At 35.8% G+C, this 240,979-nt stretch overlaps 11 protein-coding genes and 1 long non-coding RNA gene across 31 annotated transcripts; 7 read left to right on the top strand and 5 right to left on the bottom strand.

The window, feature by feature from the left end:
- Positions 1 to 6,937: 6,937 nt before the first annotated feature.
- LOC106096363 (annexin B9) lies at positions 6,938 to 32,995 on the top strand. Of its 5 annotated transcripts, none has more exons than XM_013264069.2 (6): positions 6,938 to 7,046; positions 16,324 to 16,374; positions 18,946 to 19,428; positions 19,514 to 19,739; positions 19,811 to 19,992; positions 32,639 to 32,995. In XM_013264069.2, exons 2-6 carry the CDS (start codon positions 16,345 to 16,347, stop codon positions 32,690 to 32,692), a joined length of 975 nt encoding a protein of 324 aa, XP_013119523.1. In that variant the 5' UTR covers positions 6,938 to 7,046; positions 16,324 to 16,344; the 3' UTR covers positions 32,693 to 32,995. The 5 variants fall into 5 exon arrangements, with proteins under 5 accessions (XP_013119523.1, XP_059218586.1, XP_013119522.1 ...); XM_059362603.1 differs by lacking the exon at positions 32,639 to 32,995 and adding an exon at positions 30,026 to 30,169; XM_013264068.2 differs by lacking the exon at positions 32,639 to 32,995 and adding an exon at positions 29,426 to 29,789.
- Positions 32,996 to 36,996: 4,001 nt separating this feature from the next.
- On the bottom strand, positions 36,997 to 39,174 carry LOC106096345 (uridine 5'-monophosphate synthase). Its single transcript, XM_013264046.2, has 3 exons — positions 38,841 to 39,174; positions 38,201 to 38,708; positions 36,997 to 38,137 (listed from the first exon to the last, which is right to left on the bottom strand). Exons 1-3 carry the CDS (start codon positions 38,991 to 38,993, stop codon positions 37,326 to 37,328), a joined length of 1,473 nt encoding a protein of 490 aa, XP_013119500.1. The 5' UTR covers positions 38,994 to 39,174; the 3' UTR covers positions 36,997 to 37,325.
- An 837-nt stretch (positions 39,175 to 40,011) lies between these two features.
- LOC106096383 (zinc finger and SCAN domain-containing protein 22) lies at positions 40,012 to 109,268 on the top strand. Of its 5 annotated transcripts, none has more exons than XM_059362600.1 (8): positions 40,012 to 40,281; positions 48,735 to 49,106; positions 49,170 to 49,232; positions 87,864 to 88,013; positions 105,163 to 106,043; positions 106,110 to 106,206; positions 108,352 to 108,525; positions 109,049 to 109,268. In XM_059362600.1, exons 2-7 carry the CDS (start codon positions 48,905 to 48,907, stop codon positions 108,522 to 108,524), a joined length of 1,566 nt encoding a protein of 521 aa, XP_059218583.1. In that variant the 5' UTR covers positions 40,012 to 40,281; positions 48,735 to 48,904; the 3' UTR covers position 108,525; positions 109,049 to 109,268. The 5 variants fall into 5 exon arrangements, with proteins under 5 accessions (XP_059218583.1, XP_013119558.1, XP_013119559.1 ...); XM_013264104.2 differs by having other exon boundaries at positions 40,013 to 40,281; positions 108,352 to 108,456; XM_013264103.2 differs by lacking the exons at positions 40,012 to 40,281; positions 109,049 to 109,268 and adding an exon at positions 47,234 to 47,323 and having other exon boundaries at positions 108,352 to 108,903.
- A 22,340-nt stretch (positions 109,269 to 131,608) lies between these two features.
- LOC106096382 (serine-rich adhesin for platelets) lies at positions 131,609 to 147,786 on the bottom strand. Of its 3 annotated transcripts, none has more exons than XM_013264100.2 (9): positions 147,674 to 147,786; positions 144,617 to 145,771; positions 143,525 to 144,544; positions 139,685 to 140,841; positions 139,225 to 139,625; positions 138,932 to 139,148; positions 138,658 to 138,867; positions 138,070 to 138,594; positions 131,609 to 131,939 (listed from the first exon to the last, which is right to left on the bottom strand). In XM_013264100.2, the coding sequence occupies exons 1-9, from the start codon at positions 147,696 to 147,698 to the stop codon at positions 131,811 to 131,813; spliced, it is 4,839 nt and encodes a 1,612-aa protein (XP_013119554.2). In that variant the 5' UTR covers positions 147,699 to 147,786; the 3' UTR covers positions 131,609 to 131,810. The 3 variants fall into 3 exon arrangements, with proteins under 3 accessions (XP_013119554.2, XP_013119555.2, XP_013119556.2); XM_013264101.2 differs by having other exon boundaries at positions 138,667 to 138,867; XM_013264102.2 differs by having other exon boundaries at positions 144,617 to 145,986; positions 147,674 to 147,763.
- A 1,930-nt stretch (positions 147,787 to 149,716) lies between these two features.
- Positions 149,717 to 160,653, top strand: LOC106096368 (glycine receptor subunit alpha-2). Its single transcript, XM_013264075.2, has 7 exons — positions 149,717 to 150,152; positions 153,713 to 153,890; positions 153,954 to 154,180; positions 154,256 to 154,338; positions 155,685 to 155,819; positions 155,902 to 156,281; positions 160,300 to 160,653. Exons 1-7 carry the CDS (start codon positions 150,037 to 150,039, stop codon positions 160,447 to 160,449), a joined length of 1,269 nt encoding a protein of 422 aa, XP_013119529.1. The 5' UTR covers positions 149,717 to 150,036; the 3' UTR covers positions 160,450 to 160,653.
- LOC106096370 (uncharacterized) lies at positions 156,439 to 158,810 on the top strand. Its single transcript, XR_009396893.1, has 3 exons — positions 156,439 to 158,020; positions 158,094 to 158,269; positions 158,335 to 158,810. It is a non-coding gene; the product is annotated as an uncharacterized LOC106096370 (long non-coding RNA).
- An 868-nt stretch (positions 160,654 to 161,521) lies between the features above and the next one.
- On the bottom strand, positions 161,522 to 173,221 carry LOC106096367 (myotubularin-related protein 13). Its single transcript, XM_013264074.2, has 9 exons — positions 172,306 to 173,221; positions 172,113 to 172,213; positions 171,432 to 172,026; positions 169,606 to 171,355; positions 167,276 to 169,548; positions 166,310 to 167,207; positions 165,920 to 166,044; positions 165,774 to 165,856; positions 161,522 to 161,729 (listed from the first exon to the last, which is right to left on the bottom strand). The coding sequence occupies exons 1-9, from the start codon at positions 172,358 to 172,360 to the stop codon at positions 161,637 to 161,639; spliced, it is 5,973 nt and encodes a 1,990-aa protein (XP_013119528.1). The 5' UTR covers positions 172,361 to 173,221; the 3' UTR covers positions 161,522 to 161,636.
- A 947-nt stretch (positions 173,222 to 174,168) lies between these two features.
- LOC106096369 (uncharacterized) lies at positions 174,169 to 179,674 on the top strand. 6 transcript variants are annotated; one of them, XM_059361856.1, is made up of 2 exons: positions 174,169 to 174,404; positions 178,743 to 179,674. In XM_059361856.1, the coding sequence occupies exon 2, from the start codon at positions 178,796 to 178,798 to the stop codon at positions 179,174 to 179,176; it is 381 nt and encodes a 126-aa protein (XP_059217839.1). In that variant the 5' UTR covers positions 174,169 to 174,404; positions 178,743 to 178,795; the 3' UTR covers positions 179,177 to 179,674. The 6 variants fall into 6 exon arrangements, with proteins under 6 accessions (XP_059217839.1, XP_013119531.1, XP_013119535.1 ...); XM_013264077.2 differs by lacking the exon at positions 174,169 to 174,404 and adding an exon at positions 174,465 to 175,269; XM_013264081.2 differs by lacking the exon at positions 174,169 to 174,404 and adding an exon at positions 178,140 to 178,230.
- A 5,898-nt stretch (positions 179,675 to 185,572) lies between these two features.
- Positions 185,573 to 191,469, bottom strand: LOC106096392 (mitochondrial pyruvate carrier 2). Its single transcript, XM_013264123.2, has 4 exons — positions 190,891 to 191,469; positions 190,776 to 190,816; positions 185,910 to 186,188; positions 185,573 to 185,839 (listed from the first exon to the last, which is right to left on the bottom strand). Exons 1-3 carry the CDS (start codon positions 191,033 to 191,035, stop codon positions 185,925 to 185,927), a joined length of 450 nt encoding a protein of 149 aa, XP_013119577.1. The 5' UTR covers positions 191,036 to 191,469; the 3' UTR covers positions 185,573 to 185,839; positions 185,910 to 185,924.
- Positions 191,470 to 195,660: 4,191 nt separating this feature from the next.
- Positions 195,661 to 206,541, bottom strand: LOC106096388 (importin subunit alpha-4). The gene is made up of 4 exons (XM_013264118.2): positions 206,231 to 206,541; positions 201,671 to 202,882; positions 196,111 to 196,287; positions 195,661 to 196,040 (listed from the first exon to the last, which is right to left on the bottom strand). Exons 1-4 carry the CDS (start codon positions 206,294 to 206,296, stop codon positions 195,945 to 195,947), a joined length of 1,551 nt encoding a protein of 516 aa, XP_013119572.1. The 5' UTR covers positions 206,297 to 206,541; the 3' UTR covers positions 195,661 to 195,944.
- A 2,202-nt stretch (positions 206,542 to 208,743) lies between these two features.
- On the top strand, positions 208,744 to 231,003 carry LOC106096385 (regulator of gene activity). 5 transcript variants are annotated; one of them, XM_013264112.2, is made up of 9 exons: positions 208,744 to 209,600; positions 209,813 to 210,327; positions 221,738 to 221,873; positions 221,948 to 222,105; positions 225,718 to 225,973; positions 229,308 to 229,949; positions 230,079 to 230,283; positions 230,414 to 230,578; positions 230,653 to 231,003. In XM_013264112.2, exons 3-9 carry the CDS (start codon positions 221,741 to 221,743, stop codon positions 230,879 to 230,881), a joined length of 1,788 nt encoding a protein of 595 aa, XP_013119566.1. In that variant the 5' UTR covers positions 208,744 to 209,600; positions 209,813 to 210,327; positions 221,738 to 221,740; the 3' UTR covers positions 230,882 to 231,003. The 5 variants fall into 5 exon arrangements, with proteins under 5 accessions (XP_013119566.1, XP_013119565.1, XP_013119564.1 ...); XM_013264111.2 differs by having other exon boundaries at positions 209,692 to 210,327; XM_013264110.2 differs by having other exon boundaries at positions 208,744 to 210,327.
- Positions 231,004 to 235,362: 4,359 nt separating this feature from the next.
- On the top strand, positions 235,363 to 240,569 carry LOC106096389 (interaptin). The gene is made up of 5 exons (XM_013264120.2): positions 235,363 to 235,686; positions 235,741 to 237,693; positions 238,037 to 238,876; positions 240,128 to 240,253; positions 240,322 to 240,569. The coding sequence occupies exons 1-5, from the start codon at positions 235,570 to 235,572 to the stop codon at positions 240,391 to 240,393; spliced, it is 3,108 nt and encodes a 1,035-aa protein (XP_013119574.2). The 5' UTR covers positions 235,363 to 235,569; the 3' UTR covers positions 240,394 to 240,569.
- The last annotated feature ends 410 nt before the right edge of the window (positions 240,570 to 240,979 follow it).

Below are 240,979 nucleotides of genomic sequence, written 5' to 3'. Positions count from 1 at the left end.
TTCTATAGAAAATTTTCTGAAAATTTTTTATTTCTATAGAAAATTTTCTGAAAATTTTTTATTTCTATAGAAAATTTTCTGAAAATTTTTTATTTCTATAGAAAATTTTCTGAAAATTTTTTATTTCTATAGAAAATTTTTTATTTCTATAGAAAATTTTCTGAAAATTTTTTATTTCTATAGAAAATTTTCTGAAAATTTTTTATTTCTATAGAAAATTTTCTGAAAATTTTTTATTTCTATAGAAAATTTTCTGAAAATTTTGTATTTCTATAGAAAATTTTCTGAAAATTTTTTATTTCTATAGAAAATTTTCTGAAAATTTTTTATTTCTATAGAAAATTTTCTGAAAATTTTTTATTTCTATAGAAAATTTTCTGAAAATTTTTTATTTATATAGAAAATTTTCTGAAAATTTTTTATTTCTATAGAAAATTTTCTGAAAATTTTTTATTTCTATAGAAAATTTTCTGAAAATTTTTTATTTCTATAGAAAATTTTCTGAAAATTTTTTATTTCTATAGAAAATTTTCTGAAAATTTTTTATTTCTATAGAAAATTTTTTGAAAATTTTTTGTTTCTATAGAAAATTCTCTGAAAATTTTATTTTTGTAGAAAATTTTCTGAAAATTTTTTATTTCTATAGAAAATTTTCTGAAAATTTTTTTATTTCTATAGAAAATTTTCTGAAAATTTTATTTTTATCGAAAATTTTCCTAAAATTTTATGTTCGAAGAGCATCGAAGAGCAATTATTCAAGCTTATGTGACCGAATCTAAAGTGCTACCCTCTTTGGATAGAAAAAAGTCCTAATCCATTCCTTTGTCATGACAGGTCTGATTGGAGACAAGCAAGGACGGACTTAATTAGGGCATAGTCAACCTTATGATACCGTACATTAGAGGTGTGCACGTGAGTCGCGTCACGCGTGAGTCTCGTGATTCGTGAGTGAGATTCTAATCACGTGATAGTGTGTGAGCGTGATTAAAATTAAATTCCTCGTGCGTGAGCGTGGATCACGACTCACAACGCTAATCACAACTCACGAGAAAATCACGATCTACGAGATATCACGATCTACGACGAGATGGCTGAACAGCTCAATATTCACCTGTTCTCTAGGCCGGGCCACAAAGATATCACAGGGAATTGTATAGCGGATGAGCTTGCGAGACGAGGAACTAACTTACACATTCCAGGGAAACTAGAATCTGTGGGTACGCCTCTAACGACATGTAAGCTAAGTTTTCAGAACCAGAACCCGAAGGACAACGAATGATAGATGTTCACAAAGAGGGGGCTGTGAGCATTCCAAAATTATATGGCCTAATCTAAGCTTGAAGAGGTTAACCGTTTTGCTGTCACTGGCTAGAACAGACGCCTCAGTCATTGTGTCCGTCATGACAGTTCACTGTCTAATCGGAAAACATGCTGACAGACTGAAGGTTGCCAGCAACGACTTTTGCAGAAGCTGTGAGGACATCGAAGAAGAAGAGACTATAGAACACCTTCTTTGTGTGTGTATCCCACACTAGCAGTCTTGTTCTATAATTATGCTTAAAAATAAACATTGCATTAAGTACACAATCATTGGTTCTAAACAGCTGATTCATCTCAGCGTATACTCATGTACCGTGTTATTTATTTATGTATTAAGCATAAAATGATTGTTTCTCTCTATTCTCTATTCACTTTAAAATGTAAAGTTTTAGGTGCTTGTTGTCTCATTTTTGATGCTCAGTGTATTTATAACCAAAGGATAAAAGTCATACATACGTACATATATACGTATGTATGTTACTTATTTTAATACGTTTATTCAACTGAAAAAACAATGTCGCGGTGTTGTTTTAGAAAAAACAAAGTCACTGAGTGACAGCATTTATTATACATCGCTCTTAAAAATCTCAGTGTTTGCAAAGAGACTTGAAATGAATCAAGTGTTGTGATTCGTATAATTTGATACAACACCACACACACACATATACACAGATGTAATAGTAAAGCTTTGAACGTCATAAAGTCTTACGATAAAAAAATGAGTCATTTTGAGAATGAAAAAAAAACAGCGGGAACAACTTGTTCTCCTAAAACATCATGTTTGAAATACAATTTTCCATTATTACTACATGGTTAAAAGCAATCATAGTACACATAAAATAACAATTTTATTTAAAAAAAAACTTGTATATATAATACCATATATAAATTTATTAAAAATATGTAATGAAATGCAAGTAGTTGAGGATTAGGTTGAAAGGCACTCGTCTAGCGTAAAGCTGGCCAATTATCGATGACACTTTCGATTACCTATAAAAAGCTGAAGTTTGCCCATGGTCCTTAGTTGTTGTAGTAGCAGTGTGTGGTACACTGAGGCGGCAGCCCTTGCCGATGAAGGAATTCATCGGGTCAATCCGGTACATACAACCGGCTGCCATGGGATTGCCATTGGTCCTTAGTGTAATGTTCATGTGCAAAATTTGCAATTTTGCATATATGAAGCTGTTGCATATCGTTGAAAATGAAAATAAAAAATCAAGTTTTCTGCTAGAACTTGTTTCAGCCTTGTAACAGTTTTTAACACGTTAACATCGGTAAAAATTTTTGTGATTTTACCCTTATTTATTGTTACTGGTAAAAGTGTTTCAAAACTTTTATTAATTTACTTTATTTGTAGTAATTTATTCTTTCTTATAATTTCTTTTAACAAAAATTAAAATAATATTTAAATTAAAAGTATTTACAAAAATAAAATTAATATTTTAAACTGATTTTAAAATATACTATATGTACTACGTGACAATAACTAAAAGTTACCTGTAGCAATAAATTATCAATTGAGTTTCTTCTGTTAAATAGCGATTTTTTTTAATATGTGTGAAACTGATTAATTTTCAAAACAGTCGTAATCGAATATTTCATAAGTATACTAGCCGAACCGGGTCCGCTCCTCTACGCCATCTTTACTTCTGTAATATGTTTTTAGGGTGGGCACACAGGGCGAAGAATGTGGATATCGAATTCGTGCCACTGTATCTCTATGTCCGCCAATGGCGCAGAGAGCCTGCGTTCAAATCCTGGTGAGAATATCGGACAAAATTTAAACACTTGGCCCTTAAAGTTAATATAAGATTCGTGCTGTACTTTCAAATACATTTTATATGAGCCCCATAGTGACATGATGGGTTGATAAGTACTGTTGAGGGGTGGGTGGACACCAGGGTCTTTGACCCGAAATGAATATCAATTTCAAGAAAATTAATAAATTTCTACCCCAAATAGCTTTAATCTAATTGGGAGGTATTTTGGGATTGGACGGTGCTCCAAACACATAGCTCTTTAGTTGGTTTCGTTTGAGCTCTATAATCGCATTACCTATCTCCTTAATCTGATGTTATTGAAAATTTGGGTAATGAGAAGTGCTTTTTAGGAGAGGCATGGCACCTCTGACATTTCGACTCAGGTACGGATATCAAATTCGTGCTCTACTCCCAAATCCCTTTAATTTGAGTCCCATATTGCCATGGTCGGTAAATATGAACCGTTTGGAGGGCTGGGTTGACACCGGCACTTTGCCCTGAAAATAGATTTCAAATTCGTCCTTTACTCCCAAATACCGTTGATTTGTGCTCAATATTGCCATAGTCGGGGTGGGGCGAACTCCCATTACTTGGACCATATTTGTAACCTAGCGCCGAATACTTTTCATTTGAGTCCCATATTGACATGAACGTCGAATTTATCTGTTTAGAGAAGTTTTGGGGTTGGGGCGGGCCGCTGGATACTTAGAACCAAATTATAAAACGATATTAGTTTTCTAGTCTCCAATACCTTTCATTTGATACCCATATTATGTCACTTTTGGTTTTGGGTGGCGTTTTTGGGACAAGGGGGAGTATTCGCCTCCATACGATATCTTAAACTATATGTTTTCCTCCAGACAAACCTACAGAATCTGTGAAAATTTTAAGAAAATCGGTTCAGCCGTTTTTGATTCTACGGAACAAACAAACAAACCCATATAGTCATAATGGGTCATATGCCCATTTGGGGCGATATTAGGGGCTAAGGTGACCCCCTATACTTCGATCTAATTTTATTTGCCAGATTCGTAATCTACTCTTGAATACCTTTCATTTCAGCCCCATATTGACAGGAACGTAAAATGCCGATTTAGGGGAGTTTTGGGCTTGGGGCGCCACGGAGACTCAAATTTTAGTACTATATTCCCATTCTACTGTTCAATACCTTTCATTTGACACCCATATTGTAATTATCGGTCTACTTTTGATTTTGGGTGGTGTTTTTGGGGTAACGGGGGAGGGTCCGCCCCCTTCCGATATCAACAAATTATAAAGCCTGTTCCTCCCTTCTACCCATTTCTGCAATCTAATACCAAATACCCTTCATTTGAGTCCCATATTCATATGATCGTCCAATAAACCTATTTTAGGCGGTTTTGTGGTTGGGGCGGTCCCCAGCTACTTGGATCCAATTTTTAATATAAAATTCGTACTCTACTCCTGAATACCTTTCATTTGAGTACCATATTGTCCCGATCAGAATACTTTTATTTTTGGGTGGTACTTTTCGGTTAAGGGGGAGGGTCCGAGGGTTAAATACTAAAAAAGTAACCTCGTAAAAGAAAAGCTAAGTTAGGATTTCCGTGCTACTTACATAATCCTTAATTGTTTTCCATACCACGCCCCTAAGTTTATTCATGTCTGGTATTGTGTCCCCAACTAAGTTCCGGTATCTGTTAGACGCGAAAATCGGCCAATGACATTAGAAATGCTCCAACGTCTCATAATCTTCCCCGCATGACCTACACATGCTATCACCTTGCCGCACCGATTTTACTTAAGTGACTCGTAGTCCTATTTATCCAGTTATGATACCGAAAGCTATACTGACCTTAATTCCTTTCAGTAATAGCCTCGTCTTCTTACGATCTGGATCTCCCCATAGGATTTTCTCTATGTAGACCCCCAGGTCCACTCTGTCCTCTTGCTTTGACCCATCCGTGTAACATGATCTTCCAGATGGCAATTCTACGGTTCCGTCAATCCAAGACTGTGCCGCTGGCATCAGTGCCTCGCACTCGAACTCAAGTGTTATCTCAGATAACCGATCGTCGCCTCGATTATACCGCTATGGTATGACCTGCTCCTATCCTCAATCCATTCTCCCATCGCTTTAAGTTTCATAGGCGCAGTGGCTGCCTCGCACTTAATCTGTATATCTATATATCTAAAATATGCTCCAGTGCCCTGTTGGTTGTGGTCCTCATCGCTCCGCCTATGCCAAGACAACATGTTCTCTGAACCTGTTGTATTATCCTTAACCTTGTCAGATATAGAAATCGTTTTGTTGAGGAAACGTGGTACGTCAAATTGGTCCAACTTCGTTTTCCTCGTGAACAGGCATATTTCAGTCTTCTCTAGGTTAACATTGAGATCCCCGGGTCTAGCCCAGACATATGCCATATGCAAGACCCTAAGAAGTATTATAACATCGTCTGCATAGCAGACGGGTTCAAATCCCTCCTCAGTCAGCATACGTGATAGGTTATTTATGGTTGTTGTTGTAGCAGTTTGTTGTGTTCTATCTTTCGTCTGCTCGATTCTGTTGAGTGTCAAGAGTGTCAGGAACTCTAAGATGGGGTGCGTCCACAGGGATCTGGGTCTGAGGCAAGTGGGTCTGGCTGGGCAGTTAAACAGTTAACGTGTATCGTGCAGTCCCTGATTAAAATCGGGACATACATCTTGCACGTTGGCATCAATCCTTGCTCTGTATGAGTTGAGGCGGCTGTATCTGCCGGAACGTAATTGAGCCGGAACTACTCTGGTTTGCCGGAGGAAGTTAATTTCATCATTTCATGTGCAATGGGAAGCGGTCGTTCTCCAAGGACTACATTCACCCGATAGCCATTTAACGCATATGCTACCGTGTCTGCATGAATGTTGTCTAGACCTGCTTTCTTGCAGCGAAATATGGGACAAGTTCGTTGAGGTAGAGAGCCAACCTATCAATAGAGCTATCGGGTGCGTCCACCGGTTTACCGATAGTGGAATCCTTCGTATACGGAGTAGCTGCGACTCTCGATATGACCAGACTAGACCATTGGCGTCTGTAAATAACCAATGGCCATAATGTTCCCAAGGCGATTGGTCCAATGAATCGGAACAAGCTTGCCGTAGATCGCTACCTCCACATTTAGATATGCGGCTACAACAATAATAGGGATTTATGCTGTATAAATGCGAGCGACTTTCGGTAAAAATTCATCCATATTTTGTGTTACTCTTTTATCCTAGCCCCAATACAAATCCATTCCTTTTATTTAAGATCATTTTGTGATTCAAGCTCTTTTAAATAAAAACTTTTTTGATGTTAAAAATTTGTGTATCTATTTTTCTTCAGTGCATTCATACACTCTAGACTTGAGGGCAAAGGCTTTTTGACCGCTTTAGTTTACTATTAAATTCTCCCATGATTTTTCATTTGTTAACGTAGTTTTGCTGTAGCCCATTTGAGGGGAGAGGAGCTGATGAACGCCAATCCATCAGTTGCTTTGCCACGAATTAATGACGTATTTAACGTCTCATACAAACACAACTATTTCAGTTGTGGGATACCGGTTTAACAATCAGAGTTCTCTACTACAGTCTTATAATTCAAGAGAAAATAATAAGAAAACAAGCATCCATTCAAACAAATGAAATATTCAAATGAATAACCCAAGCCGGCATACGATTGGCGTGTGTGTGTGGGGACTACAAACACAACAACAACAATCGATTGTTTGTTGTGTACTCTCTCTCTTTTGCTCTTCTCTCATTTAGCTTTTGCTTGCATGACTTGTGTATGGTAAATATGACGATGATGTGCTTTTTTCCTATTGCCTATATGAAGCTGCTGCATATCGTTGAAAATGAAAATAAAAATTCGTTGTAGGAGAGAATTCGTTTCAGTCTTATAACAGTTTTCAACGCGTTAACATCGCTAAGAGTTTTTGTGATTATACCTTTTATTTATTGTTACTGGTAAATAGCTTTATATACTAGATATATGTGCATTTGAAAAAAAAGAAAATATCTTGTGTTTGTGTGTGATTATAAGAATTTAGTGAATTTAAATTTTTTTGTGTATGCTTAGAAATTTTATTGCACTGAGTAATTCGCTAAAAGAAAAACAAACACAGTTTTCCAAAGAAAAAAAGGAAATCCAGTGCATTAAAACTAAATTTATGAAGAGTTTGATTAATATACAAATGATCTTACAGTTAATAGATGCTGTTTAGAATCTTCTTTCTTATGGGTGCGGCATACGAGAGCATTTAAGAGAGAGAGAGAGGGATCAAAGCGATTTTTTTTTTCTTATAAAAAAAAACAAAAAAAAATACTTTAATTAAAATCTCACTACAACTGAAAATTCTTAGAATTTTTGTATGGTTGTGTTTTCTTGTTATTGCCAAGTTTTGTTTTTAAAGTGAAAATGCTAATAACATCCAAGTGTGACTCTGGAATTGCAATTATCTAAATGAAAATTAGATGACATCATCATCTCATAGACATTAACATTGTACAATGGCCATTTAACGACAGGCATCAGCATCAAGGCTGATTTGCTCTTAAAACCGCATTGTATCTATGCCATGTAGAAAATAATTCTATGAGTCAATATCAGTGGGACTTTTTTCGTTTAATTTTATCATAAGATAACATTTTGACCTTATTTCAAACAGGCAATTAGAAAAAATGGAAACTTCTCTTTTAGAGTCTGAGAATGGTGAAAGCTTTTTCAGATTTCAAACTTTCAAGCAACGAATTGCAGGTGGTTGGGAGATACTTATACTAGGCGGCTGCTGATATTGAGAGAGCACACCAATTCTTGCTTTTGCCAATTTTCTCATTTGTTTGTCAACTCCTTAAACTACTCGAAGCAAAAAATAAATCTCCAGATTCGTTTTTCAATAGAATTTTCCATTTATCATTTTGTTTCCTAAGTTTGATCTCTCCTCTATTAGGGCTTGGTAAATGTTAGATGTATACATACATACATACGAAATACTAGTACAAACAAAATAATTACCTTTACCAAACGTAATTGGGGCATTTTTTCTTAGTAATCGGTATTGTTGTAATAGGATATGAGTCATGTTTTCATAAATATCCACTAACTATACATGCATGCATATATTTCTGTGAAATTTGTTTCTTTATTTATGTCGTTATGTTTGTTTTCTCCTATGTAGAGGTGTGTTTAACTTTTGTTGACACGCGTTTAACTTGTCTCTAGATAATGTCAGTAGTTATTTTTTTCCAAATCACGAGGTACAATGAGGATGAAATTTTGGAATTAAGGACTGCGTCATATAATTTGTAGCAATACAAAATTACTCCTAATAAGGTCAACGGAAGGGCAAAGTAAATTTATTAGAAAGTATAAAGTTTTACAAAAAAAAAGCTTGGTTTATAATTCTTGATGTATACCCATTGATCCCAAAAATCCCGGTTCATATCGGGAGAAGACATAAAGCCTAGAAGAAAGAAGCCTTATTCATACCTCGATCATGGTAAATGTCTGTAGCATCGCAACACAGCAAACTAAGAGACGGTCGACATCAGTTTTTGTAAAAACTGCAAAAACGAGGTGTACCATTTAACGTTAGGCCAAAGATGCGAATTTTAACCTTCTCCATGTAACTATTTTTTAAGGATGGAAGAATGATTTACTCATGTGACGAGTACATATTATGCCGAATTTCATTATTGTAAACGCTACAGTTTTAAAAAAATTCCACCCTGTGTCACCCCGAAGGAGTTTTCACCTCGAAACACGTTCGCAATACTTCGAGGTGGACTTCATATCTGGTTATTATCCGAAACATATTCCTTATTTTTGCATAGGCATTCTGCGATTGCATAGATTTTTGCCTCCAGCGCCGTTTTATGGTTAGGCAGTCGGAAACAGACTTCGGTTTTTGGGTTTTAATGTAGACACACAGTCCTGTTTTCTCCCAAACTATCAATTTATTCTTGTAGCAAGTCCTACCAATTCACCTCGATAATTCCATATGAAGACACTACGTAGAAATCCGTAGAATGGCGAGCCCCTCATTTTCTGTGTTTCGTTAACTTTGAGAAGGCGTTCCATACAATTGAACTCGATACAATATACTACAAGAGTACAATAAAATGTGGTTCCAAATTCAGTTATCCGCCTACGGGGCCACATGCCGCATAAGATAAGGGCAACTCCGCAATGGCCCAATACACGTTAAAAATGCGCTCGTCAAGGCTGCGTATTATTCCCGCTGATTTCCAATATCGTCCTGGACAGATTGATGTCAAAAGTTTCCCAAAACACCAAAGGAATCATATGGATATTTACCGGCAATCTCTGTGACCTCGACTAGGCAGACGACATTTGTCTTCTAGTCCACTAACAATAGGCCTTAAATGAAATGTTATACGATGTGGTGAAATATGCCGCGCAAGTCGGACAGCAAATTGATATTCCAAAAACCAAAGTTATGCTCATTTATTCCAACTTCCATCAACAATTTGCAGCAACTGGGAGCCTTTTTAACGCAGTGGACTTCATTCTGTTGCTTCGGCAGCATCATCACTGTTACTGGTGGCTCGGCCGAAGACATACTCTCGCATAAACAAAGGGCGTACCGCCTTCAAGTCACTAGAGAAGGTATGGAGATCGGCAACAATTTCAAGAGACACAACAATAACTATCTTCCACTCGTCCATAAAGTTAGTGGCTCTTTATGGCTATGAGTGCACTAGGCCATTAAAGGGGGGAGTAACATACCAAGAACCTGTAAACCAGCAAATCGAACATAGTAAATGGAAATGGATTGGCCACAACTCAACTCATTTATGGTTTCATGACATCTTTAATACAGTTACTCAACTTTGGTTCTTTCCCGATAGAAAGAAACTGTATTTTGCACTGTTTAGATGAATTGAGGCAAAATGAAACATTCCTGAGCCTTTGTATCCAACATCTACCAGGGTGCACAGTTAGGTTAGGTAAGAGTGGCAGTCCTTTACAGACTCACTTAGACAATTTTAAGTCCATTGTGATACCACAGTAGCGACAGACCAAGGCTTCTGGCGGGAATCGAATACACGACCTCTACACTGGTAATCCAAGTTACCAGTGTAGAGGTCGTGTATTCCTCCAAAAAGTAATTGCGGATTTTTTAAAAGGAAGTAAATGCATTTTTAATAAAACTTAGAATGAACTTTAATCAAATACACTTTTTTTACACTTTTTTTCTAAAGCAAGCTAAAAGTAACAGCTGATAACTGACAGAAGAAAAAATGCAATTACAGAGTCACAAGCTGTGAAAAAACTTGTCAACGCCGACTATATGAAAAATCCGCAATTACTTTTTATGCAACCCAATAGATTTTGAAGTTTCTAGGTTAACTTTTATTGTTTGATTTTTTTTCTTATCTATGATATCTGATGACATTTTCTTTGGGGATATTTTTTATCTATAATGTTCATGGGGGGCCTTTACATTTTTTTATTTTTAGCTAGAGACGTTACTTTCTGTTGATCTATTTCATAATCTTCTACAGTTACCAAAAATATCGCACTTATACTCTCCCATCTCTGGCATTTGTTTTTGACCTATAAATAAATTTCAATTCAATTCTTAAAGTACAGTTTGGTTTTGAAACAGACTTAGTGGAGGTGACAAAATTAAGTCATTTCAAGCTATTATTTGTAGATTTAACACCTGCAGTGGGGGCGTCATATGACATGAACATAATGGGAACCAACTGAGACAAGACCCCAAAACTAACTATTCAAAACAATTCACACTAAAATTTTGTTGTAGGAGAGAGAGGGAGAGAGACAGAGAGGGACTATTCTTCACCGCCGAGAGTGGTCGTTTTCTTTTTCAGCTATTTTTGTTTACGTTTGGTTTAAACTGGTTTTAAGTTTTTTTTTTGTTGGTTTTATCACCACCCAATAACATTTATAGCGGTCATACGAAACAAATATAAGACACATAGCCACGTCATGTGTACTTGTGTACATACATGTATACACGTATACTTCTACACTCTTATGGATTTCTTAAGCTTTCTTTTATTCTGATTTGTGGTGGTAAAACTCTTTCTATTGAATTTAGGCTTGGTGCCAAAAATACACAAAAAAAGCAAAAGGTCTTATCCAACAGAATTTATGTGAGGTTTATACATAGAACAATATCATATGAGTACGTACAATTAAATTTTATAAAGCTATCATAAGTTTTTTTTAGATAACAAAAACGTAGGGTTGTATATATAGATGTGGTTGAATGATGTGTTTTATTTTTTTAGTCAACAAGAGAAATGGAATTTTTAACTGCTATTTATAAATTGTCGATAAGTTTATCTTGCGGAAAATGTGTTCTATGACGACTAGTTACAGTTTGAAAATCACTTTTTCAGTGTAAAATTTGCACTTATAATTATTGCAACACTTTGGTGTATTTCATTTGAAAAAACAAGAGACCCAAAAAGAGAGAGAGAGAGTGTATTTGATAATTGAAAGTTAGCTAATAGAGAAGCTTAAAATGTCCACTTTTTAGACTTCATGGAATATTTTTATGTAAAACAGTTGTTTAATTCAAGCTAATAAGGAAAGAGAGTAAGAGTTCTTATAACTCAAATTTATAAAGGAAAGGAAGGAAATATGCGAATAGAACTTAGTGTTATAATTTTGTATGTACATATGTACCTAGTATATCTCGAAGCATTTTGTTAGTATATTAAAACCAATTCTTAATTAAAAAGCTTACATCATAACTTCAACTACTCGTACCTTAATTTTAGTTTTACATTGCAAATCCCCTTATTGGCCATAATCAATCGCACGCATAGAAGCTTAAAGTGTTTTTGGTCGTCGACCAGCAAAAGCATAGTTAAGTCGCATTAATTCCCTTACAACCTTTCCGTATTGTTTATTTTCTTTCAACATGAATGCTATGCTTCTTCTTCTTCATGTTCATGTTCATGTTTTTTTGTTTACGTCTGGCCAAAATGCCTACTATACGGTCTCTGTATAGTTGGCCATGTTTTTCATCGTGGTGTGTGCTGTTTTAGCCTCATTGTATTTTATTTACTGCAGTGATGATGTCATATCGCCATACAACCATAATTGCCTTATGTACATAAAAATAAACTTTTTTCAAATAGAGGAGGCAATAACAAATCTCTGCCCTGGAATTTTGGTGTAGTTCCAAGCGGGGTGTGTAGATGTTTTCCTCTCCACAACATGATTTTGATTGTTATTAAATATTTGTCTAGAAATTGTGTATTTAACTTTTTGGAGGAATATTTTGCCATCAAAATAAGATAACTGAAATGAAAACTTAACAAAATTTTAGTCATATCAGCAAATTTACTCCAAAGGGAGCAAAAAACGCAATTTGTACAGCTTACACCAATGATTTTTTGTTAAGAAAAGAAAAGTAAAAGAAAAAAATCTTTAAAAGTTGGGCAAAATTCATTTAATTAACAAAAATATTTTTATCAAGATTTAGTAACTCTAAAATGTACAAGAAGGTTTACATGGTTATAATTGTACCCTACACAACTACTGTATTACATGTTATTAGAACTTTGTACCTACTTTGGTCTTGCAACGCTATGAAGAAGAGAGATGAAGACATGGTTAAGAACAACGGTCGATCGCATCTCTTAGTGCCACGACTAAACGACCAACGCTAAGATCGCATTTGTTGCACATGTCACTTTTTGGTCCAAGGACACTATAGGAAAATTTAGTCCTTTTTTTTCTTCCCTTATGTTTTATTTTATTTCATACGCTCATTTCAAATGCTAGTTTAATCAAAAACCTTTACGAACCATAATTTTTTAGCGATCAGCATGCTTGTATTAAGAGATTATTTTTAGGTTACACGATCAGCATGCTTGTTCTTGTTATTTTTAGGTTACACACTTTCACAGTTTTTCACGAAAACTTGACGAGTGGGAAACAGACAGGGATGGAAGTCTGTCACCGCCTCGAAAGAAAAATAAAAAAATAATTTCTTGCTGTCAATAGAACTTTTAGAGTTCTACCCTATTATGTACATACACAGTATATTCCAGCTGTGGAATTTTGTTATAATCAAATTCAATATACGTATGTAGTTCTCAGTATGTGTCTACATATACATAGTATATGCTCGTACACTTGAACCTCATTACAACAACATAGTAGTGCATAGCGTAACTTTCACTTTTCCCTTTTCCTGCACTACATATATTTCATTTGCCTTGATATCTTTAAACCACTTTTAACGATGCATACAATGTCGTTGGCTTTTCTCCTGTTGTTGTTTACGCTTTCGTCGTCTTTACTATCGCCCACTCAGTGACATTCGTCTATATGTTCGCTCTATGATGATACGCCTGATTCCGCCTGTTCGTCGTCCAAACACTACAAAAATGAGAGCATATAAATGAATGAATTCATATAAGAGTTGCTCTTATAACTAACTGTTGGTAACAGTTTGAAGAGTGAATGCTGCTGTTCGATTACCTTGAACTTGCACAGCCAATCCCCTAGGGATATATACATACAATCGTTTAATAAATGAAAGTGAAAACTATAAACAACTATAACATATTGCTTATGCTTGCATATCTTTGTTGTGTTGGTATTAATGCAATAACGAAAAATTGTAATACAAAACCGAAGGTAAAAAGGCTAACTTAAACCACTTTCTCAATTACGGGCGGCAGAGTTGCCAATGATATGGTGAAACTGAATTACTTAAAAAATGCTAAAGAAATATCTATATAGAACATGTGGGTTTAAACCTTAATTCAGTGTACAAACACTGCTACAACAACAACATAAATAAATAAAGAACTTGAACTTCGTACATAGACTGGTTAGATAGATAATCTTCAAACATGCCGCAAGCTTTCAATGGCATGCAGTTTGCGTCGTTTGCATTTTCTAAATATGCATTTCCCTTTCCGTAAAGGAAACTATGGAGTAATGCATGTATATAGAGTTTCGGCAGTCGTAGTTCCAATGTGTGTGTCTTTTTTTCTTTTCTTTTTGCTGTAAATTTGATTTTTTAATTTTTTTCGGCAAACTTCTTGCTTTGAAGAAAAATAAAATAATTAGCGACACCTATAAGCTTGGCATTGTTGTTAAATGCAAAGAGCACAAAATTTTCTATCCAACCTCACTTAACACGACACCATCTTATGCTCTGAGTGTATTTGTACAGTCATTTGGAAATCGTAGCCTTGACTGTCGCAGTTCAAGCTAAACAAAACAATCGTCTGCTTCACTTCAGAGTTACCCCTGCAAACACCTTACACATTTTTAGGGGAACTGGAATCTGTGGATACGTTTTTAGCGACATGCATGTGTATAAATAATTCCCGAAGATCACAAATTAAGGCGCTATTACACGGCATGTAGATGTCTTATGACACGTCACTTTTGTATTCACATGTAATTGAGAATGTCTGTGAAAATTTTCAACTCACACACGATTTATCATTTTTGCTATCACACCTGTATGTTATTTTCGTATGACAGTTGCATTAATTCGACTGACAACAAAAACAGTTTTTCTCAAAAGGAATAGAGTACTCTCTAATCGAAAAAAATTGCATTGGTATTTTGAAAAGTGATTTTCATATGTTAGTTTCGTTTGTATTACACGACATGTACAACTCGACATGCGCTAAATTTGACGTGTCATTAGACAACTACATGTCGTGTAATAGAGTCTTTGGGAGCTGTGTACGGTGTAAGTTAATGTGGTCATCATCCAACCTAAATCTAAAAAGGGCCATCGCTTTTTGTCGCTTTCTGGAATGACAGATTATTCAAAAATAATGCTGATAAACTAAAGTGTCGATTTCTGCCAGAGCTGTGACGATGTAAAAACAGATGAAAATACTAGAAATGTTAAAAAAAAGAATGCCAAAAAAATCTGCCACATTTTCTATAGAAAATTTTCTCAACATTTTTGGTTGCGATAAAAAAATATTGTCAACATTTTGGTTGCTTCAGAAAAATTGGTCAACATTTTTGGTTGCTTTAGAAAATTTTGTAGATATTTTTGTTGCTAAGAGCATTTTGCCGAACATGTTCTTAAAGAAATGTTTACAAAATGTTTGTTGTTTTAGAAAATGTTCTTGAAAATGTTTGTTATAAAACAGTGACATCATGTGTTGGGAATATGTTACGTTGGAGCATATCCTATGTCATTGCCCGGATTTCGCGGCTAACAGACACCGGTACTTCGGTGGTGACACCAACTTTTGCAAGTAGCACAGAATTCCTGAATTTTATTATTCAAGTTTACCTTTTATTATTTAGAAAGCACAACAATTCAATTACTGGCTTAAGGTGTATGTATAGTGGCAAGGGGCCGACTAATATACGCATCCTCTTTTCAACATAACCTAACCTGCCGAACATTTGTCAAAGAAGCCCCTTTACCTATTTCAAAATCCTCTCTACCGTTTTCAATGTAAAATTGTTCTTATATGATGACATACTCGTACATTGGTCCTTGTATTTTCTAGACAACACCTCAATTAAATAAATGCACCCTTAATTATATCCTGTCTTTACGATTGAACGCAAAGTCTTTGGCGCCGTAGTCTTTCATTTAATAAAAGAAAAAGGCTCTGTCGTCTGGTCTCTCCTATCATAAAAAATTATAACAGCGCTGGGCAAACACACACACATTATTGCACTTTATTGTATACCTACACCAGAAAAGGATCACGGACTTGAATATAATGTGCAGATGGGTGGGTGTGCCCATCACTGAACTATAAAGAAAAAGTCAATTTTTAATGGCCCGTCAACAACACTCGTAGTTATGGGTTAATATTAAGGTCTACTTTGAAGGTTTCTCGTTATTTGCTTCTCCACAAAATGTTTGTGGATGCTCTAAACGTGTGAAATGCTCAAAACGATGACGCAATTCTAGGTCTAGTATACACTTCACAAGAAAATCAGAGCGTAGTAAAATTGTAAGCAGCATGAGCAACAATACAACAATGTGGCTACAGCAACAACAACAATAGATAGAAAAATTGATGCTAGGCGGGTTTTGTTTTTTTTTACATTGATGTATTTAGGTTTCATTTCAATGGCAATTATCAAACACACACACACAGATAACTTACTTCGTATGTTTGTTCTTCTCTCGAGGGTTACAGCAATAACAATGATGCTATTGTTATATTATTGCACAACAAAACGATTTTGATTTTAAATATTTTTCTCGTTTTTTTTTTTCTCTACTTACAGTTACATCTCAAATAAAACAAAATGAGTTCTGCCGAATACTATCCATTCAAGGTAAGTTTTTTTAATTCAATAAAGACCATAACGGTAACTTTCTGTTATCGAAAATGAGCGTAAAATCGAATATCAAAAAATTTATAGGTGGTAGAAGTCCATGGGAACATTTTAAAACACTTCATTCATTCTATGTTCAATAATTTATGCGAATGGCCATAATTTCACTACGAAAAGATGTGCTTGGTGAGTTCTCCGAGGCAGTCGATAGAAAAACTACAAGAATGAAAAAAACAATCACATTAGGAAGGACAGGGAAAATCATCAAGCCGATATCAAGCAGCATACACATCCGCACATAAACTTCTATGCCCGTGGGAATAGGGAAAACGAATAGAAACACACAGGCAATGAAATAGCTTTGAAACAAACACAGTTTGGTCAACAGTGTTAGTTGGCCCATCACTGATTAAAATAAACATGCCAAAATTAAACAATTATTGATAACAAAATGTTATCGAAATAGCCTTGTGGCAGCTGGCTTTGTGGTCAGAATGTCAATAATACACTTTTAGTGCTTTCTCATTAATTTATTTAATACATTGTTTAACTGAAGAGTATTGTCCATAGTAAATTAACATTTATCTGCACTTGCCATCAATACCCTTATCGATAACTTTTTATAACAGTCATAACGTAAAAAAATTAATTCCATTCATTGTTTTAATGCTTTCCCACCGTATACAAATTTATTTATGATTCATATGAATTGAGTAACCCACCTTGGGAGTAGGTATTTGGTGAGGAATTTTTGTTTTACTGTTGAAATATTTGTCAAGAATATTAAATAATTTTTTTATTTATAATAATGTTGCGCATGGGCTTTTCAATATACATAGGTTGGGCAAATTATTCAAGTGCTTACTTAATGAATCATGCTTAAGTAATTTTTAGTTACCTATTTCCTTAAATAATGAATAATAAAAGTTAATCTTTAGAAAACAAGTCACAATAAACGAATTTAGAATTTCAATGGCAGTGTAAGTTATAAAATTTAAAGTGGGTGAAGCTAGAGATAAAATTTTATACAAACAAGACCCTAACCCAAAATGTCATCGGTTCTAGGAAAATACTTTGGACTTTTTCAAGAATCTAGGATAATGTGTGTAAAAATAGGGAACATTATTGACTTCTCCTCCTGAGTTTAGGCAGGCATCATATTGATTTTTTTATTCTTTTATATTTTTTAATTCTTTTTTATTTTTTAATTCTTTTATATTTTTTATTCTTTTATATTTTTTATTCTTTTATTTTTTTATTTAAATGTATTTTTTAATTTATATATATTTGTATATATAATTATATAATTTGTATATATTTTTTATTTGTGTATATATATTTTGTAATATATTTTTCTTTATTTTATTTTCTTAATTTATTTTTTCATTTTTTATATTTTTTCGTTATTTTATTTTTTATTAATTGTTTTAATTTTTATATTATTACTTTTTTATTTTCATGATTTTATATTCTTATATTATTTTTTATCTCCTGAATTTTATTTTTTATTTATTAAATCATACTTTTTTATTTTCTTTATTTTATTTCATATTCTTTATTTAATTTGTTTATTTTTTTATTTTCTTTCATATCCTTTTTTTATTTTCTTATTTTTATTTCTTATTTATTAGTTATGTATTTTTAATTTTTTTAATTTTTTTACTTTTGAAAGCTATAATAGTCTATAGCCGGACAATGTCCTGCAACGGAATCTCAATTTTATTTTATTTTGATTTTTTATCTTATTTTATAATTGTTTGTATTGTTTTATAATTTTTTGTATTATTTTATAATTTTTTGTATTATTTTATTGTTTTTTTTTTTTATTTTATTTATTTTTTTTTTATTTTATTTATTTTTTTTTATTTTATTTATTTTTTTTTATTTTATTTTATTATTTTTTGTTTTTATTTTTTTTGTAATTTATTTTATATTTTTTATATTTATTTTATTTTATTATATTTTATATTATATTTTATTTTATTAGTTTTTATTTTATTTTATTAATTTTTTATATTATTTTATTTTATTAATCTTCTATTTTATTTATTTTTTTTTTTAGTTTTTTATTTGATTTATCTATTTTTTTAATTTTCTTAAATAATTTTTTTACTAATTCTATTTCTATTATTTTTTTATTATTTATTTTTTTATTATTTATTTTTTTAAATTTTTTTATTATTTTTTTATTATATTTTTATTATTTTTTTATTTTATTTTTATTATTTTTTTTATTTTATTTTTTTAAATTTTTTTTTAAATATTTATTTATTTATTTATTTTATTGTTATTTTATTTTTTATTTTATTATTTATTTAATTTTTTTATTTTATATTCAATTTTTATATTTTTTCGAGTTTTTTTTTATCTATTTCTTAATTTTATCGTTTTTATATAATTTTATTATTTTTATTGTTTTATGTATTTTTATTTTTTGGTATCTTCTTATTTTTTTGTTCATTAGTTAAAATATTTTATAATTTTTTCCTTTGATATTTTTGGTATTATTTTCCCTTATATTTCACTAATTTTTCTGAGTTTTCTTCTTGTTTTTTGATTTTTTAATTGCAGTGCACACCCACTGTCTACCCTGCCGATCCCTTTGATCCTGTCGAAGATGCTGCCATTTTGCGCAAAGCCATGAAAGGCTTTGGCACCGATGAAAAGGCCATCATTGAAGTTTTGGCTCGTCGCGGCATTGTTCAACGTTTGGAGATAGCCGAAGCTTTCAAGACCTCCTATGGCAAAGATTTAATTTCCGATTTAAAATCAGAATTGGGTGGCAAATTTGAAGATGTTATTATTGCCCTAATGACACCCCTGCCACAATTCTATGCCAATGAATTGCATGATGCTGTTGCCGGTTTGGGCACAGATGAGGAGGCCATCATTGAAATTTTGTGCACCTTGTCAAATTATGGCATTAAAACCATTGCACAATTCTACGAACAGAGTTTCAACAAATCACTAGAATCAGACTTGAAGGGTGATACCTCGGGTCATTTCAAGCGTTTGTGTGTTTCCTTGGTGCAAGGCAATCGTGATGAGAATCAGGTTTGTTATAGAACATAGAAAATTATAAATCAAAAAAAAAAAAAAAAATAAAATAAAAATTATTATCATACTTAAATTTCGCTAGGGTGTCGATGAGGCTGCTGCCGTTGCTGATGCCAATGCTCTACTTGAAGCCGGTGAAGGCCAATGGGGCACTGATGAATCTGTATTCAATTCTATTTTAGTTACCCGCTCTTACCAACAATTACGCCAAATTTTCTTGGAATATGAGAATCTTGCTGGTCATGATATTGAAAAGGCCATTAAACGTGAATTCAGCGGTGCTGTTGAAAAAGGCTTTTTGGCCATTGGTAGGCATATTTACAACTAGTGGACAAGGCTTAAGTTGTTAATAACCTATCTTTTTTTTACTTCATTACAGTACGTTGTTGCAAATCCAAAGTCGATTACTTTGCCGAACGCCTATATGATTCCATGCATGGCTTGGGCACCAAAGACAAAACTTTGATCCGTATTATTGTCAGCCGCTCTGAAATTGATTTGGGCGATATCAAAGAAGCATTCCAAAATAAATATGGCAAGAGTTTGGAATCATGGATTAAGGTAAGTCATCATATTTTTCTGAATTATATTAAAAGAAAGCTTCAAAATCTGTACATCTTCCATTTATATATGTTGTATATGTGTATCTATCTGGTGTTTGGTTTTCTGTTGCAATTACTAATAACCGTATAAGGGAAAAAATGAACTACATATAACTTCCTTATTCTTTGAATTCATTTGTTTTGTTGTCTATGCATGCCTACATAGTACCTACATGTTTGCAGACATTTCTTGGCCCTTGATACTCTTCATTTTAGAAATTGTGAATATAAAGTTTTTTTTCTTGTTTAAAGATTTATATACCTATTGTAGAGATTTTTATAAACTTTTGTATTTGAAAGCTGGACTTTCTTCAACGTGCTTTAAACAATTTTTAAAAAAAAAAAATATTTTTTTTATACCAAGTATAACCATGTGATGATAACTTTTTGCGTTGAATGATAATATTTAAATGTAATCAAAATCAAATCCGACGTTGGCTGTTGTCTCGGTTGAAAATATTGAGCATATAAGGTTTTTTCCCGAATCATTTGACATTTAGAACAGAGGCTTGTTCGATACCTCAAAATACCCATACCAAATCTCGTTTTACTTGATAAAGTTGACATCTTTGTTTTAAAATATAAATAAAGAAATGTTTCTGTAACTAACGTACAATGTCCTTTTCCAAAATGAAATTTTCTTAGCAACATTTTATTTGTGATAAGTCGCATAGTTTGTCTGCAATAAGTCACAAAATTAAGGATCTAATATAGGGCTGGCAAAACATCGATGGCACTATCGATATAAATTTTTTTTTTGACTGAATATCGATTGATATTTTTCCGATGAATACAATCGAAAAAGTTAAATTTTTTGCAAATTTAAACAAAAATAAGCAATCCGACATTTAATGTATCCTTTAAGATATATTGGGCCTATAGAGGGCGCAATTTTCTTCCGATTAGGCTAACATTTTCTACAATGATTTCTCTCATGACTTCCAGCTGACTTTATTAATCTTGGTTTTATTTGGTCTGTGCATTGATATTGCTTCTTTATAAATCGATCTCCTAATTTTTACTTCTCATTTTCGTTTGAAATAAAGTTGATGGGACATTAACGATAGTATCGATATTTATTATTAAAACTATCGAAAATATCGAAAGTTTGCCAGCTCTAATCTAATGCCGTTCAAGTCAAAAAGTTCCTTAACATCAAACAAAAATCTTTCACCAAAGGCAAAGATTTCTTGAAAAATTGGAAAAATTGGGGATCATTTTAAACATTCATTTTAAACAAATCTCTAAAGTTGTGACAAACTTTTTCCAATGTATGTGCATGCAGTTGGTAGCTTATAGCATTAGAAATACAACCATTACAGTGGGTGTCCAAAGTTCGAACCGGCTGAATTTACTTGTTGTTATAGTGCAAGTTTTTTTTTTTTTTTTCCGCTCTATATTTAGCAAGTGAGATGTTTTTGATAGATTTCCAATGCAAAGTTTTACGGGATAGTTATCGATAATATATAATAACATCTGACTTGCAATGCAAATTAGCCCATGAACAACCCATTTATAAACTGGGGCAATCTTCTCATATGTCAATGAATGGTCTCCTATTCAAGTTTATGCTCAATGATCAGGAACCGAACAGCGACATGTGCGACTCCTCTTTGGGTATAAGTTGTTACATGGCATAGTACCTCACAAATGTTGCCAGCATAAGGAGAGGATAACCACCGCTAAACATTTTTTTCTGATTTTTTTCCCAGGATTCGAACCTAACGTTCGGCGTCTTCGTCAGACATGCTAGCATCTGCGTTTCGGTGTACTCCATAGTCGTTTTATAGTTGCTCTGTTATATTTCAGTACTATATAATAATAATCACAATTAATCGTTTATTACTATTTGTTATCGCTCAATATCGATAACTATCCAGTACAACTTTCCACTAAAATTCTATACAGAACATCTGACTTCCCTGGATAGGACTCAAATAAAACACAGCAAGTATTTAAATAAAATAGGACGATAGATTTTCAGAGAAAAGTTTCATTAGATAACTACCGATATCATGGGTTAAAACCAATACCACGTTCCTTGTCACTGTGTTGTGCTAACATAAAACATTTTGATAATTTACATCCCAATTATCAAACACTTCTTTGGGGAGACGTTTTACGTACCTCACAACTGTCGCCAGCACAAGGAACCGCCGCTGAACATTTTTTTTCTGATGTTCTTGCCAGAATTCGAACCTAGCGTTCAGCGTATTTGGCGGACATGTTAACCTCTACGTTACGGTGGTCTTCATAGTCGTTATATAGTTCATGTGTTCTATCTTAGTACTATATAATACAAATCACGCTTCATCGTTTATTACCATTTGTTATCGCTTAATATCGATAACTATCCAGTACAACTCTCCATTAAAATTCTATACAGAACATCTGGTTTGCTTGGATAGATAAAACTGGGCTATAGTTTTTCAGTGAAAAGTTTAGATAACTAGCGAGCGTAAAAACTCAAATACCACTTTCCTTGTCACTATGTTGTGCTAACATAAAACATTTCGATAATTTATATGCCACTTTTCGTAAAATAATAGTACTACATGTAGTTTATGACTAGAGTATCAAAAAAAGTCTTTGAAAATGAAATATTTTTATCGATATCGTGTGATTATTGCCGATAAGAAGTACTTTGGAGTGTAAATTGAAATCTAATAAAGTTTTTCAATTGTGTTGGAAAATTTAATTCATGTATTTCAATACTTCTGTAAACAGTGCGTGTTATCGGCAGTTGTCGCATGATATCGATAATCGATAACTATTTCTTAGACATGGCTTAAATAAAAATGCCTTAGATTACCAAAATAAAAATATTTTAAATTTTGTACAAAAATTTACTAACTTATTAAAATCAAAAAAAAAAAATTTAAACAGGTAGGAAATCGATTATATTAAGCAATATAAGAGTTATTAAGTCCTACCACAGCGGTATATTTCTTTGTTTTTTTGGTTAGTATAAGAAACTATTGGGTGTATTGGGGTTTCACTTTTCAATTTAAAGCAATTCGGTATTATCACGTTAACAAAAAGTCAACATTTATTTTATGTGGGTAAAACATTTTTGGTAAAAAAAAAACTTAATGTTTTACAAAAGTTTTAAATATAAGATCTATTAGTAGAAATCGCTTGTTATCGATTTATCGATAACTGGTTTTGACAAGTAAGTCCTGATGGTCGCAGTACATTTGGTATGCACTGGACAGATGGAAAATTAAGCAATGTTTTGAATAGCTGCACTAAGTAATCACTTAGCTAGACTCAAACATTGCTATCAAATATATTGATTTATCGATTACTCCCAATAACACAAGAAAACTGGGTATAAATTATATTTTTATACCCTTCGCCATAGGATAAGGGTACACTTACATTGTTTGTAACACATCGAAATATATGTCTTAGACTCCATAAAGTATATAAGGTCGGGTCGATTTTTTTTTTTCAAAAAATCATATAGCAAAAACATTAATTGCATACAATTCTAAGAAGTTTCTCCGAAGAAACCAAGTATCAAAAATAAAATACTAAGCCTCTCGACTTAAAAATGTATTTCCCGTTCTTTGGATATTCTTGTGATCAAGGTATGGGTCTCATTTGTTGTTCGATAATCGTAAGATTTGCACAGGTCACTTTGGTGCAAGGAGAAATGCTTTTGAATTTGGACAAAATCGGTTCAGATTGAGATATAGCTCTTATATATGTATTTCATCCGATACGATCTTTTTAGGCTCTAGAAACCATAAAATTTGGTCCGATTTTTATAAAATTTTGCACAAGATGTTCCAACATGTGTACATAATTTTATCAAAATAAGTTCAGTTTTAGATATAGCTGCAATATATATGGTTTATCCTATGTGGGGTTTTTATGCTCTAGAGCCTTAAAAGGCCATGTCGGATGAAATATATACATGGGAGCTATATCTAAATCTGAACCGATTTTGTTCAAAATCAATAACGTTTGTTCTTGGACCAAAAAAGTTACTTATGCAAAATTTTACAATAATCGGATAACAAAAGCGACCTCTACCTTGATTACAAAAATATCGAATATCAAATGAAGAGGGAAAAAATTTTGAAGTCGAGAGGTGCAGATTAGAATTTTATTTCAGATACATGGTTTCTTCGGAGAAACTTCTTAGAATTGTGTGTAGTTTACGTTTTTTGCTATTTTGCACTTTTTTCATCCATACAAATCAACCCGGCCTAATATATTCTTTATCGCCATGACATTTTTAGACGCTCTGTCTGAGGAGAGCATGCCAACTTTTGAAGGAGTTAAGCAAGGTTTCTTGAAATTCTGCACAAATGGTTCTTATTTATTTGCTTTTATGGTTGCATTCAAAAGACTTTGCCACATTTGACAGGAATGGGTAGGGGTCTACCAGAACACACTGTGACAAATTTCATTGAATTTGGATAAAAAATTGATCTTTTATGTCCTCAATACCATAAATCGAGAGATCGGGGGTCGGTCTAAGGGCAACCATATCCAAATATAGTTCGATCTAAACCAGACTTCACAGAAATTGGTAGCGGAAATCGGATGAAAAATTACCAATTTATTACCTCAAGACTTTAAGTCTGGAGATTGGTCTATATAGCGGCTATATATAACTAAAATCCGATTTTATGAGATCAGAAGATCAGGTTTATATACAAAGAGTACGAAATCATCAAAAATTGTTTGGAAAATATTTTTATACCCAAGATATCTGCAAAATTATAAATACCCAGCTATTGGGTATATATATTTACCCAATATGCCGGGTAAATACCTTTTGGGTATTTACCCATCGCCCATCTCTACAAATGTGTTTTAATGTTGTATTTTCGTCATTATAACTCTGTTTTGTTGCTCATGTGTGGAATATCGGATCAAATAAAACATCTTGTTAAGATCTTTAAAAACACACTTGTGTTAACAAGCATTTAAAATTTAGTTTTATTACAAAATCAAAACAAAACAAAAAATTACTCAGCTGTTCGCATGACCTTACCTTATAAGTGCGCCCTGATCAAAGTATTTGTAGGTATTGTCAGGGTTCACTTAAAAGGGTAAAGTCACTTGACCAAAAACAGAAAAAAGACAACGATATAACTTTGGGGGGGATGGTGGCGCAACTGTCAAATTAACATTCTAGTTTTTATGTGCATAATCATGTGCAACAGCCATAAAATTAAAAGATTTGTGATTATTTACATATAAATTAAAATAATGAACATGTGAAAAAAAAGAATAAAATGTGACAAACTTTAAAGTATTAAAAAAATTATTTGACGCTCTAGTGGAATTTGTTCACAATACTAAATTCGGAAAATTTCATCAGCTAAGCTAGTGACTTTACCTTCTTTAGTGAAACCTGGTATATGTGTTTTTAGTGACAGATTAAAGCCCTTGTCGGGAAGAAAACTTATGACTCCATGAATCCTTTTGAGTATGGCTGTTAGTTATCTTAAATGGTGGTTTTGATAGTATATAATTGCTTAAAGTTATTAATTTAAGACTTTTAAGGCTTCTTATAAACATTTAAAAATTTCTTGAAAACTCAACAAATTTTTGACCATACATATGATGAAGGCAGTTTTTCCTTTTTCTTTAATTTAGAAAGGCATATGGCAATTTTTATGTTCCCTTTTCATTTATTGGCTATATTGCCTTATATGTGTCTATATGTTCAATGTAATTGGCTTATTAGACGGTTAACTCAGAAAAGTTACACACTAATTAAATGTTCCTTTCTTTATTTTAACTTTTCAATTTTTAATATGTGTACAATTTCTTTTTTGCGCGGAAAAGTCTTTAAAAACGCTTGTATGTACATACTACCATTTCTGCAATTTCCTTGTAGTTCCTCTTCTAGTACATGGTACGGTTATAGTTCAAAATAAATTCCTAACAGAGGCTCTATGATGATAATGATTAAATTATTTCAAGAAACCATAACCCGTTGCAACATATTTCTCTAACTTTGTTTCAAAAATGCTTTTCTTTCTCTAATAACCCACCCAATTCGTTATTTACAGGGCGATACCTCTGGTGATTACAAGCGTGCCCTATTGGCGATTGTTGGATTCTAGAAAAGAAAAAACAAATCTCCTCCCATCCATCCCCTATAGATAGGAACCAAACACAAGCACCCATTTTTTTGAGTACTATAGAATATAAATAAATTTGTATTTAAGCCTGACAAAGTCTGCCTTCAAATGAAAATATTAACCCTAAAGAGAAGAAAAAACCAAATCGAATATTTTATCACCAAACAATATAAAAAATTTACAAAAATATTTTTTCTAAATTCACAATATTTTTTTTTTATAAAAAAAACTACAACAACAATAATTCTGTACAAAAATAAAGGCCCAATGACAAAATTTATAAATTTTAACAAATACATACATTTTTATAAGCGTATATAATAGATATAAACAACGTTAAACCTCCCCTCCTTTATATACAAATGTATTTCCTATTAATTTTAAACAAATGTCTTTTTTACTTACATTTTACAACTACAACACGCACACACACTACAAAGTTGCAAACATTTTTATACTTTTATTGTAATTGTATTTAAATATGACTTTATTCATTGTTATTCCTTTTACGTACTTTTTTATTGTATATTACTTTTTTTTTTTTAATTATCAACAGTTTGAAACTACAAATATGTGTAAAAAAATATATAAAAAAAAAAAACTACTTAAAAATTATATATTTCACTTTTTTTAATTTGATACCTTCTTAGTTTGTATATGGCGCTTTTTAATTTTGGTTTCATTTAGTGAAATTCATATGAAATGTTATCGATATCATGCCATAACTGCCGATAACATTTACTGCATAGTACTAAAGTTAACAAGCTCCTTGTTTTGTACTCTATTCACTGTGTTTATATTTAGAGTTCGATGTTGTGCGAAATATTAACCCCTGAAATGCTTAATTTCCGATGTACTGCCAAAGTTATACTGCATATTTATCGATATGCTGTGATAAAAACGGACAGGACATGACCTGCACTGAAATTGTTGAGTTTTATTTAATGCTGAGTTTACATGGCTCATCTGATGTATGTGTAATTGTAATAGAATTGGTGAAAACAAGGGTGTATTCGTCACATGTACTCATAACCATCAGTCATGGCTGAAAATTCAAAATCATTCGATGAATGACGTCTATCGATTACCGTTTACAAAGAAATGTGTAATCATTAATTATCAGATATGGAAAAACGTCTCTCAAAGGAGGTGTCGCACTGCGGCACGCCGTTCGGACTCGGCCCCTTATCATTGAGCTTTAACTTGATTCGGACTGTACCCATTGATAAGTGAGAATTTTGCCCCTGTTTCTTAGTGGAATGTTCATGGGCAAAATTTGCAATTTTTGTCGACTGATCGCTTGGCGCAACCTTATAAAGTTAATCCCAGGCTCAATAGAATGTTGCGCCCAGTGTTGCCGTTTTTGATAGGTTTTTATTCCCTTGGTAGGTTTTTCCAACATAAAAATTACTCAAAATTATTTTACTTCCCGTCGTTTCTGTGTATTCGTTGAAAGTACAGAATAAAACCACGTGTCCAAATACTGTTATAACGGGTGTTTACCTGAAATTTGAAGCAATGAAATTTCAGGAAAAAGGGCGTAATTTCTGATATTGACTGTGACTGGTACGAATGTAAAGAGATCTCTTCCATATTTCGTAAATTCTGAATAAGAAATGAGGCTTTTGTGCGTTCAATGCTTTCAGTCGGACAACTGGGCTATATGGCAACAACATACAGATCTGATCCATACTCAGATGTGGTGGGTCCATGCAACTCCCTGTAACGGCGAAAATCGGCAGTAAAAGTGTATTTCTGGGCTCAAACTATTAAATCGCGAGGTCGCTGCATTGGGCACGTTTGTGTTCATGGTAATCAAGGCAATAATACGACTTTATAAACTCAAGATATCTCATCGGGAGATCGGTATGAAGGATGCTATGTCAAGATATAGGCCATCTTTGAGCTTTAGGCTGCAGAGTGATTTCAACAAACAAACGGACGGACATGCATAGATCGTCTTTGAGTATAACGACGATCTAATTTGTGTTCTTTTTAGGGTTGAAAATGTATAATTTGATGTGTTGCAAATGGAATGGCGAAATGGCCAACTCTTCGGTGGTGGGTAAAAAACATATACCGCATTTTTAGCTTCTAGACCATTTGGTCAGGTTTGGTAGGATTTTTCTTCAATTTTGGTAGGAAATAATTTACTTGAGTGTCAACACTGGTTGCGTCACTTGCAGAAATGCAAAAGTGGAAAGGCCCCATTAATATTAAGAATATTAAAAAGTGCTGATTAGACTATGCCATAAATATAAGAAAACGTTAAACAAAAATTAATGTCAAAAAAGGAATATTGACATCCTCAATGACGAAAAATGTACAAAATTTAACAAATTTTGTGTCAGCTGGTTGCTTTCCGTAAAACTATTTTATGAATGCTGATTTTCATTTTTGTAGCAAGGCGAAACAATTAAACGTGGTCTCATTTGTACAACAACCACAAATCATATGGTACAATCTGCCATGTTGTTACCAAGCTGATCGTACTTTTGCTGCTCGCGTGAGACCACCTTTTTAAATCCGCCTTGGTTTTGTAGTATATTTGACTACCGTGACTATTTAAGATATCTAGCTTGAATATAATGCAACATTTGTTAAGGTGTTATGCCTTACAACCAAGATGTATTAATTTACAGATAGTGACAGTTGACCAACAACAAAATACTGAGTGCACTATCTGTCAAATCAGTGATTAGTGCAACTCTGATTTTGTGTATGTTACCAATTAGCGCCATATTTCGTTGTGTGTGGTTCTTAACTATAATACACACAACTTAAAATCGTTGACAGATAGTGCACTACGCGAGAAAAAATTGTTCTCAGCTGTTTGCGGTACACTACCTGGTAATTATGTCATGCATACAACCATTCCAAAGGGCAATATTTCTAAAACCCTTAGTTTCTTTTTGAATATTTTAAGATTTGTACATTTGGCTTTCAATTTGGCCTTAAAGATTATTGTAACAAAACTCTGAATTTTAATAATTTTTTCTCCAATTAACTTTTTAATTTCATATTGCACCTACATTTTCATAAAATTTCTTAATAATTCTACAGCTATAACACTATCTCACATTACTTTCTGTAAGGCAAAAATATATACATACATACATAAATTAACTTATATTTGGTTATACACACTATTAAAAAAATTTTTAAACAATTATGGGATTCTTTTGTTTGTTCATAAAGCAAAAAAAAATCAAAATAATACATGAAAAAGTTTCTTATGAAATCTACACCTTCTCTTTTTATTCCACCTATAACTTTTTCTAGGAGGATTTGGAAACTGACATCGGTTATATGTTAGAAACTATGGTGGCTTGGTAAAGAAAACATAAACAAATGAGAAAATACTCAGAAATATAGAACAAAATTTATTTGTACTTCATTTACAAAACTTATCTCTCCCACTACCCCTCTGACAAGCGGAAAAGCCAAATGTTCTAACTAAAAGAAATTCCAAAATGTATTGTATTAATGCAATAGTAGTATACCAAATTGAGATTTTAAACTTTTTAAAAACCAAATTATTTATTAGTGTATATATATATATTTTATTTATTTTCTTTTGCCCTTTTTGTCTGTATGTCATTATATAAACTTGCTTTGCTAAGAAAGTAATACAAGGTGCTGTATTTTATTTTCTTTTTGTATGTCATGTTAATTTTTTCGTCCATTTCTCAAAAAACTATGAGAGAAAAGGTGCCTTTTATCATAATGACCAAGAAGAATTATAGCTTTGTATTAACATTTATATGAATATATACGATATTAATCTCAATAAAACATTAACCATTCGTATTAAAAAAAAGAAGTGAGTTAAATGTTGTTTTATTAAAAAAACCCCTTCGTTTTGGATTTTTTTTTTTGCAGGAAGATGTGGGTGGGGATTCTGGCTATGCTTTGGCTACCATGGCTTCCTATTAATAAATTAATTGTATCAATTACTATTGTTATGTATGAGAGTTTAATGAAGTATTAAATAACAAATAAATATATTCCAAAGTAAAAAATTTATGTATATTTTAAGTAAAAATGTCCCATTTTTTAGTCTGGTCAAATAAACCGTTCTTTTTTTGCCATTAACTCATGTAGAATTGAGTGTGCCATCAGGTTTAATGTATTTCACATAAGCGCTGTCACTTTCTATTGTCAACTAAGCATAGAGTGCGTTCTAATTGACATGTATGTTACACAATATTTATATATTTTTTTTATTCAATGTTCCCACATGTATGTATATCTTATGGGTATATATTAGAACTCGCCATAAAAAAATTACACTTTCAATGTTTGTATGTATATCAGTCAGTATGTACATTTTTCAGAGATGCCAAATTCAACACGTTGTATGAAAATTACATATCGTCTAAAGGCACCTTAATCTGATGGCACGATTCGCAATGTTTGGTTGCCAAAGATTAATGGAGAATGAAAGAGCAGACGATTTGTTAGGCCAGAGAACTTCAGTCAATAAACTTTGTTAAGCCAAAGTCTTTCGGGCAACCCTGTCCAAGTTAATGGCGTGGGCGAAGTACGCGCATGTAGCACTGTGGATCAGTGAAACGGTTTTTGTTGTTGTAGCCACATTTTTATGTGGAGGTGGCGATCCTCGTCAAGCTTTTGTAGGTGAGCAAGCTCGTTCCGGTCCAAAGGACCGATCGCCGCGGGAACAATATGGCAATTGGTTATTTATTGGCGTTAATAACTCGCCTTGTCATATAGAGCATCATAGGCAATCAGTATTTGTGCAAGAGCCGGTGCCGCCCAGCCTTTCACTGAGACTCTCCGCTCGATAGCGTTGATTGTCTGCGACTGGCGTTGCAGCTACTTCGTATGAAGAATTCTTTTGAGGCGCCCGGTAGCTCGCAGCTAAGCTTCTCGTGACAGCAATGAACACTACACAGATAGAACCTCAATATTCCAGACAGAGTGGTGCTTACAGCTATCCCGTGCCGAGAAACTGTCCGTAGCAGGTACGTAGCCAGGGCATTGGCTATAGGCCCGAAACTTAAATTTTTCTCGAAGCAATTTTTCAGCATTTAGAGTGCAAAACAAGCTGATAACTGGCTTAAGGGTGGTACTATATTCGCTTTTCGCGATATTTTTCGCCGATTAACTTTTTTTAGATAAATATTGGGTTGCCCAAAAAGTAATTGCGGATTTTTCATATAGTCGGCGTTGACAAATTTTTTCACAGCTTGTGACTCTGTAATTGCATTCTTTCTTCTGTCAGTTATCAGCTGTTACTTTTAGCTTGGTTTAGAAAAAAAGTTAAAAAAAGTATATTTGATTAAAGTTCATTCTGTTTTATTAAAAATGCATTTACTTTCTTTTAAAAAATCAGCAATTACTTTTTGGGCAACCAAATAGTTTAAAGTAAAAAAACTTGTTGATTTCATTCTGTAGGGCATTCCCCCATTACTTCGGTAGTAATCTGTTAGCAGATTACTGTCATTATTTCTGAAGGGTGTTCCTGTACCAAAGCCATCAAGCCATTATTTGCATGTTTTTGTTTTGGTAGGATTTCGGACTTTTCTTTTTTAACCTCTTTCTACGTAGTATAAGTTTCTTCTCTCATACTTCCGCCCTCACTCCATTACATCAAAGAGGATTATAGGTGACGTTCGGTAGAAAATAAAAGAAAGAAAGATGGATATTGGAAGCTAAGACTGCCGAAAACCTATTTACGCAGGATTCACGAATAGAAGGTTAGGTGACATGCGAAAACATAAGGTGAGTAGGCCCCATGAACATCATTAAGGATGTCAAATCTGGCGATTGAAAACTTCATGATATAGAAGAAAACGTAAACAAAGAATGAATGTAAACAGAGAACAAGTTGACATCCTCAATGCCAAGTACTGCCAAAAATTAAATCGCTTGGCTTACCCTTATTTAGTGAATCCTTCCATATACGTGCATTACGTCATAGTTTCCTTCACGGGAAAGAAAATAATGCATATTTAGAAAATGCAAACGACGCAAACTTCATGCCATTGAGAGCATTATTCTGCTTGCGGCATGTTCTTAGGTAACTCACCAACAAGTCTATGTGCGAAGGTTAAATTCCTTATCTATATATAATTTATCTATGTGTATTCTTCGATGTGGAGGTTTCTGGCACCCAAGTATGGATTCTCCAGCACAGAGGGGAGTAATTTTTGTTTTGAAAAAAAAAAATTTAAATAAATTTTTTAATCATTAAAAAAAATTGTAAGGATGTTGCGTTGTTTAAATTATAATTAATACAATTAAGATTTATAGAGTAGTTCTTTTCTTTTGTTAAAATCGTAGTTCGTGTTTGTTTATTCTTTTTCGTGTAGCATATGCATTTTGAATCGGGTTTGCCATTATAGCAAATTAGAAATGTTTTTCTTTACTAACCAATATCATTACGATGAAAGTAATATATTTTTTAATTTTAATCAATTTAATACATTTTGCATTATTTGTTGTTTTCTTTCTATTCTTTTTTCATTGCAGGATGATTTATCCGGAGACTATAAACGTGTTTTGGTAACCCTATGCGAATACTAAAGCCATTTAAAATAGATAAATTTACAATAAGCCAATAATACCGTTAAATAAATAGATAAACAACAAGTATCTTTACTATATATATACACACACACACAGTATTATGCAGTTACGTTAATGTTTGTGTTTCTTCAACTATATTCAAACAAGAATTCTTAACCCATTCCATGTGTATGTGACCGTTACAGCATACATCGGACTTGGGTAAAACAGTGCATTCGTTTTGTTTGTGTGTATGCCAAATAATCTCAACAAATATTTTCTTCAATTTTAAATAAATCCTAATAATGTTATGAAAAATGAGTTTAAAGTTTTATTGAAAAGAAAACAGTGTTTAAAATAATGGTTAAAAGTTTGAATTTTACATGTTGAAAAGACTCGACATAAGCAGATCCGCACTTTTCATCTATTTGTCAGCTAAAAGGCAACTTTCGACAATCCCAATTTTGAGTTTGGTGTTCTGGAAAAACAAGTAAGATTGCGAATGGCCTTAAGCTCCGTTAACATTGCAAAATAAATAATCTCGATTTAACCAAATCCAAGAGCAATGTAAACGTACTTTGAAATATGTGAAAATATGCCGTTAATATCGACACATGGGTCTACAAAAACTAGCTCAGATTACAGTAGAATTCCATCCCCCTTCAGGCGGCATAGAGATCGTATCATATGCGGACGATTGTACGATCACGGCATCAGGCCCCCATCCATTGTTGACATCTGCGTAGGTTTAACGTCTATCTCAACGAACTTGCCTCATATTTCGCTGCGAAATATGATATGATATCTGCCACCAAATCTTCAGCCATTTTTTTCATTACAAATACGCGTGAGGTGAATACTGAGCTGACTGTGATGGTCGATGGAGAAATGATTCCGACCACCAAGTGTCCCAAAATACTTGGCGTCACATTTGACAGCTCTTACACATGCTCCCCACATGCCACAGCAATTTGCGATAAAGTCAAAAGTAGAAACAAAGTCCTCAAGGCACTTGCTGGCAGTACTTGGGGTGCAGGCAAAGAAGTACAAAGCAATTGGCCGGTCTGTGGTAAGTTATGCAGCGCCAGTGTGGTCTCGTCAGCTTTGTGACACACATTGGAATAATATTCAGATCTGTCAGAATGCTGCCCTCCGAACTGAGACGGGCTGTCTCCTCAGTTCTCATGTGGACCACCTCCATCAGGAGACAAAGATCCTACCAGTTCTAAGCAATACCTTTTGGGCTGTTATCGCAGAGACCATCCAAATCATCATTTTGTGGATAGATATCCACCGCCCAGAAGGCTTAAGGTAGATCTACATGACCTAAGGGTGAAATTCAGAGCTAAAAGAGAAAACGTCCAGATCAAGCGGCATATCAAGCATGTCTAGACAACATGGTAGCTAGATGCAGCCGCCTTAACTCCTACAGAGCAAGGATTGATGCCGACGTGCGATGTACGTCCCGATTGTAACCAGGGACCGCACGATAGACGTCACCTGTTTAACTACCCAGCCGGACCCACTCAACTCAGACTCATCGCTAACACGTTCTATGTTCTACTTCACTATCATTATGTTCTACCTCTTCACTATCATTATGTTCTACTTCACTATCATTATGTTCTACTTCTTCACTATCATTATGTTCTACTTCACTATCATTATGTTCCACTTCAATAAAAATTTAAATTTTCATGGAAAATTTAAATTCATACAATCGGACATTGTCCGGCTGCAGACCGAGGGATTCTCTGTTTCAATTATAAATAGAAAAACAAAAACCCTATAAAAATAAGCAGAGAAAATGTGTTTTCATTGTAATAGCTGATTTCCTGGATCGCGATTTCGTTTGGCTCCACCACTCGAAACTCATCGGTAGGATTTGTCAAAAAGGTATGTCTTCTAGGCTAAAACTATGCCCGTTTACACTGCTCTTTAAATCCGGATTTAAAGACTCGATCATCTGTTTTCCCTTTATAAAATCAGCCGAAGAAAGCCTTAAATTCAAATTTAATGAACAGCGTAAACGGGGTTTAAGAGTATTTTCCTTTTGTAGCGCAGCAAGAAAGAAAAAACTCTACTTCATATATTGTATTTCTCCAAAATGAAAACATCCAACTATTACAACAAAACACACTTGCCTAACTGTAACTCTAAACAATTGTCGATTTCCATAAGGTAAGTTTCCAATGTAGGAATATTGCATCGTACACTGTGTCTTCGCTTACTCAAAAACTTGTACAAATGTGCACAAATTGTTACTGGAAGTCGTTCCCGTACGTGATTTGCCAACAGAAGAGAGCGGGAGAATGCGTGAGAGAGAGAGCACAATTTTGAGTGTTTTGTAATTGAGAGCTTGCAAATTTCTACTGTAGGTTTTTTCCCAGCAGAAATTTGCAGCATCGAACAGCTGTTTTATGAAATTAAGCTGTTCAATTCAAATAGAAAGCAAAAGAGAGTAAAGGCTGTTCTTAAGGCCAAAACAGAATGAGCGCGTTGAGCTTTGGTTTTGTGTGTCGCGTTGCAAAAATGCAACTCTGCACATAAATTCCACAAAAGCATCGAGGAAAAGTTTACAATTTTTAACTTTGACGCTTGAAACCCAAGGTGGATTTAATAAGATGGTCTCATGCGAGCAACTGTTAAAAGCCGGCCAGGTTTGACAATATTAAGATGCCAGATTTTTGTTTGCATTCTCTTTGTTGTTATCTTCTGAAATTTTCATAGAAAATTGAAATTTTCATAGAAAATTGAAATTTTCATAGAAAATTGAAATTTTCATAGAAAATTGAAATTTTCATAGAAAATTGAAATTTTCATAGAAAATTGAAATTTTCATAGAAAATTGAAATTTTCATAGAAAAATGAAATTTTCATAGAAAATTGAAATTTTCATAGAAAAATGAAATTTTCATAGAAAATTGAAATTTTCATAGAAAATTGAAATTTTCATAGAAAATTGAAATTTTCATAGAAAATTGAAATTTTCATAGAAAATTGAAATTTTCATAGAAAATTGAAATTTTCATAGAAAATTGAAATTTTCATAGAAAATTGAAATTTTCATAGAAAATTGAAATTTTCATAGAAAATTGAAATTTTCATAGAAAATTGAAATTTTCATAGAAAATTGAAATTTTCATAGAAAATTGAAATTTTCATAGAAAATTGAAATTTTCATAGAAAAATGAAATTTTCATAGAAAATTGAAATTTTCATAGAAAAATGAAATTTTCATAGAAAATTGAAATTTTCATAGAAAATTGAAATTTTCATAGAAAATTGAAATTTTCATAGAAAATTAAAATTTTCATAGAAAATTGAAATTTTCATAGAAAATTGAAATTTTCATAGAAAATTGAAATTTTCATAGAAAATTGAAATTTTCATAGAAAATTGAAATTTTCATAGAAAATTGAAATTTTCATAGAAAATTGAAATTTTCATAGAAAATTGAAATTTTCATAGAAAATTGAAATTTTCATAGAAAATTGAAATTTTCATAGAAAATTGAAATTTTCATAGAAAATTGAAATTTTCATAGAAAATTGAAATTTTCATAAAAATTTAAATTTTCATAGAAAATTGAAATTTTGAAGTTGAAATTTTCATAGTAAATCCCATAGTGGTTGGTGTGTGTTGCTATCTTTGACTTTCCTTTTCCATTTGCATCTTCGATCACCCACCTCGTCTCGAAAGAGAAACAAACAAAAATTGTAAAATTGAAATTTTCATAGAAAAATAGAAACCCCATTTCCTGTCTAACTTTAAAGATAAAGATACAGAGAACCTTACCGTCTGCAGCCGGACAATTTTCAATTGGAAGAATTGAAATTATCATGGAAAATTAAAATTATTAAAATTTTTGATATTCCAGAACATTATGCTATAATCCGTTGTTGCAAGCTTAAAGAATTAAGTTTAATAATTGCTTTCAACATCCAAATGTGTATCTTCTGTGCATCAAGAAAAACTTTCTCATGTTTTTTTTATATAATTTCCATATATATGCATGTCAATATGTAGAAAGTCATATCCGCAGCATATAGATAAGATTGTGTAGCTGGGTGGAGGTATGTTGGCTGAATTTATTGCAGCTAATATTTTATTTCAATTAATTGATTTTATTGGTCTCGCTAGAGGAGCCGCCGGGAATGATTTTATTACAAATACAATTTGATAAATTAAGCTCAAATTGACTGCAATAAAGTGACAATAACAACAACAACACCTGCGTGTGTGTATCCCACGGTTTACAGAATTATTTATAAAATACCTGATTTCCACATACAGCTAAGAAAAACAGGTTCGCCGCCTCATGACTTTAATATGCGTTTCGAATGTTTTTTATTTTATTTTAGTAATTTCATTAAATGAATGTTTAAGGTATGCAGATAACACTTAATTTAAAAAATTTTTGTTATATAAATCCTAGCATGCACTAGATGCTTATCATATGTTTCTTTTGTTATGTGCGTCTTTTGTTTGATTATTACAGAAATTCGATAATATGGAAATATGTACATATGTATGTCAATACATACATACATACGAGCTTAAAGGTTACAGATTTTTGTTTGACTTGTAAATTCACAATAAATGCGGTTTTAAGGGAAATTTGGAAATGTTATTCTTTTGTGCTTTTGATTCATTTGGCTAAACGATCAGTATAGGCTGCCCATAGGCGATCACGATACAAGGCTGCAGCCTTATCCATACTCTTTGCCTGCATAATGCCACGACCGACCACAGCTATATCGGCAGCATTCTCTTTGACCACATATTCTGGAGTATTGTACTGTTGTCCCAAGGTATCCGTGGATTCGTCTATTTTAACACCTGGCGTTAGCTGTATTAGGCCGGGAAATGCAAAGCAATTTGAAGTTTGACAAACCATGCCGGCTACAAAATCCACATCAGCGCCTTCGGTGGCAATTTTAGCCGATGCCTCCTTATAGTTGTCATCTATCAAATTGCCAGTGGCTGACATTTCGCCCAACAAAAAGACCCCACGAGTTTTCGAAGCACCGCCATCACTCAGGCCGGCTTTTAAGCCCTGTATAATACTGCGGCCGGATAGAGTATGAGCTGTGACCAAATCAGCCCAGGTAGAGATTTTGTACAAACCCTTGGCATATTGCAGGGAAACAGTATTGCCTATGTCGGCAAATTTGCGGTCTTCCATTAAAAGGAAATTATGCCTCTTGGCCAAAGCCTGAAGATCTTGAATGAATTGTTCATTGAAATCTTCCAAGATATCAATATGGGTCTTCAGCAAGCATATGTAGGGCCCGCACTTATCTGCAGCCTCTAAGACCTCATGGCACTTGGTGGTATCGGCAGCCAAACAAAGATTAGTTTTCTTGGCAGCCATCAAATTGAAAAGGGTTTTTGACAAATCACATTTGGCCAAATTGGCACGATTCTCGTAAGACAATTTTGAACGTTTGAAATCATTTACTGAAAAAATAGAATCTTGTTAGAAATTGTTTTCCATTAACGATTATTTCTAGTAATGCTTACCAACTTCTTTCTTATTGCCCAAAAAATTACCATCGCTGTCTATCTGTACATCGGCTATGTACTTGGCCACTGATTCTACTGTTTCACGTTGAATTTTTCCCGCCTCCAACAGTGTATTCATCAAGAATGACAACGTGAATAATGAATGCATGCGTACCCCGTGCTTTAGTACATTTACGGCACCCCCTTGCTCACGATCCACTACTACAACAGCGTCGGTGATAACAATGCCTTCACGTTTTAGATCTTTAACTGTATCTAAAATACTTGAACCTGATGTTACAACATCTTCGATAATAAGACACGTGTCTCCTGCACTGTAAATGCCTTCGATCAATTTCTTGGTGCCATACGATTTGGCCTCTTTGCGTCTAACTAACATGGGAATGTTCTGTTGAACAGAAACTATGGTGGCCAATGGAAGGGCAGTATATGGCACTCCGCAAACATGCTTGGCTGACAAATTGTTCTCCTTAATGTAGTCTTGTATGAGATTGGAAACAGTTTGCTGAAACGTAAAATCAAAGCCATAAGAACAACACCAAAAACAACAATTGTTACATATTATGCACAAAAACATGTGGGTAGCTTGACGGTATATGCTGGCTGTAGGTAGGTTTAGTTTCTTCTTATAACTTACCATAACTTCCGGATAGCTGACAATAACACGGAGATCAAAATATACGGGAGAATTTATGCCGACTTTCATTTTAAAATCGCCAAATTTAAAGGCATTTATTTCAAATAATTTAAGCGCCAGCGCCTTCATAGTTTCAGTAGTTTTGGCCAACATTTCAGTTCGGAGTTTCAAAGAATTCTAATTACAGAATAATATATGTTATTGCGCGTCGCCTTATTATTCGTTAATTAATCGAATTGCCACCGTTTATCTTGTTAAAGTCAGTAAGTGAATGAAATAGCCCCACAAGCAGCGTATTTTGTTATTAAACTGTCGACTCAGCCGGGCAGAGTAGGGATCAAAAAGTAGACATTCGACTAATCGATTAATCGAATTTTTGAGTACAAAAGTCGAAGTCGACTTTTGCTTCTTAAAAAAGTCGAATAATCGACTTTGAAGTCAAAAAAGCCGAAAAAAGTCGAAATGGATTTAGTTTCAAGTTGATTTTTGCCGCCGACACTCAACTATCAACTCAATTCAGCCGGGCAGCAGGATGTACTTATAAGGTAAGGTCATGCGAACAGCTGAGTAAAAATGTTTTATTTTTGTTCTGATTTTGCAATAAATCTATATGTCAAAAGCTTGATAACACAGCTGTGAATTTTTCTATAATCTTAAAAAGATGTTCTCTTTGATCCGATATTCTACACATAAGCAACAGAACAGTGTTACAATGATGAAAATACATATATAGAATATATTTAAAGAAGATAAGATGTAAAACAAAGTTTATTTCCAATATTTAATTTATTTCATTGGGTCAAGAACTCAAATTAAAGAACTTAATTCTTTACACATAGGATTAGAACATATTGTCTGATAACACCTTTATAAGTGCATCCTGCATGTGTTACAAGGATGTTTGGCAAATGTTGATAAATTTATTTAGATGAAACATAAGAGTCCAATCTAACGATGACTAAACTAGATGGTGTACCATCCTTTTAAAATAATATATATTATTTTAATATAATATTAATTAAAAAACAATTTAACATTACGCCGAGGTTGGTCGTTCTCCTTTGTCGTTGTAAGTTCTCATTTAGTAATCCGCCTGATGCAACACTATGTTTGAATACGCTTTTTTCCAACCATTAGCTAATTAGTTTATTTCTCTCTCTTCTCTAGTCAAACATCAACAATCTCGCGTGCTGCACTTTAATTATTTTATAATTTTCTCACTAAAATCTTATGAAATGCTTCCAACAAATCTATTAAAGTTATTTCGCTATAAACGCGATTATTATATATAGTGAAAAATGTGTTTTATAAATGCGGAAATAAGACATTTTCGATAATAACAAGAGTACAAATAGCTGGTTGTAAATGCGATTGTATGCGTGCGTTGTGTGCCGAGAATTAAGAAACAGAGTTGGGAAGTATTATGGTGATAAGAGAGCAGGTAAAAAAAGAATCTGAATTTAACAATACAAGAAAATTATGGTAAATGTTATGCTGGAGATTTGTTGTTGTAGCAGTGTGTTGTACACTGAGTCAATTCGGTACGTACAACCAGCTGCCATGGGATTTATTCCGGAGCTTTGTATTTTATAATGGTTATAAATGTGTGAATCGGCGCGCTTTAAGAAGGCAGTTATAAAGCCTTTAACCGGGAGTGCCAGCAAAGGTTTCTGTCTAGTGGTATGCCAAACAAAAATTTGGATACGTATTTTCATTGAATTCAAATACGGCAACCAAATTTTAGCGATCCTCGTTGTAGTGAGGTTGAGTGACGACGATCTAGGTGTTAATATACATATCTAATACACCGGTATTCACAAAACTTAATGTAGATCTGAAATACGTTTATTTGACAGATATCCTTAATAGAACTATCAAATAAACCTACTATAAAACGGTTTTAAGTTTTGTGAATACCGGTGTTAGTCATAAGTCTGTAAGTCTATGGATGGATCCATAACCTATTTACCCATTTAGCTTCATAGCATCTTATATGCTGCATATTTTAACTGATTTCCTTGAAAAAGCCAAACCATTATTTCTTGAGACATTTTTTGTTACGCTTTGATTTAGATTTCCTGTTTTTGGGCTGAACTCCTGAATCGCCAACGTTTTTGGGCTGTGGATGTCTATCTGCAAGATGGCGATTTGGATGAATGCTGCGGCAACAGCTCAGAAAATTCTACTTTGCATGTAATTTTGTCTACGCACGGGTGGGATAAAGTCTCCTGATCGAGGTGTTTCACACGAGAACTTAAAATGCAGTCCTTCCCAGCTCATAGATCAGCATTCTGGCAGGTCGATTCAGACCACTGTGTTGCTCAGCGGGCAAGGCCCCAACGGCGCTGCATATTTAGTGGTCAACTGGTTCTTTGGCAACACCCGTGTGATGCCGGCACCCCAAGTGACTTGGGGATATCCTCTTGCGTCTGACGAATTGCACTAGCATTTGGGAGTAGACCGTAACATAAGACATCAATTAGATTGGGATAGTTAGTGGTCGGAATCCTGTCGGAATCACATTCAAATCCTTCTTCATCTACGCTGACGATGAATTAAATAGTATCCCTGAAGATTTGGTGACGGATATATACATATTTTGGGCAGCGAAGTAAACGGTCCTCAACAAGGAGGCCCGAAGCCATGATCGTGCAATCGTCCCCATATGATACACTTTCGATGTTGCCTGGAGGGTGAGGAAGAGAGGAAACGTCGATGCTTAACAGTGCCAGAGATATCACGCCACCTTGGGCAATTCATTTCGTATAATGTAACTCTACAGAGCTTAATGTTCAACTCTATAGAGCTTAGACTTCTTAGACGCGGGAACAAATTGGCGATTGGTTATTTAAAGGCGCCGTTAGCTCGCCTTGTCATCATAGGCACTCAGTATTTGTGCAAGAGCCGATGCCGCCCGGCCTCTCACTGAGACTCTCCGCTCGATACCACTGACTGTCCACGACAGCCGTTGCAGCTACCCCGTATGGAGCATTTCTCAATCCGCAACCTGTGGACGCGCCCTGTAGCTTGCTGCTAATCTTCTCGTGACAGCATTGAACATCACACATATCGCACCTCAATGTTCCAACCTTTGTGGTGCGCACAGCTATCCCGGGGTTAGCTGTGCGCCCGGTGTTAGCAATGTCCTCAAAAAGTGTGAAATAAGCGTATCGAAGCCCCAAGAAAGTCCTATCGCATGGCCTAGCCTGACATAGACCAGGGTGATGGCGTGCAAAGCATTCGTCGTGTTATACAAGTTCTTCATCACCAGTGTAGAGATTCCGTCTGGGCAGTTTGGACTACTACTGCAAGTGACATTTGTAACTTCGTCCACGGTGAATTGTGGTTATGGTTGTTCATCGAGGATTGGCTCTTCTCCTTGTCTTGTCACTCTTAGGATGCTCAATGAATTTACGGTTGAATAACTGGACGCAATTAACAGTTGATGTTGTTTTATTCCCATTTGCATGTGAAGGTAGCGATCCCCGTCAAGTTCCTATAGGTGAGCAAGCTCTTTCCAGTTCATTGGGACAATCGCGCGGGGACATGATGGTCGTTGGTTATTTAAAGGCGCCAATAATCCACCTTGTCGCATAGAGCTTCCTAGGCATAGAAGCTCGCAGAGAGCTTCTTAGTACTTAAGCAAGAATCGGAGCGGCCGGCCTTATTGCAGCATCTCCATAAGGAGCATTGCACTATCCGCAACCTGTGTACGCGCCCGGTAACTCCCAGCTAAGCTTCTTGTGGTAAGAATGAACACCACACAGATCGGAGCTCATAGTTATCCAATGCCGGGCAATTACCCGTAATTCTAGTGGGTCGTCCTTATTCACAGCGCAAAACGTGGAACTGTCAAGTCCTCTGCCAAAGGCATATGCCGCTGATTGCTACCTAGGGGAGAATGCTAAAAGCCATGGTGTACATTTTTATGCACACCAAGCGAATATGACTAGACTGCAGGATTCTGATGCTGGGCCAATAATCTTTGTGACAACTCCGGGGGTATATACTCATTGGTCCGTACTGCACACTTTTTGTGCCACATTGTAGACTTGACAACGATGCAAGCTGCAGATGTTGGCCATAATATTCTTCCGATTCATAGAGTCCACTATATAAGCATTCAAATTTCGAAAAGATTGCAAGAACTATAAATTCCCAATCCCTATCGCGGTAATATATGGGATGGGGTTCTGCTGCTGCTGCGTATATTGCCCCACTGGGGTATTCGAAGGATCAACAAAGTCCAACGACGAATAATCCGAAGGCGTATCGACGACGCTTGCGAAAAAAACGTTTATTGTTTGAAAGTATTTCGTTTTTGTTCTTGATACCCACCACCGAAGGTGGGTAGCGAAATATTCGTTTATGACACTATACGGTATATAAATTCTAGCTCGTCGTAAAAATCTAAGAACATCTAGACATGCCCGTCCGTCTATCTGTTGTAATTACGTTGCAGTCAGGAAAAATAAGGAAGCCACCGTAGCGCTGAGGTTAGCATGTCCGCCTATGACGCTGAACACATGGGTTTGAATCTTGACGAGACCGTCCGAAAAAAAATTTTCAGCGGTGGTTTTCCCCTCCTAATGCTGGCAACATTTGTGAGGTACTATGCCATGTAAAACTTCTCTTCAAAGAGGTGTCGCACGACGACACGCCACTCGGACTCGGCTATAAAAAAGAGGTCCCTTATTATTGAGCTTAAACTTGAATCGGACTGCACTCATTGATATGTGAGAAGTTTGCCCCTGTTCCTTAGTGGAATGTGCATGGGCAAAATTTGCATTTGTTTAAAAAATAAAGATCTTGAGCTAAAACTTTGGACAGATTCTTTGTTTTTTCCATTTTGGTTTGCATATTTTTTACTTTTTGAGACTGGAATGAGCTTGACGAGGATCGCCACCCCCACATGGAAATGCGGCTACGACAACATCAACAGTGATATTAGTTGAAAAACATGTTCAAACCCTTCAAAATAGGTAAACGGGAGGTACCGCTATATGAGGCTATGTTAATACATGGTCATATCTTTATCATTTTCAGTTTGATTATTGTTTACCGTCTGAAAAGTCAAAATAGATAATATCAGGCTGAGCCGCTATATGGGGCTATGTCAAAACATGAACCTATCTTAATAATTTTTGGTTTAGATATTTTTTGATCTCTAAAAAGCCAAAATGCCGAATTACAGCGACATTTCGAAATAGTTGAAAAAGCTGGTACCGCTATATGGTGGCTATACCTATGTTATAAATACCTAAATGGACCAATGTTACAATTTTTTGCGATAGTTTGTTGTATCCTATAGGAGCCTTTGATACAAATTTTAGATCGATAAGCGATTAGCTTTATCAGAAATATGTTTGTAGCAGCTTTCCATGCAAGCGAAACCACAGTGCACAGTGATAGGTGCTACGTACACTTTTTTAGCCGATATGGAAAATAATAATCTAGCCATCTAGTGTCTCAAAAATTCAAATCGGGAGAACGATTTCTATGAGAGCTATAGCAGGTGAGGTGTAACCTCCCATGGTGGGGGGCAAAAAAAAAATAATTTTGTCAACTTGTGTAGTGAGTCAGACATATAATTCGAAGATAAAAAACCCATTTGCTAAAAATATGTGACAAAACTCTCCTCCCCATATGGTTAACGGTTTTATAACGATCTTACTTCCACTTTAACAATTGTGCTTTGGCGCCATTATGCATTTCTAAGCCAAGACAAAATGGATCGACTCAAGTTTCCATTTTTAATGTAAAATATGTTTTAAGCCGCTAATTTTATTACAATCCTTTGCATATGATGATGGCAGGCTATAAAAGTGTCTCTGCGAAAATAGAACTACACACACACACACACACGCACTTGGTCACACACATATTCAATATTCAGATTTCATATTGCCACAGGGGGTGGTAATTCTATGACAGAGAGTACGCGTTGTTCTCACTCAATTTCAGTTTCAATCATACCCGCTTCTCAGACCAATTTAGGGGTCCTTCACACCTCCTCACAGCATATTTATGTGATTCCGCATACAAAGAACATCATAGCGAATATGCCAATGTTTTTATAGAAGAAGTAACAACAACAACAATTGTATATCTGGAAAAATAATAAAATCAACTCCTCTAAACACATACTAAAATGGGTACATGCTATTTATTATTATTGGAATGCTAGTAGTATTAGATATATACAAATGGTTTTATATAAAAACTAAATACCCTATGTAATTTAATATACATGTACTCTCTCCTCATATGTTGCCATATGGTGGGAGGTTGCTGAAACGGGGAGTTCGCTTATTTCTTCCCCCTACACACATGACTACTTACTAGTGTTACATTGCACCACTAGGATATGTGTGTGGAACACAGACCCCTCTTTGGTGTTTTGTGTGTGTGTGTGTGTGTGCAAGGGGGCAAAACAACAACAACACACACAATGCCACATAAAACGACAATAATTATAAATGGGGGATGTTAAAGAATAAATAAAAAACAAAAGGACAAAGTGAAAAAATGAAACATTTCCCGTTAGAGATTATAAAATACAACACATAGAGAAATCATCGTCATCATCATCGTTGCTGCCAACACCAACCATCCAACCTGCACACTACCATAGTCATTCACTCACTCTCCTATGCAGTTTGGCTCTGGTTTTAGTTGTTGTTGTTTTCATAGAAAAAATGTGCATAGCACTTCCATATGTGTGTGAGAGAATGTTTGCTTAATTGGTGGGGATTTTGCTCTCCCCAAAACACTAACTCATACTCTCAGCAGCCCTTTCTCTTACTTTGTCTCTTCAGTCAAACAGTGTTGTTAAATGAATTACGGGTTGTATTTTGAAGAATACTAATGAAATATGGTGTCTCTTATGGTGATTTCGATTGTGCAAAAAAATGTAGCATTTTCCGACATGTTGCACTGAAATCGAAATTTTGTGTTCGTTTGTCCAAAAAAATTTAACCCCAACACCAGGTGTAGTGCTTTGCCTACAGAGAGTGGAAATATGTTGCATTTCTTACACCGTGCCAGTCTACGGTGGAGAACGTCGCACAAAAAATCAGCGGCTATCATTCAATAAAGTTTTGTTTGAATATAAGAAGAAGACAAAATTTGTTGAATATTTGGAAACATGCGGCAAAATATAAAAATGGAAAAAGTGAACGCGTTTTATTAAGCTAAAGGCGCATTAGATGCATCCGAAGACGAGGATGCGATTTTTATTTGGTAATATTTATTTGGTCGAAATGACTATTTTTAGCGGGAAACCCTAACTCCAAATTTTGCAAAATTTTCAGGAAAAATAGTTTTAGCCATTTTAGAATCTAACAGAGCAAACCAACGAAGCGGAAAACATGTTTTAGATCTCTAAAATTTTTCATAAAATATCTATTTTTGAGAAATTTTCAAAATTTCTATGAATGTCATATTACGACCTGTTGTTACGATTTAATTTTTTTTATAGATGTAGCCTTCCGTTGTTTACGAAGATACAATTTTGAAAACTTTTTTCCTATACAATTTTTTGCAATTTACTACTAAAATGTAATTTTACTACAATTCACCTCTACCAGAAAATTTCGACGGCAGTTTCTAAGGAAGTTCTTATTTAAAGGCTGGTACTATATAAACCCACTTTTCTCGAAAAAATCAAAAATTTTTCACGATTACTGTTTTTTTTTAGATAATAGCTGATTTCATTCATTAAATAATTGTAGAAAAATTGAGTTTCCATTGTGAATCACGCATATAGTACCGAGCTTATGACGAAGGTTTCTGTGAATATTAAATGTAACTTAATTTTTCAATGAAAATTAAACTACAACGAGTTATTGTTAAAATTCTTTTTTATGTAAATCCAAAATCTCGAAAAAATTTAATTTTTCTAAAATAATTGTTTGATATTTTTTTATTAAAATTAAACATTTTAATACAAAAACCAACTGTAGAAAATTGCTTAATTGACAACACTGTAACTCACCCTTTCTAATACGCTCTCGTTCTCTCTTTCTCTCACCATGCACCAGACATTGGTGTGTTTTGTATTTGTGTGGGGCTTAAAGAGTGTGAGCACCAAGCGCCAGTGTGTGCGTATGTGAGAGGTGGTGAGCATGAAGTTTCCGGTTTTTATTTGAGGGTGGTGGGTGGTTTTTCGTCGCTAAATGAATGGCTTGATAATGGTGGCTAGTGTTAAGGGTGGTGGTGGTTGTTGTCGCCGCCGCCGTTGCCGCTGCTGCTTATTTTTCCACACTGGCGGCAACTGGCATCATCATTGTCGTCGGTCGTCCTCATCGCCATCGCGTTAAACGTGAAGCCAGGCAATAGCAAGTGCGCCACAAGAAAGTTATTAGTTTGGTGTCGGCGCTCGGCTTAGTTAGTCGCTATTTGCACGCTTTTCGGTTTGCGCGTTTATTGAGTATAGTAGTTGACTTTATTGTCCTTTTCTATGTGTATGTGTGAATGAACGGGTGTGTGTTTTTGTAGTATTTATGTGTCTACTCTGTCTACGCTAAACATTATGGCTTAATACTCTTATGGGTCTATTTGCCAAGAGATCTGTTCGTTGTACTACAACACAACAATAAGCTGATGAAATTGAAAGTTCAAAATACACCACCATACAGCCCCATCGGTGGACCCCATATAGGAGTTGGGTGTAGTGATAGCAATTAATGGCCAACGTACTTAGGTGGTACGTACGAACGTATGTGCACGTTACAATCAGTACGACGATGTATGGAGTAGTACAACTGCAATAGCAGCAGCAGCAAAAAAAACATTCACAGTCATCTAACAAAAACAACCCCCTTCTCTTTGTGTGTTGTTGTGGTAGCCGTCATCGTTATTGCCAAGAGCAAGAGCAGCAGCAACAACAAAAGCAAAATTTCTTCCTTATATACATACATGCATATTTCTGATTCTAGTGGATGAATGACTTGCTGACATCAAAATGCGCTACTCATACTTTACAACGTTTGTTTTCTAAGGATATTGGATTAATTGAGCAGTTTGCATGTGTTAGTGTTAGTGTAGAAAAAAGTGTGTGTTAAAAGTTGGTTATTGTTTCCTACTCAGCCACCACGTTTAATGACTGCTGCGGTCTAATCATAAAGAAAACACAAAAGTCAAAAAAAAAATTAACATAGCCTATGAGCAAAACGAAAATGTGATTAAATCACCGACCATAGCTTTCAATAGGAAAAAAGGAAAAACAAAAACTGATTGGATACACGCAGTGTATCGGTGTGCCAACTATAAAAATACTCACTAGCTCATTTCTATTGTAAAACCAGTCGGGTTGGTTTTCCTTCTGAAGTTTCGGAATAGCAGCTACTCTGTCATTATACACCATCACCAACCATCATTACCGATGCCGCCACCATACATAGAGCTATAATTGTCATCACAGTCAGCAATACCCAAAAGTTTTCATCGTTGTTGTTGTCGTTGTAGTCATCGTCATCACCATTGCCGACTTTGTGTCGTCGACATTGTTTATATTTTATTGGGGAAAAATACGATAGAACTACGATAAACCGAAAACGAAAGTTATTTTTGTCCTTTACACATACATGGGTACATATACGTATAGCCACCCCATGTTAAAGTGTATACACTCAGATACAAAGAAACAAAATAATTAGTAAAACAACAACAATAGCAATAAAACCAATTTAGTTGTCGTGTTTGTTCAGTGAATTTCTATTAAAAATAATGTTAACCATTGCAAAAGTGTCTGCAAAAATATAATAAATTTTGTTTAATTTTTCCTTTTTTCTCTCTCATTCTCCATTTCCCGCTCTCTCAAAATCATCACGTTCTCTCATCGCTGTTCTCAATTGTCTAACAACAATTAATTACAAACCAAAACAAAAACAGAAAGTATTTTTTGTACTTTCACCTTACTATTGGTAGAATAATAATAACATCAACAAAAGAAGAAGAATAAGAAGAACAAAGAATACGCGAGTGAGTGTGTGTGTGTTTGTGTGACTCGGTCGGTCGTTGTCGCTGTCGCTATCATCGTCATTCGTACGATTTAATTTGTTATGATGAACTTCTCCGCATTCGGTGGACCGTTTTCGGGCATTCATCAATTTGCCGCAAAATTTGGCCATGATACCCAAACACCGGGTGCTTTCACTACGCCCGGCATCAATGGCAACGCTGTAGCATCCTCTGCTGCCAACGACAATCACGTGCAGCGCTATCAGACAAATGGCAATCATTTTCAACAGAATATCCCCAATGGTAAGTGGCATTTTTCTTCATTATTTATTTACATTTCACACATTTCAAGTTCAATATTTTAAGATTATACTACCCCCACATCATTTTTGGACATATCGGAAAGGACTAGGACACTTATGAATGGATGTAGGTTCATAAAATAATACACATTAGCATGCAATACTACCTATCCATAGTATTAATATACCAATCAGAGTGAGTGGGGGTAGTTTTTGTAGAATTATTCTTGGAAGAAAATCTTATTGGAACATTTCCCAAATTGGAAATTATCCAATAAAAAAATTCTTAGTAAATTTTTATGTTTTTGTTTAATCACTATATTAAAAATATTATGAATACTGGAAAATAACAAAAATTTGAGTTAAACATAATATCGGCTGACTGACCATTACGGCAGTTACTTTAAGGTCACGCCACACTTAAAGATTGGTAGTACTACTTACTTGATCCAAAAGCAAATAATCTCCGATTTTATTTTTATGATATAGAAATAGGTTTTAAGCGGAAAAAGTAAGAAATATTGTAGAAATTATCTTATAATTATTTTATTTATATGGAATAATTCTCTCCGCTGTTGCTTAGTAGAATGTAAGTGGGAAAATTTGCATCTTGAAAAGAAAAAACGGCACGAAGCATAGAAACAAACTTGAATCCGGCAGAAAAATTTGATATTGAAAATTTTCTCGAAGTTTGTTTTAAATAGAATATTTTGTCAAAATTTGATATGCATTCATTAAAATTAGACTTTTATAGAAAATTCGTCGGTATTAGATTCTATAGGAAATAGAGATGTGCACTCGCCATCACGAGAAAAAAAATATTCACGCACGCTCACGCAAGAATTTTAAGTTGACTCACGTTCACGCACGCTCAAGCTCACGCTCACGCAAGCTCACGTTCACGCACGCTCACGATACAAAAATTTTTTTACTCCCGCACCCCCACGCACGACTCATTAAAAATCACGACACACGAAAAAATTGTGACTAACTAGAAAAATCACGACTCACGAAGAACTTGTGAATTGCGGTTGAAAAAAATATTTTTCCATGAAGCGAATAAATTTTTTTTTGCAAACGGAGGCGAAAAATAGGCGGAAAAGTAGTACTCCCTTGAAACCATTGCCGGCATAATTTTTTTGTTTTATTGGTTTAATTGCTAGTTTTTTTTATTTATTTCCAAAAAAATTTATTAAATTTAGAAAACAATAAGTGCAGATAAAAAAGCGGTTTTTTGGTATGGAAAGTAAACCATTTGATTGCTGTCAAATTTCGCTCGACTTTTTAGCGACTTTTCCGAAAACAGAATAGAATACCTACCCAAAATCTTGATTTTCTTATAAGTCGCGATTTTTCGTGGCTCGTGATTTTCTCGTGAGTAGTGAATAGCGTTGTGAGAAATTATTCATGCTCATGCATGAGGAATATTAATTGAATCACGCTCGTGCATGATCACGTGATTAGATTTGGATCTATCACATAATCACACATAAGTCACGTGATTCGTGAGTGAGAATTTCATCGAAATTAGTTTATAATATCATTAAAAATGTCGACTTAAACCCTTTAACTTTTTGTCACTTTATTCGTTCGCCAACTCATCGAAATCAGCTGATTATATAAAGGAAAAACATCTGAAATCGAAGGCCTGCTGAACGAATCAAGTGATAACAACTAAAAATAAGTTCTGATGGGCCGAATCTTTGGTACCCACCACCATGGATACCACTAAAACTGTACTCTTGTAAACTCAACAACCATATCGGGTATTGATTGAGGTTTCTATGGTCTCAATAAGCCATTTCGGGGTATTGGGGCTTTTGGGAATATGGTGTGAGTATTGGAGGGTATAAATGTAATTCACGTACTAAAAATTGAGGCCTTTAGGAGCTCAAGAAGTTAAAACCGGGGATCGGTTTATATGGGGGCCATATCCAAATCTGAACATATATGACCCATTTGCAACGAACTACATTAATAAAAAGTCTGTGTGCAAAATTTCAAGCGGGAACCTATTCGTTCGGCCGATATCGTGATTTCCACAGACGGAGAGACGGATATGGATAGATCGATTTTGATTGCACGAGAACTTTTCTTAAGGTCTCGAACTGATGGATCGTGTTCCGTACGTACGTGGTTCCAATCGGTCCAAAACCTAGTACAGTTCCCATATAAACCGATATCTCTTGTCCCCCTTTTTTTTGTTTCTGCTTACAAGGAAAAAGCGTCCAAAGAACTTGACAAATGCAATCGATGATGGTAGTATTAAAAATTAAAACAACTTTGTTTCAAAAAACAGCTAGTTTCAATTAAAAACCATTTTCCCAGCTGCTGGTATCCGACTAGGCTACTGCAAAAGCAATCTCTGATGATGGTATAGATTCTTTGCAGCCTAGTCTGAAAGTGGTCCAAGTAACAGTGACACGACTCAAAAACAACAAGACAGCAGGAGCCGATAGGTTGTCATCTGAACAATTTAAGACCAGAAACGACACCAAGGCCAAAATTTCAACAAATAAAAGTTAAAACTAGTATAGCCCTGAAACCAGTGTTTATCTCAAGCGGATTTGTGGGATTTCTGAGCACTATTCAGCAAAAAAAGAATTTTCAAATTCGGACCACAAATGAAAATTTGGCAATCCGAACAATTTTACGAAATCCCGACGTCACCAACTTAAGGGGCCTTCCAAGAAGCGCCCGTACCAACTAGGGTCTTGAAACTTTGCATACGATCTCGATAACACCTGACCAAAGTGTTATCTCTATCCGTTCCCAAATGGCATAATTTTGTTTACTAGTTTTTTTTTCGATTTCCTCCCACTGTGTGACGTTAGCATATAACTTATCAAAATACATTGATTGTGTTGGTAAGATCATTTAGCCAGAATGAATTGAAAAATAAATGGAAAGATCGAGTGGAGAACCACGTCTCGAAACTAGGTGTAAGAAATTGGAGAATCTGAGTTCGGCGTGTTCTGTCATAGACAATCAAAGTATTAATCTGTTCAAGGCTATATATTGCTACAGGAAAAAAAATTTCAATAGAAATTTTCAACTTTTCTTTAATAAAATTGAAAAATAATACTCTCGCCCGCTGAAAAATAAATCACAATAACACATTTTCGATTGGCATTTTTTGTTCACTATTGACGGGGAGTGTATCTACCTTCTTTTGATGTATCATGATGGCACCATTTTCTAGCAAAATTTTCTAAAACTTTGTTTAAATGAAGCTTTTGGTTTTCATAAGCAATTATTCTGCAAATTGCTACTGGAATGTTTGTAAACACACAAACACGCATAATATGTTTGAGAAATTAGATATTAGGTAAATCATTTTTAAGAAATGCAATTATATCAGAAGATTATTTTTTAATAAGAAATAGCGATTACCAGGATTCATTATTAAAAAAGTTAAGTCACTTGCAAAAACATAAGTGGGTAGCCCGCATGAACATCATTGAGATTGTCAAAATCTGCCTATTGTAAATATCTCAATATTTTTCTTTTTATTTCACATCTTTTTAAAATGCTGGCTGATCGCTTGGCGTATCATCTTTTGATGTATCATGATGGCAGCATTTTCTACCAAAATTTTTAATAAAACTGTTTGTTTTCATAAGCAATTATTCTGCGAATTACTGCTGGAATTTGTGCAAGCTCGCTCCTGCTGAATGTTTAAATAGAAATAGCAAACACCAGAATTCACTAATAAAAGGCTAAGTCAATTGCGAAAACATAAGTGGGTAGCCCCCATGAATATCATTGAGATTGTCAAAATCTGCCTATTGTGAATGTTAACAAATATTGCATTATTTTTCTTTTAACTTCACATCTTTTTAAAATACTGCTTGAAATAAATTGTATGTTGGCTGATCGCTTGGCGTAACCTTGTTAAGTGAATCCTGAGCAAGTACATTACATAGAAAAAAATTTTCTTAAGTCTGTTTAAGTTTTTTCGTAATTAGCTGTGCGTGTTCTATAGTATCACGTGACCATAAAGATTTTCTCCTACTATTGTTCTTCTTCTACTTTTACTATATTTCCTGTTTATTTTCATGGTACACGCCAAGGTAAGGCACATTTCTTTTGTTAGCTAATATATTTTCTTACAATTTAATTTTTTCGATTCATACATTTGATTCTTGTCCAAATTTTGTGTAATGTAATAATAACTGCACGCACAAATAGTGCTTGAATAAAGGGACAAATGTCAATTTTTCACGCTAGAAATTACTACACAATTTACCAGAGTAGGCAAAAGTTGTGATAAAAATGTACACACGACTATATTACTATATTTTTTATGCGCCATATACTATAGAGTCTATTGCCTTTAAGACCTGCATTTATATGTGAACCAACCTAACGTAAATAACGGCTTCTACAACTTTGACATCTGCTCTCGCTCTCTTTGTAAGAGAAGTAATTACCGACTCTATATATTGAGCTCAATGGGGTTGCTACAATTATCTAATATAAATGAAGTGAGAATTTAATTCATTATCTTGAAAAGAAAGTAAGAGTAAATTCATATTACTGAAATTTTTATAATTTTCAAAATTATTCGATATTGTAGGTTTGAAACTAAGTTTTCAATAGATGACTTATACAACTTTCTCCCAAAATGAAATTATATTGAACGAAGGCTAACAATTTTCAATTTGTCCTCCTTATCTAGCTAAGTGGTTAGGATCGTGGGGTCGGTTCCCACCAGATGCAGTAGACAAAAATAGTACATACTCATCTAATGATTAGGTCTTTCACTCATTCTCCCTTAATTATAAACCCAAGTTTCAGATATCTTTCTTCTTTCTTCTTCGAAGTATCAGTTTTCCCTGTTTTCGTAAACTATCCAAGAGGATCGTTTCAAATATTTTTCGTTTCCGTCATGTGAGTGAAGTTAAATTTCGAATTTAACTAGTGGAGACACAAACCATTAACTTTACAGCCCTCAGTTACTGGCAATAGCAAGACACTGTTAAAAATGTTTCCACATATTAAAAATTAAATTAAATCTAAAAAAAATCATTTATTCATACAAAATTTAATTTCAAGCGCAACAAAAAGCCTTAATACTATCTTGCAAATAAGAAGGTAAATGAATAATTAAATTTATTTCCCTCTATATCAATAATAGGCTCAAACCACTGGGCGAAAATGGAGCAAGTTGATACGTTGAAGCCGGCTTCAAACGACAGCTTATGAAGTCTTGTTTCTAATCCAAAAGGGTATATATTCCAAATAATCGTCTTACTATCGAAACTTGGGAAAAACTTGAAAAAATTGGCTACAATACTTGAAAAATCTATTTTGCGTGAACCACTGTGCAAAAATGGAAAAATTTTATACTTTCAAACCGGTGTCAAACGACAGCTTATGAAGTCTAGTTTTTAATCCAAAAGGGCATATATTCCAAAAAATCGTCTAACTATCGAATTTTTGGGAAAAACTTGAAAAAATTCGCTACAAGACTTGAAAAATCTAATTTGCGTGAACCACTGTGCAAAAATGGAAAAGTTGATACTTTGAAACCGGACTCAAAGGACAGCTTATGAAGTCTAGTTTCTAATCCAAAAGGGCCTATATTCCAAATAATAGTCTAGCTATCGAATTTTTGAGAAAAACTCTCTGTTAAAGCAGATATGACCATGGTATGCATAAATTTAACGGTAGACCTTCTGCTCTCGAAATCTTGTAAAGCTTGACATATGTTTGTCAAGATGTGGCGTAACCTGTTCTTACTTAGACCGAAGTATAATCTATTGGCCACTAATATGCTCTCTGTTTGATCACAAAACCGATGTCGTTTGTATTTTTTGTGGCGGTGCAGGGGTGATACAAATGCAAATTATTTGAAAGTTGTTGAATAAACTTGGAACTTATTTCTAGTGAATTGAATTTTTATTTCTAGCGTCCAGATTGTTAAATATTAATTCATCGCACGAAAAAAAACTATATTTTTTCAGTTTGTAACTTTACTGTCTGAAGATAAAAACATAGCAACAAGTAGTAATAATAGAATTATGTGATGACATATGCTATTTATGTCCTGCTGTTCATTCACAATAAGTCGTTTGAAACTAGTTTGATCTTTAACCATTGAAGTCGAGAAATATATGAAATATTTTGACCTGTTTCTCTTCGTTCTTTTTATGGTTCTGCGGATTTTAAGGCCTAAAATCGGCGGATTTAAAAGGCCTAAAATCTGACTGAAAGATAGCAATTATCTAATTGACATTAAATCTAAATAGAAAATGGACTTCTTCCTTAATATTTGGCAAATCCTGTTTTGTTTCCTTTCTTGTGTACAGACTATGGTAAGGTTCCAATCATCGGGTATGGGTTTTCAAACCAGACAATGGAGACGAGCTGATGCAAACGCCTCATCAGCGTGTCACCTCCGATCTTATATAGTTCAGCCGACAACCCAGTGTCTCCTGCTACCTTGTTATACCCACTACCGTAGAATGGACGGCATACTAATCTGGTTATTCCGTTTGTTACGCCTTGACCACTGGAAGCCGCAATTATTATACGGTACTATTATACGTTGTTACTACTTCCAACAACCCATATTTAACGATTTACCGACTAGTTCCAATATTCGGCCCGGCCGAACTCAACACGTTTTTACTTGTTCCATCTCATTTAGATGAAAAAGGGTGGACAACATTTCTATGACTTTTGAGACGGTTCCGACTAGTTCCAAGATTCGGTCCGGCCGAATTCAATACATTTTTACTTGTTCCATCTCATTAAGATGAAAAAGGGTGGCCAACATTTCTATGACTGTTGAGACGGTCGAAAACCACTTTTTGGAAATATCTCAATTTAAAAATTCCTTGGATCTACCGACTAGTTCCCAGATTTGTCCAGGCGAACTTAACTCATTTTTACTTGTTCCATTTCATTAAGATGAAAAGGGGTGGCCAAAATTTTTATGACTGTTGAACTGTCAAAAGCTACTTTTTGGAAATATCTCAATTTAAAAAATTGCTTGGAAAATTGGTTTAAGCCTACACAAAAGTGTATTTATCCTGGACAATATTTTGAAAAAAAAGTGAAATCATTCACAATGAGGTATTGTTTCTCGGCTTAAGATATATTTTGAAAAACAATAACATCATTCACAATGAGTTTTAATTGCTCGGCTCAACATTTAAACAGCAACTCTTGCAAACAACTCGTTGGGAAATTCATGCTCCTCTTCTATGCACATTGTTTTTGTTTTTTTTTTACATTGAAGAGCTGGCTCAATATAGGGAAAAGTTTTCAATTTTCTTTTAACGCTTTTATGTGTCACTTGATTTTTGTTTTCTATCCATTTGACTTTCTTTTGATTTTAGTAAGACATAACAAGGGACAACTCTATCCCCTTGCATTCACTAACATGTATTTAATTTTTGTGTGACATTGGCAATACGGTTTTGGTGCATTTTTCCAATTGGCGGTAATGTCATTTGACTAACAAGATGTCACTAAATACTTCTGCCATATGATCGTGAAGTCATTTTTATCTGTTACTATCTCTACATTGTCTCTTCTTAGGTTTTCGATAAGTGTACGAGTAGGTTGGCGATTAAGCAATGCTATTGATTTACAATTCCACTAAGGCATATGGATTGGAATTTTTTGATTATTGATTGCGTTGATAACAATTATAGAACTTGTTTTAGTATGTATATGTTTTTAATGAGTCTATACAAATATGTACGTATGTATGTATGTGAGTTCTTATATACTATATAAATACATATAGGTATAGGTATATATACATACATACAGTATGAGTTGTTTGACTCATTACCTTCACTACCACCATTATGTATATACTACGTATGTATGTATGTTGACATGCAACCATACATATTTCCACCATATACACTAAACAACAACAACAACAACAACAACAGGGACAAGGGGAACAAAAGCAAACTGGTGGTGGTGGTGGTGCTGCTGCTGTTGCTGTATTAAAAAGTACCCCCGTTAAAGTTTAGTTACCGCTATAACGAACCATCATCATACATGGAAGCGCTTAAATATATACACACATTCATCCATCCATTTGAGTATGGAACATGCACACATACTTATACTTGTGCCTTGTACAAGTTCTGCTATTTTGTATGAAAGCCTGCCTGCCTACTTGCCTGACTGCCTGCCTCATCACTGTCGCAGTTAACACAATGCGGCGCATCATAGCGCACAGCAAAGCATAGCACCACCCACCCTTGCTTTGAACCCCAAATGAAAAGGAAAAGCTGTTGTAGTTGTCGTTGTTGTTTTTTTGTTGTTGTTGCTGGCATCAAAATGCAATGAACTCTGGCTGTGTTGTGCTTTTTTTCGATTTCACTTTACTCCAAGAAGATATCACTGCGATATTTTTCTCGAGTTTATTTTTGTTGTGTTCTATTTTGAAGAAGTACAACAACCGGACAAAGTAGTAATCTTCCTCTTCGGGAGAGTACTGACTTCTAGCAAAATCATAACATGTATATATGTATGTGTGTATGTATGTGTTTGGCAAGTTTGAAAAGAGGGTGGGTAGTACAAAAAGTATTTTATTGTTTTCGACGGATGAAAAAGCTAAGGGACAGAGTAAGCAGCAGTTAAGTTGTTACTTTAACATTTTGTTACAAGTCAGTTGCATTAAATATTACCTTAAATATTTTCTCTTTAAAAGGAAATGATTAATAGGAACTTGCCTCAAGGCAAACATTTGCTTTTTTATGCACATAACTTTAGCAACATAAAGACAAAATTAAATAAATGGAGAACATATTTCGTTGACAAATTTAGTTTTAAGACACATTTACTTCCAGGAAAAACTAAAACTCTTGAAACATGACCATTTTCATGCATGACTTCCATTTTAAAATAGGATTTCGCTTAAGTACTTACCTTTAAAAGAAAAATGTTTTGAGTATGGAAGGTCTAGCGGTTAACATTTAAGGCTCTTGTTAGTCAAATAATAAGCTGATTGTAAAGAATTTGGATATCAGAACTAACTGGGAAAGATTACTTTGCATATTTTCTTAATGGAAAGTGGTGAAATTCCGCAAGAATTTTCTCCAAATCGATAGGTTTAAATAAAAATTACAAATGCTTGGGTTTTGTATTGTGATTTTGCATACCAAATTAAGAGATTTACTTTTATTACAAAAAATTTTTTATATAGCCAGGTTGCACTTCACAGGGTAATGTTTGCAGAACAGATGTTTGTGTATAGTATGGCAGTTTTTTATATAAAGATTAGCTCTGACTTCGACGTTAGTCCCAACAACTATTAAAACGCATTGAAAAAAAAACAAAGAAAAAAAATGCGGGCACATTCATTGAGTTCTATGAGCAAAATAGAAGCGACATGTCACTGCGTCAATATAAATTTCGCTCCAATTAATTGCAAATGTAGTTAATTGCTCACAAATAGGGTCATAAGCAGCTCTGTTTCAATGCGGCATATTTCCCAATCAATTTATTCACAATTTACGTGCGAATGATCTTAGTATTGGGCTTAACGCAGGAAAAGCAGAATTATTTAAGGGGTTGTCAAACTTATAGCATTTGTGTTTGCAGCGACGTCTAGCTGCAAGCGCAGCGGTTCTCGTTAAGTTCCAACAGGTGCGAACCTGTTGCAGCAAGATTATGATCTGAATCTGGCGCTGCTAACTGCCATGTTTTTGTTCGCGGCCAAGTATTTTCGCCTCTCATCTAAGCTCTATGACAAAAATAAGAATCTCACAGATAGGATCTTTAAATTCCACTACTCATATTACTCATATTCATATCGGACAGCTATACCAACTACTAAATACTAAATTGACCATAAACATTCCATTAAGAAACACGGGACACTTCTCTCATAACAAAATGCAGTCCGATTAAAGTTTATCATTTTATTTCATTTCATGCAATGCGAAACCATCAGGCCTTTAAACTATCACGCTATGCATAAGAAGTACCTCTCTAATATAAGTTAAAAAAAAACTACTCAATGATAGGGGGCCTCCTTTTTTATGCCGAGTCCGAACGGCTTGCTGCATAGCCACACCATTTGGTAGAGTGGATACCTCACAAATATAGCTAGCATTAGCTGAAAATTGTTTCTCAAGTTCACGCCGGGATTTGAATCCAGACGTTCTACAGTGGGAGAAAATGGAAAAAACTAGTAAAAACAAGTAAGGACGGGCTAAAGTCGGGCGAAGCCGACCTTTTGATAACCTACACCACATTGGATATGCAGGCTAAATCGTCGAATTTAAGATAAGAATTTTGATCGAGAATTTTGATATTGAAATTTGGAGCGCCTACAATATGTAGGGATATTGTAGGCGCCATAGAGTAATTCGTTGTGCAAATTTTTGAGAAGATCGGTTGATTATTTCGTTTGCAAAATCCTTAAATGTGAAAATCTTGAGATGCATATATATGGGAGTTATATCTAAAAGCGGACAAATTTCCATGAATTTCATCAGTCATCAGAAGAGTTATAAGAGAAAACTTTGAGTCAAATTTGTTGAAGATCGGTTAACAAATTACTAAATTATTGAGTATTATTCAAAATAGGATGAAAATGTGTGTGGGAGCTATATCTAAATCTGAACCGATTTCTATTCAATTTAATTTCAATACCGGGAGTCATAAGGGAATCCTTTGTGCCAATTTTCGTGTGAATCGGATAAAAAATTACCTAATTATTGCAATTCCAATCCAAATCGGACAAACATATAAATCTGAACCGATTTTTATGAAATTAACCAATAATGCAAACCAATGCATGCATGCATTAACCAATCGTGCAAAATTTCGCTAGAATCTGTTTACAAATGACGAAATAATTACAGTTTTAGTCCAAATCGGACGAACATATATATGGGAGCTACATCTAAATCTAAACCGATTGTTATGAAATTCACCAATAATGTCGGGACTTATAAGAGAACACATCGTGTAAAATTTCGCTAGAATCGGTTTACAAATGACGATATAATTGCAATTTTAGTACAAATCGGACGAACATATATATGGGAGCTTTATCCAAATCTCGAACCAAATTTCAATAGGCTTCGTCTCTAGGCCTAAAAAATGCTTGTGCCAAATTGGAAGACGTTCGGATGAAAATTGCGACCTGTACTTTGTACACAAATTAACAAGGACTGACGGACATAGCTAAATCGAACCAGGAAGTGATTCTGGGTCGATCGCTATTCTTATCAATGGGTCTATCTCTCTTCCTTTTGGACGCACAGTGGGCCAAATGGCAAAAAAATTGGAAATAAGTCTACAACTTTTTATCTGTTGATTTTAGCCATACAAAATGTTCTAGACATTTGTAGAGGAGGACATAGGCTTTCAGAAAAGTGCTGTTGTTGGTCCATATCTTTAATACAGGGTGAGCTACAGGGTGTCAAAGTTGACCACTTTTGACTTCTCCAAGCTTCTGGGGGCCATAACTTTTGATCTACTCAACCGATTTACATGATTTAGGACTCTAGAGAAAGAGCTTGACAAGATCTAAAAAACTTATGCATAAAGTACCATGCCATCGTGTACTGTTAAGGAGTTATGAATTGTTTAATTTTAAAATATGAAAATTTGGCCTTGGTTTTTTTCAGTGTTTTTTAAATAACTCCGTCAATTTTAAAGCTATAAACTTCATACTTCACACAAATTATGCCAGCATATGTGTGCATAAAATACAAAAGGAATCACGTGAATATCTTTGGCGGTTTAAAAATGGCATCGTTTTCAATATGAAAAATATTTTTTTTGTCAAAAAATTGCAAAATTTTTCAAAAAAGATACTCCCATTTCCTTTAAGTTTTCGCAAACTTTGGCCGTCAAAGCATTATCATTTCTTTCCATTTTCACAAAGTCGAGGTATTAAGAAAAGTTTTAAGTGCTAATTTGGCTAATTTCGATATCAAACAACACCGTTATCTTAAGACCAAAATGGCCAATTTTTTTACTAAACTTCAAAAGTTTCTCACTGGAAAAAAAGTTCCACGGGGATTTTTTCGCTTTTTTTGAACTTAAATGAAAGCTTAAAATGTTCCCAACATTTTAAGGTATGTCTCGCCATATCCTAGCCATAAATGAGATCGTAGCGATCAAAATACTGAAAAAAGTCAATTTTCAAGTAGTGCTATATTCATTGCTAAAAAACAAGTATTACGTCACATTTTATTGCAAAGATGTTAAATAAACTTTTATTTGGTAACACTTCTTCTACAAAACACAAAAAGAATCATGGAAATATCTCTATTCTATTCCATTTTATGGAACCGGCAATAAAAAAGTCAATTTTTCAAAAAAGTCGAATTTCCCAAATTTTGTTTTTGTTGTCCTAATTGCACATGACACACTATAGCCATATTTACGCAACATACCTTATCGTAAAGGAAATTTTCATACCTTTCCAACGATGTATAAAACATTTCTCAACTCGGATTCTATCTACTCTAAAATTCATTTACACTTCATTAAACTCTATATAAAAATGTCTATTTGTGAAATGGAACCTTATATGGGGCCTACACTAAAACATTGATAGATTTGCCCAGGGTTTACAATACAAATGTGTTAGAATAAAAAAAGGTCTCCTGCCAAAGTTTAAAAAAATTGGAATAAAAATATGTGTTTTAGAGCGAAAACACTTCGCATCGGCGTGCGTTTGTATAGTACCTACATCTATTTTTAATGTAAGCTGATGATTTTTGAATAAAAAGTAACCTAGAAATATACCTGCATATATATATATATTTGTGTTAAGATTTGATGCAGACAAATGTTACCTGTTTCGCTATGTCGAATTCCCAGGAAATCCACCGTATCAATGAATGTGAAAAAACCTACCCATAAAAAATTCATTGTCATTTTTTTTAACCAAATTCGAGTCCAGGTAAATAATTATAGAAGAGTAAGTAAAAAGAGGCACTTTGGACCCCTTTTTACGATTGCGTCTGATACCTGAAATGGGTCATTAATTGTGAATATATTGCATAAATATTTGAACAAAATCCAAATTTTCTTCATTATATTTTGTAGAGGCGTAAAGGACATTTATAAGTTATGGAAGTCATACTGAAGTATTCCACTCTTTCGAAAATTGTATGGGACATCAAAAATGATTCCAAATCATACACGGAGTCATTTAAGGAACTTGTTTACACTTTGGACCACATATATGGAATAAGGCTAAATAAAGACGCTTTAGACAAACTTGAAAAATTCTACAAATCATTTGAGAGAAGGTTGCCAGAATGTTCATTCGCAAAAATCAAGTTTTTCAAAATGTATGAGAAGTGGCTGAAATCGGATCTACTTATTGAAATTAAACCGCTGATTCCCGGCCGGCCTAGCAAAGCATACGACGAAGTTACGGAGAAAACCAAAAAGAAAAAACAAGAGGAACTATTGGCGGCACATCCGCCAAATTTAATAAAAGATACGTTCAAAACAGCATTGTTAAAAACACAACCAAAAAATGTTGGACGAATTGTCGATGTTTTACCATTAGCATCTCCGAAAAGGGTAAAGAGAATGGTAGAAAGTATTCCAACTCCAAAATCGACTACAGAATTCACGGAGGAAGATGCACTGGCCCTGATTTTGAACCTAGGCCTCTCAAGAAACAAATACTCAACAATGAGGAAGGCTCTTCGTGAAAAAGGATGGGGTTGTTTACCCTCAAAACATAAATTGTACAACACCAGGACGAAAATGGTGCCATCAAATATATACGTGGACGAATTAAAAGCAAGAGTGAAACTTGCTGATCTTGTTGAAAATACAGCTGTTAGAATTATTTCTAATTTTACTGAAGAACAGTTGAACACATGTAATAATTCCGAAGTGGTTTTGATCAGCAAATGGGGTTGTGATGGATCATCTGGATTTTCCGAATATAAGCAACAAACAGAAATAGATACCAACTTCGCATCAATTTTCATGGCATCATTAGTACCATTGAGAATGAGATTGTACAAGGACCAATCTTCATCATCGAAAGAAAATGCATTTCAAGATATATGGATAAATAGAACACCTGGGTCAAAATATTTATGTCGCCCAATTCGGTTTGAGTATACAAAGGAAGACCGGAACACAACACGATCTTTGGTGAACGAAATAAAGGAAGAAATTGCTGCATTACCCATGATTGTTATAAACCAATTGGGAAGAAATATAAAAGTTTCGTTTCAACTACAACTCACTATGATCGATGGAAAGGTGGCAAACGCATTAACTGGCGTTATGTCCAATTGGAGATGCAATATTTGTGGCAAGAAGAATGGGCAATTCGAGGACAAGTCTGATGAAAATGTAGTAAACGAAAATGCGCTCAATTTCGGTATTTCGCCCCTGCACTGTAGAATTCGATTCATGGAGTATTGTTTGCATTTATCGTATGACCTTAAATATCGGACTAGCCCTGGAAACCGCGATGTCTCTGCTAGAAACAACCAAGATCTTCACAAAATGAGGCAGGAAGAGAAGAATCGAATCCAGTTGGAGTTTAAACAAAAGGGACTTATAATAGATAAACCTCTTTACGGATACGGAAGCACAAATGATGGCAACTCGGCAAGGCGGTTTTTTGAGGACCCCGTATCGACATCTAAAATAACCGGTCTTGATGAACACTTGCTAAGACGATTCAAAGTGATTTTGGCTGTAATCAATAGCAAAAAGATGATAAATTCAACCAAATTTGAAGCTTATAGTAATGACACAAAAAACATTTTATCTGATTTATATTCGTGGAAAGCTTTAACACCGACAGTACATAAAGTCTTACATCATGGCAAGGAAATTGTGGAATACAACATACTTCCGTTAGGAGAACTTACAGAAGAAGCTCAGGAATCCCGTAATAGAGATGTTAAACAGTTCCGGCTTTTCAATACCCGAAAGAGCACCAAATTTAACCAAAATTATGATTTACTTCAATATTTATTGTTATCGTCTGATCCGGTACTATACAGCATCAGAACTAAATGGCTACCAAAAATATGTGACGATATAGATAAGGACGATCCCGATGCCATTCAAATTAAAGAGCTTTTAAATTTTGATACCTTAGATTATTTGGTAGAGAATAAAATCAAATAATACAAAACTAAAATGCTTTTTTATTTTGGGAGTAGCTAATATACATATAAACGCACGCCGATGCGAAGTGTTTTCGCTCTAAAACACATATTTTTATTCCAATTTTTTTAAACTTTGGCAGGAGACCTTTTTTTATTCTAACACATTTGTATTGTAAACCCTGGGCAAATCTATCAATGTTTTAGTGTAGGCCCCATATAAGGTTCCATTTCACAAATAGACATTTTTATATAGAGTTTAATGAAGTGTAAATGAATTTTAGAGTAGATAGAATCCGAGTTGAGAAATGTTTTATACATCGTTGGAAAGGTATGAAAATTTCCTTTACGATAAGGTATGTTGCGTAAATATGGCTATAGTGTGTCATGTGCAATTAGGACAACAAAAACAAAATTTGGGAAATTCGACTTTTTTGAAAAATTGACTTTTTTATTGCCGGTTCCATAAAATGGAATAGAATAGAGATATTTCCATGATTCTTTTTGTGTTTTGTAGAAGAAGTGTTACCAAATAAAAGTTTATTTAACATCTTTGCAATAAAATGTGACGTAATACTTGTTTTTTAGCAATGAATATAGCACTACTTGAAAATTGACTTTTTTCAGTATTTTGATCGCTACGATCTCATTTATGGCTAGGATATGGCGAGACATACCTTAAAATGTTGGGAACATTTTAAGCTTTCATTTAAGTTCAAAAAAAGCGAAAAAATCCCCGTGGAACTTTTTTTCCAGTGAGAAACTTTTGAAGTTTAGTAAAAAAATTGGCCATTTTGGTCTTAAGATAACGGTGTTGTTTGATATCGAAATTAGCCAAATTAGCACTTAAAACTTTTCTTAATACCTCGACTTTGTGAAAATGGAAAGAAATGATAATGCTTTGACGGCCAAAGTTTGCGAAAACTTAAAGGAAATGGGAGTATCTTTTTTGAAAAATTTTGCAATTTTTTGACAAAAAAAATATTTTTCATATTGAAAACGATGCCATTTTTAAACCGCCAAAGATATTCACGTGATTCCTTTTGTATTTTATGCACACATATGCTGGCATAATTTGTGTGAAGTATGAAGTTTATAGCTTTAAAATTGACGGAGTTATTTAAAAAACACTGAAAAAAACCAAGGCCAAATTTTCATATTTTAAAATTAAACAATTCATAACTCCTTAACAGTACACGATGGCATGGTACTTTATGCATAAGTTTTTTAGATCTTGTCAAGCTCTTTCTCTAGAGTCCTAAATCATGTAAATCGGTTGAGTAGATCAAAAGTTATGGCCCCCAGAAGCTTGGAGAAGTCAAAAGTGGTCAACTTTGACACCCTGTAGCTCACCCTGTATTAAAGATATGGACCAACAACAGCACTTTTCTGAAAGCCTATGTCCTCCTCTACAAATGTCTAGAACATTTTGTATGGCTAAAATCAACAGATAAAAAGTTGTAGACTTATTTCCAATTTTTTTGCCATTTGGCCCACTGTGGGACGTTACAAACAAACTCGCTAAGTTATAATACCCTGTATCACAGTAGTGGTGTAGGGTATGTATATGCCCTGTGGAAACGGGTAGAGATATATCTTTGAAATTCGGAATTGTTGATCTGATGGGTGCTAGCGAGATCGTGTGCAAATTGTCAAGGCCCTAGGTTGCCTGGTTGTCTTTTGGCCGGCTCTTAAAAGTTGGTCACCTAGGTATTTCAAAAATTAGTTCGGGCTGGCAAATCTTCGTTTGTGGGTCGAAAGTGATCAAAAATCCCTACAAAAAAGACTGTTTAAGGTCTACCCCCAGTTCTCAAATTCCAAAGCCCAGGCCCCCCTTTTATGTTTTTGTTTTACTCGTTATTTTCCCTAAACCCAGCCAAAAATTTTTTGCACCTAACAATATTTGTAGACTCCACAGCAAATTTGGTAAAAAATGCACATTTTGAAATCATCTTTTCCAGAAAGGTGTATTTTGGGGATTTTTGTAAAAAAAATTCGGGCAGATTTTATTTTGTTTTTTAAGGACGCTTTTGTCTGCAAAACTCAGAAAAAATTATTGAGATATATCTATTTGTTTTTTCTTTGAATTTTTTCACTGCACCTCAGCGCTAACCGTTTCAAAGAGATATATCTACCAGAGATGCCAGCAATTTACCATTCAAAAGCGTAATAAACATTTTAAAAAGGGTAAAAAAATAATACATTGTATTAAAAACAAGCAAAAAAGCATTAACCTGGGTTTTTGGAACATTTTACAAAATGGTGCATAATTTTAACGAAAAATTTTGCAATCGCAACGGATATACGAAGTGAATGTCGCCATCGATATCTCTGCTTTGATCGTTCAGATGTTGATTTGGTTAACCCATAAGAACGCCTAGGTTAAAATCCCGGGTAGAGCCTCAGAAAAAGTTTTCAGTCGTGGTGTTCCTCCTATAACTTCTGGCCACATTTGTGGTGTTATCAGCCATTTACGATTTTTCTACGGGGAGATGCGGTTAAGCAGCACGCCGTTCGGACTCGGCAAGAAGTGAGCCCTGATCAGTGATCCTCTAACTTATATCAGACTTTATTCATTAAAATGAGAAGTTTTTCCTATTCATATCTCAATAGGAATCTCTCTATTCCTATGGAAATAGGAGACTCTTTTCTCAGCTTTGTCTCTTCTGATCAAAATATCAAAATTTTCAAAAAGGGTAAAAATCACTAACAGGAAGCGCACAAAGCGTCCACTTAGTGCTTTTTTTCGTTTGGCACTAGGTGGTACCTTTTCGGGTTTTTGGTGGCCTAAACAGCATATAAAGTAGTGGGAAAATCACTAAGTTGGCATCCCGGATCTCTACCCGTTCTTTTTCGGTTCCACCCACTGTGCGTTCGGTGTCGTGGCCGGACATGATAACATCTGCACTATATCGACTTTTGACAAATGATTACTTGTTCCAAATATATCCAAATCATGTGTAGAAGACCAATTTATTTTAAAACCGTTTCTTATCCAACCATTTATAGCACTTTTCATAATGAGAATGGCAAACCCATATACCAAAGTTATTAGTTAGGTGATCCCTTCGCATTAATGAATATCTGTTTTCTTTTTGATTTTGTTTTTTTTAGTATTCGAATTGAAGTGAATTGCTTAAAAGCACGAAATGCATATGTCACTTTTGCGTAAATTTACATTTACCAATTTGTTTAATAGACACTTTATGAAAGGAAACGTTGTATTGTAGGAGCTGACTTTACCTTTTTTAGTGAACCCTATAATTGCCTGATAAATACAGTTATTACAGAGTTGGTTAATCTTATTCGGTGCATATTGTACAAGTTATCAACACAATGGTTTTTTCTACAAAAATAATTATTATTATTATATATATTATTATATTATAATAATAATAATAATAAATTTAAGGCTCTTTAAAGAAGTCTATAAGTTTCTAAGCCAACTAACTTTTTTTAATTCAGGTACGGTGTATACATATAAAATTTATAATTATATTATGGAAAAAACCTCCTACCAAGGTTTTTCTTATTGTTAGTTTTATTTTATTTTATGTCAGCTCATTAAAAATTGTAATTAGAAAATTTTCCTTATCACAACAAAAAGTTGCGCATATATATATAAATCCTATTTACTTTTGCCATATACATTTATATATATTGGATTGTCTTGTGTATATAAAGCTTATCCCTTCTTATACATAATTGATATCCTTTTTTCTTCTTCTAAAACTATAACAAGCTTTTACCTCAAATTATAGATAATAATGGCATTGTATGGAATAAATCAAATAGCCAAACAAGAGAATGAGGAGGTCAAGTCATATAAGTACACATTTGCATGTAGGTATACTTGGATAGGCTTTAAAAGTTCATTGCACTCGAAAAAAATGCAAAAGTTCAATAAAATTTACACGCATTCTGCTTGCTTTACTTAATGCCTTCTGAAACTTAAAGGGTGGTGATGATGGTATGGTAAGGTATGGTGACTATAACCCCCATGAGCATTTTTTTAAATGGTAAGAGTATGTGTGTTGTTTGAGTTGTTCGCGAACCAATAAACAATTTAAGTGGAGAGTGTACAAATGGTAGATATGTATAGGTTTTCTTTGTATATATTTCCAAGGATATGTGTTTATCCATTTTTATTTGAAGAAAAACATTTGAATGTCAAAATTACCATGATTGTATGAAAAAATTATAAGGAAATAAATAACAATGTCGTTATTAATGGATTATTTTTCTATATTATAAAAATAAAAAAAGCAAAAACCGATTTTCCCACAATCCAGCATGGTGATTTCTCTTCTAGGGAATATAGATTTAAAAATCCTGGCCATTAGTTTATCATTAAAAAATTGGATAAAAATTAAATATTTTTATTATTTTTATCACAACAGCAATCAGAGCTTTAAACGTACAATCTCACACAAACGGCCGCTCGTCATTATAAATAAGGCTTTATTAGCATTATTGTGAGTGTTGGGCAATCATAACCGTTAAATCAGAGTTGCCATCGTATTGTGTATAGATGATTATAATGGGTTTGCGTCTATTGTGAATTACTTTGAACTTGAAATCTGATAACAATAAAGTCCTGGGGCCTAATTACCGCATACGTGAACGAGTAAAATCGGTCAAGATCTCTCTATTGTGAATTATGTATCTTTTTATTGAACGGGAATTTTAAGAACGCGAATGTTTAAATCGATCATTATCTATAAGAACATTGACAAAAAATTATATACAAGTATAACTTCCATTATATACGAGTTGAAATTTCATTCGATAAGAAAGCGCACTCGATCACGTAAGCGGTAATTCGGCCACAGGTTATGGTCTCGTAAATCTTACATACATTTAGAGTAACGTATTAGAAAACGTAACAATTATTCAAGAACTGACATACACAACTGGTTGCCTCTGGTTGCGAGCGAGGCATACATTGAGTACGTTGGCCCGAATTCTAGATCGATGAATATTGAACTAGCAGTTTTAGGGATCATAATTTAAAAATAAAATCGTTCGAAATATCTCTATTGTGAATTATGTATTTCTTTATTGAAAAAGAATTTTTGATATTTAAGAACGCAAATATTAAAATCGATCATGATTTATAAAAAATATTACATAAAATAAAAATGAGTATAAAACAGGTATAACATTCATTGAATATGAGATGAAATTTCATTCGATATGAAAGCGCTCTCGATCACGTATGCGGTAATTCGGCTCCAGTTGCTGAATACCATCTCTGTTGCCGTGGCCTCATGAATATTGGTCACATCCACCGAATACTATTCTTGATCTTATGACATGCTCTCTTTTATAAGACAGACCTCCCGTTCCAGTCCATAAAAATTCAAACTTTTGTGTCAGAGCGATGGAAGCCAATCCATTTGAATGCTTGTCCCCCAGTCTGTTCAGCGGCATTGTAGCGGTTTTAAACCTTACTTCTCCACATGTTGCTCTACTGGCGCTATGCCCTGATCGAACAATGGGACTCCAAGCGTTTTGGGAAAGTTCGCAACGGGATAGTGGGCATATAACACAGCCGACATAAGGCCTAGTACTGACTTCGACTTTTCGTCCGAACAGTTGTCAAAAGGCTCTATAAAGAGTGGTGACGAAGAAAATGCGAACTGAGTTCTATGAACAGAATACATACGGCATGTCGCTGCGTCATTATAAATTTCGCATCAATTAGTTGCCAATGTAATTAAATGCTCAAGAAATGGGCACCAATCAACTCTGCTTCGATGCTGTTGTCTATGTTGTGTGTTGTTGTTTGATTTTTGTTTGTGTTCTGACCGAGAATAAGTCCGTCGGATTTAGCAAAAATTTAGTAGGCATTTTCGCTGCGAATGAAGTTAGTACAAAGCTTTAAACGGAGAGTTTTGAGTTGTTGTTTTTAATTTTGAGTTTCATAGTATATACATTTCATTTGTCTATGTAATAGGTTTTAAGTTGTATTCTGCCATTCATAATAGAGGTACGCAGATGGCTACACCTAATTGTGAAAAACTTATCATGGCATACTGGTACTACAATAAAACAGGGCAGGTGATTCAGGATCGTTTTTTACTACCCTAAAATTTGAGTTATTTAGGAAAGCATCATTAAGAATTCTTGAGCTTAAAAATTTTGAGATTTCCACAAAATATCAAAAACCTCAACATTTTATCAATATGAACATTTTTTATATTTTTTCAATATAATTTTAAAAGAAATTACAATAATCGAATGCTGTAACAAAATTTCTTCTAAATCTAAGATTCGTAGAAAAAAATATTGGAATCTCTAACACCGGTATTCACAAAACATAATTTAGATGTGTAATAGGTTTAATAGACAGATTTCCTTTATAGAATTTTGTGAATAAGAAATTTTTTCCAAGTTTTGATGGCTATTTTAAGTGATGAAGCATCCTGAATTGACAATAAAAGCTGCATGCTGGCCACCCCAACAAATCAGTTCATAATGTTGACACTTAATGATCATAATGTTGACAACTTAATGATTAAATACAAAACACAAACTTCGTTAATTTTTTTGTCGAGCAACTTCTAGCGTCCACTTGCCCATTATACTGGAGTGCAGAAACAACCCCCTCTGTAGTACGAGTACATAAAGTGGCGACTATACGCACACACACTATGACACCAATATTTGTACATAATGTCACAAGCATGAGTAGATTTTTTTTGTTGTAGGTCCATTATGGTAGTAGTGTGTGGAAAGTAGTATGTGTGTTCGAGGGATGGCTAGTGGTACATGGGGGGACATCAATGTTTTAAATGTGTAAAAAGTCTAAAAGTGGATACCATTTACATTTATGTGTCCGTGTGCCTATGAGATTTGTAAAGATATTAGGGATTTGTATTAAAAAACCACTACATTGATAGCTTAATAATGTACTTGTATGCATTTTTATATGGGTGGCAACGCCCCCTGCCATTGCGAAAACATTAAACCATTCAACCGTTTATTGCAGCAAAAAGCAGGGCTTGTGGGGCAGAAAACGGCCCTACACTCATGCTACAAAAACAAGAATAAAAAATCGTTTATTTATTTTTCTATTATTACTTTCACTATAACTTTAAATATAATAACTTTAAAAATATATAAAATTATAGTATAATTGAAATATTGAATTTGAATTGCAGTATTACTTCAATTTTTATGAACCACGTCGTCTAAAACCCCTTTATATTGACATACTAATTAGGGTTGCCATTTTTTATATTTGGCCAGAAAGTTTAATTAGGTGTATGATAAAAGTTGCTACAATGAATAAGATGTAAAACTTAATTTTTATATTTGTAATAGGGGAGAATAAGTAAACAAGTAAGTAACAAAAAAATTAAAAATAAATTGACACGGACCACGGTTATTTTTTTTGGCTAAAGTGGCTAAGTGGCCGAGGCCACCGTAGCGCAGAGGTTAGCATGTTTGCCTATGACGCAAAATACCTGGGTTCGAATCCTTGCGAGAACTTTAGAAAAATTCTTCAGCTGTGGTTATCCCCTCCTAATGCTGGCGACATTTGTGAGGAACAAGCCATTTGAAAAAATAAATGGAATTGCAACCATGTAAAAACTTCTTCACAAAGAGGTGTCGCACTGCGGCACGCCGTTCGGATTCGGCTATGAAAAGGAGCTTAAACTTGAACCGGACAGCATTCATTGATTTGAGAAGTTTGCAAGTGTTCCCTTAATGGAATGTTCATGGGCAAATTTGCATTTGTAAAGTGGCTAAGTTCGAAGGTAGGTTAGTTCTTGAGGACCCAGAGAGCATATATTATACCCACCACCGAAGGATGGGGGTATATTCATTTTGTTATTCCGTTTGCAACACATCGAAATATCCATTTCCGACACTCTAAAAGTAATTACATTCTTGATCGTTGTAAAAATCTAAAACGATCTAGCCATGTCCGTCTGTCTGTTTGTCTTTGATTCTTTTTTGTTTGTCCATAGGTATGTTAAGCTCGAAGATGGGCTATATCGGACTACATCTTGACACAGCCCCCATATATACCGATCTCTAGATTTAAGGTCTTGAGCCTATAAAAAGTGCATTTATTGTCCGATTTCGCTGATATTCGGGACCGTGAGTTGTGTTAGACCAATCGACGCCTATTTTCCATTTGACCCAGATCGGTCCTGATTTGGATATAGCTGCCATATAGTCCGATCTCTCGACTTGAAGCCTTGGGCACATCAAAGGCGCATTTTTCTCCGATTTCGCTGAAATTTAGAACAGTGAATTGTGTTTGGCTCCTCGATATCCTTTTTGAAGACGGCCTAGATCGGTCCAGATTTGGATATAGCTGCCATATAGATCGATCTCTCGATTTAAGGTCTTAGGCCCATGAAAGCCAAATTTATTGGGTTGCCCAAAAAGTAATTGCGGATTTTTTAAAAGAAAGTAAATGCATTTTTAATAAAACTTAGAATGAACTTTAATCAAATATCCTTTTTTTACACTTTTTTTCTAAAGCAAGCTAAAAGTAACATCTGATAACTGACAGAAGAAAGAATGCAATTACAGAGTCACAAGCTGTGAAAAAATTTGTCAACGCCGACTATATGAAAAATCCGCAATTACTTTTTGGGCAACCCAATATTATCTAATTTTGCTGAAATTTGAGACAGTGAGTTGTGTTAGGACCTCCGACATATTTTTTCAATTTGACCCAGATCGTTTCAGATTTGGATATAGCTGCCATATAGATCGATCTCTCGATTTAAGGTCTTGGGCTCATAAAAGGCGCATTTTTTGCCCGATTTCGTAAAATTTAACACAATGACTTATGTTAGAGTTATCGACATCCGTGTCCTATATGGTTCAAATCGGACCATATTTCGATATAGCTGCTATGGGTGCATAAATAATGCTTTTTTCACCGGATTATGATGAAAGATGGTTTACATATATACCAGAGGTTTTGGAGATCCTCGTGTGAACTTAATGCCTTTTTACTTGTTTTTTATTCGATTATGAAACAGTTTTGAATGAAGAGGTTTGATAGCTTAATCTTCACCAAGTTGGTTGTGCATAGGTTAAATTTTTGGTAGGGTCGCTATGTAAACCAAGTTCCCGATATTACTACTTCGGGTCATAGAATTCTCACATTGACTTATTTTGCCGTGGATGTCTCTTCAATTATATAAACGGTCATATTGATATTTCTTTAAGGAGTTTTCTTACCAAAACCACAAACTTTTTTTCACTTGATTTGTTCATCAAATCATCGAAATCAGCTTATTTTGTTTAAGAAAAACTGCTGGCATTGAAGAATTGCAAACGAATCGAGTGAAAAAGAGTTAGTGGTTTTGATAATTAATCCCTCTTATTGCATTTTTTTATATACAACCATAGGATGGGTATTGACTAGCTTCGTCATTCCGTTTGTAACACATCAAAATATATATATTTTATATTGTATATGGTATATATTCTTGATCGCACTGACATTTTAAACCAATCTAATAATCTGCTGCAAGCACGCTTACCTTCGAAGGAGTATAGCTAGGCGCTTGAAACTTTGCACAAATAGTTACGATTAGTGTAGGTCCCGGCATGAACATCAGAAAAATTTTCAGCGGGTGCTGTCCCCTTACTAAATGCTAATTACATTTAGGAGGTATCCTGCCATATTAAAACTTTTCTACCAAGTGGTGTCGCTATGCGGCACGCCTTTCGGACTCGGCTTAAAAAAAGAGACCCTAATCATTGAGCTTAAAACTTAAATCGTGTAGGTCGTTAACTTCTAGTGCCTCTAGAGAGCGCAATTCTTATCCGATTTAGCACTGCACGGAGTGTTTTGTTCTGACTTCTGACAACTGTGCCAAGTATGATCCAAATCGGTTTATAACCTGATATAGCTGCCATATAAATCGACCTTCAGATTTGATTCCTTGAGCCTCTAGAAAGGGCTATAAAAAGGAGGCCCCTTATCATTGAGCTAAACTTGAATCGACTTGCACTCATTGATATGTGAGAATTTTGACCCTGTTCCTTAGTGGAATGTTCATGGGCAAAATTTGCATTTTGTATTTGCATTTTCAAGGGATTCTTAAATTTTTTTTTATTTAAATTGATGGCAACCCTAAATGCATATGCCACCCCTGCTTGTAAGTAATTACTCTGTCTTCACTCCCCCTCAACTAAAAACATATCTTTGTTTTTCCCCATATGGTGGTATGTCTATTCAGACGTAAGTAGTATTCATATACTTCGTATGTGTGTGTGTGTGAGTTTCCATAGTAGTTCCATTCCACACATGTTTACATCTCTGCATGCCCTCTTTGCAGGTCCTCTCATTTACTCACTCTACTCAAGTTACTCTCACCCACAAACACACACACACAACCACATTGTCTCATCCTGCCGGCATTTCATTTTCCATCATTCCATTACTTTCTCTTACTCTCCCTGCTACAGGCAACTAAAGGGAAGTCAAGATTCATTTTTTTGTACTCAATGCTTTCTCCCTTTCAAAAATTCACCTCATGCTCTTTCTAGTATTTATGTGGCTACGTGTGTGTGCTGCTGCTGCCTCTATTGCCTTGTTGTTAGCAATCCCAAGGCTGAGTGGTGTTTGCCCACACTGGGGTTGAGTTTCCAGCTCCACTTATCAAACTCACCACACACATTCCCACCGGCATAATACAACTGTGAGCAGTCGATTACCTTTTACTATATCACCATGCCATCCAAGGCAGGTTATTGTACCACGTTCACTTATCTTTCCCCATACACCACTGGGTTTTGCACTTTCTGCCAATGTTGATGGCGGCTGTGGTGTTGACGGTGAGGTATGTACGATGTTGCTGGTGACTTTGACACTATGTCGTGCTCCAGTTTGTTTCCTTCCTCATGACTCAACTCTGTGGCAAAAATTTTTGAAAAATTCTAGGTTGGTTGTTAACTTGGCTTACATTTTCTTCTCTTTGTCTTTGGTGTTTCGCTTTCAGGGAATTTTCTGTGTTCTGTTTTCCGCGTTCATTTGTATTATATTCCTCGGTTGTGGGCTATGAGCACGTTGCTTTTTGAGGGCTGTTCTTCTGTGCGAGTATATTCATTACATGTTCTTCAACCTATGGTGGTTAGTGAGAGTAAGTGTTGGCTTTGGCTTTGGGTTTTGTTTTGATGTCCTTCCTTCTTCGTTCGTTTGTTCATTCGTGTTTTCCCATGTGAAAGTGATGTGAAAAGTGAAAAGCCGTGTTCCACTATTCCTTTTATGATGGTACTGCGACTACCACCACTTACTCTTTTGTTCTCTTTCTCTCTTCCTTCCTAGTTCAACTCAACTCAATACCAACCAAATGTGTAGTCTTTGTAGTTGTGGTTGTTGTTCAGTGGCAGAGTTGTTGAGAGTAGTGTTTACTCTTTTTGATGGCTATCGCCTACCCTCATGCCATCCATACAGTTTTAGTATTTCAGTATTTTAGTGTTTACAGGTTTAATGTTTGTTCATTCGGGACAATTTAAGCAGTCTGGGTAATACAGTTGTCTGTTTGTTGTTTTTATTTTTTCAAATAAAAGGGATGGTTTATTGAATGGGTTTATTTTATGTAGATTGTCCGTAGTCCTGTATAGTAAATTAAGGTCTGTTATCACTTAAGTAGTCTTAAATAAGATTTGTTGACATTACCGGTGGCCGGCCAATAAATTCCCCAATAGTTGGTTTGTTATTATTTTTTTCTTTTTTCTAATGTTGGTTTTATTTTTGTGGCTAAAAACCTAAAAGCAGGACAAATTGGAGTTACTTTTTACTATGCCAACTAATTACGTTGAGTGGGAGAATAAACAGTGTTTCCATGTAAAACAAATTGATTGTAAAGTAAAAATGTGGTAAGTTCGGCCGGGCCAAAACTTGGGAACCCATCACCATGGTGAAGGTAGACTAATCGGGAGATCGGTTTATATGGGCCCTATAACAGGTTATAGGCCGATTTTGACTATACTTACCATGTATGTTGGGAATCATAATAAAACACCATTTGCAAATTTCCGCCAAATCGGGCAACAATTGCGGCTTCTAGGGGCTGAAGATGTTAAATCGAGAGATCTGTTTATATGGAAGCTATATCAGTTTGTAGACCGATTTAAATCGTATTTGGTACGATTGTTGGAAGTTATAACAGAATTTTCCGTCAAAATTTCAGCCAAATCAGAAAACAATTGGGGCTTCCAGGGGTTAAAACCTGACATAGATCCCATATAAATCGATCTTCCGATTAGTTTTCTACTGTCTCAAGAAACTTAAAATTTTGGCTGATTTAGCAGAAATAAGGTAGACGCAAAAAATTAATTCGTTTGGTACAGGGAATTATAAGTTTGTGCATTTGTTTGCAACGCTAAGAAGGAGAAGAGCTAGACCCGTTTTGTTGTCCAATCATTACGAAATTTTGCACATATCACTTTGTTGGCCCTAGGACGAACGCTATTGATTTTGGTAAAAATCGGTTAAGATTTAGATATAGCTCCCATATATAAGCATCGACCGATTTGCACTTAAATGGCCGTAGTAGCTACAATTTTCTACCGATCTGCACAAAATTTGGCATTGTGCAGATGTTTTGCTACTGATCTTAACATTTCCACGAAATTTCATCAAAATCGGTTCAGATTTAAATTTAGCTTCCACATATATGTATCGCCCGATTTGTACGTAAATGGCCGTAGTAGCTACAATTTTCAACCGGTCTACACAAAATTTGGCACGGTTTGTTAACATACTTGCAAGATTTCATCAAAATCGGTTCAGATTTAGATATAGCTCCCATATAAATGTATCGCCCGATTTTTACTTAAATGGCCGTAGTAGCTATAATTTTCAACCGATCTGTTCAAAATTTCAAAATGAATTGTAATGTTGCAACATAATTCTAACTCAAATTTTTACCAATTATAAGCAGATCTATGTTGGTAATTCCAACTCTTCCCGAGTATATTTGAATTTATTTTGATGTTATGATACACAATTAAATTAAAAATCTGCCATGTTGCTCTAATGATGTTTGTCGTTGGGTTTACCATCCGCTCATCACTTTTTATCCATCACCGGTCTTTACGCTTAAATACTAACCCTCTCTCTCTCTAGTGGGAGAGACACAAGGGAATAATTATACCAATAATTATATAGAAAACGAATAGTCGTTTGCGGCTATCGAAACACTTTTGCCGTTAAAGAGTTTTTGGTTTTACAACAAAAGAAAGGTACATTTACCATATGCGAGATTGCCAAAGGGTTTACAATAAACAAAGTTAGTTCAGATTTAGATATAGTTCGGTTCAGATTTAGATATAGCTCCCATAAATATATATCGCCCGATTTGCACTTATAAGACATTTTGTAACCGATCTGCACAAAATTTGGCACGGATTGTTTTGTTACTGATCTTAACATATCTGCGAGATCTCATCAAAATCGGTTCAAATTTGGATGTAGCACCCATACATACTTATCGCCGGATTTGCAATTATATACAAATACAAAGTTTTGTTTTACACTAACAATACATTTCATTCTTGGTATAAAAATTTTATTCGGGGATTCAACCAGTTTTTCTTTACTTATAAATTGATTTAACGCCATGCTTATTTATATAAAAATAAAAGTATTTTCTCTTGATTTCAAAATGGATTGTAATGTTGCAACATAATTCTAACTCAAATTTTTACCAATTATAAGCAAATCTATGTTGGTAACTCCAACTCTTCCCGAGTATATTTTAATTTATTTTGATGTTATGATACACAATTAAATTAAATATCTGCCATGTTGCTCTAATGATGTTTGTCGTTGGGTTTACCATCCGCACATCACTTTTTATCCATCACCGGTCTTTACGCTTAAATACTAACCCTCTCTCTCTCTAGTAGGAGAGACACAAGGGAATAATTATACCAATAATTATATAGCAAACGAATAGTCGTTTGCGGCTATCGAAACACCTTTGCCGTTAAAGCGTTTTTGGTTTTACAACAAAAGAAAGGTACATTTACCATAGGCGAGATTGTCAAAGGTTTTACAATAAACAAAGTTAGTTACATTCAATAATGCTACGTTTATGAATAACGTTTGATATGTTGAAGCGAAACATTACATAGTTACAATAAAAGAAAAGCTTCGTAATAAGAGTATTGTGTTTCTAGTAAGAATATTTTAAATGCCTTATTTTTTTGCTTCTACGTAAAGTAAACATGTGCCCTTCAGCTAAGTTCATTTGTGTTAATATTTAGTAGAATTCATGGTGGTTGGTTTCCAAGATTCGGGCCGAACTTATCATTTTTTACTTATTGGTATTTATTCTTAAGCAGCATTTATTAATAGAAAGCTGCATCACTTGTTGAGCTAAAAAATTGATAGGTTCCATAAACATTGAAAATAATAGATTGTGCCGTTGCAAAATGCAGAATACAATCAAACCCCCTTTATATTTAGGATTCAATTAACACGGTAAAATTTAGCGATTAGCCGAAGTATAATTTTTTGAATTTTCGTCATTGTCAAACTTGTTATTTTTAACGTTTTTCTTACTTGTTTCAATGTGCGTTTGTTCACATTCAAATTGAATCAATAATTGATATATTTCAAGCTGTATTTAAAAAAATGTGAAAAAAAAGAAAAAAATAATGCGTGGTTGTGAAATATGCTGCATTTTGTTGGAAAATGAAATTTAACTGACTTTTGTTAACATTCACAATAGACTGATTGTCATTTACTCTAATAAGTTAATAGGAACCACGGTCAGCCAGTAGATGTCTCCACATTTTAATCAACGATTTGAAGTCATTTAACGTTAAGAGACATTAACTTTTTTGTATTCGTGGCTGTATTTCCGTAAGCAGTAAAACAAAATGCTTTTGTACTAGGAACAACTTACATTTTATTTAGGCTATAAATCTGCGTACAATGTTGATTGTCCCAGTGTTGGTTAGAGAAAGAGACCTATGATGACAGAGAACATTTGTTGTAAATAGCGAGTACCAGGCTTATAACTATAGTTGCCATCTATACAGAAAAGAATAAAAATCGGTTTCAATCACGAAATTAATTGATCCAATTAATTTTTTATTTGAATCTGCCTTAATCACGAAAATGATAATATCAATCACAGTTTTTGGAAAAGGTGATTGAAAAAATTTTCAATTAAAAAACTCAAATATTCAATTGAAAAAAATGATTGCAAATTTTTTAAATTTCAAACAAATCTTTTAATTGATCCAATTAAAATACTGATGGAATTTTTTGACATTTTCAATTAATTTTTTAATTGATCCAATTAAAAAAATGATTGAAATTTTCAAAATATGCAATTAATTTTTTAATTGGAGTAATTAAACATTTAATTGAAAATATTCAAATGTAATATAAAATTTTTTACGGCAAGCGCTGTATAGGACACTCCCTCTGTAGACTTTAGACCTCGTAGACTTTTACAGCCTTGACAAACCAAGTTGGGAATCGAATCAACGACTCCGGTACGGGTTGTCCAAGCTCGCTACCAACTCGATTCGAAATTGAATTTTCCTACCATAGCCCTGTGTTAACTTAGCACTCATCGTCCAGTACTTTGAAAATTGTGCGAAAATGAAATCTTTTCAACACAACAAAAGTCTTGATGTGTAGCCAGTACAGTATGTTATTCTTATTCATTTATTGTCCAATTACAAAAACTTTTTGGATCATTGCCATACCATGTTTTTTTCATAACTAAGTGTGACCAACTGTGACATGTGAAACGCATCTATTGTGAATGGCATAGTACAGTATAAGCCATTTGTTTTTATAAAATTGTGTGCACAAATCTTACGGGTCGATTATGGATGGCAACCCAACATCAGTTGCGTTGCCAATGGCCAAATTTGTTACAGATATTTTCATTTCTGTAATGAATTACGTACTTTTTTACAAATTTCTTAGTAGCCGAACTTTAAAAATACTGATATTGAATGAAAATGACAAACACTTTCAACTTTATACTAATATTTAAATCGTGGTTTTATCTCCCGTCAACGCAACTTTATCCGAGTTGCATTCCATAATCGACCTATTAATAAATATTATTGCAATGCTACCTATGTTTTGCAAATTTTATTAGAGCAACGGAGCTGTGGATACGTATCCACTCTAGGCTTATACATTACATCTGTCTTCAAGATTAACACGGTATGGTTTTCAAAATTAAGTGTATCCTACTGAAGAAATACATCTATTGTGAATGGCATAATAATTTATACACAAATTTTATATAAAATTTCGAGCACATTAATAAGCTTAATTGAATTGCAAAGCTGCAAACATTGTGCAAGATGTGTTGTAAAAAAATTGTCATGTTACCATTTATAATGTGCAGCCCTCTTCCATACAGGAGGGCTGTGCGACCCCATACAGAGATATAGGTACTTTACAGCTAAGAGTGAACACTATCAGTGCAGACTTCTTATACCCACAACCATACTTATCAAGTCATTCTGTTTGTAACACCTCGAAATATTCGTCCAAGACCCCATAGAGTACATATATTCTTAATCGTCCCGACATTCTGAGTCTATCTAGCCATGTCGGTCTGTCGAAATTTCGATAGCGGTCGAACGCGTAAAGCTAGCCGCTTGATATTTTGCGCAAATACTTACTGTTGATGTAGATTGTTGGGGATTGTAAATGGTACATATCGGTTCAGATTTAGATATATCTCCCATATAAAAGGATCTTCCGATACTACTTCCAACTTTGCAAAGTACGGTTTAAATCGTTCCATGACCTGATATAGCTCCCATATAAACCGATCAACCGATTTGATGTCTTGAGTCCTTACAATCTGCAATTTTAGTCTGATTTGGCTGAAATTTTGCATGCGGTATTCTATCACGACTTCCAACAACTGCCAAGTATGGTCCAAATCGATCTATATCTATATAAACCGTTCTCCTGATTTGACATCTTTAGTCCCTGGAAGCCACAATTTTTGATTTCCAAACAACTGTGCCAAGTATGGTCCAAATCAGTCTATAACCTGATTAGCTGCCATAAAAACTGACTTCACGCCTATCCTTGTTCGGTTGCTAGAAGCTTTAATTTTTGCTGGTTTGTCAGAAGTTTTGTATGTAGAATAAAATTATACCCTTTAACTAAATTTATTTTGTAAAAATTGGTAGCAGAATGCATGGTGGTGGGTTCCCAAGATTCGGCGCGGTCAAACTTAACACGCTTTTACTTTGTTTTATTTTTTCTTTGAAGTAAATTTCCAATATTGTCGCCTATGTTTTTTTTTAATTTTGGAATTTTAAATAAGAAAAATAATTCGAAATTTTGTTTTGTGGTTTTTTTATATATATTCTGATTTTTTTTAATTATAGGCTTGAGTAGATTTTTTTTTTCTTTGCAAGAAATTCTTAATTTTCATTAATTTCCCTAAATAATGGCTCAACGCCCTCAGTAGTAGGTAATTATATGTTTCGAAATACATTTCTCACGCCCCATGGCAACATTTGCCACATAGCCCTTATCGACAATCGCACAAAAATTCCGGAAGGAAGTGTAATAACGGAAAAAATACATAAATAAAAAAATCAATGCGTGCAATTGTCAAGGCATCAACTGTTTTAACTGGTCGAAAACTGTTATACCAAATCAGCTGTGTTAGCCGGCTTTTTTACTTCGTGTCTGTTACTAACGTCCTTCGCCTAAACACACACAACCTCACTTGGAATCGGTAACGAATTGAAAAATTGTTCCTATGTGCTCTGCTGTGCGTTTGTTGGTGTGTTGTTATTCTTGTTTCTATTTCTTTTTTGGTTTCATTTTGTTGATAATATATACAAAATAATATATATGTGCATGTGTGTGTAACAAGGCTCCTACTGAATTTTTGTTGCCAGTTGGTTACTAGTGATGAGGCAACATTTTTTTGTTGTTGCCATTTGTAGGAGCCTATCCCAAAGTATATAATCGAAAAGCACATACGTATATACATAAATATGTACACGTTGCCAGCCATCCATCCGTATATATGGATATGCGTTTGTATGTGGCTGTGTGTCTTTAGGCATATTTATACCAATGGCCTTGGAAGTTAAGGCTGACTGACAGCAGTAGGCAGTAGTGGCAGTAGGCAATGGCAGCCAGCATAACAACAGCAAAAACACTTTTCTACCATTTTTTTCGGTTATATATTATACATCACCATCCAAGAATAGTAAAGGTTCGTTCGTGCTTGTTGTTGTTAACAAAGAACGCAAGAAGAAGAACACAAAAAAACGCACAGTTATATTCTTACATACGCTAACATACCCACATTTTTAAGTACATGTGCTGCTTGTTCCTACCACACTATTTGTACTAAAGTTATAAAAAAAAAGAAAAATTTAAATGACTTTGCGCACTTATTGACAAAATGTGGGACTGGCTGTCTTTTAATTCCATCAACACCTAAATGTCTGGCAAAATTATGAAATAGAACACATTTCAAATGCATTTATATACAATTACTTTTTTTCTAAAGAGTAATTTTTGGTCCAAAGGGTTTAGGGGAAAAAATCAGATGGTCTTTAATCTTACAACGAATCAGAGTCATAAACATGTAACCATGGGAAATTTAATTACTTTAAGCCTTGCAACAGGGACTAATTTTATAAAAGTTTTCTCTAGGGTTATTGCAAATATGGACGGGGGTTTGTTTAAAAAAGCAACCTTTTTTTCATGTACTTCATCAGGGATATGTTCAACAGTTTTACAAATAACACGGTGAGTGCAGCTTATTTTTTTTTTTTTCTAGTAATGCTATTGTTTTTATTAGGAACCACTGAAATGCATTGTAGGTTAGCATGTCCTCTTGCCACAACGAACATCTGAGTGCGAATAGCGATGGAAAGCCCCTCTATACGAAAGGAATGAGAATCACTTCTCGTATTGTTGCCATTTAAAAGTTTTCTAATCCTTAAAAATGTTGTGATTAAATTGACACCTTCCAAGGTTAGGTTAGGTTTAAGTGGCAGACTGCCATCAGACTCACTTTGGCGTTTTCGTCCATTGCAATACCACATGAACAGAAAAAGGAAGATGCCTTCTAGTTCCTGCCACCTTCCTAACGCCACAAATGTATTTTTTTTTTAAATTTACTACGTCTATTCTATGTCTTCGCCGCCAAGACATATGTATGTAAGGCAATTACTCACAATAGTTATTTTATGAAATATTTCCAACAGCTAATTCATATATGTTTAAGTAAAAGTCGCTAAAAACTACAACAACCTATTGAGGGTGCGAATGGAAATACCACATAGAAGGATAAAACTTGAAACATTTTTAATGTAATTATTATTATTAGTTTTTTTACAACTTTTATGTTTTTGCCCGATGATAAATGAAGTGAGTAATAATTTACCACCACAACAAGTGTCGTTCAATAATTCACAATAGAGTTTAAATGATACATTCTACATACAACGAAATTTGTTGTTCAAAATAGGAAAAATGTAAGCTAAACACACAGTTTTTGTCTGCTAAAATGAGAAAAAATGGCATGACTGCTGTTTCACGTATTTCTGCTGAACAGACAAAATTGTTGCTACGATTTAAAAAAATGCACTGCTTTGTGGGCCGGTATGAAATGTGCATGATTTAGGAGATCTAAAAAACTATGCTTTATGTATTATGCCATTGTGTACAGTTAATGCGGTATGAATCGTTTAATTTTAAAATATCAAAATTTTGACTTGGTTTTTTTTCAATGTTTGATAACTTGTTGAATAACTTCTGAGCTAAAAATTTCAAGTTTCACACAAACTGTGACAATATGAAATATTTTATCAATTTGTACCGCTAAAATCAACCAATAAAAAGTTTTAAACTTTTTTTTTTGCTGTTTGGCCCACTGTGCGATATTAGCATAGTTAAACGAATCAAAACGCAACGTTTTCGTTGGCTAGGTCATATGGTCAAAATGAATGAAGAAGCTTCAGCGAAAAAGTTTTTGAAGGCGATCACTGTGGTACACGGAAACCAGGACGACCAAAAGACCGATAGAAAGATCAAGTGGTTAAAGACATTTCCAAACTTGGAGTCAGAGATTTTAGAGTGAGCGCAAAAGATTGAAGTGCTTGAAACGCCATAGCAAAAATTGCAAATTTTGCCCATGAACATTCCTCTAAGAAACAGGGCAAACTTCTCACAAATCTGTATTCTAAGATCGACTAATGGGCCAAATGTTCTGTCATAGCCAAATAAAGCTAAAGAGTCAGTAATTCATCCTTCTCCCAACCATTGATGTACACAATTTAGTTTTTGGGTTAGCCTAGCATCTATTGACTGACTTTTGTTGAAAGTCAGATTTATTCTGACTGGCGAACTTGCAAACCCCGAGCCATTTTTAATTACGAATAGTGCCATGTTCCTTGTTTGCGACTTAAAACATCTAATCAAATACCCAGAAAACCCAGAAGTTAGTATTTCCTCGCTACCAAGTGATTAAAAGAACCTTAAAATGTTTTTATTTTTCTACATAGCTTAGTGTGGATGAGGGAAAACGTAGCATATAGGTTAACTGATTAGTCAATATCTCTAGCCGCTTGTTTTAGAATACTGATGAGAATATATATTACTTGTTAAATTCTGCCAATATTTATGAGGATTTCAGCCTTGTAAAGCCTTCCTAACATGTGGTTTCGCTCTGCAGGTTGCCGCTAGGACTCTACTATAGATGAAGATCTCCTTAATCGAAGTCTTCCTGCTCCTAAATGGAATGTTCGTGGGCAAATTTGCCCTTTTTTAGCTTAGTGGGTTAAAATTAGGAACAACATTTTTTCAAGTTACCCCTTAGATCAGGTGCACTGAAATGTTGAAATACATATTTAAAAAAAAAAATATATATATATATTTTCCAAAAAAAGTCTCATGACCTTATCGTCATTGTGCATTTAGTTTAAAAGAAATGGAAAAAAATCGAATGTAAAATTTTTATACAATTTTTTATAAAAAATTGTAAATCAATTTAAAACAGACATTTAAGAGTTAATAAAATTTCGATGTTCTTTGAAAGTCAAAATTCTATAACTATTTTAGCTGGACAAAGAAATCCACCAAAGTTTTTTTTTTTATTTTGCAAACATTCATTTAAAAAAGTTTAGTTCAATTTGACCCTTGAAAATTGTTGGCGTTGTGAAAATTCTGGCTTAGCGAAGTTAGCTGTAATAGTGATCAGTGGAACAGCGGTCGAGTAATAATTCACAATATAAACATTGTTGATAATTCACAATAGAAACATTCAAGCCGGGCCCAATCTTGGGAATTAGGCCACATATGTGCACATGAGTACTTTACATACCAAATTTCTGCTAAATTAGAAAAAAAATGAAACTTCTAGGGGCCGTAGAAGGCTAATCGGGATATCGGTTTGTATGAAAGCTATATCAGAACATAAACGGATTTCGACCTTATTTGACATAGTTGTTGGAATTCATAACAAAACACACCGTGCAAATTTTCAGCCAAATCGAATAACATTTTCGGCTCTCAGAGGCTCAAGATGTCTAATCGGGAGATCGGTTTATATGGGAGCTATATCCGACAACAAAAGTCAAAATAAAACACCACGACCGAAGTTTCAGCCAAGTCGGATAAAAATTGCGTCTTCCGAAGGCTCAAGATGTCAAATCGGGAGACCGGTTTATAGAGGTGCTATATCAGGTTATACAACGATTTGGAGTTTGCATGACATTAGTGTTAGGAATCGTAACAGTACTCTCCGTGAAAAATAGCAGCTTAATCGGAAAATAATTGCGGCTTCTAGGGGTTCATGAAGTCAAATCGAAGGACCCCTTTACATGGAAGGTATATCCAAATCTCAATCGATATAGACTATTTGCAATCTACAATGACTTATATCAATAAAAGGCCGCTGTGCACAATTTAAAGCGGATATCTTTATTTGTTCGACCGCTATCTTGATTTCCACAGATGGACGGACGGACAAACATGGCTAGATCGACTTGGAATTTCAAGACGATCAAGAATACATGCTTTATGAGTTCGTAGATCAATATTTCAAGATGTTACAATGACTAGATTAGTATATCCTCAATCCCATGTTGGGATGAGTAAAAAATTCGAAAATATATACACCAATAATTAGTGTTTCTTTAGAGCAGCTTTGCTGTTGTTTGGCCGCATAGGCCTGTAGTGCGTATGAGCTATTTATTTCACTTTGGGCTTTATCTTAACATCACTCATACGACAGATGGGTCATATACAAATCATTCTGTTTGGCATTTGTACGGCGGAGTGCATTATAAAAAAGGCTAAACAATTAAAAAAATAATATCGATATTGCGGATACATACCTTGACTTTGATTAAATCTCAACTGGTGATTGATTCAATATTTTCCTACTTTGTATCTTTCACACATATGTAGATAGATTTTTCATAAAGTTACCTTATGCAATTTTTTTATACGATAATTTTACCAGGTGGAGCATAAGTCAAACGTAAAAATAATCAATACATTCCTTAAATAAGTATGATGATCTTTTAAGTTTAATTAAAAATTATCTAGATTCAAAAAGTATTGAATCAAATGAAATTTCAAATCTATAAAAAATAAAAAAGGTATATTTTAAGATGAAAAATGGATTCAATAGTTTTTTTTTCATTTATAATGCCAGAAGTAATTTAAAAAATAATTTTTAATTCCTGACTATAAATATCAATCCCTCTCCACAAAATGATTGTGAATTTCCTTTTTTTTTTGTGGAAAATGGTATTGAGTTTTCGATTAAAATTCGCTTAGCCATAGATTAATTTTTTTTTATTTATCTAGTCTTTAAGAATTTTTGGTCATTTATCTCATGCTAATCTCTTTTCTCCTCCATGAGTTACAACTTTGGGTAGATTTAGAGTTTTTTTTACATGGTACTGACCTACACTTGGCGACAACAGTGCTCAGATGATGGGCGCTTATTACCATACATAGAAAGCTTTTCCATACCCTTGACAGGGGAGGGGTAGTGTGAATTTGTTGGGTGCTGTGTTTACTGTGGCATTAAAAACGTTTACTGCCACCCTTTTTTGCTTTCCGGCTGCTGCTGCTGCGGCTGCTGTTGGTGGCATTTCTGTGTATGTATGCATGTGTCTTTAAAAAACATTTTTTTTGTTGGCCCGGTTAATCTTCCTATACCCATGTGTCGTCGTATACCTTCGTTTCAAGGATTCGGCTGATGTTTAGGATGTCTGTTCCAAATGTGTCCGAGGCAAAGACAAAATCGGCAAAGAGGGGGCAATGGCAGCCAGCCATCGAGCCAGCCAGCCAACAAAAGACAGGCCGTTAGGCAGTCCCACAAAACTCGGCGTCAGCTGGGTAACATGAGCCTCAAACAATAAGCCACTTTCAGTTGGTAAATGGTAAAGCTACAGTGCGTAACTTACAGGCGGCAAAAGTAGGAAGCCGCTCTCACGCACCATTAGCCAAATATAAAAAAAAGTTTAAAATTTCTTAATTTTCCAAACTGAAGGGTGTTGTGATATATAGGCTTAGAACTAAAATAAATTCCTCAAAAGATGTGTAAATATTTTTATTAAGAAATTCCAAAGTGTTTAATTTGTTTTTAATAAACTTCCTTAATTTTTGGTTCTCTTTTTTCTATTTTTAGTTTCAGCGGCCAATAACACTATGCAGTATGGTCAGAATATATCCATACCATATTCTCAACCGCAAACCGATTTGAATTTTTTAAATGCAGCGGCCTCAGTGGATCATAAAGGGAAAATACATCCAAAAATCGAAAGGGATCGTGAAGAAGGTAAGTCAAGCAATGTGAAAATGCCGATTACTTAATTCAGTGTTAAATGGTCATTGAGTTAAAGACATTTCCCACATGACCTACCCCAGTTGTCCCTCATTTACGCACCCACTCAATGGCTGTCTTCACCTCTCTCCCTCCCAATTGTCTGAAAACTGTTGGCAGACCTGCCTAACAACAATCTGCACCCATAGACATACCAACCAAGCACCCCCTCCTATTTTACAATATTACAAACTGACAAATGGTAATCATTTTGACAATAATTATAATAATCATTATTCCCCCGTTTTGGTAGTTGTTGTTGTTGTACCTCTATATACCTCTAAATGAAGCATACATACAAAGGTACGTATATAAAAGAGTTTCAAGGACGTGTATATGTATACATGCCCGAAATTTCTAAGTTACTTTTGCATACTCACACACATGCACATGGACACAGATAAATGTGTTGCAGGCAGGCAGATTATGGCAGTTACTTTTCTCTGCTCCCCTATGTGGTTGTTGTTGCTGGTGCTTGGGTCTCCTGGTGCTGTGAACAAAATGAATGGTTGTTGTGGTTACCCGGGTATTTTTAAATCTGCTCAAAATATAAATTGAAATTTTAATATTTTTTTGTTACTTACGTTCAAAGAATATGTCAAGTATGGTTGAAATGTGTATTAGCTTTGACACCAGTAATTGTGAACTAAAACAGCATTGCATTTAATGAATGTGATAATTTTGTCTGATCAACTGTCATTCACAATAGTGGTTAATATAGTGATTTGCTTGTATAATTGACTGGGTTAAACTTTGCAACATCCTGTAGCACTAGCCATGCGTAATTTTTTAATTTTTACTGTTGTTTTTTTATTTATATTGTATTGTGAACTAAAACAGTATTGCATTGAATGTGTGTGATAATTACCTCTGATAACGTGTCATTCACAATAGTATTTTCTATGGCGATTTGATAGTGTACTCGATTGATAAGACATACGCAATGCTCTAGAATACCAAACGAATGCAATCTATAGTGTAGGGTATATACGATGCGGCCAGGGAGAACTTTGCACAAATATAAACACTTTGTTTTTCTAATGTAAATTGTGATCTTAAACAACATTCAATGTGTGTGATTATATCATCTGGTATACTGTTATTCACAATAGTCGTTACTATGGTGATTGGATAGTGTAGTCGATAGTGATGATTATACTGCTGTTTAAGTATTTTACTTAAAATACGTGAAGAACTCTGTATGCAAAACAAAGTGTCAAACCAAAAAATATTTTTTTGACCAGGCGGTCGTTTAGAAAGATTTTAGTAACTTCTCAGTGTAAGAAATAGAAAATTGTGTGAAATTGTCATCTATTTATTTCAATTAAATTTACATATCCATTCGTTGGTAGTACCTCAACTTCAACGATATTTATCTTAATTTTTAAGAAAAGTCGACTGAAGTCATACTTCTATTGTGAATGAAAGAGTAAAATTTAAAGCTGTTTTTAGTCACTTCATAGGCAAGTATTAATAATTTTTATTAAACTTCTATGCCGCCTGTGTATTGCAAGTTTAATTAAACTCTTGCAATGTTTTAAAAGTTGCATTCAATGTGTGTGATAATTTCATTTGTCCCATACGGCTTTTTTAACCAGCGCAAAAATATGACAGATGTGAAAAGATGCAATTTAATTTTTGCTTGTTGTCACTTGTGCTTGACAGTCTGTTTTAAACATTTTTTTCGGTTCGATTGTCTTAGGCTGTTTTGCTGCAACAAAATATTTTTTCAGTAACATCAACTTTAGATTTCTAGTTGAATCCAATAATGGTATCTCCTTTGTAGGAAGTTCCAGGTTATACAATATGAAGCTATGTTGGCATACTGCTATCAGTCATACTATTGTAATACCACAAGCACGTATCCCTTAAGGCTCTATCGCACTATATGTTTTTGTTTTGCTTTTTCTTTCGTTAAAGTTGCACACAAAGAGTGATACGAATGAAACCAACATAAGACAATCACATTTCAAAATAGTACATGTTATTTTTTCGTTTAGAGCGAGGCTCTATTTTTTCTGACCAAAAAAATAAAGAAATCATTGGTTTTTGCTGTCAGTCTGATAAAAGCAACGCCAAATTAAGTTGTTTTCACAACTTTATGATTAGGCCAGTTTTCTTATAACTGTAACAAGTTTAACGCACTAAAATATGAGCTGTTGTTTAACACACATGATGGAATACCCCTCTCCAGTTTCCCCTTGCCTTTGTTTTTTCAATCAATTTCTCAGCTTGTAACTCCCATGGCCTAGTCCTTTTGAGCCTTTTTAAGTTAGCCAGAAGTCCTATTAAATTGAATGCATAAGTTGAAATTCCATCGAAACATCAAAACAAATATTCAGTATTTGTGATCTCTTATCCAAAAAATATGCCGCCAATATTTGTGAGTATTTCTCCTATACAAAACTTTTCCTTAACGGATAACTTCGTCAGTCTGTATTGCCACTTTTTAGGGATTTCTCCCCAAGTCGGAGACTTATTTCCCAAAATGGGGACCACATTTTTAAAATAGGTACTTGAGGATTTGATGGAGATTCGGTGCCAAAATTGATGATTTTTTGGGTAGGATCTATGGTTTAAATTGTCGTATTTTGTCTTTACCATTTTTTTATAGTAATTTTTGATAAAAATGCATATAACATAAATCGGTACAATTTACACCAAGTTATACTTGCTGTATTTTATTTTAGTACAATATTTTTTTCGGTTATTATTATCTGTTATCGCATGATATCGATAACTAGCCCGACTGATCCATTTTGCAATTGCAATTTTGCTCAAGAACATTCCACTAAGGAACGGGGGCAATCTTCTCGCATATCAATGAGTGCAGTCCGATTCAAGTTTAAGCTCAATGATAAGGGGCCTCCTTTTTATAGCCGAGTCCGAACGGCTTGTCGCAGTGCGTCACTTTTTTGGAGAGAAGTTTTACATGGCATAGTATCTCACAAATGTTGCCAGCAATAGAAGGGGAAAACCACCGCTGAAAATTTTTTCGGATGTTCTCGCCAGGATTCAAACCCAGGCGTTCAGCGTAATAGGCTGACATGCTAACCTCTGCGCAATGATGGCCTCCCTTAGGCAAAATGTGGTTGCGATTAATGCATTGAGCAGGCCCTGGATAACTTTTTTGCATTAAAATTAAATGATGGTTATGTTAGCCAATAGATGTTGTTGCTGTAACAGTGTGTTGTACACTGTACCTGTGCTCTTTTATAGAACAGAAGCATGGTTAATTGCGAAAAGCAGATGAGACAGTGCTTAGTGATTTTAAGAGGAAAATCTTCCGTCAATGCCTAGACCAATCTATGTTTTTGATGTCCCATGAACTAGGTGTTATATGAGCTAACATATACACAGATTTTTACATAGTTAAGCGTATCAAAACATAACTTCTACATAGACTAGGTCATGTCGTAAGTTGAAGGATACAACTCTGGAAACATTGGAATCGATAATCTTGGATGGTTTACGCCATTGAGAAAATCAAGTACTTCGATGGAAAGGTCAGGTGAATAAATACATTTCGAAACTTGGTTTTAAAAATTGAAGAAGAAAACAAAAGACCGAAGCGATAGGCAGTGGCAGTGGCTATTTAACACTTTGAGGGCAAAGAATTAACCGTTCGATAAAGTTTTGATTTTTTTTTTTTGCATATTTGTTCTTAGAATAGTCCTTCATCCTTTCTTCACTTAGTAAATGATCACCAAAATGACAATACATTGAACGTCAAAATGAAGTGTAGAAAAGCATTTGATTAAAAAAAGTGTTCTTTCATCTTTAAATTTACTAGTTATACAAAACACGGAAATAATTTAATTTCTTTCTGAAACAACGTCTTATGAATTGGTGAAAGTAAGTTTGAGGTATTTGGTCTGTAAAGGGTGGCTTTTTGTACACTTTATGTTGGCGCTCACTGTAAGCTTGCTCATTTAACAAAATTCGTTTAAATCCGGTAGACATGAGTTATCTGGAGGCAATTTCGGTGCTATACCTATTTATAGAACTATGTCGGCCTGGTTTGGCTATTGGAGACAATAAATGTGCGATGCTAAACTTCAGGCAAATTGGATAAATTATAGGCCTCATAGGCGCTCAAGAAGATTTCGTTTTTTTTTCGGTGATATATTTCGAAATAAACCAATTTGTAATCTCCAATAACCTAAATGAAAACAAGTAAAAGAGTGCTAAGTTTGGCCGGGCCGAATCTTGGGAACCCACCACCATGGATTCTGCTAAAAATTTATGCAAAATAAATTTTGTTGTAAGGCATAACTTAATCTTCATACCAAACTTCTGTCAAACCGAACAAGGATGATCAAGAGACCGGTTTACATGGGAGCTATATTAGGTTATAGACTGATATGGAACGGCACATTTGTTGGAAGTCATAACAGAAAACCACATTCAAAATTTCAGCCAAATCGGACAAAAATTACGGCTTGTAAAGGCCGTGCTTGGCACAGTTGTTGAAAGTCATAACAGAGAACTACGTATAAAATTTCAGCCAAATCGGTCAAAAATTAAGACTTCAAGGGACTCAAGAAGTCAAATCGGGAGATCGGTTTATATGGGAGATATATCAGGTTGAAGACCGATTTAAACCGTACTTGGCACTGTTGGAAGTCATAACAGAACACTATCAAATCGGACAAAAATTGCGGCTTCCGGGGGCTCAAAAAGTCAAATCGGCCAACGCCCTACATCGATATTAAGTTCCTGTGCAAAATTTCCAGAGGATAGCTCTACGCGTTCGACCGCTATCGTGATTTCGACAGACGGACGGACATGGCTGGTTCGACTCAGAATGTCGAAACGATCAAGAACATATTTACTTTATGGGGTCCTAGATCAAAATTTCGAGGTGTTACAAACGAAATGACTAGATTAGTACACCCTCATCCTATGGTGGTGAGTATAAAAAGTATCTGTGCTAAATTTAAGTCGGACACCTTTTTCGCTCATACGCTATCATGATTTCAAAGGTTGGAAAAAGAATGGAAAAACAATCAAGAATATTTGTATATCAAGTAGGGTCGAAAATCGATTTTTTTTAGGCGAGACGAATAAAAATGTCCTCACCATCATATGGCAGTGATTAAAAAATGATTTTTCGCCTTAAACTTTGACCATGGGTAAGTCAACAATATTGAAAATGGCGACTGGATCGGCAGATACTGGCTTAGATCTATTTCGCTGCACATTTGCCGTGCTTTCTTTTTGTACTGTATAGACAAGCCGTGAAGGCCAGAAATAAAACGCAAAAAAGTTTCCAGCGCAAGTCTTGTTTGGCATAAAGTGGTAACGCCATTGGCCAACCTATCAAAACAATACGAGGAAAAAATGGAAATATTTGTAAAATTTATAGCTAAAATTTACAAAACATGAAGACAAATAAAATTTATTAAGATTTGTGCATGCAATTGTATAAATAATTGGCTTTAATTTTATTTTATCATTCACAATAGAGGTATTTCTGCAAGTGGCCACACTTATTTGTAAAAAATATATCATGGCAATCCTGACAACAGATGTTCCACATAAGCTTGCAATCAAGGTGTATTTAATAAGGTGGCCGCATCAGCATAGCTGATGGAACCTAATATGTCAATTCATTTTTGAATACGCCTTATTGAAATATAAACTTCAAAATTATTCTCTAAATAGATTTTTGTGTTTGCTGCTATTATGGTTCTTAAACTTAGGTTATATAATGGTACGTGTCTAACAACCTTAATCGCTTTGTCGCCCCCAAATAAATTCAAAAAGCGCAGAGACAAAATTTACTGTAGTACAGTGCCAGAGATTAGAATGTAGAAGATAAGGAGCCAACATGCATAACAATAATGGAAGTCAAACGGGATGCAAAATTTTCCTCCTATCTGCCATTTCTAGCTCCTATTGCTGTCACGAATGGCAAAAGGACTATGTGCCTGGAAATAATTTGGACAGGAAAAAAGGTCTTCATTTAGCCATATTTCTGCAGCTACCCCCGCAATTTCAGGCCAGTGACATATCAGTTCCCAAAAAAGATGCTTTGTTGTAGCAATTCGCCGATGCGGCCACCTTATAAATACGCCTTTCTTGCAATGGTAATTTATCTAGAACTTTGTTGTCCTGAATAGATGTAATTTTCATACAAATTTCATTTCATTGTTTCGACAGCTCTATGCTATTGCATAATACAAAGCAAGATGGCATCTAACCATTCATAATCCTTTGCAAAAATAGCTCTCAAAATCCGAAATTTAACGCTAATACTGCTTTGAAGAGTTTCCGTTGCGGTTATATTAGCTACAGAAATTATAACTATTCCAATAGGAAACTAAACCCCTAGACATTCTAATTTAGTGAATTTTATTGCTTTGTCTATAAGTTATTGCTTTTTTGCTGTTTTTATGAATTAAAAAATTATTAATCACCTTAAAGTAATGAATATATTAGAAAAAGCCAAAAGCAGATTTTTCCTCTTTTATTTACCTTTGATGACATCCCATATGTTCCATCAGTGTAGCAAGTGTAAATAGAGGATGCATTGACACCAATGATAATAAAAGTTTAGCTCCGTAGTCTACCACTCCTATGGGTGACCACCATAAATGACCTATTACGGATGCTGACTGAGGAGGGATTTGAACCGGTCTGCTACGCAGACGATGTTATAATACTTCTAAGGGTTAAGGATCCGAACGAGCTATGCAGAAGGGCCGAAAGGGTCTTGCATATGGCATATGTCTGGGCTAGACCCAAGGTCTCAATGTTAAGCCAGAGAACACTGAAATATGCCTGTTCACAAGGAAGACGAAGTTGGTTCAATTAAACGCACCACGTTTCCTCAATAAGACGATTTCGATATCTGACAAGGTCAAATACATAGATCTGATCTTGGACAGGAAACTGAATTGGAAGTGTTGGGCACTATGTAGGATAGTCCACTGGCTGGCGAGGATAGTCCACTGGTTCTACAGGAGCGCGATTAGACCAACACTTACTTACGCCTCAATAGTTGGTGGACTGCTATGCAGATAAAGTGCAACATAAGGACTATACAACAGGTTCCGAGAACATGTTGTCTTGGCATAGGCGGAGCGATGAGGACCACGCCCATTAGGGCACTGGAGACTATTCTAGATATCCGACCCATTGACATACAGATTAAGTGTGAGGCAGCCACTGTGGCTATGAGACTTAAGGCAATGGATTGAGGATGTGAGCAGCTCATACCATCGCGGTATAATCGAGGCGACGATAGGAAACCTGGAAGGAAGGGAAGAGGTTTCCGATCGGATATGAACCTTGAAGTCGAGTGCGAGGCACTGCTGCCATCGGCACAGTCTTGGATTGACGGAACCGTAGTATTGCCATCTGGAAGATCATGTTACACGGATGGATCAAAGCAAGGGGACAGAGTGGGCCTAGGGGTCTGCATTGAGAACCCAGGGACTGAGATCTGTTTTAGACTGCCTGGCCATAATACGGTCCTGCAGGCGGGGATCCGGACGTTCACGATATACGTGAAGTGGTGTGGTGCTAACGCGAGGACGTCGTGTGTGAACATCTTTACCGACAGTGAAATTGCCATAAGGGCAATAACAACCAGGACGGTAAGGTCACGAACAGTCATGCAGTGTAAGAAGAGAATTAACGCCTTCTCTGACGAAGGCAAAATCCGCTTCATTTGGGTGCCGGGTCATAACGGAGTGAGGGGAAATGAAAGGACAGACGATTTGACGGTGAAGGCCAGAGGACTGCCGTCAATAAACTTGGCATTTCGGTTCGACGCAGTCCGAGTAAAAGGCGCGGGCGATGAATGCGCACAACCATGTGGAACAGCGAAACGGTCGGTAGGACGGAGAAAATCCTATGGGGGGATCCAGATGGTGAGAAGAAGAGACTATTACTGAAGGAGGTCAGTATAGCTAACCTAACCTAGTCTATCAAATATCAATAAACTTGGTTAACCCCAAGCCTTTCGGGTCGACGCAGTCCGAGTTAAGGGAGTGGATGACGAGTGCGCATGCAACATTGTGGAACAGCGAAACGGTCGGTAGGACGGCGAAAATCCTATGGGGGGATCCATATCGTGAGAAGAAGAGGCTATTATTGAAAGAAAGTAAGAAGGAGGTCAGTATAGCTATTGATATCATAATGGGACACATGGGACTACGAGCTCACTTATGTAAAATCAGATCAGCTAATGATAGCAAGGGTAGCGCAAGCAGGGAAGATGATGAGTTGTTGGAGCATTTCCTTTGCCATTGCCCTGCTTTCGCGTCTAACAGATACCAGCACTTAGGTGGGAATACTACACCAGACAAGAACCAAATAAGGGGAGTGGCATGGAAAACAATTAAAAATTTTGTAAGTAGCACAGAAATCCTAACTTAGATTTTCTTTTTTGAGGTTACTTTTTTTTGTATTTAGAGCGCACAACAAGCCGATTACTAGCTTAGGTGTATGTCCATAATGGCATGGGTCGGATTAATATCTGCACCTTCTTTTCAACCTAACCTTTCCCTAGGTTAGTGGCAGTCTGCCATCAGACTCACTTAGACGTTTTCATCCATTGTGATACCACAGGAAAAGAAGAAGGAAGATGCCTTCTAGTTCCTACCGTAGAACCATCCATATTGCTTTAAAAAGCCCAATAACTTGCCAATGTTCACATCCGCTAAATCAGACAGGTTCTCAAAGAAATGAGAACCTAAAGTGGAACCCTTTTGGCTGCTACGTGGAACACACACACAGAAGGTGTTCTATAGTCTCCTCTTCTCGATGTCCTCACAGCTTCTGCAAAGCCGTTGCTGGCAACCTTCAATCTGTCAGCATGTTTTCCAATTAGACAGCGACTTGTCATGACGAACACAATGACTGAGACGTCTGTTCTAGCCAGTGAGAGCAAAGCGGTAGACCTCTTCAAGTCAAGATTAGGCTACATAGTTTTGGAATGCTTACAGACCCCTCTTTGTGTACATCTATCATTCGATGCCCTTCGGGCCTGGTCCTGAAAACTTAGCTTACATGTCGCTAGAGGCATACCTACAGATTCCAGTATCCCCTTAGTTCCTAGTCACGCAAGCTCGTCTGCTTTAGAATTCCCTGGGATATCTCTGTTGCCCGGCATCCGGAACAAATGAATTTTGAATTGTTCAGCCATCTCGTTGTGAGATCTGCGACAGTCGAGGGCGATGTTTGTGTTCAGAAATACATTCTCTAGGGATTTAATGGCTGCCTGGCTGTCTGAGAAAATATTTATGCCAATCGTTGTAATGACATTATATCTTAGCCATTCCACCACTTCCTTAATACACACTGCAGTGGTCGGGTAACCTTTTCGATATGACCAGTTCTAGATCTTTAGATCTAACCCTAACGCTAGTCTTTCAAAACTTCGAAATAGGAACATTTTTAATTAATGAAAAAAATAGTAAACATTTTTGTTTTCGACATCTTACCAAAACGAAACGGTAAATAATATATTTTTTTATTTTTTATCATTGGTTCTCTATCGATTAAATGCAAAATTTTCGAAATCCATTGATAAATGTGTATTTTAGAGCAAAAATACAAAACGGGACATATATGTCCCATTCGTCCTTAAAGGGTTAAAACATCAGAAAATCAATTTTTGTTTTTGTACACCGAAAGCTAGTACTTGAAATTTGGCTGTTTGCTTTCAGTTATGGGAATCATTTATGATTGGGTAAGTTTTTCAATTTGATTTTAGAAATCTCTTTTCTGTGAATCTGTAACTTTTCTGAATTTTACTTTGAATCCTATTCCTTGATTCTATGTATTAGCAATATCTATGTTCGGCTGACAAAGTACATAGGAAATCCCATACCAACTCGTTGCATGTGGATGCTTAACTAATAACCATTTTCTTAGCTTTTTAGCATTTTTTATGCCCTCCACCATAGGATGGAGGTATACTAATTTCGTCATTTTATTGGGTTGCCCAAAAAGTAATTGCGGATTTTTCATATAGTCGGCGTTGACAAATTTTTTCACAGCTTGTGACTCTTTAATTGCATTCTTTTTTCTGTCAGTTATCAGCTGTTACTTTTAGCTTGCTTTAGAAAAAAAGTGTGAAAAAAGTATATTTGATTAAAGTTCATTTTAAGTTTTATTAAAAATGCATTTATTTTCTTTTAAAAAATCCGCAATTACTTTTTGGGCAACCCAATATTTGTACCACCTCGAAATGTGTGTCTAAGACCCCATAAAGTATATATATTCTTGATCGTCATGACATTTTAAGTCGATCTAGCTATGTCCGTCTGTCTGTCCTTCCGTCCGTCTGTCTGTCGAAAGCACGCTAACTTTCGAAGGAGTAAAGCTAGGCGCTTGAAATTTTCCACAAATACTTTTTATTAGTGTAGGTCGGTGGGGTTTGTAAATGGGCCAAACCTCTAGAGGGCGCAATTCTCGCCCGATTTGACTGAAATTTTGCTCGTGCTGTTTTGGTATCACTTTCAGCTGTGCTAAGTATGGTTCAAATCGGTTCATAACCTGTATATCTGCCATATAAACCAATCTTGGTTCTTGACGTCTTAACCTTTAGAGGGCGTAATTCTTATTCGATTTGTCTGCAATTTTGCACGTGGTGTTTTCTTCTTCTCTTCCAACCACTGTGTAAAGTACGGTTAAAATCGGTTAACAACCTGTTATAGCTGTCATATAAACCGATCTTGGATCTTGACTTCTTGAGTCGCTAGAGGGCGCAAATTTCATCCGATTTTGGCTGAAATTTTGCATGAGGTGTTTTGTTATGACTTCCAACAACTGCGCTTAGTTTGGCGCAAATCGATACATAACCTGATATCGCTGCCATATTAACCGATCTTGGATCTTGACTTCTTGAGCCGCTAGAGGGCGCAATTATTATCCAGTTTGGTTTATGTTTTGTACAACGGCTTCTCCCATGGCCTTCAATATACATGTGAATTATGGTCTGAATCGATCTATAGCTTGAAACAGCTCCCATATAAACCAATCTTCCGATTTTGCTTCTTGAGACCCTACTAGGTGCAATTCTTATCCGAATGACCTGCAATATAACACAATGACTTCTACAATGTTTACCAATCAATTCATTTATGGTCCGAATCGGACTACAACTTGATATAGCTGCAATAGCATAACAGTTCTTATTCATTATTCTTTGTTTGTCTTTAAAGAGATAACGCGCAAAGAACTTGATAAATGCGAACCATGGTGTAGGGTATATAAGATTCGGCCCGGCCGAACTTAGCACGCTCTTACTTGTTTTTTTTTTAAGTCCTCTCATAATAAGTCTCCCCCCCCCCATGGGATCTAAAAATTTGCAATCATATTAGTGTGGGCGAGTGGCTCGCTTGGATGGGGTCTAATGATTTGTTGTAGTTTGTTTTTGATTTATGTCAATTGTTATCTCTATTGTCGCTTAACTAGAAGTTGCTATGCTTGCTAACATCCTTCCTTTCTGGCATTTTCCTAGTTTCCTTCCTTCCGTCCTCACTCGCTTGCTTGGGTGATTGTTCTGAGCTGAGTTATTATTAAAGTATTTTTAATCATTTATAGTTGGCTCGACGTTCATTGAATTTTTCCCTATTGGCTGTTCTTTCTAGTTGCCTTTGTTCTTCTTCTTGTTGTTTTTATTGTTGTTCTAGAAACTGTCCTATGCCTAGGTCTTTAATGATGTATGTACATACATACAAAATATACTGGCTCTATATATATATATATATATATTTATTTGTATGTGTTGTATGTATATTTCACTAATATATAAAAAACAATTTCGGTGTATATAGAATATAAATGGCCTTGAGTTAGTAAATATATGATATACCATATTACATATATAAAGAGGGGTACATAAGTTTGTATGTATATATACGATTTGGGCCTACATTCACACACACACATTTACATACAAAATTATTATAAAAGTACAACAATGAAATGTTGCGAGGCGAGGCGAGCAAAAGGAGCAGAAAAAATAAAGCGAGCCCAAGAATGCCTAAAAATGTTATAGCCTGGGATTTATAGGAAGTAAATTACTTTTTGGTGTTTTTCTGTTTGCTGTTGCCATAGAAGAAAGTCGGTACAATGAATGTGTGTTTGTATGGATGTTCTACTTAGTCGCATACCATCATTATCATCATCAACATCTTTCAACATTGGGGTAGGTTTTCTTGGAATTCAATATTTTTCATGTTCCACTTCTGCTGTTATAAATGGTTGGTTGCCTTGGTGTTGTTGTTGTTGTCCTTCCTTTCTTTTTGGTACATTTCTTTATGTAATGATTTATATTTCCAAGGATTTTGCTTTTTTAAAGTTGCTTCCATGTTCCTTAATATACCTACAGTTACTAAGTGCCTTTTTGGGTTATTAAGCAAATAAATTTTAAATTCCTACAAAAACAAGAAAAAAAAAACTTGAGAATTTTTTAAAGAACTTTGTTTTCTAATGTGCCTAAGGGAGTGGTGTGTATGTGTGTGTGTGTTTTATTGCAAAAGTAGGACATACATATAATTTGTGGACTTTTGTCTTGGTCAAAAGGAAATGACTTTAATTTCCTCGAGTTAAAGTCTTTTTCTGGTATGCGTTACATGATTTTAGTGTCAAGCCATAAAACCATATGGAGATGTATCAAATCCACTCGTTATTTGTCGTATCGTCTCGTTTTAATGCTGAAGGTCAGGGTTTCAATAGCGACACTTAGGCTCACGTATCTTCGTAACATGGAGAAATCGTATTTTATAACACTGAAGACAAAAAATAGGTACTGTTTTTTAAAAATATTTTTAGAACTAATTTAAACTGAATATATATTGGGTTGCCCAAAAAGTAATTGCGGATTTTTTAAAAGAAAGTAAATGCATTTTTAATAAAACTTAGAATGAACTTTAATCAAATATACTTTTTTTACACTTTTTTTCTAAAGCAAGCTAAAAGTAACAGCTGATAACTGACAGAAGAAAGAATGCAATTACAGAATCACAAGCTGTGAAAAAATTTGTCAACGCCGACTATATGAAAAATCCGCAATTACTTTTTGGGCAACCCAATAGTTTTAATTGAAGTTTTAATAATTATTATAGCTTAGGTTGAAAAGAGGGTGCAGATATTAATCCGCCCCATGCCAATATGGACATACACCTAAGCTATTTATCGGCTTGTTGTACGCTCTAAATACCTCTAAATTTAACTTCTAAAAAGAAAATCTGAGTTAGTAATTCCTTGCTACTTACAAAATCCTTAATTGTTTTCAATACCACTCCCCTAAGTTGGTTCATGTCTGGTACTGTGTCTCCAACTAAGTGCCGGTATCTGTTAAACGCGAAAGCCGGGCAATGACAAAGGAACTGCTCTAACGTCTCATCATCATCCTACACATGCTAACACTTGCCGTACCGATTTTACATAAGTGAGCTCGTAGTCCTATGCGCCCCGTTATGATAACAATAGCTATACTGACCTCCTTCTTGCTTCCTTTCAGTAAAAGTCTCGTCTTCTCACGATCTGGATCCCCCCATAGGACTTTCTCCGTCCTACCGACCGTTTCGCTGTTCCACAATGTTGCATGTGCATTCGTCGCCCACACCCTTAACTCGGACTGCGTCGACCCGAAAGGCTTCGGGTTAACCAAGTTTATTGACGGCAGTCCTCTGGCCTTCACCGCCAAATCGTCTGCCCTTTAATTTCTCCGTTATGGCCCGGCACCCAAACGATGCGGATTTTGCCTTCCTCAGAGAAGGCGTTAATCTCCTTCTTACACTGCAAGACTGTTCGTGAACTTACCGTGACCTTGTCCTTATGGCAATTTTACTGTCGGTAAACATGTTCACACTCGACGTCCTCGCATTAGCACCACACCACTTCACGCATTCCGTGATTGCCCCGATCTCCGCCTGCAGGACCGTATTATGGTCAGGCAGTTTATAAAAGATATCAGTCCCTGGGTTCTTAATGTAAACCCCCAGGCCCACTCTGTCCTCTAGCTTTGGTCCATCCGTGTAACATAATCTTCCAGATGGCAATACTAGGGTTCCGTCAATCCAAGACTGTGCCGATGGCACCAGTGCCTTGCACTCGACTTCAAGGTTTATATCCGATCGGAAACCTCTTCCCTTCCTTCCAGGTTTCCTATCGTCGCCTCGATTATAACGCGATGGTATGAGCTGCTCCCATCGCCTTAAGTCTCATAGCCGTAGTGGCTGCCTCACACTTAATCTGTATGTCAATGGGTCGGATATCTAGAATAGTTTCCATTGCCCTAGTAGGCGTGGTCCTCATCGCTCAGCCTACGCCAAGACAACATGTTCTCTGCACCTGTTTTCTCCATAGCAGTCCACCAAACTACTGAGGCGTAAGCAAATATTGCTTTAATCACGCTCCTATAGAGCCAGTGGACTATCCTCCAATTAAGGCCCCCTATCGAGCCTACGGCCCGTCTACATAGTGCCCAACATCTGTGAGCCTTTTCAGTACGCTCCTGAATGTGACACTACCAATTCAGTTTCCTGTCCAAGTTCAGACCTAAGTATTTGACCTCGTCAGATATCGAAATCATCTTATTGAGGAAACGTGGTGCGTTAAATTGGCCCACCTTCGTCTTCCTCGTGAACAGGCATATTTCACTATTATTAACATTGAGACCTCTCGGTCTGGCCTAGTCATATGCCGTTCGGCCCTTCAGTAGAGCTCGTTCGGATCCTTACACCTTAGTAGTATTATAACGTACTTATTTCATTTAAATTGTTGATGTTTTAAATTAAAATAAGAAGATATTCAGACTATGAAAAGAACTATTTTTTCGACTCCTCTTTGCTTTGTTCGTTTTTTTTGGGTTGAGTTGCTGTTATAAGTTACAGAATTAGAGTTTGCAGTAACCATTTTCTGATTCGAATTAGTGATCCAGGTACAAGTTTCATTTGTTGTCCGATTGTCACAACATTTTCCACATGTACATAGATAAATTATATATGGATAAATAATTTCAAATTTGCACATGGGATGGTTGGTGGCGCTTGTGAATATAGATAAATGAGAATTATCAAAGAACATGCCGAAAGCAGAATTCGGCTCTCTCGTTTGCATTTGCTAAATATGCATTATTTTCTTTCCCGTAAAGGAAGGTATCGGCAGGGTTAGTGTCCAATATGTATATCTTTCTTTTCGTTATTTCTTTAATTTTTGCTGTAAATTTCTTTTTAATTTTTTTTTTGCAGAGCTGCTTGCTTTGAAGAAAAATAAAATAATTACCGATACCTATAAGCTTGACATTTCGGGAGCACAAAAATCTCTCTGTTATTTCAATCCTCTTTGCAGGTATTGCCATGCTATCTTTTTTCGCAACTTAGTGTGGGCAACATATGCATCTATTGTGAATGGCATATATTCAATTACATGTAGACATTTTTATACATGTTATTGAATTGCAATGCCGCACATGTTTTGCAAGTTTTTTTGGTACTTATGTAGTACATCTGTCCCTAGGATTGCCATATAATTTTTTACAATCAGTTGTATCCAACTGAAGATATATATTTTTTGTGAATGACACAGTGCATAGGCCGAATTACCACATACATGAACGATTGAACTTACATGTTCGAAATCTTTTTCGTTTCTGATTGAACAACATCGAAAAATTTCAATTATGCTTTATGTAATTTCTTTATTAAACGAGAAAATTTAAAAAGAGAAATTTCAAAATAAAGCTGATCTGCTATATATGCAGAATTTCATAAAATGTTTGCTTGAGAAACAGCACCCATATATATACATATGTATATTTCGTCTGATATAACAGCTTCTACTGGTGGTATCTGAGGACTAGTGAAGGCTGTCCAATTTGATGTCAAGTATTTATGTTCGATATAACAGCTTCTGCTAGTGGTATCTCAGTACTAGTTAAATCTGTCGAATTTGACATCAAGTATTTTTTCTGAATTGCTATACCATCGAAATACGAGGACGTTTCCAAAAAAACCCACCTTTCAGAGAAAACACAATATATTTGGGAACATTTTTTTTAAATCTCAACATAGGGTGAGTTCTAAGCAGTTCGAACTTTACTGAGATCGATTACTTTTTACTTTACTTTCACTGAGATCGATTACTTTTGAGTGCTCCAGAAAAAAAAACTAACTTCTCGTGGGAGTATGGAACTCGATTTGTGGGATTCCTGTTTCTTCAAATTGTTGCCAGGCTTCAGAAGCGAAATTACTCGAGAAATTTTTAGCATCAAAACAGGATCTTACACCTTGGTTCTGCAAATACAAAGCAAATTTGCCCATTTGTTCGGTTACAGCTCGCTTAATACAGATAGATGGTGGTTTCGGCTCCAACAATGGAACAGAATCAATAACCGGGGTTTTCAGGGCAACAACAGATCAGTAACATGCGTTGCAGGCTGAATTTCGAGATGTACTTCCCCCAAGTTGAAAAAAGTAATATGAACAAACATGTAACACTAAGGGCGGCAGCACCTGGCCAATAAGACTTTTCGACCGCAATTTTTACTGCCTTTTGTGTGAGATTTTTACTGGAAATATGTGTATATTCGATACAGATGACTACTGTATCATATATGCCACTATTCACTCGATCGCTTTAAAAAATATGGGATTTGTTCCCTTGGTGCAAGATTTGGAATGATATCGTGTCTTATTGTGAATTATTTGTATATTGTGAATTATTGGATAGTTTACCCATATTCCAGTGTTTACAGCTGACTCGAACTACAAAGTGCAGCAATGACAGCCTTGTACGTACCGGATTGACCCGATGGATTCCTTCATCGGCAAAGGCTGCCGCCTCAGTGTACAACACACTGCAACAATAACAACAAAGTGCAAAACGTCGCAATATGAATCACGAATATGAATATTTTGTAAAAATCTTTTTTTATAATACAATTTTGTATAAATTTAGTATAAATCAAAAATGTTGCCATATTTATATTTTCGTTTTATGAAAAATGAATTGGGCTGACAAATTGTTAGAAATTGTTTTTTTTTTATACGACCCAAACCTAATTTAAAACTGATTTTTTTTTGCTTATTTTATTTTTCTAACTTTAAATATCTTCTCTTCTACTTCTTCATTCCAGTACTCAATCAACAAATTTTACAAAATGTTAATCAATCATGGCAAACATTGGCCAACACAGCCAATACCGTTGACTACTCTTCACATTTGCTCTCCGCTACACTGCCAATTTCCATACAGCACTTCCTTAAGTATTCCGAAACAATAAAAAAGGAATCCTCAGGTATTGTGGGCTCACAAATCAACTCAGGGAATTTGAATTTGGGCAATTTGGACTCTTCGTCGGGTTTTAATATTAAAAATGATGTTCTCAAGAACGGCACCAATTTGGCCAGTTTGGCCCTGGGTGGTGTGGCATTAACACCGAGCAATGCCAATGCTGTGAATGGTAACCATCATGCCCACAATGGAAATGGCACCACCAGTCTCGTAAACATGGACCATGGTGCCGGTGGTCATATACCCAATTTGAATGATGTGAACAATGGACAAATGGTTACCAACAATGCGATGGGCACAAATGGTGTCAATGGCACGGCAACTGCAAATGGAGTGGCCAATGGTACGACTGTTGTAACAAGTACTGCACCGCCGGTCACAAATGGTACGACAACCACCAATGCTGATGGTACCACAACTACAACTACCACCACCACAACCAAGGCCAAAAAGGGCAAGAAGAAGAAGCCCCCAAAGGAGAAGAAGCCCCGACCAAAACCCGGCGAGATACGTGAAACCAAAGCGTTGGATGGTTCAACACTTTACTGTTGTCCCGAATGTCAAATGGCCTATCCGGATCGCAGCTTAATCGAACAACATGTTATATCACATGCCGTTGAACGGCGTTTTGTATGCGACATTTGTAATGCAGCTCTTAAGCGTAAGGATCATTTGACTCGTCACAAGTTATCGCATATACCCGATAGGCCACATGTGTGCAATGTAAGTAGAGGATCGTTTGGAATTGTCCTCTATTAACACCTTGCTTCTTTAATTGTTGTTTTTTAGATTTGTATGAAGTCCTTTAAGCGCAAGGAGCAGTTAACCCTTCATATTGTTATACACTCGGGTGAGAAGAAACATGTCTGCATTGAGTGTGGCAAAGGTAAGTTAATGGAATATGAATAATTTTTATTTTGTTTTGGAAGAAGGTAAAACGTTTGTTTGTAAATTGCTGCAGACAATAAAAAAGTTCGATCTCTTGATCTACAATGTAGACACCGAAATTAAAAGACATCCGTTGGAGCTGTTCAGTACCATTATGTTGCACCAAACTACCGATATATGCATTATAATCGGACTTGGTTAGGTTAAGTTCAAAAGACGGTGCGGATATTAATTCGCCCCATGGCACTGTGGACATGCAACAAAAACCCTAAAAAAAAACTCAAGAATTCGGTGCTTCTAACAAAATCCCTAAAATTTCTTCATTCCACGCCACAAAGTCGGCTCAAATTTGATGTTGTGTCCCCACCTAAGTGCCGATGTCTGTTTAGCCGCGAAAGCCGGGCAGGAAATGCTCCAGCGTTTGATCACTTGCCGCACCTACTTCGCATAGGTGCGCTCGTAGTTTTATGTGTCCCGTTATGATACCAAAAGTTGCGTGGTCCTCATCGCGCCGTCTATGCCAAGACATGTTCTCTGAACGTGTTGTATTATCCCTAGGTTGCACTTTTTTCCACCGCTACTGAGACGTAAGTAAGTATTTCGAGCATTTCGAGCCTACGGCCCGTCTACATAGTGCCCAACCTCTGCGAGCCTTCTCGATACGCTTCTGAATGCGACATTTCCAGTTCTGTTCCCTGTCCAAGATCACTTCTAAATATTAAACCTTGTCGGATATTGAAATTGTTCTCTCGAGGAAAGGTGGTACGTCAAATTGACCCACCTTCGTTTTAACAGGCAGATTTTAGTCTTCTCTGGGTTACAATTCAAACCCCCAAGTCTAGCCCAGTTGTATGCCATCTACAAGACTCTTAAGGCCTTTCTGCATAGCATATTCGGAGTAATCAGGCTAACTACTGTATTAAAGCAATATTGTTTTTGCAACATTGAACTTCTATCGTTATTGTGAATGACTACAGCTGAACAGCTGTGAGAGATTTATCGGTAATGCACGCCATTATCAAAGTTAATACCGTAAAACGAACAAAATAATAAATAATTATCCAGAAAGGAGTCTCTTATCATGATAATCTGCGCAACTATCTCGGTATACACTACATGCTCTTAGTTAGAAAGAATGTGAAGATTATTTAAGATATACTTTTCTTGCCACTTTAGGAGTGTATACTGCGCTGATATGGAGTGCACAATTGTTCGCCTCTATTTGCAGTAATCCCGAAAAGGCTCCATCAGGTCCTAGTGACTCGCTGTCCAGGTTTTTTAACTTACAAAATATACACCTCTGGCGAAATTTTCGTTAACATATGAAATGCATTGACATATCCTAAGAGAAATTTTCGTTACCGAACACTACGGTTGCAGGTAAGCAGCTCAAATAAAATTTTCTTTGCGTAACAGGGTGACATAATTAAATTGTAAGTTTTGATAGACCCATGCAATATGAATTAAGTTATTTGCAAATTAAAACGATTAATTTTAGTTTAGGTTTTAACCAAAAATGATTAAAATTCGGCAATTAGACAATTATTTTTCAGTCGCGACATAAATGTCTTGGCTGCAAACCAGCTGTAAGCTGGCTATGCACCACTAGTAAAATGTTCGTATACTACAAGATGGCGACAAACATCGATCCATTATTTTCTACGATTTTAATCATTTTTGGCTAATGAAGTACATTTTAGCGAAAATTATTTGCATGGAGCTATAAAATCATGCATTCTCATTCTCCAATGCTATTATGCCACCCTGTTACGCAAAGAAAATTTTTGGTGACGCTATCCGAACCGGAAATTTCGTTTAGTATATTTCAATACATATCTGATAGCAACAAAAATTTGAGGTGCTTACCAGCCTTTAAGTCTCCGTAAATAGCTCCAACTTCGGCCCCCCGAGTAAAAAAAAAAATTATATGGTCAGATAAAATTATATCTACTGTTAGATATAAATGGACAAATTTTATCTAATTAGATAAAATTTATCCCGAATTTTCAACTTTTTACTGGGGTATTTCTTTTTTGTTTATATAACAATTTTTCATGCAATTGCTTTTTGTTTTTTTTTTTCATAATTTTATCTTAACCCAATTTTATTCGTTTTTCTCTCTCCTAATCTCCTTTCGTTACAGGTTTCTATCGCAAAGATCATTTACGCAAGCATACACGTTCTCACATTGCACGCCGCGTCAAATCGGAGGTTTCGGCACAAAACGTTAGCACTACTGGCACCAATGGTAATAGCAGCAGCAACAATAATAACAACAACAACAGTAATCAGAATAATTCGCTACACGGTTCCTGAGGTTCGTACAAGGACTTTTGGTAAATTGTTATAAAATTTCTACCACAAAATGTGAGACTCTTTTTTTGAATATGGGAAGTCAAAATAGAAACAACAACAACGTCGTTATTGAAATACTATTCACCTTATTGACGATATGTATACGAGAATAAATAATAATATTATTTTTTCTCAAAAAAAAAATTGGTAAAACAACAGCCCTGACGAGAGTGACAAGGCTCTCAAGGGATTCGAATAGTATTTAGCAGACTTCTTGTATGCATGTAGGGTTAACATATGTATTTACAGATGTTGGACCCTTCAACGAAAGATGAGTTTCACATTTCAGAAATATTATAAAACTTTACCGAATGTCCTGCTAAGCGATCATATTTTGAAAAAAAAAAATTAAAAAATTTAAAATTTGTTTTGAAATATTTTTTTTTTTGAATTTTTCATTATTTGATGATGGTTTTATTTGATTTTTAATTTGTTTTCTTTTTATTTGTTTTTTGTTTATTTTTATGTTTTCTAAACAACACAAGACGCACAAAATGCTTAGAAACCAACAACAACAAAACAAAAACACTACCAAAATTCTCTGGAGAAAATTTAAAACAACAAAAATTTAACTGAAATGATAGCAATTAAAATGTACAAAAACCAATTTTACAGAAAAAGAAAAACAAAGCAAAAAAAACTAAAAATTTAAGAAAGAAGCGAAAAACGAATACAAAATCCCATGTAATACCAATTTATTTTTTTTTAACGAAACAAAATGCAAAATGTCTTTGTCTAGAAGAACAAAAAATGTGCTAGAAGAAGAACAAGAAGAAGAGTAGCAAAAGAGGCAGCATCACAATTCCTTTTGTTGACCGATAATCCAACACGTAAACCGAACAACCAACATTGCCAGCTGAAAAGCCCACGTTAACATTTTATCGTTGTATGTGTGTTTTTTGTGATTATGTGTGTGGTAAAGAAAAAAAACGAAAACGAAAAAGAAACAAAACAAAACCGAAACCAAGTCATAAACATTTTTATAACTGTGATCTTTGCTGGCTAATATGATAACAAACAACAAAAACAAAAAAAAAAACAAACAAACGAGAAAAATGTTTCAAATATGACGATTGATTGTCTTTGTATAATAAATAGTAAGTTTCATGTGCAATTTTCTAAAACAAATTTTTAGTTTCTTTTTTTATGTTCTATATTTTTATTTTTAATTTTCATTGAAAATAATTTTTATTTTTTCGTAAAATATAAAATTACACTTTGCATAGATTTACATATTCAAATATATATTTTCATAATTAATTATATACTTAAAATAATGTAATTCTTATGAATGAAGCGCGAGATGGTTTAAAAAGAAGCCGACTTTATACCATAGGAATCTTATTAAAAACAAAACAACAACAAAAACATAAAAGTTGTTAACTTTGGGGCCTTGCAGTGCAAGACTCCAAATCTTAATCAATCAATTATCGATTTTGTAGGAAAATTGAAAAATATTTGATACTTTGGAATGAGCAAGATCAACTTTAAAAAGTATATGGCTATAAAGTTCAGACGGAATCATGTCCTTAAAGTATGCTTTTCATGTCCTCAAAATTTAAAAAATTGCTTAATATTTAACAGAGTTAGGTTTTCTATTCCCGCATGCTCTACTCACGCTATCTTTTGTCGAACCTAAACCTATGTGTCCCTTAACGATACTGAAAACCTTACTGATCTCCTTACTTTCAGTAATTGCTTCGTCTTTTCAAGATATGTATCCCTCTCATAGCAATTTCGTCGTACTTCCGACCGTTTCACAGTGCAATGTGGACCCTAACTCAACTCAGATTGCGTCGCCCAGAAAGGTTCCACATTCATAAAGTTTATTTATGGTAGTCCTATGGCCTTTACAGCCAAGTCGTCTCCCTTCTCATTCCCCCTTACACTGCTACAAGAACCCAGTGATGCGTATCGTTACATCCTCAGCGAAGGCGTTAATCTTTTCACACTTGAAGATCGTCCATGACTTTACCACCTGGTTGTTTTAACCCTGGCCGATATTCACACTCGATGTCCTCGAGTTAAGACCGCACCACCTCAGGCACTCCGAGATCGCCCGGATTTAGGCCTTCAAGACTGTGTTATGATCGGGCAGGCGGAAAAAGAATTCAGTCTCTGGTTCTTTAATACCCAGACCTGTTCTGCCCATTAGTTTTGATTCATCCGCCTTGCATTCAGTCAATCCAAGACTGTGCCGCTGGCAACAGTGTCTCGCACTCCATCATAAATGTTGCCCAAGGGCTTATGGTCAGGCAGGCGGAAACAGGACTCAGTCTCTGGGGCCTCAATGAAGATACTCAGACTTGTTCTGTCCTATAGTTTTTATCTATCCGTCTAGCATGAACTACCAAATGGCAATAACAGAGTTCCGTCAATCCAAGACTGTATCGATGGCAAAAGTGTCTCGTCCTCCACCATAAATGTTGCAAAAGGGCTTATGGTCAGGCAGACGGAAACAAAACTGTCTTTGGGGCCTCAATGAAGATACTCAGACATGTTCTGCCCTTTAGTTTTAATCCTCGTGTCTCGCATTCTACCATAAAAGTTGCCTGAGGCCTCAATGAAGATACTCAGACCTGTTCTGTCCTTTAGTTTTGATCCATCCGTCTATCATGAACTACCAAATGGCAATACCAGAGTTCCGTCAATCCAAGACGGTATCGCTGACAACAGTGTTTCACACTGGGCCTCAATGAAGATACCCGGACCCATTTTGTCCTTTAGATTTCATTCATCCGTGTCGCAAGACCTACCAGACTGTGCCCTGGGCAACAGTGTCTCGAATTTCTCCCCAAATGTCGAATAAGGTGTTAAAATCAGGCAGGCGGAAACAGAAGTCTCTGGAGCCTAAATGAAGAAATATAGGCCTGTTCTGTCCCTAGCTATGGTTAATCTGATCAAGATAACCTCGACCATTGGAACCTGGTTTTGGTCCCGGTGTCGGCTCGTTTATAGGCATTTAAGCCATTGGTGCCACATAACATACATTACAGGGCTTGGGTATGAACAACACCCATGCCTTTTGAAGAAAAAACAACCATTTTGTTAATTGTTTTCATGCTCACAAGAGAAACTGTAGAAGCAGTTTTTTTATTCTTATCGACAGTACGAATAACGGTAATTGCAAACGTTTTTTTTTTTTGATATGAGTAGCAGGGTATATGTCACAGTCTCATTTTATTGTAGTTGTATAACAGTTATCCGATACTAAATTGCATTGGCTTGTTATCGATAGCTTGCGATAACTCTTGTTTGCCCCAATGGAGGATGTACAAAACAAATCCTACTGTGGATTTAATACAGTTCTTGCTTGTTTTATTTTCATTTTCCCAGAAAAATTCAAACAGTATTTCCTTAAAGTATTTAAATACCGTCTTGTTGTTTTTTTTTTTTTGATTTCAATGGTTTAAAGGTTGGTCTTATATTTTTTTATATTTTTATTTAACTAACATTAATAAGTTTATAATCTAGATGTTATTAATAGGGCTTATCATGCTTTATGTAATTTAAGATTATAAGTTAAAATTAGAAATTTTCTAAAAACACAAAAACATAACAAATAAATATTAATGCATTGTTTGTTTTAAATAAGTTCTTATAGACATTGCAAGAAATAAAAAAAGAAAAGAACAAAACAAGAAAATCACTATTAAAAAGAGTTTATATATAGGCAAATATATATATGCTCTGAGAATATATATATATAAACAATATGTAAAACAATCGTATACATTTTCCTTATAAAAATTACATTTGAGGGAAACATATTTTTGGATTTTCTTCTAGAAGACAAACAATCAACAACACCCATACAGTTACCCCTTTCGTTAAATCATAATTTTTTAACAAGAATGTTTATTTCATATATATTTTTATGTACATTTTTTTTTCTTTTGCAAAAAAATAAACATTACAAAACGAATTGCTCTTTCTCCCTTCCATATTTCCAAGCAAAATGAATGAAAGAAAAACTTTGAAAATGCAACATAATGTTCAATTCAAGAAAATACAAATATTACCATAAAACCAACAAACAAATATGTAATAGTGTTAACTAACAAAACAAACATACTTAATAAACAACCACAACATATATATTTTGTAAAACAAGCTGCAAATTATAAAAACAAAAAGCATATAAAACTAATCACAGAAATTAAGAAAGCAGATTTCTTTCGGGCAAATTTCGAATTTTTTCCATTTGCCATCTTCGAATGCGAAAGATCTCTTCTTAAGGATGGAAAAAAGTAAACTTCTCAGATTACCATTTACCGAAAATTTAAAGTTCAAAATACAAACAATATTTATACATAAATACATACTAACTAAAGAAAATGAAAAAATAAGAAGACAAATTACAAACAAGCATTTTTTTGTCAGCAGGAAACAAAACTAAATACGATAGTTATATACCATATATATATATACATAAACTTACTACTATATATACATACATTTATAAAATAGTTACATAATTACCATACACATACAAACATCATTATCAATAATACTCCCCCTACTCTACATGAAAAAAAAATAGTACATACCTACAGAAAAAACCCAACAACAACAACAATAGTATCTATATTCATTCAATATTCCATAAACCAGAAACAAACGCTAAACAATTGTAACCAGCATTTAAATATAAAAATCAAGGATAATTGTTGGCTATGAAGATGAGGATCAAAAATTGCTTTAAAGAAAGATATTTTAAAGTTTTTTTTACCCATTTGACAAATTCCGCTGAAGAAGATTCATGGCGAACCAGAAATCGCGATAGGGTTAGCCAGTTACATGTTTTTAGCAACACCACACTTTTGCTGACTTTCAAATGTTTTTTACTATGCTTTGCAGTATTCCCTGTTTATTAATGGAATGTCTATGGGAAATTTAGTATTGGCATTCTTTGAATAGGCGTTAAACAAAATGGTCTGGAGCCGTACAATATACTGCAATGGAATCTCAATATTTTTAAAAATATAAAAATTTAATCCTAAAAATGGTTTGCCTTCAATATTTCAAAAAAATATATACATAAAGGTACATAAATTATTATTTATAAGCATAGAAAATCATTTGGTTATAATCGCAAACTGTTATAATAGCTGTATATTATTTTAGAACTCTATAGTGCAGTGCAATTAAATTTGTATGAAAATGATAACAATCCAGGACAACGAAGTTCAGGATTAATTACCAGTGAATGCAGGTTTAAGCCTAGTACTGACTTTGATTGTGCGGAAAATGATGCTAAACATCAATTAAATTTTGTGAAATCTCACAATGATTCCAACAGTGTTGCAAATTTGTTGCAATTAAAATTTTTTGTTTGACGTGTAAAACGTTTTTTTGGTAGAAAACAGTTGTATGTTGACATCATTGTTATATCACTATTGACATATGTCGTTAGGATTGCCACGATATGTTTTTGACAAATAAGTGTGGCCAACTGCAGAAAAACCTCTATTGTGAATGGCAAAATAAAATAAAAACCAATTATTTACAAAAATACGTGCACAAATCTTAACACATTTTTGTGACTTCTATGCCCACGCGTGTTTTGCAAACTTTATATATAAATTTTACAAATATATTTCCTTTTTTCCTCGCATGATTTTGACAGGTTGGTATATGGCCACCACCTCATGGCAAACAAACAGACTTGCACTCGATTTTTTATACCCACCACCCAAGGATGGCGGTGTATTCATTTTGTTATTCCGTTTGCAACACATCGAAATATCCATTTCCGACCCTATAAAGTATATATATTCCTGATCAGCGTAAATATCTAAGACGATCTAGCCATGTCCGTCCGTCTATCCGTCTGTCTGTTGAAATCACGCTTCAATCTTTAAAAATAGAGATATTGTGCTGAAACTTTGCACAGATTATTTTTTGGTCCATAAGCAGGTTAAGTTCGAAGATGGGCTATATCGGACTATATCTTGATATAGCCCCCATATAGACCAATCTGCCGATTTAGGGTCTTGGGCTCATAAAAGCCACATTTATTATCCGAATTTGCTGAAATTTGGGACAGTAAGTTGTGTTACGCCCCTCAGCATCATTCTGCAATTTGGGCCAGATCGGTCCAGATTTCAATATAGCTGCCATATAGACCGATCTCTCGATCTAAGGTTTTGGGCCCTTAAAAGGCGCATTTATTGTCCGATGTCGCCGAAATTTGGGAAAGTGAGTTGTGTTGGGCTCTTCGACATTTTTCTGCAACTTGGCCCAGATCGGTTCTGATTTGGTTATAGCTGCCATAAAGACCGATCTCTCGATTTAAAGTCTTGGCCCCATTTATAATCCGATTTCGCTGAAATTTTACACAGTGACTAATGTTAGGCTTTTCGACATCCGTGTCGTATATGGTTCAGACCGGTCTACATTTGGATATGGCTACCAAAAAGACCAATATTTTGTTCTACAAAATTGAACAATGACCTGTACTTATTAGACCACTCAATATCCGGACCATATTTCGATAAAGCTGCTTTGAGGGCATAAATTATGCATTTTTCACCAGATTATGATGAAAGGTATTTTACATATGTACCCGAGCCCGAACTTAAGGCCTTTTTACTTGTTTTTTTGCATTTTATTTTTGTCTTTCACGGCTTGCTTATCCAATACCAAAATTAAACACAGAAAATGTTATACTCAGAGATGGTCTGTCGAAAACTCTGACGTATATGATATACGTTTCCGACGAAATATATATACGTCGTAAACCTAGCCGAAAAAACAATTTTTACAAGAGTAAAAAAATAAGGAAATCGTACAACTTTTTTAAACTTTCGTGAATTTATAATTATGGTTAATCTGCCGCATAGGTTTGAAGGTGTGTGATATGGTGTCAAAACTAGATAAGCAGCAAAGCTTTTTCGAGGTTTATGACGTTTACTTCGTTTTATACGTCTTATACAAGTAAATGACGTTTTCGACGTTTACAATATTTTGACAGTTTAAACCCTTAAATATCCTCCTACGGACCATCTCTGGTTATACTTCAATATGAAAACGCAGTTTCCGGCCAGGAATCACATAACAAGGTTACGGCAAACGCTCAACCGACATATATAGCCTGTTTGTCGATGTCGAACGGTAGCTTTTCGTTTGCCTCGACTTCTTTTTTCTATCTATATTCGTCTATTTAGCAGGTTTTTTTTGATGAGTTATTAGCTCTTTTGACTTTGAATCTGTTTATACATCGAAATTCTTACCTTTTTGCTCGAATTGCAGTTTAAAAAAACACTTGAGTGGCGCGAAAAATTCGTTTCGAGTTAAACAAACAGACTAATAATTTTTTTAATTTTCGTTAAACTTGTAATTATTTACATTTCAACCCGTATTTTAAAAGGATGTTAAAAAAAGGAAAAATAATGCGTGGATGCGCAATATGCTGCATTTTGCCAGTGAAAAACTTTTTTAACAACATTTGTTCAAATTTACAATAGGCAAATTTTGACATCTATATAAAGTTGATGGGGCCTATCCACTTTGTGTTTTCCAGGTGGCAACGTTTTTTTAAAAGCTCAATGCCATTAAAAAAATGGTTTTTGAGATGTTTTTCATAGAAAACTTTACAGTATTGCTTAGTGCAGCATCACTACGGAAAGAGATTATCTTCACAAATCCAACGAATCAGAATTTTGAAGTTCGCAAAACTAAGGATGTTACAGCAATTTCAAGCTCACGTTGATTTTTTTTGGCATTTTTGTGATATTGATTATCGATTATGCGATTATTAGCTTGTTTCTTGAAGGAATCAGATAGGAGTTGCACTAAACCGAATTTTTGGCCATACTCAACTCGAAAAATTTTTTCGCATCAAAAATTGAAAATTTTCTAAGAGGTTAGCCTTTGCTAAAAAAATGCACAAAATAAATAAAATATGAATTTTTAAGTAATTATGTTTACTTTACGAATCGTCTTCGAATTTCAAACTGCAGAATGCTTAAGAATTTTCGAAATTCGAAAAAATTAAGGAGTTACAGCGTTGTTGTCCTTGAAAACGACTTTAAATTTCTATGTAAAAATATTACAATATTTTTACATGGTTTTTGCAATGTTTTTCAGTATTGGTTTATGCAGCACCTCTATGGAAATGGATTTTCTTCGCGAGTTCACCGATGTCCGAAAAATAGTGAGGTTCGCTAAGCTAAGGAAGCTACAGCAATTGCAAATTAGTAACGGTAGGCTCAGAATTTCGCAAGTTCGCAAAACTAAGGATGTTACAGCAATTTCAAACTCACGTTGATTTTTAACATTTTTCGGATATTGATTATGCGATTTTAGCTGGTTTTTTTTTAAGAAAATACATAGGTGTTGCACCAAACCGAATTTTAGGCCATAATCTTCAATACTGTATACTCAACTTGAAAATTTTTTTTGCATCCAAAATTGAAAATTTTCTTACGGATTTGCCTTTGCAAAAAAATTAAAAAAAAAATAAAATGTGAAATTTTAAGTAATTCTAATTGTCTTCGAATATCGAACAGCGGAATGCTGAAAAAATCTCGAATTTCAAAAAAATGAAGGAGTTATGGCGTTTTAAGCCTTGAAAACGATCTTGAATTTTTATGCGCACGTCTACGGAAAGGGATTATCTTCACGAATCCAAAGGTGTCCGAAAAATAGAGAGGTTCGCAACAATAAGGAAATTACAGCAGTCGCAAGCTCACGTTGGTATTTTGAGTATTTGGATATCAATTATGCAATTTTGAAGCAATACTCCTAAAGTTTTCAAGGATAAGAAGAGAGTATTGCTTCATCCATCACCATTACGGAAAGAGATTTTCTTCACGAATCCAACGGTGTCGTTAGAATTTTGAGGTTCGGAAATCTATGGGTGTTACAGCTATTTCAAACTCGTCTTGAATTTTTAGCATTTTTCCAATATCAATTATGCGATTTTGAGCTGGTTTTTTGAAGAAAAAACGTAGGAGCTGCAGTAAAGCGAATTTTTGGACATAATCTTAAATACAGTATACTCAACTCGAAAAATTTTTTCCCATCAAAAATTTAAAATTTTCTAAGGGGTTAGCCTTTGCTAAAAAAATGCAAAAAAATAAAATGTGCAATTTTAAGTAATTCTGTTTACTTTACGCTTAAAATTGGTTAAAATTTTTCGACACTCAACAAAATGAAGGAGTTACGGTGTTTTTGACCTTGAAAAAGAACTTTGAATTTTTACGCCCAAAAAAATTTGGTTTTTGCTGTGTTTTTCATAGTAACCTTTACAGTATTGCTTTATGCAGCACCTCTACGAAAAGGAATTTTCTTCACTAATCCAACGATGTCCGAAAAATAGTGAGGTTCGCAAAGCTAAGGAAGTTACAGCAATTCCAAACTCGAGTTGGTGTTTTTGAATTTTTGGATATCAATGATGCAATTTTGAAGCAATAATCATAAAGTTTCCAAAGAAATAGAAAAGAGCATACTTCGTCCAGCACCATTACGGAAAGAGATTTTTTTCACGAATCCAACGGTGTCCCCAGAATTTTGAAGTTCGCAAATCGTAGGGTGTTACACCAATTTCAAACTCACATTGAATTTTTTTAGCATTTTTCCTATATCAATTATGCGATTTTGAGCTTGTATTTTGAAGAAGAAACATAGGAGTTGCACTAAACCGAATTTTTGGCCATAATCTTCAATACTGTATACTCAACTCGAAAATTTTTTCGCATCGAAAATTTAAAATTTTCTAAGGGGTTAGCCTTTGCTAAAAAAAATGCAAAAAAAATAAAATCTGAATTTTTGAGTAATTCTGTTTACTTTACGAATCGTCTTCGAATTTCAAACTGCAGAATGCTTAAAAATTGTCGAATTCGAAAAAATGAAGAAGTTACGGCGTTTTTAATCTTGAAAAAGAACTTTGAATTTATACGCCTAATGTTTTTGATCGCAACCTTTTTGCAGATCCTCTAAGGAATTTCTTTACGAATTCAACGATGTCCTCAAAATCGCATTTTTCGGAAAAGTCCATCGGATTGGCATTTGACGAATTGGACATCCACTTACTTACTTTACTTTAATTGGCTATGAATGATTTTTCCGAGGTGTCTCCCACCACCTGAACTTTCCATAGGGCTTTTGGTCGTCTCGGTTTGCGTGTACCACCGTGTTTCAAAAGATTTCTTTGCTGGAGCTTCTTCATCCATTCTGTCAACGCAACCGTTGTATTTTCATACCTGTAACTATGCTATCGTCGACATAAAGCTCATGGTTCATACGACGCCTATATTCTCTTTCTCTCAAACACTTCAAGCACTGCCTCGTTTGCTTTCACAAGTACCCATGCCTCAGAATCATATTACAACATGGGTAGTATCAGTGTCTTGTATAGTGTAATCTTCGTCTGTCGAGAGGTGGCCCTGTTTCTTAACTGTGGTCAGATCTGATTCATGCTCAGATGTTGAGGGGTCCATGTAACTCACTGTTACGGCGACTATTGGTTGTAAAAGAGCATTTCTGGGCTCAAACTTAAATCGGGAGATCGCTTTATCCAAACTCGGCTCTGTTGTATATTGAAATCGGGCTAAAATACGACTTTATGAACTCAAGATTTCTTTTTGGGAGATAGGTAAAAATTTTGCTATATCAAAATATACGGCGTGTCGGAACTTAAGGCTATTGAGTGATTGCAACAGACACACGGTCGAACATGTCTAGATTCTTTTTATATGCATAACGACGATCTAGTACTTTGGAATAGCAAAATGGCGAACCCTTCGGTGGTGGTTATAAAAACATATACCACATTATTGGCTTGTGGAACATTTGGTTGGTTTTGTTAGGATGTTTCTTACACTTTAGTAGGAAATAATTTTCTTGAGTGGCAACACTGGTTGTGAATAGTAATCCTACTGTGAATTACGTTTATTGTGACCAACCAGCTGTTACAATCATAGACAATGAAAGACATACGGTCTGTTTTTCCCAATCTGGCGGATTCGATAGCTTTTCGCTCTTTCCGCTAAATGCTTTGTATTCTAAAGTTAACCAAGTCTAACACTCATACGAGAAAAACAAACTCAACAAAAAATATTAAAAGCCTTTTTGTCGATGTCGAAAAATAGTCTCAGGTGAACGAAAGGCAACCTTTTTGATCTATATATAAACATATTTCGGTTATTACTTTCAATGAGTTATTAGCCTTCCTGGCACTGACGAATCTATATACACATTAAAATACTTCCTTTTTCCTCGAATTGCAGTTTAAACTCTTGAACAACACGAAAAATTATTTTCGATATAGACAAACAGGCTATAAATTTCATTAAAACAAACAAACAGTAATTTTTATCATAAGTAAATGTTTATAGGAGATCATTATTGTGATTTTATTAAAATGTTTTGCTATTTCTGCATTCCAGAACCTTTACTCACTAAATAAATATGTTGCGTTCTTCCTCTTTTAGTTATTATCATTCAGATTGAATAATGGCACCATATGGTTTTTATTTTACATGCTAACCAACTATGTCATAAATAATCGGCGAAAATAGACGGGGATAAGATAAGCCTCCATAGAAATTAAGCCAGAAAATCTGTTTTTGGGGGGTAAATAGGACAACCCTGTATACTCGACGCTCTCAGCAAAAAATGGATATGACTTGCAACGAATATAAATCTGACGTTTTCTTTGCTTCTTTCTTAAGAGATATGAGAGAAAGGAAATGGGAGATTACAGAAACGTTGAATACCACAAGTAAATTAACAAAATGACGTTTACCAAATTCGAATTCATTAACGGTAACTTAGAGAATAGTTTATTTTCTTTAGAAAACTTTATTAATTTGATTCTCATCTACATATGCCTAAATAAAAAATCTTTTGAATAAAAATCTTAGCTTTTATAAATATTTTTTTTTATTTATTTGCTTAAATAAATTCCAAGATTTTGGGTTTGCCAAAACAAATCATCCTAACAGAATAACATAACAATGAACAAACAAAAAAATAGAACAAATCCATGAAATACCAACAAACAAACAAAGAGTACTTAATATAAGAGTTAAAAAAAGTCTTCTATACATTGAAAACGGAAATAACCTACTTACTATATAGATTACCACAAAACAATAACAACAAATACAAACAAAGAAACAAACAAGAAATACTTGCAGAAAGTACAAATCTTTCCATAATAACTTAGTCAAAACTCAAACTTAGAACAGAACAAACAAACAAATGCATACAAATCTACAAAAAGCAAAACAAAAATAAAATCTTTTAAGATCAACAAAAACAAAACAACAACTGATTTAAAGAACAAAAATTAACAAAATTCATGGTTTACAAAAAACATGAAAACAAAAACACACAGATTCACTTAAACTCAGAAAATAGTTAATTAGAATTTTTTATTTTTTTAATAATTTTTACTTTTCAATTTATTTCTATTTTTTTTTATAAGAAAATCCAAAACAAGATCATCCCATTAACTACATATATTTATAAAGAGAAAATTTTAACAACCAAAATTATGGTATACATCATGATGACAAATGAGAAACAAATTTTGCAATTCAAAACTCAGGGATGAAGCCTCCAAAAAAAAAAATGAAAACAAACAAAAAACAAATAAAAACAAATTTCGCAATATTTGAAGAAAAATTAAGAAAAACAAAAACAAGTTTTAAATATTTTAAAAAGTAAAAACAATTAAAACCCCACATTAAATTTAATAAACGAAAACTAACACAACAAACAAAAAGAAATTTAAGAAAATCCTTTTTGAAAACAAGACAACAGACAAAACAAAAATCAAACACGGCACAAAATTAAACAAAATGTAATGGAAAATGTTTTGTAAACAGACATTTCTTTAGCAACAACACAACAGATTTATGTTATAAAACAACAATTTAATGATTTTCTTTTACTATTTAAAAAACAAAAACCCACACCCAAAACAAGAACAAAAGAAGAAATTAGAAATAAATTTAATTTTTTTTAAAAAACAAAAAAACGACACATTTTACTCTTGATTATCTTCAGATATAAATATTAAAAAACAAAAAAACTTGGTAGTTATACTTTCGAGGGACCTTTATAGCTAGGAAAATAAAAATTCAAATACTTTTGAAATTCCAAAAAAAAGCAAAAAAAAGAAATTCTTAAAAATTTATAAACAAAATAAAATGAAAATTCTTTGCTGTAAAGGTCTCCTATTTTATTTGATTTCATTTTTATTTTTTTTATAAAACTTTAGGAAATAACGAAAAAAGTGAATATGTAATGGACTGAAAAACAAAAACAAATGTTAAGGCGAAAGTAGTATTAAAACAAAAATCCAATTAAAAAATGTGAAGTAGATTTCAAAAAAATTGTAAGGTTAGGATATGCTTAGTATTTCTGTGAGAACACAACAATTCTTGGAATGAGAGATTTTTAGGTTTCTTTGAATTCTTCGTTTGACCTACCCCGCCCCCATTAGACCCGCTTTCTCTATCCATAACCCCATACACCTCTAGTGGCAACAACAATATTGTTGTTTCTAGCTCCCCCCTACCCCAATATTTTTAATTATAAAATAGTTTTAACGAAAACAAAAATAAAAAGTATTTTTTATTAAAAACAGCAAAACAAAAAAGAAAGACACAAACACAAATGCAAAAAAAAAATAAGAAATGCATTCATACGAAAAAATTATTTTTTTATAATTAATACATAAATACAACAAAAATATATATACAAACAAAACGATAAAATAATGAACAAAACACTTAATATGTACTACATGAAATAGTATATGTATGTAATATGGTTTATACAAAAATGATGTGGATTCCTTGAAGCGTTCAAACGCATAGAGTCCATGCGAAATCACTCAGAAAAAAGTCCCCTCCACCACCCCCCATCTCTCTCTCTCTCCCTATCTAAATAATGATAATCCGTTTTTTAAACTCACTTCAAATATGAATTATTGTATTATAAAAAAAAACACAAATTATTAATAATAAAATCAAGAAACAAAAATTTATTATTATATAACTTTGTAATGATATATATATATATATACAAAATACATTTATTTTAATTATAATAAGTGAACAACACGATTAAGTGAGAAAAACATACAAAAAACCCCGAAACAAATTATTAAATAACATTTAAATTGTAACCATTTCAAATTCAATAAAGAGTATAAATAAACAATACAAAAAAACGACAAAAATAAATGTGTTTAATTCAAAAAAAAGGAAAGAGGAAAAGGAAAAGAAAGGTAAGATTTTCAACACAGATTCTATCAAATCGATCTCGATAAATAGCATGGTCGCAAATTTTCCGTGCCATTGTCATATACAGAAGAATTCCTGCTCTGCTGTCGCCTACAACCCATGGCTTATTCGAAATTATTAGCCCTGGGGCCGAATAATCGCATACGTGATCGAGTGCGTTTTCGCATCGAATGAAATTTGTTAAATGTGGTAATTGTATCATAGATGCGTTTTCGCAATTAAATACGATTTAAATACAACATATCAACGCACGGCCCTGGAAGCCATCACACCCAATTTGGTTGAAAAGTCTTCTAACCAAAGACGAAACGCGTCCCAACGCGTGGTTGGTGTGTGTTGCTACCTTTGGCTTTCCTTTTCCATTTGTATCTTCGATCATTCAGCTCGTCTCGAAAGAGAAACAAACAAATTTTTTTAGTTTTTTACCCACCACCGAAGGATGGGGGTATATTCATTTTGTCATTCCGTTTGCAACCCATCGAAATATCCATTTCCGATATATATATTCTTGATCAACGTAAAAAAACTAAGGCAATCTAGCCATGTCCGTCCGTCTATCCGTCTGTCTGTTGAAATCACGCTACAGTCTTTAAAAATAGAGATATTGAGCTGAAACTTTGCGCAGATTCTTTTTTTGTCCATAAGCATTTTAAGTTTGAAGATGGGCTATATCGGACTATATCGTGATATAGTCCCCATATAGACCGATCTACCGATTTAGGGTCTTATTATTATCCGAATTTGCTGAAATTTGAGACAGTGAGTTGTTTTAGACCCCTCGACATCATTCTGCAATCTGGCCCAGAGCGGTTCAGATTTGCATATAGCTGCCATATAGACCGATTTTTCGATTTCAGGGTTTGGGCCCATAAAAAGCGCATTTATTGTCAAATTTTCGCCGAAATTTGACACAGTGAGTTGTGTTAGGACCTTCGACATCCCTCTTCAATCTGGCACAGATCGGTTCAGATTTGCATATAGCTGACATATAGACCGATCTCTCGATTTAAAGTTTTGACCCCATTTATAATTCGATTTCGTTTAAATTTGACACAATGACTTATGTTAGGCTTTTCGACATCCGTGTCGTATATGGTTCAGATTTGGCTACCAAAAAGACCAATATTTTGTTCTAGAAAATTGACCTGTTCGCAAAACTAAGGATGTTACAGCAATTTCAAGCTCACGTTGATCTTTTGGCATTTTTCGGATATTGGTTATGCGATTATGACCTTGTTTCTTGAAGGAATGAGATAGGAATTGACTAAACCGAAAACCATAATCTTGAATACTGTGTACTCAACTCGAAAAAATTTTTTCGCATCAAAAATTAAAAATTTTCTAAGGGGTTAGCCTTAGGCAAAAAAATGCAAAAAAAAAATAAAATGTGAAATTTTATGTATTCTGTTTATTTTACGAAACGTCTTAGAATTTCAAACTGCGGAATGCTTAAAAATTTTCGAAATTCAAAGAAATGAAGGAGTTATAGCGTTTGAAGCCTTGAAATGGATCTTGAATTTGTATGCCTAAAAAAATAGGTTTTTGCTATGTTTTTAATAGCAACCTTTACAGTATTGCTTAATGCAGCACCTATACGGAAAGGGATTTTCGTCACGAATCCAACGGTGTCTTAAAAATAGTGAGGTTCGCTAAGCTAACAATGTTACAGCAATCGCAAACTCAATTTGTTTTTGTTTATGGGATATGTATTATGCGATTTTGAATCAATATTCGTAACGTTTCCAAAGAAATAGGAAAGAGTATTGCTTCGTCTAGCACCATTGCGGAAAGAAGTTTTCTTCATGAATCCAACGGTGTCCTCAGAATTTTGAAGTACGAAAAACTAAGGCATTTTTTATCAATTATGCTATTTTGAGCTGGTTTTTTGAAGAAAAAACGTAGGAGTTGCACTAAAGCGAATTTTTGGACATAATCTTCAATACTGTATATTCAACTAGACAAATTTTTTCGCATCAAAAATTGAAAATTTTTATAAGGGGTTAGCCTTTGCTAAAAAAATGCAAAAAAAATAAAATGTGAAATTTTAAGTAATTCTGTTTACTTTACGTATCTTCTTCGAATTTCGAACTGCTGAATGCTTAAAATTTTTCGACACTCAACAAAATGAAGGAGTTACGGCGTTTTTGACCTTGAAAAACAACCTTGAATTTTTACGCACAAAAAATTGGTTTTGCTGTGTTTTTCATAGTAACCTTTACAGTATTGCTTTATGCAGCACCTCTACGAAAAGGGATTTTCTTCACAAATCCAACGATGTCCGAAAAATAGTGAGGTTCGCAAAGCTAAGGAAGTTAGAGCAATTGCAAACTTACGTTGGTGTTTTTGAATTTTTGGATATCAATGATGCAATTTTGAAGCAATATTCGTAAGGTTTCCAAAGAAATAGAAAAGAGTATTACTTCGTCCAGGACCATTACGGAAAGAGATTTTCTTCACCAATCCAACGGTGTCCTCAGAATTTTGAAGTTCGCAAATCGAAGGGTGTTTCACCAATTTCAAACTCACCTTGAATTTTTGAGCATTTTTCCTATATCAATTATGCGATTTTGAGCTTGTTTCTTGAAGGAAAAACATAGGAGTTGCACTAAACCGAATTTTTGGCCATAATCTTCAATACTGTATACTCAACCCGAAAAATTTTTTCGCGTCGAAAATTGAAAATTTTCTAAGGGGTTAGCCTTTGCTAAAAAAATGCAAAAAAAATAAAATGTGAAATTTTAAGTTATTCTGTTTACTTTACGTATCTTCTACGAATTTCGAACTGCTGAATGCTTAAAAATTTTCGACACTCAACAAAATGAAGGAGTTACGGCGTTTTTGACCTTGAAAAAGAACTTTGAATTTTTACGCCCAAAAAAATTGGTTTTTGCTGTGTTTTTCATAGTAACCTTTACAGTATTGCTTTATGCAGCACCTCTACGAAAAGGGATTTTCTTCACAAATCCAACGATGTCCGAAAAATAGTGAGGTTCGCAAAGCTAAGGAAGTTAGAGCAATTGCAAACTTACGTTGGTGTTTTTGAATTTTTGGATATCAATGATGCAATTTTGAAGCAATATTCGTAAGGTTTCCAAAGAAATAGAAAAGAGTATTACTTCGTCCAGCATCATTACGGAAAGAGATTTTTTTCACAAATCCAACGGTGTCCTCAGAATTTTGAAGTTCGCAAATCGAAGGGTGTTTCACCAATTTCAAACTCACCTTGAATTTTTTAGCATTTTTCCTATATCAATTATGCGATTTTGAGCTTGTATTTTGAAGAAGAAACATAGGAGTTGCACTAAACCGAATTTTTGGCCATAATCTTCAATACTGTATACTCAACCCGAAAAATTTTTTCGCGTCGAAAATTGAAAATTTTCTAAGGGGTTAGCCTTTGCTAAAAAAATGCAAAAAAAAAATAAAATGTGAAATTTTAAGTAATTCTGTTTACTTTACGTATCTTCTTCGAATTTCGAACTCCTGAATGCTTAAAAATTGTCGAAATTCGAAAAAATTAAGGAGTTACAGCGTTGTTGTCCTTGAAAACGACTTTAAATTTCTATGTAAAAATAAATTGGTTTTTGCAATGTTTTTCAGTATTGGTTTATGCAGCACCTCTATGGAAATGGATTTTCTTCACGAGTTCACCGGTGTCCGAAAAATAGTGAGGTTCGCTAAGCTTAGGAAGTTACAGCAATTACAAACTCAAGTTTTTTTTTTTTTTTTAATTTTTGGGATATGGATTATGCGATTTTGAAGCAAAACTCGTAAAGTTTCCAAAAAAATAGGAAAGAGTATTACTTCGTCCAATGTGAAATTTTATGTATTCTGTTTATTTTACGAATCGTCTTAGAATTTCAAACTGCGGAATGCTTCAAAATTTTCGAAATTCGAAGAAATGAAGGAGTTATAGCGTTTGAAGCCTTGAAATGGATCTTGAATTTGTATGCCTAAAAAAATAGGTTTTTGCTTTGTTTTTAATAGCAACCTTTACAGTATTGCTTAATGCAGCACCTATACGGAAAGGGATTTTCGTCACGAATCCAACGGTGTCTTAAAAATAGTGAGGTTCGCTAAGCTAAGAAAGTTACAGCAATCGCAAACTCAATTTGTTTTTGTTTATGGGATATGTATTATGCGATTTTGAATCAATAGTCGTAACGTTTCCAAAGAAATAGGAAAGAGTATTGCTTCGTCTAGCACCATTACGAAAGAAGTTTTCTTCATGAATCCAACGGTGTCCTCAGAATTTTGAAGTACGAAAAACTAAGGATATTACAGGAATTTCAAACTCACCTAGCATTTTTTATCAGTTATGCTATTTTGTGCTGGTTTTTTGAAGAAAAAACATAGGAGTTGCACTAAACCGAATTTTTGGCCATAATCTTCAATACTGTATACTCAACCCGAAAAATTTTTTCGCGTCGAAAATTGAAAATTTTCTAAGGGGTTAGCCTTTGCTAAAAAAATGCAAAAAAAATAAAATGTGAAATTTTAAGTAATTCTGTTTACTTTACGTATCTTCTTCGAATTTCGAACTGCTGAATGCTTAAAATTTTTCGACACTCAACAAAATGAAGGAGTTACGACGTTTTTGACCTTGAAAAAGAACTTTGAATTTTTACGCCCAAAAAAATTGGTTTTTGCTGTGTTTTTCATAGTAACCTTTACAGTATTGCTTTATGCAGAACCTCTAGGAAAAGGAATTTTCTTCACAAATCCAACGGTGTCCGAAAAATAGTGAGGTTCGCAAAGCTAAGGAAGTTATAGCAATTGCAAACTTACGTTGGTGTTTTTGAATTTTTGGATATCAATGATGCAATTTTGAAGCAATATTCGTAAGGTTTCCAAAGAAATAGAAAAGAGTATTACTTCGTCCAGGACCATTACGGAAAGAGATTTTCTTCACCAATCCAACGGTGTCCTCAGAATTTTGAAGTTCGCAAATCGAAGGGTGTTTCGCCAATTTCAAACTCACCTTGAATTTTTTAGCATTTTTCATATATCAATTATGCGATTTTGAGCTTGTATTTTGAAGAAGAAACATAGGAGTTGCACTAAACCGAATTTTTGGCCATAATCTTCAATACTGTATACTCAACCCGAAAAATTTTTTCGCGTCGAAAATTGAAAATTTTCTAAGGGGTTAGCCTTTGCTAAAAAAAATGCAAAAAAAAATAAAATGTGAAATTTTAAGAAATTCTGTTTACTTTACGAATCGTCTTCGAATTTCAAACAGCAGAATGCTTAAAAATTGTCGAAATTCGAAAAAATTAAGGAGTTACGGCGTTTTTTGACCTTGAAAAAGAACTTTGAATTAATACGCCTTATGTTTTCCATCGCAACCTTTTAAGAATTGCTTTGCAGTTCCTCTAAGGGATTTCTTCATTTTTCGAAAAGTCCATCAGATTGGTATTTGACGAATTGGAAATCCACTTACTTACTTTACTTCAATTGGCTATGAATGATTGTTCCGAGGTGTCTCCCACCACTTGATCTTTCCATGGGGCTTTTGGTCGTCTCAGTTTGCGTGTACCACCGTGTTTGCCTTCAAATGATTTCTTTGCTTCTTCATCCATTCTGCCAACGCAACCGTTGTATTTTGATACCCTGTAACTATGCTATCGTTGTCATACAGCTCGTGGTTCATACGACGCCTATATTCTCCATTAACGCAAACTGGTCCATATATTATACGAAGAACCTTTCTCTCAAACACTCCAAGCACCGCTTCATCTGGGGCCGAATTACCGCATACGTGAACGAGAACAACCGTTCGAAATCTCTCTATTGTGAATTACGTATTTCTTTATTGAAAGAGAATTTTTGAGATTTAAAAACGCAAATGTTTAAGTCGATCATAGTTTATAAAAAGTTTGACATTAAAATGTTTTTAAAAGGAGTATAACATCCGTTAAATACAAGATGAAGTTTTATTCGATTCGAAAGCACACTCGATCACGTATGCGGTAATTCGGACCCTGCTTTCACAAGTACCCATCCCTCAGAACCATATAACAACACGGAAGTGTCAGTGTCTTGTATAGTGTAGTCTTCGTCTGTCGAGAGGTGGCCCTGTTTCTTAGCTGTGGGCATCCACTATGCGGACGAATGAAGTGCGGAATATGATTTTCTAGCCATTCTTGGTTTTCACGTGCTTTTCGTGACGATGTCGAAATATTTGCGTGCAAATGGCTCCAAAGCATTTCTAAAATGTTTCCATTAACTACATACATATATTTATAAAGAGAAAATTTTAACAACCAAAATTATGGTATACATCATGATTACAAATGCATGCTGATGCTCGGCGAATGGAAATTGTCCAACGAGAGGAGCGGGAGGAGTAATCCCTCATGCGTCTTGGCTACTGATGAGAGAAAGGAGATCGGTCTGTACAACTCTCCCTTGCTCGTGTCCTTTTCAGGTTGCAGTAGCGGGATCCCTGTTCCTTAGTGGAATGTTCATGGGCAAAATTTGCATTTTTTGCATTTGCAGTAACGGGATCAGATTGCCCATCTTCCAAATATCGGGTACTATAATAGTGTTCAGATAGGCTGAGGACAGTTGTAAGGTAATCGAATCCATGCAAATCCAGATTCTTCAGCATTAGCGTAGAGATTCTGTTTGGAACCTGCGTTTTGCGCGACTTGGCGCCACGAATGATGCACGGTTGTTGTTGTACACTGAAAGACTCCATCGGGCCAATGCGGCACGTACAACCGGCTGCCATGGAATTGCAAGGTAATTTGAGATAGCTGTCCAGCGGCACGGCGATCAAATGGCTCCCCTTCTAGACTTTTCACTCTCGGGTCAATGAATTGACGTTTATCTAAGGAAAATACCTCAAAAGTATCGCCAGCATTTTTTATTTAAAAAATTGTTTTCCAAGCAAGCAAATAAAAAACAAACAATGGCAAACTTGTTCCCGCGGCAATCGGTCCTTTGAACCGGAACGAGCTTACTCGCATCAGTAGCATGACGAGGATTGCCACCTCCACATGAAAATATGGCTACAACAACAATAGCATGATAATTGTCATTTGTTTGTGTTTTGCCACAAACATGTGTTCAAATCAACTGTTATGCAAAAAATAATCGGTAGACATTTGAAAAATTTCGATACGACAGACATCGAGGGCGGTAATACATCAATTCGATACGAAATCTCATTCGATACGTTACGAAATCTCATTCGATACGCTACGAAATCTCATTCGATACAAAAGCGTACTCGATCACGTATACGGTAACTCGGCCCCAGGAAAGGAAAGGAAAGGAAAGGAAATACTTACGCTTGATGTTTTTTTTTTTAATTATGCCTTTACAGTTTTAGAGAAACAATATTTTGTTTTTTTTTTTTTAGTTTTTGGTTTATATTGGTATTCATGTAGTACAATCACTTCGTTTCATTTATTGATTATATTAATATAATGCATTCAGTTTTCATTTTCTTTGAATATTTTCTGTTCTTACAAGGATAGTTTATAGAAGAGTTCCTCATGCTTAGATATATGTATATGTATATAGTTATGTATATTTAGGGGGGGGAATTGATTATGTTAAGTAAACTTTAGATAGAGAAAAACATGAATTTAAACAAAGCGCATACTAAAGAAGACTATGTAAATTGCCATTCATTTATATTTTGATCAAAGATAAGTGGAAAATATTTAAGGCATTATTTGGAGATATACAAAAAAGCACAACAGCGACCTAAAAGTACAATGATGAACAACGGTTAGCGGTTTAAGTGGTTATAAGATGGTGTAAAACCATAAAAACGAAACAATTGCAATAAAAAAAGCAAAGATGAGGAAATGGGAATTGTCGATTGTAACAAATGCTTTCAAAGTGAAAATGTTGAAAAGAAAACAATATACACAAGGGTTTTGTACAAATTCATTTTATTTTTATTTCATAAAAATTATAATTTGTGCCAGAGTTTTAGCCATTAATAAAATATAAAACGATTCGACAAATAAACAAAACTTAATATACACAGCTAGGCTGCGTTTCTTATGTAGAGCATACATACGTAAATTAAAGCTTAAATTTAAATGAATCAATAGAAAAAACACAAATCTATGTACCAGACATGAATGAGAATGTGAGTGGCAATGCGCTTAAAAAACTAAAAAAAAAATACTTTAAACCAAACTTAAATTTTTTAAACAATTCACATATACGTTGCAATGGATGCTTAATTCAATTTAGACCCTCAAAACATACATCATACAATCTTCACTTTTCTTATATACAAATTCGAAGAAGAAAACTTACTATACACAACAAAATGTAAATCCATTGCTTTTTTTTAATTTTCAGGTTTTTTCTTAATTAAAAAAAAAATTGTATAAAAAAAGCATTTAAGTGTATAAAAAAAGATAATAATAATAATTCAAAATATCACATATTTAAATTACAAACAGATTATACAATGATAGCTTTTCGGTTACGAATACTTGAACTTCATAAATTAACAAACTAAAGGCAAACAGAAAAATAAATCCATCTAATAAATGGTAATTAAAACAATAAACTTAGATCTGCTGTAAATTGTATATATATAGTCCACAATTGAGTATGTGTCTGTTTTTATGTGTATTTGTGTGACTAGCTAGTTTGTTTTTGATTATTTTTTGTATTATCATTACAGAAAGGCTAAACTCTTCTATGGTGTTTTTTTTTTTCTTCAGTAGCCCTTTGGCATGCAACAGCTAAAGTAGTTAACCCCAGAAGAGTTGTGTTCCCTTTCTGTTGTATACATTTGGAAAATTAAATATTTCTATTTGTCAAGCAGCAAACACTTTTCCTATCATTTTTGTAGATTTTGGTATAAATATTTTTTTAAGAGGGAAAGGGGCGGAGAGATTTTGTTTAATATATTTCAAAAATATCTTTTTTTTATCATTTCTCTTTCTCTTGTAGTGGAAATATTTTCTTTTTTTGTTTGGTTTTGTTGTAGATAACATGCAATTTAAAGAGGATAGCCTAGCGCGGCCGATAGCAAGGGCTCCCATGAACGATTTATATCCATATAGAGCATAGTACATTGTTCTGCTATAATATCATCTTCATCGAGTACGCATATGGGGAATAAGTCATTCTGGAATTATTAAAACAAGAAGATTACAGTAATGATTTGACGAAAATAACATCATAGTGTGTTAACCTTAAATTGAAAAAAAAAATAAGTTAAAATGCCTTAACAGGCAAAAAAACTTGAAATTAAAAAATTCGCAGAGCACGGATGGGATTTGAACCTGGGCACACGGTGCAGCCCCAAGAGCCATTGCCGTTGTCTGGCGTTCGAGGCCATCAATACAACTTCCAACAGATGCACAGAATCAGGTGCACCATGGAAGTAGTGTAATTGTCGCAGACAAAAAATCTGTCCATGCACGAAAACACATGCATTGGGAAAAGTACAGCTACATCTGGGCACACGGAGCAGCACCAAGAGTCGCTGCCGTTTTCTGGCTTTCGAGGCCATCAATACAAGTTCCAACAGATGCACAGAATCATGTGCACCATGTAAGTAGTGTAATTGTCGCAGACAAAAAATCTGTCATTACACGAAAACACATGTCAATCATGTGCACCATGTAAGTAGTGTAATTGTAGCAGACAAAAAATCTGTCATTACACGAAAACACATGCATTGGGAAAAGTACAGCTACACCTGGGCACATGGAGCAGCCCCAAGAACCGTTGCCGTTGTCTGGCGTTCGAGGTCATCAATACAACTTCCAACAGATACACAGAATCAGGTGCACCATGGAAGTAGTGTAATTGTCGCAGACAAAAAAATCTGTCATTACACGAAAACACATGCATTGGGAAAAGTACAGCTAAAAGACAGGGTTCTCGAGCGTGGTTAATATGGTATTTGTCTCATAGATACGTTTTCGCAATAAATACGATTCAAATACAACATACCAACGCACGGTCCTTGAAGCCATCACACCTAAATTGTTGAAAACACGTCAAAAACGAAACGCGTCCCATAGTGGTTGGTGTGTGTTGCTATCTCTGGCATTTGCAAAGACAAATCTCCGATCATTGAGCTCGTCTCGAAAGAAAAACAAACAAAAATTATAAATATAATTCATTGACCAGCCGTAGTAGGCAATCATAAGATTTTTGAGAACTCTGACATTGATATAGTGTGTGTGTGTGTCGGAGACGTGGTTGAATCAGTCAACACCTGATGCGTTTATTGATCTTTCATGATATTGTGTGCACATAGCTGATAGATTACGTCGTGGGGCACCGCTCTGTATGTGAGGAACTACCTGAATATTCAGTTATGTATAAAATCCAACCCAGGTGGCCCAATTGAGTATGTTTTTGTTAAGGTGTCTGCTAACAAGCTTCTAGTGGGGTGTGTTTATAGAACGAACAACCGAACGGATACGCGAGATTTTTTCTCTGTCCTTGAACCTCTCTCTCTTGCATACTCAAACATTGTGGTTGCTGGGGACTTCAACTCTAACGTTTTACCGGACACGGGCTTGACGTTTGTTTTCCTTGGGGCTTTTGCCTGTCAATTCAACAATTCCCACGCATTTTTCCGCATCCTCCATCACGCTTCTCGATCTGTTCTTTTTTAGTGACACTTCATCTGTCAGCCTCATGTTTTTCGAACCATGACTTGATCTTATGTCATGAATTTGGCCTCACCAGGACTAGGGAAACATATTCATATAGAGATTTTGCCAGTCGCGACTATGACTTTTTGCTTTCGAGTGCAGTGCTTATCGACTGGGATCTGATATTTCGTATAGAAACTATCGATGAACAAACTGACTTTCTACAGAGGAATATCTGTGACCTACAGAAACTTACGGTTCCACTCAAGTCTAGAGAAGTGTCCTTCAGAACGAAACCGTGATTCTCACGGGATATTCGTTCAACTATTCACGAGAGGAATATGTTGCATCGCAGGTGGAAACGTTTCAGGACTTCTGAGTTACATGATGCCTTTCGCTCAGCAAGAGACCACGTCAATAAGTTGATTCAGATAGCCAAGTAAGACTACTATTACAGACGCTTTACTTTTGCAATAGGCTCCAAGAGAACTTGGAAGCTTATTCGAAACATAGGAATTGGGAAAGATACTAATAGATGTTCAACAAACTTGGACTTCAATGGGCTTAATGATGCCTTTGTTAATGTCCCACAGATCCCAGTTGATCCCAATTTCTATGGCTTTAATATCTCCCCCTCTCTCGATGACGACTCTGGTTTTGGCTTCAGCTATATTGGTCCCGCCGATGTCCTTGAGTGTGTCGCGACTGTAAAGTCTAACGCTGTCAGATTTGATCCTAGATTTGTAAGACTCTTACACCCCCTTATTATTCCTCATGTAACCTATGTTTTCAATAGGATTCTCACCACGAGTTATTTTCCATTAGCGTGGAAGCATGCCAAGGTCATCCCATTGCCTATGAATTCCAAGGAATATAGACCAATTGCGATTCTTTGTTACTTGTCAAAGCTCTTTGAGAAATTGATGTATTTGCAAATGTCGTCTTTTTTCAACGAGAACTCTTTGTTATATATGAGACAGTCCGGGTTCCATCATAACCACAGCTGCATAACTGCATTGGCAGAGGCCACTGAGAGGATCAGGGTCAATTTAGAGAATGACAAGATAAATGTCCTTGTTCTTCTTGACCATTCTAAGGCATTTGACACTATGGATAATTCCTTGTTATGTGATAAGATGAGACATCTTTACAATTTTTCTTCTACGTCCGTTCGTCTTATTTTGTCGTACCTGTCACACCGCACTCAGTTCGACAGTTATAAGTCTTCTGTATCGTCGCCTCTGCTTGTTTTAAAAGGTGTTCCTCAGGTATCAATTCTGGTCCCTCTTTCCTCTTTCATCCGAGGGATGAGATTGCTTAAAATATACGTCTGCTTAATCATGATCTGTCAATAGTCAGCAAAAGAGTCGGCGAAAGCCAATGGCCTATGTCTCAACCCTGTTAAGTCCAAGAGTGTTATCAGAAAAAGGCTGTCTCGTTTTTTATATGATGTCGTTATATTCATTAACGACGCTAGATTCGAAATCGTTCCTCATGCGAAGAAGTTGGGCGTGGTTAATTATATTGTAGCACTCTGACTTGGAGTAATTATATCGACTCTGTCGTTGGAGACAAGCGTTTTGGGGTACGCCCTAAAGCACCGCCTTAACTGTACTTCATTTCCATTGGGAATAAAGAACGAATTTGATATCTAATTTCTGTGCAAAGTGCCGGGTGCCTCCCCAACTTCAAAACACCCTCCAAACGTTTCATATTTACCGACCATGGCAATATGGGATTAAAATTAAAGGGATTTGGAAGTGCAGCACGAATTTGAAATCCATATTTGAGTCGAAATGACTGAGGTTACATCCCTCCCTAATGAGAACATTACCCTAAGGAAGAACATTACCACCTGGAACCGAGAAGGTTCAAATTCTCACACATCAATGAGTGCTTTCAGATTCAAGTTGAAACTCAATGAAAAGGGACCTTTTTTATAGCCGAGTCCGAACGGCATCCCGCAGTGCGACACCTCTTTGGGGAAAAATTTTTAATGATTGTTCCTCGCAAATGTCCCCAACATTAAGAGGGGATAATTATATCGAGTCTGTCGTTGGTCAGGGATATTAAATATTATATATATATATATATATATATATATATATATATATATATATATATATATATATATATATATATATATATATATATATATATATATATATATATATATATATATATATATATATATATATATATGAGGGCTATATCTAAATTCCCCAGTAATGTCGAGAGTCAAGAGAAAATCCTTCCTAACAAATTTCAAGAGAATCGGGTAAGAAATTACCATCTTATTGCATTATTACTGCAAATCGGACGAACATATGTATGGGAGCTATATCCAAATCTGAACCGATTTCTATGAAATTCACCTGTAATTTCGGGAGTCATAAGAAAATCCTTCCTGCCAATTTCGAAAGCATTGGAGCTAAATCCAGACAGACGGACAAACAGACAGACGAATCAGAAAGTGATTCTGAGTCGATCGGTATACATATCAATGGGTCTATCTCTCTTCCTTTTGGGTGTTACAAACTGATTCACTAAGTTATAATACCCTGTACCAGAGTAGTAGTGTAGGGCATAACAATTAAATTTGTGTTTGTTTGTCGGTTTGTTTGTTTGTTCCGTATAGACTCAAAAACGGCTGAACAGATTTTCTTGAAATTTTCACAGAGTATGAAGGTTGGTCTGGAAGGAAAAATAGGCTATATAATTTTTTGATATCGGGAGGGGGCGGACCCTCCCCCTTGCCCCAAAAGTACTACCCAAAAATAAAAGTGGACCGATCGGGACAATATGGGTGTCAAATGAAAAGTATGCGGGAGTAGATAACGAAAATGCATGTCCAAGTGTAGGGGGTCACCCACCCCCACAAAAACGCCCAAAATGGGCACATTAGCCAATCATGGATGTATGGGACCCGGTTTGTTTGGTCCGTATAGACTGAAATACGGCAGAATCGATTTTCTCGAAATTGTCGCATATTGTGTAGATTGGTCTGGAACGAAACATAGGCTTTATAATTTTTCGGTATCGAAAGGTGGACGGACCCTCCCCCTTATGTTAAAAATACAACCCAACATCAAAAGTGGACCGATCGGGACAATATAGGTATTAAATGAAAGGTATTTGAGAGTAGAATACGAATATGGTATAAAAATTTGAGTCTAACTACCCATCGGGCCACCCCAAAACTCCCCAGACATATTGGAAGTTAATTTCAATAAGGGGCTCAAAGGTATTAGGGAGTAGATTTCGAATCTGGCATACAAATCAGATCGAAGTATAGGGGGTTACGCCACCCATCAAAAACGCCATTAAACCCATTATGACTGTACGATACTTGGCTGAACTGACTTTCTTAAAATTTTCATAGATTGTGTACGTTTGTCTGGAGGGAAACATAGGCTATATAATTTTTAAATATCGGTTGGAGGCGGACCCTCCCCCTTAGCCAAATAAACGCCACCAATATCCGAAAGTGGTCCAATGGGCACAATAAGGGTATCACATGAGAGGTATTGGAGACCAGAAAACGAATATCGTATTGAAATTTGGGCCCATGAACCCAGCGGGGCTCCCCAAACCCAAAACTCCTCTAAACAGATATATTCGGAGTTCATGTCAATATGGGACTCAAATGAAAAGTATTAGGCAGTAGATTACAAATATGGCATAAAACATTAGGTCCAAGTAATGGGAGGTGGCCTAACCCCAAATGGGCATATCAGACGACCATGGCTATATGAGACTCAAATTAATGGTATTAGGGAGTAGATTACGGATATGACATTAAAATTTGCGTTCAAGTCTAGGTGGAGCTTTTCCTCCTAAAGATACGTCAAATGGGTTATTTGACCCATTATGACAATATAGGACTCCAATGAAAGGTATTTGAGAGAAGAAAACGAATTTGATATCCAATTTTGGAGCCAAGCGTTTTGGGGTACGCCCTAAAGCACCGCATAAACTGAACTTCAGTTCCATTGGGAAAAAAGAAAGAATTTGATATCTAAGTTCAAAGTGCCAGTTGCCTCCCCAACTTCAAAACACCAGTTCATATTTACCGGCCATGGCAATATGGGATTCAAATTAAAGGGATTTGGAAGTGCAGCACGAATTTGATATCCATATTTGAGTCGAAATGCCTAAGGGCCATCCCTCCCCTAATGAGAACATTACCATTATTACTATATAAATACGGTATTTAGTTCTACATAAATACGGTCGACCAATGTATGGCTCTTGAAGCCTCCACACATACAGTGGTTGAATAAGTCTTCTAACCAAAGACAAAACGCGCCCCATAATGGTTGGCGTGTTGTGAACTCTGGCTTTTCTTTTCCATTGCAAAAAAATTTTCCAACATTAAGCTCGTCTCAACAGAAACACAAACGAAAAATTATGAAATGAGTGATCTTCGCCCTTACAGCCAAAAAATTTGAAAATAGAATTTTTTTCTCGCAAAAAATATTCATGCCATTTTTTATTTCGCTAGAAATATTTTCGCTGCAAAATTATTTCAAAATTCTAAGATTTGCAACAAAAATAATTTGTTGCAATATTTTTCAATACACAATACAAATTGTAAAATATTTTCGTAGTTCAATAATTTTAAAGTACTATTGCGTTACTTACATTTTTAGCCTGCCATAATTGTTCCAACAAACGCAAAAATCTTTGCATTTCTGTGCTGCTAGCGAAAAATATGACCAAATCATCCGAACATTCTCGCACCTCTTGACATGAGAATTCTAAAATACACCACCAGGTGTCAGTGTGCGAGGGAATTTTAATTCCGGTCATTTCTTTAATATCAGCACAAGTTAGAATTTCTAAACCAGAATTTTTGCCATACACACTACTCATACTGTTATTATTGTTGCTGTTCTTGTACTGCTTGCTGTTGCCGCTGATGGACGACATTTGGTTGTGATGTCCATCAGCGACATGTTGCATAGCAGTGGCATGTATTACTTGTTGCCTGGTTGTATGAGTGGACAGGTATGTGGGTGTAACAACATTACTGGCTAAAGATGATGCCAAGGTGGTATTACATGTGGTGGTGGAACGTGAAAGTTGAGATAATTTGGTTGGTGTCGAATTCATTGAGGATGTAGAGCGTTGAGTATTTCTTGTGGGTGTGCTCATGGTAGAGCTTAGCTATAAATTGAAATTATCGAAAAATTAAATTTGCTTAAATCTTCCATCTAAAATAACTCTTACCAAACTTACGGTGTCTCCCAAATATTGATCGTCTTCTGGAAATTTCGTGGTATTCCCCATTACAGAATCCTGAGCATTGGGCTCTTTCTCTTCATCGCCCTTAAGCTTCCGTAGAGGTGCCGAAAAATCTTCCCTCAAGGTTATCAAGTGATTTTGGGTTACCACTAAAGTACAGCCTAGAGTTTTATGCTTTTCTTGCATTTCAAAAAGCTATAAGGAAAGTAAAATAAATGAAGAGGAATTTGTTTTTTATAAAAACTTTGTTAAATCATACCCCGCTAGCTGATTGTAACAAGGCTTGAAGCCATTCTGAAGCCACATATTCATCGGGAGCTGCCAGTTGCAATAGCATTTTATTCTTCAACATAATTTCAAAACAATGAGGCCTTAAAGCCTTAACAGCCCTTCGAGCACCTTGACATTCGGCCAATGCCATTGCCCAACTGGGTATCTTTTGTGTGGAATCATTAAACATGTAGAGAACTCCAGCTCTGTATAATAATAACAAAAATCAAATAGATAAAAAATTAAAAATTTTAAGAAATAAAAATCAAGGATTTTACTTACTTCAGCAGGAAATATCCAGGATTCCAAGAATACTGTTTGGAATTTGTATTGCTTAGATGCTCCTTTACTCGTCTATGCATTAGGAAACCTTTGGCATGCGGACCCAGTGGCTCTTGTTCTCCAGCATCTCCCAATGCTGCTCCTGGAACATTTACCACCGCATAATACATCCAAGCATCATGTTTGCCAACACAAGAATTTTCCCTGACGAAGTTTTGCAAGGGTGCCAAGTGATCCAACGTAAGTTGTCCCACTGCCGGTAACACTGAGCCACTGCGGCGAGCACATAACTCTAAATTAGCCACTAAGCCAGCAGCAGGATAAGGCCCACCAGCCAACAAGACCTGCTGTTTATCTCTATTGCTGTTGGAAAGCAACACCGTATTGCCATAGGGACCCATCTAGAATACAAAAAAGAAGCTGAATTTCAATACTTACAGACACCGGTCTTCCAACTTACCAATATGACATCCAGCTCCTTATAGGCCAATACAAATTTCGAACATAGTTTATTGCGTACCAAATCTGTAACATATATGGACCTGTCAGTTAGCAAAACTAGCACGGGTGTCATATAACCCTCCTTGCTGTAACCGGTATACAATTTGAAGACCTTCAACAGTTGTTCGGTGACATCTTTGAGAATATTCAATTGGACGCCAGCAAAAACATCGATAGAAATTTCACCAATTCCCAATTCAAAACGTGACAAATCGCCCGGCAAATCACCATCCAGGCTGGCCAGCTCTTTGCGTGGTGAATTGTTTACACCAGACATCTCAATCTCCATAGCAATCTCAGCATTAAGATCTTCGATTAATTCCAAATTACGTGGCTTGGCACCCTTCACATAAAGATTTCCGCTACTTTTTTCTGTCTTCAATTTCTGTGCAAAGAAGTTGTTGCGTCTTATCGAGGATTCGAGTATTTTTTTCTGTGTGACATTGCGTAGAAAACGATTGATCAAGGAGGTCTTTGCCGGCGGTTGTGGTGGTTTCAGAAGATTACCATAATCAATGGCAGCACTATGGCGGTCATTGACATCCTGATAGTCCACAATAACAATATCGCTTTCATTTCTTTCGGTATCTGTAGTTATGGTTAGAATATCATCGAATTCTTCACTCAGTATGGTACTCTTTGAATCACGACCACTGCCACCACGTGCACCCATATACGAATGATACAAATCCGGACTAAACATAGCCATGTCCTGCTGCTGCTGTGCTAGTTGAGCAGTTGGACCACTTAGGCCATATCTAGGCGGAGCATTTTGTTGTATTAATGTGGACCCAGTGGCACTCAAACGTTTCTTAATGGGTGAGGGCAAATGACGCGATTGTTTCTCTAGATTATTGCGTAGATCCGAACCAATTGCAAGGCTTTCGGCCCCCCGTGGGGTAGATGGTACACCGCTGCCACTGCCTATACCACTTGTTAAGGAAGCATTCGATTTATGATGTTGGGCTTGTGCTGATGTGGAAGTGCTGGTATTGTTTGTTAACTCCGATATGGTCGATGAGGATGTGGTTGAGGGAAATTTTGTAGACTTGGTTGGTGTGCTACTAGCCAAGGGGGCAGCAGGAGTTAAACTGCTCCTTTTTGGCATTTTTAAAGCTGCAATAGTAAATTTTAAAACAATTTATTCAAAATAATGAAGCGATTCATTCTAGGGCAAATACACACTTTATATGAAGTCTTATAGATTTTTTATTAGAGATTTTTTGCACCCCCTAATGTTCACCCTATCGAAAACAAATCTGAAGTTTTTTATTATGGCACTGGCCCAAGTGAAATGAAAGGTATTAGCGAGTAGTTTAGGAATATAAAAAACGCCACTTGCGAAAAAGGACAAAAAAACGGCTAAATTTTGTAATATAATTGTTAAAACCTTTCACATACTATCGGCTATGTTGAAGCTACTTCTCCCAGAAGGTGGGATTTGAATCCTAGCGAGATTAACGGGCCCTTACCCCAAAACGCCGTTCGAGGTGCTATCTACAAACTGCAATTTTGCGTTACCATGATGTTTTTCCTAAATTAGATTTGTCAGTTTAAGAAAACCATCTATTGTCAATCCCTTGGCAGCCGGTTGTACGTACCGGATTGACCCGATGAAGTCTTTCATCGACAAGGGCTGCCGCCTCCGTGTACAACACATTGCTACAACAACAACCATCTATTGTGAATAGCAAAACTATGTGACAGGTTGGCAAAATGTGTTTGCTATTCATGTTAAATCGGATTTGTACTGATGCTTCTTTGCAATCTGCTACTGGGTGCTTTCTTATGCACCATGCGAATGCAAATTTGCCACGAACATCCCATTAAGGAACAGGGGCCAACTTCTCCCATATCAATGAGTGCAGTCCGATTCAAGTTTATGCTCAGTAAAAAGGGGCCTCGTCTTTATAGCCGATTCCGAAAGGCCTGCCGCATTGCGACATCTCATTGGAGGAGAAGTTTTAACATGGCATAGTACCTCACAAATGTCACCAGCATTAGGAGGGGATAACCACCGCTGAAAATTTTATGATGGTCTCGCCAGAATTCGAACCCAGGCGTTCAGCGTCATAGGCGGAAATGCTAACCTCTGCGCTACGGTGGCCTCCGTAATAAAGTATGTACCTTGAGAATACTTTATTTTACTTTAATTAGCTATTATAGAACATTTGTCCCATAAGCCGTACTTAGAACAGCGTTCCAAGCCCCTCGATCTTCTTCTCCTTAAATCTCTGACACCAAGTTTCGAGATGTCTTTCACCACTTGATCTTTCCCGGTTTGCTTAATGACCTAACCAACGCAACCGTTGTATTTTGATACGTTTAACTACGCCTACGTCGTCGTACATCCCATACAGAAGCTGTGTTTTATTTTGTTACCGTATAGTGCAGTCCAATGAAATATTGTATGAAAATGACATCTATCCAGGACAACGAAGTTCTTGATAATTTACCATTGACGATTTATGTGAAACAACTGTCGTTAGGGTTGCCATGATATGTTTTTTCACACTCGCAGAAATTCTCTATTGTGAATAGCTAAATAAAATAAAATCCTATTATTTTTTAATTGCGTACACAAACCTTAATGCATTTTATTTGACTTCTATGCCCTCACATATACATATTTAGCAAATTTTAGTTATAAATTGTACAATATTTGCATTTTTTCCACGCATTGTTTGGCAGGTTGGCAAACGGCGTTAACACTTCATAGCAAACAAACAGACTTGCTCTGGAAACTTTTTTTGCGTTTTAGTTTTGCCCTTCATGGTTTGTCTATCTAGAACTAAAATAAAACATAGCAATTGTATAAAAATGAGCAGCACAACGAAATTCTGGATTAACTGCCAAGAACATCTGTCGTTAGTATTGCCATCACATGTTTTTCACATATACATAAGTGTGGCCACTAGCAGAAATCCTCTATTGTGAATGGCAAAATAAAATTAAAACCAATTATTTATAAAATTGCGTACATAAATCTTAATGCCATTTATTTGACTTCTATGCCCTCACATATTATGCAAATTTTATGCATTTTTACAATTACATACACTTTTTATTGTTTTGACAGGTTGGCAAATGGCGTTAACACCTCATGGCAAACAGACTAGCACTGAATTTTTTTTTTGCTTTTTAATTTTACCCTTCCTGTTTTTTCTATCTAAGTATGTGGTTCATACGACGCCAATACTCTCTATCATTGCAAACTGGTCCATGAGAATACACATATTATATTACTGAAACAATATCTGGCTGGTAGCTCCTAACATGTACCATGTAAATAGGCTACCTGGCACGGATTTCACCCGGATATGATCTTGCTAAGAAAATTTATTATTAAGACTTAATTAGTATTGGTCGGACTGAGAGGAAGGTGTTGTCGTCACAATATTAAATCCGGGAATATTGATGACAACTCGTCTTATATCCGTTCTGTAACAAGTGATCTTTCGGAACTCTACCCCCATTCAATTCACTTCTCAAGCCTACTCATGTTCATACCAGGTTCCTTAATGATTTCAATGAAAATATCCATCTTCCTTTTTCTGGCAACGAATGCAGGCTAACCACCATCCGCACAATGGCGCATATGCGATCAACTCCAATATGTTGTCTGACAATTTCTTTTCAATAACCAATAAAAAAACTCTCATTTCTTGTGATTATTAAAATTAGCTCGACTCTTTCCCCCTTTGGGAGAAAGAACAACTTACATAATAAATGAAAATATTTCATTTTGGCCTATAGTATTCCTGAGATACAACTATATAAAAAATTTCTTTAAACTTACCAAAATAATTTTCCGTAGCTTCATGCATCTGTTTTGCCTCCTCTTCTTCGCGTGCCTGCTTCTGTGCAATTTCCCACTGCTTTCTACCACTGACTTTCTTTGGCGAAGTTTTGTCCTTTCCTGCATCCTTGAAGCTACGGAAGAAATTGGAGAATGTCTTTGCAATGGGAGCACTGAAAGCACTTTTCAATTCAGGTTCAGGTTGAGCAATCGGTGTATCTTTTTCAATCAAACTAGCAATGCTACCATGCAAATCATCCATGTTATTGAGATCATTGAACGATGAGGTTTCATAGCAGTACGAGACTCCAGTGTGTTCAAACACTGTGCTCTCACAATTGATGATGAACTTATTACGAAATGGTGTACGATCGGCTGGCTCACAGGAAGATGCTGCCGAGGCGCCATTTGACGATGATATAGCATTGTAAATATCTCCATCAGTTTCAAACTCCATTTGACGCACCAATTGTGGTGTTGTCTTCGTTGCACTTTCATCTTGTGTCTTGGCGGCAAACATGTCCTCATCCTTATTCCTGCGCAACTGTTCATCAACATTATGTACAAATTTCTTAATGGGTGGTTGTTGTTTCGATCCATCAAGACTTTTACTAAGGAAAGGCTTTTGCTTTAAGGGTGGTGAATCGGGACGTTCATTGAAATTGGTCATTACTTTCGGTTTGTGTTCGGGTGTTTGCTCTAATTCTGGTACACATTCAATGACAGCCTGTAGATCTTCAGAGCCCTCGGGCACACCACGTTCGGGCAAAGGCATTGTAAAAATACTCTTTAAGGAGCCAAAGATCATTTTGCTGCTATTGTCCAACAACTGATTCATATCATGAACATTGAATTTCTTAACTTTGGTATTAAGATCCTGTTCGTGTATGATGTTAGTTTGACACTTGGTTTTCTTGAGACAACTGGATTTAGGTTTCTTTTCCTTATTCCATACAGACTTTTGACGTGGGGGACTTTCATCGAAATCGATATTGGGTTCAGAATAATAGCAATTGTCACCTTTAAATGGAAATAAATAAAGAAAGAAATTATGCTGATGGTACATACATATATTTAAAATATCAAACTCACCTATTATATTGTTATTGGTGTTACTCATGCCTATGCAGTCACATGAATTGGACTTGGCCTGGCCGTAACTTTTCCCATTGGAGTTTTTATCATTCTCATCGGAATCAAGACTTGAGTTCGAGCTTGAACAAGAACATTTATAAAGTTCAGGTTTATTTTCCAGTTTTGCTTGGGAGGCCTCTAGTTGTTTAGCATCCTTGCTTTGTTCTTTGGGCACATATTCAAATACACCCGAATTGTCATACTGCAGATGGCTATCATTCATATCATAAACATCTGAGTTACCATAATCCAAGACATCCGAACAGGCATTGCGATAGACCACTCTACCCCTTCGTTTGGGACCTCCTTCAACGGGGCCAGTTTCGCCCTCCTCATCACCTTCCTGAGAATCGCATAGCTCTGTGTTTCTTTGCCGGTCTCCTTCTGAGCACCAGGAATAACGGCCCGCCTGACCCACCATTGGGGCCATTCTGCGCTGCCCACCTGCTTTGTAGGTTATAAAGCCATGCTCAATATGTATATTATCAGTTCTGGTATTTTTAAGTATATCCTCATGGAATGATACCCTCTTCTTCGGAGCCTTAGGTACACTGGGCGTCTTGCGTACCTTACGCCTGTAGACAATATTTTCAGTTGTATCAAATGTAGAACATTGGCTAATTGTCATAGCCTCTTCAACCACAGCCGTTGTTGTATTGTTGGGAGTTATAGCGGTGACCGCTGTAACATTCGAATTGCTGTCTATGACAGTTGTCTCCTCGGCCGGCACCACAATCAAAGCATCTTTGTGACCTCCTCTCTCCACTAAACCTTCATAGGATTTATTGCTTTCTTCAAACTCAAAGCCCGTTTGAGATGTTATGGACTCCACCATAAGCTCACTCGATTCGGAATCCAACATTTGCACCCCCGAATCAGAGGGTGTGGTATCATCCATTGTGGTGCTACTATTCATGCTGGATGCCATTTTATCTATGTAACTTAAATTATTTGTTGTAGTCACCGATGTTGAGGTTAATTCAATTTTTCTATGGCCGTAACTATCCATTACATTGAAATTGTTGGCGCTGCGATGATCCAATTTGAGGCCCGCATAAAGCGGCGACTCCATAACAACATCATATACCGATGGTGATCTAGCCACTAATGTTTCTGTGTATATGTCAGAGTTAAATGATGGTTAATCTTGAATGATTATCGAACTTTCAATTTTACTTAGGCTTAGCTAAAGGGGTTGAGGATTAACTTTTTTCGGTTTTAATTTTGTTTTTTATTAGAAAACTATCCGAATTGAGTTTAGCCGATTATTTGAACTGTATATTTATGGGGGGAAGTAGAAGTAGTGGTGAGTGGTATATGATGTGAATCTTGAAATAAATAAAAACAACAAAATTAATTTTTGAAACAATAAAATCATATATGCATGTAGCTTCAATACAGGATGTAACTTTTACAAGAATATAAAGATGAAAAGATTTGGTGAAACACAAAATTTGTATTTTCCAGCTTTGTGTGAAACAGTGTGTTTGTCCTTTGATCAATTATATGTAAATACCACCGTAGCGCAGAGATTAGCATGTCCGCCTATGACGCTGAACGCCTGGGTTTTTTCAACGGTAGTTATCCCCTCCTGAAGTCACACAGCGGCAAGGCGTTCGGACTCGATTATAAAAAGCAGGTCCCTTATCAGTGAGCTTAAACTTGAATCTGACAGCACTCATTTATATTTGAGAAGTTTTTCCCTATATTACACTGATTAGTTGTGACTTAGCAATTAACAAATTCTTTTGCTCCTCTTACTTTAACCCTAGCCTCTGCACAAGTGATGGCAACTCTTTTATTTAATCCAATTCACAATAACATCCATCTACAATTCAAGGAAGAGGGATTGCTTATATCTGCTTGTAAAACCCGCAGATTTGTTAGAAGTGTATGTTGTAGTCCTTTACAGCTTGCGTCTAGATACCAGAGTGATGTTCTTTTAACTTGGGTAGGATAAACTGAAGATCAGTGGAGTGTTTTTTGTGACCCCTAGTAATAAGCGGCATAGAGATCAGAAAACGCTAGTGTCATTTTTATGAGGAGAATTCGCCAAATTTAATATTTGCAATAACAATTTTTGTGTTATGTTTTTTTATTTTATGAAATGTAATAAAAATGTAATAAAAAACCTCAATGGTTAACTTCATCTTTATCACTTAAAACTAGTTCCTATACACATACATATATATTTGTACTAAAGTAAATTTATGTACACACATTACGGAACATAACTAAACCTTACATCTGTATGGCTGTATTGTTTTTGTTTTGAAATAGTTATAAAGAAACAATAACCCAAAAAAATAAATAACGTCATCACTTTTTAAACAAAAATAAAACATCATCAAACACACTTACTTGATGGCATAATAATTGAGACTGAACGAATATTTGAAATAATGGGAAAATAATTAAGATATGACCAATGACCAGGCAGCTTTCAACTGCATTCAGTTAAAAAAAGGATGTATTACGTCTCTCTATTCTGTGATGCTCAAAACAGAATCTAAAATAATCCAAAAAATCGATACTTTTTACTTGAGACAAAGAAGAAAGAGCAAACCACCGCTGGCAAGATTACCGGCCAAACAAACACAACAATAAAAAAATTGTAAGAGAACTAATTATAATAGATTTTTTCACACTGACATCTAAGACACTTTCAACTGCTTTCCCCATCCCATCGCCAATGTATGTATGTACCCCTTTGTACTCCCACAAACCCTCACTCCATTACAACTGCCCGTCATCATATGCACTGCACTTTACACAAAAAACACAGAAATGTTGAGCCGTTTGCCAGTTTTCCACGAAGTCTCCCGCCCCATATTTTGTGGGGGGATAATATGCGCACCATCACCACCTCAATTACCACCCACTTTTTCACACAAAGCCAGCCGTGAAAATGAAAAAAATTGATTTTTACTTTGTCTATATAAAAAAAATATATCTGTAGTTTCGCATGGAACTCGTATATTTAATCATTCAATACAACACGATGTAAGTCCTTACCTTCAATTTGTTGTGGAAAATCCATTTTTATTGTGCATTATTATGTTTAATTTTATAATTTTATTATAATTTATTTCTTGTCAAGCTGTCAAGCACAATGTAGGGATCTAAAAGTCGACTTTCGACTAGTTTATTAATCGACTTTTTGTATAAAAAAGTCGAAGTCGACTTTTACTGATTAAAAAAGTAAAATAATCGACTTTGAAATTAGCAAATTGATACGATTACTAGATTTTATCGATTAGTCGAAAATATAACTTTTGAGTTTGTATCATAGGGTGGGCAGAAAAAAACAGCAGGTGATCGCACGCAAATGAATGGGGAGAATCAGTGTTCACTAAAGAAGGTTAAGTCACTTGACTAGCTGATGTAAGATAGCAATTGCAGAGTTGTATCCAAATACTCTCTTATGTCAAATGGTTTGTTTAATTTTTAAAGTTTTTTCAACATTTTGTTTATTTTTCACATTTTTCAAGTTTTAGTTTATAATTTATACGTTTGTAATCACAAATCTTTTCAATTTTATGGCTGCTTCACGTGGCAATGCAAATAAAAACTAGAATGACAATTTGACAGTGTACAGAAGTATGGCAGATGAGTGGGAATTTCTACCCCTATCCCCACAGGGTTGTATCGTTGATTTCTTTATTGTTGTTGTAGCAGTGTGTTGTACACTGAAGCGGCAGCCCTTGCCGTTGAAAGACTCCATCGGGCCAATCCGGTACGTGCAACCGGCTGCCATGATATTGCCGTTATCGTTATTGTTGGGCAAGTGACGCTACCTTCTACAATTGTGCAATAAGATTACTTTATCATTGATATTTGTGCAGTGTTTCAAAAAAGTAAACGCAAAAACATGGGTTTTCAACGGTGAAAAACGAACATAGTACCAGAACCAAGAACCACTTGTCATTTTACAAGAACTTAAAGGTTTGGTCATGCAAACAGCTGAATAAATTTTTTTTTCATTTGACAAATATTCTAATGTCAAACATTGATGTGTGTTCTTTCATGTGTATGAGTTGTTTACAGGAAAACAAATTACTTGGAAAACGAAATACTGAGCGTTGGTTGTATTTTTTTATTCAGGTTTGGTTTTTGCAAATCAAAAAAGTTTCCAAAATCTGCCTGGAAAATTTGATATTTTCACCATCACAATTTTCACATGCGTATTTTATTGTTTCCATAATTGATTCGTCTTCTATTTCTTGGTGTGATGTCTCGTTTTTAAAAGGAAATGCTGGTATACGTTTTTCACTTCACATTGAATTTGGCCCTCATCGGTGGGTGAACAAAACAATAAATTATGAATTCCTCTGGGCCAGAAAATTTATTAAAATTTTTTTCTTCTTCAAACCTCAGCAGACATACTGCTGCCCAGCCGCCATTTGACATTACGAGTCGTAAACAATTAACCAGAGTTGCGCAGAAAAATGTTGTTGGACAAATGACCCTACCTTCTAACCATGACCACTTGTTCGCAACGTGTTCGCATTTTCGTCGTCACCATTTTTTTTATAGGCGTTCTGACAGTTATTCAGGCGAAATTTCTTTATGTAGTTGTACAAATAAGACAACCTTCTATCGTTGAGCCATGGGTAGAGTTCAACAAAGTTGCCCAATTGTGATTGTAAAACCAAATCGCAAACAGGGTTGTATTTTATATATTTAACGGTTTTCTATTTAAAACCATACAGAATTATATTTGAATAATATAGCGTGGGCAATAAATAAAAATATTAAGAAGCAGTATTCGCTTTGAAAATAAAAGCACTATATTCCAACCACAAATTCTTTTATTTTTTCTTTTTTGTTATGGTATTTTCAATGTTTTTGAATTGTATACCTCTTCTTCACATTTGTTTTTGTTATTACCATTAACCAACCCCCAAAACTAAATTGTGCGGTAAACGTTACAATTGTCAACGCACTCATTTGAATTGCAAATGTCATTCGTCAAATGTTAAATAAAGAAACCATAGAACTTAAATTTAAACATACCTTGATATAAAATAAACGTAGTCTATAGAAAACTGACAAAAGAAAAAGAAAATTCATATTTTTCATATAATATTTATTAAAATTTTTGCATTTTTAGAAAATAAATCAAGTGTAAATAGTGTAAATAAGGAAACAAAGTTTTCAATCAGCAAATTAACAAGTTCAATACCATTGAAAAAGCGAGTGTTTTCTAATCTGCTTCCTATTCAAAAAAAAAAGAATAAAAAAACCGAAGTGTCGTGTTGCAAATCCATTTTAATACCACAACGGAGCAGAGAACGACAACAAATCCAATCGTAAAAGAAAAGAAACGTTCATTCAATATATAAACAGCAACAATATTAAAAATAAAAATAGCAGATATGATGTTTATGACTTCGAAGCAATTAAAACAACACAAATTTCTTATAATTATTACAATCTATTGTTATCTATTGGAAAAATCAATATTGATGTGTAATTGTGTTCATGGTTATAGGTATATTTACTTATCATTTTAACCAATTTCTTTATAAAATTTCATTAATCATAATGCTTTAATTTAAATGGAAATTTCAATAAATATTCAGCACAGCTTTCAATTAAACTTTCATCAGAGTTAACTGTCATCTTTTTTTGTATGGTCTAAATTGTAACTGACATTTATGATTATCTTGTGTGCTCACATACATACATAAGAACATGCATACATACGTACGTATTATGCATATAAAGGTGCCTCACTATAGAAATGTTCACAAAAAACATTATAGAACTTATAATAAATAAGTTTTATATGAAATCGATCGTCACTTAAGCTGTTATCACACTATATGTTCTTGTCACTTTTTATATATCATTGGTATTTCAAATTGTCTATTTTCGTATGAAATAACCTAAAAATCGACCAGGCCCGAAGGGCAACGAATGATAGATGGTCACAAAGAGAGCTGTGAGCATTCCAAAACTATGTGGCCTCATCTAGACATGAAGAGGTCTACTGCTTTGCCGTCATTGACTAGAACAGACGTCTCACTCATTGTGTCCGTCGTGACAGGTCAATGTCTAATCGGAAAACATGCTGACAGACTGAAGATTGCCAGCAACGACTTTTGCAGAAGCTGTGAGGACATCGAAGAAGAAGAGACTATAGAACACTTTCTGTGTGTGTGTGTCCCGCACTAGCAGTTAGAAGGAGTTCGTTAAGGTTCTTATTTCTTTGAGAACTGGTCTGATTAAGCGGATGTGAACATTCGCAAGTTATTAGGGTTTTTAAAGCGATCTGGATGGTTCAACGGTAGGAACTAGACGGCATCTTCCTTCTTCTGATCCTATGGTATCACAATGGACGAAAACGTCTAAGTGAGTCTAATGGCAGACTGCCACTTAAACCTAACCTAAAAATTTAACAACAGCTCATATTTGAATGAGTAAGGCCTGGTTTCTTATTCCCCGGTTACAATTTATCATAACGATTATCTTCTGATTATAGGAATTTGGTTTTCTGAATATATGCTTATCCTAGCGATAAACCTATCCGGTAGATGCGTGCCGGTTAGTGACTCATGATAAATGACCCGATAAATACAGCTGTGATTCTTAAAAACAGTTGCATATTTTGGTACTTTTATCGACTATTCAGCCATGAAATCGGTTTTATTTAGGATTTTAAAATAAATTCTGTAAAAATGGGATTTATTTTTGTATGGTAAAGCCTGCATAGAAACACAGGATTTAGCACTTAAATCTTGAAAAGGCCATAAATCCGTATTTTGTGGCCAATGTAAACGTACTTTTACTTGTGGATATATTTCGTTATTCAATATTCAATACGGGGGAAAGTAAAAAATCACAATACTACATCGTTAAAAACAGCAACAACAAAACCAAGTATCTGACAATGGAATTCTGGAGTACAATTAAAGAAATTTGAGAGTTGATCATCATCTAAAATTTTAAATTTTTAATAAATTTCCTTAAATAATTATTACTTCTATTACCAGCTTCTATCTAGTTTCTTAAGTATTTGTGTTGATTTTATTAAATGTGACTCTTTTGTATATTTTGTATACGCGACGTGAGGCGCCTTTATGTTCTTGTTCAAATGTTAAGACTTACATGAAATTCTAAACTAATAGCTTTGACCACATTTCTTGTCTTACATTACAACATTTTAGTTGCTAGTTTGTTTGATAGTGTGGAAGATTTTAGACACATCAAAAGATGTTATTTTTATTTTCTCAATATAAACGAATTTAACATAATAACCTTAACAAATTCGTGAATTTCAACTGAAGGGCTTTTTATAAGCCATTATAAGTGAGAGCACTACCAATATTGGACACATTCATAAGTGGGATTCGTATGTTTACAATGAAATGGTTTTACAGAACGTTATTTCACTACTTATATATGTTTTTGAAGATTTATACCCTACACCACTACTGTGGTACGGGGTATTATAACTTAGTGAATTTGTTTGTAACACCCAGAAGGAAGAGAGCTAGACACATTGATAAGTACTCAGAATCATTTTCTGATTCGATTTAGCTATGTCCGTCTGTCTGTCCGTCCGTATGTCCATGTTAATTTGTGTACAAAGTACAGTTCGCAATTTTCATCCGATCGTCTTCAAATTTGGTTATAGCTCACATATATATGTTCGTCCTGACTAATATTGCAATAGTATCGTCATTTGTAAACCAATTCTCATGAAATTTAGCACAAGGGAGTCTCGATATGTCGACAATGTCTTTTTCTATGGTTTTAACTATGTACAGGGTGGCTGATGAAAGCCGCTACCAAAAAAAAATGTAATAACTTTTTTTCTATTTAATAATAATAATTTAATAATTAATTTAATTAATTAATTAATTAATTTAATTAATAATAATTTAATAATTAATTTAATAATTTAATTTAACATGAATAAAAGAAAAATGTATTCCATACACCGAAAAAAAAATGTAGCAATATTCATCATTGTAGCAATATTCATCAGCCACCCTGTATGTCAATTGTGAGATAAGTTCTCATATATATTTTCGTTAGATTTTGACTAATAGTGACTCCCCTATACTTCGTAATCTACTCCCAAGGGCCCATTTAAGGTCCATATTGACTTGAATTGGGAGAATTTTAGGGTTGGGGCGGCCGGATGGGTACTTAGACCCCAATTTTAGATGACGCAATTTTCATCCGGATAGCCCACAATTTTTAAATGGTTTCTCTCATGGCTTCCAAATGACTTTATTAAATTTAGTTTAATTCGGTCTATACATTGATATAGCTTCTTTATAAATCGATCTCTTGATTTTTACTTCCCATTATCGTTTTAAATATAGGTGATGGAAAATTAACGTTAGTATCGATACTATCGATATTTATTATTAGAAATATCGATAGTTTGCCAGCTCTACTCTTGAAGCCGTCACACCTAATATGGATAAAAAGTCTTCTAACCATAGACGAAACGCGTTCCATAGTGGTCGGGTGTGTTGCGATCTATGGCTTTCCTTTTCCATTTCCAATGAAAATCTCCCATCATTAAGCTCGTCTCGAAAGAGAAACTAACATTCTTGGCATAGTTGTTGAAAGTGAAAACACAACGCCTCATTTCAAATTTCAGACAAATCGGATAAGAATCCGCACTCCGGAGGCTCAAGAAATCAAAATCCAAGATAGGTTTATATGGCAACTATATAAAAACATGGACCAGTGTAACCAATTTATAATCCCAACCAACCTACACTAATATGAAGTATTTCTACAAAATGTTAAGCGCCTAGCTTTATTCCTTTGAAAGTTTGCGTGCTTTCGTGCCAGACGAAAGGACGAACATAGCTAACTTTTTGAAGAGGTATCATTGCTTCGGCGGTAGCGTCTAGAAGGCATCTTTCATCTTCTGATCCTGTAGTATCACAATGGTGTATCTTCAATTTGCAGACTGCCGCTATAACCTAATCTAAGACATCATACTAACTACTAATTTGGGTAAATTATTGTAATTTCATATATCTATCCCATTACAATCTTTCTTCAAACAAAAAAAAAAAACAGAACAGATAGTGCTGAATCTTTACAGCATCTGGAAACGAGTCTATCACTACCCGACATTTTGCCAATACCATCAAAATCCTATGATAAAAATCGAGCTCCCAAACTACTGGGACAACCAACGGTGGTATATTTTCATGTGACGGTATTATCTTTGGATTCCATAAATGAGGAATCTATGGTGAGAATATAAATCGCAAAAACATATCAAACAAAGTAATTTTCCTTCTTTCTTATTTTACAGACCTATGTAACTGATATATTTCTAGCACAAAGTTGGCGTGATCCTCGCTTACGTTTGCCTGAGAACATGAGTGAGGAGTATCGCATATTAGATGTCGATTGGCTGCACAGTATATGGCGCCCTGATTGTTTTTTCAAAAATGCTAAGAAGGTTACATTTCATGAGATGAGTATACCCAATCATTATTTGTGGCTGTATCATGATAAAACGCTGCTCTACATGGCCAAGTAAACACTAAAGAAAAATATACATTGGAAAAAATAAAAGATCCAGCATATCTCTGCGACTTTCTTATTTTTCAGATTGACTTTGGTGTTATCATGTGCCATGAAATTTGAATCGTATCCGCATGACACTCAAGTATGCTCCATGATGATAGAAAGTCGTAAGTAAAGAAAATTTATAGAAAAGTCTAATATTTGGTACCATATATGCATATTTTAACTCTTAAGAGGTTAAGCCTCTCGAAAGTATTGACTCATTCTAACGGTACTCTTGAAGAATAGCACCAAAAGAGAGAAGATAATTAGTTGGTTTAAGGCGTGAGTTAAGTGCAAAAGTAAAGTGAAAACAATATAATATTAGAAAAAATAATTTAAATTTATATTGACAAAATTTATAATGGATATTGAAAAGAAAGGTACTAACTTGGGTTTTATATAGTTTTGTGTATGTTAAGTTGTTATATAGGTTATTTAAAAATAGTGTTTTATTTGTATGTTTTGTAATGTTATCTCGTCATTATAATTGAGCTTAAAGAAGGGTTTTAGTTCGCCCTTGAACTCCCCATTGATATTTTACACCAATGTCAATGGTGGTCTTAAGATGCTACGTGCAAAATTTTACATGCTACTTTTTGCAACCTGTGAAGTTATGACCAAAATACTAGAGAGACCTCCATGTTTTTTTTTGTCAGTTTCCTATTTCTTTATATACATATTAGGGCGGGGGGATTAGTATGGAAGGAAAAATATTTTAATGGACCCTTCGCGTTTCTAATTTTTGGGATTGTACTGAACAATTGTACTGCACCATAAGTCTACGGTGAAAATCAAGCCTCCAGATTTTGATTTCTCAGATTTTTGTCACGTTTTTATACCTTCTACTATAAGATGGGGGTACACTAATTTCGTTATTACGTTTGTAGCACCTCGAAATATTCGTCTAAGACCCCAAAAAGTATATATATTCCTGATCGTCATGACATTTTAAGTCGGTCTAGCTATGGCCCTTCGTCTGTCTGTCTCTCGAAAGCACGCTAACTTTCGAAAGAGTAAAGCTATGCCCTTGAAATTTTGCACAAATACATCTTATTAGTATAGGTCAGTTGGGATAATAAATGGGCCATATCGATCCATGTTTTAATATAGCTGCCATATAATCCGATCTTGGGTCTTGACTTCTTGAGCTTCTAAAGGGCGCAAGTCTTATCCTATTTGGATGACATTTTGCACATATCATTTTGGTATGACATCCAACATTCTATTTGACATTCTGAGCCTCTTAAGGTGCAATTTTTACTTGATTTGCCTGAATTTTTGGTGTTGATATTTTTATATGACTTGTGCTTGATATAGCTCATATATATTTAAAAAAGTTATTCAAAGAACTTGACAAATGCGATTCATATAAGATTCGGCCCGGCCGAACTTAGGACGTTTTTACTTGTTTTTTAATTTTTTCAACAAATTTCATTTGGCTTATATTTTGTAATTTTGATATCTATTTCAGTATCCCACACGGTTAATGACTTGGTTTTCATATGGAATATGACAGATCCCTTGGTTGTCAGCAGCGAAATTGAATTGCCTCAGTTGGATATATCGAATAACTTTACAACAGATTGTACGATAGAATATTCAACAGGTATATAATTCACATATACATATGTACATAAGAAAATATCAACTATGTGATGATGGTTGCCCATCCCTGCATTTTTTTACAGGAAATTTCACTTGTCTGGCCATTGTTTTTAATTTACGCCGCCGCCTGGGTTATCACTTACTGCATACGTATATACCATCAGCATTGATTGTTGTCATGTCTTGGATCTCGTTTTGGATTAAGCCCGAAGCAATACCAGCACGTGTCACACTGGGTGTGACCTCACTGCTAACACTGGCCACACAAAATACACAATCGCAACAGTTACTGCCACCAGTGTCGTATGTTAAGGCCATAGACGTCTGGATGTCTTCATGTTCAGTGTTTGTTTTCCTATCACTCATGGAATTTGCCATTGTGAATAATTATATGGGACCGGTGGCGACAAAAGCCATGAAAGGTTATTCCGATGAGAATATAACGGATTTTGATGATATTAAGGTAAGTAGTAATCGAACGCAAAATTATTAATTATGCCAATTTTGAGTTATTCGAAGTAATCACAAAATAAAAAATTTTAGTAAGAAGCTTTATTTTAAGAGTTATCCATTATCAAAATTTTGAATTTTTGTCGTCGCACTATTTATACATAGTTTTTCTGCAGGACCACTAACATTTTATATGTGTTCGGTTACTTGTCAATTAAAAAATTGTAGGAGAGTAAGAACAGCTTATACTCTCTCTTGCTATTTATGTATACATATGTTCATATTATTAAAAGGCCAAGGGTTTTTAAAGGCGAGTTTGTGGTACTTACTACGGTCAAACAGCCGAATGGATTTTGAAGAAATTGGCATCAATCGAAAGATATTTTTTCAGAGATGCTTGAAATATGCATGAAAATAAATTTTCCAAAAAGAAAGACCACGAAAATGAGAAATAAAAGAAGAAGCAGAAAAAGCAAATTGTTTTTGCTTTTCTCTTAAGCATCCGTTATTTGTGTGAATCCAATGTCATTTGGTGGGAGCATGAGATAAGTAAGAGTAAGAAAGGCAACTGGTAGATGATGTGTGTGAGAAAGAGTATCACTATTTAGCTGAGAGTGCAAAGAGGACTGAAATAAAAGAGAAATTTTTGTGCTCTCAAAATTTTACAGCAAATGTCAAGCTTATAGGTGTCGGTAATTATTTTATTTTTCTTCAAAACAAGCAGCTCTGCCGAAAAAAATTGAAGAAATCAAATTAACAGCAAAAAGAAAAGAAATAAATGAAGGAATGATACACTTATTGGAAGCTACGACTACCGAAAACTACAATAATATCGTATACGCGCATTACGCCATAGTTTGTCATAAAGCTGACAAAATATCTGTGGCACTATCGATATTTAATTTTTTGACTGAATATCGATTGATATTTTTTAGATGGATACTATCGCAAAAGTTAACTTTTTTGCAAAACTAAACAAAAAAGCAATCCGACACTGAACGTATCCTTTAAGATACATTACGCCTATTAAGGGCGCAATTTTCATCCGATTATGCCAACATTCTGTACAATAATTTTGTACAATAAAATCTGATGTGCATTGATATTGCTTCTATATAAATCGATCTCCTTATTTTTACATCTCATTTTCGTTTGAAATAAATGTGATGGGAAATTATAATCGAAAATATCGAATGCTGTGATTATTGATAGTTTGCCAGCTCTAGTTTGGCAAGATGCAACCATAAAACCCAGATGTTTCTATTACAAATACATTTTTATAAGGATATTTTTATTCTGTGTATTGTAAAAGAGGGCATAACAGAGCTTGCCTGGTTAAATTAATAAGCCGGTTTTCATAAAACATTTTTTCGATGTTGCAAATTGCTGCAGAGAAAAAGACATACATCAACAATTTGCAAGCTTTCAATTATTAAACTCTCAAACTTTTGCTCGCACTCTCCCGCTCCTTTCTGCTGGCAAATAAAAGCTGTGTTCGGGAACTCAAAAAGTTGTGCAAATTTGCACAAATTTTTGTTGGAAGTCGTTCGCGTACTTTACTTGCCAGTAGAAGAGAGAGCAGAAAGAGCAAATTTTGACAGATCAAACTAGAGAACCTGCAAATTTGTACTGGGACTTTTCTTGCCAGCAGAAATTTGCAACTTTGAACAGATGTTTTGTAAAGATCAATTGTTTTATGAAAAACAGCTGTTACATGAAAATCTAACACCAAAATGGATCAAAAAGGCAGAGGTAAGTAAAAAATAAAAATATGGTTTACTGCTAATTATTAAATTTGTTTAATTTTTATTTACTTTTAATGAAGATTCAAGGCACCAGTCAGAGTTAGGGTACAGAAAACTCGCCAAATGATGTAATTTTATTTTTAATGAAGATTCAAGGCACTTTTAATGAAGATTCAAGGCACCAGTCAGAGTTAGGGTACAGAAAACTCGCCAAATGATGTAATTTTATCTCAAGTCGGTTTTTATACATTAGAAGGTAAGTGCAAAATTTGAGGAATTATTTGGAAAATCTTGAAAAATTAAAACATTGTATCCTTTCAGACATCAAGAAAAGAGCTATTATCTGTTTCTTAAGTGTATTGATGGAATCATCCTCATCGGAGAGCTACGACGAAATCAACACCTTTCCTTTGAATTTGTTACGGAGGGAAGATGCTGCCATGGGATTGAGTGTATCTGGCTGGGCAGTTAAACAAGTGGCGCACAGTGGGATTAGAAAAAAATTAGTGCAAATTAGTCTGCCAAATGTGAACGGAAACAGATATCTTCAATGATAACAAAGTGTCCGTAGCCGCCACATGACCAAATGAAAAGCTCCCTTGGCCTCACATCAGTGGTCATAGCAATTTGTCTAGCCACAATATCCACAAGCATTAGATGGTTAGTCCAAGGTTTCTTTGAATCGAAGACATTATTTGTTGAAGTACGTAAGTCTGTACAATAGACTTGACAGACAAAATTATTGACATTTTGTTGACTTTCAACAAATTCTTTAGTTGAGGTAGTTGTGAAAATATGTGTACTACTATGTAGAAAAAAACAAAAATTAATATTTTTTCATTTAACTTATTTTAAAAAATTCGGCATAAAAATATGTATTTTGTATTCAGAAAAAAATTTTTAAGAGTGTTTTTTACCTTTTTTTACTTTAATTAATTGAGACACTAGAGGGTGCGTGAGATCATGAGTATTACTCTGCGGGCACCAAAATTAACATTTTTAAGGGTAATAGTAGAGAGAGTGACAAGGAAAACCCCGAGAGCTGCATTAAAACGAACGAGACAAAGCAGCGCGAGCCGAACAAAGAAAATAAAAACACCACCACCCGAAGCAAAGCACATGTGTTGGCTGGTTGGATAGTTTTTTTTTGTCTTGCTTATGGATAAATTGTTGTTTTTGTTATATGTTGGCTTGCAAAGAAAGCCTTTCAACAACAAATTTGTACTTTGGGTCGTTGAGATTCAAAATAAATTATTGCAGGAAAATTAACAACTTTCGTAGTTGTTTTTTCGACCAAAGTCGTGTTTTTCAAAATTATTTTTATCTGTTTATGCCTGCTGATGCTCGACGAATGGAAATTGTCCAACGAGAGGATCGGGAGCAGTAGTCCCTCAAGCGTCTTCACAACTAATGAGAAAAGGGAGATCGGTCTGTACAACCCCCCCCTTTCCAAGTTTCAGTAGCGGGATCATACTGCCCATCTTCCACACATCGGGTACTATTATAGTGTTCAGACAGGCTGAGAACAGTTGTAAGGTACTCGACTCCAGGCAGCATCAATGTAGAGATTCCGTTGGGACCAGCGACTTGGCACTACGGATAACTTTCATAGCTTCGTGCATGATAATATGTGATGGCTGTCCAACCACGAATGGCTCCCCTTCTGACCTCGACCCCCTCGGGTCAATAAATTGACTTTTATCTAAGGAAAATACCTCACAAGTATCGCCAGCATTTTTTATTTTAAAACAATTGTTTTCCTAAACAAGCAAATAAAGAACCAACCAGAACACGTATACCACGAATGGCTCCCCTTCTGACCTCGACCCCCTCGGGTCAATAAATTGACTTTTATCTAAGGAAAATACCTCACAAGTATCGCCAGCATTTTTTATTTTAAAACAATTGTTTTCCTAAACAAGCAAATAAAGAACCAACCAGAACAAAAATCAGCTGTTTTTCTGCAAATTTGCACTGAAAGTCGTTCGCGTACTTTTGCTTGCAAATTTTTTAAAGAGAGAAAAATGGCTTTTACTCTCCGGCAAATTTTTACTGGAAGAGGACGCGAACAGACCTAAAGTAAGCAAACGTACTACAGTAACATGTGTACACACACACACTTGTTATCCCTCGATGCGTTCACCATTTTATCGAAATTACTTGTTTTTCTTAATAAAATCAGCTGATTTTGATAAATTGATGAAGGAATAGAGTGTCAAAATGTTTGTGTTTCTGATTCGTAGTGACATTTTTGATTGATTTGGTTGTTTCTTTTTCTATTTTCAGAATCCTCATCGTGCTTCAATAATAGAACCACAATATGACACATTTTGCCAAGGGCATGCCACAGCTCTATTTATTGACAAATTCTCGCGATTCTTTTTTCCATTTTCATTTTTCATACTAAATATTGTTTATTGGACGACATTTCTTTAATCCTGGCCTATTATTGGAAGTTTCCTTCTGATCACAAACACAAACACGAAGTGCCTTCTCTTACCGTAGAACAAACAACAAAATCATGCCAGCAAAAAACATTTGTTTTAAAAATGTAAATATATTTAGTAATTTGTTGGAGATGAGACAAAAAAAGATTACGAAACAAAACAAAAATGCAATAGAATTGCATTAAACAATCAATTTGTGGTTTCTGGTTTTCGTTTTTTTTTTTTTTGTAATTATTTTTATTATTATTTACTATATCAAGAGATGTAATAGTAAAAAAAGAACTTATAGCAAACTAAACGATATATATATTTATACGTATGTGTATATTTCTTTAACCGATTCTTTGGCATAACATCGAGTATAAAGTTATTTTTTATAAATGAAAAAAAAAAAAACAGAAAAACATAGAATAGGGATAAACAAATATTAACTAGAGAATAAAGTATAATAATACATTGAATTTAATTACACATGTATGTATGTATGTATGATTAGTTTGTAATTTCCATAGAGAAGACATTTTTTTTTGGGTCGGGCGGGCTGTCTCGTTAAGGGGTGGTTAATCACATTCAATCAGTCATAAGGGAAAGATAGACGAAGTTTAGTGTTCACATTATATTCTTTATTATTTTTATTTTCTGGTAAAAAAAAAACAGCAACAAAAACATCGTCTTCGAAATTAAAAATAAATTGTGTTTTTTCTTTCTTTTATAAATTAAATATTTTGTTAATAATACATATATATATATATATAAATTTATACAAAAGTTTTTGCATAAACCCAAAGGAGAAAGGGAAATCTAGGGAGAGGGAGGCAAGGGAAAACAACCAATTGAATTAAAAAAAAGTGGGAGTGGTGGGCAACAAACAACTAGTAATATCTACGATAAATTGTTAATTCATTTTAAATATGTAAATTGCATATTGCAACTGAAATGCTTCGTTCCAATTTTTTTTTGTTTCAAAATTATATACAAAACTTTGTGGAGGCAAAACAATTTTAATATTTCCTTAAAAAAGAAAAAAAAAACAAAAAGGAAAAACTAAAGAAAAGTCAACGAATTTTTGTTTTTCTTTTGTATGATTCGGATAAATACTTGGCTAAATATTTTTTACTAGACATTTATACCTTATTTCAGTTTTTGTTCTTTTAAAGAATTTTTGTTTGTAAATCTCTATTGTAAGCAAGCTTGGATTTTCTCAATCCACTCCTGGGCCACATTCGCATTCATGGCATATAGATTATAGGTGCGCCTCGAAGTTTTCAACTTTTGTTGTAGTAAGAAAAAGAGAGAAACAATGGTTAATTAACAATTTGTAAAAAAAATACTTCAATGCCAAAAAAAAGCAATATCAAAAAATAACTTTAAAACTATGACGGCCTTATTCATAAAATTTAATGTAGATTTGAAATAGGTTTATTTGACATATTTTCTTTATAGAACTGTCTAAGAAACCTATTTTAAAGCTTCATAAAGTTTTGTGAAAGTTTTGTCAAATTTCAGAGAAATTGCCCATACCTCAAAGTAAAATTTTGACGATATTTTCTATAGAAATAAGTGAAAAACAAGTAAGAGCGTGCTAAGATCAGCCGGGCCGAATCTTATATACCCTCCGCAATGGATCGAATTTGTCGCATTTGTCCAGCATCTCTTTTTTAGGCAAATAAAGAAAAATTGATAATAATTATTATGCTATTGGAGCTATATCAAGTTATAGTCCGATTCGAACCATAAATGAATTGAATTTTGAAGACCAGAGTAGAAGTCATTGGGTAATATTTCAGTCCATTCGGATAAGAATTACACCTTGTTGGAGCTCAAGAAAGATAATCGGGAGATCGGTTTATATGAGAGCAGTAGCAGGCTATAGATCGATTCAGACCATATCGGACACATATGTTGTAGGTTGGGAGATGCCGTTGTACAAAATTTTAGCCAAATCGGACACTCTTGAGGCTGAAGGAGTCAAGATCCCAGATTTATACCGATTTGAACCATACTTAGCACAGTTTTTGGAAAACAGAACACTTCATGCACAATTTCAGCCAAATCTAGTGATTCAAGAAATCAAGATCCCACATCGGTTTTATTGGCAGCAGGTTATGGACCGATTTTAACCATACTTAACACAGCTTTTGAAAGTTATAACAAAGCACTTCATGCACAATTTCAACCAAATCAGATGAGAATTGCGCCCTCTAGTGGCTGAAAAAGTCAAGATCCAATATCGGTTTTATTGGCAGCTATATCAGCTTATGGACCGATTTGAACCATACTTAGCACAGTTGTTGGAAGTCACAACAAAACACTTCATGTACAATTTGAGCCTAATTGGACGAGAATTGCGCCCTCTAGTGGCTCAAGAAATCAAGATCCAATATCGGTTTATAGGGCAGCTATATCGGGTTAATTTCAACCAAATCAGATGAGAATTGCGCCCCCGAGTGGCTGAAGAAGTCAAGATCCAAGATCGGTTTTATTGGCAGCTATATCAACCTATGGACCTATTTGAACCATACTTAGCAGAGTTGTTGGTAGTCATAACAAAAAACTTCGTGCATAATTTCAACCAAATCGGATGAGAATTACGCATTCTAGTGGCTGAAGAAGTCAAGATCAAAGATTGGTTTTATTGGCAGCTATATCAGGTTATGGACCGATTTGAACCATACTTAGTATAATTGTACCGATTTAAACCGTACTAGGCACAGTTGTTGGAAGTCATAACAAAAGTCTTCATGCTAAATTTCAGCCAAATCGTATGAGAATTGCACCCTCTAGTGGCTGAAAAATTCAAAATCCAATATCGGTTTTATTGGCAGCTATATCAGCTTATGTACCGATTTTAACCATACTTAGCACACATTTTGGAAGTCATAACAAAACACTTCATGTACAATTTCAGCCAAATCGGATAAGTATTACGCCCTCTAGTGGCTCAAGAAATCAAGATCCAAGATCGGTTTATATGGCGCTATATCAGGTTATTGACCGATTTAAACCATACATACCGCAGTTCTAGACAGCAAAATCTAGTGGCTCAAGAAGTCAAGATCCAAGATCGGTTTATATGACAACGATATCAAAACATGGACCGATATGGCCCATTTACAAACGCAACCGACCTACCCTGATAAGAAGTATTTGTGCAAAATTTCAAGCGACTAGCTTTACTCCTTCGAAAGTTAGCGTGCTTTTGACAGACGGACGGAAATGGCTAGATCGACGAATATTTCGTGGTGTTACAAACGGAATAACGAAATTAGTATATCCCCCTCCTGTGGTGGAGGTTATACAAATATTCCCACAGCGAGGAGACGTTGCTCATATCAGCGAGTTTCTTCACCTTCGTTTTCTCTTCTACAATCCTCTAGGGCGAACACAATGGACCTAAGCTCTTCGAGCTGCAAGCTTTATGATAATGCTAGTCGCTTACCATCCAACCAAGCCTAACCATTAGTCATATCTTACTTCTTGAACCTTTACAGTGTGGAATACTTCTCCAAATCGGCTGAAATTTTGTAATAACTTCCAATTTCAATGCCTAGTATAATGCAAATCGTTCATAACCTAATATAACTCCCATATTAACCGATCACCTAGATTTTACTTTTCGCGCCTATACACGCAAAAAAATAAAGTGTTTGGGAAATTTTTCGGACAAACAAAATACTTTTATCACGAAGTTTTGCTTTTTTTGTAACCGTGTAATTTTTTGCTTCAACATATCAAACGTTAGCCATAAACGTGGTTTTGTTGAACTTAATTAACTTTGTTTATTGTGAACCTTTTGGCAGCTTCGTCTACGCTGAAAGGACCTTCCTTTCGTTGTAAAACCAAAAATTCTTTAATTGCAAAAGTGCAAAAGTTAGCCACAAATGAGTCTGTTGAGTCTGTTGGATTTCCATCCCATTGATGAAAGTGCCTCAATGATGTCAAATGATGAGTTCCATGATGAAAGTGAAACTTTAAAAAATGATACAGCTTTGACTGAAGAAGCATTGTCTCAAGACTCTGCTCGCCATAGCACTAGAGAAGGAAGATTACCTACTTCTGAACCACATAACTGAATTCGAAACAAAAGTTTATAAAAAAGTATACCGGATAGTTATAAAGAAATTTCTGGATTGAAAGAAGCTGCCAAATGGTATAACGAAGATTACCTACCAAACTTTTGCACTACATCACTGGATTCGAACAAAACGCTTTATCAAAGAATACCGGAAAGATATAAAGAAATTTCTGAATTGAAAAATGCCGCCAAATGGTATGTTGCAATTGTTGACGAAATAAAAACCTTTAAAAAAGAACCAGGTGTGGGAAGAAGTGAATGGGCTTTTGGAAAGTTGGCCGAAAATCTACCTTTTTATCGAAAAATTGTGTTCAACGACGAAGCTCATTTTTGGCTCAATGGGTACGTAAATAAACAGAAATGTCGATTTTGGTGTGAAGATCAGCCAGAAGCATTGTAAGAGCTACAAATACACCCAGAAAAAGTCAAAGTTTGGTACGGTTTATGGGCTGGTGGCCTCATTGAACCGTACTTCTTTAAGGATGATGCGAATCGTAACTTAACTGTGAATGGTAAGCGCTATCGTGGATGATATCAAACTTTTTATGGCACCGAAAGCGTTCCGACCGCTTGAATTTACAATCACTTCTTGGATGTTGCTCTCTGCACCCTAGACACATTCGCCTAGCCATTGCTGTTGTTCTTCGGAAAACTTCGGCCTGCCCTTAGACTTGGAGAACCTGAAAGAGGATTGCATCTTATGATTTTTTTCCGCACAATCGCTTGATTCCGCCTTTACTATCTCTGCGGTCGAACAGTGGGCCAATTTTATAGTTTGTGCGATGTCATAGGCTGCTGCAAATGTTTTTGGCTTCCCATTAATTATTTCGTCACATGTATCGCAATCCCTCATGCCATAAAGAAGTTGTTCAATTGACATTCTATCCAGGAATTCGTCATACTCACAATAAACTTCTATTTGTTTCTGTCGGAGTGAGAAATCAGCTATTGATTCGTCATAATTTTGGGCGATTTTCCTGAATTGGATACTATCGTCAAATTTCTTCTTTTTACTATTAACAAGGAGTGACTTAATATCCTCATATTTTAATGATTCTGGTGAAACTCACCATTCGGTATTTGCACTACTCTCATGCTTTGAATGACAGGGCATAGCCATAAAAATGTTTTTGAAAATGGGGGTAAATGGCGTAAAATTGTTTGTAGCCCTTTTCCAATATAATACCTTTTTTGACCTTTTTAAAAGAAAAATCCCGATTTTTCTGCCGTATACTTACATCGAAAAATCCTTTTTCATCTACACGTTTTGTGCCAATTTGCGTAGGTTGTGCGGCTGTTACGGACTGAACTTCGGCTAAATCTGAAAATGTATTACCACAATGTTTTAAAAGTTTGGCTCAGGATTTGAATAATAAGAGCTTACCTATAACTCCTTTACAAGTTGAATCTTCCACTGAGTCATAATAACGCAATTGATGTTTTATTGAATCCAAAACGAACCAACGCTGTTTCCAGTTCTTCAACAAGGCACCACGTTTATAGAGATGGCTACAAATAATTGAAAATTAAAAAAAAATAACAATAAAAAAATTCTATAAATTTCTTTTAAATTAAAATAAAAAATGCAATGTTTTTCTATTATTATGCGAAAAAAATCAAGAAGAAACTTTTTAGGCCAAACCCGCAGACGAATTTTCCATATGAATTATTTGATGCGTAAAAGCTTCATCTTTTCGTCCGCAACAACCTTTGATTGTTGCTCCAATCCAACCTTTGATTATACACCACCATGAACTTTTGAAATTAGACTTACCCTTCGTGCGTTCGATTTTCAGCAACATTACTACTAAACTGATTATAGAAATGATGACTTGAGGTTCGTGCAGTTGTGGCAGCACTTGATGCTATACTCGCCGTATCTCCCTGTGATATATTCACATTGGGTGGCACCACACCCTCGACGGCCTTGTATTTTGTGCAATTCTTCAGCGATGATTCAGTGCAACGTTCGTGATAAGAATTACCGCAGTCCATGCAGCGGTAGCCCACAGGACCCCAAAGTAGTTTTGTGCAATGATTACAGTTAGTCGGCGTGGTGTATGGATGCTTTTCAAAACGATGGGGATGAAAGAATTTGTCCTGATAGCCGGAGAGTCTTCCCTTCATTATAATCTCTAGGGTGGAGCGTTTATGTTGCAATTTGCCATGATAGAATATACTGCTCAACGATGATTTACGTTCGATTCTCTCCACATGTGGAACTTCTAAGCTCGTCCAAACTTGTTGCCACTTTTGTGGCAAATGGCCTCTTTCGGTTTCAGCCTGTTTCACTTCACTCAGCAAACAGACGAATGCATTGGGATCAGATTTCTCAATATTGTCATAGCCAGCGGATATCACTATGCGTTTGCCCTTCAATTCGGACAAATCTAATTCGTCATCGGCACTTGTTACTTCTAGATCGTAGGGTGGTCCTTGAGCTAGCTCTTCGTTGGTATAATAAGGCCACAAATCCAAAGCGGCTTCGCAACTTTGCGGCCTTAGCACATCATCGTGCTGATAGTAGATGAAATTGTAGAATATTTGAGATTTCAAATGCTGCCTCTCGATATAATCGAATATCGAGTGGCCAATGCGATTAAAATTCACCAAAGTTTTGTTGCGCATATCGATTGGATAGACCCCAGACTCGTCATCGGACCCATTGTTACCTAACACAAAAAATTTATCAAAAATTCATAAATACAATAGAAGTTGGAGACCCAACAATCGTACTTACATTTGTTATTGCTCAGCAAATGTTTGTTGGCCGACAAGGAGCCTCTTTTATCCTCCACAGATGTGATACCCATATCGAACCGTTCCACCTCACAGTCGAACAAAAAGGTCCTAAAGCGGCACGATACGGTGTGATAGGCCAAAAATCGTATGTAGAACTCATTGAACTCAAAAGCCATAGGAAATTGTCTCTGTATCTGGTAGACACCATCCAGAAACTGCAAGAACGTGGGCGCAAACGCTATGTTCGAACTGTTGTGGGAAGGTTTCAAATGACTGCGATGGGCAAAGCGATGACCAAAGGCAATCCACTCCTTTTCCACCAGCACCCGGAAGCCATCGATTGTGCGATAGTAAGGATCCAAACAAAGCTGAGCTAGCGCCGATATTTGAGCTGTAATATCCCAGCCATCTTCCAGCGAAAGCATAACACTAGCCTCTTGTAAATCAATGAGATCCACAACGGCCCCGGCCAGTTGCAAGAGTGAGGATATTTGATGCAACCAATCGGATTGCTCGATATTTTTGGCAAAGGTTTGGTCCGCTTCATTAGTGTTGTTGGAAGGCAAACAGGCCCTCATCAACTTTTTAAATGCAATGCGCGAGTGCCTGATGTCGGGATAGTCCACGGGTATAAATTCTGCCCCCAAATCGGCATTGACACTGGACTTGGTTTGCGATTTTTCGCCCAAAACGTATAAACGAATTTTCCTATATGCTGCCGCACTATTGGAGACTGCAGAGGAATTTTTGATGGTGCCACTTTTTTGTTTGCCATCGTGAGCCGACAAACCCGATTTATTTTTCCTACTCACCTCGGGCGTCAAGGAGGTGTTTAGGTAGTGTAAATCATCCACAGCGGATGTATTCAAAAGTAGTGAATTCATTGATAGATTTATGCCAGAGAGATTGTATTGTGCCAAACCTATATTGGGTTTGGGCATGGTATTTATCAATGCCATAAAATACTTATCCTGCTCATGGTAGTTGGCCACATCATTTGACATATTATTCGAGCCTGTGGTGGAGTTCTTAAGCATGCCAATAACCGATTTACTGTGTGGCAAAGCCCCCCTTATGAGCATGGCACCATTGCGATGCCGCCAAGTGGGCACCGGTATGCGTTGGCTTTTATAGCAGCGACCCAAATGGGTTAAGGCGGCGTCGTGGACTTGTATAGGAGCCACAAACAAGGCCGGATATGAGCGACACATACTGTAGTTGGAGTTAACTGCTGTTATGCGATAGCCACTATGAGCATCTTCAAATCCCAAACGCTTCCAATCCCGGACATAATTTCTCTCACGCATGCGTTCTACATCCTTGGCGGTGGCAATTCGTGGTAATGTTTCATTATTAGATTCAAATTCATCGTCTTCCAGTTCATCATTTTGGGAATGTGTCTCTAGGGCATCCACCGAGGCAACCATAGAATCAAAATCCACGGCGGATGTAACCAGTTTTCGTTTGGTTGTAGTCGTAAACTTTTGCTTAAGACCTGCCTTTTTGGCGGTCCTCATTAGGGTTTTCTTGGCGAAACCCTTTAGGGTTGAGTATTTTTCCTTAGCCTTGAGAGGAACTGTGCCATGGATAATAGTGCCATATGATTGGAAGGCAAAGTGTTCAAATTCATCGATGGGATGCCGAGCCTTGTTCAGAGTCTTGCGGAAATTTTCTATCATTTCGGGCGTAACCTCGGAATCGAATGCGACTTTCATAAGCTGAAAGGTACTCGATCTCAGCTGTAAACCTTCGGGCATTGTCTGATCCAAATGAGCCAAATACAAAACGGAGATTTTCTTTTCCTTTAACAATGACGAAATGGGGAAGGCTCGAATTATTGTTTGTTCGCAAGCCAAGGGATCACAGGGATTGCCTTTGAATATAATGCGATAGTTTGTAAGGAACAGTGCTCCTTCCGCTGGTATTAGAGTCTGGGTGTCTTCTTCTCGCCCATCCGCCATTAGGTAGCATCTCAAATGTTCTGTAACAATTTCTTCCCCCGGTAAAAGGCAAGGCGTTTGAATTTTAGGCTTTTGAACATGTGGATGACGTTTGGATTCCAAATAAACAGATTCCAGCGATTCAATGTGCATATGAACAACACCGGGAACCATATCGTGGAGGTTGCGTATATGATCCGAAGTAACACCACCTTCGGTGCAGACCCGATCAATGAAACGGGAAACAATCTTGCCCACTGCAATGCCCACCTCCGAGGCATCATTTTCTTCGAAACCCTCATCTGAATGCTCGCTCAACGAACCCATGATGCTGAAATCAAAAAGGGTAAAAATTGTTCCTGAACCTTATCTAACTCATGCCACTCACCTATTGGATACACTTTGATTGTCATCGAAACGAAACGTTTGCTTTGGCTTCTGTCCCACAGCGTTGACATCTGGCGGTATAAGCAGCGATACCATTCGATTGGAATAGTGTATGGCCTGACTATACAGCGTAGACTCTTCCGATTGTGCTAATTCCTTTTTCTTCTCCTCTTCAATGGCAGGTGATTTTCGCATTTGCTCTGCTGTTATCTCCAAAGCAGTGGGCTCTTCCAGCGGCACATCATCCAAGACACAATTCGATTCCTTGTTGCGTTCATTGGCCCGACGATGTTGCATATACAAAGCTTTTATGTGCATTTGGACATCCTGATAGAAGGTGGACTCCCAGAACTGTAGATTTTTCCATATACTATGGTCTTGAATGCAAGTATAGGCAAATTGCATGATCCCGGTGGAAAGTTTACGACAAAAGATCGTGGACATAGGAAGTAAAGCAGCAGCAACGGTGTACTCATCAATGCCAGTGGAGTTCTGCAGAGTTTTGTTCATAAATTTAATCACCAAATCGAACTGTTGGTGGTCCAACACTGCCTTGTTGCCATGCACGTAACCGTTTAACTCGCGGCAAAATATCAGGCGGGCATCGCGATGTTTAAGAGTTCGCGTTACAGCGGGCACCAGTTTACGGGCATCTGCAATTTTGTTATCAAAAATGTAGGCAACACACGTCTTCAAGACCTCCAAACGACGGGCAGAATTTAGTAGATTAGGTCTAACATCCAAAACTTCCGGCAAACGAGGTCCCATGGGTATGGTGCGATTTTGATTGCGTTGTGATGTTAAGCGGGGTTGCAGACAGTTTTTGCGTATACCATCATTGATAATTAATTCCACTTTGTCAGAGTTGATTCTTGGAAATGCCGGCTGATGTATGCGATGTGATGCTCCCTCAGGTGGCCTCAATACCTTCTGCACATACGTTTGCTGGCTGGGATTTTCATTTTCATACAAAACTTTGCCCAACTCCGCAATGTGAATTTGCAATAAACTTTTGTTGTTCGCCTCCGATTTCAACAATTCATTCATTGTGCTATACAACTCGTCCCAGGCATCGGAAGGCCTCCAGGGTGGGCCGCGCTCATTGACAAATGTGGTAAAGAACATACTGTCCAGAACACGGAAAAGAAATTCACTCTCAATCAGATCACGGGCTCCCAGAAACCCAGCCTTGTGGAATGTAATCACTGGCTTTGGGTGTATGCGTATTAGCGTCAGACATGAACGGTATCCCTGTAATAGTTGAGCAAACAATCGCATGAAAATAGCCCTCAGCTCTTTGTCAATAACGCCTTCAGTTTTCGGATAGTTGGTGGGCTTTTCCTGTGAGGGAAACGCTAGATCTGCCTGCGATAAATTTGGAAATAATATCATTGTCAGCAATTCTTGAATTTGCTCCCACAATGGCGAAGGCAACACCGGTACAGGCGGAGTTAAAGTTGGCGGTATGGTAACCAAGCCACCATCCAAATCCACAACAATAACATCTAACAGCTCGGTAATTTCAGCTTGAAGCGAACTATGTATACCCATTATGAATGGTGTTGGTGTGGACAAGACCTCAGTGAGTGGTGCAGGCAAGATGGGAATGTACACATGAGTATAACGAAAAGGATACATGAGAGCCACAAGGGCTTTACAACTATCCGTAAGGTGGGAATAACTTTTTGAATGGAACAATATTTTGTTTTCAGTCATAACAGCACACAACAAGATGAGAACGTTTTTAATGCCTAGAAGAGAACGAAAAATAAGTGGCGTTTATATTTACATATGTCTATTGACAAAAAAACAAAATCCTACACTTACCCAATTGTTTGAACAAAAAATTCACCGATGTTCCTGTTATGGGCAATGAAGACGATTGAGGTGGTTGCAAGGATTGCTTATCACTGGCGCCTATTGAGAAACGCACTTGTGGCCCTCCAGCCGGTGGTACTTGTATACAACCCAATATATTACCAATTAATGTCTCCAAGGCATACGGCAAATTCTCAATGTAAACTGTGTATATGGTGCCCAAACAATTTTTAAATGTCTCTGCACAATCCAGTCTTGAGATTAATACCAAACACTTGGGAGCATACATTACACTATGATGTGATATAAGCGATGAGGAGGGAGTCGGTGCGGGTATGCCACCCGCAACTCCCCCACTACCGCCAACTCCATTATTTGTCAAATTCGAGCTATTCAATGGCGAAGAGTTGGGATATTTTGAAGTATTCGATATGGTTTCATCTTCTTCGTCGACCACTTTTTTGTTAAGTGTTATGGCTAAGGTCTCATGGAAACTAAGGCAGGCACAGTAATGTTTGTTGGCATCAATATCGGTAAGAACGGATGTAAAAAATTTCGGTTCTTGTTTTTCATATGATAAATTCCAGCCAAGCGGTTGACAAAACTACAAAACGTGAAACCAAAATGAGCACAAAAACAATGCTAAGCGTAGATAAGAATGAAAAAAAAAACATAATTCTGTTCTTATACCCATTCTATGCCCTCGATGAAGGGAGTATCCGTCCAATCTTTTTCGGGAAACCGTTGTATAATCTTGCCACATGTTAGTAGACTATTTTCGGTAGCAGTTCCTGCAAATGGGAAACATACACACACATATTAGAGGAATCAAAGTCCCCCCACATATTGTAGGGAATAACATATATGGGAATTCATCACTTACGATCTTTTTCACTATCGTAGCCCACAATAACGAAATAATCAGCAAGTCGTGACATGACTGTCAAATTGTTGCATTGCCTTCAATCGTCTTTTGCTCTCTGCTGCCGTCGCGGTATATTATAGTTTTGTTTATTTGCAAAAGCAAGAGGCAGCGCTAACGCAACAAATAAGAGGAGAGTCCGAAACTAATAAAAAAGGGACTTCGTCTTGATGAGATATTCCTGAAATTAATACTTTCTTCTATTGATTCCGCTGCTTGTTGCGAAATTTTGAGAGAATATCGCTTCAATTCACCATTAAATTCATTTGTAATAAAACTAACACTACAACAACACCGTCATAAACCATACTACAGATCTTCTCTCCTCATCATCGTCATATATGTATATATTTTTTTCTCGAGTTTTTGTTTAGAATGAGTTCATTTGCATAAAAGAAACGTCTTCGTCTTCGGTCTTCGATGTTCCGTTGCTTCTTTTTTTTTTTGTTCAGGCGGGCAAGCAGCTAATTTATTCTATTCACGTTTCTCGATTAAGAACTCTTTTATTCTACGTCTTCTCTGTTTATTGCTGCGTGTGTATTTGTCGACTAGTGAATTAATAATTTTTACTTATTTCTGAAAGCGTACTTTCTTTCAAATATTCGCATAGAATGTAAGTTGTTGTTGTTGTATACTTCACTGATACTAACCACACCTTAGTAAAAAAAATACCGATTTTAGTATGTTGCTTATTTTGTTGGGGCCATTTTGCCGTTTGCCCCCAAAAAAAAACTTTGTATTCTTGGAGATTTTTCAAATGTTTGTTTATGAAATGTAATTGAAAACTGCCCCTAGTTCACTTTCTACTGTAAACAAATTATCGCGAGATTCAGTAAAAATAAAATTATGTTTTTGTTTCTCCATGACATGTCAAATTGTCAATTATCAATTTCCAAGAGGACATTGAATAGCACGTATAAATACGTGAATACTTTACGTTACGTGTTCGTTTGCGTGAATACGTTACGTATTGGCTCATGTGCGTTCTGGCTGGTACCACGATAGAACGAAGAGGTAATATAATGCAAACAGATGAGTACAATTTTTTTTGTGAAGTGCACAAGGCGTATTTAAAAAGGTGGTCTCACGCGAACAGCTGTTAACAGCCGCCTAGGTAACATACACGCACAAAAATGTCAACGAATATTTCTAACGTTTGCATGTGTGTGTGCATTATAGTTAAAACCATGCACTGACTTCCAATTTTCACCCGAACAATTGTCAAAACGCAATATAAAAAAATGGCGACGAATATTTTTACACTGCTCTTTAAATCGAGATTTAGTGGCTCGATCATCTGTTTTTCCTTTATAAAATCAGTGTGCCTTAAATCAGGATTTAATGAGCAGTGTAAACGGTGTTTATAAGTAAAATAGTTGCGACAAATGCATTGAAATGCTCAGATCAGGATGCCACCGTAGCGCAGAGATTTGCATGTCCGCCTATGACGCTGAACGCCTGGGTTCAAATCCTGGCGAGACCATCAGAAAAAATTTTCAGCGGTAGTTTTCCCTTGAATCGTTTGAATTCATTGATGTGTGAGAATTTTGCCCCTGTTCCTTAGTGAAATGTTCATGGGCATAATTTGCAATTTGCAATTAAATGCTCACGAAATGGTTCGAAATAACTCTGCTGCAATACTATTGTTTTTGTTGTGTGTTGTTGTTTGACTTTTGTTTGTGTTCTGACAAATAGAAGAGTCCGTCGGATTTCGCAATAATTTATCAGGCATTTTCGCTGTGAATGAAGTCAGTACTAGGCTTAAGGTCGAGGGCGAGGCACTGCTGGCAGCGGCACAGTTTTTGTTTGGCGGAACTTTAGTATTGCCTTTTTGAAAATAATTTTACACGGATGGATCAAAGCTGGATGATAGAGTGGGCTTGGAGTTCTTCATTGAGAATTCAGGTACTGAGATATGTTTTTGACCGCCTGAACATAATACGGTCCTACTGGCGGAGATCACGGAATGCGTGAGATGGTGTGGTGTTAACTCGAGGACGTCGAGTGTGAACTTCTTTACGGAGACCAAACTGGCCATCAGGGCAATAACAACCAGGAAGGTAAGGTCACGAACAGTAGTGGAGTGTAAGAAAGAGATTACACTCCACTCCGCAATGTTTGAGTGCCGGGCGATAGCGGAGTAAGGGGTAGTGAAACAGCAGACGATTTGGCTGTGAAGTCTAGAGAACTGCCATCAATAAAATTATTTAATACGGAGCCATTCGTAGCACTGTGGAACATCGAGACGGCCGATAAGACGACGAAAATCTTATGGGGAGATCCGGATCGTGAGTAGACGAGGCTATTACTGAAAGGAAAGTAAAAAAACTACGAGCATTTGGGGAATATGATGAGACGTTGAAACATTTCATATGTCATTGCCCGGTTTTCGAGGCTGAAAGAGAATAAGAGATTTTGATGTTTCACCCAAAACTGATGATTATGTGTACATGTGACGCATACACCTATGTTTTCACCAATACTATTGCAATGACATTACATCAGATGTGCCATGTAAACGGGCCGGACAGTGTTCAAAACAAAATTAAAAAAGAGAAGAAAAGTATGGAAAATTAAATAAACCAAAGAAAAAGTTGATGCACTTCTTTGACAAAAACGGCACGATGTGCCGTATTAATACCCTATTACAATAAGCACACATCAAACGATAAAAAACAGAGCATAATGTCGACTTCGACTTTTCGATTTTTCTCATTAATAGTCGATTAATCGATTAGTTGAAAGTCGATTTATGGATCCCTAGTGGCGGTTGCGGTTTGGCGGTTGTGTGAACATAAAGCAGAAATGCGAAAGTAGACGCAGGACATAAAGAATTTTTTAATAATTAGTCTCTTCGATCTTTCGTTAATTGCACCTAATTCGTCCATACAAAATAGTGAGTGAGCTTTGGATTAAAAAAACCATGTAAGTAATGTATGAAAACAATTTACATATCACCTATAGAAAAAAATCGATAATTGAAATCCGCTGTACAATAATGCAATAATCATGTAGTTGGAAGCTCGTTCATTTTTAACTGGTTTGCACCGGTAGTGAAGTTTATGACTTTCGCAAAAGGAAAAATAACCAAAAATATTTGTTTCAAACGACGGCGCACATAATTTGTGTATGTCATAATTATCTATACATTCATACATATATTATCATATTTATCCCATTCCACTTTGCATTGCTTTGTTTTGTGACAAAACTATTTTTTGTCCATATTATAGCTAATGTGCCAAATAAACTGAAAACTAAACACTCATAATTTCCGTGTTTGTCTGTCTGTAAAGAACACATACATACATGAATACATAACGTATTTTTGTGCATTCGCATTCTGCTTTCGATAGTTTTATTTTATTATTTCTACTTTGCATTTTTGGCCAGACATTGTGTCAGTGCCAGGCTGACGTCATTTGCCTTGTTTGAAAGTCGGCGACACAGAAATGTCCATCTTCTATGACTACTTGGTTTCTCTTCGCCTCCTCCTCTGAGTTAGTACACTTGCCATAGGTGGCAAAAGCGCAATGACATTTGGCGTCGTTGGTCGTTGTTCGTACTTCCAAGACTTTGGTTGTCGAACCAAAGGGGAGGGGTAAAAGATGATTGGTTCTCTTTGTTATTTCCCTGGGGACGATATAAATATGTTGTTATTCATAGACCAAATGTAAACAAGAATAATTTTGCTTTATTGGTATCTTATCTGGGAAATCATAAGGTTTGTCCATCGAATTGTGTTGTTAATTGAAATTGCAGGGATACCGATTAGAAATATGACTAATGTGACAAGATTTTTTAACGCGCGTTACACTTGTTTACCGTAAATCAATTAAAACTTCATTTATAAATAGATAATATTAACTTAACTTTTTACGTTATTTTGTTACTTTTTTGTGTTATTTTTTGAGGAAGCAGCCCTTGCCGACGAAGGATTGCATCGGATCAATCCGTTTCGTACAGCCGGCTGCCATGGGATTGCTGTTATTATCATATTGTTGTTATTTTTGTTGTTACAATTTTTGTTTTTGTTTGAATTATTAAAAATTTTTTTTTTTAGTTTTTACGTTTTTATTTTTTTACTTCCTTATATTATATTGTCGGCTCCGCCAGACTTTTGCCTTTCCTTACCGGTTTTTTATTTTTTATTTTTAGGACCTTAATTTTTAGTTTTAGGTCCTTAATTAAGGCATAAAAATGCTTTTAATTTTATTTTTTATTATTTTCTTTCTATTAGAAAAATTTGTATTATTTAATTTTATATTTATTATGTTTTTTTTTTATTTATTTTTTTCGTCCTTATTTTTGTTTGTTTATTTTCTTTTTTTGTGCTTTAATATTTTTTTTTTCTTTTAGATTTTTTATTTTTTTTTAATTTGTTAATTTTTTTTTATTTGTTTTTTTATATCTTTTATATATTTTTTAAGCATTTTTATATTTTTCACATTTGATAGATTGGAACACGTTCAGGTTTTTATAATACAAAATCAATATTTTTTATATATTTCTGTATATATTTATATATTTTCAAACAAACAAAAAAAAAATATAAAAAGAAATAAATTAAAATAAAAAAATAGGAAAATTATTAAATTTTATAAATATATAAAAAAATATGAAAAATATTACATTTTATAAATATATAAAAAAATGAAAAATATTAAATTCATATTTTCAAATTTTTTTATATATTTATAAAATGTAATATTTTTCATATTCTTAATTTTAATTTAATTCTCTTTATATAGTTATTATTATTTTTTTTTTTGTTTTATTTTTGTTCTTTTTTGTTTTTTTATTATTTTTTTTTTTATTTATTTTTTTTTATTTATTTTTTTTATTTATTTTTTTTTATTTATTTTTTTTTTATTTATTTTTTTTTATTTATTTTTTTTTATTTATTTTTTTTTATTTATTTTTTTTTATTTATTTTTTTTTATTTATTTTTTTTTTATTTATTTTTTTTATTTATTTTTTTTTATTTATTTTTTTTATTTATTTTTTTTTATTTATTTTTTTTTATTTATTTTTTTTTATTTATTTTTTTTATTTATTTTTTTTATTTATTTTTTTTATTTATTTTTTTTTATTTATTTTTTTTTATTTATTTTTTTTTTATTTATTTTTTTTTTTATTTATTTTTTTTATTTATTTTTTTTTATTTAATTATTTTTTATTTATTTATTTTTTTTTATTTATTTTTTTTTATTTATTTTTTTTTATTTATTTTTTTTTATTTATTTTTTTTTAATTTTTTTTTTTGTTAATTTTTTATTTTTTTGTTTTATTTTTTTTATATAGGTACGGTTTCTTGTTTTGAACGAAACTTTTAATTTTTCAGAAGAATTACAGTTTTTCTAGCAAGAAAATGTGCCTATAAAAAGAAATATCTTAATGACAACTTTAAATAAGAGTCGCTACAATAATAGGGAGAGAAAAATTGCTTTGAAAAATGAACCTATGTACCAGCCTGTAGGGTAATTCAAACTACAATTATTTTGTTTGTTGCATATACCAATCTCATGTAAGAGCAAAGGCCCCATAAATTCTGACACTGGCAACAAAATACAGTGGACAGTACATATCGACATACATACATACATGTACATGAATTCTCTTAACAACATTTTCTATCGACTCATCATGTTTTGCAGTGCCAAAATAAAAACCACAAAAAACAAAGAGAAAGAAGAGATAGACAAAGGGAAATTATTAAACAAATACAAGGGCGGCGTGGGGATGGGATGGGGAAAAAATAAAAGTTGTGAAAGTTCTGCTGCTGCTGAATGATGTTTGTTTTGTAGTAATGATTAGTGTGTGTACTTGTCGCCAATGATGATGTACCGTATTTTTGTTGTCGTTGTTGTTGTCATTTAACAAAAGGTTGGTGAGACAGACAAATATATAAGAGAGGAAGCAGGGGGGTTGGGGGGAGGTGTCTCTTATAAGCCTTTGTACGCTGTAACTTCTGCTATGTGTATTACTTGGTGTGTTTTATTTTGGTATAATTTTCTATTCGCGCATACTACACTGCTGCGCTGAGAATATAGACGACACAGTCGTCAGTCAGTAAGTGAGTGAATGAGTGAGTGAGGCGCTAGTGAAGTCATTTGTTAAAAGTTAGCACAAAGAATAGGGTGTGTGCAGTTTACATTTTGCCAGTGCAATTGATTTTCCAAAACCTCTCCAAATTCAAGACTGTATTTGTTTGGAAAATTTAATTAACGACAATTCAAAAGTCCAAAAGTAACATATCGCCATTAGACTCTCAATGCAAAGCAACAAATGCAAACAGCTTGTGGCCTATTTATTTGATGCTTTAGTCATTTGACCATAATATGTATCCTAAACTGAGTATTTTTTTCAAACTCTAATAATCAACTTCTATTTTACAGCCAGTGTCTTTTAATTAACATTCAGTGAAACAAAAAAAAAAAAACAAAAAAACATGACTTCAACAGAAACTTCAGCCACAATGACCACTAACTCCCGTCCATCCAGCCGCGTTCTAAAACCTCCAGGTGGTGGCCATTCGAATATTTTCGCCGAGCCCGATGTGAGTGTCAATGCCCCACGTCCTAAATACAATCAACAAAACTCTTCCAACCTTAATGCATGCATGGGCTCCACCGATCCTAATGTGGTTGTCGAGAAATTGCGCGAGGAAGTGCATCATAAAAAGGAAACAATTGAAACGGCCAAAGTGGAAAAAAATGAAACTAAAACTGCATCCAATGGTGCTTCCAGTGATGCGGGTGGTGCAGCAGCTACAGCCAATGCCCGAACTCGTGTGCCTCCCGGTGGATTCTCATCGGGCAGTTTCTGGTAAGGCCAACAAAATTGATGCTTACAACAACAACAACAAGTCGTAACATTATACGCTTTCATTTGATTTGGAAAGGGAACCAAACGCATTTATAATATAAATATATAAATCTTAAAACTACTAAAATGAAACTTTGCCTATTTATTCTCTAAACAACATCCATGTCCTTTACGAAATATATTTTGTTTAAAGCAAGAAAATGAAAAACAAACAACAAAAAAAAACATGTTATACGTTTCCTTAGTTTTAAGTCATTTTTGTAATGTACTTCTGTTCTTAACATAACAACTTTTGGACAATTTATCTGTTTTAGCGTTTAGTTTCTTCTTATTTTTATTATCGTTTCTCTTCAAAACTGATATGAGTATTATTATTTGTTTTAGAATCTATAATATTCCTTTATCTTTAACTATTGTATCATCGATGGACTCTACTATCAACCTGTTTTAAGTTTTTCTTTTTTTTTTATTTGTGTGTAACTTTATATTAAAGATAAAACAACCTTGAAAAACAAATTTTATATGTATGTATGGAAACAACCCCCTTTTTTTGGTACTTAAGCTGCTTAAAGTGAAACTAAATACACATTCATAATTTATTCATTAAAATTTTGGTTTTTGTTAAAAAATGTGATATTGCCTGGAGCCCAGCATGGGATAACTATGAGCACCACACAGGCTGAACATTGAGGTCCGATCTGTGTGGTGTTCATTGTAGACATTCAGCGGTATCGAGTGGTGAGTCTAAGTGAGATGCCCTGTGGCACCGGCTCTTGCTTATATACTAAATGCCTATGATGCTCGATACGACAAGGCGAGTTATTGGCGTCTTTAAATGAACAATGGGCATCATGTTCTCGCGGCGATCAGTTCTTTGGACCGAAACGAGCTTGCTCAACTAGAGGAGCTAGACGAGGATCGCCACCTCCACATATAGACATGTCTCTACACCAATGTTGTGGTTGACAACAACAAGGTGATATTGATTGAATGTGATCAATGTGGTGCCTAAATGGCTATAATTTTCAAGAGGGATTTAAACCAAGACGTTTTGTATCCTAGATAGGCATTTAATCTGCGAATTAATTCAAAAACTGAACGATCGAGTTTATATGTATATCAAAATTGTTTTATGTTTACATTTGTTAATTTGTTTACAATGTGTTTTTGAGTTGATTCTTTCATTCCAAGATTTTATTATCTTAACCAAACAAAACCGCACATAAAGTATTTATGAATGAGTGAAGTCACTGACCCTTTATGTCGTTATTAACTGACCTATTCTGTCGATATATCGGTGGCTTAATATAAAAAGGGAATTTATAACGATTTAAAAAAATGCCTGAGTCAAATGTTTTCATTCTCCTGTAAAGAATGAAGTTAGCCTTTTTTATTTATTCTGGAAGACAAATGTCGGATGCACAAAATTTCAGGCGGATACTATTTCAAAGAACAGAGTTATAACGATTACGAAAAAAGACCCATATTAAGTTTTTCCTTCTCCTGTAAGCTATCTTCTTTTTATATTAAACCATTGATATGTATCTTTCAATGGATGGGGTTTTGTGGAGCTCTTGAAAATACCAAGGACAAAGCCAAACCATTTTAGATTGTGATTAAAACCCATTCGTTTGCCTTGTGCATATGTATTGGGTTGCCCAAAAAGTAATTGCGGATTTTTCATATAGTCGGCGTTGACAAATTTTTTCACAGCTTGTGACTCTGTAATTGCATTCTTTCTTCTGTCAGTTATCAGCTGTTACTTTTAGCTTGCTTTAGAAAAAAAGTGTAAAAAAGTATATTTGATTAAAGTTCATTCCAAGTTTTATTAAAAATGCATTTACTTTTAAAAAATCCGCAATTATTTTTTGGGCAACCCAATATGTACAGTAATCGAGACGATGGTATATTGCCTAACGGTTCTACTGAATCGCTTGGCATCTTACTTAAAACGAAGTTCCAATGCTGTACGGATTTAACCATTGAGAAACAAAATATGAAGTTTCGGCGGCAAGACAGTTCCGGCACGGGTTGATTATGAGCAGTACACAGGTTGAAACAACCTGTCTGGCGTTTATTGTTATCATGAGAAGCTCAGTTGAGAGCCGAACGACCTTTAGGGGTTTGGCGAGGATCGCTTCCTGCACTTGTGAATATGTAGCTATAACGGCTACAACAGTATGATTTTCGGTATAATTACTCAACACTGGATTCTAATGGAAATTTGAACATTCCATTGAGGAACAGTGGTAAACTTCTCAAGATTAAAGTTTAAGCTCAATGATAAGGGATTTTCTTTCTATAGTCCAGTCCAAAGGGCGTGCCGCAGTAAGACACCTTTTTGAGGAGAAATGCTTACATGGCATTATTGTTATTGTTGTATCAGTTTGTTGTGTTCTATCTTTCATCTGCTTGATTCTGTTGAGTGTCAAGACCCAGGACCTCTGCGATTAAGAAGGGATGTGTCCACAGGGATCTGGGTCTGAGTCGAGTGGGTCTGGCTGGGCAGTTAAACATGTGATGTGTATGCAGGAACTTTGTTGTTGTTGTTCTAGCAGCGTGTTGCACACTGAGTTGGCAGCCCTAGCCGATGAAGGACTTCAACGGGTCAACCCGGTACGTACAATCGGTTGCCATGAGATTGGTTGTTGTAGGATATTTGTCTCCTGATGGTGGTGGTCCACATGAGAACTGAGGAGAGAGCCCGTCGCAGTTCGGAGGGCGGCATTGTAGCAGATCTGAATATTATTTCACTGTATGTCACAAAGCTAACGAGACCACACTGGCGCTGCATAACTTACCACAGACTGCCCAATTGCTTTGTACGTGGTCAACAAGGTTTCTTTGTCTGCACCCCATGTTCTGTCAGCAAGTGACTTATGAACCTTGTTTCTACTTTTAACATTATCGCAAATTGCTGTGGCATGTGGGGAGAATGTGTAAGAGCCTTCAAATGTGACGCTAAGTATTTTGGGACACTTGATGGTCGGAATCATTTCCCCATCGACCATCACATTCAGCTCACTATTCACCTCACTCGTATTTGTAGTGAGCAATGTGGCTGAAAATTTGGTGGCAGATATCTTCAGATTTCTTGCAGCGAAATATGAGGCAAGTTCGTTGAGGTAGACATTCAACCTATCACAGATGTCAACAATGGGTGGGGGCCTGATGCCATGATCGTACAATCGTCCACATATAATACGATCTCTAAGCCGCCTGGAGGGGGTGGAATGGAGGATATGTAGAAGTTAAACAGTGCCGGAGATATAACCCCGCCTTGGAGAACTCTCTTGTTCACTCTACGGTGCTTCGGTATCTTATCCCTAAATTCCACAAATGACTGGCGACCACACAGATAATTCGTGACCCAGTGTTTCAGACCTGACTGGAGGGACGTGTTGGCGATATCTTCAAATAGTTTGGCATGGCTGACCGTGTCGAATGCCTTCGATAGGTCCAGTGCCACGAGGATCGTCCTATCACATGGCCTGGGCTGATTAAAGCCACGGCAAATGTTTGCGGTGATGGCATGCAAAGCAGAAGACTATGCAGTCTTCGAAATCCATGGATGCTCGGCTAGTGGGAAATTTCCTACGAGGCTCGGGAGGAGTAATGCCTCAAGCGTCTTTGCTACTGGTAAGAGAAGGGAGATCGGTCTGCAAGACTCCCCAAACTCGGGTCCTTTTCAGGTTTCAGTTGCGGGATCACTCCGCCCATTTTCCAGACATCGGGAACTATTGTATAAGAGTGTTCAAGGAGAGTAGTTAGGTACTTAACTCCAGTTAAATCCAGATTCTTCAACATCAATGTAGAGATTCCGTCGGGCCGTAACTTTGCCCACGGCAAATTGTGATGGTTGTCCATCGGCTCGAAGACCACGAATACGGCGAATGGCTCTCCTCCTCGCCTTGACACTCTCGGGATGCACAATAAATTGACGGTTGAACAACCTGGCGCATCTTCTCGGATCAGTCACGGTTACTTTGCCAAAAGTGACTGAGGTCCTGTCATACCGTCTACCGGGGTTCGAGAGTGACTTAACAGTAGACCACAGCTTGCCTAAACCGGTGCCTTGTTCCAGCCATAAATTCCGCTTATGTTCGTTGACTACCCTGTTTATTTCTAGATTTAGCTCGCTGATTCTGGATTAGTAGGGTCCATACAACGAATCCCATCACTCTTGTCTGCGAGTACCACTGCCTGCGGCGGGAAATTTCCCCGCACTTGGGGTATTCGACCGACTGGTATAAAACGAGCGGCTGCTGCGTTAATGACGTCTAGGAATTTCCTCTCGGCCACTAGCACATCCGAGGGGGGTGGGAGTTCAATGAAACGGCGATTGGTATACTCTCTGAAGCCAGCCCAAACAGCTTTCTTCTGATGGATAAACGTCCGGCGCCCAGAGGTTATGAAGTGGGGTGATCGGTCGATTATGGGGAGGTGGTCTGACCCCAAAGAGATGGCGGCTTGCCAGGATTCGTCACTCAGGAGGACAGGGAATGCAATGGAAATGTCTGGCGAGCTGCTGCACCTCCTCTTAATCCTAGTGGGGGTATTCTCATTTACCGTCCCAAACGTGGGGCCTCCAATCTGCTCTGCCAAAGCTATGCCGCGCTGGTCGTTACCTAGAGGAGAATGCCATGAAGTGTGATGGCGCATTAAAGTCCCCTAGAACCAGACTATTGTGGTCAGATAGTAACCCACTTATGTCGGGGTTGTAAGCTTGGCCATTAATCGGTGCACAGCTACCAACCGGCGGTATGTACACGTTGTATAGCTCTATCTCGTCCGTACCGCACCTGACTGCTATCCCCATGCACTCCCTGTAGGGAGTGCAATATAGACGCCTGGCGCAGGCGAGATGGGTCTATATTGCACGGAATGGTGTATCACGAAAGCCAATCCCCCACTTCCATTCCTTGCGTGACCTTACGTAGCATATTGTATCCGTGGCAACTGTTAAAGCTGCAGATGTTGGTCAGCTTGGTCAACACACACACACACACACATACTAGGACGCAGAAGGCGACGACGACGTCGTTTGTGACCTGGCTATGTTCGCACAGCACCTTGCAACATATCCAGAATGACTATACTCCTATACTATAAGTGACGCCAGAGCAAGATCAAAAGTGTACCCACTCTATGCACCGATTACACCCCACCGACCGATGATGGAAGCGGTTCTGGTAGACCGAACAGAACCATGGTCCGGGGTTCTTTTCAATCCTGGCACGGATCAGAAGCGTGCGGAGAAGGCACTCTGGGATATGCATCTTTTCTTTTGTCCCTCTCCCATGACGAAAAAAAAACGAACACGTACATTGACCCGATCAAAGGATCCATCGAGTCAAATCGGTGCGTACAACCGGCTGTCATGGGATTGAACCTTCTTAATGGTGTTTTGCTGCAGAGAAGCTTTTTCTAACGATTTGTATCGCCTAACTGTCGGTTAGGACCTGAAACTGAATTACTCATCATACTGTGGGCAATCACGTGTTCCTGTGATAACATTACTTGAAGTACTAACCTGTCTTTTGGTGTCTAAAGAACATCATTCTCTAAACAATGGCAATGTCAGTATGCAAATTTGCCCATGAACATTCCATTTAGAAACAGCGATGATACTTTTCTTATATGTATGACACCACTTAGTACAGATGTTTACACAGTTTATTAGCGAAGGTATATACATCGCTAGTGTCGCCAGCAATAGGAGATAACCACCGCCGAAAATTTTTTGATGTTCTCGCTAGGATTTGAACCCACGTGTTCTGCTTCAAAGGCAGGCATGCCAACCTCTAAGCTACGGAGGACCCCAACTTCATTATAGATGTGTCAAACAAGGGAATTAAAATAAAAAGAGCTTTGACCCTTTTTTAAAAACACCCTTTTTGACCTTTTCATCAATAACTCTCAACGGTAATCCGGTATATATGATTCGACCCGGCTGCTTTTACTTTTTATACCTGAGTCCGAGCAGCGTGCAGTTGAGCGATACCAATTTATACATACTTTTTTCCCAAATCGGAAACAATAAGAGTTCTAAAAGGCGAATTCGAGAACGAGGTCGGAAACTCGACTTCGAGAATATCAAACTGTTTCTACTTTAAAAGTGATTTCATCTGAGTCTCTCGCATTGGCGATACGGAAAACATAAATAAGTTACATTACCTCAGGTGTTCTGACCATAGGATAGGTTACAATGGAGGACTAGCAACCCCGGTTACTAGCCGCTTAACTCGCAGACTTTAGGTCCATTGTGGTGCGCTCATGCTCGACGTTTCGTCAACTTTTCCGATTTTCAGACCACATTTTTTTATTTTTTCTTTGTTTTCTATTTTATTTGATAAACTTTGTGTTTCGTTTTGTCTCTGCTAAAAAATATTATAACATATTTATATTCAATTTGCAATTTAATTGTGCTAATGCTATTAAACACTCGTTGTGTCAATAGGATAATTAAAATAAAAAAAATATATATATATATTCCTGATGTAATTGTAGTTATTTAAGAAAAATATCACCAATAATTCTAACTAGCCTCAGTAGTTAGTTCCTCATATATGATTTTTGCACGCATTATTATACACATAGTCCAAAATAAGGAATTTGTTGCCTTTCACTGGGTTGGTTGAATATGTTACATCTTGAATATGATTGACTAATGCAGTAATGGAAGAAAAATAGGATTTAATAGAGAAAATTAATATTGACTACATTTTCTTACTTACACTGGGAAAAGTTGTCTATTTGGGGGCAGCAACGGCCGTTGTTGCAGAGGCCTTTTCTTTTTCTTTAAGTTCCTGTTGATACATATAGGCTCTTCCCAATTGTACCGATTGTACAAGACCCACAAATAAGTTCACTGAGAATAAACCCCAATTTTTGGGTTTAATGACTAAGGAATAACGCGACCATATAATGCCGGTGGCAGCCAAAGCTCCACACTGTGAAACAGAAAGAGTTTCAGCAGGACGTGCCAAATCACTGAGACCCGCAATCACAAGACCCTATGAGAGAAAAAAAATCACTTTAATACAAATTCAAATTTATATGGAATTTCAAAAGTCAAGCGGCAATCTACATGGTTATATTGTCAATATTATCATTTTTATACCCACCACCAAAGGATGGGGGTATATTCATTTTGTCATTCCGTTTGCAACACATCGAAATATCCATTTCCAACCCTATAAAGCATATATATTCTTGATCAGCGTAAAAATCTAAGACGATCTAGCCATGTCCGTCCGTGTCTGTTGAAATCACGCTACAGTCTTTAAAAATAGAGATATTGAGCTGAAATTTTGCACAGATTCTTTTTTGTCCATAAGCAGGTTAAGTTCGAAGATGAGCTATATCGGACTATATCTTGATATAACCCCCCTATATAGACCGATCCGCCTATTTAGAGTCTTAGGCCCATAAAAGCCACATGTATTATCAGATTTAGCCGAAAATTTAGGACAGTGAGTTGTGTAAGGCCCTTCGACATCTTTCTTCAATTTGGCCCAGATCGGTCCAGATTTGGATATAGCTGCCATATAGACCGATCACTCGATTTAAGGTTTTGGGCCCATAAAAGGCGCATTTATTGTCCGATTTTACCAAAATTTAGGACAGTGAGTTGTGTAAGGCCCTTCGACATCTTTCTGCAATTTGGCCCAGATCGGTCCAGATTTGGATATAGCTGCAATATGGACCGATTTATTTATTTGTCCGATGTCGCCGAAATTTTGGACAGTGAGTTGTGTTGGGCCCTTCGACATAATTTTTCGATTTGGCCCAGATCGGTCCAGATTTGAATATAGCTGCCATATAGACCGATCTCTCGATTTAAAGTTTTGGGGCGTAAAAGGCGAATTTATTGTCCGGTGTCGCCGAAATTTGGGACAGTGGGTTGTATTGGGCCCTTCGACATTCTCCTTCAGTTTGGCTCAGATCGGTCAGATTTGAATATAGCTGGCATATAGACCGATATCTCGATTTTAAGTTTTGGCCCCATAAAAAGCTCATTTATAATTCGATTTCACTGAAATTTGACACAGTGACATAAGTAAGGCTTTTCGACATACGTGTCGAATATGGTTCAGACCGGTTTTTTTTTTGGATATAGCTACTTAAAAGACCAATTTTTTTTTATATCCAATGAACAATGACTTGTACTTATAAGTATTTGGTCCAAATCGAAACATATTTCGATATAGCTGCTATAAGGCATAAGGTATGCATTTTTCACCTGACTTTGACGAAAGTTGTTTTACATATATACCCGAGGTTCAGAGTATCCAAAGTTCGGCCCGACCGATCTTAACGCCTTTTTTCTTGTTAGGTGATGTCCAATGCAGAGCAATACAAGAAAAAAAAATCGTATAATACGTCATTTATACAATATAGCAATTTTCTATTTTATAAATACATACCTACAAACATTTATACTCAAATAATCAAAGCAAGTATAAATAAAATATATCTATATATTTCTTTGTATCATCACATGTCTTGCAATGAAAGAGCAAGAGCTTAGAGAGGACGTGCGGTAACGGCTCTTGCTTAAATACTGAGTGCCTATAGTGCTCGATATGACAAAGAGAGTTATTGGTGCAGTAACATAACCAATGGTCATAACGTTGCCGCGGCGATAAATCCTATGAACCGAAACTAGTTTGCTCACCTATGGAGCTTGACGAGGATTGCCACCTCCACATACAAATGTGGCTACAAAAAACATCAAAATAACAACTACCTTTGAAAGAAATTGAAAAATTCCTTGGCTTTCTCGAAGCGAATGTAAATTTGCACTCGAGCATTCAATTGAGGAGTCTTGAATTAAGGAGTTCGAAGTCCGAATGGCGTTTCACTGCGCAACATCCCTTTGAGGACAAGTTTTTACATGGCCTAATGCCTCACAAATGCCACCAGCACTAAGAGGGAGGGTTAAAAACCACTTAAATTTTTTTCTGATTTTCTTGACAGTATCCGAATTTAGGCCTTCAGCTTTATAAGCGGACATGCTATCCATGCTTTGGCTTAGTTACCCCTTCCACAAAATCGTGGTTTAGTTGACAAGTTTTTACATGACTAAATACCTCACAAATGTCACCAGTACTAGGAGGGAGGGTTAAAAACCACTGAACTTTTTTTTGTGATTTTCTCACCACTGAACTTTTTTTCTGATTTTCTCGCCAGTATCCGAATTTAGGCTTTCAGCTTCATAAACGGACATGCTATTCTCTGTGCCAGGGTGGACAATTTTTGGCTTAGTTGCCCCTTCCACAAAATCGTGGTTTAGTTGGCTACTGGGACGAGATAGCATGTCACAGTTCGAATGTCACAGTTCACTTAGCCGAATCGAAAGCCTTCGACAGGTCAAAGTCCACGAGGAACGTCCTATGCATCAATTTGGTCCAGTTGGGATCTCTGCTAATATGTGCTGTGATAACGTATAATGCAATTTTCGACCTTTGCAATTTACAAAATTCATGCTGATGGCCAGCACTTGGAACAACATGAAGGAGAAGTGCCTGAAGCGTTTTAGCCACTGACTAGAAATGTATAATCGTACTATTACAGTTCTTTACTCTCATCATTCCTTCCTTACTCTCATATTTTCCTTGGGATAAATCACCCCTTTTCAAGACTTTAGGAAATATAATTGTTAAAAACCGTTTGAGGTCAATGGTCAGCTACCCAACTCCCAGTATATGAAAATTTTTGCTGCTGATGGTCAGCACTTGAAACAAGATGAAGGAGAAGTGCTTCAAGAGTTTTAGCCATTGACTAGAGATGTCTCATCGTATTACCACAGGTCTTGCCTACTCTTATTTTTTCCTGGGGATAAATCAGCCCATTTTCAAGACTTTAGCAAATATAAGTGTTAAAATATAGTTTGATCAGGTACACGGCATTCGGTGCATGCAAATTTTAAAGCATCGATGGCTTAGGTGCAATTTCGCCTCAGAGACCATAAATGCGACGAATAATTTTCCTCCTCGCCCTATCACTCTCGTGATATTCATTAGGCCTTTCCAATCGTTTTATGTTCAGCGACGAGGCCACTGTAGCTCGAAGGTTAGCATGTTCACATTTGACTCAAAACGCCTGAGTACAAATCCCTAAGAGTACATTAGAAAAAAATTGTACCCTTTCTAGTTCTGGCGACAATTGTGAGGTATGTAATTACCTTAGAGGTAATCAGCCGTATGAATTTTTCCTCCAATTGGTGTCGCTCTACGGCAAGCAACTTAGACTCGGCAATAAAAACGAGTCTTTTATCATTAAGCTTAAACTTTTATTGGACAGCACTCATTGATGTAAGAAAAGTATCCCCGCTGTTCCTTAATGTAATATGTTCGGCGTTCAAAGGTTGTGAAATCATATGGTCATAATGGATAGAAATATATGAAGGTGTCGAAGGATCGAACCCAATGAAATTCCAAGTTGCAGTTCGCTAGACTGAAAAATGTTGTTGTTAACACATACTTGCACGGTTGAATTAGCAATTCTTGGCCAACTTGTTGGGGAGCAAAGTAGTTGCTGTGTAAATCTTAGGAATATTGATTTGCTGTCGATGGCTAAAACAGAAGTCTAACTAATAGTGTCCGTTCTATAAAGGAAATCTGTCAAACAAACCTATTTCAAATCTACATAAAGTTTTGTGAATACCGGTGTAAAGGTCTATCAGGTTTTTTAAATCAGCACTCCAATAGCATCTAGCTTCCTTTAATACTGTGGTATCTAAGTCAATCTCATTATATCCTAAGCTAGCGCCAAAATCCTTCTAAGATTCGCTTTTCAATATTTTAATATACACACTATCTAATCTTTTGCAAGTTTTATTGAAGTGTCACATTGTAAAAAGTCAATACAAACTTCCCCCTCATACTTTTCCTTTTTTGAATATTCATTATCTAATCGTGTATACTTTTTATATGATACTAAATAATATTGCATTGAGCATGCTAGCCCAAATCAGTATGTTTGATTTAATCAATTGTCTGTTTAGGTGAAAAATATGCAGACATGTACATATGAAGCAGGCCACCGTAGCTCAAAGGCATGCCCTCCTTTGACGCTGAACGACTGTGAAACCAATCTCCGGTAAACTTTATTTAAATGACTTATACCACAGCACGAGCTAAGGACAAAAAACGTTTTTCTCCCTTTTTTTAAATAAGTCCAAATCTCGACCCACAGATGGAAACCTCTTATAACATTTTACTTATACTCACTAAGGTTAGCAGCATTAGCCAAAAGATAAACGATGTTACATTTTTAAGGTTCGAGTCAAGTTTCCAATACAAAATTTCTAATAACCTTTAACACAACAATTGCACCCAAATGTCTTTATTTTTATTCCATTGGCAAAGGAAATGGTGTTGTAGCTGTGCCATGCCTACTTTAATTATTCCCTTATCTTTTTTTTTTTGGTTTGATAGAGTACTTGAATTAGCAACATTTAAGATGGCATTGATAAACCTTATCCTCTGTTGTCTCGAACAACGAGCATGCAGGGGCTAATGCAAACCAGACAAACAAAACAACCCCAACGCTTTATGACGTAGAAAAATAATTAACAATGATTATATAAATCTTACCCATTTGAATACGGGAGACCAAAAGAATATTGTTTTAGGGCCTAAAAATATCAAAAAAGAATGGTCATTTAAGCTAACGACAGACAATAAACCGATCATTTGAGGGGTCACATACCAGCGGGATGATTCCATAATGGACGTAACTTTGCAGGCACCATAGGATCGACGGCACCAACCAAACCATTGTAAACCTTTGAGGGAAAACTCAATTTTGCCGGAGCAGATGGTGGTGGTGGTGGTGGAGCCGCCGTAGAAGCCATGGAATATTATACTGGAATTTCTTCAATGAATGGCAAAAATCTGGTATGGAAATGGATGATTGGCCGCCACGCAACAAACGTTTTCGCTAATGTTGTTTATTTGAACTGCGACTTAATGACAAAAAATGAAATGTTCACTTTTCTCACTTCCACCAGCCAGTAAACACAAACACATGAACACGCAACTTGCTAATGAAAACCATCGCAGAGAGCAAGAGAGAGAGAGAGAGAGTGAGAGAGAGCTTTCTCCTACCTTGGCCTTGACAAACGGCAAATTTACAACAGTGAAATGCTTCCGCTGTATTTTTAGTTTACGGAAATCCTAATTTACAAATTGAAAAAAGAAACACACTTGCGTGTCTTTTAAAAATATAGTCAACAACAAACCACTTGCACAATTGGCACGCAAATTAAAAAGGAAAGAGATTTGCATTCAAACACTGTAGTTTTGATTATGTTAATTTCTTTTTTGCACATGTGTACATGGATATGTACATATATGTTAATATTTATGTTTGTTATAAACAAGTCCAAAGCTTTTATCTCTCAAGCAAATATTTAATTAGCACCTAATGCTAGTTATAACCTATCTTATTCCACTAATTATTAAAAATATATCTTCAAATCAGATTAATAGAAAATTTCTGTCCATATTTTGAAGGCTACCAAACAGTTGTTTTTCTTTGAGTAAAGTATACAAACCGTTGTTGACTACAGTACTGTAGATTAATGTATTGTTCACACAGAAAGATAGGTTGGTCTTCCACACATAAAGGCAGCAACAAGTAAAGCTGCGATGTGTATTGTCATGGTTGAAGCAGTATTCACTAAGAAGGTTAAGTCACTGCCCAACTAAGGGAATATTGCAATTTCAGAGTTGTATCCAAATACACTCTTATGTCAAATGGTTAAGATTTTAAATTTTTTCAACATTTTGTTTATTTTTTCACATTTTTAACGTTTTAGTTTATAATTTACACATTTATGATCATAAATATTTTGGTTTTGTGGCTGCTACACTTGGTAATGCGTCTGAAAAACCAGAATATCAATAAGGTGGTGTTCAGAAACTTGACAGCCTAGTGGGAATTTGCGCCACCATCCCTACAGGGTTGTATTGCTGATTTTTTGTTGTTGGGCAAGTGACTAACCTTTTTAATTCAACCATGTGCATAGTCATATGTATTTTCAAAGATAGCAACTCTGAAAGATGTACACATTTGGGTTGTTTTATTTATTAGTCGGTGGATTGGTGCTAAAGCTATCATAGTATTCTGTTCATCACGTAGTGTACCGTAAACACTTGCGTATAATTTTTCTCGCGAAGTACACTATCTGTCAACAAGTTTTGGTTTTGGGTGTGTGTGTATTATAGTTAAGAAGCATGACACACACAAACAACGAAAAATGGCGCGAACTAGTAACATACACAGAATCAGAGTTGAACTAATCACTGATTTTGACAGATAGTGCACTCAATATTTTGTTGTTGGGCAAGTGCCACTACCTCTAAATGAATATATATTGGGACCAACCCTTAAACCCCTTTTACACTGCTCATTAAATCCGGATTCAAGGCTCTCGTCAGCTGATTGCATAAAGGGAAAAGAGATGATAATCATGGTTGATGAAATTGTCCAACTCCAGAGTTGTATCCAAATCCTACTAGAACGTTAAATGCTTGGTTTTAATTTAAAATTTTTTTCACATATTGTTCCAGTTTTCACATTTTATTTTTTTTAAATTTTTTATTTACACTTTTATAACCATAAATCTTTTAATCTTGTGGCTGGTACATATGATGATGTAAATAAAAACTAGAATGTCAATTTGAAAGTGTCCAGAAATTTGACAGCCTAGTGCGAATTTTCGCCACCATCGCCACAGGGTTGTATGGTTAATTTCTTTGTTGTTGGGCAAGTGAGCCAACCTTCTTAATTTAACCATAAATACAACATTTTTCAAAGAGAAAAAATATATAATATGGGAAGGGAAGGAAACCTGAATAGGAATAAAATCGAGGTTTCGTTGGTGATGGATCATTGTGGAGTCCTCGTTGTTATTGCATTCGTTATTCGTTTAGGGTTAGTATTCTTATGCTTTCGGAATTTGACAGCTATTAAATGGTTTTGTTTCCATACCAAAAACACTTTTTATCTGCACTTATTGTTTTCTCTATTCAGTTAAGTTTTTCGCATATAAATAAGGAAAAACGAACCATTGAGACGTCTCTCCATCTTAAGGAGTACGACATGGCGGCCTTCTCGAATATTGAGAGGGCATTGAACAACGAGGAGATGGGTCGAAAGTCTCCTCCCTGAGCCGCACGGGGAGACAGAGTACGGCGAAGGTTCCCTTGAGGACACTATGGATGCGGTGGGCAGATTGAGGAGGGTTTCAAAAGACAAGGACTGGATTGGGGCTATACTACGACACACACAACATTTCAGGGAGAGCTATGTGCCATAACGATAGACGCAAAAGAAATTCTGGGAAGGGATTTACACTTTTTGAAATCAGTTGTTGTTTCTGATATTGTAGCCACATTTGTATGTGGAGGTGGCGATACTCGTCAAGCTTGTTCCGGTCCATAGGACCAATCGCCGCGGGAACGTTATGGTCATTAGTTTTTAAAAGACGCCAAAAGATCGCCTTGTCACATCGAGTATCACAGGAACTCAGTATTTAAGCAAGAGCTGTTGCAGCCCGGCCGGTCACTGAGACTCTCCCTTTGGTACCGCTGGTTGTCCACGACTGCAATTACAGCTACTCCGTATTCGTCTTCCGCTAACCACGACCTGAGGTTCTCGTAATTACAATGAACACCAAACAAATTGGAGCTCGGAGTTTCAACTGATGTGGTGCTTATAATCATTTCGTTCCAGGTCGAAATCAGTTTGTGCATATGGCGGCCCTCAAGGCATTGGGCTCTATTACAATGAGGTCAAAGTGCGTGGCGGAGTGTGTGGAATCCCTGAATAGACCCCAGTTTCATGACATAGTGCTAACATAGATTAGCGGATACGACAACGCCGTATTGGCACTTACCTCCTACTCTCTTCTTGTAATTTCTTGTTATCACATATGTCATGGTTTACTTTTTCACAACAGGTCAGACTGGCTACCTATTCATAGTGGGCTCCCATTCGAACTTAATTATTAACAATAAATTCCACAGAAAAATCGTAGAATAGAAGAATGGCAAACATTTTTGGTTTTGAAATTTGCAAACTTCAAATTTTATCAGCTGATACGAAAACGGAACGTAAAATTTAGTTTTTACTAAAATCTACTTTCCGGTTACGGTCAACAACGACGTTCGCTAATCGTTTGCTTTTGTTTTTATAAAGCAAAACGAAACATCTGAGACGTTTTCCTACATTTACAGTGTATTTGGGAGAGCATAACGAGGCCTTTATTCACAAAACTTAAACCTAAACCTAAAGGGTGATTTTTTAGTTAGTATCTTTTTGTGGGTTAAACAGCTCCCCCACGTTTTGTGTTTTGTTGCACTGTTAAACATCTTCACTTTGGTCTATAATTTAACAATGAATCGTCTTACAAGGAACAACACTTGCAAATTATTGGATTTTGTTATCAAAAATCTTCAGCGACTTAGCTCATTTTTGGCTCAGTGGGTACGTAAATAAGCAGAATTGTCGATTTTGGAGTGAAGATCAGCCAGAAGCATTGCAAGAGCTGCCAATGCATTCAGAAAATCACAGTTTGGTGCGGGTTTTGGGCTGGTGATGTAAATCGTAACGTAAATGTGAATGGTGAGCGCTACCGTGAGATGAAATTCAAATTCTAATTCTAAATTTTTGTTTTTCTGAAAAACTTTTCTGTAGCTCTTACAATATCACCCTTTACTTTAAGGCTCCATAAAGTTCTGTGAATTAAGCCGTAAAAAGTTTTGCCCAAGAGATCACGAGACTAAAATTATAATTGAGCCTCCTTTTCATATTAGCTAGGCTTTTGTACAACAGCAAAAGTGGAAAATAATGACATGCTCTCTTGTCTTTTATTATTATAATAATTATATTTACGGTTTAAAAGAGTTTTGTTTTAAAAACGTTCTTATATTTTTTAAATATGTTGGCGTTTTTAAATACTTGTGAATTTTGTTGATTAATGAGCGATTATTGATGTTATTTATCTATGACAATGATGCTTAACGATGAGTGAAAGAAACTAAACAAAAGAAACCTCCAAAATGCATGCCAAAAAAAAAATAAGAATAATAAATAGATAGTTATTGGCAAAATAGATTAAAACAAAAGGAAATTGTTTTCGTTTTAAAAATTTTGAAAGTAGTTTTTACTACAATGTATTTAAGTTCCGAACAAAAATTAAATATAAAATAAAAAAAATTCTTTAAAGTAAAGTTTTTTTTTTTTTGTTTTGTTTAATTAGACGAGTCTCTTAGGTGTGTAATAAAAAAATTGGAAATTACAGAGGATGGACAAATATGGGGACAGCAGGAAGACGGATGTGGGATAGAGAGGATAAGGTTTTAATTTATATTTAAATTTCATGATAAAAGAAAGTCAAGGCTGATTAGTTTACTCGTGATTTCGTTTTCTTTTTCAAAATTGTGTTTAAAACTCAAAAATTCAATAAATCTGTTTGGTTTTGTATATATATGTTTATATATATAGAATAATATATAGATGATTTTTTATAAAGTATTAAATTACAATAATTAAATTATCATGGACTCGGTATGTTCGTTCTTGTTGTTTGCAATTTTGATAAATCCTTTTGTTTTTCGTGTTCTCGTGTTCTTTGTTTATGATTCTAAATTAAATAATAATTAAAAATTAAAAATTAAAGATTTAGATTGTTTGCAATGTACAAGACAACATTTAGCGTAAAATCATGGTCACATTGAAAAATAGGGGAAATTTTGTTAAAAATTAAATGAGTTCGGTAGTCTGCTATCAGCATTTGGATCAAATTGATATTGAGCTCCATCCGAAGCTGGCGCCATTGATGCTTGTTCGAGCTAAAATGAAAAAAATACAGTTTTAAAAAATTACATTGTTTATAATCTGTAATCAATGGCATAAACTTACCTCATCTGAGAAGTGCTGCTCAATAATTTCGTAGGCCAATTTGTAGATTTCCACATTTTCGTGGTTTTGTAATTTTTCAATTTTCTCCAGACCCTCACATTCTTCAATCAAATTGGCTACTTCTTGTACATGGCTATCAGCCATTTTGAGCATATTGTTAAGACCGTCTAGGACAACCTGAAAACAAAATTAATTTTGCTTTAAATAAAGTCAACAATATTACAAAAAAATCATAATCCTGGAAAATATATTGTTGAAATCATAACAATTTATAAAATGATTTGAGGGTGATAGACCGACCAGAACAATGTGGAAGTCAATTCAGCAATATTTGCCAGTAGAGCAGGAAATAAAATGCCTGGGGTCTAAGTTCAAAACACGTTGAACGCTCATGTTTACCACCGATCGCGATAAAGAGTATTTGAAAGTACATTAGGATTTTGATTTCCATATTTCGTATATTGATTTTCTTGAGGAAATGTCTAAATGCTAGTTTGCTTAGTTCTGTGTCATTTATAATTAGCGGTTTCGTTTGCTTGTATGAGAAAACTTCAATTTTATTGAAAACTAGCTGGAACGGGCCCACTACGTTGCGCCTTCTTTTACTTTATATGGAACAAAATTTTCCTTGGAATATTTATTTTCGACAACTAAAGAGCTTTTAGTGAAATAACATGCTACGAAAATAAAGGGTGATTTTTTTGAGGTTAGGATTTTCATGCATTAGTATTTGACAGATCACGTGGGATTTCAGACATGGTGTCAAAGAGAAAGATGCTCAGTATGCTTTGACATTTCATCATGAATAGACTTACTAACGAGCAACGCTTGCAAATCATTGAATTTTATTACCAAAATCAGTGTTCGGTTCGAAATGTGTTCAAATTTTGACAAATTTTGTTCAGCGATGAGGCTCATTTCTGGTTGAATGGCTACGTAAATAAGCAAAATTGCCGCATTTGGAGTGAAGAGCAACCAGAAGCCGTTCAAGAACTGCCCATGCATCCCGAAAAATGCACTGTTTGGTGTGGTTTGTACGCTGGTGGAATCATTGGATCGTATTTTTTCAAAGATGCTGTTGGACGCAACGTTACGGTGAATGAACACATTTCGAACCGAACACTGATTTTGGTAATAAAATTCAATGATATGCAAGCGTTGCTCGTTAGTAAGTCTATTCATGATGAAATGTCAAAGCATACTGAGCATCTTTCTCTTTGACACCATGTCTGAAATCCCACGTGATCTGTCAAATACTAATGCATGAAAATCCTAACCTCAAAAAAATCACCCTTTAGTATTCGCTTGACAAACGGTTTAACAATAAAGTGCCTTTATCTGAATCCCATATGATCTCTATCGGTCTACGAATTTAAGTTTGGATGAAAGGTGAACTCCATTCTTAAAATACTTTATTTCAGCCCGATATTCTCATGATGTCTCATTTAGGGGTGTTTTCGGGGGTGAGGTGGTCCCCCAGACACTTGGCCCTAAAAAAATATCAGCATCGTGCTCTTCTCTCAAATACTATTTTTTTAAACCCCACATTGCAATTGGTTCTGAGGGCAGTTTACAGGATGGGGCGTCCCCCAAACACATGGCCAAAAGATTGGTTATCAAATTAGTTTTCTAATCTCAAATACCTTTCACTTGAACCACATATTGGCATTGTCGAAAAATGTTTACCCTTTGGGAGGTGTTTTGGGGAAGGGGTGATGCCTAAAATACATGGTCTTACATTTGGATTTCAAAATCCTTTTCTACTCCCAAATACCTTTATTTGAGCCCCATATTGCGATGATCAGTAAAAAAAATTGCTGCTTGTGCTCTGTTCTCATATATTTAAACCCCATATTGCCATTAGACCCAAATTGGAAATCAAATTCGTTTTCTAACTTCAAATACCATACACACTTAAACCACTTATTGAAAAAGTCACCAAATATGTCCGGTTTGGAATATGCGCCCTACAAACAATGAATATCGAGCTCCACTGTCTTGAACACCCAAGCAAATACGTCCTACTTGGGGGTTGTTATGGTGGTGGAACGTCCCCTAGACAGTTGGTCCCGAATGTCAGATTCATGGTTTACTCCCAAATATCCTTCATTTGAGCTCCATTTTTCCATAGTCGGTAAACATGACCGGTTTGGGGGGTGTTTTGAGGGATGAGGCGGCCACTCAGTGACTTGGCTTTGAAGATATATACCAGATTCGTGTTCTACTCTAAAATACCTCTTATTTGAGCCTCATATTGCAATGGTCAGCAAATACTTCCTATTTGGGCGGTGTTATGAGGGTGGGGTAGCCACATAGCTACTTTTCCCGAACATTTATATCAGATTCGTGCTTCCAAAGACATTTCATTTGAGTCCCATATTGCTATGGTTGTAAATTTGTCTTCTTGGTCCCACATCTGAATATCAGATTCGTATTCTACACTCCAATACCTTTTATTTAAGCCCCATATGGCCATGGTCAGTAAATAAGTCCTGTTTGGGGGTGTTTTGGGGAAGGGGTGGACCCCCAGAAACTTTGTCACAAATTTGGATATCAGATTCGTATTTTTTGAGTCCCATATTGCCATGGCCGGTAAATATGTCCGATTTAGGGTGTTTTGGGGGATGGGGTGGTCCCCCAAACACTTGGTCCGACAATTGGATATCAGATACGTTCTTTAATCTTAATTACCTTTAATTTGGGTCTCATATTGTCGTGATTGGTGTATATATATAAATATATTTGGTAGGTTTTGGGGTGGGGCGCTCTCCCCTATGTACCCCATCCGAAATTTGAATACCAAATTTTTGTTTGTAGGTTACTATTAGAGAACACACAAAATTTCGCTTAAATTGCACAAACCAATTCTCCGAAATCTGGCGTTTCTGAAAATTAGGGTAAGGGTCCGCTAAAGACCTACAGTTTTCCGCCGTACAACATAATTTATAAACATCAAGTCGATCTACCAAACATCGGGTCAATGCACCATAAAGACCATCCTCGCCAAAGGGAGCTTGCCAATGATGGAAGTTTGTGGCCTTTCCATTTAGACATGCTTCTTAAGAATGAACATCCAATATTCACAAGAGAGCAGTTGTGAATAATAACACACTATTGTGATTCATAACAATCTCAAGCCAGCTGTTACAATATGTCATTTCTCTTTTCTTTTTATATTTTCACAATAGATTCTTAGTAGAAGTTAGTTGGTTTCAATCGTTTTCAATCACGAAATTAATTGGTCCAATTAATTTTTTTATTGGAAATGATTGGAAATGATTCAATCACGGAAATTTTAATATCAATCACCGTTTTTGAAAAAGTAATTGAAAATTTCCAATTAAAAAAATGCATATTCAATTAAAAAAATGCATATTCAATTAAAAAAATGATTGAAATTTTGAAATTCTCAATTTTTTTTTTTTTTTTTTTTTGATCCACTTAAAAATTATTCACATTTTTAATTAATTTGTTAATTGATCCAATTAACAATTTAGGAGGCCACCGATGATGATAAATGATGACCTATGACGCTGAACGCCTGGGTTCCAACCCTGGCGAGATCCTCAGAAAAAAATTTTCAGCGGTGGTTTTCTTCTCCTAATGCTGTGTGAGGTACTATGCCATGTGAAATTTCTCTCCAAAGAGGTGTCGCACTGCGGCACGCCGTTCAGACTCGGCTATAGAAAGGAGAGCCCTAATCATTGAGCTTAAACTTAAATCGGACTGCACTCATTGATATGTGAGAAGTTTGCCCCTGTTTCTTAGTGGAATGTTCACGGCCAAAATTTGCATTTTTTTTTACACAGATGTTTACCTCCTGGCACATGAACTTGAGGTGTGTTGTTTTGACAAAGGTCCGTGGGCATCCGAAATAAAAATTCGGGTGTCGGGTAGGGGTGCCCTTTAGATTTGTTGTTGTTAGTGTAGCAGTACATTGTGCACTGAGAAGGCAGCCCTTGGCGAATGAAAAGTTAATCCGGCACCTAAAACCGCCAGCCATGGTATTGCTATAGGTTTGTCGAAATGTGGGACGTATGGGTCTTTGAAATCTACTTCCCTTTGTATTGTAGGGGACAAAATAACCTTTAATTGAATTTACTTAAGCATCATATAAACGGCGCACAACAAGCTGATTACTGTCCACACCCTCTATTCAACCTAAACTAAACTTAGCACCATATTGCAAAATTTTTTGAGATTCGATAAAAATGATTGAATCAATTAATTTTTTAATTGAAAATCACAAAATTTTTAGTCACGATTGTGATTGAAAAAAATTTCAGAATCAATTAAAAAAATATTTGAATCAATTAGTTTTGTAATTGAAGTAAATTCATAATCAATTAAAAAATGATGGAATCACTTAATTTTTTAATTGAAAAAAATTTTATTTTCAAATAAATTTTTAGTTTTTTTGGGGATTTTTTTTTGTGTACATATCGCTCATGTGCTTAAAGAGTGTAAAAATCAAACAAATAATTTTTTGAATTAATTATTTATAAATATGCAGTAAATGATAATTAAATAAGCTATCTATCTTGCTTTGCCTGGTGTAAAAATTCCTATCTTTAATTTTAGTTATTGATTTATGTACACAATTTTGTAATTTTAAACCGCACGGGCCATTTCCAAAATTACAATAAAAGTTTTATTGGCACTGTTCAGTTAAATACCTTTCATTTGATAACTATCTTTAATTTTAGTTATTGATTTATGTACACAATTTTGTAATTTTAAACCGCACGGGCCATTTCCAAAATTACAATAAAAGTTTTATTGGCACTGTTCAGTTAAATACCTTTCATTTGATAATCATATTGCCCTAATAGGACAATACTCGGTATAAATGTCCTGCTGAGGTTGTTTTGTCAGTGGGCGACCTTCCTGACACTTGGGACCAAAGTTGTATACTAAAATCGTACTATTCAATTAAATAGCTTTCATTTGATGATCATATTGCCCTAATCGGTAGTGTCCTGCTGCGGGTGTTTTGTAGCTGGGTCGACCCTCCTGGCATTTGGGGCCCGACTATTGCATCAAACTCTTCAGGAAGGATACTAAATAACTAGAAAAGCTTTTCTTATTAAATTCATACCCTGAATAGAACCACACATTTATGTTGGACTACTCTCTTATTAATATAACATAAAATATTTAAATTTTTTTTTGGTTTTTTAAATGCTATTTTAAACACAATTTTTTTAATTGTATTCCTAAACAAAATAATTAGCAAATGAAACTACTAATAAACCTACTCACTATCATATTGATATTTTATAATTTTTTTTTAAATATTTGCTTAAATCTTTTTTTATTTAGACGTAAAGGGTTGTTGACATTTTTTTGAGTTAAGCCACTCTTCAAGTACATGAGCGATATATGACCGATATTTGGATTTAGATTTTGTATCTTCAAAAGGAAATGGAATGTAAATGTGTTTCATACTGCGGGGTAAGGTAGTGAATTGGGAATTATCAAGAACATATTTAATAGGGGCCTACTTCAAGAATTTATTTCAAATAAATTGAAAATTAGTTTTACTACTGGAGATACTTACATTAATAACTTGGGTATCTTGACATTGTAAAAGATCACAGAATGGTGGTATAACGCCCTCTTTGATGAGCGTAAACACTTGTTCGCGATTACCACTAATAGTCAAATTGCTAATAGCCCATGCAGCTTCCTTTTGTGTTTGGAATTCACCATTTCGCAGATTTTCAATAATTTTCGGTAGTAGGCCACAACTGATGACAGCCTGAACTTGCGATTGATTGCCGGCTGTGATGTTGGATAAGAACCATACGGCTTCTTTGCGTATTTTTTCCTTTTGGTGAGACAATAATGCCGGGAAATATGATAGAGCATCATAATTGAGTACCACTTGTGTTTGTTCATCCGAACCGGTGACAATATTGCCAACAGCACGCAATGCAGCTGTCTGCACTTTAACCTCAGCATGACCCAAAAGTGGTATCAATTTCGGCACCACTCCACTTTCAATGACCATTTGAATTTGATCATTTCCACCATCGGTTAAATAACTAATGGCCCAAACTGTGTCCACCAAGATATTGGTGTCTGTGTGATGAATCAATATATTGAGAGCGGGTAATATTTCGTGAATTGTAGCGGCCGGTGGTGGTGGATCCTTGTTACGGCATAAATTCACAATAACCCAGGTGACATTGCGCAAAAACGATATGGGGATATCGGGTTTAATAAAGGACAGCAAGGGTTGGACGACACCATGTTTTATGACAAAGTCACGCAATTCGGGACCATCACCAATTATATTACCCAAAGCCCAGACAGCTTGTTCGCATACGTTAGGAGCGGGTGAAGACAACAATTGTAAGAATAGGGGGACAGCACCGGCAGCGACCACTTGATTTGTTTGCTCCGATGTGCCAGAAGCAATATTTGTTAAAGCCCAGGCAGCTTCAAATTGCAACATGGTGTGATTGTGTTGCGTAAGGCATTCCACCAATATAGGAAGAATGTCGCTCTTTATTAAATCATTGATGGGTGGATTTTTATCAGACGATAGCAGTTTGCGCGCAGCTTGTACAGCAGCCAACTGCTGCTCGGGTTTTGTTGAATCGGCAGCTGATTCGGCCAATTTCTTCAAATTAATTTGATTTGGCAACTGATCATCTTCATCTGTGTTCGAGTCCATGTTGGGGACATTGCGTCGTTTGAGGATTGTCTCCTCGCGTTTGTTTTTGCGCAATTCCACTGTGACTTCATTTCGTCGTCGTCGCATTTCCTGCAATAATAATTAAACATTAAATAAACGAAAACGCACATGTAAGTAATAACAAAATTATTATAGGGCAATATTAAATTACAGAAATAATTAGGTACAAGGCCGGTATACAGGTTTACACCAATTCCATTCCGTTCTTTGTAATAAGAAGCCTATAAGGCCTATAAAAAAACCACATTGATGACACAACCTGAGTAATTCTTAAGTTCCAATTAAATCTAAATCTAAAGTATCGGGGGCCGAATTACCGCATACGTGAACGAGTAAAACCCTTCGAAATCTCTCTATTGCGAATTATGTATTTCTTTATTTAAAGAGAATTTTGGAAATTTAAGAACGCAAATTTTCAAATTGATCATAATTTATAAAAAATTGGATATTAAAATGTTTATAAAAAGTGGTATAGCATCCATTAAATACGAGATGAAATTTCATTTGATTCGAAAACGCAATCGATCACGTATGCGGTAATTCGGCCCCAGGCCAGTCAGTTTTTCGAATTCGCAAGAAAAATGATTTGCCTATTTGAAAGTGCCAGAGGTTCCCTTTACTATATAGAAATTTGACTATAATATGCATTCCAACAAATATGTATGTCGATGGCTCAGTATAAAAATGACCAAACACATTTCTTTGTTACTTTAAGCTGAGTATTCTGTTCAGCTTTTCGAGAGGAATACTATCAACCGCCATAGAAAAAAAAACGTCTGTTTGTAGTGAGGAAAATGCAAAAAAAAAAAAACTATAGTGGCAACACTTGAAAGAGAAAAAATAAAAATAAAAAAAAAAAAATAAAATATTGGGTTGCCCAAAAAGTAATTGCGGATTTTTTAAAAGAAAGTAAATGCATTTTAATTAAACTTAGAATGAATTTTAATCAAATATACTTTTTTACACTTTTTTTCTAAAGCAAGCTAAAAGTAGCAGCTGATAACTTTTTGGGCAACCCAATAGATAAAGAAATGTGTTTTGTTATGGAAACAAAAACATTTGATTGCTGTCAAATTTCACTCGCGAAATAATTAAAAATTTTAGCGGCTATTGCGATAGCAGAATATAATACCAACCCTTACAGGGGTAGTAATTAACTTAATTTACGACTTTTTTGAAATCGTTATAAATCTGTAATATGCAAATTTATGGACCCAAAATCCGCTTATAGAATAACAAAAATGCTAACTCCATTTTTGTTACTTTACAGAAGGAAAAATCTTAAATTATGATTTTTTTATCGTTATTAATCTGTTATTTACAATTGTATTCGCCTGCAATTTATAGATGACATTTCTCATCCAGAATAAACTTTAAACAAAACTGATTAAAGTTTTTCCCATATTAATACATAAGGAAATCTTTGGCTTTGCGTTTTCGAAGCCCGGAACAGACCTGTATATTTATAACACACAGCAGATTAATTTTTTTTAATAAAAGTAGATATTTAGATCTTTCACTGTGGAAAGTTTCCCTTATTGTAGAAATCTTGAAAAAGGCATTTTTTGCAATAAAAATGAATATGTTGACAACTCTCCCATATGTTTTTGCCACCAAAATTATTTTGGTAAATTGTGTTGTTTGCGTAGTGTTATCACAAAAAATAAAAGTGGAAGAACTATATTTGCTAACAATTATTATTTATAAACGAAAATGTAACTAAAATACCCTTTTTTTAACATGTTGGCTCAATTTAAGAAACGTTTTGCCGGCGCCTTTGGTGTTAAATTTCCAATTAGTGAATAACTTAGTGCCGCAAATAAAAAATTGTTAAATTTTTTTTCACCATTTTTTTTTTATCTGGAGTTTCATATGCGAAAACTGAAGTTAATACTGACCTTAAGTTATAACTATCCGATTTTTAACATTCAATAACAGCTCGATTATTTTAACAATGCTATAATTTTGTTTTCCAAATACATTTATGCCCATGAACATCCATTAGGAAACTGCGGGGAACTTCTCTCATACCAATGAGTGCCATCCGATTCATTTAAGTGCAATGATAAGGGATCTTTAATCAACGTGCCCGAACAGCGCACCGCAGATCGACACTATTTAGCAGAGAAGTTTTACCTAGCTGAATCTCACTGATGTCGCCCACATTTGCGAGTTGGATAGCCACCGCTGAATTTTTTTCCTTATTTTCTAGCCAGGCATTCAACGTCACAGGTGTACAGGCAAGCTATCCTTCAGTATGACAGGGAAATGACTCATATTTTTGTTTTGTTTACATTTGGTTAGAAATACCAAATCCTCTAGCAGGGGTTTTATTTGTGGATAAAGTAGGGTATTTTGTTCAAGTTTCAGAGTAGTTGTGATATTATAATTTATTTAAACTTATTTATAGCAAATATTCTACACCACACAATCCTGTCATATAACACTAGGATAAATTGTGTCTAAATGTTTTAGTCCTTTGCCTAAAGAAAGCAATTCTATTTCTCATACATTTTTCATTTATTTTTTTGAGAGTTGTTCACGTGAAAAGACGAATAGAATACCAACCCTAAACTAGAGATATCGCTATATTACACAACAGAAATTTTTTGAGCTAGTTAAAAAAAACTCAAAGATATGTATATAAAGGACTTTCCACAACAAATTAATCATTATTTACAGTTATCAACTAGAATGTATAAAGTTAAATAGTTGACAACCCTGTTTGCTTTATATCGATCAACCACTTTACAGGGTTGCATTGCTATAATTTATAGAGCTAAATGCTCAATACATTGTCACAATTGGTATCAGCATACAACTCGACACACAACCAGCCCGCAACCTGTGCATGTGTATATTGGTGTTCAAAGAAACAAACAGTAAATAAAGACACAAAGCAAAATGTGAAAAAATCACCGTAATTGAACCACGAGGAATGGAAGTGGCAATGGGATGAATAATATGAAGGAGACCGAACAAGAAAATTCGTCAATAAACTCTAATGCCATATAGAAAAACAAATTTCATAACAAATGTTCCAGAATTTGCACGCTCAATCGTTAAACAAACGCTCTTGCGTTTCAAAATCAAAAAAAATGTTAAATTCTAAGGAATAAAAATTAAATAATATACATATACTTATATTGGAAATGGAGGTTAAGCTATTCGTTCGTTTCGTTTTTTCCCTCTTCATTTTTGCCAATTCTTCCCTTTAGCTAGTACTTTATACCCATATATACGACACACCACCACTACGGGCTACATCTATTTTTTACAACAAAAACATGTGCCTTCTCAAGGAGAGATTTTACAGAAAAATACGAATATTTCATCAAAAGCATTCAATTTTTCGTTGATGTCATGGGTGTGGTTTCTTCCAATTGTACACAAATCTACGAAATATCCTCAGCTTACCTCTTGATCTTTTCCTTTGTTTTTGAAATTTTGCAAGCGATTCACATTTGGTTCCAGAGACGTCATTTTTCTTTCGATTTTCTTCCTCTTTCTTTCCTTTTTTTATTCAGTGAAATACGTGTACTCCGTAGCAGGTTTTGATTTTGTTTTATATGTACTTAGTGTTTATTCCTTTTTCTAAGAAACAAAAATATTTTAATTGTTTTTCAATACAATTTTAAGGTCTTGTATCAAAAATCACTGATTAAATGAACCGAAGAAAAAGACACAGCAACCGCGACGATTGATGAACGAACGAACGAGCAAATGAACGAAGGCCGCCCGCCCGAATCACAGAAGCCGCCGTTCAATTCAGCCATCACCACCGCCGCCAATTATTTTCGGTCTGTTCCACACAGGATGACGATGACGAGGGCCTTAAATCCGGTTTATGCTATGTCTTCAATGAATCGTTCTGTTTATGTCGTTTTGAAAAACATCTCAATCGTTCACACTAGTTGAGATTTATTGGAAATTGTACTTTATCACACTCCAACACAAATGTTATCGTTTCACTACTGTTAATATTTATTTCTTCTTGCTTTAAACGGAGTATACAGCTCTGGCGAAATTTTCGTTAGCATAAGTAATGCATTGACATATCCTAAACGAAATTTTCGTTTCCGGTACCATTACCGAAATTTTCGCTTGCGGGCACGCAGCTCAAATGAAATTTTCTTTGCGTAACAGGGTGACATAATAGGCATTGGTGAATTTTTTCCTGCAATAAGAATGAAAATGTATGTTTTAATAGCTCAATTCTACACGAAATAAAGTTATTTGCTAATAAAAACGATTTATTACGCCACATATGTACTTTATTAGCCAAAAACGAGTAAAATTCAGCCAAAATTATAAACCAATGTTTGTCGCCATCTTGTATTCTATACAACTATTTTTCACCGGCGACACATATGCATTGGCTGCAACTGAAAATTTTGTCAGAGGTGCATGCCCAGCTGTAAAAATTCTTTCAAAAATGTCACCCTTTTACGCAAAGAAAATTTCAATTCAGCTGCGTTTGCTCAAAATAGCTTTTGTCTGAAAAAAGATCACAAATTGTAAAGACAAAACGATTCGTTTGATCGAAATAGCTTTGGTCTGAACGCCTGATTATGATCTCGTAAATGTAATGAAGCAATTATGCTTATTACAAAACGTTGCCTCTGACATTTCAAACAAAACAATTTTATTAACAGAAAATACTTGGTGGTGAATAAGGGTCTGACTTCGGAGAACGCGGACATTTTGAATGTTGTATAAATCATAAAATTTTTGATTCATAAGCCAAAACAAAAAAGCTGACACGTTTTCCCTCATTTAAGCTGAGTGTGCTTTGCAAGTGGAATGCTGTCAAACTCCATATTAAAACTTCGGTGAATTGTATTCAGCTATTTACGGTACACTTCGTGGTAATATGTCATGGTACCAGCCCATGGCGAAACAAATTAAGGTGATCTCATTTGTACAACAACCACAAACCATAAAGTGCAAATCATAAAGCAATCCCATGGCAGCCGGTTGTACGTACCGGATTGACCCGATGAAGTCCTCCATCGGCAAGTGCTGCCACCTCAGTGTACAACACACTGCTACAACAACAACATAAAGTGCAATCCGCCATCTTGCCATTAAGCTGATTGACGTTTTGCCAACACACATAAAGAAATTTTTTGCGAGTGTGTGTATACGTGTGCGTACATGAACAGAGAATATGCGAGAAAGAAAATAACAACAAAGAGAATGCAAAAAAAAGTCCGTCATCTTAATACCGTCAAAGCTGGCCGGCTGCTAACAACTGTTCGCGTGAGACCACCTTTTAAAATCCGCCTTGGTAACAGCCATTAGATGCACCCAAGGCGGATTTAATAAGGTGGTCACACGCGAACAACTTTCAACAGCCGGCCAGGTTTGAAATGGCGTATTGCACCATATGATTTGTGTTTGTTGTACAATTGAGACATGAGTTGCACCATATATAAGAAAAAACGGAATAATGAATTAAAATCGTTGAATTAGTCGTCAGTTTAGTATGGGCCATGCAGAAAACAGAGTTGCAAGAAATGGGTACAAGGAGAGTATACATTATAAGGTAATGTTACGCGAAACGTTGACGGAAATTACAATATTAAAGCCCTTTATTGTATTTACACCATACTCTAAGAATGTGATAATAAATAAGTTGTTTCAATTTTATAGACATCGTCGTTTTAATTGCTTCAATGGCATTCCGATCAATGACCTCGTGCTGAGTCATTCACAGTTATTAACATCACTGACATACACTGGCGTCGTACGCAAAAATGAAAGTATTGCAAAAATACCATTTTTTGCAACCGTTAGTGAAAATATGTTTTCCTTTTCTTTTTTGAAGTTTTGTCTACTCTTGTCTCTTTTTTACACACCACATACAAAAAGCAAAGTGTCAGTGTCCAAGAGTTGAGTGCACATCTGTGTGTGCCTAACACCACTACATGAAAATGCCTGTACGAAACGTTCCCATGTAGTTGTATTCGTGATCCATATTTTGCGGAGGTTTTTAACTAGAAATTTATTCTACGCAAATAATTTAAAGAAATTCCAATCGCTTTTCAAATCTCAAAAAAGCAGTGTTTTCCTCAAAGGAAGTGTAGCTTTTTCCCATGGAGATACGAGGCAAAGAGCTGTGAAAGCAGCAAATTGTGAATTTTTTGGTTCGATTCTTTCGTATTCTCATGAATATCGGGTGAAATTGAAACACAAAGACAAGTTATCCATCCCCATACACACACACAACTACTCTTGCAAGTAGCAGTGTCCATCCACACAACGAATAAAGACATCGTCGTGAGGAAGAACAAGCACAAAAGTCGAAGGAAAAAAGCAAACAAAACCCTGAGTGAATGTTTGTGGTTGAATCAAATTCAACTTAAAAAACAATAGACAATTTCGTTTTTGGAAAAACGACCCAAGAAATTCGAAAACCAATATATGCAAGAAGAAATGCAATTGAAAAATTGCTAAAAGAAGTGGCAAAAAATAAAAGAAAAAAGTCGTGTTTGTGTGAGTGTTTGTGTCGAACAAGAAGAGGAAGAAATTTACGTGTGTTTGTGTGTTGCAATCATTGGACGACAAGCAACACCAAAACGAACAATAAAAGAAAACCAAATCAAAGACATCAACGACCGTCACCATCGTCTTCTATCTCTCCAAAGCCTCTGAAAAACGCAAAAAGCAACGGAAGGCTATTGTGGAGCCAAGCACCAACGAGCCAGCCAGCCATAATCCATCCAGCTCTTGGAGGGAACTAACCCTATCGCCACCAGCAGCAGGTTTCTGTGGCAACAGCATAGTGAGTGTTGGAGAAGAAGAGAAGAACGTGCGAAAAATTTTGTGATTTTCTTACTTTTTTTGTGTTATTCCCCCTTCGTTTGGTGTATTAGTTAACAAGTTAACAGACGCCGTTTTTGTGCCATTTTTTTCTTCTTCTTCCTTACCTGCGCCTGCTCTCACGAAATTTCCTGAAATATTGAAATATCCATTATCAAATTCATGTTGATGTAGTTGCTGTAGGGCCTTTCTGCCTACCTACCAACAAACAGCAATTGTATCTCTACCCAATCTTAAGTGGTGTCCCACAAAAAAAAAAACAGAAAATTGGTAATTGAATCCCAGATGTGTTGAACCAATAATAGCCACAAAACAAGCGCAAGCAAAGCATTTCAAGGTTGCTAATATTGGCTTTGCTATACAATTGGTCGGATACTTGTCCTACGTTCCATCGCACAGAACCAAGAATCATCATTGTAGCCGCTGCATCCAATTAGTGTTCCTAATATCCTTTTTTGTGAAAGGAGACCATCAAACGCAATTGGTGCGATACCAGAGCTGGCAGCAGTTATTGGTGGTTGCATCCGTAAAGACTTTAACGTTCCATTATTGCCGCTTTGGAATGTTAGATGCGGTGAACTCTTGTATTTACGGTCGTAGCAGTAGAAGCAGCAAAAGTTCGAGTATTACAAGTCGTTTGAAAGTGCATTCGGAACAAGGACATCATCTTACAATAACAGTTTATTTGGGTAAGTTTTATATTTTCGTAATAATGTGAGGAACAGTGTCCTACTACGCACACACACACACACAAATGGTCACACACATTTCCATACACAAACGCACACCTACTCGTAATGCATGCAGATAGAAGGCAAAACAACAGAAAAAAACAAAAAGAATGTTGTCAACATACGTTAAGGATCTTTGGACTCAGGCAGGAAGTCATGATGTTGCGAAACATTTCGCTTGTGCCGATTTTGAGTTATACCAATTTTGTTGTTGATCAAACAAACTAAGTTATATTTATTTTCAGGTTAGAGAGATATGATACCAGACGAAATGTTTTTACTGCAAAGAAATGAAGTTACCGAATTCGATCTTGTTTTGCCTTAATCTGGGTAATACGATTGAAGCTCTTGTGACCAAGCCAACATTGGGCATAAAGGATTGCTATAAATTGCAACAATGTTACTTGAGGTGACGGTGTAAGCCTAGCTTATGTTATATGAAATAGTTCTTATAGAAAAGGTTTACCTCAAAGTTTCACGCCTTTTTATTGGCGAGGCTAGATAACACCAAAATCATAAATGGGTTTCATAGCAAATTTTGCAAGGATTTTGAAAACTCAAGGCTGACATTACTTGCTTAATGATATCTTTTCATGTAGTGTGAATGCATATTTTTAGCTCTCTTGGAACCCACCATGAACCACTATGTCGGTTCGTAGCTTAACCTTAATTTCTCTGGTTAGTCTTGTGGGTTAAGCTTTTTGAATGATATGGAAGGCAAATGGTTTTCAAGAACGACATTCAATTATTGGCTGTTCACCACTTTTGCTACCGTGTCCTCATAAATGCTGTTAACATGTGCTTGAACTACTCTTGATTGCCAAGGGAATTTAACTTCTGCAGGTGCTATGGAGGTCTTCAATAACGGCATTCACTCGATAGCACTTTGCCGTTCCGCCTGTGGTATCCGCGTGAATGTTATTTAGAACCGCCTTATATGCTGCCTAACCCGGTTGTAGTTGTTGTAGTCATATTTTCATAAAGAGGTGGCTATCCTCTTCAAGCTCCTGTAGGTGAGCAAGCACGTCGGAACAGGTTGGCCATTGGTTATTTAAAGGCGCCAATAACTTGACTTGTCATATCGAGCATCAAAAGGCACTCGTTATTTGTGCAAGAGCCGGTGCCGCCTGACATCTCACTGAGACTCTCCGCCTGATATCGCTGATTGTCCTCGACTGCCGTTGCAGCTACTCCGTATGGCGCATTCAACTTTCCGCAACCTGTGGACGCCCGGTAGCTCGCAGTAAAGCTTAATTTGGTGGCTTACTCTTGTAAAGCTGAACATCGCACTTTTCATCATGAAGATCCAATAATCAGATGGTCGTTTGGATTGCTGCGTGTCGCCCAAATGGCTAGTTCACACTGGCCTTGTTTTATGTATGACACACGTCCTTAACCTGCCTCAGAGCACCCTCATGGATTCTGATGTCTGGAACAACGGGCAGAGTGATTCCACCACTGAAACCTGGAAAAGATCAAAGTAAAGGAAAGTCATACAGGTCCATCTCCTTCTCTCCCCAGTACCCAAGACGTTCGAAGGTTACACAAATTAACCGGATTCTAAATAAGGCTAGGCCATACGACAGGAATGTCCTTGTAGCTCTGGACATCTCGAAGGCTTTCGTTGCCGTCAGTCATGCCACGCTTTTTAAGGATCTCGTTTAAACGTCTTTCCAGCTGGGTGTAAAACGAACATCAAGCCATTGGTTATTTTAAAGGCTCCAATATCTCGCCATGTCGTATCGAGCATTATAGGCAATCAGTATTTAAGCAAGAGCCGGCGCCACCCGGCCTCTCACTGAGACTCTCCACTCGATACCGCTGGTTGTCCGCGATTGCAGTTGCAGCTACTCCGTATGGAGCATTCCACCATCCACAACCTTTGGACGCCCATTTGCTCGCAGCTAAGCTTCTCGTGATAACAAAGAATACAACATTGATTGGAGCTTAAAGTTTCAGCCTGTGTGATGCTTATATATTATATATATGCTTATTTGAAAACCCTTATAGATGTTGTTGTAGCCGCATTTGTGTTTGTAGGTAGCGATTCTCGTCAATCTCCGAAAGTTACCAACCTCGTTCCGGTCTATGGGACGATTGCCGCGGGAACGTTGTTTTCATTGGTTATTTAAACGCGCCAATAACTCGCCTGTCATACCTGATTCTCAAAGAATCGTTGCTGACTACATACAAAGCAATACCGGTGTGGACACTCCAACAGAGCGACATGCAGTGGAATTACATTCATAACTGATGAATACTACACTACGTACTGCGAATGAGCAGGAGAAAGACCTACCCGTGCGAAGGCACAACTACATGCTCTCTAAGTAGTATGTACTGGGCAACTATCGCAGAAACCATCCAGTACACCTTCTTGTCGATAGACACCCAAACTAGAATTGATCCCAGATTGTTGGATGTGTGTCCCGATTGTGACACGCCTTCTGTTTAACTTCCTAGCCAATCCAACTCAACTTTGGATCAGATCCCTCTGGACGATAAGCGGTATCGAGCGGAGTCTCAGTGAGAGGTCGGGTGGCAACGGCTCTTGTATAAATACTGAGTGCCTATGAATCTCGATATGACAAGGCGAGTTATTGGCACCGGTCCTTTGAACCGGAACGTGCTTGCGCACCTACGGGATCTTAACGAGGATCGCCACCTTCACATGAAAATGTGGCTCCAATAACAACAACAATAGCCTTTTAATCTATCACAGATATTAGCGACGCGGGGGCTGAAATTCGAATCGTTCAATATTTTACATATGATACCATCTCGATGTCGTCCGGAGGGGTCCGAATAGAGAAGGTTTAGAGGTAAAACTGTGCAAAGTGCAGGACTGAATGTCATACGACTACTCGAGATTGTTTTTGGATCTGCGTTTTGCTGGGCGGGGTGGCGGGAGGTTATGGTGGTTTTTATCCCCAAAACGGGAAAACCGAGCCATTCTCAAACCAAGGACTGCAGGCCAATAAGCGTCTCATTCTTAATTTTGATGATTTTATAGAGACTAATTCTAACTAATTTTTAATTTTGGGATTCTGAGATCTTTCGAGAGGGGGAAGTTCGTTGCATACGCGGGCGACGTCGTCATCATGGTGGGTGGCCGTTCCTCTCTACTATTACGGACCTCGTTCAGGGAGATTTGAGGAAGCTGTCAGGACCAACGGGCTTGACATAAATCCCAGAAAGACTGAACTGGTCCTTAACACCAGGAGGAGGAAGCTGGGTGTTTTTAAGGGATCTGTCCTGGATGGGGTAGATCTGCTGCTCTCTTCGGAGGCCAAGTATTGGGGCGTGATTCTTGACCAGAGACTAAGTTGGAGAAGGAACGTCGATGAAAGGTCAAAAGAAGACAGAAAGCGCTCTACGCCTATCGCAACTCAACAGGAGGAGTTGGGGGCTAAGACCGGGATCGGTGTAATGGATGTTTACGGTGGTCTTTCGGCCAGTTATCACCTATGGGTGTCGGGTGTGGCACAAAGCTCTGGACAATTGTGCCCTTCGCAGGATGATCGAGAAAGTACGGGTACCACAGCAATGATAATTACAGGGCAAAGGAGAAGATCCCCAAGAAAGGCGCTGAATGCCATTCTGCTGGGTGGGTGGCAACACAGATCGCCATCAGGCTGAAGGAGTAAGGTACATGGCGGTCCTCTAATTTGGGTCATTCTTCTGTTCTTCAGGCGGATGGTGATGACGCGTGGTGTCATGCTATATGCGGGATCTGTCCTGGACTGATTATATACCAGGTGAGTCCTTTCTTGTTGATGGCTTGGAAGTCGTTCTTGGGCGCACCCCGCCCTTCCCGGGACCCCCTGTATGCACGGATGGGTAAATGAGTGGAGCACCGTAGCTGAGTCTTCATTGAATACCTTGGATTTGGAGAATCTTATAGACTTAGGCAGAGGTCTTCGCAATACTGAAGAAGACGATGTTGGTGCGGGAACGGCAGCCCGATCAAACCATCACTATATACGTGGACAGCCAGGCGGTGCCTAAAGCTCTGGCATCTGGCAGCGTGGTTTGAAAGATGCAAAGAGCTTCTCCGATCCATGGGAAAGGCTAACAGGCTTAGCTGGTTTCCAGGCCATCAAGGTGTGGCGGGGAACGAAGCGGTAGACGAGCTGGCATACGAACTGGCCAGGTATTGCGAGAAGAAAAGGATTAGGGGGGAACACAATAACAAGTTGAACTTGTTTAATGGCGCTGATCAAAAGAGATTTTTCCGCACAAGAACAGAAAAAATTTTAGTAATGAAAATGAGTGCAAGGATCATATTGACGTAGAGAAGACAAATAATTATTTTGTTGTAGATGGCAATAATGACGATACTGATATCCTGAATTTACATGAGTGAGATGGAGGATTTTCTTTCAGATGCATTGATTTGAATGAGTTATATATGGCTTTGTCTAAGGCAACTTCAAATGCAGTTGTGATTGATGGTTACCCCATTAGGTTTATTAAATTAAATTACATTTCTAACTGTGTACTTCATCTCCGCAATAACATTATAACAACATCATTATATGTGAATGTTGGAAGTTTGCACGAGTAGTCCCTGTACCTAAAAAAGGTAAATCATATGACTGTGTCATATGTGTGTTCCCGGCACAGGATAGCCGTGAGCACCACACAGGCTGGAATATTGAGGTCCGATCTGTGTGCTGTTCATTGCTGTCACGAGAAGTTTAGCTGCCAGCTACCGGGCGTGTCCATTGGTTGTGGATAGTGGAATGCTCCATACGGAGTGGCTGCAACAGCAGTCCCGGACAATCAGCGGTATCCAGCGGAGAGTCTCAGTGAGAGGCCGGACGGCACCGGCTCTTGCACAAATACTGAGTGTCTTTGATGCTCGATATGACGTGGCCAACTTGTTCCCTCGGCGATCGGTCCTTTGGACCGGAACGAGCTTGCTCACCTGCAGGAGCTTGACGAGATCGCCACCGATACATAAAAATATGGCTAGAACAACAACAGGATATGGCTTTGGAAATCTATGCCTTTTCATTCCAAAATTACTGAACATATACTTAAAATTCAAATATTGGAATATATATCTGTTCAAGATTTATTAAAGAAGTTTCAGTTTGCCTATAGGTCGACTTATAGTACCTCGTTCATGCTCTTATTTTTAACGGAATATGTGAGGGAAAATTTGAATGTAGGTTTTAATTGTGCTATGGTGACTAGCATGTCCGCCTACGACGCTGAATGCCTGGCGAGACCATCAAAAAAAATTTCAGCGGTGATTTACCCCTCCTAGTGCTGGCAACATTTGCGAGTTACTACGCCATGTAAAACGTCTCTCCAAAGAGGTTTCGCACTGTGGCACGCCGTTCGGATTCGGCCATAAAAAGGAGTCCCCTTATCATTGAGCTTAAAACGGACTGCACTCATTGATATGTGAGAAGTTTGCCCCTGTTCCTTAGTGGAATGTACATGGGCAAAATTTGCTTGTTACAATATTTTTAGGCGTAAGACTTATAGTCAAGATTCACTGAATAAGGTTAAGCTAAGCGATCAGTCGACATACATTTTTTTTTTAATTTTTGGCAGTACTTGGCATTGAGGATGTCAGCTTGTTCCCTTTCTACATTCATTCTTTGTTTACGTTTTCTCCTATTTGATGACATTTTCAATCGGCAAATTTGACATCCTTAATGATGTTTATGGGGCCTATCCACTTTATGTTTGCGCAAGTGACCTAACCTTCTTTTCGTGAATTCTAACTATTAGTATTGCATTAATACAATGAAAAGGTTGAACACCTCTTTTCCAGCCAGGATTTCCTTAGGCTCTTCACGCTCTTGTCATTTTCGAGTTCTATAGAAGGCCTGAATTAGCTGATTGGATCATACTCCCGACGGCGATTATGATCCAAATGTGTATTTATGTTTATCTATTTTTTTATCCATCTTCTACTTTTTTCTAAGATGAACACAATGGCCATAATGTCTCCGAGTGAAGCGGCTAGTAAGAGAAGTTGCTAGGTTGAAGCGTGCTCTCCAACCTAACCAAACCTAGGTTAGGGTAGGTTGAAAAAGGCATTGCAGATATTAATCCGCCCCATGCCACTTTATACATACACCTAAGCCAGTAATCGGCTTATTGTGAACTCTAAACACTAGAAAGTAACCACGAAGAAAATCTAAGTCAAGTATGTCGAGTTACTCTACTCATCATCCCCACGTGTTACTCTACTTATCTTCCCCACATGACCTACACATGCTCTCACTTACTGCACCTATTCTGCAAAAAGACCCTCGTAGTCCTATCTGTTCTTCTAACCAAAAGTTCCGGGAAATTCCGCAAAAGGACGCCCTATTTGTTCTTCTAACTAAAAGTTTTGAGAAAATTTAATTTTCAAATCAATTTTCAGAAAACTGTTTACTTTTCTAGAATGAATTTAAAGTTTGAGGTTATTAAAATATTGTACGAAAAAATGTTTATAATTTTCAATTTTAATTAACTTTTCCCATAATAAGATTTAAAAAATTTTAATGAATATACAAATTATAAATAAGGGATTTTTGGATTCGTTGTTGTTGTAGTAACCACATTATCGTATGGAGGTGGCGATACTCGTCAAGCTCCTATAGGTGAGCAAACTCGTTCCGGTCCAAAGGACCGATCGGTTATTTAAAGGTGCTAAAATCTCGCCTTGTCATATCGAGCTTCGTGCAAGAGCTGGTGCCTCCCAAACTCTCACTGAGACTCCCCGCTGGATACCGCGGATTGTCTGCGGTGCAGTCACAGTTACTCCGGATGGAGCATTCCACTATCCATAACCTGTGGACGATAGCTCGCAGCTAAGCTTCTCGTGACAGCAACAAACAACATACAGATCGGTCCTCAATGTTCCAGCTTGTGTGGTGCACACAGCTATATCGTGACGGGTTTGGATTTCTTTGATCTTTATATCAAATTTTGTCCTTGAATTATTTTGTACTTTGGTATTGGTTTATTTAGCTAACAATGTTGGTATAAATGTTTTCAGTCATAAACATTCTATAGAGCTAATCGCTTCGATCTAAAGGTTATTCGAGCCTTATGTCAATTAACTAAATTACCAAAACGTGATGTTTTTTTTTTTGAAATTATACCTGTGTTACAATGACTTACCGTTCGGACAGTTCAAGGATTTCGAAATAGCTATAATTACGAGCGACACACACATACACACACCTCCTTACACACGCACACAGGGACCACAAGTGCACATTATAGGTAACACCAAATTAATGCATGAAATTATGTAAAAATAAAGCTATTAGAACACATACATAGTAGTTTCTATCGCTCAAGCCTTGGTAATGTATATCCGTTTGTAAGGGCAGACAGATGATGAACGGTCTGGACTCCCTTAATGTTTTATGCCCAATTTAATGAGTGCCACAATAAATATGTTTCCTTTTCTCATGAATACTCTTAATTGCCAAGTGTTGGGAGATTTGGTCTGCTACCTGTAATGGTTTTAGCAAAATTGGGCTTACATTTTTGTGTGGGTTTGCACTAGACTACAGAGTGGCGGAAATCGTATGTTGTCGATAGGTCTTACTGATGTGTTTTACCGAGAAAGCATTATGGCACCATTCTCGCTCAACGACTTGTACATTACAAAATAGGCTTCAGTTTCAAATATTTTATTCAGCTCATAATACGTATTTACATATTGGAAAGCATATTTTGAGATCTTCGTATAAACAGTAGACGTTGTGGGCCATTCAGCACGAGATGGTTTTAAGCACCCCATGGGTTGGAACTGTGAGCGCCGATTTGTTTGGTGTTCATCTTTACAGCTAGAAGCTCAGCTGGAAACTATCGGGCGCGTCCACAGGTTATGAATAGTAGGATGCTTCGTATACGGAGTAGCTGCAATTGCTGTTGCGGACAATCAACTGCTAAAGCTGTTGCGGACAATCAGTCAGGCGGCACCGGCTCTTGTCTAAATACTGAATGCCTAAGATACTCGATATGACAAGGCGAGTTATTGGAGCCTTTAATAAACTAATGACCATGACGTTGTCGCCGTGATCGGTGCCATGGATCTGAACGAGCTTGACGAGGATCGCTTCCTCCACATACAGAAATGTGGCTACAAGAATAAAGAAAATATTGTGTGAAGAAGCAACTGGAACTTTAATTAATGAAATTTTGCATTTTTTATATAAGGATAATGTTGTTGTTGTAGTCATATTTCTGCAAAGAAAGTGCATTCAAAATGATTTTGAAAGTGCCAGAAATGATTTTGGGTGATTGCCAATTCTTAACGCAATTGCTGTAGGTGTTCCTTCCTTACTAGCATGTTGGAGGAGCGGTGGTTTTCAAGCTGCTTTTAACAGCAAAGTTATTTTGGTGGTTGTGGCAACAGCCCACTAGATGCTACTTAGCCAACATCGAACATTCCACAATGTGTCGCTCAAGGTGTCGCTTATCAACGTATCTTTCATTGTCTGCACCCCAACTGCATCCGGTAAGGGACTTGAGGTACTTTTGACTATTTATCGAATCCGATCGCCGCGGGAATGTCATGTTCATTGGTTATTTAATTCTCCAATAACTCACCTTGTCATACCGAGCGTCATAGGCACTCAGCTTTTAACCAAGAGCCGGTGCCATCCGGTCTGTTGTGGCTAGAACAACAACAACCAATGATTTGGGAGTACTTCAAATCAGAAAAATCATTTCATCTGCAGGTGTCTTTCGTCAGCATGCCGTTTGGCTTAGGTTATCTGGTTCATAATTTGTTGTTGTTGTTGCAGGCAAATTTTCATGTCGAGGTGGCGATCTTCGTTCATCTCTTGTAGGTGATCAAACTCGTTCCGGTCCAAAGGATCGATCGTCGCAGGAACAGCTTGGACATTGCTTATTTAAAGGCGGCAATAACTTGCCCTGTCATATCGAGCATCGTAGGCACTCAGTATTTATGCAAGAGCCGGTGCCGCCTGGCATCTCACTGAGACTCTCCGCCCGATACCGCTGAATGTCCGCGACTACTGTTACAACTACTCCGTATGGAGCATTCCACTATCCGGAACCTGTGGACGCGCCCGGTATTTCGCAGCTAAGCTTCTCGTAATAGCAATGAACACGACACAAATTGGAGCTCAATGTTCCAGTATGTGTGGTGCTCACAGCTATCCCGTGCCGGGGTTCATAATGGGATTTGATATGTGGTTATTTTCTCGTAGTATTCTAAGACCAGAAAAAGTTATTTGGATCTTATTATATAAAAAAGACACAGATTTGAATGATTTGCTAATATTTGCTTAGCTCTTATAACACCCTCTACCTGCTGTCAATAAACATATAGATATTGGTGTCTAAAGTTGATGTTAATGATTTGACCTCTTTCTACTGTGACTGACTTGTTTATGGTTGCAACTTAAACATTCATTCGTTCATCGGCTTAGCCATTACCAACCATATCATCAACATCATTTCACACACAGCAGAAGGGCCAATGCCATTTCTCCTCCATTTATAGTTTATAAATACATACAAAATTCCTTTGAAACACCACAACACGTAGCAATATGCACAGGATAACGATGCTGATGGGCATAATGATGATGGTGATAATGAAGATAATGACTATAACTGCGATGACAGTCCGTTGTGTGATGCTGTCGATAATGATATTCTTGTTTATATGAATGACCATAAAGAAAAAAAAGTAAAACGCCAAGAACAACAAACAGTTAAACCCCTAGTGGGACTTGAATATGGAATAATCTATGGATGATATTTATGTCGAAAAGAGGCCCAAGTGTAAGGATTTTCCTTGTTTTCTTTTGTTTACTTATTGCTTTTATAGATGTTATTGTTGTGTTTCATCCAGTATATGTTAAAAAAGGTAGTGTTTATGAAGAAGCATTGTGAATAGCCGACTTTTGATTGTTATTGTGAATAACTACCAGACCCAAAAGGGGAGATAGATGTAAATGGGACACCAGGGGTTGAATTACCGCTTACGCGATCGAGTAAAACCGTTCGAAATCGTTCTATTGTGATATATGCATTTATTAATTGAAGGGGAATTTTTGAAATTTAAATCGATTTTTTAATCTTTGACATACAAATTTATATGCAAGTGGTATAACATCCACAAAGAGTATTGAAATAAAAATGTATCTATGCCTCCATTAACTACGAGATCACATTTCATTCGAAACGAAAACGTACTCGATCACGTATGCGGTAAGTCAACCTCGGGCTTTAATAGCTTGACTTGAGAAATGAATTAATTATTATTTTTTTAAATTTTGTCAAATTTTGATTTTTTTTTTAAGAAATTCGTGAAGAAAAAATTTGAACAAAAGTTGGTCTACTAAATGAATTTTTTGTTATGCAAATGCATAAGGTAAATTTGGCCATGAACATTCCATTGAGGAACAGAGGCAACCTTCTCACAGATCGATGAGTGCTGTCCGATTTAGATTTAAGCTCAATGATAAGCGGCATCTTTTTTAAAGCCGAGTCCGAACAACGTGCCGCTGTGCAACACCTCTTTGGTAGAAGATTTTACATGGCAAAGTACCTTACAAATATCGCCAGCATAACCACCGCTGAAATATTTGTTCTGATGTTAAAGTAAGTTCGACGTTCAACCTATCGCATATGTTATCGAAGTGGAGACCGGAGTTCCCAAACCAAACTCAGACAGTTTGTATGTATTAGGGCACGTTAAGATGTTGTTTACTTTTTAACGACCATTTTTTACTTAATCTAAAGAAAAACCCCGAGTTGGTAGCGAGCTTAGATTACCAGGGCAAGTTAATCAATTCCCAAAAAGAGACTTTGGTCTTGATGCTACAGTGGTATCATAATGAACTACAAATTGTCTAAGTGAGCCTGTAACGAATATTGCCATACCTTATCGAAAGAAACCCAAACTCAGTCTGAGGCCGAAAATAGGTTAAAGTTATTCAAAACATTATGGTTATGTTATTGGCATAACAACTTTGATATAAAAATCCCTCCTTCCGTTCTGCTGCTCTACCACATTGAAACATAAACAAACATAAGCAATGCATTTCAACTGATGCGTATATGCATTTAAAAGACGCAATTGACTATGACGTTTGACTTTGTTTTTTAAAGGTTATCACAAGTTTGTATCAACCAATTCCAAATTTTGTTGGGGAGTTCGGGCAGGAGGGATGGGCGCTTGAGAGCTAAATAGAAATGTACACACATACCCACACACAAACATATAATAAAAGATTCCTGCTACAGGTAAAAACTTACCATCATGTGTATGTGCCATATTAGGAATCGACCATATATCCATAGAATTTTAAAAGTCAACATTTGTAAATTATTTTTATTTCATTTCATGTTTTGCTTTTTACAGATTATGGCGAATTTAAATTTTCAACAACCCCCAAGAAGCATAGCAAATGCATCTCTAACGGGCAGAACTACAGGCGGATTTGGTGGTAGTTCATTGTCCGGTCATGTAACACCCACGTCAGGAATGTTTCCAAGTGGTAAGCCTTAACATTTTGTAGCCTTTAGTTTATCGTTGATGATTGTAAATATTTTGTTTCATATTTTAATTTAGGAGCGAATTATGGACAAACGCAACCTCAACTATCACCGAATCGTAATGCTCAGCTATCGGTTGGTGGTCCTGCGTTAACAAGTGGTAATCGTGCAAATGTTTTCAGCCAGCGTCCATATGTGGAAAGAAGAATGCAAGGCCTGGGAGCAGGACCTATGGTAAGTTTTTTTTTAGGCAAATGTTAATATAGATCTATGTATGTAAATGTTTTTGTTTGCAAAAACAAAAATGTTTTTTTTATTTATAAGTTGCAAAAATTAAAGCAACGCTTGCAAGTGAGAAAGGAGATTAAGGTTATTATAGGAAGGTAATTATATGTAAGAAGATAAACTTTAATCTCTAGTTGATAGCAAGGAAATTTGCCAACGAATATATTCCATTTAAAAAGAGCAATGAGACTTCTCATATTAATGAATGCTGCCTGATTCAAGTTTTAGCTTTATGTTAGGGAACTTTTTTACAGCCGAGTTGGTAATGACTTGGTAAAAAAGTTTTGCATGGCTGAAGGCCTTACAAAGTCGTTACAAAAAAGGTGTTAAAAACACATCTGAAAACTTTACTAATGTTCTCACCAGGATTTCAACTGGATATATCAAAATAATATCACATCATGTGACTTAAGAAGTGGTCTACTTGAAGATTAGAGACAATTCTAGTTGCTCGAATAATAAACATACAGACAGGGTTGCCGTTGAGCATTTTTGAGAAAAGGGTCACAAAAAGGGTATTTTTTCTGCAAACAAGAACAGTAAACATAAATCATAAAACTTAAAATAAAACTGGCACTGGATAAGTATGAGCAACGCAAGGGTTTCGATCTTTGAGCTCATAGAAGCTTAGTTGGAAGTTACCGATCGCGTGCACAAGATAATGGAATCCTCAGAATCAGTGGTATCGAGTGGATAATCTCAGTGAAAGCCTTACAGGAATTGCGATAGACTGGAAATGGCGTTACTACAGCACCAAACGGTGACGAACTATACTAAAGCTGCCATAACACGAGGCATGAATTTAGCTGTGGTTTTTTGGTTAGTCGGAGACTGAAACACCTTGTCTCCAGCATTACTCCGGTGGATGAGATTCTAGCCACAATCCGCAGAAAAGCCAAATTCTTCAACATCAGCCTTATTTGTGTCCATACCCCGACGGAAGACAAAGACGACGAAAGGATATATTCTACGAACGCCTAGAGAGAGAATAAGACCGCTGCCCCGCCCATGATATTAAAATCGTTCTGGGAGATTTTATTGCAAAGATAGGAAAGAAAGGCATTTTTGGTCCAACAGTCGGAAAGTTTAGCCTCCACGAGATAACGTCCAGTAATGGGTTGAGGCCGTTAGATTTCGCCGCGGCAAAAAACATGTTAGTAGCACCAGATTTCAACATTAAAATATTCACAAAGCCACATGGCTGTCAGCCGATCAAAACACGAGGAACAAAATTCATCACGTTGTTATAGATGGAAGGCATTCATCCAGCGTGTTAGATGTACGATCGATCCGTGGAGCGAATATAGATTCGGATCATTACCTAGTTGCAGCAAAGGTTCGCACCCGTTTGAACATGGCGAGGAAAGTACGATCTGACACTGCACGACACTAGATATTGAAAAGCTGCAAACACAACAAATGGCAGCGGCATACTCCACTCGGCTGACCCAACTGCTTCATGAAAGCACTCCTTGTTCCGATGATGTTGTTGTTATTGTAGTAGCAGTGTGTGGTACACTGAGGCGGCAGCCCTTGCCGATGAAGGAATTCATCGGGTCAATCCGGTACATACAACCGGCTGCCATGGGATTGTTCCGATGATATAATGGCGCAGTGGCAAACTATTGCCCACTCCATGAAAAATGCCGCGAAATCCGTACTTGGGTAATGGAAGCCTCCTCCAAGAAACCCATGGTACGACCAAGAGTGTGGAGATGCTACTGAAGCCAAGAATGCGGCTTATAGAGCAATCCTGGAATCATAAGAAACGCGCCAGATGAAGGAGAGGCATCGGGAGAAAAGGAGAGAGGAGAAACGTCTATTCCGCAGAAAGAAAAAGAAAATGGAAAAACGTGAGTGTGAGCAAACTGAGATGTCCAGAGGTCAGAATGGAGCCCGAAATTCTACCAAAGAATTAAACATCAAACCGATGGCTTTGTGCAGGCACATCCTCCTGCAGAGACAAAGAAGGAAATCTGTTAAATAACACAGATAACATGCTGAAATATGGAAAAAAAACATTTTACCCAACTGCTAGTGTCCGACGTTGGTGGCGAAGAGGACCAATCCGCAGAACCAATCCCTGACGATGGTATATAATGTTTACCTCCTAGACAGAATGAGGTCCAAGCAGCAGTGACCCGATTCAAGAACAACAAGGCAGCAGTAGCCGACGGGTTACCCGCTGAACTATTTAAGAACGGAGGCGACACGCTGATAAGGCGTATGCATCAGCTTATCTGAGCAAACTGAGTAGAAGAATGCATACCCGATGATTGGAACCTCAGCATACTATGTCCCGTACACAAGAAACGAGACAAGACGGAATAAGTCTGCTCCCCATCGCATACAAGATACTCTCGAGCGTACTGTGTGAAAGATTAAAACCTAAAGTCAAGTAAATAATTGGGCCCTATCAATGCGGCTTTAGACCTGGTAAATCCACTCTGGACCAGATATTCACACTGCGCTAAATCCTGGAAAAGACCCAAGAAGGACAAATCAATACCTACCATCTCTTTGTTGACTACAAAGCCGCCTTCGATACTCCTTTACGTTCAAAGGTATTTCAAGCCATGTCTGAGTTTGGTATCTCTGCAAAATTAATAAGAATCTGCAGGATGACACTTGCTGATACGTGTTCATCTGTAAGAATAGGAAAGAAACTCCCCGAACCATTTAATACCAAACGAGGTTTCAGACAAGGAGACAGCCTATCGTGGGATCTCTTTAATATCCTGTTGGAGAAGATTATATGAGATGCAGATGTGAATAGATATGACACACTAAACACAAGAGAACACATGCTACTCACCTATGCCGACGACATCGATATCATAGGTCGGTCACTGGAAGTAGTAACTGCAGCCTTTGAAAGAATCGAAAGAGAGTCAGTGAAAATGAGTCTGGAAGTAAATGGAGATAAGACGAAATTAATGGTTGCAACACCCGAAAAGCCTTGCACAACCGAGCAGATAAAGAAAATGGAGAAAGTTGGAAACCACAACTTTGAGACAGTCAGTAACTTTATCCACCTCGGCACCACCGTAACCGAAACGAATGACACCAGTTTTTTGGTTGGTTGGTTATTTTTTAAGGGTCAAAAAACACACACCAAACAGTTTTTAGAATGCCCAAGAAAACCATGAGTCGAGAATCAAAATCAAGCTTTCGGGGTTTAACGACAATATTCAGTTTTAGTAAAGCTTTTGTTGTTGCCGTCAAAAATCGGATGCTTGATTGAACTCATTTCTTGGGCAAAAATTCATATAATTTGTAGCAGATTACCACCACAATCGCATATGGACAGTTTCTAAAAAGGCTTTCTCCTGTACTACGACTTATTTTAAGTATATTGCTTAGATGAATTTATAAATTTCTTTGCTGTGTATTGTTTTTTTTTTTTATCGACTGAAATGTCAAATAAAGCCTATTGTTTTATAGAACAAATACAAATTTTATTTGATGTGCACATTATTAAAAAAAATAAATAAAAATTGATTCTTGATAAAATAAAACAATATTTTTTTAAGTAATTTCTCTAAATCACTTTCTTTTCAGTCGAACATGGGTAATTTCATGCAAACAGGTCGAGGAGGTTATGGCAACAGTGGTAGTGGCGGTGCCGCTGGTGGTCCTCTGAATAATTTCCATAATGTGTTTGGTGGCAGTGGGGATACAACAACGCCGGCCCTGCTTGATCCATCAGAATTTCCATCACTGACAAATGTCCGCGGCCAGAATGATCAATCACTGCCTCAGACGAATCCCCTCCAGCCGCCGGGAAGCAAACCTTATGGTAATTTCTTTACCTCTTGTGAGTTTTTCAATGAAATATTTATCCTCCGTTTTATTATTATTATTATTTAGTTTTATTAAAACAACACTTCATTCTTTCTCTTATAACGTTTACTTTTATTTGTGTGTATTATTAATAATTCTTATTTTGGTTACATGATTTTCTCAACTCTCATATCAAGCATATCAAGTACATGTGTCATTTTCTAGAGTTCAATTTAATTTTTTTTTATTTGTTCGTTATTAATACGAATTTCTCTTGTTAGTAGTTGTTTTGCAAAGCGTATTACTTCTCATTTCCTTTCTTATTTTATTACATAGAACATTTTTTTGTTTTATTCAATATCTGCTGAGTATTAATGTTTATTTTAATCTGTGATTATTGTGAATAGTAATATCAGTAAACCTTACCAAAGGATGTTTATTGGTTGGGAGGGTCACGTTTTTATAACCAAAGCCACTTAGACTGTCACTGAAACGACCATAAATTGGCTTTACTGTTTGTGGGTGAAAAATCTTAAGATAATGTCTAAAAGAGAATATTTTTGGAAATTGGACATCAAACAAAGATTTGTTAATTTTAGGGGCCTGCCAAAAAGCACCCAGAGAAGCATTTTAGCACACCATCTCGCTAACACCTCAGCTCTAATCATTCCAAATTGCAAAGTGATATCTACCCGTTCTCACACGGCATATTTTTACTAGCTCTTTTCGATTTTCTTCCACTGTGCGGAGTGCCACTGAGGGACATCTTATAAATAGTAAAGCCTAGTACTAACTTCATTCGCAGCAAAAATGCCTATTAAATTGTTGCGAAATCCAACGAACTCTATTTTTTGCTGAAACACAAACAAAAGTCAAGCAACAACGCACGGCAAAGACAGCATCAATGAAATAGAGTTGATTGGTGCCCATTACGTGAGCATTTAATTTCATTGGCAATTATTTGTATCGAAATTTGTTTTGGTGCAACGACGTGTCGCTAAATTTTGCTTATAGAGTTCAATACAACTTCTACAGAATGTGTTCGCATTTTCTTCGTCACCATTTTTTATAATGCGTTTTGAAAGTTTTTCGGCCGAAAAGTCGAAGGCTTAAGGGGATAATCATAACTGAAATGTGTTTAAGCATTATTGTGAATGATAGATTATGTCTAAAGGAGTTGCCATCTCTGTGCAATTTGTGCGCTCGTCGAATTATTCAATGTAATGAATGGTGGAAAATCGTTGTGTCTTTACGATTTTAATTCCTAGACGAAGAGTATTCGACCAAAAAAAAGCCATATATTGATATAATCCTATAAACCACTTTAAAAATGTTGGATTGAAGTTGTATATACTTAAAAATATTTATCTTCTAGGAAAAATCTCGGTTTAACCTGTCTTAAATAATTTAGCTAGGCAATTATTACTTACCTAAAATTAACAAAGGATCCATAGTGGTTTATATACCCTCCACCATAGGATAGGGGTATACTAATTTCATCATTCTGTTTTGCATGAGATGTTTCGGTATGAGTTTCAACAGCTGTGCTAAGTATGGTGTATATATATATCTGCCATATAAACCGTTCTAGGATTTTGTGTTCTTAAGCCTCTAGAGGGCGCAATCAACCAATATGGTCTGAATAGATCTATAGCTTGATACAGCTTCCATATAAACCGATCTCCTGATTTTGCTTCTTGAGCACCTACATGGAGCAGTTCTTATACGAATGGACTGAAATATTACCAAATGACTTCTACAATACTATGGGCTTCAACATTCAATTAATTTATGGTCCGAATCGAACTATATCTTTATTGAGCTCCAATAGCATAACAGTTCTTATTCATTATTCTTTGTTTGCCGTAAAATCTAGGTGAGTGTATATAAGATTCGGCCTGGCCGAACTTAGCACGCTCTTACTTGTTTTTTCTTTGTTTGTTTCTCTTTCGAGACGAGCTCAATGATCGAAAATTATTTGCAATGGAAAAGAAAAGCCAGAGATCACAACACACACCAACAACGCGTTTGGTATTTGGTTGGAAGACTTTTCAAGCATAATAGGTGTGGAGGCTTCAAGGGCCATACATTGCAGTAGGTCGTCGTACTTATATCGAATATAAAAGCACGCCACTACCACAAGTTCTTTAAGTTCGTAGCTCTAGCGGAATTTTTGGTAACAAACACAGGGTGACTGAAAACAATATATTCGTTTGCAAATCTGCCACATTCTTTGCTGATGAACTTAAGCGTTATTTTGTACAAATAAGTCCATTATGTGTAACAAAAAATGATGAAACCGAAAGTAATCGTCGATGCTTACAAAAAGCGAAAAGAAAATACCGTTTAGGATATGTCAAAGCATTTCTTATGGCAATCGGGGGCCGAATTACGGCATGAACGAGTGAACGTGAACGAGTAAAATCGTTCGAAATCTCTCTATTGTGAATTATGTATCTTTTTATTGAACGGGGATTTTAGAAATTTAAGAACGCCAGTATTTAAATCGTACATTATTTATAAAAAACTTTGACATAAAAATGTATATACAAATGGCATAACCTCCATTAAATACAAGTTGAAATATCTTTCGATACGAAAGCGCACTCGATCACGTATGCGGTAATTCGGCCCCAGAATTTCGCAGCGTAACGTCTTTTAAATGGAAACATATAAACAGTTAAATCCATATTGATACCACAGTTTTTATTTTGTGACAAAAGACTAAAGCCCCTGATAGGTTTCAATCTCCCTGCCTTCGTAATAGTAAAGAATCTGAGATTTAACATAGAAAAAATACAAAATCACAAATCACAGATTCAAAACAATAAACAAACACCAGCAAATAGAATAAAAAAATAACACATAGTAAAATTTTAAAGATCGGTATGTTTTGTATAGACACATTTGTAATTAATATTATTAGACAAGCACTCGTAAGTAAACTCTACCTTGCTAAATGTTGTCGTGATAACATTAGAACAAAATTTCTTTGTTGCTAAACAAAACCAAAAACACAGGCAATGATTTGAGAAACTAACAGTAACTTATGTAATTGGATAATCAACACACTCACACCACTTTCTTTGTCTCTCTTCTCTCTTTCTCGTTCACTTTGTGTATATATACTATATATCGATATTTTCCTAAACATTGATAATACTATTGCCTCCTACTCCTACTTTAAAACTCCAAAATGCGTAACCATCACAACTGTTTTATGCTAAGAGTTTTCTTTTTTTGTTTCTTTCTCCAATCTGCTTGTGATGATGAAATTAAAAAAAAAAATACCCAAACTCAATGCTCAACGACAACATTCACTACAACACCAAATAAATGCAACACCTACAACACACCTCCAACTATAGTTGGCATGGTGAAACAACCAACATCGGAACAATCGGAATTCACGATGTCGAATGAAGATTTCCCTGCGTTACCGGGCACACACAACTCGGATGGTACAACGAATGCGGGAAGTATTGGACTAACAGATAGTAATAATTTGGATGGTACGGATAAGACGATGAATTCGATTGTATCGAATAGTGGGTTGGGTGCCGTGGGTAGCGGAGCCGTGGGATCTGGTGGAGGTTCAACAGCAGGATCATCAGGTGCCGCCGGTAGCAGTGCGGTCGGTGGCTCTGGCGGAGCGTCAGGTGTTGGTGTAGTTGGCGGTGGCAGTAGTGGAGGTGCGCCTGGCAGCTCGACGGCAACGAGCAGTGGTAGTGGAAGTGGTGGTGTGATTGGCAGTGGTATTGGTGGTATTGTTAACAACTCTGGAGTGAGTAGTGTACAGCCCAGTGGTAGTAGTGGTGGTGGTGGAGGAGGCGGCAATACAACGGCTGGTCTTAGTGGTATGGGTAATAGTGGTAGCATTGAACAACATCAACAACAACAGCAACAGCAGCAACAACAACAACAGCAGCAGCAACAGCAACAACAGCATCCGAACGATAATTCCAGCGATAATAAATTGGTGAAAACCGGCGTGCAAACATCTCCTGATGGTACGCTGATTTTCCCTCTTACTTTAACTTAGTCCCCACATAACAATGCATGCCCATTATTTGTTTAAAATTGAACTTTCTACTAAGAAAAAAAACTCAAACATTTTTCTACCTTTTGCTATATTTCAGGCAAAGTCACAAATATACCAGCGAGTATGGTGAATAACCAATTTGGAATGGTTGGACTACTGACGTTCATGCGTGCCGCAGAATCCGATCCAAATTTGGTGACATTAGCCTCAGGCATTGATTTAACAGGGTTAGGTTTAAATCTGAATTCCCAAGAAAGTTTGCATCCAACATTCGCTGGACCGTTTGCGGATCATCCCTGCAGGTTAGTTTTAGAAACACCTCTAAGACCATTCGAATAGTTTTAGTAAAGTGAAATTTTTTACCACATCTCACATTTCTCACATTTGTTTGCATAAATATTTCTAACTGGCCTCTCTTTTATTCTATTTCAGAGCACAAGATGTCGAATATAACGTGCCACCCGAATATCTGATTAATTTTGCGATAAGAGACAAACTTTCCTCGCCTCATTTAAAAAAGCTTCAAGAAGATCTGCTGTTTTTCCTGTTCTACACAAATATCGGCGATATCATGCAACTTATGGCTGCCGCTGAATTGTACGTTGCGATTTGTCTGAAGTTCATATAGTCCTTTGTTCTAATTCAATTTTAATTCTAATTCAATTCCATAGACATAGTCGTGAGTGGAGATATCACATAGAGGAGAAAATCTGGATAACTCGAATTCCTGGCCTCAACCACCAATATGAGAAAAATGGTACAAAAGAACGTGGCACCTTTTACTACTTCGATGCGCAGAGTTGGAAACGTTTGTCCAAAGTTTTCCAAATCGATCCCGAGAAATTAGATAAATGCCCCAATATAAGTGCGTTTATGAACATAAATGGACAGTCTGTATAATATTAATAAAAAACGAAAAAATCTTAAAAACACGAAAAAAATCTTTACAAAGTTCTTTAAAAAAACTTTCTTTTTTAAAATTAAGGATAAAACAAAAAAACAACACACAAAGCATGAAAAAATAAAAAAACGTAAAATATTGTTTTAAAAAAAATTGTGAACGCCACATTTTTCGGGGAAATTCAAATATTTTCAGGGTTTTGAATTGAAAAATTTGTTCATCACAAGAATAGCTTTTAGCTCGATTTTTTTCAAAGGAGGCTGGCTTCCTTTAATTTTAAGCAGCAACCCATAGTAATCAAGTTGCATTATTCAGAATTTGTGGAAACAATTATAACAAGTTTACTTTCTTAGATCTAGGATAGGATTGACGTCCTGAAGAATGCGTTAGGGCCAAGATAAAGGGAACGTATAACATTTTGTGTCTCAAGTTCGTATGCTGTTTATATATGTCAATGGGATGGACATAATTTTTGGTTGAAAGGTGAAGTGGAGGAAGAATTTTTTTTTCGGAGTTTTGAGTAGTGGTGCAAAATGTGTTTAAGTTGTTGTATTTGCGGTGGTTATCCCCTTATTTATGCTGGCTACATTTGTGAGGTATCCTGTCATGTTAATACTTCTCTACCAAGTGGTGGCCGCTATGCGGCACGCCGTTCCGACACGGCATAAAAAAGGAGGCCTTTTATCGCTAATCGGACTGCACTCATTAATATGAGAAAGGTATCCTGTTCCTTAATGGAATGTTTATGGGAACTTAGGTTAGCATCCTCGTCAAGACACTATATAAACGGCCATGTCATTGAAGACATGGCACCTTTTGCTATCTTGGCAACAAAATAATAAAGGAAAATCATAACATGTTTTTTGATGCGAAGAAATAGAAGATAGTCACTTTTCTTTACCACTACTCTCCAATAGAGGGCGTTAATTTATAGTTTTATATATAAAAACCAATTCCCGTTTATTAATGGAATGTTCATGGGAAATTAGTTTAGTATCCTCGTCAAGATGCTATAGGTGACCAATCGCCGCGGGAATATGGTGTCCATTGTTTATTTAAAGGCGCCAATAACTCCCCTTGTCCTATCGAGCATGATAGACACTCAGTATTTAAGAGCGCTTGAATGACAACGCTTCAAAGTAGTTCTGAAAAAAACATAGCTTAGACCAAATTGATGTGGCAAGGGACAAAAAACTGACACCGCTCACTATAAGCGGCCATGTCATTGAAGATGTTAATAACTTTTACTGTCTTGGCAGCAACATAACATGATTTTTAATGTGAAGAAAAAGAAGATAGTCACTTTTCTTCACCATTGCTCTCCAATAGAGAGCGTCAATTTAAACTTTTCTATATGGAAACCAATTCATTAACTTTTTTCTTTTATTTCTTAAAACATTAAACAACAATTGATTTATCTATCTAATATTTGATTTAAAAATATTTTCAATCAAATAACGACATTTGACGTATCACAAGTAAAATGTTTGGCTTTGCGTTACGACTTTGTCTAAGTCCACATTAAAATTGCTTATGTCACCGTTAAAAAGGGCATTAACTTTGTTGTCTTAAAATTCTGTTTGTAATAGGGCTGCGAAAAGTATTTGACCAAAGATCATTAAGATTGTCAAAATCTGTCAGTAAAATGTTTTTCTCTTACAAAGTTCAACATATAGCACGTCCACGCAATATTTTTTCTTTTAATTTCACATATTTCCCAAATACGGCTTGAAATACTTCAATTTGGTGTGAACAAACACACATTGCAAGCAAGTAAGAAAAACGTAAACAATGACAAGTTTGATAAGCTTAATGTTGAAAAATAAAAAATAATTGCATGTCGGCTGATCGCTTGGTTTACCCTTGTTAAGTGAATCCTGAGATGCAATGAAAACTGAAACATTCAACCTGGCCGGCTATTAAATCCGCCACGTGCAACTCCTATGTTTTTTCTTCAAAAAAACAAGCCCAAAATCGCATAATTAATATCATAAAATTAAAAAAAATTAAGGTAAGTTTGAAATTGCTGTAACATCTTTATTTTTGCGAACTTCAAAATTTTGAATACACCATTGGATTCTTGAACAAAATCTTCTGCCGTGCTGCCTAAAGCTATACTGTAAAGTTTTCAATAAAAAACATAGCAAGAACTAATTTTTTTGGGCATAAAAATTCAAGATCGTTTTCAAAGCCTAAAACGCTATAACTCCTTCATTTTTTCGACTTTCAATAATGTGTAAGCATTCCGCATTTCGAAATTCGAAGACGATTCGTAATGTAAAACAAATAACTTAAAATTTCACATTTTATTTTTTTTGCATTTTTTTTAGCAAGCACTAACAAACACCTTATGAAAATTTTTAATTTTGAGTTTTTTGAGTTGAGTAAACAGTATTGAATATTATGGTTAAAAAATTCAGAAAAAGGCTAAAAAATTCAAGGTGAGTTTGAAATTGCTGTAATATCTATAGTTTTACGAACTTCAAAATTCTGACAACACCGTTGGATTTGTAAAGAAAATCTCTTTTCGTAATGGTGCTGAATGAAACAATACTCTCTTCTATTTCCTTGAAAACTTTACGTGTATTGCTTCAAAATCGCGTAATTGATATCCAAAAATTCAAAAACACCGACGTGAGTTTGTGACTGCTGTAGCTTCCTTAGCTTAGCGAACCTAACTGTTTTTCGGACACCGTTGGATTCGTGACGAAAATCCCTTTCCACAGAGGTACTGCATTGCAAAAACCAATTTTTTAAGGCGTAAGGATTCAACGTCGTTTTCAAGGCCAACAACGCTGTAACTCTTTCATTTTTTCGAATTTCGAAAATATTAAGGCATTCCGCGGATTGAAATTCGAAGACGATTTGTAAAGTAAATAGAATTACTTAAAATTTCACATTTTATTTTTTTTTTTTGCATTTTTTTAGCAAAGGCTAACCCCTTATAAAAATTTTCAATTTTGGATGCGAAAAAATTTTTCGAGTTGAGTATACAGTATTAAAGATTATGGCCAAAAATTCGGTTAAGTGCAACTTCTAATTTTTTTTTCTTCAAAAAATCAGTTCAAAATCGCATGATTGGTATAGGAAAAATGCTAAAAAATTCAAGGTGGATTTGAAATTGCTGTAACATCCTTAGTTTTGCGAACTTCAAAATTCTGAACCCACCGTTGGATTCGTAAAGAAAATATCTTTCCGTAATGGTGCTGGATGAAACAATACCCTCTTCTATTTGCTTGAAAACTTTACCAGTATTGCTTCAAAATTGCATCATTGATATCCAAAAATTCAAAAAAACCAACGTAAGTTTTCAATTGCTGTAACTTCCTTAGCTTTGCGAACCTCACTTTTTCTCGGACATCGTTGGATTTGTGAAGAAAATCCCTTTTCGTAGAGGTACTGCATAAAGCAATACTGTAAAGATTACTACGAAAAACACAGCAAAAACCAATTTTTTTGGGAGTAAAAATTTAAAGTTCTTTTTCAATGTCAAAAACGCCGTAACTCCTTCATTTTGTTGAGTGTCGAAAAATTTTAAGCATTCAGCAGTTCGAAATTCGGAGAAGATACGTAAAGTAAACAGAATTACTTAAAATTTCACATTTTATTTTTTTGCATTTTTTTTAGCAAAGGCTATAACCCCTTAGATTTTAATTTTTTGATGGGAAAAAATTTTTCGAGTTGAGTATGTAGCATTGAAGATAATGGCCAAAAATTCGGTTTGGTGCAACTCCTATGTTTTTTCTTCAAAAAACCAGCTCAAAATCGCATAATCAATATCCGAAAATTAATAAAAATCAACGTGAGTTTAAAATTGCTGTAACAACCTTAGTTTTGCGAATTTCAAAATTCTGATCACACCGTTGGATTCGTAAAGAAACTCTCTTTCCGTAATGGTGCTGTATAAGGCAATACTCTTTTCCATTTCCTTGAAAACTTTACGAGTATTGCTTCATAATCGCATAATTGATATCCAAAAATTCAAAAACACCGACGTGAGTTTGCGACTGCTGTAACTTCATTAGCATACCTAACCTCACCCTTGAATTCGTGACGAAAATCCCTGGATAAAGCAATACTGTAAAGGTTGCTATAAAAATATTGCAAAAACCTTTTTTTTTACATCAAAATTTAAAGTCGTTTTCAAGGCCAACAACGCTGTAACTCCTTAATTTTTTGGAATGTCGAAAATTTTTAAGCATTCCGCAGATCGAAATTCGAAGACGATTCGTAAAGTAAACAGAATTACTTAAAATTTCACATTTAAATATATTTGTAAAATTTATTGATAAAATTTGTGCATAGAAGGTAAGGAAATTGATTAAGATTCTTTTTTGTTTGTGCAGGTTATCATATATTGTAAATAATTGGTTTTATTTTATTTTGCCATTCACAATAGAAGATTTTTTGCGAGTGGCCATAGTAATTTGTGAAAATCAAATTTGGTTTTCCTGACGACAGATGTTCTGATGAAGAAAACACAGCTTATGTAAATGTTCATTCACAATGTTCATGAACGTAAAAATGTACATAATCGATTAATCGAATAATCGATTTTGGTTTCCTATCGTTATCGTTCGCCTTTTTTAATATCGACTTTGAGATCCTCAGAAAGAAGAAGAATTTCTTTAATTGATGCGGTTCAACAATTTAAATATATTAACTGAAATTTGCAAATGATTTGACAATGAATACGCCTGGTATGAGTCTCTTCAAAGGTTCGGAGAGCCTTAAAATAAACAGCACCTTAGAAAGGCTAGAGGAAGAGGAGGATTTGGAAGACCAACGCAGAAGGCAAGCGGAGGTATGTATTTTAAAACAAAAACATTCGTGTTGTATAAAGGAATTTTATTTTTAGCTGGGTGATATCTTGGAAAATGGCTTTGACGATTTGGACGATGATGAGGGGACTATTGATTCCACTACGAACTTTCCAAGTGATCTGGCTACGGATGGTGGATTGGAGCATCATCAACAACATGACATTTTACCATTGCCTTCGCATCCTTATGGACAAAACATTTTCACCCAAAAGCCTTTGGCAACACCTGTCGATCATTCCTCGTGTGAGGCAGAAATTCATAATCTTAAAATGGCTTTGGAATCCCGCACCCATGAATTGGATCATACACAGAGTTTGCTGAAAGAGGAATACAAAACACGCAATGATTTGGAGAAAAAATTATCTATAGCAGAAGCCGAGCTGGATCGCTCATTGTCGCAGCGGAACAACACACATGAACTGCTAGTGGAGTCAAAGGAGAAATGTTCAAACTTGGAAAGTGCCATTGAGAAGCTAAAGGCCGAAAAGAAGCATGTGGAAACGGAGAACAATAATTTAATTGCAAAATTGGATACGGCACAAATGCTATTGGCTGATGCTCAGCGAAAATATGACATGGTAGAAAGAGATATGAACAAGAACTCACAAAGAAATTTCGAAATGAAACAAAAGCATATGGAAGATCTTCATCGGGCCCAAATGGAGGTACTTCAACAGCAATTGCAACAAACCAACAATAAATTGGACAAAAAATCCTCAGAACTGGAAAGCCTGACTATGCGCTATGAAAGTCTGCAACGTAATCACGAATTGATGCTGTGTGACAAAGCCAGCAAAATCAATGATCTCAGTCAAGCTTTGGATCAAGCCCAAAAACGTTGTGATGATCTTTTTTCGCGTCCTGATTATTTCCAGGAAAATGTACGCTTGCAAAAGTTAGTTGCGAGTCTACAAGATCAGATAAAGGGTATGGAAAAGACAATTTCATCTCTGACCGAACGTCTTGAAGTGACCACAGCAGAGTTAGATTTAATGGACAGCGTACTACATCAACACAATATGGAGGATACACCTCGTAGGCTAAGTCAAACTCAAGGCAAAGTAGTGGGTAGCACCCCTCTCAATCCCATAGATCGTGTGGGAAATCTTAAAGATGAGCTCTATCGAGCTTTAGCCAATGTCAAAGCGAAAAGGGAGGAGGTAAGACGGCTGCAACAAACTTTGGAAGAGAAACAAAATGAAATACGCACCCTTAAACAAGATGAGAATAAGGCTTTGGTACAAATATCAACACTCAGAGAGGAGAATGTGCGTTCGGAAAACAAACTTAAAGTACTGCAAGAAGAGTACGAGTCTATGAAGAACTCTAAAGATCAGCGCCAGGAGGATAACCAAATGCAGGAATTAAAATCCGAATTAGAAGAGCTACGCCTTCAGATGGATATTGTGAAACAGAAAAACACATCACTAGAACAAGAAAAACAAAGTCAAGAGTCAGAACGAAAAAAACTAGATTTTCAAATAAAAAATTTAGAAATCGATTTGGAAGAGTTAAAGCAGGAGCATGAGAGTCTTAAACTGAACCATGAACAACAACAAAAAGAGAACCAAGAGCTAAGACAAAGACACACCGCCGATGATGTACGCCTTGATTTGGAGAAACACAAATTCCTTCTGAAGGATGCCCAAGCTGAATGCGACCGCTTGAAAAATCTCTATGTGGAAATATCAAATTCGAAGGAGGCTATGTCATATGAAATGGATAAGCTGCTAAAGTCTGATCAAGCGAAGGAATTGCAAATGGCAAAAGAAAAGATAGCCCACTTGCAGAGATCTCTGCAGTTGAGTGAAGTTAAAACTTCAGAGCTTGCCAAGATGTTGGAAACCGAAAAACTATGTCACGAACGAGAATTGGCAATGCTGAGAGAGAAGTTCGAAAAAGAAAAGCTGGAATCATCAACAAAGGCAGCAAAGGAGGCCGCAAATGAATGTACAAAATGTCTGGAATATGTGGCTGAGTTAACGAAGGTAAGTGGGAACTTTTTTGTTGCTTTAATTGATGACCCGTAGATGTTGTTAATCAAATAAAACGATATTGCATTTGAACTCGCATGAAAGCAAAATTAAAATTTTGTGGATGGGGGCTATACGCGTTTGAAAGGTACTGTACAGTATATCACGATCTTTTAAGTTGTCTTGTTATAAGATCAGTTGCAGTCAAGGGCCGTTATTAAATTCCGTAATAGGTACTTAGGATTTTAGTTCAGCAGGGTTACTAGGGAAGATTTCACACTGATGCTTTTTATAAGTTTTATGCCTAAAAGAATTTGAAGGCCTTTTTTTAAATTCCCCCTTTTTTTCTTCTTTTTAGTTTGAAATCCAAAATCTAAAATTAACGAATGTCAATGCAGTATCTAAAAAAGAAATCGATGAATTGAAAGAGGAACTCAAAACATCCAAGGATCATATTTCCGAACTCAATCAACAGCTAAAACTAAGTGGTCAACAGGAACAAATCATTAGGGAGCTTAAAACAAAGGCTGCCCAATTTGAGGAATATATTAAAAGTCATAGTTCATCCTCGGAGATATCTCAAAATTCTTCATCGCGTAGTAACAAACAATTGAGTGACAAAAGTGTTATAACCTCCCCCGAATTAGAGCGAAATGAAACTAGAAAAATTGAAGCTCGCATACGTGATGAAATGGCCAAGATATTTGCTGTGGAGCTAAAGAAATTCCAGCTAAAATTACAAGAAAGCCAAGAGCAAAGCCTTTGTTTGCAACGAGAATATCAACATTTGAATGTAGAACTCCAACAAAGACAACTAGAAGTTGAGCAACTGAAACAGGCCATTTTGCTGGAACGTGAAAGTATGGAAGAAATTCTCAAACAAAAAGATGAGGATCATCGCGATGCAGTGAAGAAACAAAATGTTACGCTACAAAGATCTCGTGATGAGTTACAATTGAGGGAACAAAAAATAAAAGATTTGACCAATGAATTGAACGAGCGACAACAACAAATTGAGGCCGAACGCCAATCCATGAAGGCTGTAATGAAACAATGGGAGGAACAGAGAAAGTCTCTGGACGCTGTTGAAATGGAATGGAAGCAAAAGTTTGTGGATTTGCAAAAATCGCATGAGGTATCGATGGCGTCGTGGCAAAGCAAATATAATTCTGCCAAAAGAACGGCAGCAAATTATAAGGTAAGTTGAAGCCTAGAAAGAAAGGGTTAACTTTTGGGTGGAACCGACTATATACCGGCCCCACGTCACGCAGTGGTGTTGATAAAAAATAAAGTGCAATGATTGTTCAATCTGGTAACAGCAAAGTGGTCTTATAAATGTTGAGAAATGTCCGACCAACGGCACTTTCCCACTTCTCCCCATTAAATCTCGTAGCGCAATTTTAACAAATTTTCAATCTAGACGCTCATATATTATATCATTGGTCGGCTTTTTATAAGTAACCAGGTCTGCTCTTGACTTCAAGTCCCATACAAACTTTGTCGTTTGCCTGATAAAATGCAGCGCGTGAAGACTACATAAATGCCTGGGTTCGAGAATATGTTTTCAACGGTGGTTATAAACATTGAAACATATTGATGTCTCATGCGGCCGCCTTAGCGTAGAGATTTGATTGTCCTTTTTTGACGCTGAAAGTTCGGGGTTGAAACCTAGCGAGAATATCAGATCATTTTTATACCCACTTCCATAGGATGGGGGTATACTAATCTAGTCATTCCTCCGAATGACTAATATGCCATGTAAAAACTTCTCCTCAAAAGAGGAGGAATCCGGACGGCACGTCGTCCGGATTCGGCTATAAAGAAAGGTCCCTTATCATTGAGCTTAAACTTGAACTTAAACTTGATTCGAACCCAGGCGTTCAGCGTCATAGGCGGACATTCTAACCTCTCCCTACGGTGGCCTCATTTTGTTGTTGTTGTTGTAGTAGCAGTGTGTGGTACACTGAGTCGGCAGCCCTTGCCGATGAGGGAATTCATCGGGTCAATCCGGTACATACAACCGGCTGCCATGGGATTGCCTCATTTTGTGATGTACTATGGCATGTAAAAACTTCATCCCAAAGAGGTGTCGCCCTATGGCACACCAGCTATAAAATGAGGCCCCTTATTGTAGAGCTGAACCTTGAATCGGACAGCATTCATTGATATGTGAGAAGTTTGTCGTTGTTCCTATCCTATGCCTATCCCTCCAGGGAGAGTACATTTTCATCAAATGGTTGTTTGTTAATATTACCAGGGGATATTTATTCTAAGATCATAACTAATGGGCTACATCTGGATGTCATTATTCTCGGATCTGGATATTCCCAAATGAATGACCATAAAAAATGTTTCTGTACCAAAGAACACATTAACGAAAGACTCCATTTGCCGATTTATAATGTAATTTTTTTTTTCATCTAAAAATCATATAATGCCATTTTCACAGCGCTATTCTGAAGATAAGGAAGCTCATATGCTAAAGGAATATGACCGTCTGAAATTTGAATATGATGCTTCATTGGCTAAAATAGAAGCCCGTATGAAAGAAAACTACGAAAAGAAAAGTAAAGAGGTATATAAAAACAAAAAAGAAAAAATTATTATTTTAATAAAAAATTTATTATTTTCAATGTTTTTCAGCTTTTGCAAGCTCTGAGTGATAGAAATGCCAGCAATCATAACAATAAAGAAAATAAAGTTAGCAATAAATAATACATACTAGGCTTTGACTTGAAATAATTATATTAGTATGTATATAGATTTGTTTATAAGTTGTTTTTAGTTGAATTTGATATGAGTATACCTATGGCTCGATTTGGGATGGCAACCCAACTTCGGTTGCGTTGCCAACGGCCAAATTTGTAACGTACATTTCTACAAATTTCTTACTAGCTGAACTTTAAAAATACTGATATCGAATGAAATTGATGAAAATTTTATTTCGTGGTTTTGTCTCCTGGCAACGCAACTGCTGTGGAGTTGCAATCCATAATCGACCCATTATATTATCTAAGCACTGGACTGCTTTTTTCTATTATAATGTCCCTCAATGTTTTACTTTTAATCGCAATTGTTGTATATGTTATTCCATTAAATGTTTTATAAAATTTACTTTTTAGATTTTAGTGGTTTAATATATATTTTATATAGATTCACCCATACCTACATGACTGCCAGTATAAGTTTTGTTATTTAATTGCATGCCACAAATGGTGTCCACAAACCGATATATGAGTATTATTATATTAAGGAATAGTAAATATAAACGACAGAAGAAATTTGAAAGCAAATTGTTTTT

Source organism: Stomoxys calcitrans, chromosome 2, assembly GCF_963082655.1.
Source record: "Stomoxys calcitrans chromosome 2, idStoCalc2.1, whole genome shotgun sequence".
In the NCBI taxonomy this organism is placed as follows: domain Eukaryota; kingdom Metazoa; phylum Arthropoda; class Insecta; order Diptera; family Muscidae; genus Stomoxys; species Stomoxys calcitrans.
The sequence above is the reverse complement of the archived record's forward strand: the minus strand, read 5'-3'. Positions and strand labels throughout refer to the sequence as shown.

Coding starts and splice junctions, on each gene's coding strand:
- LOC106096382 (XM_013264100.2), bottom strand. CDS start 147,698: ATGGATTTTCCACAACAAATTGAAG. Junction 145,772..147,673: donor TTTTCCACAACAAATTGAAG/GTAAGGACTTAC, acceptor ACATATACACAG/AAACATTAGTGGCTAGATCA. Junction 139,626..139,684: donor AGGAGCTGGATGTCATATTG/GTAAGTTGGAAG, acceptor TTTGTATTCTAG/ATGGGTCCCTATGGCAATAC.
- LOC106096389 (XM_013264120.2), top strand. CDS start 235,570: ATGAATACGCCTGGTATGAGTCTCTTCAAAGGTTCGGAGAGCCTTAAA. Junction 235,687..235,740: donor AACGCAGAAGGCAAGCGGAG/GTATGTATTTTA, acceptor TTTTATTTTTAG/CTGGGTGATATCTTGGAAAA. Junction 237,694..238,036: donor ATGTGGCTGAGTTAACGAAG/GTAAGTGGGAAC, acceptor TCTTCTTTTTAG/TTTGAAATCCAAAATCTAAA.
- LOC106096367 (XM_013264074.2), bottom strand. CDS start 172,360: ATGTCACGACTTGCTGATTATTTCGTTATTGTGGGCTACGATAGTGAA. Junction 167,208..167,275: donor TTTGCTGAGCAATAACAAAT/GTAAGTACGATT, acceptor TTTTTGTGTTAG/GTAACAATGGGTCCGATGAC. Junction 161,730..165,773: donor ATGAAAAAGGATTTTTCGAT/GTAAGTATACGG, acceptor CTACAACAAAAG/TTGAAAACTTCGAGGCGCAC.
- LOC106096368 (XM_013264075.2), top strand. CDS start 150,037: ATGATGTTTATGACTTCGAAGCAATTAAAACAACACAAATTTCTTATA. Junction 154,339..155,684: donor CTCCATGATGATAGAAAGTC/GTAAGTAAAGAA, acceptor TATCTATTTCAG/TATCCCACACGGTTAATGAC. Junction 156,282..160,299: donor CGGATTTTGATGATATTAAG/GTAAGTAGTAAT, acceptor TTCTATTTTCAG/AATCCTCATCGTGCTTCAAT.
- LOC106096345 (XM_013264046.2), bottom strand. CDS start 38,993: ATGTTGGCCAAAACTACTGAAACTATGAAGGCGCTGGCGCTTAAATTA. Junction 38,709..38,840: donor TCAGCTATCCGGAAGTTATG/GTAAGTTATAAG, acceptor TTTACGTTTCAG/CAAACTGTTTCCAATCTCAT. Junction 38,138..38,200: donor GGGCAATAAGAAAGAAGTTG/GTAAGCATTACT, acceptor CTATTTTTTCAG/TAAATGATTTCAAACGTTCA.
- LOC106096363 (XM_013264069.2), top strand. CDS start 16,345: ATGAGTTCTGCCGAATACTATCCATTCAAG. Junction 19,429..19,513: donor GCAATCGTGATGAGAATCAG/GTTTGTTATAGA, acceptor AAATTTCGCTAG/GGTGTCGATGAGGCTGCTGC. Junction 19,993..32,638: donor GTTTGGAATCATGGATTAAG/GTAAGTCATCAT, acceptor TTTTCATTGCAG/GATGATTTATCCGGAGACTA.
- LOC106096385 (XM_013264112.2), top strand. CDS start 221,741: ATGGCGAATTTAAATTTTCAACAACCCCCAAGAAGCATAGCAAATGCA. Junction 222,106..225,717: donor GCCTGGGAGCAGGACCTATG/GTAAGTTTTTTT, acceptor CTTTCTTTTCAG/TCGAACATGGGTAATTTCAT. Junction 230,284..230,413: donor TTTGCGGATCATCCCTGCAG/GTTAGTTTTAGA, acceptor ATTCTATTTCAG/AGCACAAGATGTCGAATATA.
- LOC106096383 (XM_059362600.1), top strand. CDS start 48,905: ATGATGAACTTCTCCGCATTCGGTGGACCGTTTTCGGGCATTCATCAA. Junction 49,107..49,169: donor TCAACAGAATATCCCCAATG/GTAAGTGGCATT, acceptor CAATATTTTAAG/ATTATACTACCCCCACATCA. Junction 88,014..105,162: donor CGAAAGGGATCGTGAAGAAG/GTAAGTCAAGCA, acceptor TCTTCATTCCAG/TACTCAATCAACAAATTTTA.
- LOC106096392 (XM_013264123.2), bottom strand. CDS start 191,035: ATGGCTTCTACGGCGGCTCCACCACCACCACCACCATCTGCTCCGGCA. Junction 190,817..190,890: donor ATTATGGAATCATCCCGCTG/GTATGTGACCCC, acceptor TGATATTTTTAG/GCCCTAAAACAATATTCTTT. Junction 186,189..190,775: donor GGTCTCCCGTATTCAAATGG/GTAAGATTTATA, acceptor TTTCTCTCATAG/GGTCTTGTGATTGCGGGTCT.
- LOC106096388 (XM_013264118.2), bottom strand. CDS start 206,296: ATGACGTCTCTGGAACCAAATGTGAATCGCTTGCAAAATTTCAAAAAC. Junction 202,883..206,230: donor ACAAAGGAAAAGATCAAGAG/GTAAGCTGAGGA, acceptor TTATTATTGCAG/GAAATGCGACGACGACGAAA. Junction 196,288..201,670: donor AAGATACCCAAGTTATTAAT/GTAAGTATCTCC, acceptor TTTTGTTTTCAG/GTTGTCCTAGACGGTCTTAA.
- LOC106096369 (XM_059361856.1), top strand. CDS start 178,796: ATGACTTCAACAGAAACTTCAGCCACAATGACCACTAACTCCCGTCCA.